Consider the following 247,826-nt stretch of genomic DNA (forward strand, 5'->3'; position numbering starts at 1 on the left):
TAACTACCCCTTTATGATGAATCTAGGACATGCCAACAAATAATCAGCACTGATGAGTAACACTCCTTAGATTCAGTTAGGTTAACACAGGAAATCCAGAAAAGAGAACTGTGAGTTTAGTGTAAAGCCCAAGACAGGAAAAATGGGTGATGTTCATGCAGACTTGGTTCCTGGGTGGTAACTGGCTGGTGGATTTTCCATTTAAAAATCAATATTTTCAGAAAACACATCATGTAACTCAACCTCCAACCCAACATGGCATTCCAGAGGACCACCCACCCGCCTCTGTTGACTACTTCCTGTGCTGTATTCAACCTTGCCACCTCTCCAGAAGAACATTCCATTTTTGCATAGATATGGCCGTAAGAAAGCAGACCCATAAGACAGCAGTGTGAAGGTCACAAAAGGACATTGGTTGAAGGGAATGTGATCAGTGTCAGAGGCAGAGGGCATGTAGCTAAAGGACACCGCATAGGATTACTACATCCAATGTTTAGATTTGTTATTTTTCTTCTGATGAACAAACTGTGTAGAAGATACAGAAATACTTTCAATTAAGTAAAGTGGTGCTGGGTAATAATATTGGTCTAGCATATTTTTCATTATTTTACAGATAAAACTAGAAGTGATCCCTCCTTCTGATAGCTTGCCGTACAAAGCTTCAGTTATAGTGCAGATCTCAGCTCCCCTAATGGGTAGTTTGTGACCTCAAGGAATTGATAATCATAATCTAGGCTTGGTTGTTCGCAAACTGGGGAAAGCTAGATTGGGAAGCCAATGGGCTTCATTAATTAATGGGTCCATTAGTTTAGTTTGTTAGTTACTATTTTATGAATATATTATGTCTCCCCAATTCAATTACATAATCCTTAAGCGCAGGAGTTATTTCTTATACCTCAATGTAATTACAACACTGAGTACACACAGAATCTCATCAGTATATGCTCAAGTAATTGTTTGTAGAAGACTGTGTTGTAGGCAGCACACTGCACAAGTACTGAAGAATTAATACAATTAACAACGACCACCAGCTATTGGTTTCATACTAATAAAACATCATAATTTAAAGAGTATACTGCATTTATTTAACCCCATAAATTATAACCCTTTAACACATGTAAAAATTTCACGTTCTTAAAGTGCTTTAAAAGATATTTAATTTTTTCAAACAAGTAGAAATAATGTTCTTTAAAAGACATTTAATTTTTAGTGGAAATTAGTATTATCAAAAGCATTTTGTGCATATTTGAATAACAATTTATATTCCTCAAGAAATAGGATTTTTATATAAAATACATGTGTAGCACCGAATGCCAAAATGACGGGTATCTGTGGTTGGGATTCAAAATTAGATTTTCCACTAAACCCATCTGGATGGTCTCTTGAGTCAAGAATGATCTGGAGTGGGGGTGGGAGGCGCATTGGGTAACCTGTGCTTTGGAAGGTGAATTTCCTTGCTGTGAAATGGGCTCGAGTTAGTGGTCAGGACAGCCGTTCAGACTGACAGGCCCCTGGACTTCTATGGCATCAGTGACAGGGACAGAGACGTGGTTGACTTGAATATTCTTTAGACAGCCAAAAAATGATTTCCACACAGGGAGCTTCAGCGTCTTCAAATTGGCTGAAAGAGAAAAGGGAGAAGCATCAATGGGTAATTCATATTGTCCAGGAATGCAGCCTGGGGTTGGAAAGATATTCTTCTTAGAGAGCTGAAGGACTCCCTGTCTCAGCGCCCCCAGCCATTTCCTCCACTTCAAGCAGGCGTCCTGCTGTCATAAATCAGCTGGGAGGTGACTTTTCAAGTTCTTCAGAGGACATTGCACAGCCCAAATTGATAGATAATAACTGTGAACTCTGGTGCTTTTTATGAGTCATGAAAGACCTATAAAATTAACAACCAGACTACAGTGTATTTGGAGGGACAGAAAATAACGGAGAATGAAAGGCTCTTTCCAGGCAAAATTCCCGTCTTGAACTTGACTCCATCTCAACCTGTCTGATTCTCCCATTCTGGCCCCACAAAGCTTAATAACTCACCAGCAACACTAAATGCTTAGAGAGGAAAGGCCAGTTTTGCAGCCCCCTTCCTGATTCTTTGCTGACATCAGACTTTAATGCAGTCTCTTAAGAAAGGCTTATAAATTATAGGCTTGGGGCTGGGGATGGTGGCTCACACCTATAATCCCAGCACTTTGGGTGACTGAGGCGGGAGGATCGCTTGAGCCCAGGAGTTCATGACCAGCCTGGGCAACGTAGCGAGACTCCATCTCTACAAAAAGTAAAAACTTAGCTGGGTGCAGTGGCATGCACCTATAGTCCCAGCTAATTGGGAGGCTGAGGTGGTAGGATCACTAAAGCCCAGGAGTTTGAGGCTGCAGTGAGCTATGATCACTGCACTCCAGTCTCGGTAACAGAATAAGACTCTATCTCTTAAAACAAAACCCAAAAAGTATGGGCCTGGGACAAGGAAGCAGCACTAATGGGCCTGGACTGCCCTGAAATGTGCCCATTGCTAGCAATTGTGTTTCTCCACATGCTGGAGCCAAGGGTCTCCCCCTCCATTGTCTAGCCACTAACCCATCAGTCGCAGCATCACATTTGTCGGGTTAAGAAGAAAATGTTCAGAGCTGACATGGGGCAACACGGTGTAGAAGGAGAGGTCAGGGCAAGAGTTACCTGGGACACCTCCAAGGTGTAGTGGCTCACGAGTGCCAGCAGGTGGGAAGGTGAGCTGTCCAGCTACGGAGTTACTGTCTGCGTCCAGTTCCAGATGCAGGATGTGCTGTTTTATGGTGACTGGTGGGGAGAAAGCTAGTTAGGTCTGTCACCTGAAGTGAGCCCTGCTTAATGCTCCCTGCCTATGCATCAGCACTGGCTTCATTTCAACTCCTTCCCACCAGACCTGTGGCAACACTGCTTGCAGGAATTTGCTCAGCCTAGATAGAAATTCAACTAACTGCTGAACACCAGGCAGGGTTTAGGTGTTTCCACATACAGGACTGAGTTTAATCCTTAGAATGAATCGTGGGGAAGAAATGATCATTCCCATTTCTTAGATAAGAGACTCTCCCTGAGGAGCTTGACAAGACAGCTCAGCTAGAGGGGGAGGATTGCAGCTCAGGTCTCCTGTGACCAGAGGCCATGCCGATTTCACATGATCTCAGCTACTTTCTATGAAGACAATGACTTCTGAAAACTGACATCGAAGACAGTGCTTTTGACTCTACACAAAATTCCTCCCATGGTAACAATCTCAGCTCATTGCAACATAGGCAACTTTCAAATTAGCCAAGAAGAGACCACTTTTTACAAAAGATAGTCAATACAGGTTCATATATCTCTAAACTAATATCTACAAGTTATTAATAAAATAATAGATTCTATTTGAGAGGAAATGCTTGTTCTCCACTACATTGGTTTGTCTACCTGTTAACATTATATGGTTTTTGAGAAAACAAAAACCCAACAGTGAGCCCAAAGGATGCACTGGTTATCTCGTTGAATTTTCACAGTGCTTGGAGGCATATACCATTTTCATTGCCATTTTACAGATGAGGAAACTGAAGGTAAAGAGCAATTAATCAGCTGGCCCAAGGCCACACAGATGAAGGATGGAACTGAGACTGGACCGCTCTCCTTTCTGATTGTTGGAGCCAAAATCTAAATCACAATGTTACACTGTCTTGAAAGCTAGCATAGCCTGTCAGTTTGCTGGGCTCCAGAAACAAAACAATACAACAGAGCACTCAGTGTGTTCTGCAGAACTGGAGCAGCAGCCGTGAATTCTGCAAGCCTGGCTAGTGTGGAGAATATACATGGTGACCTGCAGGGCTGGCCCGGTGAGCACTGTGGACGGATGGGCTGAGGCTGCCTTTGGATATTCAAGTCAAGAGGAAAGGGAACCTGTTTCAGCGCAACAATGGTCTAATGGATGTCATACCTGCCACTGAGTGCCACTGTCCATCACACAGAGACCGCTTTGGTGTGACTGACGTCGAGGCCCCACCTGCCCCACTGTCCACAGAGGCCGTGACCTGGAACACACAAGCATTTATTTCTCTATTTCCTTCAGAAAGTCAAGTGGAGCCAACTTCTTCTGCCATCTTCCCTTCCCAACCCTGGCCACACTGATACCTACGAGCACATCAGAGATTGGTTCTCCTCTACTCCCAGCCTGGCCTGAAGTGGCTGCCAATGGCAATGAGCTGACCCCTCCTAACCTGAACCCTGTCCCCATCAGCCCTACTCCAGGGTCACTGATGGCCATGGCAGATCCTCCTCAACAACTGATACAGACAGTGGCACTGTTTAGAAGGACAAGTGAAATGTGGAAGGCAAAAATACTGGTAGAGACCTAAACCCTGCTGCAAGGGCCAGCCAATTGTAATTCCATGAATTTACTACTCACAGAGGGGTTCTTGTCCAAGACACTAAACCAGCTAACTGATTGTGTTTGTATTGAGCACACGTCAGGGGTCAGGCCCCCAGCTGGTTTTGTGCAGAATCCTGCAATCCCACTTTCTAGGTCAGGGTCTCCTCTGGGGTCTTCTAAGGTTGAATCAAGGTGAATGAAATGAGAGGACTAAAATAAATGCATTTATAAATAATTTACATTTAATTTGCATGTAGCTAGATGGTGCAGTCTATTCATGGGCAATTTTCAAGCTAAGCAATGTCACTGCTGTTAAGAAGGTCACCAGGTCTTGATTTTGTTTTCTGGAGAATAATTCCTGCCCAGAGAGTCTCAGTGGAGACCCTCTCCAGCCCCTCCTTTGGAAAGCCACAATTGTCTCAACCACTTTGCAAGCAGCTAGCTGCTTGCGTCTCTGGGCTCCCAGAGACCTGCTCAGACTTAATTAAAGACTATAGCTTCAATAAAAAGTGTTCTAGGGCCGGGCGCTGTGGCTCACGCCTGTAATCCTAGCTCTTGGGAGGCCGAGGCGGGCGGATTGCTCAAGGTCAGGAGTTCAAAACCAGCCTGAGCGAGACCCCGTCTCTACTATAAATAGAAAGAAATTAATTGGCCAACTGATATATATATATAAAATTAGCCGGGCATGGTGGCGCATGCCTGTAGTCCCAGCTACCCGGGAGGCTGAGGCAGAAGGATCACTCGAGCCCAGGAGTTTGAGGTTGCTGTGAGCTAGGCTGACGCCACGGCACTCACTCTAGCCCGGGCAACAAAGCGAGACTCTGTCTCAAAAAAAAAAAAAAAAAAAAAAAGTGTTCTAGGAGTTTGGGCCATTTTATTTTCTTCTGGGATTTTCCCCCTCACATCTAATAAACGGTGGGAGGGATGGAGATGAAAGAAAATTGCACATTGTCATTCTTTGACTTGAGGCCTTAAATAAGGGAGTCTTCCTAGAAGAATTTGGCTTTGAAGAGACGTTTTGGAGAAGGAAGGGATCTCACTGGGTGGGTGAAAGTAAGATCTTGACTCAGGCCTGTGAGTGACAGGCTGAGTGAGCAGAAGGGGGCAAAGGAGCAGTGTGGAGGCCCCGGGACCTGTATGGCTGCAGGGAGCAAAGCCTGGGGACTTGTGCAGAGAGGATTAGGGATCTGGGGCTGATTCAGTGGGCACAGTGCCCTGGCATGGGTGTGACGTGGTACAGACAGCTGGTGAGAGATCTATCCATTAATTCTAGTACATATGAGTAAAAGCAGAGAAGGAATGAAGGTGCAAGGGAGAAGAGAAAAATGAACATTTATTGAGCAGATGGCAATTTCTGTACTCTTGACAAAATCCCTAAAATATAAGAATTATTGTCTACATTTTACAAATAAAAAACTGAGTCTGAAAGAGTTTAAGTAACTTCCTTAGGGCCATATAGCTAAATGGTGGAGCTGGAATTTAGCCCAACTTGTTTGAGTTTTCCCAGTTTTAAAGAAGAAGAACAGAAAACATGATGATAAAATTACTTGTGAAAGGAAAATGTTAAGTTAGCCTAAAGTCAGGCATCTCAAATACAAGATTTGATTCTATTCTCTACTATAAACATCACCTGCTACAGTCTCCAGAAAGGGAAGCTGGTTTCCACATCCCCCACATGTCATCAGACCACTACGCACCTTTCCTGCCTCCATATAAACACATAAGTGCTTCCCGGCTTGACTTCCAATGTGTATTAGGATTCCAGTGAGACTTCTTGGGCGAATGCTGAAAACAAGCTTGAATTCTGGCCCCAGCAACACAGAGTTAGCTTTCAAAAGAGAAAACAAAAACAGAGGATCATAATTAAATAATTAAAGAAAAAGGATAGAGTTCTTTTTTTCTGGAGACAAGTTCTTGCTCTCTTGCCTGGGCTAGAGTGCAGTGGCATCATAATAGCTTGCTACAACCTCAAACTCCTACAGTCCTCCTGCCTCAGCCTCCCAAGTAGCTGGAACTACAGATGCATGCCATCATGCTCAGCCAATTTTTTTATATTTTGTAGAGACATTGCTATGTTACTCAGGCTGGTCTTGAATCCTGGCCTCAAGTGATCCTCTCACCTCGGACTCCCAAAGTGCTAGGATTATAGCTGTGAGACACTGCTCCCAGCCAGGAATAGAGCTCTTAAGACTCAAAGGCATAAACTCTACCACACTGCTCCTTACCCAGCACGACATGGCCTCCTTCTTGGGAGAAATAAGTGCCTTTCTCCAAAGAACCACTCAAGCAGGGAGACACACCAAAGCTTGCAGAAGGGGTATCCAAGGGTTTTAAATCCAGCTGAAAGTTCTTCAGACATCCCACAAAGCTGTTTTGGGGGAGGCTCTGCAACCAAGCAAAAAAGAAAGAGTTCATTACCCTCAACTTCCAGAAATGCATGAATAGCCAAGGTGAAGGGCATTGCAGCTTATCCGGAAAAGGGGGAGGTTAGGTGGAAGTTCATTTCTTCCTGCTTCCAAGAGTTAGGTGCACCTGAGTGTTCCATTTGGCTTCAGGCCCACAGTGCCAAGAAAATCCTGTATCCTAGATGTTTGGTGGGTGGTCCAAGTTTGAAGGCATCACCAAACCAAGTGGCATGTATGCAGGAGGGCAGAGGCAGTGCAGGTTGCCAGCTTGTGCTGGAATAACTACAGGGAGGGCTGACCTGACCCTGGTCCTCGCAGACAGAGCTGCAACTGTGGAAATTTCCACCTTACAGATCACAGATCTCACTGTCTCTTTGCAGGTACAAACCCCTTCTTAGAGTTTCATGAGCCAGCGTGATAGCTTAATGCAGGGCAGCTGACAGAAGAAAAGAGGCCAGAATGTTCCCAAAATAATAAAGTGCAAAACATCTCCCTGCAATGTTGGGTGCAGTGCAGCACCACCAAGTCACGAATGCCAAAGAGTTAATATGAACCACAGTGAGCCCAGTCAGTGGGCTTGTGTGGGGCTCCAAGCCTGCCTAATGCTGGCCTGCAACAGGAGCTCCTCGCCTGGGCCCAGGGACAGGTTTCTGTGATTCTGGGCTCTCCTATATTATGCGCCAGATGTTCCCTGTATGTGGAGAAGGACCATAAATTTCACAAAATTCCCAAAAAACTGTAAGAATCATTGAATAAAAGCCCTAAACTCCCTCTATAATAAAGAATATTAGGACCCTAGAATCCTGATGACAGATGTAAGATATGGTACATTTAAGAGAAAATGGTCCACGGTAAACTGCTGATTGGGCTCCCTATGAAAGTCTTAGTTTCTTAAGGTTTGTCATGTTGCACAATGAAGAACTGGTATCTGAAACCAACTCCACTCTCTAGGATGGGCCATGATGTAGCACAATCCCCAAGGGCTGCCTACAGCTGGGTGTCAGAAGCAGAAGGGGTTGGTTGGAGGGGGCCTGCCCTTGGAGAGAACAGGAAGGAGGCTATTGTGATGGTTATACTCTTAGGTGGAAAGAAGGCTGTAGAAAGAACCCTGGCTTGTAAAGCATGTTGTACATGGGCGCTACTAATTGCCCCACATGTCAGGGTGCTGGGTGTGATTAAGGTGGTTTTAAGAGAATTTACCCAGGGCAAAATAATACCCAAACTGTGCCCCATCCTGTAATTCCTCTGAGATTAAAATAGGTACAGAGGTTGATGAAAAGCCAACATTAACAATGAGGATCCTCCGTAGCAATTATGTTGTATATTGTATCTCTAATACACATTATATTACAAATAATAGATAATATGTTATATATTATTTATGGTATACATATAAAAGTTACTATATGTAATAAAGCAAAATAAAGTAATACTTTATTACTTGCTGGGGCTTTGGCCCAAACCCCAGTGCAAAAGTCCAGTGGGCCGGGCCGGGCCCTGTGGAGATACCTGGGCCTGGGCTGGGTCAGGCTGCGTCCCCAGAGCCCAAGCTGGTAGAGAAGACCTGTGCTAAATATGTCCATTTCCAGGCTCGGATTTGAGCCTGGGCCCTTTACTCCCCTTCACACCAGAATGTGCCGCCAGGTCTGGGGGAAAGGAGAAACATTGCCTGTAGGTGGAGGACAGTTCAGACCTGAGGTGTTGACAGCAGCATTTTACTTTGTGGGAGAGAAAAGCAAATCCAGGAGAAGAAAGACAGGAGTGTGAGGCCACCCCAAGTCACCCTGGAGCAATTAGCACTCTGGCAGGTGGAAGGAGAGGTGGAAAGAGAAGGTACTCAAAGAGCCCAGCCCTGGGCTGGGGCCCCATCTGAGCCTTTGAACTTGACAAACCCAGGGCAGCATCCTCCTCCCTGGGGACAGAGGGACTTTCCCTCAGCCCAGCATCCCCAAGGTTGGTTCTTGAGATAATTTTATTTCAGATACCACATAACATTGAAATACATATTCAGTTAGTAAGTTATTCCTTTTCACATTTCTGTCTAGCTTTCTGATTCAGACAGAGAGTAAATGCTAGCTTTGTGCCAACATGTCTTAAATACCTCCTGATCACTTGTCAAGACTTTTTTCTCCCAATGAAGGGCGTCTGGGCCACACCACCTAGCTAAACTGTAACACGGTTTTGTTTCACATGTTTATTTTTTATGGTTACCTACCCTTTAGGGCAAAAGCTATTAGGTTGCTACTTATGAGAGAGAGAAAATGATGCTGTAAAAGCACATTTACATTTAATAGTGAGTTGATGGCAAGGGAGTTAATGTTTCCCTCGGGTATGCCAAAGATGGCGAAAGTGGCACAACTCGCTGTGGTCTGGAACACATCATCTTAACCAAAAAATCTCAGTCTACAACTTAAAACCTATGTGTTTGCATTCCCTGGAAGAGAAGCTAAGGGATTCGTGTTTATGAAGCTTTGGAAAAACTCTACGTTCACCCCAGTAGGGTCTGTGTCTGCAGCTGCACCTTGTAAATGAAGGCCTGGGAACGAGGGATGGGAGCCTGCTCTGTGGGCTTGTGAACATTCGTTAAACATTTAAAAAATCAGTTAAAGTATTTTGAGATTCTTGAACATCTCATATAATTATGATTAGAATAGGAGGTGTGCAGTTTTCATCCACAGCTCTGAAGCGTCACTACTTACCTTTGGTTTTCCTACAGGAGATGATCCCAGGTAAACTGGTCCTTGGATGCTGATGGTGGAATTTCTGGGAAAACTTCCCTCCCGAGCCCTCAGTCCATCCACAACCAAGCGCCCCTTTTCTCCTTCTTGCCCAAACATCACCTTCAGAGAAAAGAAAGTAAAGGAATCCTATTTTTACCTTTGGCAATTGGTACTGTATTTTATTCGTGATCATAGGAAATTTTTTAAAAATATTTTTCTGCCCCCTTTGAATAGCTTTAGAAAATCAGAGACTTTTCTCCTGTTATTACCATCACCATCATTTTGTGATACATTAGATATCAGACAAACTGAGCTGAAAAGGGAGCTAAGAAAAAGTTCACTCAAAGGTGAACTAATCAAAAGATATAACTGATCTGCAAACTCACATAAAAGAGAAACAGCAGAAGGCATATGCACAAACTCCTGTGTACCAAAGGGGCAGGGACAGTTTGTGTAGTGCTGGGAGGGTGGTCACAGTGCCTTGAGCAGGGCTCCCAGAGCAAGCTGAACAGGGGCCCTTCTCTTCCAACAAGAAGAACAAGTGTTTAAAGACTTTGCTAAAACTTAGCATCCCCAGGCTGGAGTGTGGATTCTGCCATCTCCTGGCCATGAGACTATTCACTGATGTCTCCCAAGTTTATATGCCCAGCTGTGACCTTGAGCCTCTACAGTCCATGGACACTCGGGCTTGAGTGTCTGACAGGCCACTCAACCTGGAGATGTTCACAACAGAGCTCCTCGGCTTCCCCAGCTCCTAACTCTGTCTTCCTGGCCACATCTACCACTCTCCATCTTTTCCATTGCAGTAAATGCCCCCATGAATGACTCAATTGCTGGCCCTAAATCACAGGATGCGATATGGACTCCTCTCTTTCTCTCCTTGGTTCTACCTTCAGAACTGTCCCATGCAGCCATTCCCTCTCCGCTCCCCATGGCCTCTCCAAGCAGAGGCAACAGCATCCATCTAGGCTTTCTACTCTTGCTCTTACCCTCTGTGCTCCCCTCAGCTAAAAAGAGCTAAAAAATATGTAAATCTGTTCATGTAAGAGTTTAAGACTCTTTAAGAGCTTAAGAGACACTTTGGAATAAAATCCAAAGTCCTCGGTTTGACCTTCCAAGCTTAAATTATGTAGGCCCTGCCTTCCTCTCTAATCCCATTTCTTGTCACTGTGTTTTGTTCACTCAGCTAATTCCCACCTTGAGTCTTTGTATTTGCTGTTCCATCTGCCTAGAATCCCCTTCCCATAACTTCCCATGATTGCCACCTCCTGTAGGAGGCCTTTCCTGACTACCTTAGCTAAAATAGTCTCCCTGTGCTGGGCGCGGTGGCTCACACCTGTAATCCCACCCAGCACTTTGGGAGGTCAAAGTGGGAGGATCACTTGAGGCCAGCAGTTTGACCAGCTTGGCAACATAACAAGCCTCCATCTCTACAAAAATTAAAAAAAAAAAAAAAAAATTAGCCAGGTGTGGTGGCACACACCTGTAGTCCCAGCTACTCAGGAGGCTGAGGCAGAAGGATCACTTGAGCCCAGGTGTTTGAGGTTGCAGTGCACTATGATCACATCACTGTGCTCCTTGCTAGGTGACACAATGAGACCTTTTCTCAAAAAAAAAAGTCTCCCTACTCTGTCCTTTTCTTACCTAGCTCTAGTGTTTTCTCAAAGCAGTTACCAGCACCTGACATTATATTGAGGATTTCTTGTTTCTATGTTCCAGGAGAGCACCTCATAAAATATTTGTTGAATGACCAAGTGAATGCAATTTTTCAAGTTGCTTAAGTTTTCTGAGTTCCAGTGTCCTCATTAGAAAAAGGAAATGGGTCCTTTCTCTCCTGAAACTGAAACTGTATTTTGTTAAATCTGGAATGCCTCAGGCAAAAGCTGGGATGCCAGGGCTGTGTGTCTTTAAGCTCATGCTGTAGGGGAGGCACTCCAGGTCCAGAGAGGGGTCTGGAGGCCTGGAAATTGGCCCTGAAGGAGAGAAAAGGTCCAGGATCAGGGGTTGGAGGAGGCAAGAGGAATGAGGCAGCCCATGCAGGGCTGGGGTGGATTGGACACAAAATCAGTAAAACCCATCGTGGCATTTAGGATGACACCCATGCATGGCACGTTCGCAGTCTCTAGCACTAAGACCTGGGACCTGAATGCCTCCGACCACACAAGCTCTCCCGGTGCAAGTGCCTCGTGCCTGGGAAGGATGCTGGGACTCCTATTATCAGCTATTAGAACAGTGAGTTCTGCACCAACTGGAGGTCCTAACACAGCCCCAGGCCTTACCGTGTGCCACTTCCCATCGTTGCATTTCTCCTTGCTTTTGAGCCTCAGTTTTTTCCCATTTGCACCCAATGCAAAGACCAGACGTCCTTTTGAGAGATAAAGAGCCATGAAGGAGTTCTTTGTGCCCGTGTAAAACACCAGCCCTCTGGAGGATGTTGTCTGCATGTCCATGGCAAACTGCGACCTGTGGGGACACAGGCAACCAGGGGAAATAGACGTGTTAGTGTTTCTCTGAATCTAAGAGCCAGGAGGGAGGGTGGGGAATAAACCTCCCACCCCCCATTTGTCAAATGCATAAACTAAGGGATGCGCTGATTAAATGACATGTTTCTCTGGGAACTTTTAGAAGCCATTATATTCCAACTGTTAACAGTTCCATTGTTCCTTACTGTGTTGGGGAATAACATGGAATTTTCATGGCAACTTCAGCTAGTGGTATGAGGCCCAGCACATGGCAAGATGGAATATGCCTGGACCTTTTATTACAAAAAAAAAAAATCTACATTTAAAAAGAATTATAATAAAATGCACATAAAATTTACCACCTCAACCATTTTTAAGTATACAGTCCAGTAGTGTTACACACATTCACACTGTTGTGCAATCCATCTCAGAACTTGTCCCATCTTGCAAAACTGAAAGTCTATAGCCATAAACAAGAGCTCCCTGTCCTGTTGTCCCCTGACAACCACCATTCTACTTTCAGTCTCTCTGAATCTGACTCCTCGAGGCACCCCATATAAGTGAAATCATTGAGTATTTGTCCCTTTGCAACTACCTTATTTCATTTAGTAGCCTGTACCTTTTAGACCCAATGGATTGCATTCTATTGTGTGTGTCTTCATAGGGAGGGAAGTCGTAGGAGAAGTAGGGACAACTTAAATAACAAGGATGTGATTTAAACATCAGATCAGCATTTTCTTTCTAGAAGACATTCTTAACACAAAGGCACAGAAGTGCCTTCTCTCACCCACCTCTACATTTCCTGGACCCTAATACCCTACCTATGATGGAAGAATTAGGCAAATATCGTGTAATAAAAGCAGAGTGAAAGTTAATATTCATTTGCGTCATGATTACGTATCATATGTATATCCATCCACTGAACATATATTTCATGAGTGTGGAGTGTGCATCAGGCCCAGTGCTGGGCACTGGGAATGCAGTGACAGCTGTTTCATCCCGGGGGGATTGTCTGTGATGTCTGGGTACCCTGAAAGGGACGCACAAAGGTGCAACATGGAGAGGCAGTGGGGGAGACAGGTGTCACAGGCTGTCTGCACCCATCCCTGTGGTTCATGCCTAAGTGCACACCAGGCAAAGGCAGGAACTGGGTTTAGCCCGTGTATTAGTTGCACCCACAACCCACAATGCCTAAAACACAGTAGGCACTCAATAAATAGTCACTGAATTGAATTAAGTGATAAATGGAAAATTTGGAGGCAAAACTGGAAGTGGAAGAAAAAAATGACACCGTTAATTCTCTTTGCTTTTTAATTCTGTGAGGCTAAGATGCACATTTATTCTTCAGATTAGCAAGTTTCCTTGAGGGCAATGTTCTTCAGAATAAAAAAGAAATCTATATTTGTTAAATTGAACCAGCCAGATGGTAACACTGCTCAATATTTCTGCTGGTGTGTCTGTGTGTTGGAGCGGAGGTTTGGAGAATGAGGGGTAGCCAGTTTAAAGAGGATATTAGAATGTGCCATAGAATGTAAAGTACTTTCCATATGTGGGCTTGGTGCTCAGACTTGACATTTGCTTTCCAGAACTGTTTCTTAAAGCGATGTTCTTTCTGAAAAGACTAACTGACTAACACCCCAAAAAAGGCAGCGGCAGATTCCAATCCCAGCAGATGATACTGTAGCTGTGATTTCAGCGCCGGAGGATGGAAGGGTAAGACAGAGAGCGAAACAGCGTTTTTATACACCCACCAAAGGGTTAAAATAACAGTTCCAGTTTCAAAGGAGAGTCAGAACATTGCTAGAATGTAAATCAGAATGAGAACAATAGAATACCCCAAATCTTGCAACTTCCTGAAAATATCCCATTGCTACACAATTTGGGACTCAAATAATTTCAAGATTATATTTATTAGTGACTGAAATTTGTTTTAACTTTTATCTTTTAAAATGCTACTTTTTTCATGCCTGATGTAGAATTTAGAGTTGGACGGGAAGGCACAGTGGTTGCAGCTTCAGAACAAGCAGAGGATCATGAGCTGAGAGAGAAGCTGCAGGGAGGGGGCGGGGAGGGAGGGTGGCTAGGGAAAGGGCATCAGTGCAGTTTCATGAAAAAGAGAGACTGTTGTCATTAAGGTCAGCTTGACGGAGGAGTAGCCAGAGAAGGGCTGACTGGGAGGGACAATCTCCTGTCCCTCTGCCTTAGTTTCCTGAAAATAGCACACAGTTTTGGCAAAGGAGGGATCCTGAGACTATCCACAGGAAGGTGGAGGTATGGAGGCACCAACACATGCTTTTATCCTCAGAATCCAGAATTTTAGTCCTTCTCTGGCCTTTCTGCCAGTGAGCTATGCTCGCAGCTTATTGAGTGGCTTCCAAGGGCCAGCCCCTTACAAGCTATTATCTCTCCTTCCCACAAGGAAGTGTCATCAACCCCATTTAATGGAGGAGAAAACCGAGGTCCAGAGAGAGGCAGCACTTTGCTAAAAAACATGAGAGACAGGCAGGGAGCGAAAGCCTAAGCTTAGAAAAGTTACATAGCCTGGGGCAGACTGGGAGTTGTTTTGCCTTCAGGAGAACCTGCTTTGGGGGAACAGGGGCCTGGGAGCCCCTAGCTGTCACACCCTAGCAGGGATCCTCAAACTTTTTAAACAGGGGGCCAGTTCACTGTCCCTCAGACCGTTGGAGGGCCGTTGGAGAGTGCGGCGCACATTCCACACAGGCACACTGTGGGCCGGGGACCAGTCGGCTGCTAAGCAGGACAGGCAGCTGTGGCAAAAACATCCGCCCCCCACGGGCTGGATAAATGTCCTCGGTGGGCCGCATGTGGCCCTTGGGCCGTAGTTTGAGGACCCCTACCCCAGGGTCTACAGTGGCTCTCAGGGATACTGGAGCTGGTCATTTATACCCCGCACTGGGCTCTTCTGAGGAGTGATCTCAGCTTGCTGCGCCCTATGTGCCTGATGGAAACTTTCCCAGGGCTGCTCTGCAGACGAGCCCTTCCTACCCCACCCTCCGCCCACCTCCTCCTTTTACAGGGGTCCCCAGGTCACATCTAGCTGTGGGTTCTCTCTTTCTGCTCCTGTCCCCTCCCAATCATCTTTCCCGGCTATCCCCACAATAAACCCCTGCCATATAATCCCGTCTTGGCATCTGTGTCTCAGAGGAGCTGACTTGGCATACGGCCCGGGTCACACAGGGATCGGAAGCTAGATGTTAAAGCTGGGTCTTTTTGACTCCTGGGCAGTTCTGCCTGTGTAGAGAAGTCATGAAGGAATGGTTGGCATCTTTTTATTTATGTCTCCTTCAAATTGCCTGAAGATGACAAACCTTGTTTCTAGACTTTCTTCTGACATAATTAATATTTCTGCTCATTCCCTCCTCCCCAAAAGAGATGCAACTTGTTAGCATAAAAAGGCCAAATGCATTCTCTAAAAATGACCTATCTGGCACTGAGTCTACCTAAAAGAATGATTTTCCTTTCACTACAGAAAGCAAAAGAAGAAAGGTGATTTATCACAGAAATAAATAGCAGCTTTGGGGGGGAATATCAGCCTTATTTTTAGAACACCATCAATTTTCAGCCAGAGCTGAGCTGATTGTTCCTGCCTCTGAGCAGTGCGCTGTCACGTCTGCAGCCAGCTGTGGCAGGAGCACATGGCAGGCAATTGCGCGCCGTCCTATGCAAGCTAGTGCCACCTTCATTAGTGACAGGTGCATGGTGTTATGGCAGCTAGACTTCCCTGGGGGTAGGATCGCAGAGTCAGGTTCTGAGTTGGTGCTGGGGAAAATGAAATAATACCTGGGTTTCAGCAACTCCTGAGGAAGCTTGAATAGCAAGTGGCTGGTAGGAATGTCCCCAAACTGGAAGGCTCCATGACTGGCCTGTGCCCTGGGAGGTGGTGGGCAAGACTGCACATCTTGCCACACCTTCCCGCTCCTCGGAGAGGCCACTGGTGTGTCCTGCAACAGCTGTGTGGTAGAGAGGCAAACAAATTAAGACAGCTAATTATCAGGGGAAGAGCAAAGAATGCTTGTCTTGCTAAGTGCATTGCTCAATTGTTACTCTCGATCCTGAAATGAATTCGATAGAGAAATAGAAGACCCGGCAAATAAATTCACAGGGGTAGGAAGTTCCCACTGAGAGCCATGTGGACTTGGTCCTTAACCCTTCCTGCAGCCAGGTCCTCTCAGTGCCTGTAAAGTATCCCAGTATCTCAGTGTGGCATTGGCTTGGGGGCTTTTTGCCGCCAGGAAGGCATAAAATAGAATTGGAAGGGCGGCAGGGGGTGGGGGAGGAGGTGTCATTCTATTGGGGAAGCAAAATTTTGGAGAATCTAAATACCCCTCTTCTCTCACTCCTTCTTTGGGGAGGGTGCATGTTATTCCCATGCTACACAAAGTCTGGTTTCTTTTCTGAAAATGTTGCAACGGGGACCTATGGCTCTCCAGGGACCTTCCCCACCACAGAACACAGGAAGAGCCTGTGTCCCTTGAGAGAGCCAGCACTTGGCCGGTGGCACCGTGGCGCCCACAGCTAGCCAGTGAGCCATGGAACCACAAGCCCGCCCCCTCTGCCCCATAGCCATTAATCCAGGCAGCAGGGCAGGTGAAAGGACCAAGACAGCAGGGGACAGACAGGAGGGGATCACACCCTGTGACCAGTCGACTCAAGCACAGAAGCCTGTCCTGTGTTGGACGATCCTTTGCACTTTTGAACAGGACTGAGTTTTAATGCAGAAGAATCACCATAATATCACAAGTGACTAGAAAAATTTTTGGAAGTAACCGAGAGCCGATTCCGAAGTGCCCATGCACTTCTCCCAGAGGCTCGGAGCTCAGCGGGGCTCTCCATTAGTAAAAGCCGAGGGGCGGGGGGAATTCACCTTGCTGGGGATTGGTTCAGGAATTAACATGTGACCGCCCCCTCCTGGCCAATGAGCCTTGAGGGGAAGTTGGGGGCGGGGCTTCAGGTAAAAGCTTCCGCCCTAGTAAAGAGAAACCGGGCAGAGTCAGTGCTTCTTGTGCTGGACATTGGCCGGTGGGGATGTGTTTCCCCAAGGCAGGCGGGATGGGACCAAGAGAACTGTAGCAAAGCAGAGCTGGGTCCGGCCGGGCCAGGTCTCAAGTCCTTCCTGCCCCTGAATGACTCATTATGTGAGATGATTATTATTATTGTTTAAGCCATTTCTTTTGCAGTGAGTTTTCTGGAGCCAGCAGCTAAAGGCTTCCCAACAGATTCCAATTACTTCAAGATCAGGTTGTCCTCCCTGACCCGACCCTTGGATACAGTGTTCAGAATGCAAACTTGATGAAAGGTACTGAAATACATTCTATGCTTGCATAATGCTGAATGCTTAATCATGCCCACCAGAAAGTGCAGTGAATTACTTAAAATTACAGCCAAACATTGATCCTACTGAGATGAGAACCCAGCCTGAGGCTCCTGCCTGGGACTCACACCAGTGGGCCTCACTCCCTCTCTGAAAGTGTGTCAGCAGCAGTAGCATCAAGATGAACAGTTTTGTAGATATGTTTTGCTACCACGTCTTAATTCTCTTAATGACATCGTCCTTCAAGGTGTTAGGCTCAAAACCTTGGTCATCATGGACACGAACTGCAGTTCCCTTGCCTCTTTCATGCATTCAGTTTTAATGTCCTGTTCTTCCTCTCTTGTTTCCACTCTTCCCTTTTCTAGTGCCTCTGTCCTGGAAGTTAGCCCTGACTTTCTTGCTTGGACCACTGCAGCAGCTTGCCAGCCTGACTCCTAGTCTCTAGAACTTTCCTACACCAAACAGTCCCACAAGCTGCTGCCAGTTTAATAATCTTTAATCTTTTAAATGGATTAAGGCACTCAATAGCTTTACACTGACTATAGAAAAATGTCCAAATTACACAGGTCATATGAGGCTCACCTGATCTGGTTCCAGTGTGTGAGTCCAAATCACTTCCTAGTCTCCATTCCCCACCAAATATCCCACTGCTCATCAAGCTCTCCAGGCCTAGAGAGGCCACATGATGTGGCTTGAAGAGCATACTCTATGGTATTCTGCAGCCTTAAGTTTGAATTCTGACTCTACCATTTACTGATGGGGTGCTCCCAGGCAAGTGTTTTTTTAACCTCTTGGAGACTCAGCTTCCTGACCTGTAAAGTTAGCATTTTCTTCTGCTCTCAGAGGTGCATGGTGGGAACTGAAAGAGACAGTATGGGGACTTGCCAGGATCAGAGCAAATGCATGTAACATTTTGCACCTGCAATCCCACCCATATCCTGCCTCCCAGCTTTAGGCTCCTGCTCAATCAACAATATTCACTCATCTAAACTTGACTGACACTCTAGACCCAGCTCCTGGGTCACCTCCTCCAGAAGAACCTCCTGATTCCCATGGTAGGGAAATTCCACTGCACCACTCCTGTTGCACATGCCCCTTTCATTTAGGTTATTAGTGTGCACAGTAATAACATTTATTGCATGCTTACTATGTGCTAGACACTTTTCTATGTGTTTTGTGTTTATTACCACATTCAATCTTCACAACATCATGAGATAACACCATTGTGTATCTTCGTTTACATTGGACTAAACAGAGCCACAGAAATGATTGATGAACAGACCTTGAAATAATTGTTCAAGGTCACACATAAGTGATAAAGCCTGATGCAAACCCAGGAGTCTGACCCAAAGCCCAGTGCTTAACCACTAAGCTATGTCACATTTTCTCTGCTATTAGGTTACAGAGGGCAGAACTATTGTCTTATTCTGTCTAATCTGGGGGCTTGCACAGAACAGGTAGGAAATGAAGTAGTGTGTTCACTGATATCTCCCACATCAGTAGCCCCAGTTCCCTGCTTCTGCTCCCCCGAATAAGGAGTTTCATTTGCTTTCAGCTGCTCTCAGTGCTGCACATGAGAATCACCTGGGGTCCTTTGCAAGCTACTGCTGCCTGGGCCTACTCCAAGGGCGTCTGACTTAATTGGGTCAGATGCAGTTTGAGTGTTGGGATGTTGAAGTTCCCCAGGTGCTTCTAACGTGCAGTCAAGGTTAAGCCACACCGGTTTGACAAGGCCTGGGCTCATCTGTCTGTGGGCAGAAGGGGCATGGCCCTTGAATTCTAGAGAAAATCATCAGACCTGGAGACACAGCAGAAGTGTCACAAGAGCAAGACATCAGCTGCAGAAACTGAGAACCTAAGTTGAGGTTCTATTTGTTCTGGGACTGCAAAAATTGGCAAATTTTCATTAAGATATGAAATAAATGCTAAAGAGAAAACCACTGTGGCACTGTGGTGTGGTTCAACTGCTGATGGCCCATCAACCCCACCTTCAGGGAGGCCCTGCCCCCCAGGGGATCAGGTGATCTTTGCCCCTTTTCCCTAACATCTCCCACAAGGCAGGCTTAGGAGACTCCTCTGGGGAGAAGGAAAACCCGTGCTAAATTTTTGATACTTACCTGGTCCACATTGAAAGTCTTGGCCTTGTTAAACCTCGTAGAACCTTTAAGCAACATTAGAAAAGGTGGCTCGTTTAAACTGCAGCCTCCCAGGGACACATCTCTCTTGGTAGATTTACTGGCCAAATCGAGGACTTCGGGACTCTGTGTTAACCTGAAACAAGGGCAGAAATGAAAGCTGCTGCCAGTGAAGAAGACCCATTGGGAGAGAGAGCTCATTTCAAAACTAAACGTTCTTACTGTTCCTAGACGGACCTTCGCCTCCTACATTTCTATCACATCTAGAAGCCAGAAGAAGGGCTTGAGAAACTTTTATTGACTTGGACTGTGGCAGGGACAGAATACTATAGTTCCTTCTTTGGAATGAGTGTCATAGAGAAATATGAAAATAAACTGTGTACAGAAGGGAAAGATGGCACTGGATGATATCCAGTGCCATCCTGGATGACATCTGTATCCTGTATCCTGGATGACAGGAAACATCAGGAAACCTCAGAGGTGAATTTATGAAGGATTATCTGACTATGTTTCAGCAGGAAAGCCTCAGACTTGCTTTATCCCATGACTGTTGTCTGAGCCTTGTCATGGCAGCAGCCGGTGCTAGCACCTCTGTGTCCCCTCCATCGCTCCCACTGCCTGCTCCAGGCTCAGACTAGATGTTCAAGGAAGATGTTTCCTCAACCTGGAGGGCAGTAGGAATTCCAAGCTTTATGCTTGCCAAGGAGGACGGTGTCCTGGAAGGCCGGAGGGCTGATGGCACCACAGTGCCATGCTGGCCGGAAAGTTCCAGCTTGAGGTTCATGGCCAGAACCGGGTCCTCCCTCTTCCCTAGAGAGGACTTTGCCTCTTACCTAAAAACGCTCATTTTGTTTCAAAAGAAAACATTTAAATGCTTGCATGGAGGCACCACGCTCTCCACTGAAAGTCACATTCAACGCTGTGGTCATTTGCTTTCTTAGCACTGCACTGGTCCCTGGAATTTCCTGGCCTTGAAAACCACCACGGACACCTGATTAAATCGAATTGCATGATCTTGATTAAAACAAAATAAAGTGTCCGTGTGAATATTTTTCAGGGTCATAACCTGAAGTTAATTTCAATTAGACCTTTTCCAAAGTTATGTGCCAAAGCTGCTCCTCTAAAAGGAGGTTGGGCCCAGGCATTTTTTGTGGGTTTGTTTTTCAATGTGTGTTTTTTGCCAATTAGAGTTTCAAAAGAGTGTAGCCTGAGAGCCTCGTGCAGCACCTTTTGACAGATCTGACTTTGATAACCAGACTGATGAGATGCCCCCTTTCCAGAGCAGTTACCCACACCAAGAAGATCACCCACCTCTGTACAAAAACATTGCTGATACAACCCTCAAAATAGCTCCCACCCAGACGCAGAGATTGCTGGGAATCTGAAATGCCTTTTAGCCTTTGGTTATTTCTCATAGGCTGGTCATCGATGAGAAGCCAGAGTCTGCAAGAAGAGGAAAGCACATCAAGAGTGAGAACTGCTGGGGAAAAAAAGGCTTTTACCATGTGGCCAACTTCCTGTCTTTGACCCAGACTTGATATCTGTTGTCTAAAATAACCAGTGAAACTAGCCTTACTTTTAAAGAGCATTTAAAATTTTTTCATGTATTTCATTTTGCACATGATATTTATATTATAGATTTGTAAACATACAAAAAGTGCATATATTGTCGGTGTTCCATGCCATGATTTTTTGTAACATAAACACATAAACATAACCAGCACCCAGATAAAGAAACTTGTACCCCATAGACCCCGTCTTGTACTCCCTTTGTCTCTATCCTCCCTCCTTCTATCCTGAATTCTGATAGAGTAGTTTTGCCTGTTTTTGAACTTTGGATAATATGAAATCACAGGGGATGAACTCTTTTATGCTCTTTTATGTTGCTCCACATTATGTTGCTGAGGTCCATCCATGTCATTCTGTATAGTTCTCTATCTTTCTTTCTCATCACTGTATAGTATTCCATTTTGAATACACCACAATTTATTTATCCATCCAACTGTTGATTTTTTTTTTTAAATGAGGAAACTGATATAGAAAAAGGAAAAAGGCTAAGACTTACTAGGAAAATAGTTTCAGCATCAAGGACAATTACTTTGTGTGAAAAAGACACCAGAAAATTCGATGAAACTAAAGTAAAACCCTCACAATTCCAACAGAAGTACCCTTTCACTCACCCAGAGCTGTCACTTATTACAGACACATAATGTAGTAAACCATCCATGTACGTCTGTGGAGACTTAAAAATGGGGTCGCTGCTGTCCCTGGTGCTCAATTCAATGTGACCATCTTCCAGAGTGACCTGCAGGCTACTTGTCTGAAATCATCAGAGAATATACCCAACAACAATTAGTTTGCATGTAAGGATTATGAATGTATCGACATTGAATTATTATCAAAACCATGTATAAAACAAGATGTTTTGGCACAAATGTTTTGGCTTTGACATTTTGATCTAAAAACTACTTTTTGAATATTTTGACTTCATGTTTATGAACATAAAAATCTTATGAATATTATTTCAATGCTGATGAATTTGTCAAAACCATTTTTCTAGACCTACATTCATTAAGCTAACTTAATTTCTTGGTCAATTATACAAAACGGTTAAACCATTTCTAAATTTTTCTATTTTTACTTTTCTTTTGCAGAAGCTATTCCCATCAGGATCAATTTTTTTCTGAATAAATTTTACAGCAAAGATTTGAGTCATCAGTTTTTTTAACATATAAGACTATTACACCAACTTTTTCTCTTCCATCATTATGAATTTTTTATTTCCTGGTGATTATTTCTAGGAAGTCCAATTCTGCATGTCAAACTCTGCAGATCTAAATTTTGGCAAGATGATTTGACTCTGTCAGTTATTAATTTTAAAAATGTATAATTTCAGCAGTTGTCATTTCAGTTTTGTTCATGTTTTTTCTACTAAGTACAATTTTTGCAGTTTTTCAATGAGATGTGATTCCTCGGTGAGATTTCAGTCTAAAACAATTTTTACAGTGTGAGGTTATAGTCATTGTTGGTTTTATTTTGTGTTGATTCTTTTTCAATTGGCAACATTCATTATGAATTAGATCAAAGAATTCATATGTATTTCTTAGCTAACGTATTATGAAATGGAGGGCAGTGTCCCTTGGATATTTCTAGAATTCCTCCATCGTCCAGGATTGATCTAATCTTTTACTAACCCAATTCTTTCATCTGCTTTTGATCATTTGTGTATTGTACACTAAGTGTTCCTACACATGACAGAGAAAACAAGTGTTCCTACACATGACAGAGAAAACAGGCATCAAAAGAGCTAGGTCAAAACATCCTGCTTTCGTGGAAAAGCTACCCCCACAGTCTAGGTGTTGGCCTGTGCTTCTTCAGGGTTCTTGTTTTTAAAAAAAAGATCTCTAAAGACTGATGAGCAAGCCTCCAAGAGAAGAGGTCTTCCTAATCATATCTTTTAGCACCTCGGTCCCCAACACCCCTCACCCCTGCCCCACAGCAGACTGGTAGGTACCTGGCCGCACAGCAGGAGGTGAGTGAGAAGCTTCATCTGTATTTATAGCTACCCCCCATCGCCCCCCATTCCCCCCACGTTCCCCCACAGGTCTATGGAAAAACTGTCTTCCATGAAACCGGTCCCTGGTGCCAAAACGATTGGGGGACCACTGTAGATGTCTGTTGTGCTCTGAAATCCTAAAGAAATAAATCCAAAATGACTATATTCTAGTCTGCTTCTATTTTAAAATTCTATTCACTCCACAAGAGGATTTCTAAATATTAGTTGACTTACGCCTACGTAACCACACTAGCTAAATCCTCTTAAGTTATTGAGGGTAACTCCTTGTTGAAGAGCATTTCTGTGGCTCTGCTGTATATAAGGAAAGAGCAAAGGAGTTTATTCTTTGCCATTTCCCAGATGTATATATTGTCTAGCTGATGCAAAAAGAGAAATTTGAGGAACTACCTTTTGTGTAATCAAAAAGCAATAACAGGGGTATACTCTGTTTTTTTTTCTTAGAGCTAAAACTTTAAGCTATATTATTAACATAACAGTTATAATTCACCTTCACTCTTATAAAATATACCTGAGTCCAGAAATACACACAAATTCAATTCTGTACATGGTAATGTACTTTCTAAACCTGATTTCTTTTAGGACCTACCCCAGGATGCAGAGTTGCTTTCATAGCTGAACAATACAGTAGCATTTGCCGTGTGACAACAGATAAAATGTCCAACTTCCCTATCTTTGAAATCTCTCTATTGTTTTTGACACCAAACTTTGAGTCAGGTTTAAATCTTGCTCAGTATTAATACGCTATTTCATACCCGTGTCTGATGATTTAATAACATGCCACTGGGCTGAAACGTCTGGAACCCAAACGAGGCCTGGAAGTGGTCAGGCAATGGGAGGTCCAAATTAGTGAAACTCAACTGTCCTCCTCTGGAGAATGAGGCCGATCGCACAAGCTGAAATGCAAACACAGAGTGTGTTACTGGTATTGCAATCATTTCACGGCTGAAATACAGAATCTTACCCTGTATCACTTTACCCAAACTGATTATTAATAATATGATTTATGTAGCCTCAGAAAGAAAGTTTGTTTTTCTGCATCATAAGTCACCAATCACCTGTAAGTTTTTGTGTGTATATTTGGTATTCCTACTTTCCTACCAATTTAATATGCAAACCTGAAGAGATTCAGTACCTTGCAAGTACGTGGGGAGTGTACATGAGCCAGTTTACGATAACACTGTGTGCGACTAAAGAAAAGTCAGAAGTCGTGTTAATGAATATAGAAGATGGATTGGTCGGGAAGCCCTCCTTCGTGAGGTCCTGAACCCTTCTCTTACCTTCCAGTCCTCTGAACACTTTTTGGTTACTCCCACAGTATCATTCAACCTCACAACACCACTGGTTTTCTTCAGATTTTTCATGCAGCCTCGGAAAGCAGGGGTAGAAATGTTAAACCTGATTAGGAATACAAAAAAGAAGCAATGGATCATGCCATGGTCACCCGAGAATCGGAGATGAAACCTTTTGCATGCTCTGGTATTTCTCACCCATAAACAAGTACGTATTTATGGTTATCCACTCCCATGGGATTCCTATAATGCTGCTTATTTTATGATGCAGGGAAAATCTACTTCCTTTCTGTGTAATTCTGAATTCCCAGCTTTAAAAATGCAGACAAGAACATTGACAGAAGAATGGTCAGTGTCCCCAAAAGGTACAGAGACAGAGAAGTTGCACAACACCACCTCCCCGAGTCAAGGCATTGCATGATGAATAGGAAGTATATTAATAAGTTAATATACTATATATTACATAAATATAAATAAACAAATAAATAATTTATAACAACCAGGAATGCCCTAGAAAACTTTTTGCTCTTTTTTTCTCTGTTTACTTTTAAGCTAACCACTGTAAACTCAGAAGAAAGGTGTTACGTTTTGGTTCTAGTCAATTATGAAAAATGTGGCTTGATTTAGCTAATGCCAAGCTGAAACAATGGAAAGAGTTGTCTGGGTTCATATACGGTATTCCTTACCTCCTGTGTGACCTGGGCAAGGGCTGTAGTGAGGGGTAAGCAAGTTAATGGACAGCAAGAGCTTGGGACGGTGCATGGCACATGGGCGTGAGTACTTGGGGGTGTTTCTGAGTCAAAATAGCACTGCTCTGGAGCCGGACTGCCTAGGTTCAAGTTCTGCCCCTTTAACTTCTCTGTACCTCTGTTCCCTCACTGATACAATGGGAATGTGTTAATCTATTTCATAGGGTTGCAATATGTTTAAATAAGTTAATATATTAGTATGTAACACACTCAAATAGTGCTTGATACAGAGTGAGGACTCAATGTGAGACTGCAGGGTTAGGAACTTTCCCTATATTACTGCTATTATTACAATGAGAGCAATTTTTATAGCAGCTCTTCCTACATTGTGCCATGGCATTTCCTCTTTGATTTGACTTCTGGATCTGGTTGGATCTGAATTCACATAAAGCATTAAAACACTTGAACTAACTGAAGTCCAGGCAAATATTTGTGTTTCTTAAACAAATGACGTACTAAGAAAACCCAAAGTTGATTTCATTATAAATCCCCAAGGCAGCTCACTTTTCTAAATGGAAAGGTGTCTGCATTCATTTTAATCCAGTTCATTATAAACAGTTGAGCTACATGTAATATGCATAAAATTAAATCTCATTAAAAGGAAGAAACAAATCCTCACTGGCATTACAGCATGAGCTTAATTATTTAATTATATAAAGATGGCTTTCTGCCTCAGAAGAGGAAAGTTCATTTTAATTCCTAGAACTTGTCTATACACAGTTTTATTTATTTATTTTTTTTTCTTAACTTTCCTCTTCTACTGGATATACACAGTTTTAGATTCATTCTCTCATGGGTTTCAACATGTCTCTTGGACATCAACATCCCCACATGTCCTTCTCCCCATAGAATGTTGGTCAAAGAAAGAAGGTGGCAGAAAAGGGAAAGACGGGATAATATCCTGAAATTAAAAAAAAAAAAGAAGGGAAAGATAGGTAGTCAACAGATAACAGGGCACCTATTTTGCACTTGGTACTATTACTCCATGCTTACAATAACCTTTTGAAGGAGATATTTTCTTATCTAACAATGAGCACTTACTATGTGCCAAGCACTGTGCTAATTCCTTCACACACTTTAAACCACCCTAAGAGATAGGCAGTCACTATGTCTATATCACAGAAGTAGGGGCTTAGGGAGGTTAAGGTACCTGCTTAAGATCACGCAGCTGGCAGAGCTGGGGTCTGTATTGCCAGTGTGTAACACAGGTTAGTGTCACTCAAAGCCCTTGCTCTTTATACTTTTGTGTATGTGTAGCACTTGGAAGTGATCACAACTTCTCCCTCTGCAACAGCTATAGACAGCAGAGGTATTATGATAGAAGATGTATTTCCACTATTCCTTGGGAGAGGTCTTGTTGCCTTGGCTCATCTGAAGGCCTGGAGTTCTGCGTTTACTGCGGGATGCAGGGTCTGAACCCACTTGCTAGAGAAATGTGGTTGTGTGGGTGTGTGTTGCTGTGTTAATGGGTTCCTACGTTGGGGTGTGTATGCACACTCTGGGCCAATCTGTCCACGACAGCTTAGCCAGTTCCATGGCTGCTGTTAGCAGAATTCAGACATGAAATGGAATCCTAAACTCAGTGTTGGGCACTTAGTAAATGTTCAATAGATTCTTGACTGATTTTTACTTTTCAAATTATTTTCATTTTGATGCTTTATTACTCTGCTCTCTAACACAATGGCCTAGGTCCTTAGGGAAAATGTCCTTGTTGGCGTTGGACCCTCTAGTATTGTCATGGATGACTTGCTCTTCTCCTGGGAAGCAAACAGGATGAACAGGCTGTGATTTCCGATTATAATCTGAAAAAGTCATTCCAAGATCTGGGTCCCCATTCCCAAAAGATACACTGTAGTGAGAGAGGAAAACACAAAACACCCACAAAATCTTCTCAGCAGGGCTGCTTTAGTTAGTGATGATACTAGCTTGCTTGGTCCACACTGGCTTTGAGCACTTGGACTGTCTGTAAGGGCCTTCCATTTATGCCGGGAGTCAGAACACTTCCCTCCTTGGGAAGAATTGCCTGGTTGTCCCTGCACAGCTCGGCTAAGGGTTGCGGGCAGAACTCCTCTATGCCCAGCTGCCCCCAGTAGCTCATGTCAGGGCAGGTTAGGACTCTCTGGACCACCAAGGGCTTCACCAGTGGGATGAAGCAGGGCCAGAAACACCTGAATACCACTTAGAACTTTACTTCTGAGGTAGTACAAGGCCAGTGAAATCTTTTGACTGGCTTCTATCTCCTGCATTGTCTATGTTCTTGTGATTGTAATAAAAGTCAAAGTATAAACTTGCTCAGAAAAAGGAAGCAGTGCCTTGTTTAGAGGATCCTACAACAGAACACTAAGAAAATCCAGTATGTACATGTGTCTTTTCCCACACATGTATGTCTTTAGTGGGTAGAGATCGAATGGTGAAGAAAGGTTGAGTGCTGACTTAATCCAAGATCACACCACTCTTTGGTGTTTGAGCCCAAACTAGAACCACTTCTTCTGTGGTTCTACTCACTAGTCCCTTTTCTAGAAAACCTGGACTAACTGGCATCCGCCTCGCTATCTGTGGACCTTTTGCTAATACCATGCAAACCTAAGCCACTGGCCAATGGTTCCTCATTGCCTCAGCTCAAGAACTCCTCATGGCTCTGGGTGAGCCTCAGTGACCTCCTGTACCAAGTTTCATTCACCTTTTCTCCAGCCTGGACTTCTCTCCAGAGGCCCAGGCCACCATGTGCACCTGCCTCTGGGCATCTCCACCTGGCTGTGTCTTGGTGCCTGCAGCTCAGCCTGTCTCAGACTCAACTCAACACCCTGCTCATCTGCTCATCTGCTGGAGCGCTCCATCTGCCCAGGGCTCAGCCAGAAACCAGGCCTCATTCTTGATCAGTTTTCCCCTTTACTCAAGGACTCGTTCAGTGCTGCCCATTTGCCATCCTAAATATATTTGGAATCCGCTCCCTTGTTCTCACCTGCACTGCCATTTCCCTGTGTCAGGCTCGCTCGTTGCTCACCTCTGTTAATACACTCAGCTTCCAGCAGCTCCACCTGCCTCTGCCCTTCCCATGCCTAGTCCACTCTCCATCCTGCACTAGATTGAGCTGCTGAAAATCCAGATTTGGTCATGGCCTTTCCCTGCTGACATCCCTCAGATGGCTCCTTACTGTGACTTTCAAGATCTTCTGTAGTCTGGCCCCAGTTGCCCACACCAGCCCCAGGAGGCAGCCCTGCCCCACCTCAGGGTGTACCCCAGCTCTTTGCAAGTTCATGCTTTCCCTATCTCTGGGCACTTACATACATGGATTGTTAGCATCTCTCAGGTCCTAGTCAGAGAGGCCACTTTCCTGATGCTCCCAACTGGATCAGGTTCCCTCCCAGGATCCATCAACACCCAGAGCTGCCCCTTTACAGCACACATCACACACTACTGCAGTGACTCTTCTCCTCTTCTTCAGGCTCTGCTCTGCTCATCGTTGTCTGTCCTGCACCTGACACACTGCCTGGTGCCCGCTAGGCACTCAGGAAATGCTTGTGTAATCAGTAAATAAGCAGTAATTCTCAAATGTCCTCACAAATTCTGTCTTAAATGACTCTATTTTATTACAATCAATTATATAAAATCAAGCTTACTGACAATTCATAACTGGCCGGCCATCCATGGCTGAATTGCTATTTAATATAATATTAAATATTAACATCACCACTTAGGCTCTCAATGTCTTCATTGGTAAAATTCAAGGGTCTGCAAGGTTCCTTTAGGTCCAAGAATCTAAGGAGTAAAGATGCTCACCCCAAACTCTGTTAAAGTGCTAAGCTCTCCCCACTGTGTCTTCATCTTTGGGGGGCAACCCTGACAACTTTAAAATGCAGATTAGTGCCTCCTTACTATGGATGCACAGATGCCCACAGGCATAAGGATTCTAGAAGAAAGGATGCATTTGTATGATACTTTATATATCACATCTAATACTCCTTCCAACTGATTTATAAATTATAAAAAGAGTTAACTAGCTTAAGATCTCATATAAAGGTAATTAGCATCAAACATTTTGGGAGTGCTCTTAGCTTAGTTGTGAGGCTGCACTAACCCTTTCAGGATATCATCAGCTATCTCAAAGCCCTTTGGGAAGACACAAATTAACAAAATGTAAAAATTATTTTTAAGTACATTCTCAAAGTAGTGTTTTTTTTTATTCATTCAGATTAAGCTTTACTGCCTTTCAAATTAATTTAATTAATTCATCCAAGAAATAGTTATGCACTGATTCCATGCTTGGTAGCATGTAAGGGGCAGGTAACACAGATGTGAAGGAGACGTAGCATCCCACATTCCCATAGGGTCCCATACCCAGCTTTCGGTGCCCAGCGATGCCTGTCAGACTTTGGGACGCCCATGTTCTCCTCAACTGCCCATAAGGGCCCAGGGCCACAGCCTCCTTTCTACTGGTTAACAGCATTGTCAGCTCAGCTATATTCTTTGTGGTTTCTCTCCTCCCAGGAATGAAAATGGGGATGTCACACAGTTCCCCCAACTTACCCCTATCCAATGCCCAGTCTCAGTATTCAGGATTTACATTTTGTTGACTATACTGTTCATATTGAAAAGTTAACTTTTTGTGTGTGTTTGTTGCCAGAATTTTAAAAAGTAGACTAGGTTTATTGGTAGCAATCATAGCCACTATGACAGGCAATCTACTTTTTTTTTAAAAAATAATAAAACAAAACCATATCATCTTACCTTTCCCTGATTGCAATTGGAATTCCTCCCAGATAGTATGTGCTGAAATCGAATATTTCACCCTCAATCTTAACGTTCTGAAGATTCACACTTATCCACATAAGTTTTTGGTGTTTTCCAATTTTGATCTGAATCTGAAATAAATGAGAGATGAGTCAGAAAGCAACAGGAAATAAAAGAATCCCATTCATAGTGGTTCACGACTATTATGTTTTCATTTATCTTCCTCCAGAATCATTTACTTACATAGTAGGAAGACTCAGAATGGTAGTACTTTTGGATAAAAATATGATGCTAAAACATTTTAAAAATATTTATTTATTTTTTTTAGAGATATGGTCTTGCTCTGTCACCCAGGCTAGAGTGCAGTGGTGCGATCATACTTCACTACAACCTTGAACTCCTAAGCTCAAGTGATCCTCCTGCCTCAGCATCCCAAATAGCCAGGACTATAGACATGTGCCAGCATGCCCTGCTAAGTTTTTAAAAATTATTCATAAAAACAGGGTCTCACTATGTTGTCCCAACTGGTCTAGAACTCCAAGCTTCAAGCAATCCTCCTGCCTGGGCCTCCCAAAGTGCTGGGATTCCAGGTATGAGCCACTGTGCCTGGCCTAAAACTTTTTAATAGAAATGTCAGCATTTAAAATTAACCATGTTTTACTGTTTGAGGAAAAATTGATTCATTAATAATGTAGGCATTTGGAATTATTGATGCTATCTCTGTGTGTTATGCTGTTGAAAAAATGTAATATGTATGGCCATTTCATAAAATGCATGTAGTGGTCAAAATAAAAAATAAATAAATAAAATTAACTATGTTTTATATATGTTATATATATATATATATAAAATATATTATGCATAAACATGCACATTTTAAAAGGATGTCTCCCTCAGTTAACAGCTACAAGTTCATATGGAAATACAAAGTGTTTTGGGGCAGAGAGAGGCACTGGCTTAAATTTAAAAGAGTGAGGACATTTAATAATTCAAGGAAGCAGACTCCAAGGACATACCGAATGATCTTTCCCATTGTTGATGATGTCTCTAATTCCTTTTTCTTTTGGTGGCTCTGAATTCAGTTTGTATCTCACCATGAGGCTGCCATCTTCTATACTTAGAGATATGAAGCGATCCTAGAATATGGAAACAAAGTTAGATCACCGGAAGACCTGGCTAAAGAGGAGCCGGAGCCTTGGAACTCAAGTTACTCTCATGTCACAAACTGCTCCCAGTGTGGGCTGTGTCCTTAGTTGAAAGGGATAATGGTGCTGTAATATCTAACATGGGATGAGTGTGACAGTTAAATATTGTAAGTCATGTTAAACATCAAGTATCGTGGTTGACACATTGGACAGACACACATGCTAGCTATTGCCATGATTTTGTTTCATATGATCCATAACCAGCATGCAAACATGGAAACTGAAAAGATACAGATCATTAATATCGTTTAAAAATATGAGTGCTAACCTTTGGAGAGACAGAGACGGCCTTACTGCAAGAAAGCTCAGCTATCTTCCACTGTCTGTTTTCTGACTTATTCCTGTGTCTCAGTCTCATCTGCTGGCTCATCCCCCTGCCCCTCCTCCACTGCAGTGCTGGGGACCCCGCAAGGGGCTCCTTCCTCCTCACACCACGCCCTTTGCCTCCACAATCACAGACACTACTGTGGCTCCAATCCCAGTGCACCTACGAAGCCCAGGTGTTTCTCTCCAGCCTGGACCTGCCTTCTCAGGGCCAGGTGTGTACATCTGATTCCTTTATTGTTATTGTTCTTGCTTGCATGAGTCACAGACACCCCAAACTCAGAATATCTCAGACAGAATTTATGACCTACATGCCTCCCACAGGCTGCTAAGCTTGCCTCCTTCCTTCACACTACATGTGTGCTTCCTCCCTCCTTCCCTTTCTCTCTCTCTCTCATACACACACACACACACACACACACACACACACAAATCACCTTGCTGCATAAGCCAAAAACCTAGGAGTCATTCTTGATCCTTTCCTCTCTCCCATCTGACCAGAGCTTATGAATTCTGCTATTTCTTAACTCTTTCTCCATTTCACCCCAGCTAGTCCCAGCCACAAAGGTCTTGTGCCAGACTGTACAGCAATAACCCACTGGTCTCCCCACATCCCCTCTGGAATCCATTTCCCCTCTATGGTGACAGTGGTCTTTCGAAAGCACCAGTGTGAGCACAGTTACTTTCTGTGGCTCTTAGGATCAAGCCCTGATGCCCTGGCAGATGCTGTGAGGTCCTGAGCTTGCAGCTTCGTTTCTTGGTGCTCCCTCTCACAGGCCACCATTCAGTCCCCTGTGTTCTCTCTCCCCCTGCCTGGAACCCCCTCTGCCCTGTCCCTCTGTCCCTAGAAAAATGCTGTCTTCTACTTGGCCTTCAGGTCTCAGATGAAGCACCCTTTGCTCAAAAAAGTCTTTTACTTTATACATTCTCATTTTAGTCCTAATTTTTCCTCACAATTGTGATGAATTAACCTATTAACAGCATACCTTTAACACCTGTCTTCGCCTCTAGAGTATAAGTCCTTGAGGGCAGGAGCTGTGTTTGTCTTCTTGGGCATTACTACATGCCACATGGTGTAAAACATATACCTGGATTAGCTACATTCTTAATGGGAAGATGTGCTGAGGAATTTCTGACTTAGGGCTTGAAGGTTTTGGCTTACATAGTTCCCTAAAGATAAGAATGCCTCTCTTTGAAGTCTAAGGTCATAGTCCTTATCTAAAAGGAAAATCAGTCCTTATCTGGACCCTAAACCTTGTCTTTGGGTTAGGGTTCATCAACTCATAAACAATGGAGTAACACCAACATCTGGGTATTACTCAGCAGCTCTCTGGACCATTTCTTATGTAATGAAATTATGTAAGTTTTCTTCTAATATAAGTAGTATGTCTGGTTCTTAGTCTCCAAGAACTTCAAAATATAGTACAAAGAAGACCTTGTTTTGGAAAACAACCACCCTGCCTTGAAGATGCTATGTGATCTCTCAGCTCTCTTTGGGCTGGTTGGGACCTTCCCAAACCATCAGAACTGGTCCAGCCATGGAATCTCCTAAAGGGTCTAGTGAACCAGGTCGTGTTCCTAACTTACAAGTAGAAGGGCCTGGTAAAATCCCAGGCTCCATATCAATCCCATGTTCTCAGACCAGAGAGTCGATGGGCTGATCCACATTTCTCCAGAAATATTCCCTGTGACAGCAACTCCAGAAGCTCCTGTTTTCTGCAGCGTTCAACTCAAGGCCCTTGGGGCTATAAAGGAGCCCGGGCAGACATCACACCACCTCTTCATTGACCAGCAGATGGTGCTGACGATCACTTGTAGAGTGTCACTTTGGACTTCTCTAACCTAATGGATTTAAAGATGGTCCCCAGGAACCTCAGCTGCTTGAAAGTAGAGAATCTTCAGTGTCTTGAAGTCAAGCATCAGGCTCATAAAGATGAAATTCCATACAGCCTGGCAAGAGTCAGACCAAGATGGCAAAAGCAGGAAGTCAAACCATTTAGATCTGAGACCCCAGGAGGCAGAATAAGTAGACTATTAGGCAAGCAGTAGGTTCCAAAGAATAAAACTGACAATGGGAATAGAACAGGAAGAGGGGAGATTTCTCCCACATGTTGGTGGCATGTTCTCAAATTCCTGATTTAAAGGCACACATCCTCATTAAAGTGCACACTCCCCAGCCAACAGAATGAAAGTACACTTGGGCCTAGGAAAAAAATGCAGGTAACATTTGCATATTGTTTTTCAGATCTAGTTTGTGGTTTATAACAATCTAGTTATCCCAAAATTGCTGAATAGAATGGATATATTTGGTAGTAGTTGGATACTTGTTATAAATTACCTGGTTTTCTGCAAAAAACAGTAGACCTCTATCCACAGTAGTCTGAATTGTCTGTCCAAAGGTTGGGAAGGGAGCATTTGGTAGAGTTGGAACTCGAGCATAGCCTGTACCTTCAAAATAATTTTTGTCTGACTCTTCCTTTCTCCTGTCAACATCAATCACCATAAGTTAGAACATAGAAGCAAAGGCTACCCACCCAAGCTGCTTATTCATACGAGATGCTGCTCTCCGAAAAATGGGGTTTAAGAATATGCAATCTAGTTGTCACAATTTTTCAAAGCAGAGGACACATCTCTAAAATGTTAAAACACCCAGCTTTCCCTCCCGATGTGCTCTTAACACTCTATGACGATCAACCCCCCTAGCTCAACAAAGGTTAATATTCAAGAGTCCCTTTTGGAAATGTCTAATTAGGAAGATGTAGCCTTCGAGCCACACCTTAAAATGTGAGAAATTATTAACTTGAAATATAATTTTATTCTGGGTAATAAATACTTAGTCTGCCTCATATTAGCATAGTCCAAATTTGTTTAATTGTAGGGAAAGTTAGGAGCTCAAGGCAGTAGTTTTCCAAAAGGTTCAGAAAGGCAGAGTACCTATAAAATCATGGTATACTCTGTGGATCACTAACTTTTAAAATGTACAGTAAATCTATAATTTTGTGCCTAAATCAGGTACCATATAACATTGACTATTTTGTGGTAGGAATTACCAAAATTTTAAGAAAAGCTTATTTTTTAAAAACTTGAGAAAACTCTATCAATCTAATATTTTATACAAATTAGTAAAAGACTGCTATTGTTAGATTTTAGGGATGGACTTCCAGTGTTGCACCCAAGGATAATTTAAAAACTACTGGCCCAAAGCAACCAGTGACATCAACAGTATCTCACTGGCCCATCCCTTTATTATATGTAAAAATATCCCAAGGGACCAAAGCTCCAGTTATAGAGACACTAGTTTCTAGGTTTTATTTACCTTCTACAAGGCTCTACTTCAGTTGTGTTGAGATTGAAAGTTTTTTTGAAGTTGTATAAGCTCAGAACATTTTCATTGAGGTCATCTAATTCAATACAACCTTTGTATGGAGGGAATCTTATACTACTGGGAAGCTGAAAATGAAACAGAACAAAACATCTTCCAATAACAGAGCAAAGCATAATAATCAGGTTGATTAGAAAAAAATAGTATAAATCTATCATTTTTAACAATCAATACAGCATAAGGGTTAAGAATGTGGACCCTGGAGCCAGATGGTTGGCCTTGCTATTTACTGGCTGTATAACCACAGGCAAATTATTAAACCTCTCTGCCTCAGTTTTGTCATCTGTAAAATGGGAATGATAATGATACTTATTTAAATTAACATACTTAAGCTTATAACAATGTCCAGAGGAAGTACTCAATCAGTGCTAGCTATTATCACTAGAATGTGCTTTAAGAATGTATAGTTAAATCCATTTTATATGTAATTAATAATTAAAATAGACATGAGGTCATTATGCCAAATTAAAATGTAAATATTTTCACTCAGTGAAATAACATTTATACTTACCTTAAAATCAGGGGGGTAACCTCCAACATAAAATACAACATTTTCAGGATCCAAATTAAGCAGCATATTGCTGTTTCCGCTATCCATGTCATGGAACTGGGGCATTTCTGGTTTGCTGGATGTGGCTCTTTTGGTGTAATTAAGCCTTGCGAATTGATAAATTCTGTTGAAAAAAGAAATTAGATAATAAAGTTATATGAAAAAAATTCAAAAATTCAAAGCCAAGACACCAAAAATGGGTTCGGCAACACATCAGAAAAAAGTTTGGTGAGTGCAGGTCAGGTTCACAAAAAGCAAGAGTGGATCGGACTTTTACCGCTGGAATTTCACCCGGTCCATAACTGCTTCCTGAGTTTCGCTCTCGGTCAAGATCTGGTTTACTTGGAGTTCAGCCTCGCGCTCCCCCAGGTTGTAGACACACCTGAGCTCGCCGTCTACGACCGCCATGCCAATGTAGTCCTTGGAGGCCTGAACACAGAAAGGCCACCTCAGAACACTTCACACACTATGTTCTCTCACCTTTCCACCCCAAGAGGATGCATTTCAAATAGCTAATGGGTTTTATGCAATAAGCCCTGGGCAGACAGAATAAACCAGGTGCATCCTATTGTTGAATAATACAGAAAATTTAATTAACAATGTCTGAGCTGTCTTTGCTCATGTTACGGTGCACTCATTTATTCATTCCTCCATGTGCTCAATCTATAAATATCTGCCAAGCATCTACCATAAACAGGGACCAGACACGGACTCAGCTGTCCATAGAGTTTAGTCTGGTAAGGGAGATCAGCTGTTTGTGTTCTTCCAGAACCATACAACCTTCTCTTTAACGCTTCATGCATGCCTCTGTTATAATACCTCTATGTTATCATGGCCACTTACATATGTATCTTTCTTCCTTGCTTGAACGTGAGCATATCAAGGGAGAAACAAAATGATTTTAAATTGTGATAAAATATACACAACGTAAAATTTACCATTTTAACCATTTTTTAAAGTGTACATTGGCATTAAGTACATTCCAGAAATAAATTTTTGTTTATCATAAATCCAGGATGTGGCATATAGTAGGTATATGGCATAAATTTGCTGAAGGAATAAAGTAATAAGCATTTTGCCACAATATAAAGCAATATAAGAAAGGTACAAATAAAGTACCAACACTTTGAAGCATGAAGGGGTAATTAATAATAGTGTTGATCTTAAGAAACTTTAAATGCAATGTCCACTAGTGAGAACTAACAGTTTCCTAATTGGGCAGAATTTTCAAGAAGCACATTTCAGACATTTCTTTTCCAACAACTGTATCCTAACCTAGTCAGTGATTAGCTTTTCCTCTAACAGTTAAGTCCAAGAAATGTATTTTAAAAGGAGGGATTAAAAGCTAAGACCAACCATTCAAAATGCCTGTGACAAGAGTGGTTTAATGAATTTAGAATAATAAAGAGATGGGGCAACTGCATTTCTTATCGGTTAGGCAGGAGAGGGTTCATTCCACCCCAGTCCTCATCCTTGCATTTCCCTATCTCACAGACTTAAGGAAGGGTCCCAGCTGGGCATTCTGAGGAAGAGGACAGGGTCATAATTCCGTGAGAAGGAACTACTGCTGGCTTCCAGGGGGCCTTGATACTGCTACCCTGGTAGTGTGGTGCCAATCATCTTCCCCACGTGTGTATGTCTTCATGTGTACACATACATGTGCCCACATGCTGAACCCATTGAGTGAAGCCTCTCTATCTGCCAACAGCTAATAGTCCATGACGCAGGGGAGGCCCCTGATGGGAGCCACCACAGTGGGGAGGTGAGCAGGAGGCAGTGGGGTTTGTTGACATCTTGGTGGGATTTCTACCTGCTGTGATAATGGCAATGACACAGTTGTGCCACATGCCTCAAAAGTACACATCTCAAAAAACATATTCTGTTTTTAACAAGAGAGATGTCTGAGCAATACTTACATCTTTGTTTCCCAGGTACATGACAAACATATTTTCAGTGCCCCCATTTTCTCTGGAGTCAGGTCTTTGGAGAAACAAAGACAGAGATGTGTATCCTTTCAAATCTTCCAGGTCATTTGGCATTCGGACTTCGACGCCAGATTTACCATTGAACCTCATGGGGACAGCGACCTGTGAGGAGTAAGTTACATGGTTGTCAAACACTCTCCTGTGAAGAAAGTGAGTATGCTCAGAGAGGTATTTTGTGACTTTGCAGCCATCCCTCTTAACTACATATCAGCCTTTCCCAAGTTGTTACTGGTAAGGAGTGAGGGAGTATGAATGTCTCCAAGATCTGAATTATAAATTCATAAAACTGTTTCAGGATCTGGGTAATAAAGCATTCATGTTCTTCCTGTTTATTAGCCAGGGGTCTTTGAGAAGTGCATTTAATCCTCTGTGCCAGCAATAATAATAATAATAATAATAATAATGATAATTACAGCCCTAGAAGGTTTTTGTGCAGATGAGCTAACATCTTTGCAAGCACTTGGCATGGTGCCTGGCATACAGTAGATATGTCATACCTAAAAGATATTTTCCAAATGCACTTTTAAAGGAACTGTTTCCCATGAATATATTACATGTTATAGTTTCCTCTATTACAGGCATTCAGTCCTAAAAAATGAGTGCATCAGGGCTCTTGAAAATAGCGCTTCGTAAACTCTCAATGGTGAAGGACCATTTTTCCCCCTCCAATCTGTCATGGACAATACTTTTGCAAAAAATACGTTAAAAATTAAATTACTAAAAAAATGTAATAAAGGTCGTGCACAAAATGCAAGCCCACTGACCACAGGCTTGCATGTTGAGGTGATTCAAATTGTTAAAAGCTTCCAAACATTTACTCTCAACTTTATACTTATATATAATATACCAGTAACAAAAGTTCTCTGACTAGTGCTGGTCTGTGGGACAAGCTTGCTCTAAAACACAAAAGATAAATATTCCCTAACAATCGAAAGAATAACACTCCCAGAATGAGACATACACCAAGTCCACATTTTATTTAGCAAGCATTTAAATATTTATCAAGGACCTTATATATGTATATGCAGCCATTACTCAGGGAGCTTGGTGATGGGGACCCACATTTATGGGCTCATTTTATGCCTCTCTCTTCTACCCACCCTCTGCCCTTCAGAATGCCCAACCACATCTAGGAGTCTTTTCATGGCATGCCCTTCTGCTTTGTAGCACCTGGCAAATTCCTATTTGTTCTTTTTAATTTTTTTTAATTAAGAAGATACTTTATGTATACCAAAAAATATGGAGAATATGCCTATATCTGCATCACCATCTTGAGAATGGAAACATTTCTGTTATAACTGAAGCCTCTTGTCCACATTCCCCTCTCTCCCTTCTCGGAGGTCTCCACTACTCTAGATTTGGATTCCCATGCAAATTCCCATGCAAATTTTAATATTTTCTACTAAATATGCATTTATCTAGAAACTGTAACTAGTATTTTTATGTTTTAAATATTTTTATATAAATGGTATCCATCTGGACACATCTATCTAAACTTGCTTTCTCTGCTTGGCACTATGTTTTTGGATTTATCCATGTTGATACACACGGCTAGAGTCACTCACATTTGCTAATGTAAATGTGTGGCTTTTTGTTGTGATCATAAACCATGTTGTAATGAACATAGTTACACATGTCTGTTAGTGCTATTCATTAGTGCCATTCTGAGCCTCTGCAGGTAGAAGCGGGTGTTTCCAAGACACACATAACATACCTCTACCCAGCTTCTTAGCAGAGTCTAAGAAACTGCCTGTGGCAGCTGGTGAACAACCTGAGTTCAGGACGAGGACTTAATAACATCTGTGCCCTCATAACGCAAAGGAGAGCTTGTGCAAACTAGGTGTTCAAAAGCACGTGCCTGTATTTTTTTTTATTTTATGTTTTCCCACTAACATGGCACTTACTATTTTCCAGGCACTATTCCATGCTAGCTCATCTAATAATCTAACCATCACATGAGGCTGGTACTATTATTTATTCTGCTCTACAGATGAAGACATGGAAGCACAGACGGGTGAAGAGTCCCACAGTCCCACAGCTCACAGTGACAGAGCGAGAATGAAAACCAAGACAGTCTGGCTTGCTCAATTAGCTTTCAACCACTGTGCTAGAATACACGTCAAATTTTGTTGAATGTATTAACAAATGAACGCAGAAGGGCAGAAGCTAGAACACATTCTTATTCATGTGGTTTTTATAAAGCATGTATGAGTATGAAAAAGGTATTTTCTTCTAAACTTTGCCTCATGTTCTTTGTTTTCCTGCTAAAGGTTTTATGTTGGGAATACTTTTCTTTCCTAGAAGAAAGGGCAGAATCTGAGGCTTCAAAGAAGCAATATAGAACCTAGGAAATTAACCACGATGCCTCCAGGGCAGTGATATACTGATTTGGCTTCCTAACTCTCTCCCTCCAAATATCACACACACAGCTGGCTAGGAACTGTTGAAAAACAGAAGAAATTCCATTTATACTATTTTAGGACAAACAAATCATCAGAGATGCCCGTCATAAACTCAATTAGGTTAAAATGAGAAAGGCTGATGAATCAGTGCTTCAGGGGTAGGAAATTGCTGTAATCCCATGTCTTCCTGCCCCAACAAAGACAATTCCACAACTTTCAAGTTACAATGAGAGAGCAGTGCAGTATCATGCTGGCAATTTCTGACCATAGAACCCTCACTTGAACTTGCAATAACAGTTTACCAACTGGGGCCTAGAAGCAAATACTTCTTTCTGCCTGAATAAACTCAATGGAAGGAAATTGCTTCAGACCTCTGGCATACCAGATAATTTAGGGGATGAAGGTCATGTGTACTTTTAAAGTATGACAGGAGGAAATCAACCTTTGTAAATTAAGCAATCAAAGAATAAGGTCATGAAGGACAATCAATTCTTGAGTAAATAAGTGCCTTTCCTTTCTTGATGAATGTGGTAACTTATCAAAAAACTAGCCTTGGCTATGGACCACGTGGGGACACCTCACCTTATTGGCAGCATCTCTGGCCTGCTGAATCAGTTCTCGTATTCTATCCACGTTGTCAGAGATGTTTCCCAGGGGCAACAGCTGTTGGTTGATACTTTCAATCTTGCCCAAAAGATCAGGCAGTTTATTGGTTAATTTCTTCACTGTTGGTAAGATTAGAAAATAGAAATTTAAAATTGTGCATTGAGAAGAGGTTAAATGCAGATGTTCTTACTGACAGTATTTATCAAGTGACATGTTTAGGCCTCAAATATTGAACAGGATGGATCATAATGAAGTACAATAGTCCACCTGTTAAACCACAGTTTCACTTTCTGAGGTTACTTGCCATTAACCATCATCTGAAAGTATTAAATGAAAATTCCCAAAATAAACAATTTGTAAGTTTTAAAGCAACAGGATGAAATCTCACCCATTACCACCTAGGACACGAATGATCCCTTTGTCCAGAGTATCCACACTGTCTACACTACCCACCCATTAGGCACGTAGTAGCTGTCTGGTTGTTGGATAGAAAAAACAATATATATAGGATTCAGAACTATTGATGTTTCAGGCATCCACTGGGGGTCTTGGAACAACTCCCTGAACTACTGTACATTGTGGATTTTATTCTGCAATCTAGGTACCAAATCCTTTTCCTTGATCACTATAGGAAAAAAAATCTTTGTTCTCTGATTCTTAATATCAATCATAATTCAATGCCTCATGATTCAGTAACCTATATCTCTACTCTATAAAAAATAAAATCAATAGTGTTATCAATGGATTAAAATTTTAAAATATCCTATCTGGTTCTAACTAATAGAATTTCTATACTCTTTGAATGTATCTCTTATGTTTTAATTTCTGATATCAGACTTTATCAGGGAAGAATTGAAATGGACCAAAGCACATGACAATGGAGAGAATGGCTAAGACATCCCAGCCGGAGAGTGCCTGATACCTGAGTTATCTGCATCAGTCAGAGCCTTGTTGAAGTCTTCACTCTGGGTGGCCCCATAGGTATCCTTAATTCTTTCCACATCTGTCTGAATGGGGTTGAGCCCATCCAGAACCTCATTTGTTATATCAGTGGCCTTTCTGACCATGTTCTTCGCATTACTGAGCACACCGTCAATGTCACCTAACACACACAAATAGGGAGGTTTAAGTGTCTCAAACGTTCAACTGACGAAGCCATGTACAGTGGGTTAGGAAGATGCCAACCTCTCTGTATCCCGCGAAGATCATCTCGGACAGTTGTGAGATTGGTGTCTATCAGTTCTTTCTGAACTGTCACAATATTCAGGGTTTGCTGTAGGTTGTTGAGAGCTGGAATGGTTTCTAAAATAAAATAAAGCATCAAGAGGTGATTACTTTGTGCATTTTGATCTCCATTGGTATTTGGAGTAGACAGTGTCGGCACAGGGGTCATCCCAGAGATGCCCACTGCACGAGTCCAGACCCACAGCTCTGAGATGCCCACTGCACGAGTCCAGACCCACAGCTCACAGATCAGAAGCACATCAGAGCCTTGTGGCAACAGGCTCCTTGGAAATGTCCAAGAAGAAAGGGAGAGGCTGAATAACTTGGGGAAGGCTAAACTTCTACTCCTCTCAGAGCAAAAGGCTCTGCTTAGCTAAGGATGTGTCTGTTATATCCACTACTGTGTCCCAGCATATAGCGCCAGGTCTGGCACTAGTCAGGACTTAATATTAGTACATATTTGCTGATTGAATCAATATAGGAATGAATGAACAAATGAATGAATAATGCAGAAAGGATGCCTCTTCAGACAGAGGACAAGAGAGGAGTGTTGGTGAGAGACCCTCTCCCAAGCAAATATAAACACAAAGTAAGCATTGTTTGTTTCCATTCATTTCCAAACTGACATCTTTTTAAAACTTCATGAAAGAGAAGGAGCTAGCAGCCATTCTTAGCTGATAATTTTGCCATCCTTGGGTCACCGAAAATAACCAGCAAATACTTTAAGAACATATTGATGAAATATGATTTTATATATATAAATTTTGATTCCAGACTGATTTACATAGCAACACAGTCAGCATCCTAACCCTGTTTAAAACACTGAGACCACTTTAAAGCTAAAAATTTTAAAGAGAGCAACAGATGTCAGGAAATTCGAATTCTTGAAATTTGCTAAACAAATGATTGTATGTTAGTAAATTTTTTGTATTTTATTTTTCATGTATTTAATTTTTTAAAATGTGAAACAAAGTATGAAGGAAAGGAAGGAAGAAAGGAATTAATTTACAAAGGCATCATCTACCCCCTTTGAAAGGACTAAGAGATTGAGTGAGGGCAGTGGGCTCATGGATGACCACAAAAGACCAGAGAAACTTGAGACAGCATTTTCAGAACACAGTAACTTGGTGAGATTGAGGCAGTTTAATTATTTAGAAAAAAATTAAATAAAATATATGAAAAATTTCCAAAGATAAAATTTGTGCTTAAAAATTCTCATGCTTCACAGTGGTAGTGATTTTTGAGACTTATAGTTGCTAATATCTTTGGACTTAAGGAATTTTGAGGCTGGGTATGGTGGTGGCTCATGCCTATAATCCCAGCACTTTGGGAGGCTGAGCAGGAGAATCACTTGAGGCCAAGAGTTTTACACCAGCCTGGGCATCATAGTGAGACTCCCATCTAAAAAAAAAAATTTGCTGGGTGTGGTGGTGTGCTGTGCCCGTAGTCCCAGCTACCCAGGAGCCTGAGGCAGAAGGATTGCTTGAGCCCAACAGTCAAGGCTGCAGTGAGCTATGATGATGCCAGTGCACTCCAGCTTGGGCGACAGAGAAAGACCCTGTCTCTAAGAAAAAGCAAAACAATAAAAGAAACTTAAAAGCAGCTGCTTTAATGACACAAAACTAATGATCTTGATATGTGGGTTCCCAATGCGATGATCATCAGCAAATGAAATTAAAATAGCCCCTCTCCCCAAGGCCAGGCCAAAATAGGCCTATTAATATTTATAAGGCCCCAGTTAATTTCCTGTATGATGGGTGGGAGATATTTAGAATATTGGGTGGATGCATGATATTGATAAAATAAATCACGGATTTAATCTGCATTGACACTGAGATTCAAAAAGAACATTTTCTTCTAGGGCTGTCTATCCTGTCCCATGGGTCATTTAAAGTCAGCCCCTGTCTATGCCTACCCCTGTCCACCAATACCTTGCTGTAGCTTCTTCTGTGTTATCTTGGCTTCATTTAACAGTTTATCACTGTCGGAACTCAGGGTTTTAGCTTTTCTTGGAAGGTCTTCCTTTATCACTGTCTGAAAGCAAAGCATTTATTAGCCTTAAACACATCCCATATCTTAAGAGACACAGAGTAAGATTTTTCATCCTAGACTAAACCCTCATCTTTAATTGTTAAAGGATGAAGTTCACAGGGAGAAGGGAGTTAGACTGTTCTCTACAAGATACAGTTAGGGCTCTAGATAGACATACACGGCTTGGGGAAGTGGACCTATTATTTGAGCCTATAGGCTCAAAATCGATAATCAGTGTAATTTCTATCTGGTTTCAGAAACAGTTTTTAAACTGTGCTACAGATATGAAATGGTCAAATTCAGAAATGACCCCTATCTAGAGCAAGATATATGTAACTTATTCTATTTAAATTTATACCATTTAAATGGAATTTCTATCTGGCTTCACAGTTTTTAATCTGTGCTATAGACATGAGATGGCCAAATTCAGAAATTACCCATATCCAGAGCAAGATATGGGTAATTTATTCTATTAAACAATTTCTGATTTAAAATAATGCTTTTTTATATCCCTCGGTGCACACGTTAAGAAAATAAGAAAATGGGCTGTCTCTAGAGCCAATCTAGATAAGCTGCCCACGCAGCTGCCCACCTGGAGGGCGGACTCTGACGCGCTGGAGGCCTTGTTGGCGGCGTCCTCGGCCGCTTTGATGGCGTTGAGGATGTTCTCATAGGCGGTGGCAGCGTCCACGGCGCAGCGCACCAGCTCGTCCCCACTGGCGTTTCTCTTGATCCTGGGAGATGGGACACGTTAGGTCCTCCCACGGCCTTCCCCTGACGCCCGCCCTCAAGGAGACCTGAGGCGGTGGCCTCTGCAGCTCCGTCCCTAGCAGATGCCCAGGAATTAGCTCCCCCCCACATCGCTGTCTGCTTCAGTATTGCCTCGTGGCTTTGGCCTTGGCCCCGCCCTCCGCCCCATTCTGGCCACCCCACTAACCCAGGGCGCGGACTTGACTCTGCTGTGGGCCCCCAAGCCTTGCAGGTCTCTGCCACACACTCACTCTTCCAGCTGCTTTGCCAGCTCTCCTAAGGACTGCGCGTGCTTTTCTGCCTCCTCCACCAGCGATGCTTTGCCAGCAGATTTGGAAAGTTCTCTCACTTTGTCACTTAGTTCTTGCCTTGATTCATTTAAAGTGGCAGCTAATTTTTCATATTCCTATTTTTTCCAAGTAAACAAAGACAGTATAATTCCAAGCAAAGAATGTATATGCCATTTTCTCAAACTCTGAGAAATTGTATTTTCTAAACCCATTCATCACATCAGTAACCACTATCCTTGGTTACTTCAGATAGTGGCATTGGTAATACTCCACCAAGTTTTACTATCATCTTCAGCAGTCTCATTATGGTGGGGACATCTTAGGTAACTTTTACAAAAGCACAATGTCATCATTGATATATAGCTGTACTAAACCAAAGGAATTTTTTTATGATTTAGGATTAGCTATTATAAAAGACACTTTCAAAATCCCCATTGGACTAAGAAATTTTGTCAATCTTTCATCAAGTCTTAAAGGTCTTCTGTTAATAAAGTTATGCTTGCTCTTTTAAAAATACCATTATAATTTTTTGTTGTTGCTATAACAAAAGGGATTTGCTCCTTGTAGACAAATTAGGTAATACAGATTGTCATAAAGAAGACATATCATTTATATTCCTTCCCCAAGGGATAATCCTAGTTAACTTCAGAGAATTCCTTTCTATTAAATAAAAGACATAACCGTTGAGAGAAAAAAAAATAGGTTAGCCCATCTCACTATTTTCTGGCAATATAATTGTTTCTGGTAAATCTAAATGTTTTTAGATTTTTCTAGAGAACAAACGATCTTCTCTACCTTCTGGCTTTTCTCCATCAGCTGCAGCACCACGTTGGTTTGCAGCAAAGATGCGTCTGCAGTGGTTAAATACTTGGTGAAATCACTCTGCAGGGAATTTACTTCCTTCACTTGTCTCTGGAGAGAATAAAAGGCATATCTGCTTGAGCTCCATGATATAGTATCAGAAGACAAAGACATATTTATCAGACAACAGCATACAAGTGATTTCAGAGTCAGAATGCTTTCTTGAACCCAAAGATCATACTACAAAGTGATGGGACATCAGTTCTGTTTGCAATGTAGGCATGTTGTCAGTTTCCTCAAACTATTAATATAGCTGATGAAACAATTGTTATCACTGTTGAGGAGGTTTCTACAGGAGGGGTTGACTTAGCCAATATGGTAGATATATTATTACGGTCTTGTTTGTGGAACACGATGAAGAATTTTAACTAGATGAACCATCACCCACTATCAGCACGCTCTATACGCCAGTGCCAATGAGGATGTAGCAGGCACTTGAATGAGAGATTACAGAGGACCTGAGGTTGCCAAGCTAGAAGGCGGCCAAAGTTCAGAGACCCATAAAATTGGATCCTGCTCCCTACTCTTGGCATAATCAGTGACTTCACACAGAGGTGTTACTATTTAAAGAGGCTTTGGAAACTAAACATAGAGTCATCCACTAAGACAGCCTTTATTTTCATTTATCAACTTCCTCCTCTTTTGGGGTCAGTCCTATGTTATTCAACTTGGATCATACTGTCATTTTATAACCCCTCACATTTTTGTTATTGTTTTAGCATACAATGTTCACCATTCAAAATATAAACTATAAAATCTGGAGCTCTAAATTCTACTGTTGCAGCTTCTGTATGCTGTGTTTTTATTTCCTATAAAGCAAGTAATAGCTTAAGATGACTTGCTGGTGATTGTGATGATGATATTTATATATCTGACACAAAAATTCAGTTATTTAAAACATAATCATTGGATTAATTATAACAACACTAATTTCTCATGTATTTGGCAACATTATTCCTCCAATATTCTTGCAGCCAGGGTTGGGGATAAAGCAGTTTGCACTGCTTTGTCTGTGGTTGAAATTCAGAATCTTTTCTCATAGCTGAAGAGTAGAAATAACTTAGATTTTACATTTAATGCCTCAGGCCTTTTTGATCGGCGTCTGAGGTGGTATAAGCAGACATACGGACAGGTACCTGGCTATGCCACCTTATTAATAATAAAGATCCCTCCTCTCCCCATCCTAACTACTGGAAGACAGCAGCTCCAGACTGTGAACTCACCTGGATGGCTCCCAGAGCTCTCTCGTTTTCTTGGTTGAGGCCAGAGGCCTGCTTTGCTTGGGCAGCTGCCTCCTGTAGCATGGCACGAAGGTCACTGAGTTTGGCTTCATAGTCATTTAAAGAATCCCTCATACTCTTCACAAGTCCATTGTTTCCCACCTGGTGGGTTTCCAGCCAGCTCCGGATCCGGTTCAACACTGCAATACATCACTTCATGTTTTCCACTTAGGAGATGAGTATATTGAGGCTAAATTATAAAGACTACAGAAGGGGAATTGAGTTTCTACTCATTTCATGAATTTCCTTGAACTTTTGAGGGAATGGGGAAGAAAAGTAACATTTGTGCAGACTTGCTATGTGCACTGCACACGTGGCCTCGTTTAGTGTCCATGGCAACCATACGACAACAGTAATTATCATTTTCATGTTTTAGATAAGGAAATGGAGGTTCTGAGAAATTAGGGGATTGACCCAAGGTTATGGGATGAGTCAGGTTGGGGACTTGAACTGCAGCTGCGGAGTATAAAGTGCATGTTCCTTTCGCTGCTAATACCCCTCCTACAATTAAAAGCTGAGACCAATGTTAAATTTGAACAATAAACATGCTACAAGAAAACTGCTACTATCTGTATATTAACCACTTATACATCATTTTATTAGAGAACAAATATTAGTATTTGAAAAAATATGCACCAAACTAATATTTCTCAGTTTTCAACTAATGGGGCATTCTCCCTAGTCAAAACCTTTAGATACATTCAGTTAGTTTCTATATTTATTTTTGTGTAAAACAGGTTGAATATCCCTAATCCAAAAATCTGAAATCAGAAATGCTCCAAAATCCAAATCTTCTTGAGTGCCAGCATGGTACCCCAAAGAGAAAATTTCCAGACCTGACCTCATGTGACAGGTCATAGGCAAAATGCAGCCAAAACTTTGTTTCACATAATTATTAAAACTATTGTACAAAATTACCTTCAGCTACGTGTATAAGGCGTAAATGAAACATAAATGAATTTCCTGTTCAGACTTGGGTCTCATTCCACAAGAGATCTCATTATGTATATGCAAATATTCTCAAATTGGAAAAAAAATCTGAAACACATCTGGTCCCAAGTATTTTGGGTAAGGATACTCAACCAGTAGTAAGGCTAATATCAATTTGTGATTTGAAAATCCAACAGTGGTGACAGTTAAAAATGATATAATCAGAAAATTGGAAAGAGGTGAGTGAATGTCAGAAAAATGAAAATGCAGCTAAAAAGGGGGGAAAGTATCAATAGCTAACTTCTAGGGGAAGAACCTTTTCTTTTTTATTGCACGATGGTAAGATGTTATATTCTATAGCCTCTTGGTAACTTGGAGAAAACACTCTTGATCTCCTGGAGGGCTGCCCATTTTTACCACGTGACCCTCCAACAGTAAGTAATATTTGCTGATATGACCTTCCACCTGTCACTGGGAACACTATACTGTAATTTGCACATTGTATTTCAAAGCAATTAGAATGGCCTGGATGTGAGAATTTGGGGATGTCCTTACAGAGCTGAGCCTCTCTTCTTTCCGCTTCTGCCTCTCTTAGGTGCTTGGCCAAGTTCCGGTTCCGCAGTTCCCTCATCATGCGCTCTGCTTCGGCCAACTCTCTGGAAAAGTCACCTGAAGGCACGTTGTTTCCTTCTCCAGCTGCCCCAGAGATCTGCTTCAAGAGAACTAAAAAAACATCAAGTAGTTTATTGAACTGGGAATTCTAGGATCCAGCAGACTAAAAAAAAAAAAAAAAAAACAGGCAGAAATTTTTATGGAGGTTTCATATTAGTTTTTTAGTATCACTATGGGATCTTTCTCATCATGTAGAACTCTTAAAGGCAATTCTTTCAGTGTACAATAAAGCTTATATAACAAAAAAAATTTAATTGGGCTGAGTGACTCTGCTTACTGTGCACATTCCGGATGACATTTTTAAGCTTCGTGTCCAGCTCTTTTGCACTTTGGGTTGTCCGATCAACATTGTTATACAATGTTTGTGCTTTTCTGGAATTCATTTGCGCCTACATGAAAAATAAATTGATTAGTAACTAATTGATTGGGGAAAAAAACCTAAAAACATTTTGAAAGTGGAAAAAAAGTAGTTAATTAACCTAACATGTTACCTTTTCTTGCAAAATCTCAAAGTCACGATTCAGATTACTCAGTTCTTTTTCTAGGCCGTCAATTTTTGATCTGTGATTTGAGATGGCAGAACGGTAGCTGAACAACAGATTCTGTAAACAAAACACAAAGTCGATGTCACTTTAGAGTAGAAATTTAGACTAAATACTAGTAATGAAATGAAAAGAGTCGCTTAGCAAGACCAATGCTGGTTTCACAGGAAAAAATGTGGTTCTTTGAAAGAGGTTACATGAAGAACCTATTTTCTGATGTAAATAGTGATATGGCTCTAAAGTAAAGCTGCAAACGTGCAAAACGTCAATATACAAGAGACACTTTATTTGAATTAATGACCTGACCTTACAGAAATGAGGGCAATACTATTTACCTGATAGGTTCATTTTCAGATTTTAAAATAAATATAGTTTTTAAACATTTATAATAAACCTGATAATACTAAAAGCAGTGCACATGGCTACTTTTTGAAGAAACCATTAGATTCAAAGAATCTAATCTAATACAGCTGGAGGGAACTCAGTGTTCATGTAGTTGAACAGCCCATTACAAATGAGAAAATGGAATCCCAAAGAAGTCGAGTGACTTGTTCATGGCTGATCAGTGATTGTTTCAGGACCATAATCCAGGTCTGTTGTTCTTTTTTAGTGCTAAATTGACTCATGACTTTTAGATGCTAACATTGCTGTACATTATCTCTAGAGCAGTGGTTATTTTCAATTTTTTAGAAAAAGTATTAATATCTTGAAAGATTTTACAAGAAAAAAATGATACTATTACTTCCATATGTATGTCAGAGCCAGTGTTGGATAAAAGAAAACAGACTTCAGACTTAAATCCAATCCTCAGGTCTACTACTTAGTAGATAGATGATCCTCACTAAGTCTTACTCTGCCACTAGTAAATTGGGGATTATAATATTGAGCTGCAAAGTTACTTTTGGTGATAAGTGAGCTAAGGTATTTTAAAATATCATTGTGCGCATGAGCATTGAAAAATGTTACTTCCCTTCTCATACTTATTCCTACTGAATTTTTACACTATTTGTATGATATGGCAAAGGACAGTTTTATTATAATTTTACTAGGGAAAAACTAAGGCGCATTACTATATAGAATGTCAGCAGAACAGCTAGTTAAGAGGTATAGTGGATAAAGCATGGTCTTAGAATTTAATTTTGATTTGAATTCTTCTAGAACCATCATGTACTAGCTGTGTGGTTTTAGTCTCATATCTATCTTTTAAAAATTGAATTTAAGGTTTATTAAAAACAACTTCTAACAAAGAAAATCCCAGGCTCACTGGAAAATTCTATCAAACATTTAAAGAATTAACACCAAATTAACACAAATCTGTGTTTGAGTTTTCTGAATGCAAGTCATTGAACTAAACAAAGGCTCTATTAGAAAAATTAGCCCAGACATGTTCAGTAAGTAAAAGATGTTCACGCAGAAGTGTTAGTTTTGTGTATTCACAAATACTTTCCACCAGGAAAAATCTAATCTTCATTTGGATCAGAGGAAGGAGGAAACCCTCAAGCCTTAGAAGGAGGCAGCCTCTTCCCCATTCCCACCGCATCCATTCACCACATGTCTACGCTGGGCCGCAGGGCATTTACCCTCAGGTCCTTGGCCTTGGTCTCCATGTGCCTCATCTGCTCCAGAGTCTCTGTGCTGGCACTCAGGCCCTGCAGCCGAGACTTGACCAGGCGGAGGTCCTCGCCCATGGTGTTAAGGTCATTCAGCAGGGTCATCACACAGCTGTCACAATCTGCAGGGGCCACAATTAGAGGCAAATGTGCTGCACAGGAACTGCCGGCATGCAGAGAGCACAGGGACTGTGCAGCCCGGTTCACATACATGTACTCAGATCGTCACAGGCAAAAGTCACGGCCCTGGCCTTCTCAGGCAGGGATGCATACATATTTTGGAAAAAGGAGCCCTATACACAGGGAGCATTTTAAAAAGAAATGGCAATTCCATGCAACTCCTTGCTTAGTTTGTAAGTGCAGAAAACAATAATAAATAGCTTTTACCTATGGAGAACTTGCTATTTCCATATACATTGTGATAGGCATTTACAAGCATTTCCCCAATATCCTTATGAGGCAAGTCTAGTTATTATGTCCACTTAGCAAATGATGAAACTGAGGCTTAGAGGGGCAAGGTCACCTGCTAAAGGTCATACAGCCAGTAGTGGAGAGAGACTGGAAGGGACTCTAAGTAGTCCTCCTCCCACCATGGCTTTCCCAGACTAGAAATGGCATGTCCCAGCACAGGGCTCACATGTTTTACACTAACCCACCACCTGAAAAGAGGCAGGGACTTTGTTTTCTCACCATCACACTCTTCTGCAGGGCTGTCATCTTTGGGTTCTTGGTTTATGCAGTCTGAAAGCAAGAAACAACCAAAGGAGATATTGTTATTAAACTTATTCTTCATCTGCTTCTTAACTTGCCTTTCAGAAAAGCTAGTTTTGGAATATTTTAGTCACCCAATTACTCAGCATTGCTGGCTGTTTCTTTCCCCCCCTCGCCCCTGCCATCGCCAGGGAGCTCTGTCAGCTCCCAGCAGGCTTCCTGCAGGAACTTCTCACGTGGCCTCCCTGATGACACAGTCCATTTCTTCTCTACAAAGCGTCATCTCTATAAAGGCCATGCTTTTCTTATCAAATTAAAACTCTTAATTATTAGTGTTAAGGCTTTCTCCATATGTTCATGCCTCTTCCAGTATAATGCAAAAACAATGAACCAACATTCACTGAGCACCTTTGAGCATCCATGGTGTGCCGTGGCCTGTGATAGGTGCTGGAAATATAAAGGTATCAAGACAAATCACTGCTGCTCTGTGATTTAACAGTCGCATGGGGGAGACAGACAGATTACAAAACAGAGTGACAGATGCTGTGATAGACATAGGCACACAATGTCACTGCCAACTACGTATGGCACATAAAAGCTGAGGTTCTCAGCTACAGTCAGGAAAGCCTTGTGGACATCCTGGGACATTCTTTACTCTTTCCACTTCTTCTCTTGTCCCTATGCCACGCATTCATATACAGACATGCCCTTTCCCTTCCCTATGGGAATTAATCTAACTTCACCACAGCAAAACTCGAAGCTTGACATTTTCCTGGACATGCTACAAGAGGCTTTCATGTTTGTTCTTCTCAGCAGCCAGTAACATTCCACACTTTGTGTGTATACACATACATTTTAAACCACATTTATTTTGATTGTAAAAAACTAAGTTCATTAATGGAAAATTTAGGAAAGTCAGAAAAATAAAACAATCACCCTTGATCCTATCACTTAAAGACAATCATTTCCTTTATGTATATTTGTATACATTTTAATTTATTATATATAATCATAGGTTTCTTCTTACTCATCCTTTTTAAAAATCTTTGCTCATTCTTATATGTCTATATAGTTGTGGCACTTTTATTTCCTCAATTAGTCTGTAAACACCTTCCAGCCAGGAAACATCGGTTTTATTGCCTTCACAATTTCCCACAGTACCCTGAGCAGTTTATAGGGGATGAAGTTTCTCTGGGTGATTGATTTATCAATGCAATTTTCCCAACAAACTTGAGTGTTGACCACCAAGCAATCTGTACATTATTAGTTGAGGATGGAAAAAAAATAATAAAAAAGAAAAAAAAAAGTTTACATAAACAAGGTAGTCTCATACATGGGCATTTTCTTCCATTTTTGGAGCAAATAATTACCATCCTCATTTCAGGTTGCTTATTTTTGTTACTGGAATAGGGGAAATGAGGGTTAGGGAGGCATTAATCCCATGAGTAAGTTGTGTGTGATGTTGAAACATCTTGAATAGCTCCAGTCACAATAGAAATCACCTCCTTTTAAAACAATCCATTTCATCTTTAAATGTTTTAAATATTTGGCACTTCTTCCTTAGAATGATTGAAAATAGATCTCCCTCTTGCTTTCACTTTTTGCTATAAGTTCTGTCCCTTCCACCACAGAGAACAAGATCGACCTTCCCCTTATACCAGCCTGCCAAGTAGGTCCCTTCTGGGTCCTCCTTTCATTGCCATGCTCAGTCCTTCCTCATGTGGCATGGTTCCAAGTCCCTTCACAGTCTCACACTCTTTCTGAACACACTATGGCTCATCTACTGCCTTCTAAAGACAAAAATAACACTCACATGGGGACTTCTGTGAGCAGAGCACCATGGAACGGTGGACGCTTGGCTCTGGACACTAGAACTTGGTAGAGATAGCATGAGCTTTCTTAGGGGCCACATCACACCCTTGAACCACACTGAGCTAACACCTGATGACAACCTTAAGCCTTTTTACACCTCCTGCTACTAACCACATCTCACTTATCACATAGCTAAAGGTTGATGTTTTTTTCCATTCAACTATCAGACCACATGCATGTCCTTAATACAGTTTTGTCTGGTTAGAATTGGCCCATCATTCCAGGCTGTAGAGGCCCTTTTGTATTCCAAATGTGTCATAAGAGGCATTTGCTACGGAAGGAGCTGGGGAATTTCACCCCCAAATATGGCACCCTCGTGGCTGATTATTTTTTTTTTTTTTTTTTTTGAGACAGAGTCTCACTTTGTTGCCTAGGCTAGAGTGAGTGCCGTGGCGTCAGCCTAGCTCACAGCAACCTCAGACTCCTGGGCTCAAGCGATCCTTCTGTCTCAGCCTCCCAAGTAGCTGGGACTACAGGCATGCGCCACCATGCCCGGCTAATTTTTTCTATATATATTAGTTGGCCAATTAGTTTCTTTCTATTTATAGTAGAGACGGGGTCTCGCTCTTGCTCAGGCTGGTTTTGAACTCCCGACCTCGAGCAATCCGCCCGCCTCGGCCTACCAGAGAGCTAGGATTACAGGCGTGAGCCACCACGCCCGGCCTGAGCCACCGCGCCCGGCCGTGGCTGATTATTTTAAATCAAAGGCCCTTGGAGCCCAGCAGATGCTGGAAGAAGCTTTGTTCTGATACCCCCTTATCTGCTCATAGTCCAGACCTGCCAAAGAAGAAAACAATTACTTCTGGCAGCCTCATGAGTTTTCACTAACTGAACTCATATCACAGGAAGAAAGACTGAAGTCTGTCTACACACCTGGACAGACTTTTGTCATGAACTGTCATCTGCTCTGCGGGCCCAACAGACTTTGTCCCAGGCCTCCTAGTATGTTCTCCATGCCCACTAAATCCTCCTGAAATCATTTACTATCCCCTTAAAATCATCCACATTTCCCCATCTCTCTTTCCCTGATGAAGAAGGGTAAGAGAAGCATCTGTACCCCACTGAGTTACAGGGTAACCAGTCTCCTGTGATTCTCCTGTGTTAGGCACATTAAAATAAAATTTTGTATGCATTTTCTCCTATTGATCTGCCTTTTGTACGTAGATTTTCAGTGAACCTTCAGAGAGTGAAGGGCAAGTTTTTTTCTTGGCCCCTACACTATTCTTCTCAACAATGTGTCATCTGATAACTGGGTAGGTATGCTTTCCACATTCCACCCAAGTCAAAAGTATTGAACAAGACGTAGCCAAGGATGAAGTCCTCAGGCAAGACAACACCCAACTCTAGACCGGCATTGACCTTTCACTCTACATTGCTTTGGGAATCGCCACTTGACCAGATCTAATCCACACATCCAGGGTTAGTTCTTCACCTTGTGACTATAAGATGAGAGATTTTATCTAAGGTTTGGTGTTACGTTATATCAGTGGCATTTTCCTGATAAATCATATTAGTATCTCTGTCAAGGAAGGAAGAGGTAATCTTCCTTTTTTTCTGAGTTGTTGCTAATGAACCCTCCTAATTCCTATTAATCATCTTTTCCTTCGTGTGTAAAATCCACCCCGATTACCTACTCACAACCCAGAACATGTATTGCTATAAGAGGAAAAGTAGTCTGACTGCAGATCTACACGTGAAAAAAAGATGTGATTACAACCCTACAACCTCAAAGGGACATCTCAGCAAGATCACCAAAGTAGGGGCAGAAATTATTTTAATTAAAATTAGTTGAATTTTAAAAACAATTTACTTAAAAAAAAAACACCTAATTGAAGTAAGTTATTCACCAAATCTGCAAATACTACCTAAGTATTTCCAGGGTTGTTAAAACAAGGGGACAATTTATTAGCTGGAATTGTGTATTATGCGTCCTGAAAATTTGTGCTTATCTTCTTAGCCTGTTATTTGACGCCAGTTTTACAAACGCAGGTTAGCAGAGGAGTGTGGCGGTCTTACCTCCAGTCAAGGGGTGGCAACTGCCCGACTGGCCGTTGCCATTACAATTGCATGGTTGGCAGCTACCTCCAAATTTCTGTGGATTCCCGAAATATCCCGGTGCACACCTACAAAATACAGAAAAGACGAGAAATAGCTAAATAACTCACCTTGTATTTTTTCAGCTTCTAGCTTTCTGTTTGCGATACTGTAACCCTATGGGAAGAATGCTGACATAGATTTGAAAGCATGAATGTTTCTTGACACAGATATTTACCCCTTGAATTTCCTCATAGAAAAAAATTTAGAGATTCATATAATTTCAAATTTTTGCATGAAGGAGGGCTTTCTTAATATTTCCTATTGTATTTTTCCAAGTCTGCATAATTCATGTGTGCATTTATGGTTACAGTGCTTGCACAGGACCAAGAAGACCTGGCTGGGACCCTGCCTCAACCACTTCCTAGTGTAATCTTGGGCTGCTGGGCTTTGAGCTTTGGTTTCTTTATGAGTTTCTCCCATAGAAACCTAAGCTCCACAAAGACATGGGTTTTTTTCACTGTTTTGCATACTAAGGTATCCCCCTAGCACCTAGATAGTACCTGGCACATATTAGGTGCCAGATAAGTATTTGTCGAATGGATAAATAAATGACTGGACTAATGATAACCTATTTTGGCCAATCGATATAAGATGGGAGATAATGCTGCAAAGAACCTAGCACAATGCCTGCACATAATAGACACTCAATAAACGGTGGCTGTCATTATAAGACATGATGAAACATTCATTTTCTAATTGGTATCATTGGAAATTATTGCATTTCAGAAAGTAGATGGGAAGCAGAAAGCCTATGTATTCCCTAACTATCAAGACCATAACTAGGCTGAGGAGACTTATCTAAGTCTACTAGGTGGGTTGGTAATGTGCTAATAATAGGGCTTTACTTTGTGACTAGCCAGGTACTACCTAATAAACCATGCCATTCAGATTTATAATCTACAATACTTTATTTCTAGATGTCTCACCTAGATCTAAACTTTCCATGTAAAAGATTCATAATTACAAAGTACCCTATATTAAAGCCATATAAATATTCAGGAAGTTCAATTCCACTTCTTCCTCATTCTTGCAAACCATTGCTTACTTATTACAAGAAATAACTCGTCCTTTATTCTCATTTTATGGTAGTGGCTAAACACAAAGGACTGTAGTAAAACTTCCTAATTTCATAGATGACATTGGTACAACAAACACAGAGAGAATATGTTTGTCATTGGTGGCTCGGTGTGACTGAGGGAGAAAAGGTAATAAGAGCATGGTGAGGTCTGGGAAGCCTTTCCTACCCCTCCCCCAGGCCAGTGGTGCCTCTTCTACCCAACTAGCGTCTGCGTAATATATATTCCTACTTTTCACCCTCCACTGTCCTTGTACTTATCACGGACTAGTTGATGACTAGTCTGGGTGCAGAATCCATGTTTAACAAATGAAGAATGTTGACATTAAAATGGTATTTATCCATGAAAAAGGCTTTAAAAACTTTTGAGAAACAATAGCTTGTTTTCTTGAGACACCGACTGTAACAAACATAAGCTGACAGGAGAACTGTTAATTAAAAATCTCTCTTCAAATGAGCCGCCTGCCAAATGGATGTCTCATCGAGCCTGCTGCTGTTTTCTGCTTCCTTGGTGTTTGTGAAGAACCAGAAGAAGTGCATTAGGCAGCCTGTCCAGGTGTGAGTCCTGTGGCTCTTAAATCACACAGCCTGGAATCTCTCCCCAGTGCCCCCACCCGCCTTCCAATCTCACTGGTCAGATGTCCCTCCTGTTGCAGCCCTCCTAGCCCAGTTCTCCCAGCTCTCGCTGTTGTAGTGGCTCATTTTTAGGTCTGTCCACCACTGGGCTGGACAGCCCTAAGACGGCAGAGTCTGTGCTCCACTTGCTCATGTGTGTCCAGGGCTTTACCCTATGCCAGGCATATACTAGAAGCGCCATACATTTTTCATTGAAAGAAAGAATGAATGATAAATGTGAGGCAGGTGTGACAAATGTTCCTTTTGCTGAAATGGAAAATGGAAACTAGAAAAATCTTAAATTGTCTCTTTTGCCACAGGACAGAGTCTGGGCTCCTTAGCTGCTGCTCCGTGTCCCCGTAACACGGCAGCCCCCACCTTCCACACGTTGCCATCCTCTCCAGCCTTGCACCTCAATCTCCTGGCTCCCCTGGGTTCTAGTCATCCCTTAGACCTGCCGAAGTCCTATTCAGTCTGTAAACACTTCAGATAACCCCAGTCTAGAGTGGTCATGCCTTCCTAGGAAATCTGGTTGAATTAATTTTCTGTTTTCTAGAAAATTTGGTCAAACTCTCTTAATATTCATCCAGAAAAAGAATCTGTCAGAATAATTAAGCAAAACATTTTAAATAAAAGATACAAGGGGAGTCCTTGTATCTGCTCAACCAAATACTCAAAGGCATTTCATACTTTCAGAAATGATACAGCAGTGAAAATGGCACGAAATGAAATAAAATGTACAGAAACAAATCCAAGTGTATGCAGACATTTTGTACATACACATTTAGCTTTAGTGAATTCACTAAATGGACTTGGTAAAAGAGAGAGAGAGAGAGAGAGAGAGAGAGAGAGAGGCAGAGAATGTGAGAGCATGAGAGTGAGAGAGAGAGAAAAGCGGCTGGAATGTCTGTCCCCAGGTCACTCACGGAGCACACGCCCTGGAGTGACCATGACATGTGGCATATGAACCTGCTGTTCCCCTAGCTGCTCCAGCTCCTCATGCCTCTCCGAGCGTGAACTTCTCACACTGAGTACAGTTCAGCAGTGGAACCAAAAACTACATATATTTCATGCAACATGGCCCTGGATTATTGAGAGATGAGATGTTGGGATATTCAGGGTTATTTGAACTGTGGTCAATTTTTGCCTTACATGCTGACCTTAAATATATCTGGTATGTGACATGCAAAATTGCCAAAAAGGTTAGGTTCCAAACTTCCACCAAAATAAAGACTTGAATGTAAGAAACAAAACCACTGAAGTACTAAAAGAAAATATGCATAAACATTTATATAACCTCTCTAAGCATGATACCAATGGCTGAAACTCCAAAGGAGAAAATAGTAGACAGAACTACAGTAAAATTTAACTACTGCATACCTAGAATTATCAAAAACAGAATCCAAAAACATACAAACAAGCAAAAAACAGAGGATATTTGCAACATATACTATGAAGGATTAATTTTCTATAAAAGAATTTTGTACAAACAGAAGAAAACAATAAAAGATGAACATTCAAATAGAAAAAAATGGGTAAATGATCTAGAAAATTCAAAAAATAAGATTTGTAAATGGTCAATAAGTACATGAAAAAATATAATCCAAATCTTAAACAAAAATGTAAATTAAAATGATATCATTTTCCCTATTAAATTGGCAAATATTTAAAACATTGATCGTTTTCAGTATCCATTGGGGGAGGCAGTTGCTCATTCTCTTTCACTGCTAGTAGTACTGTCAACCTTTCTAGAGGGCAATTTTGTAAAATATATGAAAAGCCTGAAAAATGTGCTTATCCTTTGACCAAGGGGATCCATTTGGAAAATTATATCTTGAGGATTTATATACACACATATTTAGCTGCAAGGACTTAATTTAGTGTTGTTTAAATGGAGAACAGACAAAGGCTCTCTAAAACCAAGAGTAGGGGATTACGGAACCACAGTGGAAACTTTTTGGTCAGTGATGTGATGTTATCAATGCATGCTTAATGAAATGGAAAGATCACGGAAAGTAAGCAAGATGACTAACATAGCGTTAGATGAGAAAACAAACCAAAACAGAAAGTAAAACAGAAATCTACTTTTGCTTTTTTCAAAAAAGTCCCTGCATGTAGAAATGAAGTGTAAGAATATCCAGCAAGCCTCTAACAGTGGTGCTCTGCAGGTAAAATGATTATGAGTAGGACTGTGTGTGAACCTGTGCGCATGTGTTCAGTGTGTGACACAGCAGGGGTGTGGTGGGGCTCATTGGTTCTTTGCTTATTTGTATTAACATTATTTTTATCATAAACGTATTGATTTTATAATAAAGACATTTTAAACTTAAAAACATGTGGGTCTTATGATTCATTTTTTTATACTGTTACTTTTCCAAGTACTTGTGGCACTTCCTCAGCTGGACTGTGGCACTTTCTTTACCCTCCACAGTGCTCGGTGATAGTGGCTAATCATGAAAACTTGCTCCTAAACAACTAAAGCTTGTCTCTGTGGCTCTTTAGCATCAATTTTACACTTGCCATTCTATAGCATTTATTCTTTTGTTTCGCAAACATTACTACCTATTATGTGAACAGTACCATGCCAGGCATCAGAGATTCAGAAATGAATAAGATGCAGACTATCCTGAAAGGTTTCAAAATATAGTGTGGGGATAGAGGTGTGTGTGCACGTGTGCAGTAAGTAGGGGTGTCTGTGGGGGAAGGGGTGTGTAGAAATGTGCATATGTGGGGAGGAGTGTGCAGGAATGAGTTTATATGGGGGTGGGAGCATGTAGGGGTATCTGTGTGGGGAGGTGTCCATAGGGGTCTATAGGGGGGAGGTTAGGAGTATGTAGATATATGCAGGAGGAAGGGGAGGCAGAAGTGTGGGGAGGGGTCCCTAGGGATCAGTTTATATGGGGGAGAGGTGCGTGGGGCATGTTTTGGGGGTATATAGGGCTATGTGTGGGTTTGTGTATGTGTTGTGCCTCATTCTCAGGTTTCTGAAACATATGCAAGGCAAGAACGAGAAAGACGTTAATGATTTCTTAAGTGAGCAGTCTTGTGTTTTTCCCAAGAGACTTTTGCCAGCCTTCAGTAAAACTCACAGCCCCAGGCCAGCTGAGCCACCGCCCAGCGGGCCCCTCCCGCAGCCCTGAGCCCACAGCTGGCAGAGCCCGCCCACCCCGCCTGCGGCACCCACCTTTCGCACTGTGTCCCTGCGTAGCCAGGTTTGCAGGAACACCTCACGTTTCCCCCGTTCACAACACAGCTGGTGGCGAAACTTAAAAGAAGACAGAAAAAGGCCCCAGTAAAAACATAAATCAATAGGCTTTAAGCTCATTATTTATTTATTTTTTTTTTACTGCAAAAGACTTGCATTAAGTGAAAATTGAAACCCAGTGTCTGGCTACTTTTTTGTGTGAAGTCAATTCTGCCCATCAAGACTTGTGGAGATAATGATGAATTATCTCAGCTGACATGGAGCAAATTGTGGTGAACAAGGACTAAAGGCATTTATTTTATTTTTGGCTTGGAGAAGTGCATTCTTTCTCTTAACACAGAGCAAAGTATCTCACTTTGGAAGAGATGATTACCACAGCATTTTTCCAGAAATAACAAGGAAGGAATAAAACAAGTCTAGGCAGAAAAAAAGAACAGAGAGTCCTCATTCTTTTTAAAAAAATGTTTCTCCTTGTTTATTCAAGTTCTTTTGTATCAGGCACATTGCCTTCTGGGAAGAAAAGCCGGTGGGGGGGGGAGGCCTGGCGTTTGGAGCCCCAGACAGGAGCACAGAGCACACTCGCCTGTTGTGGCATCTCTGTGGGTACAGCCACGGGCCATTTGCATCTTTTTTTCACCAAGTTGTGGAATTTTTATCCTTTTTCCTTTAGTTCTACACTGACAATATTTGAGAAAAAGCTTTTTTTAAAAAAACAAAGAGACCACGAAAAACCCCTGTTGCCTTACAAAGTGTCTACATCTGCCCATGAATGTTACACTTACGTAAACCTGAGGGAAAAATCACTGCATTTATCATTCGCTGGGAAGAGAATTCTTATTTGGCCTCTCTCTTAGATAGATGCAGAGTTAAGGGACAGTTAGAAATTTGTCAGTAGTATTAACATTGCTGGTAGGCATGTTAGACAAAAATAGAGTTTTACTGCTAAATCTGAGAGACTACATGTTTCTTCAGCTGCATGGAAGCTGGAAGCTAAACCGGATGGTAACAACGCGCTTTGCAAACAAAACCGAAAAGCTTTCTCCATGCACCCAGTGGAAATCTTGCTGCTTTCTGCTTTTGCCAGCTTCTGCTCAAACAAGTCTGGGCAAGTGTCAAGCGACAGATCCCTTTACAAATGAAGCTGCAGGATGGGGCGGGTGTAACAGGTATCAAACACATAGATAGCAAAGCCAGGCTAACAGTTCAAATATGTCTCTCCAGAAAAGCCACACTAGGGCAAGTGGCTGTTGGTGATGCTGGGACTTGGCCCATTTGCCTGATATTGGGCTGATGTCAATCTGCCTACACTTGTTTCTGAGCCTGTGTGCTAGCTATACTTCATCAGGGTCTTCTTGATAGTCAAACCACTCTTGCTTCACTTAGTTTATTTGTTATGCTGTTCTTTGCTTGGACCCTGCAGTGAACACATTGTGCCGAACAAGAATAGGACAAGGTGCCAAGCCCAAAGAATATAGATTACCATGAGAACACAATGGTGGCTTCCCACTGATGGAGTCTATTGGCTACCCTGGAGCCTGAATGACAGCTCAGATCACTCGGTGGCTCAGAACTGTCCCAAGGCTTCCGTTGCACTGAAGACAGAATCCAGAGGCTCCATTCCGGCCTGCAGAGTTCTACCGCACCTGAGCCCTGGTGGCCCCACCATCCTCAGCTCTGGCTCTCTCCCATCTTGCACTTCAGCCACTCCTGCCTTCTCATGTCCCTAAACACATCTTCACAGGCCTTGCCCTTCTGTTTCATCCTTGCCTGGGACCCTCATGCTGCTGTGGCTTCCTCCATCCTACTGCAGGCCTCTTGGCCAACCCCCTGCAGCAGCCACTCACTCACTCACTCACTCACTCACTCACTCACTCACTCACTCACTCACTATCAGTCACACAACCCTATTTCAGAAAATGTCATCTCCCATCTGAAATTGTTCCTCTTATTTACTTGTGTATGTATTTATTGAGTGTGATCACACCCCGCCGCCCCCCCCACCCCACTCCAGGTAAAGCCCCGTGAGATCAGAGACTCCCCCATCTTCATTCCAGTTTCCCCAGCATGTAGTGAGGGCCAAGGCCTGGCCTGTAATGGGTGCTCAAGAAATAACTGTTTAACCACTGAACATAAAGCAAAAAAAAAAAAAAAAAAAAAAGGAAAAGCCCAGAAGAATACAGCTTGGAAAGACTGTTTCTGTTTTTGTTTTCTTCTGGCATACTGCTTTTGTTCATTTTTTTTTTTATTATAACAGTTGTATTGAGATCTAATTCACATATCAAGTGATTCAGGCAATTGTATGTAAAGCGTACAATTCAATAGCTTTTGTTACACACACAGAATTGTATAACTACTACCACAGTCAATTTTAGAACATTCTCATCACCTTAAAAAAGAAATCCCAGGCCGGGCGTGGTGGCTCACGCCTGTAATCCTAGCTCTCTGGGAGGCCGAGGCGGGCGGATTGCTCGAGGTCAGGAGTTCGAAACCAGCCTGAGCAAGAGCGAGACCCCGTCTCTACTATAAATAGAAAGAAACTAATTGGCCAACTAATATATATATAGAAAAAATTAGCCGGGCATGGTGGCGCATGCCTGTAGTCCCAGCCACTTGGGAGGCTGAGGCAGGAGGATTGCTTGAGCCCAGGAGTTTGAGGTTGCTGTGAGCTAGGCTGACGCCACGGAACTCACTCTAGCCTAGGCAACAAAGCGAGACTCTGTCTCAAAAAAAAAAAAAAGAAAGAAATCCCATATCATTTAGCAGTCAGTTCCCATTCCCGCCCCCCACCCCAACCCCAGTCCTGGGCAACCACCAAACAACTTCTGGTCTCTCTAGGTCATTTTTAAGTCTCTATAGTACCTGTTGGTATGAGGACACGGGCAGGCCCTGCAGGATCCGTGGACGGCATTCCCATAGTAACCCTCCTTGCAGCGCTCACAGTGGTCCCCAGCCGTGTTGTGCTGACAGTTCTAGGGACAGGTGGACAGCACAGGTAACAGCAGCCTGGTACATTTATTACTCTTGAGATCATTATAACCTACACAGTTAGAACTCAAGTCCTCTGACTTTACAGCGACATCAGTTCCACTAACCATATATATTTTCTGTCTATCTCATCATTGTTGTTGCTAGGAAAAAAGGTGTTAATTGCCCTTCCATCAGTTACGTGGTGTGTCATGTTGGGGATGTGATGTGGTGAGGACAGGCCAGTGGGGTTCACATCCCACTGTAACGTCCTATGGCTGCGGAATCCTGGGGCATGCTCCTTCCTGTCTGTGCTTCACTGTTTCTTCCATCAATTTCACTGATGCATGATTTATATACAGTTGTAATATTCTTCAAATGGACAGAGTAACACCCACTTTCAAAGGCTTTTGGGAGGATTTTTAAAAAGTATACTAGCCCCTTGGGAAATATAGATTCTTTTCCCTCTTCCCCTTGGAATTGCTTCTAGGAAAACCACCGTCATTTTACTTCATAGTTCACATAACAATGATATACTGAAGACCAATATAATTGAAATGTTTTTAATACATGGAACTTGTTAAAACAATAAAAAAGTTGTATCGTATCTGCAGAAAGCATTCAACTTAATTCCAATGTCCCAAAGGAGCAAGAAATTAATTTTATTTAAGCTTTTTATCTAAGTCTATTCATATTTTTTGGAAATCCAATTATTTTCATGTCAATGTCTATGAAAGTTGTTCTTCAGAAAGGTGTTGAGATGATATAACTCCGCAACTGAGCGGTCTATTAAGACAAAGTATAGTGGCGTGGGTTGAGTTTGTTCATTTTGTGGAAATTTTAACAGGCTATAAGCTTTCTTGGGGTTATGCTAGTAATAAACATCTAAAACATCCAGGAAAACTCCCCTTGCTGTGAGCATTTGATAATTCAGAGATACTTTGTGTTAATTATATTGTCTGGAGTAAGTATACTTTAAAAATTTGCTTATAGATTTTACCTCTGTATGCAGAGGTGGTGCTAGAGTAGGAAGCTTTAATGGGTGTGAGTTTTTAAATAATATCTGAAGCTAAGTTGGAAAAAACAATGTACATCTATATCACAAGAGGATATGGTTTGTTTGCAATGGAAAAAATGGCCCTTCAATCATAAATGTAATCGATGTGTCCAGATTGAACAAATCTGTCCTTCACAAATGTTTGAGTAACTGAAAATTATATAAAACACTAAGATGTTAAAATACCCTTTCATATATTTTCTAGATATAAAATCATGCACGGGAGATTGGTAAGCATTTCAGAAAATGTGGAAGGCCTTTAAAGTAGAATGCTGCTCACACGTTCACATCACCAGAAAGCTCGTCCCTGTCCGGACTCCCTCCTTCCTTCCTCAAGGCTTACTGTAGTGTGGGTTTCTCCTCGAGGTGTGGACACTGGGAACAATCCACCCTGCAGTGTACCAGCCCACAGTGGTGGCCTCTCAGGATAGTCAGGGGAGGACACGAGCAGCTTCCTTCACCCCTACTATGCACAGCTGCCCTGACTCTCTCATAAAACATTCATCTTTTGGAACTCATTATTTACCTTTCCATTTTAGTTTTCTTTCTCTTTTAATCCAAATGATAATTTTAAAGAGGAACATACCCTGGACATGTATGTTTTAGTTCTGTGACTACTTAGTTCTGAGGCTGAAAACATTAGAAGCAAGAACATGGAGAAACGAAAATTGTGGTGAGGACATCCACACGCTACTAAAAACACCCTAAACACTGGTCTTCCGCAAGGGCCAGGGAGAGGATCGTGCATGGAAGGGGTCATAACCGTGTTGCTTGGAAAAGTCCCATAAGAATGTCTGAAATGCTGTTTGCCTTCAATTGAGAGGTTACCCTGGAAGCCGTCTTCATCAGGCCTGCAAAGTTGAGCATCTCCCTACACAGTTTCCTAGTGTTTTATTGTGAGTGAGTAAGTGAGTGAGTGAAAGAATGAATGAATGCCTCAGGAGCTACTTCCACTCCCACAGCATGTAATTACCTAGCTCCATTTGAAACCAAGTATCTATTGGGCATTTACTATATGCCCAACTATGCCGGTAGTAGGGATGCAAAGACAGGCTGACACCTTGCCCTGAGGTAGATATAACCCTGTCATGGACATAGGCAATATCACGTGGAAAACAGGATGACAGAGGTGTGCCAGTGTCCTGAGGGAGTGGGAGGAGGGGCAGCTGGCCCTTCCAGAGCCTCAGGAAAGGCCTCCTGGAGGAGCTGCTGCCTGAGAGGAGGATGGAAGGATAGGGATTAGCTGGGCCAGAAGTGAGGGAAGGGCATTCCAGGCACAGGGAACAGAGTATGCAGAAACTTGGTCTCACACATGGAGGGAAAGAGGAGCAATGGGTGTCCCAGAGGCTGAGGTGTATGGGGGCTCCAGGATGCAACTGGAGGGTGCCTGAGACCGACCCTGAAGGTGGTGGCCTTCCTGCCCTCTCTGAGCCTCAGGGCAACTGCCGTCAGCTGGGGATTTCAGATAAATCCTTCCAGTGGCGTGGGGAAGATGGGAATGAAAAGAGGAACACTGAAGAAAGAAGATGAGAAAAGGGGAGGGACAAGGGAACAGAGGATGATAGGGGTGACAGAGAGTAGAAGCCAAGGGGAGCTGGGGGGAGAGAAGAAAACACGGGGAGAAAGTGGGGCAAGGAGGAGAGGGAGAGAAAGGCAGGGGCCTTGGCAGGAAGCGGGGCCATCACTGTAGGTCCCCGTGACTGGCGGCACCCACACACGCATCACCTGCTACTCCTGCCCTGGCCATTGGACACATACATGTCCTGCTGTACTGGCAAGGAGTTGGGTTATTTATCTTTCAGACTTCAAAGTTTATTCTTGAAATGACATGGATATTTGCACATGGGTGAAGGGCCCTGATTTTAGAAATTTACTTTGGACCTTGAGAGGTGGAGGTCAATTTGTAGTGGCATCAGCTGGAAGGCCCCTTTGATATTCAAAGGTACTTGACTTCCTCATTACTGCTTGTTGAGAATGAGAGCTGTGTCCTCGGTTTCCACATAATGGACACATTTCAGGGCAGCATCAGCGCTCAGTGCCAGCCATGGAGCAGTTAACTGAGCACAGGCATGAACTCTGTGTGTGTGTAGTGTGTGTGCATGTATGTGTGTGTGCAAACATGCACATTCCCCACTCAACAACAAGCTTCTTGAGAGATTATGTCTAATGATTTGAACTCCAGCACTTAGGTTAGTACCTGCCACCACAGCAAATGCTCACTAAGGATTTCCTGAATGAATGAATAGTCTCTAGCAGCCACAAGGCCATTAGGAACAAGTGAAGACAGAGCTACAAAGAAAGGAAATGAAAAAGAAAATCTTGTTTGATTAAAATATGAATTACAACTTTCTCAAGTTATCCTTCACTAGGAGAATGGACTACAAAGAAAACTCCTTTTGTTCTTTGGCAGATTTTATAAGGCAGACTTGACATCTAGCAATGGTTCAGTGATAAGATAAATATTTATTTTTAACTAAAGCATCTACCTGTGTTACACACGACATACATGAACTATTATATAGGGGGAACAATATCAAGCTGAAAGGCAGTATTTCCTAATGCCTTTTTTTTTTTTACTTATAAGGTTATAATTGAACAACATATTCTATTGGGCAGCTCTTTACAACGATTTCCTGTTCCTGCCTGTCCCGTCTTGCCAAGGAAGCAGTTCCCTGGGCTGTGCTGAACTAGCTTAATAAAGTCTAGGAGCTCAAATAATTGAAACACACTCTAGTTGCACAATGCAGAGGAAAGCTGTGCCAGGGGAGTGTGTTTGCAAGGAAGCACAGATCGACTGGGGCTCTGCATTCCTGGGAGCGCTGACACGCTCCTCCTCCCTCCGAACTATCCATTCTCCTAACTCGGGAGGCCTTGGCTGCTGGGAGGAAGAACTCTGATGAAAATGGATGAAAGAAGCAGAATAAAAAGGGTTCTGTCTCATGATGCAAAAGAAAAATTTCCTAAGCAACTAATTTTATGTGGGAGAATTTTATAAAATATTCCAAAATAAGATCCATTATCAGTGGGTAAGCTGTAGTCCTCAAAGACTGCATCAAGACCTCGAGAGAAAAACAACCAATAGAGGGCACATGCAGCCCCGGGATGCAAGAAGGAAGGGAGTGAGGAGGTGGCCCTTTTCCTGACTCTGATGTCCTCCCCTCGCCTGTCCTCCCCAAGCCGCGCTCTGTCTTGGCATAGCGGAGAGTTCGTGCTGGACTGACTGCATGTGAGCCTCAGGCCTTTCTCAGCATCCCCTTCTCTCCTGAATTACCATTCATCTGACAGCAACAAGCCCCCTCCTGCAACTTCTTGTCACCCCAGCAAAACTGGGGCCCAAAGGAATGGCTTTGATTTATTATATCCTGGCAAGAGCTAAGCCCTGAAATCCTCCCTTTAATATCGTTAATGAAGCAGAGATTTAATTTAATCATTTGGACACGCATTCTCTTCTGATGGTGCCTGTTAAAATGGAGGCAAAAATGACATGTAAAATAATCCGGCTTGATAATGCTGGAGCCTCTGATATTTACACGGCCACCTCTATTTAGGGTTTGGGAGGAGATGTGTCACTGATGTCTCCCATCAGGGTAGGGGGAAATGGGGAGAAACAGATTGCCTGCGAGCAGCATTTCAGTATTCATGTACTCACAACACATATTCCCGATCCATCCTGGCAGCGATTGGAATGTCCGTTGCAATTGCAGGGAACGCACTGTCCAGTATATAAGCCTCTGTGATCTCGATAGTATCCGGGGCTACAACCCTATTTTGCAAACAAAGTGTTTAATCAACACAAAGAAAGAAAATAATTGCTAACCAAAGCATGTGGCAATTCTGACTGAAGCAGTCACTTTTTTTTTTAAGAGATGGGGTCTTGCTATGTTGCCTAGGCTGGAGTGCAGTGGCTATTCACAGGTGAAATCATAGCACATTACTGAACTCAAACGATCCTCCAGCCTCAGCCTCCCAAGCAGCTAGGACTACAGGTGTGCTCAGCTGAGCTCAGCTGAAGCATTCAGTTTTTCATCTTCTTTCCTTAATCCAGCGTGCAGACTTCTAATTTCAACCACCAGCCAGGTCCACCTGCTTTTCTGTCAGGTTCTGTTTGGTTCCCGTGCCGAGGTGGGAACGTGAGATGTACATAAGGTAAGGAAGTCAGAGAGAGGGCAAGTGGGGAGGCAGAGGGGTCTTCTCACACCACTTGTTTTGAGGGTGGGTGGAGGGGGTGGAGGATGGATGAGTTAAGAGAATCAGGATCCCCATCCTTACAGGGGAGGACATTTAAGCAAGTCACTTCAAGTTCAAGTTCTCTTTGGGGAGCTATGCCCTCTTCTAGTGAGGCTTTGGGTTAGTGAGGGAAGGAGGGCAGTACAGGAGCAGGAGTTGGGGCGCGAGTATAAGAAGTCTTAACTGAGGCCTACACAATCATGACACACTGGTGGAAGCACTTTGCTGCCACTCACTAGTCCATAGGCAACAGGGAGGTGGGGGCAGGGGCAGAGTACTGAGTTCACATACAGGACTGTTCACCAATGTCTGCTCCATACTGAGCACACGGACACCTGCCCTGAGGGAGTCTCCCTGGGCGTGGTCTTGTTTCCTCGGTCAATGTTGCCTTGATTATTACTATCTCTGGTACATTGACTCTCTCCAGGATAATATGTTATTATTTTTCATCTGGATGAAAAAATTACAGTTTTTTTTTCATGAACTAACATCTTTTTAAAAGGATTCTAGTTAAGAATTCCTCCAATAGAGGAAAAAAGCAATTATGCTTACACCGGCTATTAAAAATTATTTAGATTTCTGTCTTTAAATAGAATTATAGACATGTTCTTTATATTGGCCAAGCTAATCAGGGCACAGACTAAAATCAGACATTGTCCCCAGTTTCTTTCACTGATCTCCTACATGCCCTATCTTTAAAGCATCAGGAAAAATTAATATTTCAAAATAAGGAATAGTCTTAATCCTCTTTAAACAGCACATATGTCTGTAAGACTCTGAAACTACAGTCAAAGGAAATCTTGACATGAACAGTCCAATCTCATTCACCCATGGTCATAATGGTCTTTCTACCTGGTCAAGCAGAAGAGAGGAAAAAGCCATCAGACAGGACAGGGAGACAGAAGCCCCACGCTCTCTCTGCCTGGGGTGGAACCTCCTGGGTGCTGCCAGGAGCTCCTTCCAAAATTATCAATGAATACAGATCGTACATAACAACAAGACCAATATATTTTTCCTTTAAGCTATTAGGAACCATGTTTAGGCAAAAAAAACACATTGCAAAAAAAAAATAGACTACTTTAGGTGTTATATGAATAGGCTTGTCTAAAGAAGAATCGAAGTATGAAAGGAATGTACTTTTGCTGAAAGCACAACTGGAAGATACATCAGAATGAAACGCAGCCAATGCTGGTGCAATCATATCCACAATCTCTGCTAATATTTGGCAAGTACCTTATAATTATTACCATATATCACATTACCTGCTTATAAAATAATTGTATTTGGTAAAGAACAAATTGTTCAAATAAACAAATAATCTGGTTAGTTTACAGCAACATGCCTAAACAAACCCTGATTAAACGTGCTTTGGGGGAGGATAGTTTGTCCTGATTAAAACTAAATCACCCATCTTAATTTGCTTTCGATTAGAAGCAGAAAAAATACTCTGCAAGAGTTATCTATCTATCATGTGACACTCAGAGCATTTATCAATTCCTGAAATATAATCATTTTCTCATCTCTTATAAAGCAAGCAAAAACACATTTTACAAAAATTTCAGTTCAAGTATTCAGATTATATGAAGACTTATTCTTTAAATGAAAATGAATGTATTCTAATATATTATTTAAATACAGGAGTTTTGTAACTAGCAAAGGTTTTCCAAAGCGATGATTTTTCATGTTAAGTTTTCTGGTAAGCTTTCGTACTACAAATGATAAAAATTATGCCCTATCTGGTTTCTAGGACTATTTCAACAACCAGGGATTTATTTCTCCATAAGTATACAGGTAATATCCAGAAATTTTAAAAAAAGAGAGCAGAATTTATGAACGTTTCATGCCTGGCAAATTGAAGCAAGTCTGCTAGGTATTATGCAAATTTTGATCACTTTTCTTAAGCATGGAGTCCACTGTTTCTTATGTTTTACTTTGTGGGTTGAATTTTCTCCCAAGCAGCATTTGGAAACCTATAGGCATTGGACTCTTTTGTCCAGAGGCTTGGTTGCTTTCTGAAGGGCACAAAGTTTCATAGCATATTAGCATCCCGCAAGCATTCAAGCTCTTAACTGTCTCTGCATTTCCAGGTGGGCTGATGTTTATGGGGTTTGAGGTTAATAGCTCAGGAGAGCAATCTGTCAGGTACCGTAATAAACACTGCCAGTCAAAGCGACTAGGCGGCCATCGGCCCCTCCCCCAGCCCATCAGTTACTCATTAATCACCCTAACTCAAAATGTCACAAAGCTGGAAACCCTTCTCCGTCCCAACCTCAAATTTAAAAGAAACGTTACCTGGCTGGGTCTAAACTCCGCATAATTTGTTTGCAGTTGACTTTGACCCGGAAGCTGAAGAAGTGGTACCCTTTGCTGTTGTGAATTGTACCCCAGACACTGCCCCAGTACTGCCCCAAAGATCCACAGCCAACCCGCGCCGCGGGCGCACCACCTCGCTGCAGGGGGCATGCTGGTCCCCGCGTCCTGCCGGCTGCGCGCCGTCCTCTGCCTCTTCCTCTTATACCTGCCCTTCCTGCTCGGTGCCGGGCCTGCCTGACTCAGGTAAGCAGGCTGTCTGCGGCCGGGGCCCCACCTTTCAACTTTACACATGAGTCAGCCTGCGCCGAAGCACACATAACAGTCCGCAGGTACGCGCGCCGCTCTGTAATTCCCGCAGGGTGGGGCAGGCATCACCTTCTACCCACCTCACCCCGCAGACGGCACTAGACGATTAGCGCAGGCATAAATCACAGGCTGAGTCACGCGCAGAGAACACGCCCTGGGCGAGAGGGTGGCAATCCCCAGGCCCCACTCTTTCCCTCGGGCGATCTATTTTAATCAGGCTGGAACAGAGATGAGGGAAAAGGGGGAAGAATGTGCGCAACCCGCAACCCGTGGGGGTTACAGATTACAGACTACAGATTACAACTCAGGAGTCCCCAGAAAATCAGGGCAGGTAAGATATTTTGGGGAGCTTTAAAAAATAGAAACTCTGGTGTGCAGATCACTTGGGGTTTTTCTGCAATTAAGGAGCCAGGAAAGAAAGTGAAGGGTTTGGTTAAATATGCATACTCTGGGCATATGGGACACACAGAATGACAATGTTTGCTGTTTCCTACTAATTATATTCACATTGTGCTTTCCTTCAATCTCTTTAGGAAAAGAGTACATTTATAGCTTGAGATAGTGAAGAGTTTCATTTTATGGCACATTTTAATCACCTGAGGACAACTCAGGTTGAACAGACCTCAAACAATATGGACCTGCTGTGAACTAGGAAATTGGAACATGGTATCTCCCCGTAGAATCCAGGATATTCTCTGGAATTCAACTCTACAGGGGACTGGGGGGGAGGGTTGGGAGGGTGGTTGGATTAGAGAAAGGCATGAACACCCTGGGTCAGCTATTAGGAAGGCAGGGACTCAAATGCTAGGATGCCGACCATCAGGTTCCTTCCTACTTCTCATTTCTCCAGTCCCCACCATCTAGGAGCTCCCATGGCTTTCCTATGCATCTTGAGACACTGGTGGTGTCTTTTCACATTTAATTCCTGTAGAGAGTCTAGGTCAAATATAAGCTACAGCCCAGCAGAAATTTGGACAGAGAAGCAATGGGGAGAGTGCCCTAAACCATCCCACAGTGCTGGTCACCAGCTAGAACAGCCCTGGGGGAATGTTGTGGGTGGGAAAACGTCCTACCTGACATGAGTCGCCTGTGTAGTGAGGGGGGCAGACACACATCTCCACATCATGTGCCATGCGTCCACTTCCTGTGTGGGAGGCCTCCTCCAGCCCCACCTCGCCCAGGGTGAGCCGCTGTGTCTCAGTGAAGTGGAGGCCTCTGATGCGCACACCTGCCAGTCTAGACAGCACGGTCATCAGCTCTTCCCTAGACACCGGCGCACGGCTGCTGGCATGTCGGAAGTTTCTCTACACGTGGAAACAGAAAGGCAGGGTCTTCCTTAGGCAAGTTCACTTCCAGGGATTCTAAAGAGGCAGACACCCAGAGTGAATCAAAGACAAGACTTATAAAATGCATAAGGAAAAATAAGGAAATGCATAAGGAAAAATAATGTAGATGGGGAAGTACCTCCTAGAGCAATTACATTCAAAAATCAGATGTCCCAGGTTATTCTCATGAAGGGAGAAAAAAATGAAGGCAGGAAATAAGGGGAAATAAAACAAAATTAAATTTCCCAAGTTTATACCTATTTTTAAATGCACTTTTGTTTGAAGCAAACATAAGATGAATGAGAAAGATATAGAAAAGGAAGGCATATGTCAATAGAAACTGAGTCATGCAGGTTAGGTCATTCATTAAATGTAAATAATTGTGATGGACAGTATAATCTTTTATTGCATATACACTCATATTATTTTATTTTAATGTTTTATTGTGTTAACAAACACAAAACATGAAAGTTACCATCTAAACCATTTTTAACTGCATGGTATTATTACCTATAAGCACAATGTTACACAACAGATCTCTAGAACTTACACATCTTGCAAAAGGGAAACTATATACCCATTAAACAACTCCCCTTTTCCTGCTTTCCCCCATCCCCTGGCAATCACCATTCTAATTTCTGTTTCTAGGAATTTGACTAATTTTGATAACTCATATAAGTGAAGTATTTGTCTTTTTGTGACTGGCTTGTTTAACGTAGCACAATGTTTTCAAGGTTCATCTATGTTATCACATAGTATAGAATTTCCTTTATTAAGGCTGAATAATGTTCCATTGTATATATACCACATTTTAAAAAAATCTAGTCATCTTTTGATGGACATTTAGGTTGCTTCTTGGCTACTGTGAATAATGCAATGAATATGAGTGTGCAAATATCTCTTCAAGATCCTATTTTCAATTCTTTTAGATATATATCCAAAAGTGAGACTGCTGGATCATGTGGTAATTCTAGTTTTAATTTTTTGAGGAACCTCCATGTTTTTGAGAACAGGTGCACCATTTTACATTCCTTCCAATAGTGTACAAGGGTCTCAATTTCTCCACATCCTCACCAACACTTGTTATCTTCTGTGTGTGTTTTTTTAATGGTAACCATCTCAATAGGTATGAGGTGGTATTTCATTGTGGTTTTAATTTGCGTTATAATGATTAAGTAATGTTAAGAACCTTTTGATGTAAAAGCCTGTATTCTTAACCTTTATATTCTGTTGTCTCCTTTGAACTCAGTTTTCACATCTTTTTAATAGGCATAATAATACCTAATCTCTCAGGCTATCATGAGGATTAAAGTAAATTATATAATGTATATAAAATGTTCAACACAATGCCTAGCATGTAGAGACATTCAGTAGATGATAGCAATTATTACTAACATATAAATATAATACTTCTATAATTTTAATTTATATTTTTAACAGCATGAGGTATTATTTATATACAATAATATTCCCTCATTTTAAGTATACAATTTTTAATAAATTTTCAGAAGCACACAACCATCACCATAATGTAATTTTAGAACACTTTCATTACTCCAAAAAGAACTTTCAAGTTGTAATCTCTACCCATTCCCACCCCCAGGCACAGGCAATCACTAGCCTACATCCCGTCTCTATAGATTTGCCCATGCTGGATGATTTATATAAATACCAACTTAATTTTAATAGTATATAAAACTTTTATTTTATTAACTTCATTCCCTCCTCTGCTCCTTTGTGCTTTTATTATCATACAAACTACATCTTTATACATTGTATGCCCAAGAGCACAGATGTGTAATTATTGCTGTAAATAATTGTCTTTTGAATCAGATAGGAGGGAAAAAGTCACAAACAAAAGATATACTTTTATACTTATGCTTTTACTTATAAATATACCTATGCCTTTTCTATTTACCCATGTATTATCATTACCTTTACCAGTGCTCTATTCCTCCAGGTGGATTTGTGTTACTGTCTAGTGTCCATTCATTTCAGTCTAAAGGATTCCCTTTAATATTTGTGGTAAAGAAGGTTAGCTAGCAATGAATTCTCTCAGTTTTTTAAAAATGTGTAATGAAATGTCTTAATTTTCCCTTCATTTTTAAAGAATTTTTCCTGTTTACATAATTTGTGGCTGACAGGATGTTTCTTTCTGCACTTTGAATATATCATCCACTGCCTTCTGACTTCCATGGTTTCTGATGACAAATAAGCTGTCCGTCTTATGGAGGCCACTGGTATGTGATGTTGCTGCATTCAAGATTCTCCCTTTGTCTTTCAGCATCTTTGTCATGATGCGTCTGTGCATGGATCTCTTGCATTTATACTACTTGGGGTTTATTGACCTTCGTGTGTATAGATTAATGATTTTTGACACATTTGGGAATTTTGCAGCAATTATTTCTTCAAATATTTTTTCTTTCCCTTTCTCTTTGCCCCCACCTGGTATCCCCACTATGCACATGTTGGTACACTTGATGGTGTCCCACATGTCTTTGAGAGTCTGTTTATTTTTCCTCGTTCTTTTTTCTTTCTGTTCTTCAGACTGGATAATCTCAATTGATCTTCTTCAAATTTTCTGATTCTTTCTTCTGCCTGCTCAAATCTGTTGTTGGGCCCTTGTCTTAGTTAGCTTGGGCTGTCATTACAAAATACCTTATACTGACTGGGTGGCTTTACCACCAGAAATTTATTTTCTCACAGTAGTGGAGGGTAGAAGTCCCAGATCAAGATGCTGGTTGATTTGGTTCTGGGTGGGGCTCCCCTCCTGGCTTTCAGATGTGTCTGCCTTCTTGCTATGTCCTCATAAGGCAGAAAGAGAGAATGAGATGTCTGGTGTGTCTTCTTATAAGGGTGCTAGTCCTACCAGAGCTCTGCCCTTATGATTTCATTTAACCTTAATTACCTCCTTACCCCAAATATAGTCATGCTAGAGCTTAGGGCTTCAACATATGAATGGGGGAGGGGAAAGGACACTATTCAATCCATAGCAGCCTTTCTAGTGAATTCTTCATTTCAGCTATTGTACTTTTCCACTCCAGAATTTCTGTTTGATTCTTTTTTATAATTTCTATTTCTTTATTGATACTACATTCTCATATTTTCTTTTAGTTCTTTAGACATGGCATCCTTTAATTCTTTGAACATATTTAAAGTGTTGATTTAAAGTCTTTGTCTGTAAGTCTAATATCTGGTCTTTCTAAGTGATAGTGTATATATTGCATCCCCCTCCCTCCATATGGACCATACTTACTTATTTCTTTGCAAATCTCATAATTTTTATTGAAAGCTGGACATTTAAAATAATATAATATGGCAACTCTGGAAATCACATTCACCACTCCCTGGGTTTGTTATTGTTGTTTTGTGTACTAACTTTTCTGAACTAATTCTGTAAAGTCTGTATTCTTTGTCATGTGTGTCCACTAAAGTCTCTGCTTTGTTAGCTTAGTGATCTGCTAATGATAGGACAGAGATTTCCTTAAATGCCTGGAAACAAAAAGGTCTCCTAATCTTTGCAAAAGGACTCTGTGTGCATGTTGGAGGACCCGCTTCAACTCTCAGCCAGGTAGTTGACAACTCTGCCTTAGCCTTCACTTCCTCCTTACAGAGAGCCTCCAGGTCAGCCAGAGATGAGAGCTTAGAGCCTTCTCAGGTCTTTCCTCAGCATGTGCAAATACCTAGATATGTGCACAGCCCTCGTATGTGCATAGCCTGCTACATTCCTAGGATTATGTTGGAGCTTTTCAAAGCCTTTATGAACATCTCATTCCACAGCCTTTTAAACTTTGTGATTACCTTATTGTTTGCTCCAACCACCTCAGGCAGTAATGAAGTTAAACAATCTAAATGTTTTCAGCAACACTTCCAGGAAAGAGCTCCAGTCAGGTCAAATAGAGACAAGTTTGCAAATGGAATCTTCTGAAAAACCTCCAGACAGGCCAAATTATGACAGTTCTTTGGGAAGGAGGCTTTGAAGGAACCCCAATATCACTATGCCCTATATTGTAGTCTTTTGCATCTTGCTTCTTTTATACAATATAATGTTCCTGAGGTCATGCATGTTGTAGCAGGCATCAATACTCTGTTTATTGCCAAGTATTTAACAGTATTCCATTGTATAGATGTACTTGTACAGAAATGTTAAAACATGTCTGCAAGTTCAAGGTACTCAAAAAAGTTTCACCCTTAGGCATTGGACATATTTAATAATACAAAAGGAACACTATTTTTAAGGAATAATTGTAACTACATAGATGTAATAAAATGTTTTATGATCTGATGAGCTTTCCTGTATTTAGCTATATTACTCTTTTTTGGTGTAAAATACTTTTGTGGCTTTTCTATCTATCCATCCCAGGCACTTGTTGGACCCTGACCAGGTCCCAGGTACTGAGGGAGTCCTGAGGATGACAGGGAGCTAAGTGGTAGCATTTACAAGCTTACAGAGTTTATAAGATGAGGATAATTAGTTGTGAAACAGGAGAGACAGTGCTAAAGTGCTGGAAAGATAGTACGCACAAAGCCACATGAGCATTGATCACTTTATGTTTTAATTAATTTGTATTTTAAATCTAGGCAGATTAAGTATTCCTTGTCTGAAATGTTTGACATTTGTCTAAAATGTTGTTTAATTATTTGAACATATTTAAAGTGTTGATTTAAAGTCTTTGTCTGTAAGTCTAATATCTGGTCTAAGTGATAGTGTATATATTGCATCCTCCTCCCTCCATATGGAACACAGAAGTGTTGAAACACAGAAGTGTTTCAAATTTCAAATTTTTTTAGATTTTGGAATATTTGCATTTTACTTAAGGATGGAACATCCCTAATCAGAAAATCCAAAATCTGAAATGCAACAATGAGCATTTCCTTTAAAGGCATTATATTGGTGCTCAAACAGTTTTGGATTTCGGAGCATTTTGGATTTGAGATTTTTGCTTAATGTGTATATATAAACGTAAATTTATATAATTTATATTTTAAAAATCTTAACTCAAAAATCATGATTATATGAAATAATTAAGTCATAAAGCAGAAAGGATCATTCCTTTACCTCTACCACCTGCACTCGGCCGTGATGCAGGCGGTCTGGCCGGGGGTTATTTGGCTCCTCGTAGATGACAGACATGTGCTGACCCTGTGTAAAGAAAACCATGAATGCCTCAGTGCCTTGGTTGGGATGTTTCAAGATTTATAATTGATCTAATAACACATTTCTGTGGATCTACATTATATGAAATCCCTAACTCTTAAAAAACAGTTTAGAATTAACTGACTGGTAAAAGGACTAATGACATGGAAACAGAATAATAGTAGTGAATGCAGTGCCTTTTCTCAAATAGGAAATCAGGAAAATTCCCTGGACCAAAAGTGGCTAACAAAGATGAGAATTTTCTTTCTTTCTTTCTATCTTTTTTTTTTTTTTAAGACCATGCTTTGCAGTAAATGCAGAAAGTGCTGTTTTCATTATTGGACTAGATTGTGGTAGGAAGAAATGCTTTGGTGGGTAGATTACTAAGGAAGGGGGTTGGCCAAGCCTGACTATGCCAGGAAGCTGCAGAGCTGGCATGTGGAGGAAGATATTCACCTGCAGCCTCCCTCTATGGGACCCAGCCTCACTGACCCTCAGCCTCCACGCCACCTGGTCACAGTGGCTCTGGAGTGACTCTTAACATGGCAGGGTGGGACAATGATGCCTAGCACTGGCAGCCCAGTGCAAACATACACAAGACCCAGCCTCTCTGCTGTAGCACCAACCCCAAAGAATCCCATTCACTAGGGCTGGTATTGCAGAAAGAAGAGCAATAACTGAAATCACATATAATTGAAACTTAATCTAAGAAACATGCCCCAAAGGCTCTTAATTACAGTGGTTTGGAACAAAGCAGCAGAGTAAATGTTTCAGGAGCCTAAATGACTTTCTGTGTTTGAAGATAAAATTAAGGAGAAATTTTGGTCATTACCTCTCAGTGAACCACAACGGTTTGCATAATAAACTTGTTGGCAGTAAAAAATAGGTATATTAATGGCCGGAACTATGACACGCTCTGCAAAAATATGAAACTAAAATACAGCACTGCCATGAGAGCATTTTTATTGTGCAGCTATTTTTCCTTCAACTATGACTCTGAAATCTTTACTGCTTTAGATATTCTGCAAAGGTTCCTTGGAATTTCTAAAATAACAATTCTACAGATTTGTATACCAGGAAAAACAAAACACGGCACAGTGATGCCTCAATACAAATATCTACCAAGAATGTGAAGCACTTGGCTGTGACAAGGTGTGTGGGACTTGCTGGTCCCTGTTTACAGTGCATGACACGAGAAAACCCTTCAAGAACCTTTAATTACCTTGCATTGATCATAGCACAAAACCCAGAAATAGAGCCAACTTCAGACAATGGCACCCCAACTTAAGTTCCAGGTATTGTGCCCTGCGTTGTGGGGAATTCAAAGTAAGACACGACATCATTTTCTAGATTGCAGCTCTGGATTGTATGCCAGGCACATAGGATGCGGATGTTGTCACTTCTCTTCTCAAAAAACCAAAGTGCGCCTCTGTCCCCCATCTATATCAAGTTAAATTCCTGTGACAGCATCAAATCCTTCCAGGCTTGTGTTTGGCGGCTCAGCACACACTGATAATATAGCCATGTCCTACTGATCGTCTCTTAAGCACAGCCTCCTGCCCTGCACTGCTTCCTGCCTCAGTTTACCTTAGTTCCTTGTCCCTGGAGGGGCATGTTTCCTCTTATGCCCATTCTTAAAGGCCTGGCTCAAAATGAACCACGAAACCTTCTGAGCCCTTCTCAGACCACACATAACTCCCGCTCCCTTACTCAGACCCCAGCGGCCACAGAGCCTCACTTAGGCTATCCTCAAACACCGCTTGGTACACTGGAGTTACTAGCATATTAGTCTAATCTCGTCTCCTTTTTGAGGAAAGGGGTCACCTGCCCTTTACAGAGCCCAGCAATGTGGTCTTGCACACAGGGAGGGCTCAAGAACATTTATGAAAACTAAATTGATAAGATAGAAACAGAAAAAAAGTTTAACCTGAGGCAGTCACTTGTGAGAGGCAAAGGAAAAATATAGTTAAGTACTAATATTTTGGAAGGGGAGAAGAAAGAAACCATTTGGTTGGAGGAAGCAGAATCCTGAGGAGATGCTACATGCTCTACATTTTCATTTTAGTTTCTTTAAAGTATTAGAAGTGACTTAATCTAAATGTTTTGTAGGCCACATATCAAGCTGTCCTAAATTTAAATCGGCACCAACTGCAACCGTCGCTTCCTGCCCTGCGGGTCGTGTTCTGATACATACGGTGAGCTGTACATCTGGCTGCTTTCCCAGGAGAACCATGTCACCAGGTAAGCCGAAGGACTTGGCTTGGAAAGTGAGGTAGCCACCATATGAGGAAACCTAAAATGGAGTTAACAGCACCAATAGCATACGTATTAAAAGAGACCATGGCAGCAGTAACCTGCAGAAAAAGCACATAAGCACATAACACTTTGGGAAGATATCCAGTCAACCTGCCAACAAGGGCTATGTCTAGAGACTGGGCTTGAGGATGCTATTTCAACTTTCTACTTTATGCTATGTTTTATGTCATTTAAAATGTTTAACATGAACATGATTGAGTGCTACCAGCAAGAAGATACTTCTGTTAAAAATAAAAAGAATAGTCATACTGGAATAAGAGATCGTTTTTTCCTAGATGATTACCAAGCCAAAATATTTATTAAATCCACTGCTGTTCTAGAAAATCTAGGCCATCGGTTTCTTATTTAACTGAGAGTAATACCTATCAATCACAAAATGAACCTCTAAAAATAAATTCCCTGCAAAAAAAATATTCCTGAAAGCAGATGGTGAATATTTCCCAAGATTTTGTGAATTCCATTGGGTACGGAAGCCACAACCAACTGCTCCAGTAGGGGTATGGACCTTCTCTCAGTGCCACCGAAGCAGCGTGGTCGTGCTGGGGATGTGGAGCTGAGTGGAGTCGGTTCTCTGACAGCCGCTTCACCACTGGCCCTGATACCTCCACCCTTAAAGACAAGACCAATCAAGAAGGAAGGAGTGATCAAAGGATGGACATCAGAGAAAGATCAGCTCAAATTAGACAGAATGAAATACCCTACGGAAAATGCAAACAACTTGGAGAAGGGGGGAAGAGGCTGCTCTTCTGAGATCCCAGTCAACAGAAGCTTTTCCTTGGAATCTGTCACCTGGCAAAGCCTCATAGAGCTATGAGCTTTGAGTCTGGAGGTATTCCAAGTATTGCCTTTTTTTTTTTTTTAGACAGAGTCTCGCGTTGTTGCCCAGGCTAGAGTGAGTAGAGTGAGTGCCATGGCATCAGCCTAGCTCACAGCAACTTCAAACTCCTGGGCTCAAGCAATCCTGCTGCCTCAGCCTCCCAAGTAGCTATGACTACAGGCACGCGCCACCATGCCCGGCTAACTTTTTCTATATATATTAGTTGGCCAATTAATTTCTTTCTATTTACAGTAGAGACGGGGTCTCGCTCTTGCTCAGGCTGGTTTCGAACTCCTGCCCTCGAGCAATCCGCCCGCCTAGGCCTCCCAGAGTGCTAGGATTACAGGCGTAAGCCACTGTGCCCGGCCTAGTATTGCCTTTTTGATGGGCTAAGGTGCATTTAAAACTATGCCCACAAATTATTTGTACTCTTCCTTCAAGAGGTGGAGCCTAATTCTCCTTCCCTTGAGTGTAGGCTACATTTAGTGACTCACTTCTGAAAAATAGAATAAGGGAGAAGTGAGAGTGTGTTAGTTCTGAAATTAGGTTATAAAAAGATTGTGGCTTTGTCTTGAGCTAGCTCGCTCACTCTCTCTCCACCCTGCCCCATCAGTTGCTTTGGGGGAAGCCCCTGTCATTTCATGAGGACCCTCAGGTAACCTTTGGAGGGTCTCATGTGATGAGGAACTGCGGCCTCCAGTCAACAGCCGGCAAGGAGCAGAGGTCTGCTAACAACTGTGTGAGTGAACTTGGAAGTGGATCCTCCAGTCCCGGGTGGCTGATGGCAACCTCATAAGCGACTCTGGGCATGTCCTCCTGAATTCCGATCCACAGAAACTGTGCAAGAAAATAACTGTTGTTGCTTTAAGCTGCAAAGTGTTGGTGTAGTTTGTTACATGGTAATAGATGATCAGCACACGGGCTAACCATGTAGAGGTGAAGAGGAGTATGAAGTGAGGGACAGGTGGGTCACAGGAGAGAAGCGACATGCTCCACACTCGCATGTCAAAATCCACAGCCTTCCACCCAGAAGATAGAGTTGGAGACCTTGGGCCGACTATATTCGGTTATTCTAAACGTGAGAATGCGGCATTGCCTGAGCTGGGCTCTGCGAACACAGCTGTTCTAATATTCGGCCCTAATATTCGGTTATTCTAAACGTGAGAATGCGGCATTGCCTGAGCTGGGCTCTGCGAACACAGCTGTTCTCAAAAGTTCTCCCCTTGCTAAGAAGCATATGTCACCTGCTGGAGTTTCCACAAGACCTGCATTTCTGTCCTTATAAAATGGGCAGAGTCGGCCAGGTTCTGGAATAATAAGTCATGCAGCAAAGGAAGAGCAACTGGTTTATAAAGTCCCTGAGGAGTGTGTAACTAAACACACACAATTCTGCTTATGGAAGCTGAACTGCCACAGGATCCTGTGTGTCTTTTAATAAGCTTATGAGTCACTTTTCAGCTTTTGTCTTCTGACAGGGAGCCTTTCTTCTGCTTTGAAACAAAGAATTCTCGGCATTGGCATTTAAAAGCATACATGTCCCATTTGCAACTAATATTATTTAAATGGCATTTCCCTGGAGGAAAATTCTTTGGCATTAAGTAAAAATGGAAAAAACCCATTGTGCACACTTCCCTTTGTGGTGGCTCACACGTGGGGCCACATGAGTTCCCTCTCAGCCCCTCACAGCAAGGTCTCTTCTTCATTTTTCGTTCTCCTAATTCCTAAAATGTTAATAACCTGAACTGCCTGATGCTTATGCTCATGCGATAGAGGCCCACAAAAGGCCCAGAGGAGCGACAGGACTTCATTACCTTGTCCCCCAGGTAGGAAGGAGGTGCAACCCAGGACGCGCTACGGACTGTTGCAGGCAGCTCCTGCAGGTCCGCCACCATGCTGTTGCTGCCTGGGTTGAATGACACGGGGACGTCCATTCTGTCTGCTGTCTCCAGGCGCCAGCCCATCATGTCCACGAACTGGAACACGAAAGCAAGGAATGGAAACGTGGTTGTGGCTTCCTTGGTGATGGCTGAATTATGTCACTAGAAAGATTTGTGGGGCTGCCACCTGCTTCAAGGGCCTCCTGGATGTGTCTCCTCTTTAGCCCCCTCCCTTGGGCTCCCAGGACCGAGCCCCATCTGACCCATCACCACTGAGTTCTCAGAGGGCAGTGGCAGTACACATGTGGGACTCATCCTTGTATCCCAGCACATATCCTGGTTCTTGACAACTAGTAGCCATTCAATGAGCGTTTGAATTATAAATAAATAAGTGTATGAATAATAACTGGGGCTGCGGGTACATTTTAACAGCAAGCTCCTTATAGAGAAAAATGTGATAAAAAATAGAGTGGCCCAATATTATTATTTTTCTCTAAATGTAGCATCAAAATTAAATCTTTCCCTGGTCACAAAGAAAGCCAGTTAATTTAGAGTAAAGAAAAAGGAAGAAGCCATCAGGCATAGGTTGGAATAGACGTTCTCTGGTTCTCTGGGTTGTCAGGGGAGGTAAGGAGAGGAGACTTCAGAGAGATTTACGAATTAATTTTTTTGTCCAAATACTAGCCTGCATTCCTTTTAGGAAGCAGGCAGTGAAATATATAATATATCTTTCTTTGAATCCTTGTTAGATATGAGACATTAAACAAAGAAAGCAAGCATGAGACTACTGGTTCATGGAATAATGAAGACAACAAAAGTTTTAGTTTCATGAAGTTAATTTTAAAAGTAGCCAAAGAAAAGATTTGGTAAAATAGGTGAGAAGGAAAGTAAAGCAGGAAGAAGAGAAGATGAAAAGAGAAATGAGGGGTGTGATATTGTGATATAGTAGGAGATCTCTATTTGGTCCTTGTCCCCAGTTCCTGGTGAATGGCTCCTAAAACCCTTGCAAAGTCTCAAATGATCAGGGTGATAGGAGTGTCTTTTGTCATAATATTTGGTATCAGTCCCCGATTCCTCACACTAGATTTTCTAAGACCCTTGGAATCTCCAATATAATAAATGGCTTTTTGTACACATACCCTACAATTTCAGGGAACAAAAATAAAACACACTGCAAGCCAAGGAACACACAAGGCAATGCCTCCCATTTCAACAAATCAATATACAAAGTTCTGCAACACTTCATGTCAATTCATACCTTAGCTCTTCTCTTATGTGAACTGTAGCAATGATTATTTACTCCAAAGCAAAAGCAGCTAGTACAACCCTTGGGATTGGCTGGGTCCAAATGGAAAGATCCTTCCCGGCACACGTTACATTCAGTACCTTCCACATTTTCCTATTGAAGCAAGACATGAAATGAGATTATGCCTCCAAAGTTTCCCTGAGTGCAATTAGCTACTTACACAAATTAAATACCAGCCCAAGATGTTAGGACACGGATGTTAACACAACATCAAAAGATACATAATTGTTAAGCTTTCACACCACGTTAATTGTTTAAAATTTTATACCACACACAAGTGGAAGAGAACATTCCCTAAATTTGATAAGATGCCCCTTGGCATCTTGGGAGGTCTCTCACAACCTGGCAGGCCCCCTCCGTGCAGAGATGATGACCTGGGGTCCATGGCCCAGGAATAGGCTTTATGGGAACCTATGAACCTCATGAAATTGTAGATACAAGTTTGTGTTGATTGTTCTGGAAAAGAGCTATACCTTCATCAGATTCTCTGTGGCCTCTCTGAGGGAGAAGGGGTCTTCCTTTCTAATTATGTCTATGAAATGAGGTAATGACTATAAAATACTACATGCTTTATGAAACCTATTATGGTCAGTCCCATTTCCCACGTTTTTCTATGTTGACTCCATACACATGAAGCACTTCCTCCCTGACTGGTGGCTGGCGTCCCTGGCATTGCATCATCCATCTTACCTTGCAGAGGCAAGCCCCAGTCCCCGGGTCACACACTCCTGGCTCAGTCCCATCTCTGTTGCAACTGCAGGGAACACACTCAGGGAAGCGGTAAAACCCGGAAGCACATCGGTCGCACTGTCGCCCTGTAATTCTGGGCTTGCATCTATACCCAAAGGAAGCAAAAATCCTCATCATCTTTCTATATGCAATTCTAAACTGCACACCTACACTGTAGCAGAGCAGGTGGTGCACAAAACCAGTTAAACAGCCACAATGCCTCTCTGTGGAGGGGCTTATCATCCAAGGTAGAATGGGAAGCAGCAGACCAAAGACACTTGTAGAAAGTGGGTCATTGACAACTGACCATTGTGAATGGTCATGGACGTCCATCATGGAGGGTCAAGCTCAGTGCTGGGCACTAGGGGTGCAAGAACGGACACGGCACCTGTGCCTGCCAGGCTGCCACAGACAGCCCATGAGTAGAAATGGGGACAATATACACACAGGGTCTAACTGAGGTTTGGAGGAACAGCAGGTGACCCAGCCCCAGACAGTCATTCGTTTCCCTGGGGGAGGTGACTGCTGAGCTGAGCCTTATAGGATAGAGTCAGGGGGTTGGAGGTGGGGCAGGCATTCCAGACAGAAGGAACAGTGTGGAGACCACCCAGTGTGTGCAGGGAACAACACAATCGTGGTGCTGCCAGGGCAGATGTCTGAGCAAGGTTCAGGCTGACTCATGAGCCTGAAGAAGCTGATGGTGCCAACTCATGAGGACTGTGGGGCTGGACACTGTCTCGTGGTAGCACAGCGCAGTGGCTGAGACCTGTGCATCCAAGGCAGAATGGCCATATCAGATATATAGTCTTAGCAAGTTATTTAACTTCTCAAAGTCTTACTTTTCTCATCCATGAGAGAGGCTTGCTGCCTCCTAGGGCTGCTGTGCGCACAGATGAGGCAGTGCATGCAAACTGTCAGCGCAGTGCTGGCACATGGTGAGATTCAATGAGGTACTGCTGTCGTGAACAGCTGTTAAGGAGGGGATAGCGTGGCTGATCATGTGCAGAGGCTGGAGCCGAGGGGGTGAGTTCCACAGCAACAGGCTCTTGAGTCAGGAGAGAGACCAGGGGGCTGACATAGGGCAAACGTATTGGGATGGATGGGGGGATGGGCTCCCAAACTGCTTTGGGGTGAGGATGCTGGGACTTGTAATGTCCTGGATGAGGAGAGAGGAAAGAGGAGAAGGCAAGGAAGACTCCCAGTTCTCCAGCTCAGGTGATGGAGTGGGTCATGGCCCCCATGTGAGGCCAAAAATGAAGGGGTGAGAGTGTCCAGAGGGAAGCTAAGGTGGACCTGGTGGGGACAGTCAGTGGCTGCCACCTGCGAGTGCTGGAGCTCAGGGAAGATGCTGGGGGAGCTCCAAGTCACCCATCTGCAGGTTCCTGCAACTGACGCGGGGGGTGGATAAGAAAATGCCAGCGACTGAGCAGAGGGAGCCACAGGGGCCAGCCCATCCCAGGCAGCCCAGCACCAGAATGCAGAAGAGGAGAAGCAGGGTGAGGCTGAGCCTCAGTGGCTCCGGCACTGTGTCCCACAGCTGGGATCTCCACACATGGATCCTTTTTTGTGGGACTAAGGAAAGTATTTGAAATATATTTTCAATTGGCATTTAGGGAATAATATTTTATCATTCAATCTCTATCAACTGTAAGCCATCACCTATCTCCTAATACTTATGAAAATATCTCACCCAAGTGACCATTCTAAAAAACATAAATATAACTTGATATCTCACTAACTTCGCCTTTGGCAAATATCTGCTTGTAACCAGATGAAGGATCTTGTACTTGATTAAGAACACAAACTTGGAACCAGGCAACTGAGGTTTGGATCCTAACTCTAGCACTTATTGGACCTTGGGCAAATTAATCTCTTTACAACCGGGTTTCCTTATCTGTAAAAATGGAGATAATAACACCTGTTGCATAGGATTATTGTGAGGATTAAATAAGATAATATACGTAAAGACCATAGAACAGTGCATAGCACACATATAATACTTGCTATTATTCTTGTTGTGTTGGCCGAGGGGAGCAGATGGGTGTCCTTTATCCACTCTGAACACCTGAAAGGACTAAATTGGCTTTACCCACAAGTCCTGCTAACAAGGCGAATGGCGTTCAGTTCTTCCAGCCCTATCCCTCTCATCTTTCCCACTATCTGATACCTGCAGAAATTGTTTTGTAAGAAAGAAAGTATCCTCAACCACATCTTGAGCAATATAGGTGTAGAGTGCAAATGGTCTGCTTGAAGTGGATTACTCAAGTGTAGGGAGCTGCAAACCTTGGGAGGGGATCAGAGGCTCTTCTGGGGAGCTAGGAGAACTGTGAGCCATCTTCTCAGAGATGTGCTCACCACACACACACACACACACACACACACACACACACACACACACACACACTTGCTCTCATATACGCACAATTTGACAATCCCTATCGAAGGGTTCCAGGGGCTCAGGTTAATAACACCTGCTCTCCCATGAATCTCAGACTATGTGCAATCAGAGTCCAGCAGAAAAACATAAAGCCTGTCCCCAGATGATTCCTTATTTCTAGAGTGCCAGTGAGTGTGGAGCACGAGAGCTCTGGTGGTCTAGAGACGGGAAGGAAAAGAGTACCGATAACCCCTCCCCAGAGACAGAGCATCAGAGAGAGGAAGCTTGGAACAGAGGCCTTTGGAGATGACTCGCCTGGCAGTGGAGGAAAGAACAGTGTGCAGAGCGGGACAGTGCTGTCATCATGGACTGCCAACCTGACAGGGGCTCAGAGTGTCCTCTGAGCAGTTTAGCTGGGCCTGGACTTGGAAGGTGAGGTCAAGCAGACAGGAGTCCTTTTTTTAAAAAAAAAAAAGTCTGTATATATATTTCCACTTCACTGGAAAAGGAAGGAACAGGAGTATCTGCAGCAAAGGTAGCTGTGGAAGCTGCTTGTCCCCTGTGTTAGGAGACAAGGAAGAGGGGATGCCTGTTTACTTCAGAACGTAGGTGAGATGATGGGGTATAGCAGAGAGTGGGCTGAGAGGGTGCGACACGTCAGTAATAAAGGATTGAGCCCCAAGCCTCATGTAGTGTGTCAGCAGCAGCTGAGAGCACAAGAGTGGTGGAGAAGAAGCAAGCTCATAGCAGAGCGATGGGAGCAGTGGGCTGTGAACAGGACCCTCACAGCCTAGCTGGGGTGAGAGGCCAGGGCTCACCCAAACTTGGAGGATATAATATCTATATTCCTGAGTAATGCAATATTTAGATCATTGATCATATGAATCCTGTGCAAAAACAAGCAACCAAAGCAGTTTGTAGTGGTGCCATGATAACATGTGAAAAAAGGGAGACTTCCTTTTCAAAGTCTGGCTGAACATCTTTTAAAATGACCTCCAGTCTGCCCGACTTGGCTCTTTCTCCAGGGAGACTCTCTGTTCTCCAAGGAGCTGCCTTGCTGCAAAAGCAAGAGGATTCTATCAGCTGCTGCTTCTGCTGGGAGGTGCAGGTTGGCAGCTCCAGGGAAGCAGCCCCAAGGACGTCACCTCCACAGCCATGGGCTTGCGGCCAGATGTTATGCAACAACACCTGCACATGTGCAATGCTTGCTCCGTGTCTCAGAAACCAGGCCCGGCTGTGTTAGGGTGCGCTCTGTCCTCTGGTCATCAAGCACTACAAGACCCTTCATATTACACCCACATCAAACTCTAGTGTTAATCTAGACCCCAAAGTCTGCCTTATTCATTCACGAATTCCTGGGTGCCATCTATGTCCACATCCCTGCATTAGGGGACATGGTGGGAAGGGATAGTATAGAGTAAGTCAGTCTTGACTTGGGTATATTCTCGCTGAGAACACAGGACCTAGAGATGTGGAAAGTAGTCATCTTGTGAGAGACAAGCCAGCTAAGCTAAACATTGGCCAATCACACAATGAGGATATCTTTGAGGACCTGTGGAAGGCGGTATGCCTCCTTTGAGTTTGTACTTTCAACACAAAATCCTTGAAGGACAGGTATGCTTTGGGGGTAGCAGATGGTGAGGAGGGAGGCCTTTCATACCTGGAGACCCGAACATGTGTAAAAAATGTTTTGTGGAAGTGAGAAAACCAAGCCAGAGAAGAAAGAAGAAAAAAAGGCTTAAGTTAAGGTATGTGGGGGTCAGATTACCGTGAAAAGCTGGTCTTCGTGTGTATGGAAGTGGTGTTGTGCACAGCCCTGTGTCCCCACAGCTCCCCACCTACCATATAGCGCTCACCACACTGCACTGTCACTATTGGTTAGAAGAGACTGATGACAGGTGCCTTCCACACGAAGCACAGCACCCAAACTGAAGTAGGTATGTGATACACTTTGAGCAATAAAACACATACAAAATAGAATTTAAGGCAAAATAATCCTCAAAAAAACCTCATAAGGAAGAGGAGGGGCCATTTTATCCTCATTAAAATAACAAAAAAAATCACATGCCAAGAAGGAAAACAATAAGAAAAAAGAAGATAAAATCATGAAAAAAGAAGATAAAATCATAAATATATATGAATTTCTCAACGTTGTCTCAAGTGTTATAGACTAATAGTTCCACATATTAGGGACAAAATTATGTGGAAAACAGATTTTAAAATCCTAATATAACTGTGTATTTAGCATATTCCTCTTAGATTAAGGGGCCAAAAAAGAATGAATCAATGAAGGAATGAGTAAATCAGGAAAAGGAAGGTGGGTTAGGAAAGCACCAATACCATCCAAACATGAAGTGGTAAAAGACTTAACCAGCAGAGAGCCATGGAAAGGAAGGAGGATGACCTGGCCCTGGCTGGAAGTTGACACTTGACTGGCAGTAGGGAAAATGAGCAGTTTCTAAGTTGACTCTCAGATCTAAGGCTTTGAGGACTGGAAAAAGACTGTCACCACTAAGTAGATTTTTTTTTTTAATCCAAAGGGAGAAATGGCTTGAACAGCAAGGCAATGATGTGGGTTTCAGAGATAGGATTGGAGTTGCAGAATTCTAGAATTAGAGATCACCCAATCTAACCTTTCATTACACATGTAGGAGACAGGAGCCCAAAGAGGTCAGGGGACTTGTCCAAGGCTATCTAAGTAAAGCCAGTAAAAGAACCCAGGTCGAGCTGATTTGCAAAGAAAGTGGGATAAGACAGCCATCAGGGGTGAGTGACTGAGGCTGGGACAAAGGGCTGGACAGCATAGAGGAAGGCAGACATCCATAACCTCCACAAATAATCCCAGTAGCTAATACTGCCTGGGTGCATGGTGTGTGTCAAGCACTGCTCTAAGTGTGGTGCATAGGATATTCCACCCTCTAAAGAACTTTATGAGGTAGTGCCTTCAGGAGCCCTATTTTACGGATGAAGACCGAAGGCCCAGGGAGAGAACTATCATGCCTGAGTCACCCAGGCAGTGGGTTGCAGAGACAGGATGCAGCCTTATTCAAACTCACACCACACATCCTCCTTGTCTGGGGACAGAAGGAAGAAACAAAGCCAGTGAAACAGCCAGAGGACAGAAGGAATGCAGGTGAGACCTCTGAGCTCCTTCTGTGCAGTGGTCACCACCATGTCACCACTGTGTCCCAGCACCCGCATGCTGCCTGGCTGTCCCCATTCCAATTATTCAAGGAGGTGTATCAGAGGAATTGCCTCTCCAAGTTGTTAGGGCTCAGGGATTTAAGCCTCACTGGAAGCACTTCTGTTTCAAGAACGCCAAGTCTATGACCTTTGCTGGTATTTAATTTCTCCATTTAACATAAACACTTAGTAAATCCGTGAGGACTGGCGGAGACAGAGGTCATTCCAAAAGGCTTTGCTATTGCTACCACTCTTCAGAAAAGGCACGTTGTAAGTGTGTCTCCATTGGCTATCTGAGTGGACTGCTGTCTCCTTTAATCAATCTTAAAATAGTCTGAAAGTGATCAACATCACGACAGCTTTTAAAAGCAGTGACCCCCAGCTTCCTCCTAACTGTTACAGATTGATAAAATCTTCTGCAGAGATCTTTTACTTGTTCAAAGAACCTGATGGCATGCATCTTCCCTTATTAAAAGCATATGCAAATGTTTTCATCCCTATTATATTTTATTAAGTATATATATTTGCTGTTTTGTGTTGCTATAAAAATGAAATTTTCATTAAAGTATCTTTATGATCTCCATCTAATGGGGTTGGCCAAAATAATAGATCTTTTGGTACTTATACAATATAATTTTGCAATATTGTCTGTAATACAGAGATTGAAGAAGAAATAGAATCAGAATTTTAAATTTAGATGGGAAGTTAGAGATGATTTTATTAAACTTCACTTTACAGATTCGGAAACTGAGACCCAGGAAAGTAAAATGACTTGCCCGGAGTCTCCTAGCTGGGACATGAAAAAGGTGAGTCAAGAACTCATTTTTATGGTTCCATCTTAATTTATTCCCAATTGTCTCTAAAACTACCACACCAATTTTAATTAAGTAAAGACTGGATGTTGTGGATTGCTAGAATTATTTTTATAATTTATTTTAAAGTAGATTAATATTTATATCAGTCTGATTTTCTTTTAGTAAGATAAACTTGAACACCTGTAAGTATCAAGTTCAATTTGAAAATTCAGCTTTGTAATTTGTGATAATTTGTATAACTACAAAAGAGTTTGCTTCTAATTGAGAAAGGATGTGTTTTTCTATTTATTGCAAAGTCCAGGTATCTCTGGTTAGTTCTTTCACTGAGCTTTAGGTTTCTTTAAACATACTCTGCATTAGGAAATTTCTGGGGGAGAAAAAGCAGTCTTTTCTGTAATATTTTGTAAAGAAACAATCCTCTTTGGTAATGTCAAAGTAAACAATTGCACATCTTGGTTTAAGTGTGATACAAGTCAATAAGATTCCATTGCTGTTGATGCTGCCAGGTTTGGACAAAACTATAGTCATCCCACAGTCCTGAGCTAGGAATTTTCCAGGCTATTCAATTGTCATTGGCAGTGAGGGTTTGTTCAAAATTCCTTAGTTTTCACCTAAAATGCCATGGTAAATCTATCCATTACTTCCTGGTGTCTTAATATTAAAAATTGTATAACATTCTTGGTTTTCTTTTTCTGTGGCGACAGCAGTGAGAAACTGTGTGTGAAGTTCTGTATGCAGTGATTTAGTCCGTTGACAAACTAGACCCCTTTAAAACTCCCTCCCACTAGTTCTGAGACAGTGAATTCTCCTGCTTCTCTTCCTCCCCCTTGGCTCCTTTGTTCCCTATGATTAGATGCATGTATGCCCTCAGGGACCCACATCTGGTCCCTGAGCAACTGAGTTGACTCAAGCAGGACTCACACCTGTGGTTTTAAAAATTCAGAATGTTCTGTGACTCAGATTTTTCTCCCAGCTTCCTTACAAGGTCCTGGTAGTAGAAAGGAGTTGGTAGGCACCAGGCAGCAGCTAAAGCTGTGGTTAAGGGTCCGTCTGTAGGAAAAGTGAACACTACTGCTAGAGAGTTGAATGGTGCCCCCCCCAAAGATATGTCCAAGCCCTACACCCCGCACCTGGGAATGTGACCTTGTTTGGAAATAAGGTCTTTCAGATGTAATCAAGTTAAGGTGAGGTAATACCACAGTAAGGTAGGCCCTAAGCCAATCTGATGGTTGTCCTTGTAAGAAAATGAGAAGAGACACAGATACACACAAAGAGAAAAACACGTGAGGACAGAGACACATTGGGACAACAGTGTGTGAAGACAAAAGCACAGATTGGAGTGATGCAGCCACAAGCTGAGGAAACCCAAGGAATATCAGCAACACCAGCAGCTAAGACACAGGCGTGGAACAGGCCTCCAGAAGGAGTCAACCCTGCTGACTCCAGAAATGTGAGAGAATAAATTTCCATCATTTTAAGCCACCCAGTTTGTGGTCATTTGTTACAGCAGCTGCAGGCAACTAACACATCTGCCCTTGAGCTGGGGCCGCTGAGGCCTGTCACCAGCAGCTGCAGCTCCTCCTGGTTCTCACACCAAAGCACAGGCCACAGCCCCAGTGATGTCCATGTGCCTGGGCTGCACCTCCATGCTGGGGTTAGGGTGGATGGTGAACCTCACGCTTTCCCCTGCATGCTGGCCTGGACCTGGGAAGCTCTGGCTCAGTGTTCCTGTCATATGACCCCCAGTCTAATTCTTACCAGCCTGTTCTTCCAGGATCTGAATCCTGGCCTTTGCCTCTACAGCCACTGCCTGGCCCTGCAGGGATCAGGCTCATCACCTGGAACCATGCACGAGACACTGGCCTCCATCTCCCAGAGCAGAGCTCAGGCTGGGAACCAAACCGCTTAGCAGCACAGCACCTGCTTGAACCCATGTGTACCACTTGTCTCTTGGCTTCATGCACCGGACTGCTTGGTGGTCCCCCAAGGGAAGCTCCCCCATGCTCAGCTCAGGCTCCCCGTTGTGTATCCTTCCATCCAACCTCCCTTCCCACTCCTAACCAAGCCCCACTGTGCAGGCCTCAGCTCCCCTTCCAGCCCAAGGACTGTAGACTGCCATTCACTGTCCTTAACACACGTGCCAGAGCCCACGCACACAGATGGACAGGTGCTCAACACCAGGCCTCACAGTAGAGAACACTGATAACTTAATTACGTACATGGAGCACCTCCCCACTTTTTGCACCATGGCACACACAGAATGTGATCCTATCATGACAACACACTGGGGTAAATGGCTAGCTGCTGCTGGCCTGGGCAGCTGGTGATCTGGCCACCCAGGCTCTGTCCAGCTACCCTGAGCCTGAAGGGTTGCAGCCTCCACCCACTGCAACACATTCTGACTGGGAAGTTCACCCCAGGTGAAAACCAGATACTCCTGACACGTGGGGAGTGGGGAGTGATCATAGCCAGTGTGGACAGATGGCCTCTTACCTCCCCCCCACCCTGTGACAGGACCTGGCAGGCTACTCCACCTGAGCTCACCTGCACTGCCCACTGTCCCGGTCACACTGTGGGGTGGCAGCCCCGACAGTTCCCTTCCGGGAACAGTTGCAGCCTTCGCAGCCAGCCAGCGGGTGGAAGCTGAAGGAGTGTGTCTCGCACGCCTCGCACTGGGGCCGGACTGTGCGCGGGGGGCAGAGGCACCGCCCCGACATCTCTTCACAGAGGCGCCGGCCGCAGTTGCACGCTGGCCAGGGGAGAAAGAGACACCATGTGACGGTTAGATGCCGCTGGGCCTCCAGTAGGACTGCACCTACTGCCAGGATTTCCAGAAGCTTCCAATGGGTCTGGGAGAAAGGTTTTGACCTGAAAAGCCCATTTCTTGGGGCCAAGACCCTTAGATACAGCATGTGAATGCAGAATGAGGCACATCTGGACCGACTGGCTCCAGGATAGATACTCCGAGGAGCTGACCAAGGGCCGCCATGTGCCATTCTAATGTGGGGCTTCTGTCCACTAGGGGGTTCTGGAAGTAGGCAGGGGGATGCTCACTAGGCAGAGCTCCCTGAAGTTTCTCTACATCCGCATCACCCCAGGGCACTGTGGGTCCAAAGCCCAGGGTCAGGGGAGGATGCAGCAGCAGGGCCCCCAGCCCCTCGTGCAGGCAAAGGATGGTCGCCACATGGAGGCTCTGCATTCCTCACTGCTGCCAAATAAAGTGGGAACCCTATACCTCAGGCCACAGGGCAGTTCTTAGACAAAGGTCTGAGGGCTTCTTGTGTGAGTAGGACACCTGTGTGACCCTGGCTCTCCTATCTCAACTGAGTTTTGGCTGGGCTTCCACTGTAAGGGACTGAGCTGTCCAAGACTCTGATGTGTAAGACTATTTCTACTCACCTGCTTTGCCAAATGCATAGGTCACACGGCATGGGAGTCACAAACACTTATCTTCTAGAACCTTGCTACTCACAGTGTGGTCCATGGACCAGCGACATGGGAGTCACCTGGGTGCTTATTAGAAATGCAGAGTCTCACCCAGGTCTCCTGAACCAGGCTCTGCATTGCACGGCTCTCCAGGTGAGTCTCCAGCACACAGAAAGTCTAGAATGAGTGTCTGCCCAGATGAGCATCTTCCACACAGAACCAGAGAAGACCTCAGGCGTCCGGGAACGTGCACTTACGCTTGCAGCGTGGGAATCCATAGTGGCCGGGGGCACAGCGGGTGCACTGCCGCCCGATGACGTTGGGCCGGCACTGGCACTGCCCACCCTCAGGGCTGCAGGGATGGCCGATGGCCCCGGCAGGGTGGCACTCACAAGGCAGCGCGCCCTTGTGGTAAAAGGCCACCAGGGACCTGGCAGAATTCTTACAGAATTCGGAGGCTGTCCGGGGGCTGTGGAGACAGAAACGAGTCATGGTGATGTCCTGGGAGGTGTGCCTGGAAACAGTTCCAACCTTCCCTGCACCACCTGCTCCACCAGCAGTGACTTCGGGAGGGGCTCAGGGCTCTGCAGTCTGGGAACAGTGGGAAGACACCCATCCGGACTCAGCCCATGTGTCCGCTGCAGGAGAAGACATCACAGGACTGGTCAGTGGAGACTTGGGCGGCTGGAATAAAAGGGTGAAAATACACCTAAAAGATGAACTCTACGGTGTGTGAATTATGCCTCAAAAAAAAAATCTACCCCCCAAAAATACACCTATATGTGTAATAATAAAACTAAACCAAAGATAATGAAGAGGAGAATTGCCAACATTCATGGAATGTCATGTGCTGGAGGCCTTATCTATACCTCACATGACTTCCCAACCTCCCAACCTATTGGGCCCAAGCCCCAATTCACAGATAAGGCAACTAAGGTTCCTAGAAGTTGAATGACATTCCCAAGGCTGCAGGGCTCTGGTGTGGCTGAGCAGGCTCTAAGCCACAGCTGTCAGAGCCTTTGCTCTGAAGATTCGCCACACTGGAGGCAGCTATCTGTCTCCCAGGGCCCCAGAGCCCCTGGGTGCCTCAGGATACCTTCGAGGTGCCAGGGGAGGGGGTGTCCTCAGAAGAGAATGGCAGGAGCTGATGCTCAGGGCTGCCCCATCTCTTGGCATTCATGGGTGCATGGAGAGAGGGCAGGGAGGTCGTGTCTCTGGACACTCCCCACTCAGATGGCCAAGGGGGACTGGGACTGACATCCTTCCCAGTGAAGGCCGCCCTGTTTTGTGTCTCTCAGGAATCTGCACTGGGAAACAGGAAGCAGCAAGGAGAAGGAGAAACTCCTAATCAGTCCCCGAATCCAGTCTGGAGGGACGACCTCCACTGAGTTCAAAGTTGAGGGTGGTCCCTATTCCCAGATGGTGCATGGTGAGGTCTGTCAGAGGTTGACCAGTGCACAGGAAGTGTCTTCCTCCCCAGACCCAGACTCACTGCCACTCCCTTGGGCGGTGACAGGAAGAGGACAGACCCAAGGGCCAGCCCCTCCCTGGGCCTCACTCTGGTCAGGAATGTGGGAGTGCCCCGTGCATTCCAGAGCCTCCCCACAGAGTGACACTTACTCAATATAAAAACTGTTTCCTCCACAATTGGTGATAAACTCGAATGACTTGTCCACTGATTTTTTGTGATGTATTTGGTAGTCATGAGTCTCTGCAGGCACCACTAGAACTCGGACCTAAAAGAAACCCATCAGCATGCCTTTGGATTTCCAATGACATGCACATCTAAGGCTACTCAGTATGTGGATTGAGCATCCCTAATCCGAAAATCCAAAATGCTTCAAAATCTGAAACTTTTTGAGCGCCAACATGATGCTCAAAAGTCATGCTCACAAGAAACGCTCCTTGGAGCATTTCGGATTTCAGATTTTCCAATTAAGGATGCTCAACCTGTAAGCATAACGCAAATATTCCAAAAGCTGAAAAATCCAAAATACTTCTGATCCTAAGCATTTCGGATAAGGGATGCTCAACCTGGACTTTATCTTCATCAAGAACAATGCTCTCTATTATTAAGTCCAAGGCCAAATGAATGAGGATTTATGAAAGCACAAGAGCAAACACAAGCTGGGGTTGGAAGCTCAATCCACACTGCTGTGCAGAGAGCAGCAAGCACCCAGGCAGACGCCTGACCTGCTCAGAGAAGCAGCAGCCCTGAGAGCTGGCTGGGCTGGGGACCTGGGGGGTAAGCAGGGCCTTTGTGACCCATGCCTGGGAGTGCCCTGTATCTTTAGATATTGATGTTTTATATTTTTAAAGGTGAACAAACTGAAGAGGCAGGAACAATGCCCTGGATTGCTTCTGAAGTTTACATCATACCTGGTACTCTATCATGAATAACTGCAGCCCCAGTCTTTAAAAGTACTACTTAGTCTGATTTACACAGGCAGAAGAAACCATGTCTATTGCAAATGCTGTAGGAATTTTCAAACGTCTTTGTCAACTGCACACCAGCTTACAGCTCACAGAGAGTTTACTGCTCTCATGACACTCAATGCAATAAACGTTTGGCAAGCACCATGTTTCAGGCAGTGTTCTAGGCACAAGAGACACAAAATGACTAGTCAGGGCCCTGCCCCCAGGAAGACAACACCCTCAGAGGGCCAAGGAGGCACAGCACAGAACTGGAGGGCACCAGGGCAGGGTCCAGGCAATGGTGCCTGGCTCCCTGGAAGGTTTTACAGAGAAGATGAATTAATTCTGAGCTGGGTGTATAGGTCAGCAGGATTTCTCCAGGTAGAGAAGTGGGTAGAAGTGTTAGAAAAAGGGACAGCAGGAGAAAGCCTGGTGGCATGAGAGGAAATGGCATATCCGAGGGCTTAAGCATGGGTTAGCATGGCCAGAGAAGGGAGCCCTGGAGCAGAGGAATGGCAGGAGAGGAGCATGAACAATGAATTAGACAGAGATCGTAAGTGGATGCCAGAGTGAAGCATGTGGATCTGGGGGAAGCACACGGACAGTATCCCATCAGTCGGGGGGAGTCGCGTGGCATGCTCTGAGCCCTTCGGTCAGGTAGGTCACTGCCAGGACATGGAGGTGGGACGGAAGAAGGGAGACCACAGCAGGTGGTTGGTCCCACTTGTTTGTGAGGATGGTCAAAGAGAACGATGGAACCAGAACAGAACAGATGCTTGAAAGAGACATGGCAGAGGGTGCACCATGGCACGTGGTGCCAGGCTGTGGTCACAAAGCAGGTGGAGAAGAGGGCTCAGTAAGACGCCGGGTGCTGGATCCCATCATCACAGTAGTGAACAGGGTGGGGCACCCCAGAGCCGTGCAGGGAGCAGGCTGCGTGTGAGGGACCTGCGAGGTCAGTAGCTGTTCAGGTACACAGCAGGCAGTCACACACTGGGCCTGCAGTTCTGGAAAAATCAGAGAGGAATTTGCAGATGTGGGTGTCCTTCCCACAGAAGAGAGGACAGAGTTAATGGGTGCAGGTGACATATCCACAGAGAAATGATACAAGGAGCTCAGTGTTGAACTAAAGGGGACTGACTCTACATACAGAGACAAGGGAAAAGAGAAACCACTGTGAAAACACTAGAAAGAGTGGGAGAAAACTGAGAAAACACATGTAGAAGCCAAAGGAAGGAGTGTTAAATGCTTCAGAGAGAGACCAGCTGGGTGAGGTGGGAGCAGGGGCCAGTGGAGAGATAAGACACTCACTCTTGATCAATCCCATTTCCCTGGACTTTAATTATCACGTGTTTTTTTTTTTTTTCCTTCTTTTTTTTGGTAAAAGATACTGTAAAATGTAAACATTTTTCTATAAATTTGACATCAACTCCTTGGAAGAATTATGACCATGGGTCACACAAACACAAAGAATGGCCAACCAAGGCAGCCATGGGAGAAGCAAGTTGAGGGACAAGCAGAACGCACCAGAACTAAGGACTTTCCTTCTGGAACCTTCACAGTCACGGCCACCTCAGGCTTTGAGATGTCAAACTCCACCCGGCCTTCGGAGACCACTTGATCCCGGCAGCCAAGTACATGAGGGCAGAAAGAGGCCTGGAAGGAACCTAGGAGAGAGAGGGGACTTCCTGTCACATGACTAGGAGGACAAGGCCGCGGGCTAGCGGGGCCTGAGCTCACCTGACCACAGCTGCCCACCATCCACCAACACCTGCGCAGGAAACGTCGGGTGTGCTGCTTGATGAAAGTGGATGACAAGGATGTATCGGCCCAGGTGTGGAACGAGTCCCCTCAGGGTCACTTCATTCTAAGAGAAAAAAGGAGAAAAAAAACCCTCAAGTTGAAGAGCTATGAATAACTAGAATCACAGAGTATTTAAATATTAAAAAAGAATACATAGGTATTTATCCAAGTGAAATGACAGTCTAATATTCACACAGAAATTTTCACATGTATGTTTATAGCGGATTTACTTGTAATCACAAAAACTGGAAACAAATCAAATATCTCTCACTCATAGATCAACAAACTGAGGAACAAACACAAATGTTGTTGGAGGGGGTAATTTGGTACATATATCTTTTGGACAACAGTTTGGTAGTATAGGTTTGTGAAAAAGTAACTGGTTTTGGACATGAATTTTAAATCATTATAACTAGGCTCAAACACATCTTTATTAATCCAATTAGGAACCATTATAATCAACATATTCTTGCCAATGAGAAATAAGTTGTTTATTCCTGTACCATAAAAATCCATGCTTCAGGATTCAACGAACTCTCAGAAAGCATTTTCTGCAACCTGCTGGTTGTGGAAGCATTTTCTCTGCAAAAAGTTGTTGAGATGCTTGAAGAAGTGGTAGTCGGTTGGTGAGAGGTGAGGTGAATATGGTGGATGAGGCAAAACTACGGAGCCTAATTCATTCAACTTTTGAAGCTTTGGTTGTGCAACGTGTGGTGAGGCATTGTTGTGGAGAAGAATTGGGCCCTTTCTGTTAACCAATGCCAGCTGCAGGAGTTGCAGTTTTTGGTACATCTCATTGATTTGTTTTTGCTGGGATTCAGAAAGCTACAGTGGATCAGACTGGCAGCAGACCATGACACAGTGACTATGACCTTTTTTGGGTGCAAGATTGGCTTTGGGAAGTGCTTTCAAGCTTCTCCTTGGTCCAACCACTGAGCTGGTCATCACTGGTTGTTGTATTCAATCCATTTTTCTTTGCAAGCCACAATCCGATCAAGAAATGGTTTGTTGTTGTGTACAGGAAGAGAAAGCAACACTTCAAAATGACAGTGCTCATGAGGCACCTATTTATCTAGCTTTTTCACCTTTCCAATTTGCTTCAAATGCCGAATGACCAACCATAGAATGGTTGACAGTGAGCTCTTAGGCAATTCTCATGTAGTTGTATGAGGATCAGTTTTAGCAATTGCTCTCAATTGGTCATTGTCAACTGCCCATGGCCAGCCACTGTACTCCTCATCTTCAAGGCTCTCGTCTCCTTTACAAAACTTCCTGAACAACCACTGCACTGTATGTTTGCTAGCAGTTCCTAGGCCAAAATCCGTTGTTGATGTTGCAAGTTGTCTCCACTGCTTTACGACCCATTTTGAACTTGAATTTAAAAAATGGCTCAAATTTGCTTTTTATCTAACATCATTTCCATAGTCTAAACTAAATATAAAATAAACAGCAAGTAACAAGTCATTAGCAAAAAAATAAAGCAAGAAATGTGCACTAAAATGATGTATAACATAACCACATTTATTTAAGAATGTATTCCAATATCAAATGGCAAATTTCAACAATGCTAAAAACCGCAATTACTTTTGCACCAGCCTAATAGTTACCAAAGTCAAACATATAACTCAGCAATTGCATTCCTGAGTACATACTCAACAGAAATGTATATATTTAATTGAAAATAATTAATTTTGTTCAATAAAAATGAAAATAAAAAAAGAAATGCATATGTTTTGTCAAAAGGCTGTACAAGAATGTTCATAGCAGTACTACTCATAATAACCATGTAATAAAGAGGCCAACTCTACTTTTTTTTCTCTTTTGGAAATACAGTCTCACTCTGTTGCCTGGGCTAGAGTGCAGTAGTTTGATCATAGCTCACTGCAGCCTCAAACTCCTGGGCTCAAGCGATCCTCCTGCCTCGGCCTCTTGAGTAGCTGGGACTATAGGTGCATGACACCACACCTGGCTAATTTTTTATTTTTTTGTAGAGACAGGGTCTCACTATGTTGCTCAGGCTGGTCTTGAACTCCTGGCCTCAAGTGATCCTCCCACCTGGGCCTCTCAAAGTTCTGGAATTATAGGTGTGAGCCACTGCACCTGCTCCAGCTCTAGGGACGTTTGCTCACTGACAGCTGTCAATCTCCATCACTCCCTTCTGCCTTCTGTCCCACACTGGACAAGCTGATAAGAAAGCCCAGAGGCTCCCTCCCTAGACGTGGTTGGGTTGCTCAAACCACACTCCAGCCCACGGGAGAGGGAGTCCTCCCTGGACTGCCCGGCTCTCCCTCCACGCCCACCAGCCATGGTAAAGAGCAGAGCATGGCTCTCCTTTTGCTCCAGCTTGGGTGTGAGCCCTGCTCTCCCCAGAAAGCTTCACTGTGTGAATAATAAATCCTTTAACCTGAAAAAATCTACACCACCACCACCAACAGCACAACAATAACAAAAAAAGATCATCCTCACCTTTTAGATGAGTACTTGACTCTGTCACCTTGCTTTCAACTCATCTCGCCATACTATTCCAGGCTGCCTTCCCTGTATGGGACCTTAATCGATTTTATCCCTCAGATCTTGTTAACTTCCAAACTCAGTGCAATGTGAACTGACATGAGCCATCTTTGGGATTACAAGGACATAATACAGGTTGAGTATCCCTAATCCAAATATCCAAAATCCAAAATGCTCCAAAATCCAGAACTTTTTGAGCACTGACATGGCGTTCAAAGGAAATTCTCATTGCAGTATTTTAGATTTTCAGATAAGGAATGCTCAACTGGTAAGTATAACATAAATATTCCAAAATTTGAAAGAATTCAAAATATAAAACACTTCTCATCCCAAGCATGTTGGATAAGGGATATTCAACCTTTAATATCAGAACCCTAAGTGTATTTTCATAATCCAAAACTAAGAAAGTCCTGTCATTTTGTAGTTTACAGTGAAAAAATATAATATTTTACCCTTCATGCTCTAGCTGATTAATCAATAAACATTCACTGAGGATTTCCTGCCTACAAGGTGCTGCATTGGTGCAGTGGGGGATATAAAGACATTTATCAGCCACAGCCACTATTCTAAAAGTCTTACGATCCAACTCGGGAAGAAAACTAATAAACTCAACAACATCAAACAGCAGCAGGCCATGAAAACATGAGGTATCACGATGTGAGGCCTGAAAAATTGCCAAATGATAAAATGTGGATCATGGGGACAGAGCTCAGGAGAAAAAGGGCACATCAGGCTGGGTGGTCACAGGCAGGATTAACCAGCTGCCTATATTTCTGGGGTTCTCCACCAAAGACAGTGGAAGTTCTCAAATTTTAGGGGCATCAGAATCATGGGAGGGTTTGTTAAAACACAGATTGCTGGGCCCTACCCCCAGAGTTTCCGATTTAGTGGTTCTGGGGTGAGGCCTGCGATCTACATTCCTAACAAGTTCCCAAGTGATGTGGATGCTGCTGTTTCAGGGGCCACCCTTTGAGAACCTTTGGTTTAAGAACAGCACCCTCGAGGGGAGTCATACCTGTGGTGCCTTCAAGGTGACTCCAGTCACAATATTAGCAGAAGGTGAAGGATCCTGGGGCAGACGAGGGACAGGCCCACCACTTGGGACGTCCAAAATTAATGCCATGGGAGGAGTTTCGTGGGCCTGGGAGACACAGGTGGCACTGAAAAGTAGAATATTTTAAAATCAGCCAAAAACTACAGGACATCAATGAAGAGACAGACTCTGAGCATAGGACTATGGGAACGTCAAAAGGATCCAGAGGATTTTGGAGATCTTTACCTAAGGGTAACCCCATGTAGTCCATTAGCCAAGTGTACAATACAACTAGCTAAACAATACCTATACAATACGATATAATACAACTAGCTAAAACAGAAAGAAAATCCTAATTTTGAAGTAAAATAAGCTAGAAAGAAACTTATTGAAACTTCCCTGTCCAGAACTAAAATTGTTAAAATGAGATCAATGCAATAAAATATTCTTCACTTCTTGTCATAAATGTTGACATAACACTGTATAAAAGAGAACAAATAATAGCATCTCTCTTAGCAACAGACAGATTTACATCATCTCAGTGGTTCCTACTGTCCTAACCGTGAGCACAAGATTTCATGCCTGTGTCTATAAATTGTTTTTGAATCTATAGCAAAACAACCTTACCAAAACCCCAGTGAGCATTAGTTAGCTCATTCTCATGACATAGTTGTGAGATAGGTCATGACTTTCATGGTTTTTCAAATGAAGAGCCGCAGACACAGTGATTAAAGGATTGAGACAAAATGAATCTTTTCAAGGGCTCAGAATAGGGCTAAGGGTCCCTGCCCTCAAGAGCTGGGCTTATCCATGTCCCCAGCTGCTACTGTGTCAGCTTCCCGATATTATGGAATTCTGGAAAGAACGCTGGGCTAAATTATTCAGCTAGTTTTTCTTTGCTTTTAATTTTAAATCCATCACCAGACTTTAGCACCTTGGTTTACGATCATTTCTGAAGTTAAGTATAAGGTAAAAGTATCACAGTATTACTCACAGCACAAACAGGGAGAGAGGAAGGACACATATTACCTTCGATTAGCAAATCGCCCATAACTGGCAATGCAGTGCACCTGAGGTCTCACGTATTCAGTTGAGAATTCTTCAATGGGTATGATACAAATTTGATGCTATTGAGCAAAAATACAAGGCAAAAATGCACATAGCAGTTATCAGCAAAATCAATGGTATGGTATAGCACACTCTTTTAAAAAAGCTATTAAGTAAAGAATTTATCCAGAAAAATTAAAATCATTAAAGTAGTGAATGTTGCAGGAAAGCATGCCCTATGGTATTATTATGTGCAACGGATCCTTTTTACTGTTATGTAGACTCACTGATTACATTGCTGTTGGAATAAATACATAAACAGAACTGAGAACCATGTCCTAGGAAAGTCCCAAAACAACTCTTTTCAGTAACTTTTGATGCCTGTTTTTTCTCTTCTGCCGTGGGCCAATGCTGGCTTTTCAGACCTGTTGGCAGGAAGAGGGGAAACGTGGTAGGTGGCCAGAGAGCCTGCTGTTCAAAGAGAGGGCTGCCACTGCTGGACATGACCCTTCCTAATATGGGATGACTCTTATCAGGCACATTCGGACTTTGTTGAAGGAACTGTCCCCAGAGTTAGCTTTTGATTAACACAAGAAACTCAGTCATTAATTTATCACTTGGATTACTATGTTTAAAAAAAGGGCAGTAATTCTATAATGATAATTTTAAAAAACTGAATTCTAGCTACTTCTTAAGAGCAAGGTCAACGTTTTTAATATTGTCAGCCACAAATATTTCAAACACATTAGTACAGGCTGGCCTGGCATTTCCCTGGGTGTGATACTTGCTTAATATTAGCAGTAACAGGAAGTTGCTTCACCCTTAGATAATCTGAAATTCCCTGAGATTTATTGTAAATCTGGCCACCCCTTCCTAGCCAGATCCCATTGCCTCTGTTTTTCATAATTCTCAATGTTCGAGTTGTGCCTTACAAGGAAGAACACAAAGGTTATTTAACCTGCCATCCTCAGTATTTTAATGCTTAAGTATATATCTACTTAGCTAAACAATACTCTTTTGAAATACAGGGTTTTTTAAATTAGGTTATTTTAAACTTTGAAATTCTGATGAAATTTACCAAGATGCTAACAGAGATAACACAAAAGTAAAATGGGAAAGATAATGAACAATAACCAATGGCATTTCTATACTCTGGCAATAATAACAAACTAGGGAATATGAGATGTTTTATTCATAATAGTAGGAATGAATAAAAATTAATGAAATGGGAACTTGTGAGATATGTTTAAATTTGATGACTAAAAACTCTATGAGGCGGTATCAAAAAAGGCTCCAACAAACGAAGGGGCAAGTCAGGTTATAGATGGAAAGAATAGACATTATTAAACTAGCAATTCTTCACAGTTAGAATTGCTAGTTAGGTTAGTTTTATAGATTGCATTTATAATTTTATAGATGCAATTCCGGCCAAAGTTTTAATAAGCTTTTTAAAAATATAGATATCAATAAAATGCTTTTAAAACTCAACAGGCAAAATGGAAGCGTACCAGAAGGAACTGGGCCGTGTGCGCCCTGAGCTGGACGTTTGCGTCTGCTAACAGCTCGTGCACGGCGATGCGGCTCATGCCATCAATCACAGCGCTGCGGCAGAGGAAGCTGCAAGAGGGAAAGAGTTTCCTTAGCCTGACTCCCCGAGTCTCCCTCACTTCGCACTTCCCTGTGGGGTGGCTGATTGTTCTTTGGTTCCTCCCATTTATACCTGGATGCATTATAGTGAATTTCCCCGCATGATGAGTTGAAGACAGGTGCAGCCCCCAGTCTCTGTGGGGAAAGGACCCTTCCCTCTGCCGTTCTTGTTTTCCACTCAGCTTAATTGAATACTTGGTTTAGTCATCCAGAGATAGAGCCCCAGGCCTAGTAATGGCAGATCTCTAAGACACAGTATTCTCAGGACCACTTGTAATTAAAGTCACCCATCCCATGCCAAGTCGGTAAGCATGGCTGGCCTCCCTCGATGTCAGGGGGACACTGAGCATCTGCCTCTGAAAGCTCAGTCTGTTCACGGTTCTTCCTTCTTCATTTCTACCAGTGGTGTCCCTTCCCTCCATCACATCAGGTGAGATATAAAGTTCAGGAACACTTAAAAAGTTCACAGTTTTGAATCAAAGAATACAACTCTGATGGTAAAACCCATAAAGGAAGTGTTTTTTTAAAGTATATTTATGACTTAATATTCTATAGCACATTTTCTCTGTAAATATAATTTGGAAGTAGTGTCATATTAAAACAAAATGACCATATCTGATAAATATTTGTAATAATTTAGGCGGCGACTTTTTTCGTGAGGATTAAAATGAGATAAAATATATGAAGAGGCAAGCATAATTTGTGGCATATACTGGAATCTTAATATATTTTTTCTTTTCCCTTCTGTGAGTGTGTGTATTGTGTGTGTGTGTCCATTAAAACACATTCCTTTTGGATTCAAGTGTAATCCTGGGAGTTAAATATATTAAGTGATTCACTTATTTTAGCATTATCCTTATCCTATATTTAATTCTAACTGAGAAATAGACTAACGGTAATAACTGAATTGATTGAATCATTAAAGATCATCTTTCTTATTGAAATCAGATTTTATTTACCACAGCACTATTATGAAAAGTGGTGTTTCTATTAGCACCACTGCTATCATGGTGGAATATTATTTTTTTAACATCATTAGAACTCACTTGAGAAATGCTGAGGAAAGTTCAAACCTCAGCAGGAGATGCTGCAATGTTGAAAGAGCCTGTCATTTGAAATAGGTTTTTATGGGTCAGATATTTTCCAAATGCACCATATTTTTTGGACTCCCATACTTGTAGCCTGTTCATTTTCATTTATCCACATTACAGGCAAGGAAGAGAAAATGGAAGTGTTTTAGCAAAAGAATACCATGGGACTTTCCTGGCAGTGGTTAAATATAATAGTCTAATGCAATACCATCCTAGGATTCTAAGGATAGAAACTCATGAAGCAGAACTTTGGTGTTGTCATGTTCAGAGCCAAAATGATCTGCAGAATGACATGCAGTTCACCCACAATAACTCCATTCAGACAAAGGTCATGAAACAATATTCATGGAATCCTGCAAGGGCGACCTTTATTTCTTTGGTTTTGAAATCACTCCTCTCCTTGGCACGGATATTCTCAGAGCTCTTCTGAGAGGATTCAGAGGGTCACCAGGGTCATCATGAATATTTCCTCCTGTCCCCTTAGCCATCTCCACTGTGTGTGCTGAAAAGGAATTTAGCCATGGAATCTGGAGGGGGAAGGAGTCAGGAGCTGCCCTGGGGGGTGGGCTTAGATAGACGTGGTGTGGAGAATCCCTGCCCCAGATCCAGGGGCAGGCTCCAGTGATGTGGTGACCCACCCACCTGGGAGTGTCCATTCTAGTGGTTGCCGATGTCACCTATAGATGCAGCTCATATTTTCAGATAATGACAGAACATTCTGGGAACTCTTTTAGGCCCATCTCAGGCTCCTGTTAAAAATCCAGATACAATCATGTCCTTTGGTTTCTCTATCATCGTCCCACAGACAGAGTCTTCACAGAGGCTGTGCAGGGTTGCTGACAGCATGGTGTCAATTCAATAACCATTTATTGAGTCTCACAAAAGTTTCCATTCCAAGCTACTAAAAGTAACTCTTTTCATAAGTTTTTTTCATTTTTACTACAGGGAAAATGTCCAACTTCTTCAGGTCATCTTGGGTTTGACAAAAAGCAACATGAAATCTTAGTAATAAAATATTCAAGGCGTTGGCCAAAAACTGGATGGGTTTACTGCGGTTCTCCACCTGCTGTTTCAAGGGACTCCAACTTGCAATGCCATTTATTATACAATTAATTTCATGTGGAAACACCCCTTGTGCTGATTCTTTAATTAAAGCATGCTCTGAACATTTGCATGTATCTTGAAATATTATGCAAAGAAAATCATTTTAATAAACCCCTGTCAGTGCTCTTGGAAGAGAAGAACTTCATCGTGGCAAATTTTTAAGGCCTTTGTTGGTTACAGCTCTTTTAGAATTTGTTGAGAATAAAGAACAAAGCCTTTTCTCCATTTTTTAAATCTGACAATCACCAAACATTCATTATCCCCAGTTCTGAAGGTGTGTCGTGTTATGAAGGTGGGTGTGCACCTCCTCATGTTATTGAGAATGAATCTTTTCTTTAAGCCACGCACACTGGTACTTGGCACGGCCTTTGAGGTGAGAGCACAGAGTTCACTGCCCCACACCAGAGGGACAGAAAATCAAATAAAGAGGTTTTGCTGCTTCCTGTGAATCTGAACCAAGTTGGCAGGTATAGCACACAGCTGTTTAAGAAAATGCAACATTTTCAAGATGCTGCCAACAGAGAAGACTCCTGCCACCCACACTGGGGATGGTGTTGGATCACAAAACTATTCACCTGTGTGTTTTCAAGATCTGCCTCAAAAAGGAAACAACTTTCCAATGCAAATAAAAACCAGTATTCCTAAGGCATATTTCTTAATTGTTCTGTGACAGAGGAGTTCCCAGGGGGGTGGGACTGATTACCTGTACTTGCAGCTGTATATGTTCACCTGGCCTGCTAGAACAGACCCGGGGCTCTCCACTCTCACATCAACCACAAACATCTGGGCTGCCTTCGTGGAATACTCGAGCATGACCACATAGTGGCCAACCTGTGGCACGCGCAGCCGCAGATGCAATTCCACCTGTCAGAGAGGCCGAGCAGACAAACTGTCACCGACATAAAACATATTGGCTACACTTTCACATACGATGGCGAAAAAAGAGCTAAGAAGACACTCTGGAAGTATTTCTATACGTCATCTTAGTGAGAAATATGGTCCCATAAGGCAGGATGTCAGATAAAATACATGGTGTTCTGTTACATTTTACATTGAGATAAACAATAATTATTCATTGTTTATCTGCACTTCATATGTAATGGGGCATCCTGTATTTTTATTTTCTAAAACCCGATGTAGTACAGGGGTTTTTATTCTTTCTCCCCAGGAATGTTTTAGCCACTTGTTTCTCAAGATAAAAGACACACTGTGCTGGAGATTCAGACTTGTGGGGGGAGGGGGAGAATGGGCATTTATTGAAACCTTAAAATCTGTACCCCCATAATATGCCGAAATAAAAAAAAAAAAAGACACACTGAAACTGGAAGTAAAAAGGAATCACTGTTGGGGGATAAGAGGAATGGAAATGTGCCTTAAGGCTCTCTGTTCTTTAAAAAAGAAATTTAAATTATATGAATGGATATAATGTAAAAATGACACACACCCTACTCTGGGATAATCACTGGTACTAGCTCTATTTTCATACATCCAAACTATTTTCTATGCCTGAATATGTAAACACGTTTTGTTTTTTTAAGAACAACTGTGATCATAGCAACTTGATATGCTTGTGCACCACAGTGACAGAGACCTGTGGCCTGCAAAGCCCAAATTATTTACTATCTGGTTCTTTACAGGAAAAGTGTCCCCCACCATAACACCTATTGGTTAGGAGCTTGGGGTCTTGCATCACATTGCCTCCAGCTGTGTGAGCTTGGACAAGTTACTTAACATCTGTATGCCTCAGTATCCTCCTATGTAAAATGGGGATAACAATAGTGCCCACCTCTTAAGACTGTGATGAGGATGAAATGAATTAATACATATAGGGCTTTTGGAATGGCATTTGGCACATAATAAGCATTATAAAAACATTAATGATTATAATTATGATTATTGCTTTTTACCGTGACTTGCTTTTTTTTTTTTTTTTTTTTTGCTTGATGGTATTTCAAGTGTCTTTATCAGCACATACAGATATACCTCATTTTTCTAATGGCTGCCTAGCATCCCATAGTAGGAATATAAAATTATTTAACTAATCTCCTATGGATGGACATTTAGGTTGTTTCTAACAACATATAATGCTATCTGATCATCACCATGTATATATCCTTATGATAATATTTCTGTAAGATTCCTAGAAGTGAAATTGCTGGGTCAATGTATGTATGCCTATTTAATACCTGAGCCAATATTAGAACTTTATTCCTTAGCAGAGTGGCCCACCTCAGCCCAGAAGCTGAGGCCCAGGTGAGCTTCACCACACTTGGTTAAAATGGTCCCCCCTCTTCTTGGCTACAGAAAACTCACATTCACAGTTCTTTCCGAACATCTCTGAATCACATAACTGCTATTTGCCATAGTGATTTTTCTATGACTTAAATAATAGTAAAACTTCCTTCAGGAAAAAATGTGGACTATCCACAGCAATTTTGACTGGATGTTATAGAGTGAAATATGGCACTGCCACTGGTCCACGTGGACAGGTTATTGCCAGCATTTCTCCCCTGGGTATCTCCAAACAAGGGCTTGGCTGTCTTTACCCCACCATGAAACACTCCCAAGTTAATGACACACCACATTCTCTCTCAGAAGTTATTATTGGCTGCCAGTTCTCCCGTAGCACTCTATTATAAATTTCTACTATTCTGCCCACTCTAACTCCTAAGGATTAATTTTTGGAAGACTTTGTTGGAATAAATCAAAATTCATTTGATGGTAAAAGCTGGTTTTGAGAAACTCAGACAAAAGACATAAAATAGATGGTAAACAGAAACTTTACTGTTTGCTGTTCTTATCAGTTATTTGTCTTTACAAAGAGGAATTTTAATAAAAACTGTGTCAAACTAGAGGAATCTTTCTGGTTTTGTGGCACAGAACTGTACTCTCCTGGTCTCCAGGATAAAGACGTGGAAGGTGGGTTTATCAAATCTGATGCTCACACAAAGCTAAGAAAGATAATTAACAAGTCCAATGTCAAAATGAGAATTCAAATGATTTGGCCAACAACTATTGCTGAACATCTACTTATGCCAGTCCACCAGCCAGGGGATGGGCACACAATGGGAGATAAGGCAGACATGGTCTCTGCCCTCAGACAGACTTTAATCAAATAATTAGATAATTATATAAATACTGTGTAAAATTACACGTGTGATAAATGCTCTGCAGAGATGCTATGGAAATATGTAAGACAAGGGCCTGAGGTGGTCAGGGAAATGAGGGAGAGGGGAAGGCTTCACTGAAGAAGCAGCAACTTAGCTGAGTGTGGAGGACAAGGAGCAGATAACAAGATGTAACGGGCGGGAAGAGCATTTGGGCAGAGAGAACAGCCTGCAGTAGGAGGCTACACTACAACACATAAGGCTGTAGGGTCACACACACTGCAAGTCCAGGAGTCTGAAGGCAGGCCAGAGTGGCCAAGGAACAGAGAGCCAGAGGGGCTCTGATAAAATTGGGAGGTAGAAAGGGCAGCTTTATAAGGCATGTTAAAATAATCTCTGTCCTAAGACCAATGAGATGCTATTGTAATCTTTCAATCATGGAGTAGGGGGTAGGCGTGATGATCAGATATCCCCAACAGGATATGCGTGCTGGCTATAGTATGGAGAATGAATGGGGAGGTACAATGGGCCAGAGTTGGATGTGGGTGAGTTAATTAGGAAGCTACTGCAAGATCTTCATGAAAAATGATGGTGTACTGGACAAGGGACATAGAAGGAGAGTTTCAAGAACAGTATGGGACATAGACTTGGGGATAGATTAGCTTTGGTGGGGGAAAGGATGTAAGAAGTCACGGATGATCCTAGGAATTGTGGTTTGTGCAATGAAATGGATGGTAGTAGCATCGACTTAGGTAGGGAACATTGCAATGGAATTTGAGGTGGCTTTGAGACATCACGGAGTTAATGTCAACATGGAAGGTAGATCTGCGGCACTGCATATAAAAGGAGAGGCAGGACTGGGCATAGCAACCGGGGAGTTAAGTGTGTGAAGCTGGTGTGTCACACGGCATGAGAATGCTTAGAGAGAGAATAGAGAGCAGTGAGACAAGGCCTAGGACTGAGCCTTGACATATTCTAACATTCCATGGCCAGACAGGAGAATGAAGCTGTAAATGATATTTCGGCAAAGCAGCCAGAGAGGTAGAAAGAGAACCTGACACTCTTAAATTATGAAAAACAAGATAGGAGAGTGTTTTAGAACATAGGGGAGGGATAAGCAAGTTTTGAAAGCTGATGAGAAATTAAACAGATAAGGATCGAAACATACATATTGGATTTAGTGACAGGATATGATTGGAAACCTTGGCAAAAAAATTTAACGGAGTGGGAGGTGGAAGCCAGACTGAAGTGGGTTGAGGTGTGAGCAGGATGGAAAGAATTAGAAACAGGGGTGCAGACAATTCTTTGGAGAAGTTTCTTTGTAAAGGGGAGAAGAATTATGGAGCAGTGTCTGAGTTGTGGGAGAGGAAAGGAGGATTTTAATAGGTTAGAATTTAGCATTTTTAAAAGATGGGTGACTTCCAATTCAGCTGACAGAGAATTCATGTTTGCTCTTCTGCTCCAAGGGACAGCAACTCTGGATAAAACATTTTAAAAGAAAAACAAAAGGATACATTTGAGATCAAAAGTAAATGGGCGATGGAACATAGGTAAAAGAACTCAAAATGGCACGGGGCTTAAGTCCCAGGTCTGTTGTCCTCTGGGTCTGGAAGCAGCTGTTTTGGCCAGTAGTTCAGCTCACACAGAATAAGGAAAACGAAAAATGCTCTGTAAGATACAGTGGCCAGATTCAGGCCCATTTTTTGAAGCCAAGGATGAGAGTTCCATCTAATTGTGAAAAGAAGCTAAAAACAATATTGCTGCCAATCTGCCATCTGGGTTAGGGCTTTATAAGAAGCTGTGGAATTTGGAAACCAAAGATCAAACATGTGGCCTCATGATTGGAAGTGAGATAAGCCATCTACCAGCTCAGTATTTCAATCTGCCCTGTCCTCACCATCATGACAACAGAGGGGCACATTGTAATGGCTGGCTCTGGGCTAAGGTCCAGTGGACTAGGTAGGACACTGCAAAACTACTAGGCTGAGACAGGTGTAGAGAAAGAGGGAGAGGATGAAAACCTCTTATTCGGAATAAGCCAATAAGCCTGCAAATAAAATTTCCAAACATATAAAGAAATCTACTATGGAGAAAGACAGGTAACAAAATCATCAATTAGAAGATGAGTTCACTTCCAATAAGATGAATTTTATGAAATAGTCTGTCAAAGACTTTAAGTATACTGGTCCATGAGCTGAAATTCCCCCACTCTGAAAAGGAAATCGGTTTTATAACTTTTGTGATGGTAAGAGGTCCTCAAACTTTTTAAACAGGGAGCCAGTTCACTGTCCCTCAGACCATTGGAGGGCTGTTGGAGAGTGCGGCGCACATTCCACGCATGTGCACTGTGGGCCCGGGATGAGTCAGCTGCTAAGCAGGATAGGCAGCGGTGGCAAAAACACCTGGCGGGCAGGATAAATGTCCTCAGCGGGCTGTAGTTTGAGGACCCCTGGACCTAACCTAACCAATCATCATTTCCTGGCAAAGTCTGACCTGACCTGATAGAAGTCTATGTACATAGTCTTCCTGTATCTGGCTTGGTGTGCCTATTTATGCTTTTCACTGGGGAAAGATTGATCAGTTTGACTACAAGGTATTGCTCCAGACCTCACTGGAGAAGTTCTCTTTTTAAAAATCTTAAATACTCCTAACTGAAATATACCTGGCTCCAAGGGTTTTAGGATATTCAAAAAGATAAAATGAGTAACTTCCACTAAAAACTACATGACATTTTGCAACAAAAACTGGCAGAAAAGATAAGAAAAAGTAAATATGAGAAACAGTCAATCAAAAGTTTTAAAATTAAAAGTATAAATTAAACTGAATCAATAAACTGGATAAATTCCAGACTAGAGCTAGTGAAATAGAATATTTGTGTATTGTAAAAGAGTCTTGAGGAATTCACCCAGAAAGCAGCACAAAGAGCCAAAGAGTTATAAAAATATGAAAGACCAAACAGGCCACTTCTAAAACAAGTGAGCCTCTCATCAATTCAAGTATTCAAAAGAGGGTTAAGTAAATATAATACATAATAAGGATAATGCAGAAAGAATTCTTTCACAGGAAGGGAAATCAGATTAGTTCCAAGGCCTCTTCTAACTCCATAAGCCTCTGAATTTTAGCACAAGGGTCTGGAACAGCCCTGGCAGTAGAACTTTCTGTTATGATAAAAATATTCTATAATCTGTGCTATCCAATAGAGTAGCCACTAGACATATGTGATTACTCAGCACTTGAAATGTGGCTAGTGCTACTGACAAACTTATTTTAAAGTACATTTAAATTTAATCAACTTAAGTTTATACAAGTTGAATATATCATATCTGAAATGCTTTGGACCAGAAATGTTTCAGATTTGGGGCTTCTTTTGGATTTTGGAATATTTACATTCTATTTACCAAATGGGCATCTCAAATCCCAAAATACAAAATGTTCCAATGAGCATTTCCTTTGAGCGTCATGTTGGCCCTCAAAAAGTTTTGGATTTGGGCCAGCATGGTGGCTCACATCTGTAATCTCTGCATTATGGGAGGCCAAGACAGGAGGATTGCTTTAGGCTAGGAGTTTGAGACCAGCCTGGACAACATAGAGAGACCCCATCTCTTCAAAAAAAAAATTTTTTTTTAATTAGCCAGGCATGAGCCACCATACTCAGTGCTATGGCTCTAGGCTAAATCAAGGTGAGGACACCTCTTAATGAGTCATCAGCATCATTTTTTGGAGGTTAGCCCTTCTCCACTGTACCTCCCCATTGTCTGGGTAACACACAAACACACACACACACAAATAGACACATGCATATATGTGTATCTGTGCATGTGTGTGTGCATTTCTATGTATCTATGTATGTGTGTACAAACCTACACATATATATGTGTGTGTATATACGTGTACACACACACACAGCATAGACAGGGAGACACAAACTTGGTATTAGAATGGAGTAAGGGAAGACCATTTTGTTTTTCTTTATGCATATCCATATTGTTTTACTTGTCTCAGCAAACTTATCAAGTTTATTTCATAGAATACAAATTCCAGTAAAGTGAAACGAAGACTGTACTTAAATATATGTAAAATCCTTTAGCTACAACCTTCAAAAGTTTAGGAATATAGTTTACAAAAGTGTACACATCTAAATGTTCAGTTAAAATTAATTCCATGTATATTTTCATTTCACAAATTTAATCCCTCAAATGTACATTTTCCTCAAAGGTATAAAACAGAGAACATTATAGAAAAAGTAAAGAACAAAAATACAGTGAAGGAAGTTTCTTTTCAGTGTCTTCATTTTGAGGTGCTGTGCTGTGTTTTCTTACTGTTATTTGACATACTGTACTGCTAACTCAAATCTTAAATCAGTATAGTCTTAAATTTGGTTATGAGGCTCAAAGAATTCCTGGAAAAGGAGTAAGGCCAAGACCTGTAGCAACCTGTTTTTCAAGCCATGAGGTAGATGCTTTGGGTGTAGCAGTTCCGGATTCTAAGTTCAAGGAATTCAGCTGTTACAAATTGCTTAGCCTAAGGGATTGAACAGTCAATGTGAAGTGGTATCCTTTTAGGGTAACCTGTGCAGTTTCTGGAAGCCTTTTAGATTGAGTCTCAACTGTCTTTTAAGAGAGATCCTGCCATGAATCAGGTAGAACAGGATGCCCCCTTGTAAGTCCAGGTAACCAAAAAGAAAAGGATTCTGTGGTTGCCCACATCCCCTGCCATGTCTAGAAAGTGCTCAAAGGACAACCTGAACATGGCTTCACATGCTATACCATCCAGCCCCAACCCAGAGAACTCAGCAAATGTTGATTAACACCTCTGAGAAATTCTACCAGCTTCCCCTGAGTTTGAGAAGCAACTGTGGCCAAGGGTTTCCAGCAGCCACAGATGGGGTGGTAGGAATAGCTTTGCCAACAAATAAAAGGCTGTCCCACCTCTCTCCCGCTGAGGTCCACCATGACGGGGTGTGCGGGTGTGGGCTGTCGCACTGCCAAGGGTCTTGGCTGTCCCTCAAGCAGGAAGTGTCTGGCCTCACAAGCCAGGGTGCAGGGGAATCTGGTCACTGGCAAATGCTGGTAAAGCAAGCAACTTCAACAACAACAACAATAAAATCCATAGTCACAACTGAGAACACGAAACGGGATATCAAAGTACATCTCCAACCACTCTTAGTCGTTCGATTCACTCATTCATTCATCATCCCTTTAACAAATTCTTACTAAGTGTTGACTACGGAAATTAAGCAATGAATTTTCATCTGCATGAAGGGAAGAAACAAATGTCTGCAAACCCAGGTTCTAGTTTAAGATCCCCTCACCGGATGCATCACCTTTAGGGTGTTACCTGGGCCTGCATAAGCATTACTGCACACTAGAGTGTGGTGGCCACTCCTAAACCAGCTATGATGTGCACAGTGCTTTGTGCTTCATATTCAAAGGACACAGGTAAGATAGGGAAGAAAATCACAAATAATTATCCAGAGCCTCAGCCTGCAGCTGGGATCCTGAGTGCTCTCATGAGCCCTTGCATCAAGGGCTCCTCACTTAGAGGCCCCCCCCCGATGATGCCGCAGCTGCACCTCCTGTCCCGTACTAACTTGTCCTGGGGAGATCCCGCAGAGGCACATGGCTCTGTGACTGGCAGCTGGAGGGCAGATGCTTCATAGTAGTCCCTGGGGAGCAGCACCAGGTAATCCTAGTAAATAAAGACCAAAAAGACAATTATTCATTTTGATGGTAGCTCTGCTTTGGTAATATAATAATCCAACATACTAGTTAAGTAAATAATAACCAGGTGAAACCACTAGTTAAACTCTCTATATCAACTGCTTTGTTCTTTGTGCTAATTCAGGAGAACACTCAAAGCAACTTATCATCAGAGGTTGTTTATGTTTTAGAGAGAAGCTCCTCAGTGTGAACAGTTTTATCTTTCAATTCTCAGGAGAAATTTGACTGTTTCTTCCAGTTTGTTTACAAATTCAAACATTTACAAAGATAGCAAATTGTCAACGGGTCAAACATTCCTTGGAAATACTGGTTGTCTCCGTCAGTACAAAACACTGAACGTGGATCATGTCTGATGGCTTCCTACCCCCACACCTGAGCAACGCTCAACTGGCATGGTATAAAAAGTGATGCTTTGTGATCTGGTGATTCATAGGAGGCAACTGGCCTGTTGCCTGTGCCAGAAATGAGAGGAAGAACATGTTCCACTGAATGTGCCAAACGAAGCCCACAACGTAAATTCAGCTAAGCAGCTCTTGAGGAAAAAGCAGAGCTCCAGGCTTCTGAGGCGTGGATGACTGACAGCTCCCAGCCATCCTGGCAGTGCCGCAGGTCTGCAGAAGGAAGTGGGGAGGGGATGTTTGCCTCAGCTGAGACAAGGCTGATACACGGACCTCAGAGAGAAATGTACAGGAGGGGGGAAAGTGGGAGATCATGGCTCAGGGGACTCAGAGTAAGTTTTCATTTTTAAATGGTTATTGTTCTATGAGTAAGTTTCCTAGGTTGGAACTGTATGTTCTCATGACTTTATGGTCCCATAGATCCTAGAAAAGGAAAGGTAGATAATAAGTGTTCAATAAAATATTTTTAGAGAAAATGAGATCATAATATGGAGACATACATATGTATTCACATTACTACACAATCACATAGACTAATCTTCCATGCCTAGGTAGGAACTTTTATATTGTACTTCTTCCCATTAGTGCAACTTTGTACCCATTTTTGGTATGAATGGAGTTTTCCTCTTCCTTGTTTCTAACATTATGAAACATTATTAAACTTTTTAACACAGTTAAGTTTCTAGTAAGAAGATGCGAGAACAGGGACTTCTTGTTCTTATGCTGCCTTGAACAGACAGCATAAACCTTCATGTTATCTTTGTAGGATCCCAGATTTGGAAAGAACCTATTAGAATAAGTATTGTCCCTGATGTATGGAAGAAGAAACCAAGGCAGGATTGCAATTAAGGGACTTGCCTAAGATTTGCTAACATGGCCAATCAATGAATTTGGACCAGAAGAAAAAGCTTTATTTTTTCCACTCCAGGTGCATGAAACCAAGCTTTTCTCAAATATTTTATTTTGAAAAGACCTTGCTATAAACTAAAGCAGGCCTCAAAGCACACATCAAAGAGGGCTGTCTCAGAGAACAGGCTTCTCTGGCTGTTCCACTAGTGCTCGAGACACAGCCTTTCCCCTTGATGAAGAGTTGTTTGGGGAAGACAATCTGCATGGGGAGACTACTGCCTGGGTTTAAGATAGAAGAAAGCAGGAAGAGTGTCACAGAGAAGCACTGGCTCCTGCAGCCTCTTCCTTCTCTCTCCACCACTGAGAATGTCACTGAAATTAGGGTCTTCTCATCCTCTAGATCCTTTTGACTGTGTTCTGCACAATCCACAGACAGGCTCATGTCACAGATATCCTGATTCGTGCTTGAAAATCCCAAACGTGCTTTGGAAAGGTGGGGACACATGCTCATGAAGGTTTTGCATTTGTTCTGATAACTTTGAGCTTTTTTTTTTGGAGGAGGAGAAGGAAAGAGGAGTTTATTAATTTGCTGGCAAATGAGGTTAGCAAACTTCCATCTCAAAGTGCCAATGTCCTGCCTCTGAGTACAGAGGTTTTAAAGGTTCTGATTAGTCCCATAATTCCATCTCTGGCTAAAACAATCTTGTGATCTCTGGGCAATTCCCCCAAGCCATCTCCTGTGGCACAAAGAACAAAAGACACTCCCCTCACCCTCCAACCACTGGCCTGAGGCAGAGATGTAGGTTTTAGTTCTCAAAAAGGGTGAGGGGATTTTGAAGAGACAGAAAACATTTTTACCCCTTTTCAGACCATTTTCTGTTACATACTCCCCACTGTCAATATTACCCTTCCATATCTATGGGAAGAGGGGTGAGTAGTCATCAACATACTTCCTGCCGAATTGGAGCTATGTTTAAATGGAAGGTTTATACTTATTTATGTAATTACGAAGTTTTGGCAGTCGATGTACAACAACAGATTACCAAGTGAAAAGGGGCATAAGCAACAACTACAATTGCGAGGACTGACAAGGCGAGATGGCGGATACCTGTTAAAAGAGATTTTACCCCACTTGGTAACTAAGACACCAGTAGGACTGTGGGTCCTTCTTGTCACCTTGCACATAATGTCTAATACAGGGCTGGGTAAGAAAGAAACAAGGGACCTCTGAATACTGAGCTATTACTTGCACCCTGTAGGTGATCCAAGAGACCAGCTTCTGCAAATTCAGAAATCATGTACGGAAATACCTGGCACTGAATGAGTTTTAGGATAACACACCCAGCAGCAAGACAGATCAACAGAAGAGGCAATAGCCCATGGATATCCTCACTAAGGAGTTGTCCTTCTATCCTCTGCTACCAACAGGGTCCATTATCACGCCTGTGAAATGTCCAGGGCTCTGCGGACTGTGCTCCTGGGTCCTACTGATAATGGGGTGCCTGCTGACGTCCTCGCTGTAGGAGGAGGAGCCACTGAGCCATCTCTGTGCCTGTCTGTGCATGGCATCCACCACCAGCCCGCCATTCTCTATCTACTCAGCCTCGTTCCTGAGGCTGCTGATACCGTGTTTCCCTGAAAATAAGACCTACCCACAAAATAAGCCCTAGCAGGATTTCTAAGCATTTGTGCACTATAAGCCCTACCCTGAAAATAAGACCTAGTGATGGGCATGGCTACGCAGCATATCTGCACAACTCATGCATTTCGAGGAGCAGTAGAGAAGACAGCAGCCTTTATCATCTGCCCCATTGTGACAGCTACTATCCCAGAGGTGACTGGAAAGGTGTGGGCAGCCCCACCAACAAGGTCGGTTCCCCGTCAGGTCCCTGCCATCCTGTGTGTGCTGCAAGCTGAGGCTTTGAGGGGAAAATAACACATCCCCTGAAAATAAGCCCTAGGGTGTCTTCTTGAGGAAAACTAAATATAAGACACTGTCTTATTTTCGGAGAAACATGGTATCTGTTATCCTGTCATCCTGTTATGTGCTGGCGTACGTGTGCAGAAACTCGGTGAAGGCCCTTCTCAGGCCAGCAGCTCCTGGAACTTTGAGCCTTTATGAGGGTTTTTGTTTGTCTGTTTTGTTGTTGTTGTTGTTTTGTCCAAGAGAAGCTATTTGGAAAGATATAGAAGATACCTGAAGTTGGTTTCTATGTCATTTGAGGGCAAATGTCACCATAGGTTCCTTGGGTGGGGGCTGGATGGTTCCTGTGTCTAAAACCACCTATGATTTTGATGTCCTATGGTCACTGTGGGTCATAGTCTTAGATGGGAACATCTCTAAGGTGGGATGAAGCCCACAGAGCTCTCCATTCAGAACTAAGTCTTACCAGGAGGACTCCCTCTGCCTTAATACAAGCAATCCATGTCCCCGGTGTGATCGAAAATGGGTCTGCAAAACCATTTCCAGGGATGGTGACAAAGGCTGGCTCCTTACTTGGTAGGAAGATGATCTCTTTGCTTTGAGCAGCACCTATCAGAAATATAAAGAACTGCTTAAGGCATTTTTCTATCAGTGTTATGATTTTAGATATTCAGTTTTTCAGTTTACATTTTAAAAAGCTGAAGGTGGTTTACTAATCATATTTACTGATTAGATTTATTGATCTAATTTTTTTAGTTGTATGTAGGCAGAGCCATATGTATAAAATAGACTTGAAAGACACTGATAAGATGTTAGCAATGGCTATCTATGCTGGGATTATGGATAATTGTTTGTTTTATTTATTGTTTAATTTATTAAGTAAGTATATTAATAACATATTGTTTAATTTGTTAAGTAAGTATATTAATAAACATAAGCTGTTTAGGAAAGTTCCTTGCATATAGTAAGTGTTCAATGTAGTACATTAGCTACTAAATTATTTTCTTATTTTTTTATTTTTATGTGATTTTTTTTAGAGGTCTCACTATGATGCTCAAACTGGAGTACAGTAGCTATTCACAGGTACAATCATAGCACACCACAGCCTCAAATTCCTGGACTCAAACAATCCTCCTGCCTCAGCCTCTCAAGTAGCTGAGACTACAGTATATGTGATTTTTAAATTTAAATTTAAATTTTACCTTCTATGAATGAACTTGCATTCATTTTGTAATAAGAAAAATTTTGATTTTCTGGATGCAATGTGTTTTCTTCTGCATTAAACAAAAAGAAGATCTTTTGCAAAAGGTTCAGAAACAAAACTGTTGCATCTGAGTTCAACTGAAACTTTTCTTCAGCAGAAATGTCTCACTCCAAATTCTTGCCTTCACTCTCATCCTGCAAACATCTAGGGGGCCACTATGTGTCAGGCTTGGAACTAAGTTCTAGGGACAAGGCAGTGAACACTGTAAGCATTGCCTTTGCTCCCTGATGGTGGACAGGAGAGGTCAGGTATACAGATCAGAAAACAGGAGAACATGGCAGTGTCTGCACAGCGGTATTTGGGAGAAGGCATAAGTTACCATGGGAACACATAACGCAGGTTCCTGCCATAGACTTAGAGGACAGGTGTCCCGGAGGCTGAGGAAATAAACCAAAATGTATGCCACCTGCTTGAGTTAACACAGGGCAGACAGCTGGTGCTATTGTCACCGAGGATCAGAGCAGTCTGTGAGAAAGAGTGTGGACTCTGAAGACTGGTCTACAAAGAGCAGTGGTGCACTTAGGCAATTCACTAATCCTCTCAGCTCTGTCTCCTCTTCAACCCTCTTCAGTCTGGATGCTAAAGCACCCTGTAAGTGACAGAGTGATCCTGCTCATTCTTCCTGCTGGTTAATCAACTTCCAGCCACACATGCCTGGCTGACACACTTAGAACAATGGCACTTCTTCCCCCAGTTGTGATTCGGCCACAGGTGCTCAAAAAAGATGCATATATCTTGATCCTAAATTAGATTTCTATTGGTGTTATTTTGTGTCCTTGTGGGATTGCAAATGCTTTCCAGAATCTGTTTCCAGGACAGGTAGAAGCCCTGAGTCCATGTGGAACAGACTTGTGGCCAGGCTGTGTTCTCTTCTGTGCCCCTGTACCCTCAGGAACCCCTCACCCTCGAGCAAGGTTGACAGCTCCCTCGGGCTTTGTGTTTTATGGCACTCAGGTTAAAAATTCCTATCCTTGCCTATTTCTCCTTGAACGGCTTGGTTCGCTTGAAACAATGGGAGAATTTAGGGCAGTATGCCAAAGACTCTCAAATAACCCCAAAAAGGTGATGCTTACTTCACCATGAATGAGTTACAAATTATTAATAGCTTTGTTCAGTGAAGGTATCATAACCTCTGGGGTTCAGCCAAGGTATATGGGTTGTTTTATTGATTTTTTAACATGACAGTTAATGATAAATTTAATACAAAAATTTAAATAAGTAGATTTTTTAGAGAATGAAATAAGAACAAAAGACAGGGTACCTAGACAAGTGTCTATTCAGACTATATGCCAGGCTTAATGTTTTCTAGGGATGGTCAACTTTGTGAAAATCAGAGATAATGTTTCACTACTCAATCACTTCTTAATTGAAAAGAGGCTTGAAATTTTACCTACCTGCCTTTGGCCAGGATGGAGAAATAGTAATATGGCCAGATACTGCTTCGGTTCCAGGGTTAACATATCTCAGAATAACTCGAAACAAGGAGAGATTTGACTTCCCCACATTCAATATTATTCTTACATCATTCTGCAAAATACCCAAAAGGCATAAAGCATAGAAAAAAACAATTGGTTAAAAGACATGCTAGCCAAACAGTGATTTTAATCCAGTTTCACTATTTGACTTACACACACACACACACACACACACACACACACACACACACACAAATACAGACATATTCACACCCATTCAACAAGCACTGAGTAACGTGTGGAAGATGGAAACAGGCAAGCCTAACAATGAATGAAAATCACTACAAAGGAAAGATACAGTGAAATACACTCCCTCGGCAACTCAGATTATCTTTTGACCTTTTTTGTAATCAGGCAGACAGAGTGGAGTATTGGATGGACTAGTTTAAGAAAGCCACAGTAACAGGGACAACCGCCACTGGCTGAGAAAGATATAGGCAGAAGAGAAGGATAGGAAAGTATATTATTTCACACCAACACGCCTGTAGAGAGACCACTCCAGGGTCCACTTCACATATAAAAATGTCTAAATGATCACAGAAACCACAGCAGCTAGGGAAAGGTTAAAGACCCCAAACACAATAGTGGTAAAATCTGGATGTAATTAAAATACACCTAGTAAGCCTTATGAAGTTTTATCTCAAGCTCCTATGCAAGAATGTTGGTTTTTCATCCCAGAGGAGGGGTCCTGCTGGTAAACAGGGCCTACGGCTCAGGCAATACCCTGTAAGCATGGTGGAGCCTGTGATTTTGAAGGAGGCAGTTGACTATTTCAATTCTGAACCACAGGCTACATGTTCAGATCTGGCTGTGGCCCAAGGAAAGTTCATGGAGGCTTAGAAATTCTCAAATGAGCAGTTCTTTTGGTCTCTCCCCAGCTCTTTTGGTTAAAAAGAAGGGATATTTGTTGAGTGAAATACTGGTGACAGTAAAGACTGACTTTGGGTGGGATCACTTGCTCTGGAAGCAGAAGATGCAAGTGGCCAACACTGAGGAACTCCTGTGGGGCCCACACACTTTGTCTCAATTTGTCTTTAATTGTTAGTTCCAAGTTGAAAAATAAAATAAGAAAAATGTATTAGGAGCAGAGTCAAGTTAGTTGTGATTCTAGGGATAACACCAAAGTCGTCTGACCAAACAAACTTCCTCAGAAAATCCATCATTTGGAATTCATTCCTTTGTGTCTCCCAGCTATTCTTTCCACCTGTATACACCTGTGAGAAGGTATCTACCTTGACTGGGCTCTCAGTTATTCACATCCTATTATGATGCAATGGAATCCACTGCTTTTCTCTGAACAGTGAAATAAGATCAGTGCACTAAAGAAATCAAATTGCTGTATTTGGGGAGAAGGAGGAAAGAGTGAGGTGTCTTAAGATCCTAGGCATTATTTGGGAAAGGCAGCTTGCATAAGGGACTTTGGCCAGGCACAAAGCAGGATTGGAATCAATGGGGGCTCCCAGAGAACTGAGAAGCTGTCCTAGTGACTACATGGACTGCCTGAGATAGAAATAGCAGGTCCTGAGTCTGCTAAGGACAGATACTGGGTTACTATGGTCATCAGTTTACCTCTCTTATTCTGAATTTCTCACTGAGAAACAGCTTAAAGAGACCAACCTCAAAGAGAAATTCTGAGTACAAAACTACTCAAATAACTACATGGAATTTTTTAGTTATAAATATTGTGTAAGTTCTAAAGGTAAGCAAAGAATTCCCTTATTCATTCTAATGCAAAGCCAAGATACAGTAGAGAAGAAAGAAGAAAAGAAAAAATATGGGAAAGAAAAATTAAATAGCACTGAGACTCATCATTTATCTTAGTTTCTATGCACACAGTAAGGCATCAGCCAAAAATTAGCAAGACTAGCTTTCCTGGAATTCTTTAAACGAACTCATTTTTATTTTTCCATAAATAGTTTTAAAGAAAAATGTCCCTCATGTTATAACATAGCCTGATGAAGAATTTTCTTTCTTCTTGTAAAATGTCTCCAGAGATAAACATCATTTTCTTTAATCCCTTCGCTTTCTGATTTGTTGCCCAAATCCAAGTAACAATGAACTATGAAATCCACATATATGCTTATCAGTTGAAGTCCAGCTTTAAACCCTAAGTTTAACCTCAACTCCAATCCAAACCCTACTCTGAAGAAAAAGAGTCCTGGAATCAGTTTTGAGGACAGATTACCTTTTGTGGGGGCTCACCAAGAGGGCTGTGGGTAAGTTTCTGGACTACACCACCATGAAGCTGTTTCCTGGCGGCCATGTACCTGTACTGTGGTCATCTGGGCATATCCTCTCCAGCTAAACTCAGGAAACTCCAGGGCATCAAATCCAAACCGAAGGTCCCTTCCATCAGGCGTAGTGCCATCTTCAATCTCATACTTCATATGATGCAAATCTGGGAAATAGTAGTTGTTTTCAGGCCTTTTATAAATAAAAAGCAAACAAAGATATAACAAATTAGGGTCATTGGTCATCTGAATACCTTTAATCCCAAAGTTACTGCTGAAAGAACTCTGCCAAGTTGACAGAATACATTAAATAAGAACAAATGAGAGAGGTCCCCTGCTCTTTCTCTAAATTGTGCTTTTCGTTCACATAAACATTCACATCAAACACACCCAACACTTACTCATTCCAAGCATTAAAATGAGAAAACAATTTAGCACAACCCATAGTGGTAGCATCCTTGAATATGTTCTCAATGGTTGCCAACAACTTAGCAAAGTCAAATTAGGTTATTTATTATCTATTTATTTAATCATTCATTCCTTTATACCCTCCTACTCACTCTATACAAATATTAATATCTATGTGCCAGGCATTGTTGCTAAGCACCATAAATACAATGGTAAACATGATACAAAACATTTCATATGCTGAGTTTACAAGTTAGATATATTTTCCTCTCTATGCTTTTGTTAATCATTAGAATGACTTCTCTATGCCCTGTTTTCTCTTAAACTACATGCCTGTCAATGGGATTTCTTTTAAGATTCCAAGCATGGCAGGCTCAGGGAAGGATCAAAAATACTCCAATGCTTGTGTGGCTTTTAACAAACTACTTGAAGTTCTTCAAAATGATACACTTTGCCAATCTAGTTCACAAGCTAATAGCAGTTAGTAGATTTAAAGCCATAAACTTCAATCAGCCAAAGGAAATAAAAGGCCGTGCTCCTATATTGCAAGTAAAATTAGGAATGCTTACAAGTTTTCCAGAAGCAGTTCACAAAGATTCTTTAAAATGCTCATACCTGTGACCCAGTAATTCAACTTCCATAAAGAGTGATTTTATAGAGAGTATCAAAGAATTAATATAAAAGAATGTTTATAACAATGAAGACTTGTAAACAATGTAAATGTACTACAATTATGAAATAAATTATGAAATATATATATAACCATTAATATTTTTGAAGACTAATAAGAAATCTTTAAGATATGTGAAGGAATTGATACAAATTATATGAAAAATACAATGCTAATTTTTATTCATAGATAAGGTCTAGAAAAAAATACACCAAAAATATTAAAAGGGGTTATCTCTAGGTAGAGGAATGAAGATTTTTCTCTGTCTTTTAGGAATTAATTAAAATGTCTATAAAGAACATATATTGTATTGATTGTCATAAAAATTATTTCAAAAACAAAGTAAATGTGAATGATCTCTAAACTTGTAAGAAAACCTGACGATACTCAGATAATATCCTAAACAAACATTTGGGAGGATTTGGCACAAGAGACACAGATTGCCAACCTGTAGAAAAAGCACCATGCCACCTACACTGCTGGTTCACCATCTTTTCTTTCAGCTATCATTTGCCACTAAATCAAAGGACATGATCTAAATTTCAAGATGTACGTGTGCAAGTGTACTGTAATGTAAAAGTCAGTATTTTTGCCTCAGGCTGGGTAATTTAATTCCCATTTGGTTGCAGCATTTTGTCCTGAAAACCAGCCAATCACTTATACAGTTGGAAGGAGAAGAAACGTTGCTGTTTAAGTATGGGGAACTCCCACTTTATCAACACAAGGGTGGAAAGAGGTGAAACACAGGTGGAAAATGTCTACGAACGGATCTACAAAGTTCCTCTGGTGCGCTGTGAGGGTGCTGGTCAGCATGGTGAGGGGACAGGGATAAACCTACAGATGTGTCCTTCTGTTATTACAAGGCCCAGTGGGTACACCCAAGAGAAAAAAACCAAAGAAAAGCACAGCTGGATTACTCTGACCTTTAGCTTTCAAACATTGCAAACATTGAGGAAAATGAGAGAAACACCATACCAAACGCACACACTTTACATTAACTACTTAAAAGATTTCTTTGTTAATCTGCTGCTAGCACAAGTAGTGAAGGCACCTGAGATTCAGAAGAAGTTGCATTTCACAGAGTTTTCAGTATATGATTAAAAGTCAGTATATTAAAGCTTAAGTTTTTATGCCCTCCATTGAGGGAAAATTATGGATGGATCATGGCTTCAAAATATTTGTAAGCTGATAAATACGATGGCTGAAGAGAGCAGAGCGCGCACTGCTGTGGTTCCTACAGCCTCCCTGGGGTCTCCTGCTCCACCTCGCCCCCTCGCCCCTGCAGTTCATAGTAATCTGCTTCCGCGTGAGATGAGGCACTTCTTCCCACTTCTAGTCTTCTTGCCCCCAACCCCAGTGCCAAGTAACACCCTGGCCTCTCTGATCCCTCACTCCTGGGTCCCAAAGGAGAAGCAGGAACTGAGTCTCATAGGCCCAGGCATGTGGGCGGGGGAGCTGCCCCTTGTTAATTCCCTCTCCCCCAGAGCTGGCCCATCTGCTGGCTCTTCATCCTCTGACCTGTACATGGAGGCTGGGAAATGTGAACCCACCTCACACTTCCAGCTCTTATCTTGCCCACCCGGCTTTTTGCACCCGTGGGAACTTTCAAGTGAAGCTGCTCCGTGGCCTATGCAGCAGAACGGGCTTCACGGGCAACGTTGCCTCCTGTTTTAATCAACTCACAGACATGTGTCGATATTGCAAATTATGGAGGACAGCTTCATCTGCCCTCCAGCCTTAGGGCTGCGTCTCTCTTCACCAGAGCAGTAGCACTGCTTAGGCAGGAATGTCTAAGGCTATCTTCTACAACACACACAGGGGAAGAAGCCGCCCGAAGACTCACCACTGGCACGCCTTTCCCACGACATGCCCTCGGCACTGGCACTTTCCAGAGGGCCCGCTGCACACGGAGGAGAGCGCCCCGCCAATGTCACACTGACACCCTGGAAGTCAGGAAACAGCAGTATTTACTGGTCAAGTTGCCTCCTTACTGGAAACCAATGATCGCAGTGTGGCTGCCTTCTTTCCTCTGCCACATCTTATATCTGTCCGGTGTTTGAGATATGTAGGAATTTTCCAAACTCAAATGGTGTGTCCCTCCAAAAGTGCACTTCTAAGTCACAGCTGCACTACCGCAGGTCAGCTCAAACACGGTTGTCCAGTGCAAAGGTGACAGTAGCTCAGGAACTCAACATGATTCAGAAACACAGTGCTATTGTAAATAACGTGCACCAACGAGAGGCCATGCAAGAGATTCAGGAGTAGCCTTATGGGGTCGCTGTTCCTGCAACTTCATTATTTACCACAATACTCTCTCTAAAAATATGGTGTTAGCTTTTCTGACAATACAAAATAAATCTTTAAAATTATTAAGTCTTGATGTTATTTAAAAAGTTAACAGATGCCCTCCTCCTTGGTTTAATTATAATTAAACCAAGAGTATGCTGGTAGAAGGGAAGTGGAAACAACCCCATTTGCATTTTATGACTAGTTTCCATGTAATGTTTGGCCAAATTCCCTGGACAGGCTGTTTCAGTGCCATCCCATCAGAAAATCTGCACGAAGACAACCAACACAAAAGGAAGATTATTCTGACCATCTCTGTCCATGTACTCTGTCCTTTGCTCAGGACCCCTGGACGTATTTACCTTGACACCCAAAGTAATTGCTCTTTTCCAAAGCAAAATATCCATCTTCACAGGAGTCACAGGAATCACCGCCCACATGGGACTTGCAGAGACAGTCACCATCTCCCTGCAGAACAATCAGCCAGATGGCAAAATTTGATATAATTACAGAACTCGAGAATCTTCAAGATCGAAAAGTAGCTCATTGTACGATAGGAAGTGGTGCAGCCAGAATAAGAAAAAGATTTCCCTGCATTGTATGATTAGAGAGGTACTAATGCACTCCCCCAGAAACTCCACAATCAGTTGCTATAACAGTCTACTGTTATCTTATGAAAACTCGGCCCACGTTACCTGCCCACACTCTCCAGCTCCACTCACTGTTCCCGCCTTCTCGCACTGGCATTCTGTGGAAAAAAGAGAGCGTCCTTGAACCAAGGGTGACACCAAAGACAGTTCCCCAGCTCTGGGAACCTTCTACGCCCGCAATGTAACATGTGCAGCCAGCCTTTCCAGCACACTTAGCAGAATTACAGTTTGCACCGCTGAGTCCTAAAATTGGATTGCTTTCTAGGGTTGGCAGAACAGACCGATCAATACCATCCATCTACATAAAGTAGTGGCTCGTTTATGGCTACTCCAAGAAAAAACCTGCAATATCATGTGATTTTTAAACTGATTCTAGTGTCAAGGTCATTACTGAGGTGCCTGCATGACAATACACTCTATTCAAGGACATTTTGTCTGTTTAGTACCTTTCACTGGGTGTTTTTAAGTTCTTATCCTGGCTTCAAAATAAGCATCAAATTAAACCAGCAAGAGGAGGTTATAAAAACAAGAAGGTAAAAACCATTTATAAAGTGGCTGCCTTTGCAAAGAACAAAATATATATGGAAACAGGATATGAATCCCTTGCTGAGAGTTTGAAAAAGAAGTTCTGCAAAAAGTGGGGGTTGGGGGGTGGACATCAAAGCATTATAGGGAATTTCAATTAGCTCTTTTGTGGTTTTAGTTACCGAGGCAGAGAAAATTAAGAGGAAGTCACAATACAGTAAATTATGTTGTATAAGAAACCTTACCTGAACATCCATTGGGGTTTTCTTTGGCTAGATTCCAATATAATGGTTTGCAGATGCTACAAGTAGGACTTTCAACATGAAGCTTGCATTGGCAATACCCCTTTGAATGAAAATCAAACTAACATTTGACATCTCAGAACTGACATGTTTTCAAACATGTGCTCTGAGCAAAGGCTTGTCACAGAAATATATTTTGGCCATGAAAAGTAATTAAATGTATCCAAGGGAATAAACATACTGGAATAAACAGTCTGCTAATTGCTTTAGGTTATTTATTCATTTATTTGTTACACACATAATCCACATTTGTGGTTAAAAAGAAATTAGAAAATAGAAAGAAAAATTTTAAAATCACACTTCTTTTTATAAAAAAATTGTCAGCATCTGTTGATGCTATTACAGTGTGGACTATAAATTTAAATGGAAAAATATCTGAATATTTAACACATTGAGAATTAGTAAAGAATTATGTTATTTGAGAGTACTTTTGTAATATGCAAGATTAGCTGCCTTGCTTCAATATTATTAAGGTTCATAGTAAGTAAGGATGGCAGAACCTCTTTCACACTGTCCACTGGTGCCTGGAGGCCAGCATCTTTAGGCTTTGAGGCCAAGAAGATAGATAATTTCTAAATGTCTTAGGAAGTTGTCCTAAGAATACCATACTACTGTATTTGGAATAATATAAAATAAGTTGTAATTATTTTGTACACAGCCAACTTTATTTAATGTCTTTGGCCATTGATTTTCTGTTTTATTAATTATATTTGTTAGACTTATGTGCAAGGCTCCATAGCAGCAACACCCTCAGAGTAACCTGCAGTAAGAGCTAAACTTTCTAGAATAAAATGTTTAAATAAACTTAATTTTTTTATTTTTGAAAAAAATCACAAAATCATCTATGTACTTTGAAATAGAACAATGACTTCTTTAAGCAATTTGGCCTCAGGTCTTATTTGCATTTACTTTTAATTTCAGGAGCTCCCACACAGTCTCTAATACATGTCAGAATAATACCAGCAGCTAGAATCGCAACCCTTTTATAATCCTCTACTTACCAAACTGGAGTCAATGGTTCCAGCTGGGTCACAAGCACTGTTGGAACCTGTATAGGATTTAGAAATTTTTAAAAATATCTGGTGGTTTATTTATTTTTCTCTCAGTTTTGATGTTTGAAGTTTTAAAAGTTTTTAAAGTTTAAAAGTTTTAAAAGTTTTTCTTGCTTTTAAAACTAATGCAAAAACTTTTATACTTTTTGATCAATGGGTGGCAAAGACTTTGTGTGCAATCAAATCCCAAATAACATTTATGATCCGTAATCCCCAAATCGCCTCTTTTGTTACAACTCTATACCCTGCCTACTGATAAAAATTCATTTCTAATTGATGTCTTTGGCCATTGATTTTCTGTTTTATTAATTATATTTGTTAGACTTATGTGAAGGAGACATTAGGAAAAGGAGATTCTAAAATTTTGAGCATCTTTAGTATTGTCCAGAAGAGGGCAATATGGTACCAAGAGATTTTTAATTGTCCATTAAAAAGTTACACAATTTGTAAGAACATTTTTTGGTTAACCAAGAGTTAATTGTTTAATTAGCACAATCCTCTTGCTCCCACCTGTACTAAAGTTATTTATAAAATCAATTAGTTTGCTGCCTTGATTTAGTATAGCACTACAAGCCTAATATAATCTCTCTTCAATAAATTGCAATCTTACAGTGTCTCAGTATGACTATCACACAGCATTTGAACTGGAAAAGGTTAGGTAAGCCTGTTCCGAGCCTGGTTTTTCAAATCATTTAAATAAATCCATAAGAAGACTGTGTTTCCCTACAAATTGTTACTTAGCCTTTTTGCCTTTGTTTCTGTTGGCTTCAGCATCTCCTTAACAGTTCTCACTCTCTCATTCTCTCTCTCTCTCTCTCTCTCTCTCTCTCTCTCTCTCTCTCTCTCTCTCTCTCATGTTCTCCTGTGCCCCATATTTTTCTATAATACTAAACTTAACCCTCCCATCTCTGTTTTCCAACCTGGCTAGGCCCAGCCTAGGACTCCTTCCCAGGACATAAACGTGGCCATATAGCCCTGGCATGGCCGTGGCTCTCAGCCTCTATGCCCAGCAGCCACACGCTTGCTTTGGCTCCTGAGGCCCGTGGAGGTAGCACACCCACCTTGGGACACCCTCAAACGCCAAGGACCTTCAGGCCTTCTCAAAGACAAGCAGGCTCTGCTGATTGCTGGCTGCAATTTCCACCCTCAAGAAAACCTGGTCTCTTAAAAATTCTGGTTAGTGAGGTTCTGGGAAATGAAGTCTGCACTCAGCCTTGACTGCAGCCAGCTCTGGATGTTGGGGTGGACAGGCTGGGAGCATTGTCAAGGGCAGGAGGAGTATGAGAAAACCACATTCTCCTCATGGACAAACACTTTCCAACAGAGCAAGAGTTCACTGAAATCAACAGTCAGGAGCTACTGGCCCGAGATTTGGAGGCTGCACACACCAGGAAGCTCGTGGGGACTTGCAGGCATCTCATTGCTGTCCCCTCTGCCCCAGAACATGGCGGACTCTAAATCTCTCACGTCAATGGAGGCCTGAATACCAACCATACCTCATAGCCGTGGGTTTGGTTTCCATCTCCCTCCCCCTTGCTCACTCTCTCTAAACAGCAAAGACTCCCAAGCAGCCCATCCCCTCCCGCTAACACTCAGGCTGCAGTGTGATGACAGTCCCCCCAGGAGGCCAGGGCCAGGTAGGGAGAGAGGGGCAGAAACACAGCAAAGGTCCTGCTCAGCCTGCCCACAAGGGCACTTGTTAGGAAGATTACAGCACAGCCAACAGCAGCACCACAAGCCAATAGGAAAGAAGGTACAATACCTTAGGACAAGAGACACAAATGCTCTGTTTAGCTTAAAGGAGTCACCTTTGTCACACTTCCTTCCCCAGAAATTTGACATGTGAATCGAGAAAACAAAATTTATAATACATGGGAATTTAAATTTTTTTAAAGTTAGGAACAAATCATTTCTTCATTCCTTTGAGGATGCATATCTGATACATGTGTTTTCAACTGACTCAAACTGGGGAGGAACCAGATGGATTGAGTCAAGCATGTCGAAGTGACTGGCGGTGGGGCTGCAGGGCATTGGCGGGCTTCTCTGGGAGGCTGTCTGCACACACTTCAGAGAGGACCCACCCTCCAGCACACTGCTGGCTTCCGTACCTTGGCAGTGGGGGAAATCAGAGGCTCCTGAGAGGCACCTGTCACACCGCTGTCCTGTAATCCCCGGGCGGCATTCACACTGTCCAGTTACTGGGCTGCAGGGCGTCTGGTAGGACCCCAGGGCTGAACACCAGCAGGCTGCATGGAAAGAACTTGGTCAGACCCAGGGTGGCAGGACAGGGACAGAATCGTGTCCTGATCAGAGCACACCGGTAGAGCCAGAAAGATCCAAATGCAAGTGCCAGCTCCACCTCTTATGAGATCTGGATCCTGAAACAAGTCACTCAACTGCTCTAAGCCTCAGTTTCCCTGTCCTTAAATGGGAGTGACACTAGCATCTACTTGACAAGATTGTTGTGAGGGTTAAATAATACTTAATAAAGGAGCTGGGGGCAATGCCTATCATAGCAAGCACTCGATAGCTGCTAGCTTAGTTTTTACTGCTGTCATTAATTTCATATTCAGCAAGATTGGCAGGTGTTGTGTGAGGGCTTTGGGGACGCTTCCCACACACAGTAATTGGGACTTGTAAAAGGAGGGTGGAGGGAGCAGCTGATGGGGGTCATCTCTCACTGGAGGGGCCACTTGAATGCCACATCCCCCTGGGGATCAGGTGCAAACCATTCCAATCCAGATCAGCCTGCAACTGTTGCCGCTATTCCCTTACCTCCTCTCTTCATACCGATTTTCTAAGGTCTAGCGTAGTCGAATAGTCATAGAAAGTTATGCAGGCCGCATTGGGAATCGATGGCAAAGGCAGCACATCTACTTTGGCTAAGTGGATGAATAAACATGCGTGGATGGAGAGAAGAGACTCTGTCCATTGTCCTCTTGGCTCCCTCTTCCCACTGGGTCAGGTTCCTACCAGCCTCTGCAGCTAAACCCCTATAGGGCTGGCGTCGCTCAGCATCACCCCCATTTACCCTGCAAAGACTCTGCTTCTGGGGAGGGGAGAGGTGGAAATTAGTAGACTGACTTCTTTAGCTGAAGGGTTTTACATCTTACAAACTGGAAGCGACTAGATTCTCTTATTAAATTCCACCATTACATGGTGAAGCTCAGAAGTTAAGTGACAGTTTCAAAGTCATGGAATTAGTCTATAGCAAAGGGCTTCAGTCTTTGGGATCAGACACATCTGGATTCAAACACCAGCTGTGCCACTTAACAGCCATGCCATCATAGGCTAGTTGCTTAGCCTCTTTAAGCCTCAGTTTCCTTTCCTGTAAACTGGAGCTGAGGATAGGTCGTTTGGTCATGAGGTCATCAGAGAATCACCAGGAATAAGATGCTGAGCACAATGTCTGGCATAGAGGAAATGCTCAGTAAGTGCTCACTGACATTGGTATTCTAATTATCCAAGTCCCCAGTGCTTGGAGAGGTGCTCTTTACACTGTCCCATATTGAATTAATGGTAATCAATAAATTCAATACATTAGTATTTCTGAATTTCAAATTTATATCCAGTGTACACAGTAAAGAAAAAATACAACCTTGTTTGCAAGGTTTCAAAAAGTTGAGGTCTTGGAAGAGAAAAGACTCCTAAGGTAAGTCCCAATTCCAGTGATTTACTTACAGATGGCCTTGGGGTCTGTAAACCCCCACACGACTAAGCCTTGGAGCACAGAGCCCCAGCGAGACTATGTAGTTTCCATTCCCTTTGACAGGACACAGCCCAATCCCAGGTGTGGCAAGGCACTTGGAAGTACTTTTTAGAAATAATGATAACAAATAATAGATTTTCCAGAGTTGTCATTGGAAACATGAAAAACTCTCACTGGTGAAAGGGAACTTGGTTAGTTTTCTCATTTACACATTACCTAGGACTTCAACGGGCTATGTGACTTGTTAGAGGGACACAATAGTTGCAGACCCAGAAAATTTGCCACCATTCCACTCTCCTATTTTACATTCATCCACCCAGCATTGACTGAAGGTCTACTGTGTTCAATGGCATCACAGCTAGGCGTTGTGTAGGGAAATACAAAAAGCACACCTGGTCGGCCCTTCACATCTGTGGGTTCCACATCTGTGAATTCAATCAACCACAGATCAAACATATTCAGGAAAAAAAAAACACAATAAAAAATACCACTACAACAATAAAAAAAAAAAAACATAACTATTTACATAGCATTTACATTGTATTAAGTTTTTAAAGTAATCTAGAGATGACTTAAATTATGTGGGAGGATATGTGTAGGTTATGTGCAAATACTACACCATTTATATTAGGGACTCAAACAATCATGGATTTTGGTATCCGAGAGGGGTCCCCACTTCCCCACAGAGAGATAGGGACAGTTGTATTCCCTGATCTCAAAGAGTTAAAAATCCAGAAGACAGGCTAGAGAATTACTGACATAGCACAAAGCATCCCACTCCATACAAAACTAAATATAAGAAATGTGCCTAATGCCCCCCCTCCAGCTGTTGGCAAACAACAGAACAACACTCAGATCTCCAACTGCCATCTCCTTTAGTCTTTTCTCATGGCCCCACCAGGCCTGTTTGCAGAGATTCAGTCAATCCCTAGTTAGTGGCAGATTTCTGAGGAAATGTTCCTGGGCTCTGTGGTGGTTAATTTTATGTCAGCTTGGCTAGGCCTATGGTACCCACATGTTTGGTCAAACACCAGTCTAGATGTTGCTGTGACAGTATTTTTTAGATAAGATTAATATTGAAATTAGTAGACTCTGAGTAAAGTACACTACCCTCCAACATGTGGGTGGGCCTCATCCAATCAGTTGAAGGCCTTAAGAGAAAAAGACCGATATCCCCTAAAGAAGAAGGAGGAATTCTGCCTCCAGACTATCTTCAGACGTGAGCTCCAGAATCAACTCTCCCTGAGTCTCCAGCCTGTCAGCCCACCGTGCAGATTTCAGATCTGCCAGCCTTCACAATTGCATGAGCCAATTCTTTAAAATAAAATCTCTCTTATATATTATAAATCTCTTATATATTATAAATTTATAAATATATTTATAAATTATAAAATCTCTCTTATTATATATATATATCATATATATATATATATAATACACACACAAACACACACACACACACACCCTATAGATTCTGTTTCTCTGGAGAATCCTGGCTAATACAGGCTCATTCTGCTGTTTCTGCCCTAAGAAAAAGTGACTGCAGAGAGAAAAACACTCATGCAGGCAGTCAGGGTAGCTGCCTGAGCATGGTGGCAGCAGCTCCGTGGTATGACATGGGTGACACAGACACTGGCTTCTAAGGCCACAGGGGTGTCCAGGGAGCTAGAAGACACAGTTACACTCTAGAGGTGAAAACAAAGACTTGACCTTAAAAGTATGTACAGTATTTTAAAATCATGAATTAATCTGGCATCACACTTCTCATTTTAATCCAACTATTATATGAAAGCTGCCAAATCCCAAACCCAAATCCTAACATTGGCAGTCCTTTTCTCACTCTTGGAAATACTATAAGGCTTTAAAACTATTTTAATTTTGTTCTTTGTTTTGATCCATGTCCTTTGGAGTTTCTGGAGTATTTTGCCTCTTCCTATCCACTCCTCATTTTTTCTGCTTTAAGAAACTTTTACTCTCAAGAAATATAAAATATAATAATCACAACATTTAAAAAAAATAATGATCGCAAAGGTCCTAGGGGACAGGGAGCTTAGCTGCCATGCTCATGAATGTCCTCCAGCATCAAGCACAGTCCTGGCCCACAGGACATGCCAAATTTCACAAGGAGGGAATGGGTGACCATCAGAACCCTCCCTCAGGTCCAGCCCGAAGTTCTTGAATCGTGTTAGTTCATCAAATCCCCTCACCTTCAGTGACAAGCTCACAAGTGAGGACATGCCATGTGGAAACCTGCAATTTATAGTAAACAGAGCTCCTTACTGTTTACGGGATGCTCTCATGGTCCACGATTTGGGAGTTTTTCCTTCTGGTAGAAAAACCAGCTGGCACCTTCTTCCGTCAGAGCCACAAACTCAACCATCAGTTCCACAATACTTATCACAATTCGAGTCTCTGGAACGGAGCTTTGGGTAAACCAAATCTACAGAAAATCTTTTGGAAGATTTTCTAAATCTTCCAAAGCTTTTTCCAACCATTCACCTCAATGTTCTCTTAAGACAAAAAGTAAATAACAGGGAAGGACCAGTTCAAGGCAAAATTGCACAAAACTTGGCTTTAGACTGCTCCCCAAAGGCCAGCCCTGTGGTCTTTGTTTTCCCCTGGAAAGGCTGGGAGCCTCTCCCAGGAGCATCCCAGGCCAGAAACCCACCACTCAGCACCAGCTAAGCACCCTGTCCTCCCCCCTTGGCTGGTCTGTCTGACCCCTGGGAATGTGCTAATAGGAAGAGGAGGTGAATCTCTCATTGGCAATGTATTTACAGGACTTCTCTAAGGAAAAACCTGTTACCACAACCTGAAGAGCACATCCAATTCTGATGGGGATGGTTCTGGGCCCTGGGTCCGATCATGTGGTTAAGGTTGGGCAGCTGTACTTCTGGTGTCAGTTCACAGTAGCAGGAGGACCACATTGCACATTCCCAGCCTCCCATCCACTGCCCAGCCAACTCACTAGGAAAGGAGGGGAGAGGGGAAGAGGAGAGGAGGAAAAGAGGAAGAGAAAAATGAAGAGAAGGGAAGAAGAGGGGAGTAGAGGAAGGCAGAAATGAGGGACAGGGGAGAAGGCAAAAGGAGGAGTAAACTCCCTAGATAACCTAGTTAACCCAGATACTTGCACTTGTATTCTTTGGTTGAAGACAAAGAGTTGAACCAAATATAAACATAAATATAAATTCTATATACATATAGACCATTCTCCAGTCCGGTCCCATATCTAGGATTTGATTTACACCTATAAAAAAGAAAACCGTGGCGCAGGCACTTCAGTGAGTCAAAGTCAACATGAGAAGAATACGGCATTGTACTTAGAAGAGTCTGGAGTGAATTACTTTAATGCAAAACATAAATCCAGGACTGCAGTTGGCAAGAACATCTTAGATGGGTTTTTAAATTCTCTTTAAAGAAGATTCTGAAAATCTTTAAAGCAATATAAAGAGCAAAGCCATAAGAACATTTTGTGGCTGGAATATACTAGGTCAGCTGATATAGCATTTTGGGCCATGTTGATTTGATTCTAAAATTCAATGGGTAAAGTAATCAAATCTCTCTCAAAAAAAAAAAAGAAAAGAAAAGAAAATCACAAAAACTGTTAGAAAAGAAAGGTGGGCATAAGAGAAGGGAGACCATCACAGAATGCTGCATCCTCTCAAACTCTTCCCAGAACGGTTCAAACCCGAAACAATAAACTGCAGGGTGTACCTGGACCCCACTTCAGGAATGAGGCGGGTGGCATATTTCTGGCACAACTCAGAAAACAGCTCTGAGGCCTGTAATCCTAGCACTCTGGGAGGCCGAGATGGGCGGATTGCTCGAGGTCAGGAGTTCAAAACCAGCCTGAGCAAGAGCAAGACCTTGTCTCTACTAAAAATAGAAATTAATCGGCCAACTAAAAATATATAGAAAAAATCAGCCGGGCATGGTGGCGCGTGCCTGTAGTCTCAGCTACTCGAGAGGCTGAGGCAGAAGGATCGCTTGAGCCCAGGAGTTCGAGGTTGCTGTGAGCTAGGCTGACGCCACGGCACTCACTCTAGCCTGGGCAACAAAGCAAGACTCTGTCTCAAAAAAAAAAAAAGAAAGAAAAAAAAAAAAAGAAAGAAAAAAAAAAAAAGAAAGAAAAAAAAAAAAACAGCTCTGAGCACCTGCAGACTTCCTGAGGCTGGATAAACTAGTCCTCCACTAAGGCAAGACTTGAGGTGAAAGCCTGAAAAGCGCTTTCTCTCTCCCTTCTTCGCCCCTTTGGCGTGGAGCTGAGGAACAAGTGGAAAACGAAAGGGGTATGAGAGCACGATTTCCCTTCCCCTCTTTGCCCTTCAGGGTGGAGGAAGGGCAAAGGGAAGGGAAGCCTCTGTCCCTCCACGTTATTGAGCCACGCCTTTGGGCCACGCAGAGTCCCGCAGAGGCTGACCACTGTGGACACCCGCCCGCTGGTCGCTCCGCCGGCCGCTCTCTGACAGGCTGCCGCCGGTCTGGTCGCGCTCACGCCGCCCGAGAGGTCAGAAGGTTTTGCCAGACCTGTGGAAACTGAGTTCCAAACCAACTCTACCAAAAACATCAAGGGGAAGATAAATGCTTATTTTTCAAAAAATTCTAACTCCAATCATTGAATACAGGAGATGTGGCATTAGCTTCATGCACTGAGGCTGCCTAAAGAGTTCTCCTGTCAGCTGCCAGCTTCTTAGGGAAAAAACAAACCCGCTAGCGTTAATCCTCAGAGGTTTCCCTAATCTCTCATAGGATTGGTCACTTTGAGGAACTAAGTTTTCTGAGAGAGCTGAGGATTTTGCTGACACCTGGTTTTGCCACCGCACGTTGGTTATGACACCCTGATTTTGCCACAGGGGGAAGTTCTCTTCCCCTTGCTCGGTTCCTGCTGTTCCCATGGTGCCGACGGCACTTCTAGTCTCACGCACGTGAGGAGACTCGGGCGTGGCCAATCAGAGCGCCGCATTGCACGGCCATAGGATTGGCTCGGGCATGGGCACGTGATCCAATCAGAGCCAGCCCTGCCCTGGTGGAAAGCACGCTTGTTCTCCAGTCTTGAACCTGGAAGGATATGGATCAAACAGCTCGACACGCTGTAACAAAATACCATACGCTGGGTGGTTTAAACAACAGAAATTTATTTTCTTGCAGCCGTGGAGGCTGGGAATCCCAAGATCAAGGTGCTAGCTGATTCAGTTTCTGTGAGGATCTGTTTCCTGGCTTGTAGAGGGCCCCCTTCTCGCTGTGTCCTCACATGGTAGAGGGGGAAAGAATGAGCAAGCTCTCTGGTGTTTTTTCTTATAAAGACACTAATCCTGTTGGATCAGGGCTCCACCTGATGACTTCTTTTAACCTTAATAACTTCCTTACTCCAAATATCATTACACTGCATCAAAGATGCAGAAAAACAGACCCTGCCAACATCTTTTGAGCTGCTGGATCAAGCTGTTCCTGAAACTAAATATGCCTCAACTTTTCAATTAAAGCCAATGAATTATTTTCTCTTTAAACCAGTTTAGGCCAAGTGCTCTGTCACGTGAAACTGCAGAGTCATAACTGACTCTTCAACCATCAAACTGTTCTCATTTTAACCATAAAATAGTACCCTTACTAAAACGTATGACATACTTCCCTTTCGTATGAGGCAGGAAAATTAGACATAATTTAACCATTCCTTTATGACCTAGAGACATCATTATAATGCTCATTTACTTAGTACACTAATAATAGTGATACCCTTAGCACCTTCAGAGTTGGGTAAAGGATTATTTTCCCTTCATTAAATGGCCCCAGGCTACTATACCTCTTTTTTTTTTACCCTTTTGAGTAAATTTAGCCACAAGAGCTATACCTCTTAAGTTGCATGCCCTCTTGTCTGTTTCCTCCCTTGCTGAGTGTGTTGCCTTAGCGATCTTTCCCCCCCTCTTCTAATTTTATATTTCTAATTTACCCTGGGCTTGGCTTGGAAAACAAATAACCAAATTTAGAAAAAATTATTTTTAAGAAAATGGGGGGAGGACCAGGCTGAGAGGGAGCCTGTGGAATTCCTTGAATGCACGCACGTCTCTGGGGGAGTGCTTGTCTTTGGGGTGGGGGAGCTTACAGCGGGGTTTTTACTTTTGCTCCAGATATGTGGCCATGTAACCAAATTCAAGCTAAATGGAATAATACTCTGCTGAAGGTCAAAAAAAATTATACCATCAATTGTAAAACTGTGATTATTTTTAGAGGAAAATGTTGAGAGTTTGGGGTTTTTAACAGAAGTCTATGTTTAAACAGGCAGAGTATTAAAAAGGATAGCAGTTCCTAAAAACAAATCAGAATCATGGAGTTCCTTTAAGCAAATCATGGTGCATTAAGCCACGTCAAGATGCAACTGAGTATTATACGACTACTGAGTGTTATACAACCACTGTGTTACAGAAGCACAATTCCTCCTATCAACTCTATCCCATGGCCCTTATCAGTTTTCAGTTGGGTGACTGTCTCCCTGCACCTAGATGAAAACTCTAGTAGTTTTAGGGCTTTTCAGCACACTCTTAGATAAAAGAACAAACTTGGAGTTGAAACCAAGTTTAAGGTCAAATCTTCCCTCCTCCTTCTCAGGACTGATTCAGACCCAAAGCCCATGGTGGGAAAGGGAGGCAAACGTGGTGGGTGGGAGGGGTGGGCAGGGGGTGGAGTGCACATTATTTCTCCACGGCTGGCTTCAGCTTCACATCTGTCCCTGAGCCTGGGTGGGGCACGAAAAAGAGGCAAGTGGAAAGGATTGTTCTTCTTGGACCAGCCCCATACTAACCCGAAGCTGACTCTTCCTCCAAGGATGCTGTCTAGGTCCCTTAGTGGTTCCCCGCCGGGCACTTCTCTCCTGCCACTCCCTTGCCCCTGGGTGGCGGATGCTTCTCTGTTCCTGTTTCTTGGGACTCTTTCCTCAGCCCACAACTGCCTCAGCCCCTGGGCATTGTATTAACCAGGCCGTTTATTTTCTGTATTCTGACGCTTTGACATCTTGGGGCCTTGCTGACCCTTGACTGCACTCCCAGGGTGAGGTGAATCAGAGACTCAGAGATAGTAAACAACTCTCCTGAGAGCAGCTTTTCAAATGCAACCCAACCAATAAAGAGCCACAGCCCCAACACCTTCTCTATGAGCTCTCACGCTCTGGGTCACATTCCACCTGCCCTAATCACTCCAGAGCCAAGTACCAGACCACTAGGGACAGCCCCAGTGCTCCCAACTCCACTGGGAATTATTTGAACTGGACAATCTTAAACCTGCTTACCCTGCCTCCCCCATTCCTTCCTGCAGAAACCACAATACAGCTCTTGGCCACAGTTCCCACCTTTCCCTCTCCCTCTCAACCAACCCTGGTGCTTCTCCATGTGTTGTCCCCACAGTGTGCCACGCCCCCTCCCCTTGGGCACTGTAACTATCCTTTCAACGGCTGTCATCTCCTGGTCTGCTGGCCTTCTTGAACCTCACATTTGCTATTGCCACACTGTATTTCAGAACAGGCACTTGGATAGAAACTCCACTTGCTTTGGGGTGAGGTCTCCTGGTGCCTCTGTGCAGACCTAGTGGGCAGGAACCAAGACACCCCCCCAGATGCCCCCACATCTGGTGGTGGAAAACACCCATGCATCCCTTGCCACAGAACACTAAGTACAGGCCATGCCCAGCACAGCAGGACTCTCCCCATTTTGCCTCCAAACAAGGGACATCCAGCTCTTAGCCCCTAGGTATTCCCAGTCAAAGTCTCGCCCCAGGCACCTCTGCCCCTCCTGAGGCATCCCATGTACTCTCATTTGGATGTGGCTTGTTGTGTCAAAACTCATGTACCGGAGTTTAATTGCCAATGCAACAGTGTTGGGAGGTTGGGCCTAGTGGACAGTGTCTGCATCATGAGAGTGGATTCCTCAAGAATAGATCAATGCCCTCCTGAGGGAGGAAGTGACTTCTTGCTGTCACAGAACTGGATTAGTTGCCATGACAGTGTGTTGTTATAAAGTGAGTTCTCCTTCCTAGACTCTCTCTCATGCTTTCTCCTTCACCATGTGATCTCTTGGCATGTGCTCACTTGCTTTTCCACTTTTCTGCCATGTTTTGACCCAACACATGGCCCTCACAAGAAGTTGGCCAGATGCAGTGCTATGCTCTTGAACTTCCCAGCCTGAAGAATTGTTGGCTAAATAAATGTCTTTTCTTTATAAACTACCCAGTCTCAGGTATTCTGTTATAACAACACCAAACGGACTAAGACACCATGAAAGGCCCTTCATTAGATATGACATGTGGGGGCAAGTGCCCACCCTCCCTCTTTGGGAAACAAAGGGGTTCACAGCACAATTTTATCCATAGATATCCCCATACCCAGATTCTCTCTCCTCCACTCTTCTGTCCTTTTCACATTCCCTTGAGTGTGAAAGAGTGTTACAAAACAGGTCTCTGGACATTTCATTTGAAATCTACATATGGCAACTTGGCTTTGGATTTTTTTTTTTTTTTTGAGACAAGCTCTTGCTCTTTTACCCAGGCTAAAGTGTGGTGGCATCATCATAGCTCACTATAAACTCTAACTCTTGGTCTTAAGCAATCCTCTTGCCTCAGTCTCCTGAGTAGCTGGGACTACAGGCACACATTACTATGCCTACCTAATTTGGTTTTTTTTTTATTTTATTTTTTATAAGATGGGGTCTCCCTGTATTGCCAGGCTGGTCTCAAGCTCCTGGTCCCAAGCAATCCTCCTGCCTCAGTCTCCAAAAGCACTGGGATTATAGGTATGAATTTTGTATGTATTATAGTTTAGGGTCAGTATTATAATGTTAACATTTTGAAAAAGAGTGATATGGGTGGGTATTAAAATATTTTCCTTGTATTTGCTTCGAGAAGCAAATTCGAGAACATTTTTTCTTTTTTTATTCATATGAAGAATCCAAGATGATTCTCATTTGAAAGAGCAACTCTAAGACAACTCACAGACATTTGTAAAATTCCAATTATTTTGGTTTTTTTCTCCCACAAAGGATCCCAAGCTCAACCTATTTATCAATTCCAAACATTTTTAAAATGTAGCTGTGTCTACTGCTTACATTTCTATTTAGCTTGCTGGAAATGTAAGACTGAGTTTCCACACTCTTTGGGGTTTGTTTGTTTGTTTGAGATAGAGTCTCACTCTGTTGCCCGGGCTAGAGTGCCATGGTGTCAGCCTAACTCACAGCAACCTCAAACTCCTGGGCTCAAGCGATTCTTCTGCCTCAGCCTCCCAAGTAGCTGGGACTACAGGCATGTGTCACCATCCCCGGCTAATTTTTTGTATATATATTTTTTAGTTGGCCAATTAATTTCTTTCTATTTTTAGTAGAGATGGGGTCTCACTCTTGCTCAGGCTGGTTTTGAACTCCTGAGCTTGAGTGATCCACCTGCCTCGGCCTCCCAGATTGCTAGGATTACAGGCATGAGCCACCATGCCAGGCCAATTTCCACACTCTTGAGTCAGTGGGGTATAGATAACAGGACATTGAAATTTATACCTTCCTTTCTCCTTGCAGAATTTAAGGCAAAAGAGTAAAGATGAGATTATGGACTAAGGATAAAACAGAGTACACATCTCAAACTAATTCCTTACACTTTTCTCTTTGGTCCTTGTCCCTTTTAGATAATAGTAAAAATAAGACAGTGTGCTTTCCTGACCCTCAAAAAGGTTTGGGAAGGAAATATGCAGTGATACTGGCACAGGAATATCTTCATGGTGGAAATGAATTCATCAGACTATTGCTGCAATTTACTGAGCAACAGTTTCCAATTGAATGAGAGACAATAACTTCACCCAAATGCTCTATGACTTCAGGCTATAGCTATTTGAGAGTCTAAAGCCACAAGACCAAACCAGAATTTTAAAAAGTAACCAAAAAAAAAAGTAACAAACTACTCAAAAGCACAGATAAAATCCTCCAGGAGACTTTAGCATAGCAACTTCGAAATGGTTGTAGCCACATCCACAGTAAGAAATACATTTTACATTATAACCATATAAACAGAGAGAAAGAGAGAGAGAGAGAGAGAGAGAGAGAGAGAGAGAGAGAGAGAGAGAGAGATGATAGAGATGTCTATTAATATATAAATACTATGAACAAGAACTTCAAAAGACATTTCTTACCCTTATGATGCATTCTTATAAGTTCTTATCTATTATATTTCACTTTAATGCTTGTCCATATCCCCTAAATTGACTTCTCCATCCACTTACAGACAGTGACCTACAGTCTGAAAAACTCAGCCGTGGAAACACAGTCTTGATGCTTCCTGATGTCCTGGGACCACCAGGTGCTGAATGTGTTTAAGGAATAGAATACAATTTCTGCAGTACCCCAGGCCAGGAGTCAAGAAGCGTGGGTACTACTCACCACCCTGCAACCATCTATTCCCTCCTTATTCTCCTGGGTCTCAGAATGGATGCTGTAAAATAAGCACCTGTGATTTCAATTCCTTTTAACTCTAAAATTCTAGTGCACATTCTCTGATCACTGCTATAAAATATACAGGAGAGATGGGGGTTAAATTTGTGAAGAGATGAGGCTGATGTGTGTCTCGGGAGGAAAAACGCCACTTTAGTGTGTTGGGGTTCCACTCCCCACCTTCTGCTTTATCTGTTTTCTACATTTTATTTTATTTTGTTTTTGAGACAGAGACTTGCTCTGTTGCCTGGGTTAGAGTGCAATGGCGTCAGCGTAGCTCACAGCAACCTCAAATTCCTGGGCTCAAGTGATCCTCCTGCCTCAGCCTCCTGAGTAGCTGGGACTATAGGTGCAGGCCACTATGCCCAGTTGTTTTTTTATTTTTTCTATTTTTAGAAAACAAAGTTTTTTCTATTTTTAGTCACCTGGATAATTTTTTTCTATTTTTTAGTAGAGATGAGGTCTTGCTCTTGCTCAGGCTGATCTCAAACTCTTGACTTCAAGCAATCCTCCTACCTCAGCCTCCCAGTGTGCTAGGATTATTTATGTTTTTTTAAACAGGTTTATTGAGATATAATTCATATACCATACAATTCACCCATAAAGTGTACAATTCAATGTTGTTTAAAATACTCGCAGGGTTGCACAACCATCAGCACAATCTAATTTTAGAATATTTTTGTCTCCTCTAAAAGAAATCTCATACTTATTAGCCACAAATCCCTATTGTCCCTGTCTGTCCCCTACTTCCATCCTCAGCCCTAAGAAAATCACTAATCTATCCATCTCTACAAATTTGCCTATTGTGGACATTTCATATAAATGAATCATAATATGTGACTTTTTGTGACTAGCTTCTTTCACTTAGTATAATATTTTCTAGGTTTATCCATGTGGTAACATGTATAAGTACTTCCCATTCATCAGTTCATAAACATTTGAGTTGTTTCCTCATTTTGAATAATGCTGCTATGAATATTTGGATACAAGTTATTGTGTAGACATGTTTTCATTTCTTTTGGATAATGTGCATTTTCCTTTAAAATCAGTCAAGAGAATAAAGTATAAAAATATTTGATCATACAGCCTTTTGTAATTACTTACATAATTACCTTTACTAACATTCTTTGTTTTTGCATGTGGATCAAATTATTGTCTGGTGTTTTACTTGCTTTTAGCTCAAATAACTTCCTTTACTATTTATTGTAAGGCAGATGAGCTAACAGTGAATTCTCTCAGTTTTTGTTCATCTGGAATGTCTTGATTTTGAACAAAAATTTTGATGGACAGAAGATTCTTGATTGATAGTATTTTTTACTTTCAGCACTTAGAATATGTGGTCCCACTGCCTTCTAGCCTCTATTATTCTTGATAAGAAGTCTGTCGTTATTCTAACTGGGGTTCCCTTGTACATAATAAGCCATTTTTCTTTTACAGCTTTTCAAAGATTTTCTCTTTTTCCTTGTCTTTCAACATTTTGACTCTGATTTTAACTATGATGGTTCTGGCTATGGATCCCTGTGTGTTTATCCTCCTTGGAGTTCATTAAGTTTCTTAGGTATACAGATGGTTTTTCATCAAATTTGGAAAGTTTTCAGCCATAATTTCTTTGACTATTTTTTCTATCCCTTTCTCTTTCTGAAGTTCCCATTACACATATGGGACATACTTAATAGTGTCCCATATTTCTCTGAGGTTCTGTTCATTTATTTTTGTTCTTTTGTCTCTTTGTTCTATTATCTCTATCAATTTGTCATTATGTTTACTGATTCTTTCTTCTTTGCCAGCTCAAGTCTACTATTGAGCCATGTTAGTGAATTTTTCATTTTAGTTATTATACTTTTCAACTCCAGAATTTCCATTTTTTTTTTTAGTAATTTCTATCTCTTTATTGATATTCTTTATTTGATGGGACATTGTCATCATACCTTCCTTTAATTCATTAAGGATTATTTCCTTTAGTTCTTTACACAGATTTATAAGATATGGTTTGAAGTTTTTACTAAGTCCACAATATTTGCTCATTCAAAAGCAGTTTTTATTGCCTGCTTTTTCCCTATGTATGGTTCACACTTTACTGTTTCTTTTAACATCTCATAATTTTTTGAAAACTGGATTTTTTAAGTAATATATTGAAGCAACTCTAGCTACTGACCCACCACCACTACCAGGATTATCGTTATTATTTGCCTTATTAGTTGTTTGTTTGCTTAGTGACTGGCTGAACTAATTCTGCAAAGTAATTTCCCCTGCGATGTTCAGCCTCTGATGTTCTTGCTTGAATTTTTACCCTTGTTTGTTTTCTTCTGGTCTGGCTATGTCAGGGTCACTCCTGGGTTAGTACAAGTCATTAATTGATTGAAGGTTATGCTTAAACCACCTTGCTCAGTTCGATTTTTACCCTTTACCATTGGATGTGTGTGTGACTTGGAGCCTGAGATCACAGGCTTCAAGAGTTGAGAGTGTTCACATTCTGCCAGAGATTACTAGTTTGGATCTCTCTCTCTGATCACTGCTGAGAGGGCAAAGTCTTGAGCATGCACATGCACATAGTCTTCTAGATGGCTAGAGATGACTCTTCTATTTCTAAGCCTGACTCCTAGTAGTTGCCGCTGTGTCAGAGTAGCTTGTTTACTCAGTGTTTGGTCAGAGGCTGTGCTTAAGCCCCTGTGCCAGTGAGGTCCCATTCTGTGTTGACAGGTTTGTGTGCACCTCGGGGGATGTTTCTGAGTCTGCCCCAGGTCTTGCTCTGATTGCCTCTGAATGAGTGCAGCCTGGCACATGCACACAGCCTTGCCAACCTCCAGAATTATCTGTAACATCAGCAAGGCTCTTCTTGGCTGTTGCTTTCTCTGATTTGCTTTATTAAATTTCTGGCTGCTCTGCTGTTTTGTTGTATCATAGCTACCAGCCTCTTAATTGCTATACACAAAGATCTTATTGCTTTCTATAACACCCTTGGGTATAGAGTTCTCTACTTTGTTCAAAATAGTCAGTTCTCTCAAGCAGAGCTGCAGCACTTTGTCCTTATGACCTACTACTTTTCCTCCTGGATGGAACCACTGTACCACAAGAGCTGGAGGTGGGGACCTATTTTTTCTGGAGTAACACCCCTGCTCTACTAGTGACACTGGGGATAGGTGGCAGCACCTGGTCTTCTTAGTTTGCCCCTCCCAGCACGGAACCTCCACTCTATAAGTCAGTTGGGGTGGGGGAGATTGGAGTCCCAGTATTCTCAGCCTAAGTGCCTATGTTAGAGCTTCTACCCTACAAGTAGGGGCTTGGTGGGGAAAGCAAGACCTTGTCCAGCTTCTGCAATCCAGGGCTGCAGAAGAATGAGAAATACCAGCAGCCCACCCCTCGTGAGATGAAGCCATAGCCCCAAACTGGGCAGGGGAGAAAGAGAGCTCCCATCTTCTTGGCCATACATGCTGGTAGAGATTCTATAAAATGGAGTTGGAGGGTGGGGAGCAGAAGTGGTCATGGCTTAAATGTCACAGACTCTTGCTATTCTTACTTAGATTCATATTTTCTAGAATAAATGTTTCTTCATTTGTTGTATGCTCTTAAGACCATTTCAAGAGACTTTAAATAATTTAAAATTTTTTTCACTGATCAAATTTTTGTTTTACTGGACAGAGTGTCTGCTGAGCCCCTCACTCTGCTGTTCTGGACGTCCTACCTCCCTCCTGCTTTACCTTGAATACATCTGTGCATTTCCTACCTGCCTTAACATGAATTACTTCTAGTTGTGAAGAAATGTTGAAAAGCATATTCTTTAAACGTTTTATTACGCTTTAGCTTTATATTCATAAACATGAGGACACAATCTGACAGCCTTACCCATATGAATGACTAAGTTGGAATATTTGTAATTCATTCTACCAGAGTGAGTTCTGGGGTTGTGGCTGGTACAGAGGAGGAAGAAAGAAAACCTTTGTGATTATTTTCAGCCACAAGAATATTTTGCTTCTGCTAAAATGATAGCGGCTAAAGCGGAACAACATGAATGTCAGTGGGTCACACAGAAAATTAACATGAGGTACGTCCCCTCCTTGCCCCAAAGAGTTTACGTTTAAGCCATAACTGGGGGAGTGTCAAAAAACAAAGGGTTGCTATAAAATGCTTGCCTGCTACAGACCCATGTTAAGTATTTGGTGGAAGAGAGTGAGATAAACTACTTGGCTGCCCCAAACCCTTTCCACCACTTTGATGGAACAGAGCTCTCTACTACTCATAATCTTGTCTGCTCTGAACATAAGTTTCTCTACGTTTGGACTCTAGCAGGCATCTGAACGAAAGGCTTCCCTACGACTGCCTTACTGCTTGTGTTCTTCATTGTCAGTGGGAGACTCCATGTCTCCAGCCTAAAATAAAAATGTAAGCAGTTCCCAACTTGTGCTCCAAAACATACTCTTTGGGATATCTTTCCACAGAAACGGTATTATGTTCATGGGCAGTTAGCAAACCAGACGACAGAGCCAGTTTGGTACTATGGTTCCATTACTATGATTCACACGATTCTAACCAAAGCATATCCTGCACTAATGTTTTCACAGGAAATGCATCAGAAATTCCAACACCCAACACTGCATTTCTCTGGTTGCAGTCAAGGCAGAGAAAGAAAGGATAGCTCCTGTCATCCCTTCCCCTCTCCTCTCACCTGCCAGATGACCAAATCTCTAGGCGGGGACTGCTGAGAGCCTCTGGGGGTTCCAGAGAGGCAAAGGCTGAGAAATGAGCAAAAGGGAAAGGGGCCCATGAACAGGGCCCATGAACAGGGCAGGAAAAAAAGGGAGGTTTGGAGGTATGGCATTCAGACATTTAAGCAGACAGGGAGATGACTGGGACCAGGACAAGAAGCTCTTAAACTGATGGAGAGGGAAGTATGGGGCCAAAGAAGAAGGATAAAAGAGTAATAGCTAACTTACAAGGCAGGGTTCCAAGCACTTTCTCTGTCAGTACACAGTGACCCTCACAACAGTGTGTGAGACAGGCACTGGTATTAGGAACCCCAGGAAAAGAAGGAGTAAGTAACTTGCCCAAGCCAATAGCTGGTGCCACCCTTGCTCCTCACTGCTTTGTCCTCCAGCTTAGGGGATGGTTTTCCATCTCCCGCGCCCCATTCGCAGATCAGTGTGGCTGAGCTCATAGACGGGACTGCTCCGTGCCTATTCTAACCACCGCCTGTGTTCAGAGGCTGGATAGGTAAAACCAGCACTTTGCAGATTCTCCTGGAGCCAGGCTCTGGGTGCCAACCGGGTTTGCAAATTAGAAGCATTTGAATAAGATTAGAGAGATAGAGGAGGCTGCATTCTGGGTCGCATTGAACATTTCTGCAGCTGGGCCCTGTCCCTGGTTCCCTGGGTGCCAAGCGGTGGCCATGGAGGCAGCAGCACTGCAGACTGCTACCTTTGCAGTCTGGGCGGACACCCAGCCTCCAGTGGAGGCCTCCTTGGAAGCCCAGCCCTGCTGCACCAGTTCTTCACCACACAGTTACTGTGGTGAGTCTCTTTCTGTTTGTAATACCTGGCGTGGTGCTTATCTCCTGCCCTGGACCCTCACTGACTATCTCTTCTTCTTTCTCCTCCCTTCCCTGACACCATGGGCCACAGGGGAAGAACAATGGCACACAGCTGGGGGACACAGGGGAGCATGACATGGGCAAACCCATTCACTCGTGTGTTCACTCACCCAACACTTACTGCACACCTGTCATGCTCTAGGGACAGGGTAGACACCTCCTCCTCCCATCCTCCACCCTCTCAGTGACTCTTACTAGGCTGGGATACTAGGATACTAACAAGTGGGGAAGGAGGCGTTTGTGGTTTCCTCCCTCTCCCTAGGACACCCTGCCTCCTCCACTCAGCTACCGGGCTGGCTCCTAGACACTGTTCAGACACCACCTCCACTCCAGAGCCTGGATTTGAACCCAGGCAGCTGACTCCAGAGCCCATACACTTAACTACCAAGCAGTAGGAGGGGTAGGCTTGGAAGGACAAAAGAAGGCAAGTGACAAAGTCCAGGTAGGAGAGTCATATGTCAAGGGTTAATCTATTAACATATATAAGCCAGGGGCTAATTTATTAAACTGCAAGCCACATAGCTCTACCAGAAAGATCTGCTGTATTTCTTGATCATGGTATCCTCTGCATTTCTTCAAGAGGAAATCTATCTTGAGGGACTGGTGACCAGTATGCCATGTTCTGCCCACTTACCTTGGCAAATAGGGAATGAGTAGAAACCCGAGCGGCAGGAATCGCACCGAGGGCCCTCCACCCCGGGGCGGCACAGGCACCATCCGTGGTCGTCACATATCTCAGGGAGAACACCTTCCAGGTTACACTCACACCCTGGGGAGGACAACAGACTTTCAGAGGGGGTCTCCATCCTCCAAGAACTATCCAAGGCTTTTAAACATTCTTAGCCCAGAAGATTACCTCTTAAAAGGAAATTTTTTTAAAAACTGGAAAGGTCAGAGATACCACTAGGAAACATCTAGGATGGGCAGTAATTTGCAAAACAGTTATCATCTTTTAACATCTACCCTGGTGGGAACATTTTTTTTTCCTATAGAGTAAAAATTCAATTTACTAGATTCCCATCTAATGACAACCTTGAGTTAAACATATTTCTACCTTTCATTTTTTGGAAGAAAAGAAACAAACATAGATCCAGCCCTACTACGTGCCAGGTGTGGCTGTCTCACCTCGCCCTCCAGGCACGTGGTGGTCCCAGCTGCTGCCACCGCCTCTGCCCAGCATCTTCCCCCCTGGGGACCTTTGCTCAGGCCGTGCCCTCTGCCCTGCGTGTCCCTCCCCTGGTTCCTGGCATGGCTGGCTCGTCCTCATCCCTCAGGAATCAGTTTAAATGTCGGCTTTTCAAAAGGCCTCCCGGACTAGTCTGCATAAACGGATCCGCCTTCTCTCTACTTCCTCTCTCCTTAGCTGGGTTTGTCCCTCACAATGCTGTGATTTCTGGAATCACTTATTGGCCTGTGACTTGCTTTAACCAAGGGAATGAGATGGCAGTGTTGTCATGTGACTACTGAGCGCAGGTCCCCTCAGGCCTTGCGGTTTCCACTCTTGCCCCTCTGGGAGTCCTGAGAGTGCCAAGGGAGGGACCCAGACTGGCCTCCCTGAGGACGAAAGATTGCACGGAGAGACGCCCAGCTGTCCCAGCTGAGCCCGGCCCCAACAGACCTTCCAGCAAGTCCAGCAGAAGAACCGCCCAGCCAGCCCACACGGTCGTGAGAAATAGCCCTTGTTGCTTTAAGCTGCTAAGTTTGGGGGTGATTTATGACTTAGAAACAGATGAGCGAAATACCCAGAAGACCAGACACTTTGTGACAGCTCAGCACAGGGCCCCCAGGGCCAGCGCACAGTCTGTCTCAGTAAATAAATTTTTCTCAAAAATACAGAGCTCTAGCCCAGGTGCGGTGGCTCACACCTGTAATCCTAGCACTTTGGGAGGCCAAGGCAGGAGGATTGATTGAGGCCAAGAGTTGGGGATCAGCCTGGGCAACATAGCGAGACCCTGTCTCTACAAAAAAAAAAATAATTAAAAAAAAAATTCCAAACTGGTATTAACTGAGTAGCACCTAAGTGGACACATAGGTACTACAGTAATAGGGTATTGGGCAGGTGGGAGGGGGGAGGGGGGCGGGTATATACATACATAATGAGTGAGATGTGCACCATCTGGGGGATGGTCATGATGGAGACTCAGACTTTTGGGGGGAGGGGGGAAATGGGCATTTATTGAAACCTTAAAATCTGTACCCCCATAATATGCCAAAATAAAAAAAAAAAAAATTCCCAGGGGAAAGATGCCTTCTCTCTACCAGGAGGAAAGCATTCTTATCACCAGAGAATGGGAATCAACTGAAATGGATCTGCACAGACAAACCTACCAAAATACCCTCATCTTCTATTACTTTCCCCCATATATTTCCTAGTCACCATCCCACAGTGTAATGTCCCTAGTCTGAGCTCTTCATCTTGTCACATCCCCACAATTTTTTATTCTTTGGCCGGTTCAGGTCTTTGTTTTCCTTCTGAAGACTTCCAGGTACATGTAAAACTAGTTAATAGTTGGTATGCTTCTTTCCTGTTAATCTGTCTTATGTCCATTTAATCCAGGCCCAGCCACAGGTCCTGAGAGGATAGAAGAAAAATTTTCCTCCCCTACAGAAGAGACCAAGGGCACATTCATGGTGAGAAGAAGCCTTGGAATCTGGGCTGGCATGAGCCACCCTGTCCGTCCATCACAGCTGCCATACACGGTCCCCACACCACAGCCCTGCAGGCTGAGAGCACTACGGGGAAAGGGAACGTGTTACTGTGAATTACAGTCTTGGAGTTAAACCAGGCACTGGGGGTCAGCGAGGAACTTGGATTTGACATCGAGGTTCAAAGAATTCTGATTTACAACAGAAACAGAAAGAACATCCTGTACCTTGTCACTGCGCCATGGTGATTATATCTCAACAAAGTCCCTTAAATCCTCCTCTCCCACCAGAGTTCACGATCTTATCCTTGTCTGTCTGGATGATTTCAAGAACCTCTTAGGGAGGCCATCTGTGTCCTACCCCTTCTAATTCATTCTCCGTGCTGGTGTCAACAGTGATATTTCACAAATGTCAAGCTTTTCATATCACTTCTCAGTTTTAAATCCCTCACAGGTGACCCAATGCCTGCAGGACACCATCTGAAGTCCTTTGCATGTGGCGGAATAGAGCCTTCAAAATCTTCCAGGCTGCCAGCAGCCCGTGTGGCACCTTTGTGTCTGGCAAGGAGAGCTCTCCAGAGGCCACGTCCCTTGCCTGCCCACACTCGGGACACCGTGGCAGGAGGGGGCCTGTGTGCTCACACCCACCTGACTCTGCCCCCCAGTGAGATGAGCATGTGGGTAGGAGGCCTCCGCAGGTGCCCTGGGGTAGGAGAGGCAAACTCAGCAGGTATGCTGAGCATGACCCAGACGAGGCCAGTCGTGGGTTGTGTGCACAGGCTGTGCCTTTCCCTTGGTGCAGACATGCCCTTATGAGTATGAGTGTATCCCTGTATGTGCCAGTGTGGGTTTATGTAGGAAACCGCCCACAGCTCTAGACTCGAGGTCTGGGATCTTCTCACATTCGTTAGTTTATGCTTATGATGTGAATGGCTCCTCCTTAAAAGTGGGGCCCCATGTGCATATACCCTGCATATCACAGTCTGACATATTAGATATTTTACTTGTTTTCTGGTTTATATATTTATATATGTTATTGTCTGAGTCCCCCCACTAGAGTATAAGGGAAGAGCTGAGAATTTGCTTTTTTCAGTTCTTTTCACTGCTAAGTCCCCAGCAGCCAGAATGGTGCTTTGCACATAACAGGGAATCTTAAAATACTCATGGAACAAATGACCACGTAGGTGTAGCACCTGCATCCTCTGGGAACTCACCTCTCCACCCCAAAGACTGCCTACTGAACACCCTGCTGCCCAGGGGCTTATCTTTCAGCTACAGAAGCCCCTCAGCCTTCCTGCTGGCCAAGCTGTAAGTGCCAGAGGGTTAATGCCCCAGAAGAATAAATGCCTCCACTAACAGCAGATAACTGACGTTACCCCATTCAGATGGGTGAACTGTGCGCAAGTTCTATGCCATCTCCTAGAGTTATTTAGCAGCTCCAGGTGACAATAGGAACCTGCAGGCTAATGGACCTTTATACTTGCTCCTCTCACTCCCTGACTCACTCCCTTCCTTGTGTTTCCTGGGATCAACTCCCAAATAAACTACTTGCACTCAGGGTCTGCTTTTGAAGAACTCAATCAACTAAGACAGTAGACAACTGGCTGCCACTAAAGGTTTTTGAGCAAGCTAGTGATATACAATCCAAGCCCTGCGTAGTTTCCTTAATCAGGTGGTGCCATCACAAAGGACAGACTGGAACAGAGAATGCTGAGTGCTGAGCAGGTCAACTAGTTGACACCTACAAGGCACCTGCCATGCTCCAGGAAATGGGGGACTTGCACCTGGGCTTGGCAGTGTGCACAGGAAGTAGGAAAAGAATATGGAGCATAACATCTTCACTAGAGTTAAACTAAAAGGAAGATTACTTGCCTTTCATATCTCCAGCTACTGGATCTTCTGGATTTGGAGTAGAAATAGGAAAAATGGGAATTCCTGTAAAAATAGTTTATTAAAGAATACAGAGAATGATTAAGGATATAGTACAGAAAATATTAAATTGCACTAACTAGGAGGAAGTCCTCTTTTACTTAGTGAACAGCAGCATGTAGGAAATTGAAAGAAAGGTGTTAACTGCCATGTTTCAAATGCATCTAATAACTGAAACCAAGCTGGTCAGACATTCTGATTTGTATATTGATCAATAGAAACGGAGGTTTTGTGCTCATAATAGCTAAGTTTCAGCCTAAGCAGGAATAAACTTGGCTTCTTTAGCATCTTTATTGAATTTTTAACATAAAATTGAGACTAGCTTTTAAAAAATGTTTTTTGTCATTTTTTTCCTCAAATTTTATGCCATAAAACTGTTTTAGGTTTCTTCCTCTTTTTTTTATTCCACTAAAAAAGCAAATGCAATTTCTATTCAGCCCCTATCCAACAATCACAGATCCTAAATTGATTAAATCCCAATGTGGTGTCATTTTATTTGGGTTTAAAACATTTGTTTCCTGAAATATAAAGTGATCATATAACTCATTCTCCAAACTAGGACAATCTCCACTAAGAAAGTGGGCACAATTTTAATAATTACCCTGGGACAGCAAGTGCAGACCAAAACACACAGTCACCCCATTCACATGAGTCCTGTGTCCATGTCCCCACAACTCGATATGCTTTTCCTGTGATAGTTCTACAGGAGTTAATGCGGGTCGGGGGATGGGCAAGAACTAAAGTAGCACTGGGATGGGGCAGGGGGTCTTCTTGACCCCTAACCCACAAGGGCAGTTTTTACACTGTTGCAGAACAAACAGAATCAATACTCTTCTCACAATTTGCATAGCTGGTTTCATACACTGTCCTGCTTCATTTTATATAGTGTTTCTGACAGATACATATTTTTTTCTCTTGGAGATGCTGAGATGTTCACTTGGGTCATTGCAGTGGGGTAGAGGTGGGGGCACTTATAACTTGGCCTATCAGACAGCAAGAAAAAGCACCTCCAAAACATGACACACACTAAATGTATGCAAACAAACATCTAGAAGCCTGACATTTCTTCTAAGTTTATGAAAAATCACACAAATGGATGACTATTAAGTTGAAATTGCCTTTTTAACTTACTGAAATGGCAACATCTATGGTACAATGTAACATTTTAGAGATAAATAAGACTATAAAATGTATTTATATTCCAAGCTTTTGGAAACACTTTCATGTAAATACAATCTACCCGGCCCCATTTCTGTCTTTCTCCCAGCCCTGCCTGCCATACCCTCAGGTGTTAATGCACAAAATCCAGCTATGGACCCCAAATGGTAGCCTGTTGTTCCGCAGTGAGTACTTACTCAAGCAAAATGGAAAATTATAGTATCCAACCGTACACTTCTCACAGTTGTCTCCATGGAAGTTCGGCTTGCAGTGACAGCGGCCTGAGCCCTGCTCACAGCCCTCTGCGTGCTCAGGGTCACAGCTGCAAGCTAAGAGAAATCCCAGTTTTCAAACAATCAGTCTTTCACTGCACTTAATGCAGCAAATATATCCCGATACTTCTCAGGCAATGTTTCATATTTGATCATTGCTCTATAGTTATTCTCGAAAGAGCACAGCCTGTTTCTCACTTCATACCTGATTGATGGTTTTCATGGACTGAACCTCCTGGGTGTCAGAGATAAGCTTTAATAAGCATCCACACAGAGAAGTTTTTGTGAATGGCGTTTATTACACTGAGCACTGCCCAGCTCAGAGAATAAGAGGCAAAGGCAGCACAGACTACAATCAGAGGGGCTGGCGCGTGGGGTGTGCTGTGGGTCTGCTGGGTACAGCCTCTGCTGCCCATGAGCCAACTGTGGATGTCCACAAAGTGGTCATCATTACATAGTTGTCATGCAGACACAAGTGTGGGATGTCTAGACATGGATATGTAAACTGTGGACAGCATAGGAAGATTACACTCATAGCCCAAATGTTAGCTTCGAGTGATACGGCGTAATGGTGGCAGTTTTTGCAACCAAACATGATTATTAGGTTTGCACTGCAGAGGGACATAGCTGGAGTATAAGAGGTTTGGTAACCCCCCTCTTGAGGGCTTCCCTCTACCTGGCAGGTTGTCACTCTAGACAGGGAAACTACTGTCATGGCTCATCTGAGCACATCTCTCATGAAGAACTGGGAGACCTGGCATCTCCAGGTGTCCTTTCCTTAATTCCTTTAGGATTTATGTGTCCCTATGGATCCTTCATGCTAAGCCTGTAATACCAGTGTGGACCACTTCAATAATGAAGAAAAAGATAGAAAAGTGATTTAAAAAGTGAGGCTCCTAACAGGTATGATCACGTTCACAATGTCCTGTCTTCCTTTGCTGATGCCTATGCTTTGTGGGCACAAGACAAGTGATAGACAAGCTTTGTAGGATGATATGGAAGAAGGAAGGAAAGTAGAAATATACTTTGTTAACAACTAAGAATGCCCTACAAAGAAGCAAATCAGTTTACATATTCTTTAGACTTTAATGTATTCAAATGTTAATGATATGATGAATTAATTTAGGGGTGGGACGTGGGCAACTCCAGGACTGAAATTGTTTTCCACCTGTGACAACAAGACAACATAAAAGAACCAAGTATTGAATAAGGTATAGGTTATACATGTGGGGCAAAGCCCATAATCTAACCTAAGGCTGATAATTCCATAGAGAAAAAGTAATGGCATTTTTCTGTACAATAGATGTGTTAAGGTGCAGTCCTTCCAGCTGGAAATGACCTGCATCTTGGCTCTACCAGTTAGTGGTTTTGTTGCCTATCCCAAAATATGTAACTACTCAGACTCTTTGTTTTTCCCCGATATCTACAAATGAGAATGATAATACGATGTCTTGTTCATTGTGATAATTAAATAAAAACCCTGTGAAAGTATTTAGCCAATGCCTTCCAAGTGCTCAATAAATTGTAGCTACTTTAAATATTATGACTATTATTAAATCCTTACGAACTCATCACTATGTTGTCTCAATGCTAATTCTGACCAAAGTTGAAATTATTGGAGATCATAGAAACATCTCTAAAACAACAGAAAATGGAGGAACCAACATTTCTCACAGGTGTCGTATGTGACAGGCCCAATGTTAAGTATTTTCCTACACATTTTTAATGGTCTTTCATTTAACCTTATGAAATATATTATCATTTCCATTTACATACAAGGAATCTGAGGTTTGGAGAGAGTATATGTCACACAGTTAGGAAGGTTTAGAACCAATACTATGAAGAGACAGCATGAAGGAAATTATTAACCAATCAGAATTTGGCCTGATGACTCCCTTAAGGCAGTGCACACAGTCTGAGATACACCAAGTTGAAAGGAAACTTACGGATGCAGCCATGGGGGGCGTCAACCGGAACCCCGTAAGGACGGTAGTAACCCTTAGCACACTCTTCACAGTTTATGCCAGCTGTGTTGTGCTAAAAGGAAACAAAAGAAACTTAGAAGGAAGGGTTCTGGTGAAGAAGTCCAGTACTCCTTATTCTGTTCTGTTCACCCAGAGGAATAATGTCGTCATATAGCATTGTAATATGGCAAGTGCCAATGACCAAGTCACTAAAAAATAAGCATTGATCTTGACCTTGAGTCTCCAAGATTTACCACAGGACACTGGCTTAACCATGGCTCTGGAATTTTTTTCCCACTGGGGCAGGAAATGAGGAAAATTTCCGCAAACTGGACAGCCCAGCTTTATCCTCTACCAAGGAATTTGCTGTAATGAAGCACCTGACATTGGAGTGAGAAAAAAACTCAAGAGGACTATTCCTCACAGTCCATTCAAAAGCACTCATGAATGGATAATAAATCACCTTTAGGTTTAACCCAAGTGATAAGGAGTCATGTGTGTATTTGTATCTTCTCCAGTTTTGTTTTGTTTTTTCTTTCCCCAGTTCCAGAATGCAAGTCTTCTCCAATTTTGGAAGAAACAGCATACACAGATCCTTGTCTCTCATTGTTCTAATTTTATCTGTGCTTTAGTCATGAAACCCTCTTCCAAACATTTCTATTATGTGGATGGAAAATGCAGGCACGAGTCTCATACACAGAGCTCATTTTAAAGTACAATATTAGGAGGCATTTTCTAGTTCATGGTTAATCTTTATAATTGCCACAAAATCAAATTACCCAACATGCATCATCAGTTTCTAAGAATTATGCACCACGGATCTAACTCAATTCTGCCTCTCTATTTCTCTAATTTAGAAATAATTAGGAGGACAATGTTCTTTAATTAATGAAAGGAAAGGCAATAGGAAGTTAGAAGAACAAATGCGACACACTTTGACCCACACAAAGGTCTGCACAGAAACACAAAAGGGAGAACAAAGACCCATTCTGTAGCCTCTCTCCTGTTTTAGATGATTTTATTAACTGCAGGCTTTTATTTATTACCGCTCCTTTTCCTGTAGGCTAAAATCTGAATTCACTTTAACACTGGGGTCTAAAACCACACTGGCCACTCCTGTGACTTAGTATTTACATGCATAAACATCGTGGGCAAATAAGAAACAGCTGCAGCCACCCTTCCTTCCCATCAAATGCCAGTTAACCCTCAACTCCACTGCTAGCCACTGTGACAGAGAACATCAGCTTAATCCTGGCTCCCCAAATCTCTTCCCACTGGAATGGGAAATGAGAACACGTTCCCAGAAATGGGCAGCCCGGCCTTTCCTCTCTATCGCAAAGTTTGGTTAATGAAGCACCTGCTATAAAGAAGTTTATTTTTAAGACACAAAGAACAACAATGAAAGACTGAGAAAGAGCAACAAGTTACAGTACTGGGCAGATGGAATAATGCCTGGAGTGTGTTCTGAAATCTCCGGTGGTTCTCTGGACCTGCACAGCCCAAGGGCAAGATACACCACTTTATCCATGACACCAAGGTCCTAGTTGGATCAAGGCCAGGTTGAGACCCAAGAACGGTGGTGGCTCCATAATTTTGATATTGGAGGCGCTGGGGGAAGCAATCTTGCTGGGAGGAGTGGGTGCTCAAAGTTGTATTTGCATGACCTCGACTAGTCAAGCTGAGAGTGGAGTGGGTGCTGATGGGATCTCTACAGGTCGTAAGCCCACCCCCAGCTTGGTCCTTCCTTGGGCACCACCCAGAGAGGCTTTCTATGGAATGCTCACCTAGAAACCAGGTCTGAATTCCTCTAAGCAGAATTTCCCCAATTTTCCCTTTTCAGTCTTCAGGTAAACCACATCTCTCTGCCTCTCTGTCTTTCTCTCAATTTCTTGACCACACCAACAACCCTGTCTCTGGCTTCCTTTTCTGTGAACCCCAAGCACGTGGCGACCACTGAGTGGTCTATTCGCTGACAGGCCTCTCCCGAGAGACCCCATAATGGAATTTCCTTATTTAGGCCTACAGGGCCCCACAGGATCTGGCCTCTGTTACCCCTCTGGACTCATGGATCTTCTACCCAGTCCCCTCCAGCAACACCGGCTTCCTTGCTCTCTGGAGAGGCCTTTTGTCCTGCCAGCCCCTCTAGCTGGAATGCCGTCCCCAGACATCCGCCTGGCTCATTCTCTCACTCCTTCCCGTCTTTACTCAGATGCCACATCTCAGGGCACTGTCCAACCTATTTAAAATTTCTCATACCCCAAACCAATAGTTACAACAGGAAGCCCAAGAAATAAAAATAAAATCAATACCGCATGAGAATATAGCTATCTCTGGTAACTGCTGGCCCTGCAGGGAAAGGACCTGGCGCTCTCAGATCCCGGCTGCTTGACTCCATGGAAGTCTCCAGGCCATGGGATTGCCTGGGATGCTCCCACTTTGTGTCCCCACCCCGGAGCTGGCGGCAGAAATCCTCATCCTCCCGTCACCAGCACTGCATAGAAGAGGCTGGGTGTCTTCTAACGACAAATCCAGACTTGCTCTGGAAGCATCACCTCGTGGCTCACCAAGCCCACCGGCCCCGCAGCACCTCCTGTCCTTCTCCCTTCCTAGTCAGGACTCCCCCCGTCCCTTCGTATGTGGCATAAGGTAAGGTTAAAGAGCCAATTGTCCCAACATCCTTTATGTAATGCCCATCTCTCTTTTCCATAAGAAATGCCAATTTTATCTTAAATCAATTTTTTTTTCTTAAACCAAATTTTAACACCTATATACATTTGTTTCTAGATTGTCTGGTAGGTTCTATTGGACAACTTTTTATCCCTGCATTGAGTCCAGAGTCAATACCAACTCATGATAGTTTTGATATCTCAGAAGACAAATTTCCTCCAGAATTGTTCATCTTTTCTTAGCTATTTGTCTAGTCTCATATTTTTTTTTATTGATAAGAACTTTAGAATCTGTCTGTCAACAGATTTCTGTCAAGAAAATCTTTTTGGAATTCTGATTGTGATCGCACTGAATTTATAGACTGGTTTCAGAGAAATGGTGTATTTATATTATTAGGTCTGGAAACACATCATGCCTCTTCATATGGGTCTTCTTTTAAAAATACCCATAGAGTTTTACAGGTCTGACCAAAGCTCCACAACTAACTCCTTCTACCTGTTGGCTCCTGGGGTACCTTGAATCATTCTGACATTCACAGATGTGTTCTCCTTCATGTATGTGTTTTTGCTTTCTATCTTTCTTGAATCTCTTGAAATTCCTGGTCTGTTCATGATATGCTTTCCTATTTTTCATGCTATGATGTATTCTGGAAGGAGGCAGTGTTTTGCATTTAAAATATCTTTTCTGTCTTTCTGTGGGATTTGTTGTAGAAGGGAACGTGGCCATCTGGGTTCCATCTGCTTCTTGATCCTGTCTCGTAGCCTTGTGTGGTGTATGTGCATGAGAGAGACAAACAGTTTGGAAATAGTGAGACCAACACATCAAGGACACAAACAACTAGGGAGCAGGCTTAAGACTTAGATAAGAAGTCACGTCTCTATGGAAGAGGGGAAAGACTTTGTTTTAGTTAACAGAGACAGGTGGAGAATGATGGGGCTCTCCATGGGTGGGCAGCCCTGGTTCCATTTAAATGGGCCTGTCATGGGAAGAGTGGCTCTTCAATGGTAACATTAACAAAACATCATTCTAAAAGCACACAAGGAAGAGCAACAATGTAGACCAAATTCATGAACATCTTACAGGATTTTTAATGACTATTAATGGATTTTTAATGAATATTATTTATGGATTTTTAATGAATGCAGATACACTTATACCTTCCTCTGCCATACACCTCTTTTGGCTATAATCCCAGTGTACCCAGATGTCCTACAAAAGGGATAGAAAATCAGTGTTTCCTATTTGGTGTCCAAGGCAGACACCATTAATTGATTACAATACACTTCCTTGCTGAATCTAGCTAGATTCAGAATCTGTCTCAAAATAAGATGTAGGGTCATCACAGAAGTCAATACCTATTTGCCCTACTATCTTAGAGCTTCTCTACCACAAGATGCATAGAAGCCAGAATGACAGCCAGGAATCCTCCTCTCCCTTTAGGCAAAGACCTAAATAAAGAACCCAATTAAAGGAGTCTGGGAAAACATGCCTCAGTCCATTTTCCCTACAATCACTAAATTACATCCAACTAACAAGGACTTGTGTGAACAAAAGTGGAGAAATGATCTCAGAAAACACTTTCGATTGCCTGTGACTTTCTTGACATGTTTTTGGGAGCAGAGCTTACTGCATGCTCATTCCCTGGGACAGCACATCCACTTTTATTTACAGTGCCTCACCTGACAGTTAATGCAGACCCCTCCACCTGCATAGATGCCTTGGATATTCAAGCTTGCCCGCTGCTGCTCAACATCTGGATCGTAGTAACAGTCAGTGGCATGGCCGTGGCAGTTGCACGCTGAAAAGAGCACGAGCATACTAAGTCAATAATCCATCATTGCTACGAGACACTTAGTAAATTCCTCTACATATCACTACCGTTCATTGAGCTACATTCCAGAAAAGTCTATTCTGGAACACCCAGGGCACTCTTAGTGGAAAATTTTAGGGGATTTTTACACAAAAACAAACATAGAACAATATGTAATTTATAGCTCTTTTCATTAATTAATTAATTGATATTAAATGAGAGAAATTTCTTTTTAATAATAAAATATATAATTATAATAAATTAAGATGTATCAAAATGACAAACTTCACGCACAAAGAGAATACTATTATTACTGCTATTACTACTACCCATGATAACAGAGCTCTTGATACACTGTGAAAAGTGTTTTACAAGAATTATCTAATTTAATGTACACAGTAACTCTCTAAAGTAGGTGCCATTTATCCCCAAAGCCCAGATGGGAAAGCTAAGGCTTAGAGAGGTTAAGGAACATGCCCATAGTTACACAGCTCACAACTAACAGAGACAGAATTCAATCTGTCTTTGTTTGACTCTAGAACCTATACTCTTAGCCAATACTCTAAACCTTTCATCTCAACACTATATAGTGATCAGTTGGGAATAATCTTAATGTCTAAATATAGGGGAATGGCTAAGCAAGGAATGGTATCTTGCTTAACTGTTTGTTCTATGACCTGTTTTGTTTACAATAGAGCCTAGTCCCCAGCACAAAGTGGGCACTCAACAAACACTGTTGGGTTGATTTGAATCAATAGGATGACAATACTCTGTGCCATCAAAAATGATGTAAAGAATATTTTGATAGTTTGGAAAAATATGGGGAAGATATCTAAAAATATCATGTGAAAAAGATCAGGATATAAAATTATATGGATAATATAATCTTGAGTATTTAAAGTATGCATAAAAATACTACACTATCTAACAAAATACTCTAATGGCTCTCTGCTATGGTCTGAAAATTTGTGTCCCCCTAAAATTTGTATGTTGAAACCTAATCACCAATGACGTGATGTTATTAGGAGATGGGGCTTTGAGAGGTGATAGGAGCCCTTACGAAAGAGCCCCAGAGAGCTGCCTTGCCCCTCCCACCATGTGAGGACTCAGCAGAAGGTGTCATGTGTAAATCAGAAAGCAGGCTCTCATCAGACACTGAATCGGGTGGCACCTTGATCTTGGACTTCCCAACCTCCAGAACTGTGAGAAATAGATTTCTATTATTAGCTACTCAGTGTACGGCATTTTGTTACAGTAGCCAAACAGATAAAGATATTCTGCCTGGGCAGTAAAATTCTTGGTGATTTTACTTTATTTTTTATAATTTCCTAATTATCTATAAGTAGTATATAATAATTCTAAAATTACAAAATTTAATTTAAATCCCATTTGGAATTGTCATCGTTGCCTGGATGAAAAAGACTTAACATGAGTAAAATTCTTACTTTCTTAGGCAGACTATCTATTCATTACATTCCAATTAGATCAAATTTCCCAAGTCTTTCTAGTAATTTGTATGTTTTAGTCAATTTCTCAGGTGAATACTGCAGGGAAGAAGACTAAATTAGAAATTATACAAATTACCCTGTAACTTGTAAAACAGGCTGAGCACTTTTTTATTTTCATTTCCTCTATGGAGCCATGATTAAAAAAAAAAAAAATTCAAGGCATTTATTTTTACTATATCGGTTATTTCTCAAGAAGTCTGTTTTTGTTTTTGAATTGCACATTTCAAATGGAATTTAATGGATTGTAATAGGTCTGACTTAAATATACCACTTTTGTAATTTTTAACTATTTTGATAAGTTTTAAAAGGTTAAAAACATATGAAAAGAAATTTAAAATTTTTTTCATGTATGTTGGAGTGAAGCATGACATTCACTAACAGGTCCCAGTGGTCCCCAACCTTTTTGGCACCAGGGGTTGTTTTCATGGAAGATAATTTTTCCATGGACCACAGAGAAGTAGGGATGGGTTTGGGGATGATTCAAATGCATGACATTTATTGTGCACTTTATTTCTATTATTATTACTTTGTAATATATAATGAAATAATTATACAACTCACCATAAGTTAGAGACTCCTGTGAAAAACTAATCAAGTTGTGAATGTTGGAACTCATGTAATAACAGTTATTCAATCAAAATATCCTAAACCAGTGCCTGAAAGCAGTAGAAGAAATAATCTCTGATGGTTACCTTTCCCTCTTTCTGGTACCCTTATTCAGGGTGGAGGAATGGGTAAGTCATTGAGAAGGAACCTGCTCACTGTGACTATAAAGCGAGAGTGGCCATCCTAGTGACACCCTGGCCTTAGGGATGTGCCTGACCATTCACCTCTGGCAGCATTGACACCTCCCCACAGTGGTAGCATCTCTCAAAACACTCGTGGAACTCCCCACTGGACATGCCTTTTACATAAGTTTACTGGCCATAAGAGATCATCAGTCTTCTCTCTCAATAGTTAAAACAAAAATTGGCCCAGAAAGTATAAAGTACAGGTTATTACCCACCTAGTTCAAGAAACCTGGATCCAAATGCATTTTGGCAATTTCAAAAAAGCAAAGCCATCTTCAAATGCTAAGAATATTCAGAAAAATGGGCCACAATCTCTAAAAACTAATAACCTAAAAGTCACAAAAATGTTTTCGGCTATGGGAATAAATATGTGGCTTTTCAAGAAGACTGACTTAGAAGAAAATCTCCCATCAGATGTCCTAGGGCTTGTTACTTTAAAACAATAGTTTTCTTACTTTCTATCACAACCATGAGTTGAAAGCAGCCTCCTGTCTTTTTTCCTTCCTTCTTTTGTCCCTCTGTCCTCTTCAATCCTGCTCAATCCTGCCACATGACTCGGCCCACCCCTCCCTACTCCCTCAACGCTCTGGGCTCTCTGTTTAGAGATCAATTCCACCACCTTCTCCCGACCTCGGTCCTCAAAATAAGAGTCCTATCCAGTGTCACATATGAAGAAATGGTTAAGGGGTTAAAATTTTATAGTGGCTGCATCATATTTAAGATTGCTAAAAAGCGAGGCCAACATATCAGCCCAATCCTTGTATGCATACATGTTTCATACACATTAGTCATGATTATTGTTGTTATTCTTCTTCTTATATTTCTATCTGAATTTAGAGGAGGGCATTTTTCCCTCCAGTCTGTGAGTTTTTTATGACAACAGACAGACCTGAGTCCCTAAGACTGACACGACCCCAACGTCTTCAGGATTGCAGGGAAAACAGGCTCAGTCCCCAGGGAGAGAGGGGAGCAGGCCTTGCTCCGGGCCCCAACCGGGTCCCACCTACAGCCCACACCCACCTTCGCACGCTTGGCTCTGCTCCTGCGCTTGCCGCCAGCGCCTCTGATTGTACCCTGCACAGCAGCGGTCACACGTCTCCCCGCAGGTGTGGTGCTGGCATTCGCACCGAAACCTGGGCAGGCGGGCAAAGCGATCTCAGTTACTGAAACGTTCTGATGAAGATCGATTGATCCTATGTGAAAAACTGACACATCGGGGGGAGGGGGGCATGAGCAATATAAGTGACCTTAACACGTGTACCCTCATAATATGCTAAAATAAAAAATAATAATAATAAAAAAATTTTAAAAAACTGACACATGAACTTGGTCCTCATGGTCATCTGTGGTGTCATTTATCAAGGAATTATGAATGAGGACACGGCACCTTGCGCGTATTATTTTAAGTCTCCCATATGCTGCTTGTTGTCTCTGTTCTAGAGACGGTGAAACCAAGAGTCAGAGGTGTTAAGGTACTTGCCAGATGGTGATAAATGGAGAGACAGATTTCAAACCCAAGTTTGAAGCCCCCCGGCTCTTTCTTCCCTATCACATTTTGTGACGATACATGGACAAATGAGCAAAGTGAGTGCGTGATTACTGCGATGTTTAAGTATCACATCTTCACAAAGATCTGGAGCCCCGTGAGAAAGGTCTGCTCGCATTTCTTACTCTCAACCTGTGGCCGTGCCCCAGAACTGACTGAATTCAAGAGACAGCGACTACTAAGGTCCCAGAGGACTCTGCTCCCAAAGGCTGTGCCAGCTCCATCCTGGGGCCAAAAGCAGAGTCACTCAGAAAGGCAAAGGGTTAAAAATCTAAGTTCAAAGGAGTATATACAAAATGGAATTGTTGTTATGGCATTGGATTGCAACTCTCAGCTTTGAGCTCTTCTCCGTCTGTGCTTGAAAGAGGATTAAAAACAGTTGTCCAGAAAGCGCTTAGCTGTGCCTGTGCGGATGCCCAGCTGTCCTCTAAGGGGAGGCGGTATGGCACATATTCAGTTACAGAGGGGTCACCCTCCTTCACACTCGCTGCCTGATGAAGCACACGGACATGGATTCAACCGGCAGCACGGAACAGCTGGAGTCCACATGGGCTCTTGTCAGAGACGCAATTCCAGCTCATTGCCAATTACATATGTGGCATAGGCTGGACTGCAAGAGTATTTAGGGAAGACTACGTGAAGAACATGCAGTCCAACTACACTCACAGGGAGATTAAAATTGAGAATAGCAAAAAAAGGAGCTGGGTACCTGTCTGAGTCATATTGGTACCCCCAAATCATTGCTTTCCCTAACTGTCTCTCAGCCCAGGCTGATGGTTGGTATTACGTCTGCTGAAAAGATGTTATTAAAGATGTTGTTGATTAGAGCTGCGGTTCCCAACCCCTGGCCCGAGGACCAGTTAGGGACCAGGATGCAGAGCTCCACGGCACCCCCAGCACCCCACCATTGCTTGTATCACCTCCTGAGCTCTGCCTCCCCCCTAACCCCCCACCCCTGGTCTGTGGAAAGATTGTCTTCAATGAGAGCAGTCCCTAGTGCCAAAAAGATTGGGGACCACTGGATTAGAGAATACTCTTCATTATTACTCTACCCCGGCCCCAGGGGAAAATTCTTATCTGGTCCTAGTGTCAAAAATCATGTTTCTCCTAATTAACTGATTGCTATTTAGGTTATAATCATAGTGCAATATAAAACCAAGCAGGTTTCCTTTTTGAGTTGGCTGCTAAGAAGCTCAGAATTAAATGCATGTGATCCTTCCACCTATCTTTGCATCAAGGTCAACATGGTATGCATCCCTGTTTGCAGCCCTCTTCTGCTTCTTCCTGGTCTCTGTCTGATTAGCAACTAACTTGTATGATTGTCTGGCCTTGACTTCATCCACTAAGTCACTGAAACCCTTTAAATATATTATATGATTGTTTCCTGTTCATGGATGTGGATTTCACCAGCATTTGTTCAAGGTCAGCTTGTTGGGCAGAAGCAAACCAGCAGGCAGAGAAAGGCAGGCAGTTGTGTTTGAAGGGAACCAGTGGCAAACTGAGCCTTTCACCAAGGTCTGGGGAGATGTCCCTCCACTCACCTGCACTGGGAGCAATTAGCCACCCAGTATAGAACTCCTCCAGGTCTGCCAGTGTCTACAGGCTTTGGCAGCTCTTTTAGCGGGAAGCTCAGCCCCTTTGGGATGGTTTCTACTCCCTTCCCACATGGTGCCATTTTGTTCCAGGCTCAGGGACGTAAACCAATCTCCTCTCTCCCCTCTTTCCAACTAAGACGTTATCTGATCTGACTTCTAGTGTCTTAGAGCCCTACCCTCCAGGAGGTTACATGGTGGAAATAGAATAATCATTAATGAACAAGTCACTGTCGATTAAAGGTTAATCAGTTGGTGTATAAGCTCTCTCAAAAGCATCACCTGTCCCAGGGACAACAACTTTAGGGACTGTGGCTGTCTGTCAGAAGGGCCCCACAAAGCACACCACAGAAGCTGGTAGCTAGCAATTCTGCCTGAACACAAAGCTGGGCCTAACAAGGTACAAACCTGAATCTGACTAAAAGTAAAATATACTTCTGGTCAATGCTGCTCATAGGAAATTGTAGACTTTAAATAAAACATTCAGCAAAAATTATTACCATGGCTAGCATCCAGTAATTTCTAGCCCTCAAAAGTATCCCTTTTGTGGTGGCAGCACAAATGTATTGCTGAACACTTAAGATTCAGGCATCTTATTTTTTTTTTTTTTTTTTGAGACAGAGTCTCGCTTTGTTGCCCAGGCTAGAGTGAGTGCTGTGGCATCAGCCTAGCTCACAGCAACCTCAAACTCCTGGGCTCGAGTGATCCTTCTGCCTCAGCCTCCCGGGTAGCTGGGACTACAGGCATGCACCACCATGCCCGGCTAATTTTTTATATATATATATCAGTTGGCCAATTAATTTCTTTCTATTTATAGTAGAGACGGGGTCTCGCTCTTGCTCAGGCTGGTTTCGAACTCCTGACCTTGAGCAATCCGCCCGCCTCGGCCTCCCAAGAGCTAGGATTACAGGCGTGAGCCACAGCGCCCGGCCTCAGGCATCTTATTGTGTATAGAATATACTATACCTCAATTAAAAAGAAAAAAGGGTACATTCATGCTCATAGCAGCATCATTCACAATAGCCAATAGGTGGAAGCAATCCAAGTGTCCATCCACCAATGAATGGATAAGCAAGATGTATATGCATAGATACAATGAAATATTATTCAGCCTTAAAAGTAAAGAAAATCCTGATACACAAGCTCAACATGAATGAACCTTGAGGAAATTATGCTAGGTGAAGAAAGACAGTGACAAAAGAATAAATACCATATGATTCCACTTGTATGAGGTACCTAGAATAGTCAAGACAGAAAATGGTGGTTGCCGGGGCTACAGGGGTGGAATGGGGAGTTGTTTAGTGGGTACAGTTTCAGCTTTACACAATGAAAAGAGCTCTGAAGATTGGTTACACAACAACGTGAATGTGTTTAACACTTCTGAACTGTACACTTTAAAAATGGTTACGATGGAAAATTTCATGTGTATTTTACCACAATTTTAGGAAAAAAAGGATTTCAAAGGCATATCCCTGATCCATTAAACCAGGAATGATAAGTTTTCTTTCTCCTGTCAACTCAAATCAATTATTAGTGGCTGTCTGCGATACCATCTTGGGAGGGATTTGGTGGCTGCGACCCAGATTATCCAGAGTGCTGTGATTGATTACCCATGTCTGCTACGGGCCCAGGGGACATGTGGGAGAAAGTGGAGGGATGGGGAGGCGAGGCACACACACCACCTATTCATTGATCCTGAAACATTCCTATTGAGGGCGGGAACCTAGAAACATAATGGGATGCAAACATCCACTGAAACAATTAGACTTATTCATAGGAGAGCCAAAACAATACCTTTGCAGTGTACTTACAGTTTTTCAGGATTGTTCGCATTGCATACTTCAGCATGGCCATTGCAAACACACCGCCCACCGATGCTGATATCCTTTATGCTATAATAATACTGTACAACAGAGAGCAGAACTTGTCAGTGTTACCAAACAGCAGCAAAAACTTCCTCCTACTAATCTTTAACCCACATCTCTGTGGACTCTGCTACCCTTTTAAAACTCTGTACTTCTGAGCCACTTTTCCTTGCCTACCTCCACACAAAAGGGGGCCACATTTGGATGTCACTTGTGTTACAGAATAAATGCATTCTTTAATCCAACTCAATAACATACTGCTGCATTTGTCCATTTTTTAAAAATCAAATACTTTTAAGTTCATGGAGGGAAATTGCCTTAGAAAAGAATCATACCTTACACCCTATTGGAAAGGGATTAACCATTTCCAGGTTTATGTTTTTATGTAAATAAAAATAATTTTATATTATGTAACTAAAAATGGATTTTACACATTGAACATATCTATTTATCAAAAATAAATTTTTTACCAATATTTTGCACCTGCTATGTGCAAAATACTGTCCTACCCTCCAGGAAAGGAGAGAATATTTACAAGGATGGATCAGATACACCCCTGGACTAGCAGAGGCCCCCAGGAGTTGTTGAAATCTTGCTAGCACAGGGTTAAAAGGGCTAGAGTCAGAGGTCCAAGCCCCAGAAAGGCCAGACACAATCAGCTTCAGACCCAGCTGAGGGCCAGTCCCTAAACCAGGCCACAAATATGCGCAGGCCGTCTCATTGCCAAGGCACCTCTCCAGTATGTTGGAGGCCTCTCCTCTAGTGACAATAGGCAGACCCTTCTGCCAGCTCCTTCCTTCTCAGACTTGGCAGGAGGCTGCACAGGACTTGGTGAGGAATGCAGGGGGTTATGGAACAATCTTTCTACTGAGGCAGTGTGGCCAGTGAGAGGAATACCTGTCAGCGAGGAAGTCTTTGAATTCACAAGGACAAGAGAGTTTTTGTATCTTTTTTGTTCTTCTTGTTGAGTGTAGTCACTTTAAAGAGCCCTATTCATTTGATGGTGGGGTTCTGTTCCCTAAGCATCAACTCTTCCTGGCAACATCTTGCTTAATCTGAAGGTGTCAGCAGCCCCTCTTGTTCATACTATATAAAGTCAGTATTACTGTCACAAGTTAACACTCAGCAGCTTTCCTGCTGACCCCTATAAACATTTCTCTCCACATGTGTTAAGGGCAGCAGCAGCAAGAGAAGCCCTCCATCAGCCTTCCCCCAGCAGCGCATACCATCTGTGTGGTGGGTCAGCTGGTGTCATATTCCTCCATGAAAGAAGCAACTTAGATTGGGGGGGTCAAGGTATACATGAGGTGCACTCCACAAAAAAATTACCTAATGGAAGCCGGGCATGGTAGCACATGCCTGTAATCCCAGCACTTTGGGAGGTGCTGAGATGGGAGGATCGCTTGAGGCCAGGAGTTTGAGACCAGCCTGGACCACATAATGAGACCCCTGTCTCTACAAAAAAAAATTTTTTTTTAATTAGCTGGGTATGGTGGTGCATGCCTGTAGTCCCAGCTACTTGGGGGTTAAGGCAGGGGGATCATTTGAGCCCAGTAGTTCAGGGATGCAGTGAGCTATGGTCATGCCACTGCACTCTAGCCTGGGCAACAGAGTGAGACCATATCTCAAGAAAAAAAATGACCTAATGAAGAAGCTTATGTTCACCTAAGTGAAAAGTAAGAAACATAGATATAAGTGCAAATTTTTCAATCCCAAAAAAGACAATTTAAGGAGAAAAAACCAGTAAGGTACATTAGTGGTGAAGCCCCAGGGCAGCTAGAGGAAGGAAGCGTAGCCCAGCTGAGGTTTATCAGAAAGCCCAGTTCTCCCTTGCAAATATCTATCCACAGGTTCAACATAGTCCCCACCTACACAACAATTCAGAGAGAGTTGAGGGGCAGAAAATACAGAAGATGGGTCCTTAAACCCAAGGAGTCTTGGCTTGCTGGGAAATACTCAAAACTGTAACAATACTTATAGTTCTCTCTCCCTTCCTTTCCCAGATGTCTTATCACCTACATAAAAAGCCAAACTCTCCAAGGCATGCTGGGCATCTTCCATTACTCTCTCCCAGTCTACTCTCCACCTCTCTCCAGCTGCCCTTTGCCCTGGGGCTGAGCTTTCTGGCTGCAGCAAACAGGCTCTCGTACTGTCTGGCTTCCTGCTGGGTCTGGCCAATGGAAGGCACCAGCAGGAGATCAGAGGGTGGAAAAAGCATGAGCTAAGGTATTTATTCTGTGGGCTCCCTCTGTGCCCAGGACACAAGGTACTGCCCTGACACTGAGAGATGCTCCAGGTGTACATCCGACACAGCAGAGTATTAGTGCTCACCAATATCTCTGTTCTCCTCTATTTTGGCTAGATTACATCACCCTGCCTCCTTGCATCTAGGTGGAGCTGTAACACAGTAGTTCTTGCCCAAAGAAGTAACCTCTGTGGTAAGAAGCAGGTGAGTCTTCTCTACACTGTCTCTTTCCTCATCTGCTCACCAGAGGTGGGGGTTTCTGCAGGATGGCTGTGCCTATAGATAGAAAGAGCCTGGTTCCCTGAATGACTGCATGGAGCTGAGGGTTTCTGCAGGATGGCTGTGCCTATAGATAGAAAGAGCCTGGTTCCCTGAATGACTGCATGGAGCTGAGGGTTTCTGCAGGATGGCTGTGCCTATAGATAGAAAGAGCCTGGTTCCCTGAATGACTGCATGGAGCTGAGGGTTTCTGCAGGATGGCTGTGCCTATCAATAGAAAGAGCCTGGTTCCCTGAGTGACTACATGGAGCTGATCCCACCTGCTGATCCACATTGAACCAGAATAGAAACAAGAAATAAACCTATGCTTTGTTAAGCCTTTGAGATTTGGGGATTGTTAGTTATGATATGAGTTAGCCCATCCAGACTAATACCAGGCTGACTATAATCTTTTGAGTTTCATCTTCTGTGAATATAATGATTTTTTTTCAAATAGCCAAACTCCTAATTATGCCTAGTATTTCAGATGAGAATAACTCTTGTGTCTACACCACTACTGGCTATCAAGGTAACTCAAAAGAGTTCATGGCAATTAATTTGATAAGTAAAAAACAACTGCTGCCAACTGGGCATTTACAGAGCACTACTCACCCGCCGAGTGACAGTGGGATCTCGCTGTGCTTTGGAGATGAGGTGTCCAAGAAGGGTGTTGGTTCGGAGAAACCGCAAGCGGATGTTTGTTGCCATGGTGAAGTCCCTCAGAGTGTGAGAGAAAGTAAAATTTCTGGCACCTGGACGACCATTTATCAATGACACCACAACCTAAAATAACCACACACTTATAAAGGGGGGGAAAGGTCCTTTTGTTAATATTTAGTAGCAAGGACTCACATGGCCCAGAGCACTTGGTTTCCTTGAGCCATTAGATGTTTGTAGGTGGTCTTGGATCTTGTTAATGTCTAAAAACATTGCTATCTAGTCCCTATGTGAAATGGCAAAAAAAAGAAAAGAAAAAAATTATAATAAAAAATAAAAATAAAAACATTGCTACTTCCATCTTTCCTCCCCCTTTCTGATCCCAAGTTCCAGCAATAATGTCTTTGAAACCTGGGCTCTCAGGAGATGTTATCATTTCATTTTCAAAATCTTTGTTCTATCAGTATAGTTGTGGGGCTGTCACACTATGAAATAATGAAAATATAATGTTAAAATCTACAAATATAAGGAAACAATTTTGTCAAGCTGCATCAAAGAAACAAAGCTAAAGTAACCCAAAAATCTACATGAAGTTGAAAAAAAGGAAATTTCCGGATATAAACTTGACAGTGATGGGGACCAAAACAAACAAAGAAAAAGATCTACACAAAGCCTAGGTTTTGTTCTAAAGCCTGTGGTGACAAAGTCCCAGTCCCAAGCCAGTTGTTGGAAGATACTGGACATAGCTGCTGAGGAGAGACATCTCTACTTGAAGAGAGGGAGACTGACACCCTGGATGGAAGTCCATTTGAAACTCGGTTCATGTTCATTATGGCCTCATGATTTCCATGGCATTCTTCTCTGGATTTTTTCACCTCTGTTTGCCCATCTCCCCTAACAATAGCCAGGCTGGCTTCACAAGGGCCGAGCGTAGCCCCAAAGGGACAGCAATTTTTTTTCTCCTTTGACATTTGATGCCAATTCTGCCAAAAGGGACCAGGGATTAGCGCTTCTACCCACCCTCCTCCCCCACTCTTACTGGGGATAAAGTGTGGGGAGGTGGGGGGGTGTCTTCGCTGTAGTTGCCAGCAGCCCACTTTCTACATGTACCACCAGAAAGGAGAGTCCAGGGCCTGTGGGCCTTGGATGCCGAGTCCTGACTTCCCGAGGGGAATTTAAGTCCCCAAACAGGATTTCCAAACCAACTCATTTGGGGAGCCCTTGATGTGATTCTTTCTGTTCAGTCCCAAGTGCTGGTTTCCATCTTGATCTGTGTTAGTTTTCCTTGAAAGTGCAAGTTTCACAATTATGAGAAATTTGATATCCTTGTGTTCATTTCTGAGTCTTTCACAGCCTCCCAAAACTACTTACCTCACCATTTTCCAAAGGTACAATACGAGAATATTCAGTAACACAAAGCACATCATCATCCCTGGTGATAGCTGTATTTGCTTCCTGCCCAAATTGTTCCAGACAGTCTGCTTTAGAATCTAGGAAGAAAACATTTTAATATTTTAAAATATTATGATTTAGTTGTAAATCGTTTAAGAAGGCTTATGTTTCTTTAAGAAAATAAAGAAAAGAGAAAGAACAAAGACACATGTAAAAAACTTTTAGACAAAAGCTGAGAATGGAGTTTTTAATTCATGAAAGAAAACACGAAGCCATTTGAGGCCACTTGACTTTCAGTGGCAACTTTTAGAGATGTGAGGCTAACTCCTCACTCCCAGTTAGACAGGTTTACCCTCTAAGGAGACCTCATGGGAAATCCAATGCCTTTGTAAGCAAAATTCCTGTCCACCTCTGTTCATCATAGAGTTCAGAGACACTGACATTCTTCATTTGTGAAGGCAACAGAGTCAAGGTAAGTAATGAACAACGCAGGATACATAAAGATGGAACTTAGTTTCCAATTCTACATAAAAGGAAAAGGACTAGAGCTATGCCCAGTTATGCGTGCCCCCAAATAGTGGCAAAGGAGTTCCAACCTCAGTTCTGCATGGGGTATTCTCAGGATTACGGAACACACCCTTGAGAAATAGGGACAGTCTGAGAATAACTTAGGAGGTTAAAATTTACCAGTTCCTAACTAGTCATCCTAAGAGACTAATTTTCTAATTATGTAGTCTCAATCTGCTGTGGATAATTAAAGCCACTCATAACATGGTGAGCAAGATTACTTACGAGCAAAATATTGCCACGGTGAGTAGGTGCTTCCAAAGTCTACAGATCTTTCCAAGACCCAAAGATCAGGGCGAGGAGAATTTGCAAATTTGATTAAAACATAGGCCACATGGAAAAGCTGATAAAGTGAAAGAGATACAGTTAGTTATTAAAGTCACCTCGTAGAAGTCCACAGCTTTGACTATCTCTATACACTGCTAATTCCCAAGGCAACACATCCGGCCACATCCCCTCTCCCAAGATCCAGATTCTTATTTCTAACTGCCTATTAGATATCTGTACCTGGGGGCAGCCTCTCAAGCTCATCATGTTCAAAACCAGAATCATCATCTTTCTTTCTCCAGCAAATAAATACATCTATCACCATCTTTATCACACCTTAACCAATATGCCCTTCAATTTCAACCAGCCTACCCAGCATCTTGTTGTCTATGCATTCCAGGAAGTCTGATGGCAAGCAACAGTAATCACACACCAAGCCCCTCCAGGGCCAAGAGCCCACAGTGCAGTTGACAGTGTTTCCCAGGACTGCCATAACACCTGGCTCCAGGTGTTGGAGAGATCACAGCTGCAGAACTGAGACCTGAGTAGCTGCTTTGTGGGATACCAGCACTTCATTCCCTGTGCCATCTCCACCGGTCTCCTCTTTTCCTAATTGTCTTCCCTCTTATTAGTTTTCTCATTCACCCTCATCACTCTTTGCCCTGGTCAGAATGATGCAAAAGTATAAAAGAGATAAAGTGGGGCTTTGATCCTACTTCTTCACCTCCCACTCTAGAACTCCAAGGCACCTCCCACGTGGACCCCAGGATTCCTTGCAGTTTATTCCCACCGCCTTCCCTCAAAACTTATCTGGCTTGACTGTGAATGCTGAGGTTTTATATATTTCCCAAAGAGCCTGGTATGGCAGTGAACACAGGAGTTAAACAAATCTATGTTAACGTGTTAATGAGTGAGGCTTATCGCCACCCCCTTACCCCAGGTGACAGTTTTCACAGTGACTTTCCCAGGAGGAGCCCCCACCTTTCTTAGTCCACTAGAGCCATTTGAACAATGAGCTCATCTAGTTAGGGAGGGAGGGATACCTCAGACCCTGTGGGATCCTTTTCTTTACCCCCCCAAAAAGAAAAAGGAGTTTTACCTTAATATTTTTCACATACAATAGTATGGTAAGAGTCATATATTTAAAAAAAAAAAAAAAAAAAAGCTCTGAGAACTGCTAGCTAACATAAACATTTCAAACTCCAAAGTAGAAGCCAAAATGGTTCCAAACTTTTTGGTCTCAGGATCTCTTTATGCTTTTTATTATTATTATTATTTTTTATTTTAGTGTATTATGGGGGTACAAGTGTTAAGGTTACTTATATTGCCCATGCCCCCCTCCCCCCTCGAGTAAGAGCTTCAAGCATGTCCATCCCCCAAACATTGCACATCTTACTCGTTGTGGTTAGCTCTGGTTGATGTGGGTTTTATCTATTGATATGTACCATCTTAAAGTTGAGAAAAATTTTAAATATAGGCTATCAAATCATTTACAATAATAACTCCATCAATATTAGCATAAATATCATATTTTCATTAAAAATTATGATGTTTCTAAAACAAAAATTTTAGTGAGTGTAGTGGCATTGCTTTACATTTTTGCAAATCTCTCTAAATATCTGGCTTCATAGAACACAGCTAGATTCTCACACCTGTTTCTGCATTTAATCTGCTGTGATATGTTGTTTTGGTGGAATTATTTGAAGATTTGGCCTCACATAGGTCTGTAATGGGAAAAAGGAGGACCTCGAGTCCTGCAGACCTCCTGGAAGGTCTTGAGAACTTCCACAAGTTTTCACCCATACTTTGAGAACCGCTATTCTCAGTCATAGAGATATAGCCTTTGCTTGAAGAAGCCCCTTTGCTTATCTCTGAGGAAGGAAGAATTGTCACATCAATTACTAAAAACCCTAAGCTCGACCAGTTCTGTGCCAAACACCTGCTGTTTGATCTTTTAAAAAAGTGCTTACCTGGGCCCAGATTAATACTCCCAGGTTGTCTACCAACACTTGTAAAATTGATACAACCTCATAAAGAAAAGCTAATTAGGAATTAATTATAAGGTACTCTGAAAACCATAAAGCAATATTTTACAAGTAGATGTAATTATTTCCAAAATATACATAGCATTATTATGTAGTGAAAGGATTCATAGGAAACCCAAGATTCCCTGTCTGGAAAATTGAAAAAAAATATATTTCCCTTAAAACTGTTGCACAACAAAATAAGACCATTTTTTGAATACAGTAACATTCAAAGCATTCTTAACCTCTTCCACCAAACTCCCACAATCATAGCACACACAAGCCTCCCAAAAACTATTTACCTAGGCCGGGCGCGGTGGCTCACGTCTGTAATCCTAGCTCTCTGGGAGGCCGAGGCGGGCGGATTGCTCCAGGTCAGGAGTTCGAAACCAGCCTGAGCAAGAGCGAGACCCCGTCTCTACTATAAATAGAAAGAAACTAATTGGCCAACTAATATATATAGAAAAATATTAGCCGGGCATGGTGGCACATGCCTGTAGTCCCAGCTACTTGGGAGGCTGAGGCAGCAGGATTGCTTGAGCCCAGGAGTTTGAGGTTGCTGTGAGCTAGGCGGACGCCACGGCACTCACTCTAGCCTGTGCAACAAAGCGAGACTCTGTCTCAAAAAAAACTATTTACCTAATACTTTATGACTTAAAGATTACTGTCTTCCAGGTACCACATGAAGCATGTCACAAGCATTCTCTCATTTAGGCCTCACAACAAAAAGTGGAGTTTTATTAACCCCAATTTACAGATGAGGAAAGTGTGGCTTAGAGCGGTTAGGTAACAAGTCCATGCCTTACAGGTATGAAAATCCTGAGCCCATGTGTATTCTACTCACTGAGCATTAGCTATGCCTCAGGACCTAATAAGTACTGAATATTTCACCTGAAATAAATGGTCAGAGAAGTTCCAAACATCATTATTTCCAAATATGCTAAAATTCCATTTTAGAGAACCTGGGGTGGAGAGCTACGTTATAATATACCTCAAATGTTATTTGAGTGCATTGGTTTTCCAAAGTTGTACTTTCTGCTACTGAAAATCCATATTAGCCAAGAAGCCTCAGTGACTCAGAAGAGAGCCTCTTTGTTTAGTTTCATCTTATTCCTATGTAAGGAATGAGATGCATCATGGCAGTTAAAAATCCCAACTCTAGCAGCAGGTAGAGACACCATAGTGCTAGCATGCCCCTCTGGCCTAATTTAATAAGCCCTCTGAGCCCACCAACTCGGCTTCCAGCACCCATCAGATCGAATACTCCACTTCTAAATGTTTCCCTCCCATGTCTGTCCCATTTTTGTTTCTCAGCTTCCCCAGTGTATGTTTATGTGCTCTGAATATTTATAGATATTTACATGTCTTTTTTTCCGATTCCATTTGCACTGAGAGTCTGTGTGTGTTATTTATCACCACCTCTGCTGTGTAAGCTGCCATCGATTCTTGCCAAGTGCTCCAGCTTTGCAGCGAGTCTCCTTTGGGACTTGCAGATTCAAAGTGTCGCTGTGAGGCAGGATGTGTGGTCTCCAAGGTATGTTCACAGTCCGGTTCAGGTATGTTAAACCAACAAGTAGGGATATATTCTCTTTTTCTTGATCATTTAAAAGTATAAGCTTTTTCAATGGCTTCTTCTGTTAAACTCTTTTTTTTATTATTATTATCAGTTACTTACGTTTACTCTTTGGCCACTGAAATTACTTCAAAGCACCTGTGAGTGATGCTTGAGATTTACTGATATAAACGAGGGCTCTTTATAAAACTAGAAAGCACCAAGCTATACAGTCATGATAAGTAGAAAGGCAAAGGCAAAGTTGTACATTTTCAAAGAAATAATATTTGGGAGTCAGAGATAAGGAGGAAAAATGCCAGAGCAGGACCCAGTTGCAATCTTCACTCCACATTCTTTTGTAATGAGCCAAAGATGCCTCGGATTTTGTCAATGATTGTTTAGGTAGAGATACAAAGTAGTTTTTTAAATAATGTTTTAATAAAGCAGATAATAATCATAAAAGGTAGAGTGTGAGGCACTTGGACATCAAAAGATGTCAAGGTGAGTGGGCGAGATTAGAAAGCAAGGTCTGATCCCTCTTTCTCTCGCCAGTGCTCTGTGCTCTAAAGCCTGTAGTTACAGCGTGCTACTGCCTGTCCTCTACTCGTTTCAGAACCTTGCTGGGTTGACTGCATGTAATCGGTGTTCAGCACATGCAACAAATGAATAAATGAATGAATGGATGACTATTAAAGCTATGCAGCTGCTACTGAGTTCAAGAGGTGGGTACCAGTTGGCAAACACAGAGACAGAGGTGAACCCCAAAGTGGTCCCACCCGAGTGCCTGGGCTACGTTGCAGTACAACAACCCCCCTGGGAGGGAATCTTTGCCCTGCGTGACTCCAAGTACATCATTTAACCACTCTGAGATTTTATTTAATTGCCTATAAAATAATAACATAAAATGATCACAGAAGATGTTTGTTAAGAAAATGAAGAACAGTAATGTCTACCTCATACAAATTTTATTTTCTCCTTCTAAAAGAGCACCCCTGTCATGCACTGTGGTATATATTTGCTTTCATCTGCCAGTCCCACTAATCTGTCTAATTAAGACATCTTTGTGTCTTAATCACTCCTGTGTCCACAGAATAGATGCCTAATACACATTGTTGAATCGAAATGAAATTAACAAATGGGAATGAGAAAGCACAAAATATCACGCAAATGTATTGAAAGTCACATCCAAACGACACTTCTAACCCAACTAAATGGTACACCCTGCCCTCCAAAAACTTTCAGTTAATAATGAGAGTGAAATCAATCTGTTAATAGCTTTATAATTTAATAAACATATTATTCCACAAAGCAGCATTTTTAAATTTAATTTTCCCAACTTTTCATTTTGAATAATCTGCAAACCTACAGGAAAGCTCAAAGAGCAGTACAGTGAATACCCACACGCTTTTCGCCTAGATTCACCAACTGGTAACATTTTGCCACACTTGTGTATTCTCTACATATACACATATACATTTTTGAGTCTTTGAAATTAAGTTGCAGACATCATGACACTTCCCTGCTCAATACTTTAGCACATATCTCCTGAGAACATGGACATTTCTCCTACATAAACTCAACATTTTCGTGACTAAGAAATTTTACCATACATACAAAAATCTCATTTAATACATTGTTCATATTCAAATTTCCCGGATTCACTTAACAAAAGCCCATTGCATTATTTTTCCATTCCAGGATCCAATCAGGGATTGCACATGACATTTAATTTTCAGGTCTCTTTTGTCCCCTTTAATCTAGAGTAGTCTACCCATGGGTTTTGTCTTTAAGGAAACTAACATTTTGAAGAGCCCAGAATGTTTCACAGTCTGTTCTAAGTCTTAATGTCCTATAGCAGAATCTGTCACAGAATCACAGAATGTCTCAGAGTCTGAATTTGTCGAATTATTTTCTCATTATTTGACCCCGGTGGAGCATGCTTGGCCAGATCACTACCCAGGTGGCACTTCCTTCTCACTGCGTCACACCAGGAGGCACCTGATGCCAGTTGTCCTATTATTGGTGATGCTAAGTTTGATCACTTGCTCAAAAAGATGTCCACCAGATTTCCCCATTGTAAGTTACTTTTTCGCCTTGTCATTAATAAGTAACCTGTGGGAGACATTTTGAATCATTTATTTTTATTAACTAAATTATAAATGTTCCCACCATCCATGTACAAAATACTAATACAAGTTATGAAAAAACATTCACAAAATATAGAACGAAGCTTACTTTGTGGTTGGTGCCCCTTTGAAAAACTTATCCAATGAGCTAATTTGATAGAGTTTTTTGTTTTTTTTTTTACTGAGAAAGGAAGATGCAGATTGGGCAAAATTAAACTCCATTTTAGTAACCTGGCTTGAAAAATTTTTACAAAATGAGCTACACTCCTCATAAAACAATCCAGGCCAATGATGCCAATACAACTCAGCTGGCCTGAGAAACAATCCTTTTAATCCTGGTCCAAAGAGCACATCTGCCAACGGTTCTGCAGAATCACTTTTTTCTTCTGGGTTTCTCATCACCCTCTGCTGGAAAACCCAGCCCCCGGCATCCCCAGAAAGAGCGTGCTTGCTTCATCTCGGGAGCATGCTCAGCTCCCCTTACTGCCTGCCAGAAGCAAGTGCTCACCTAAAGGAGGGAAGGTGCGTGGATCCTTCTAGAAACTTACAGGAAGGGGCTCATGAGGTCCCTAGGTCACCTCTCACTCTAGCATCTCTTTCTGAGGGGAAACCCACTGCACTGCTGACAAGTTCTGGCCCTTACAGGTTTCCCTGTGTTAGTCCAAAACTTTCTCTCATCAGCCCTCCTCCACGAGTAGCAGAGATTTCTACTCTTCATCCCATGTGACAGACTGCCCAGGATTTAAACGCCCACACTTGACTCCACAGATTCTTTTTAAGCTTCAAGATTCAAGGCAGCAGGAGACAAAGGTTAGAGTAGGAACTAGAATGGAGAGGGGAGAGAGTGTCTCATTTCCAGATTAAAAATAACCACTAGAGCCTCAGAAATAAAATCTCTAATCCAAAACTTAGTCTAAAGATTTGGGCCACCACAATAACTTGGACGTTGACAATATTAATGAAAGATTTCAAGAAAAAAAATGGGAAGATGGGGGAAGATCTGGATTTTTTTTTTTTTTTGGAGACAAAGTCTCACTCTGTTGCCCTGGCTAGAGTATCATGGTGTCTGCCTAGCTCACAGCAACCTCAAACTCCTGGGCTCAAGCAATCCTCCTGCCTCAGCCTCCCAAGTAGGTGGGACTACAGGCATGTGCCACCATGCCAGGCTAATTTTTTCTATGTATATTTTTAGTTGTCCAGCTAATTTCTTTCTATTTTTTTAGTAGAGATGGGGTTCTCACTCTTGCTCAGGCTGGTCTTGAACTCCTGAGCTCTAATGATCCACCCGCCTCGGCCTCCCAGAGTGCTAGGATTACAGGCATGAGCCACCGCACCCAGCCCTAAATCTGGATTTTATACTGATAAATTTTTAACTGTGGAGAGGTAAAAAAGGGATTGATGACACATAACATGACTTTCAGTCCCTGAGAGCTTTAATTATTATTATTAATCCCTAAATAGACTTAAAGCACAGAGCTTGAGATGGAAATGTTACTCAAGAGCATTTTATCTACAACTAACAATTTACAAATAATTTGGTGGTGATTATAAATAGCTGAAGACCACTGGAAACTAAGAACTCTGAGCTCGACTTCATAACTGAGTCTTGTATCTTATCCTACTCTATGTAGCTATTCTTAACCACCAGGGAATTTTATTGGTCTGGGGCCTGGTTCTCCTCACAAAACTCACTTTTTCTCATTCACACTTTTTTGTTAATTTTCAAGGAAATTAGCTATGACATTGGATTCACTCACTGAACTGTAAGTAGCCTAAGAATTTGTCTGACAAACTGTACAGAACAAAGGAAATTATATAGTCATGTTCTTCTAAGGCAAAGAGATTTAACGAACTCTACTTTAATAAGCAGTAATTAAGTTATCTAAATCTTCTTTGAGTCTATTTATATTTTTTAGACTTATCAACGCTTAAAAGTATATTGATTTTTATAAGTGGCTTACACCATAGTACACTTCAACAAATATTTCTCAATAATGATAACTTGTTCTATTAATAAATCAGATTCCAAATGATGTTATTATCATTTTTCATAAGTCTGTACCCTCTATGAGGTTCCAGTTGGCCAGTATGTTTCTTGGCCAATATGTTTCTATCTACAGAGTATTAACATTTCTGGTCTGCACTCATAATGGCCCTTTCCTATTTTTAATTGTCATATCCATTCATTTCTCACTCTGTTACATCTTTCTTAACATTTAGCATCCCTGGCTAACTCAAGAGTTTTACGAAGGCTAAAATTATCCTTTCAGCTGTTTTTCCAATGTCCTTCCTTACTAATATTAGGACACTTCAGAAACCTTTCTGGCTATAGCAATCATATCTAAAGGGCAGAACGAAGCTCACTTAAATTAAATTGGCTCAGTAAATTCATTTTTATTGGTCAGCATATTCATTTTGGGGATGAGCTTTAAAGTCAAAGCGTCATTTCAAATCAGCTGGGCTAGAGATTAAATATTCTTCTTAGAACTTGCTCTTTGACCAAAAGCTGTCTTTACTTTCTGAACACTAAATCCCTTAATGTTCTCAAGGGGGTGGTACCACTGTCAGGGGTGTTTGGAAAATTGAAGGAGACATTTTATTGGTTGTCGCGATGACAAGCCCAAATAAGGTAAGAAACTGTAGCTCTGCAGAGGCACCAACCTGCATCCTGAGAAGGTCACAGCCCAGTTCCAGGGTCAGGAGGTTGTTCTCTGGGCACTTGGGTCCAGTACAAGGGACTTTGGGCAGCTGTCCAGAGCATGGCTGGAGAGGGGGCCATGTTGGATGTGTTTGTCTTTTATTTGTTTGACTTCTAATGATTTTTTTTTTTTTTAACACTGAGCAGACACATGCAGACTTCTAAGGATTTTAATGCTCTTCCCACTATATATGAACCTTGCTGGAAACAGAATGCAACCCAACTTTTGAAATGCCAGCTTCCCCAGCAGGTAAGGCAGCATGGATGCAGTGCCCAGCTCAGTAATTGGATGTCTCTTTCCAAGACTTTGCATCTAGAGCAAGTGACACAAAAAGGCAGAGACACTGAAGAATTCTTTCTAGAAGCAGCCAAAATGGCAGTGCCCTCTGCCTTCTGGGTACAGTGGCCAATCCCAGCAGGGGCATACTGAGTTCACTGTCCCGGACTCAAGGCTGACGTGTGCTCAGGACCGACTGCAGCAGACAGCGTCCGAGCACAGCCGTGTCCTCGCAGAGAGGCCCTGGCCTTGCGTCACTGTGGTTCTGACTGTGCAGCATCCTTTGCTCCTGCTCATTTTCTCAGCCTCACTGTCCCCCCTATGCCACCCTGCTCCTTCCAACCTTGAAGGTTACTTTTTCTCTTTCACTGGTAATATCGATAGCCCAGAAAGGAAACCCTTCCCTTACGTTTCCACATCTACGAACACATTGGCACCTGCACATCCTCCCCTTCTTCCCTGGGGACCAAGGGAGGGAGGAGCCTCCTCCTATCGAAAGTTGACCCCTCCCTCTGTGCTCTGGACCCCACTCCCCCACCTTCTGTCGGATCCACCTGTCTTCTTTCAACGGCCTCTCCCATCCTAACAAGAGAAAATGCCTCTCCTTCCATCCAGGCTCTCTCCCAGCCCCCCCTCCCTCCCTTCCCCCATCACAGCCACACGTCAGTGCACCTGCCATCCCTGCGCCCTCCAGTTTGCTCAGAGCCAGGGCCCAGCCCAGTCTCGCCTCTCTCCATGCTGACCCACCTCCACCGTGCACCACCGACTAGCCACTTATGTCCCTAGCCCAGACTCCCCATAAACGTCAGGGCCACACTGCCCACTGTCTTCTCTGTCGCTCCACCTAGAGGTGCTTGCTTCCACCTCAACTCGGTCTGACCCAACTGACGCTGCGCGTCCCTCTGGTTAGCTGCCTGCGTTTTATGCTTTGTGGAGCACAGTGCTTTCTCCTTTAAGACACTCCTCACAAGAGCAAGGAAGCAAGTATTCATGTCTAGAGTGCACGTGGCCTTGGGAACCCACGTGTGCTCAGTTCTCCTGCCTGCTCTTTGCCTGGACGAGGGCAGTGCTGGCAGTTGGCCGAAACCCTGAGGATTGCACTGACTTGGCATGAAATAGGAAGGACAGCTCAAAGGCACTTTCACTGTGATGAAAAGGTGACTCGCCAGGTGAACTCTTGGATATCAGAACTCCCCTTGAGTTCCAAATGCCCCCACTTGAATGGTCTGGCATCACAGCAGGACAAACATGTGGGACAGGGTGATGCTGCAGGGCATGGGAGGCCCGGGGCGTGAGAGTCACCGCGGACTGAGGTGACAACAGGAGGTGAGGAAGGAGAACTGAGTCTGTGACCTGCTTGGCACCAGTCAGGTGTCAGGTGACCCTGGTGGGGTGAGATAAACTTCCCTGAGCCTCAGTTTCCTGAAATCCAGCTCCAGGATTTCACTGCTGGGAACTAGGGCAGGGATCGAAGCTACCCCAGAAAACGTGTGAGGTACAACAGGAGCCAGGGAAGTGGGCAGGGTGGTCAGACAGATCCACCGCAGAAGGTGTGGCTTAAACCAGGACACTGGAGCCAGAGGCCCTGGCTAATTGGGCCCAGGCACCACCCTGCCCACCAGAGGAGAAGAGTATCCGGAGAAAAACATTTTCCATACCAGAAAGAACTATCCCCACCAAAAGCAATCCAGCTGTCTCTCGGGGAATGAGGTCTGGGTCTTAAAATGGCAGGTGGTGGTGAGCGGCTAGACATTCTGGAAAGGAAGGCCTGGGGTGGAAAATAGGGGGCCCCAAAGTTCCCATATCCCAGCCTCCACACAATGCCTGCCCCGTCCCCCTTCCTTGGATTATCTCAACCCCCTCCCTAATCCCTCTTTCCTTTGTCTTCCTTCCCAAAGCCCCTCCCCAATCCCGGAGCCTTCCTTACTCCCCATGCCCCAGAAGCTACACAGAGGGAAGAAGATTTTCCCCTAAAATCAGTGTTGGTTTATACCATCCCATCTTGCCAATGTGGAATATTCAAGCTATCATAGCTATGCAGGGGACCCAAGAGTTTACAAGGTATAGCTTAAGAGACACCTTAAAATAAGAATTCTTATTTATAACATTTTTCTGGGAAAAAATGTGAATTGAGTTCTAAATACCTGATATAACTTTTGGCACATACCTTATTTATACCTGCATATGATTTTCCCCGAGGCAATATTATATTAAGTATTAATAAGATAATGGTAAAATGTGAAAATATGACCAGTCTCACTAATGACCATATAAACACCAGCCCCGTATGGAGTCAGACGCAAAGAAATAGACACACATCCAGCAATGTGGATGGACCTTCATAACATAAGGTGCAGGAAAATGGAACATACCAAACTAGATATGAGAGCACATTTATATAAATTGAAAAACACACACCTAAAACAGCACTTCATGTTTTATGGGCAATGCATCATCAGGCTGAAAGATTAAGCTATGAGATTCACTCAATCTCTTTGTGCCTTAGTACCTGTGCCTACATGAAGGAATAGTAGTAACAGCACTTAATGAGAGAGTTTTTGAAAGGGTCCAATAAAAAGCATCCCTCTTCCTTATCTGATTTTGAACTAAATAAGAAATAAGACAAAGGAAAAGCGCAGGCAGGGGCAAAGCAGCACCTGCATTTCTGGTGACACTCGTATCAGAGGACACAAGCTGTGGCCACTGATGGTGGACACGGATTAGATGCCCCATGGCCAGGTGGCCCAGTGGGCTCTGACAGGACGCAGCAAAGAGGAGTGCCCACCTCTGGCCGGGCGGCTCCCAAGGGACAGGGCAGAGCCGTGCATGAGCAGCCCAGGGTTCCACACTCACCATCTAGAAGAAGAGGGGAGAGAGGCCAGGAGTGTTCCCAGGGGGAGCCTCTTCACACAGACATGGACAGAGACTTTGTCAGTGCACACACGCCACACGGGACTAGAGTGTCGATGCCTGTGGAGCTCTTGGCACAGTACCCGGTACACAGTAGGTGCTCAGCTTGCCAAAGTGGATGCTCCTCGCAGGACAAGTGTATTTAAGGATAAGTAGCAAAGACATTAGAGCAGAGGCTTAAGACAGGGGAGGGAACAGGAGTGGGCATCTCAGACGAAGGGGGAAACTATAAAAAGCAAAAGGGAGCATAGTTCATAGCATGCTAAGAACTGAGCAGTACAATTAGCTCATCTTGAAGCAGGAAGCCAGATCTCCAGAATCCTCTGACAACTTATTCCTAAGGAAATACAACCTTACAAAACTAAATGGAACGTCAGTCTTTAGTAATCACAAAATATATATCGCCTTGGGTTCTGGTCAAATGATTTGACAAAAATCCCAGGGAACCTTTTGAAATGTCTGCCAGCACCTTCTGTTCCAGGCCAGCCTGGGCACCTTCTGTTGAGGGTGGAGGGAACACGAGGTGACTAGGGCAAGCCTACAAATGCCAAGCCAGCAGGTGCAGGCACCTAGGAGGAATCTCTGCTCCCCAGGAGGAATCATTTTCTTTCTTTCTTTCTTTCTTTTTTTTTTTTTTTTTTTTGAGACAGAGTCTCACTTTGTTGCCCAGGCTAGAGTGAGTGCCATGGCATCAGCCTAGCTCACAACAACCTCAATCTCCTGAGCTCAAGCAATCCTCCTGCCTCAGCCTCCCAAGTAGCTGGGATTACAGGCATGCGCAACCATGCTTGGCTAATTTTTTCTATATATATTAGTTGGCCAATTAATTTCTTTCTATTTATAGTAGAGATGGGGGTCTCGCTCTTGCTCAAGCTGGTTTCGAACTCCTGCCCTCGAGCAATCCACCCAACTCGGCCTCCCAGAGTGCTAGGATTACAGGCATGAGCCACCCGCCTGGCCAAGGAATCATTTTCTTTTGTGGTTCTCACAGTCAGTAATGGAGAATTTTTTTTTTTTTTCGCTTTTTCCTACCGGCTAAGAGAAATAGGTACATTAACTGTCTCACTTGTAAAGAAAGAGGACAGCTTCCACTTGAATTGCAATTCTATCGCTGGGTCCCAGAGAATAAATCCACCCCAAATTTGGAAAAACTTTCCAAGCTTTAAAATATCCATTTGAGTGACTTGATCTTTCTGCCGCTGGCTGCCTGGACCTAGAGTCTTGCCTTATGTCTCTATGACCTTGTAACCTTCTGGCTTCTTCTCTTCCTGGTGTTCTATTCAGGTTGGCAAGACCTTTCCATAAGCCAAGCTCAGGACCCGTCACGTCTTGAAACTCCTGGTACAGGAGCCCAAAGGTCTAATGAGGGGCTCGTGGAGCTATCTTATCACTGTAGCTTGGTCAGAATCTCAGTGTCTATTCATGGAGTTCTGAAAGGAAATCTCTGCTTGTTTTCTCCTCTATTCCAGAGAATGAATCTGTGAGGTTCTGTGTGTCTAGCTTTTGCTCTACAACTGAGGACTTGAGGATAGAGTCACACTCGGTTAGAGCGGAGCCTGTGTCTGTCATGACAGGCTAGTTGTGGTTTCAGTGACCATCAATGCCCAAATCTCAGTGGCCTAAAATAATATATTTGTATCCCATCCATACCACATGTGTATCAAGGGTGGGCTCTTCTCCATGCTGTCCTCATTCAAGGTCACAAACAGAAGGCTCTACTGTCTGGAACATCACTGAGGCAGAGGGAAGGGAACCAAAGCAGGTCGCATGGTCAGGTAGAACATTCAGAGCCCAGAAGGAGAAGACCTGGAAACCCTGGTGAGGTAGTGATAGCAGGAACACTGATGCTCATGTGCAGTATTCACACTGCATATCAATTTGGCCCCACTGTCCATGCTGAGTTGGAAATTGATGGTGGTAGAAGTTGAGCTCTCAGAGGTGTTGGGGTCTGTCTTTTTTACACCCACACTCCCCACACTGGTCACTGAGCACAACAGAGAGAAGACATACTTCATCTCTGATGGGAAGCTAAGCTAGAGGAAATGATACTGCCACATTTAACCGTGCACTAGAAGCCACTGAGGAGTGTGTTAAAATGCAGATATCCATACTATAATTCTGGAAACTCTAATTCAGTAGAAATTCAGGAAATTCAAAATCAGTAGGTCTGCAGGAAGTGGTGACTGATGATCAGTACTCATGACCTGGATTCATGATCAAGTAATCCTGATCATGATGGATGACTAGTAGGGGTGACCAACCATTCCTGTTTGTCTGGGACTGTCTTTGTTTTTAGAGTTGAAAACCTGCATCCCAGAAAACCCCTCAATCTCAGGCAAACTGGGACAATTGGTCACCCTGTGACTAGGACCCAGTCGACTCCTATTTATCTTTGAGAGACACGTGGAAAGGCTCCTTCTTTGCAAAACCTTCCCAAAATATTCCAAGCAGAGGTCATACCTCCCTCCATGGTAGTTATACTCATCAGGGCATAACTACCTATTACCTAATCTTTATTCACACATTGGACTCCCTAAGAAGAATGCAAAACCTAAGAAGCAAAATGCTACCCCCTCAGCTAGAAACCCAGGGCTCCTCTGTTTTGCTCCCTGGGCTGCAGGTTAGTTCCAGAACCTGGAGCTCTACCTGCTGGCGTTTTTCAGCTCGAGCAAATGCAGGGTCAAGGTACAGGATAACTGGGCAGGTTGCTGCAGTGGCCTTTACAACAGCCTTAGTATGTCAGTACTATTACTATCTCTATCTTACATATGCAGAAACAAGAGTCTGGAGAAGATGCATGACATGTCTATAATCACACAGTGAGTAGGTAACAAAGCAAGGGCTTAAACCCACATCTTCTGATTCCAAAGCCTGTGCTCGTAAGCAATTAGCTATCCTGGTAGCTCTGACAGCTACAGGGTCAGATAGAGCCAAAGCAGGGAAGCTGAAAACCTGCTCACCCTGCAGGTCCCTTCTTCAAGAAACTTTCCTCCCTGGGTGGCTCTGCCAATGCAAGGAGTTGCACAGAGCCTGACTTTCCAGCCCCTGAGTGAACCATACCCAAGAAAGCCAATTTCTGTTTACTGATCAAACAGGAGGAATATAAGAGTTACCTGTTTGTGAGAAGTTTTGCCCCATCTCTGGGTCTGTGTGTCCCTGGCATACCATGTTCATGACCACTCTCAAGGCCATTTGGGAAGCTGTGCTCACTCCTCCTCCTGGACCTCATCCTCCTGCATCAAGGCTCTCCCCTCTTCCCCGATGCCCAACCTGCTGCCACTCCAAGCCCTCACTTTGGCTCCTAACTTCCCACTGAGCCCTTCTAACCCCTTGCTGCTCAGAGTGTGGCCCATGGACCAGCAACCTTAGCCTCACTGAAGAGCATGGTAGAAATGCAGGATCTACATGCACAGCTGCAACCTTCTCAATCAGAATCATCATTTAATAGATGATTTAGATGCACATTAAAGTTCAGGAAGTGCTGGCTCAGCCCATTATACACATCCTTTGTTCCATCAGGAGCACATTGCCAGGGCTGCTCTGTCTCCTATAAAAAGATGCTCTCATGTGAATCCCAAGTCAACATATTGCCTGTCCTAAGGACATTAGCCTTTTAATAGCTTTATCCCCAGCTAAAGGAATTCCAGGTTGGTGGCAAGCCTACTCCACGTCCTGAAATTACACTACACCATCAGCTGCTGAACCATCTCTATAGAAAGCTGGCCATGTTTCCCTGCCAGGGGAGTGCATGTCTTCTCCGTGCCATGACTGCACACCAGTTTAGGGGACAAAATAAGTATATTCAGGTAGCCAAAGTAGAAATGAATATTTGTGCAGGCCTATCTGCTATAGGATAATACATGGAGCAAGAGATTTCAGTGTAGAACATGCTTTATTAAGCCCCAACTATCCTCCAAAGCAAGCAATAACTCTTAACCAGAGGAGAAATAATGGCTGGGAAGAGCTACAACGTGGGCGGGGGGGGGGGGGATTAAAAGAATGCCTCAAGACATTATGTGTCATGTTCTAAATGCTTAGGCTGAATCTCTATATATTTAGAAATTAAACCCAGTCTCAGCTATCAACACACGCATCATTATCCTACTGTCACTGGAAATATTTAGGAGCAAAAAAGAAATTCTCTGGGAATGGAATAGTACAATAGCTCACGAGGTCTTATAATTTAAAGGATATATTTGCTCAATGGGAAAATATCAAACCGATTTTAAAAGGAAACAGCTGAGTAAAAGCAGGCTCTCTGTCTGTTAGGGATTGTAAAAGGAAAATTATAGCCTGGCACACTCTTCAGATGGCCTTTGGTGCTCAGTCATTCTGCTTAATGTTGAGTTTCTCTGTGACAATCCACTTAGAAGCACAATTAAGAAATGAGCTCGAGCCAGCTTATAAAGCTTGTTTTCCACGGGATTGCACTATGCCTCTCAAAATGACTCAGAAATATTTAACACTATAAAACAAGAAATACTTTTATATGCATATAAAAATGTTTCAGGCTTAGGATAATCATAAAATAAGGTTAAAATATGTCTTGGCAGTTTATCGTAAGCAGAAACAAATGTATGACTGACATGAAAACAGTAAGTATATTTTACTGTTTCCTCAATATATTGTGTGTATTCATCCACATTTCATTTTGTCTAAGAAAAAAAAAGGATGGGGGAGGGATTTAGGGCAATGTATAAGGATGTAAAGAGAACAATAATATCAAATCACCATAAATCAAATACAAAAACAAAAACGGGGTAAAATGAACATTATAGGTAGGGATGAAATGTTGGGCCTGTAGCGAAGTTTGCACACTGAATGCAGGCCATGAAGCTCTGGCCACTTGCATGTGGGAGCCAAAAATGTGTCCCTATGCTCCTAGTAGCCAACAAAAAAAGGGAAACACAATTGCAGTATTCCTATGTCTTTATTTTGTCTTTTGTAATGCCCCAATGAAGCACAACTATTTCAGGAACTAAAGAGGTTTCTCAAATGGATCTTCACAGGGGAACACAGTGGGAGGTGATGACAACATCGAGACAGCTACCCTGCGGGAAGGGCAGCGGTTACAACCAAATGCCACACGGCCATTAGAGTCCAGCTGGGTCCAGCACAGACAGAACAGGAGCATCACGCCCCCTTGCACCGCACAGCACTGCAGGCTGATCCGCCAGGAGCAGATCCCGGGTGTGCCCCATCCTACCCCGGGAGGCTGCGTCACTTCTCTGGGCTTCCGTGTCCCCTTCTATAAAATTGGGACCTACTTTATAAGGTTGTACGGAGGATTCGATGAATTAATAAGTGAAAAGGTACTTAGGACACTTTCTAGCATAGGAATTACATTCACATTGAATTCATGTTATACCTGCCATAAACCTTAGGTTTTTAGATTATAAGTTATTACTTTTGGAGCAGATGTTGAAGAATTTTCTAAGACTTATAAGCTTATCTGCCACAAGGAGAAAACGCAACATGCCTTTTCCTTATCACCCATTTTTCTATATATTTAAATTGATACTCTAAATATAAATGACCAAAGGTCCAACTTTTTCATTATGTCTTCAGTATGTTCCAAGTTAAGAAAGATAAACATTCTCACTGTCTATTGCACAGGTATGGCTTTGGTGTCTGAGGGGCACATGTGAACCATAAGTAACGAACTCTGTATCCTCATTCATTCCTACATTAAGCACGTATTTACCGGATTATTTCTCTATACATTGTCCTAGGTATTACAGACATAGAAAGGAACAGATTATTATGCCTCACTTCGGTCATAATTCAACTGAGATATCTCTCCTCTCTCCATACGCACACGTCATATGCACTTTTTAAAACTTCTATTTAGTCACCTCCTCAATAATTTATTTTCATTCTTTCAGAGGTGACACCTGGAGAGTTTTATCAAATTGCAAGCAGTTGTAAAGCATCCTTGATAAGCTGGAGTTCTGGTGTCACTCAGAGTCCCTGCAAGAGACATCACCTATGGGCATGAAGTGATGGAGGAGAGATTAATAAAGCAGCCACGAGACTTAACAAAGGAGTGCACGGGGGAAGGGAAGCCTTCTTGTGACAGCAAAGCATCTCAGAGGTCAGAAGATCTGAGAAACTTCCCACGCTGGGCCAAAGGGCAAGGAGAAGGAGCAGATGTTAGAGCCCAGACGGAGCTGGAGCCAAGACCCCGAGTAGGACAGGACAGCTGAGAAGCTGCAGCCCACAGCCGGCAGGCGCCACTGGGGGGGCAGAAGCCCCCAGCTTCTTTCCTCTCGCCCTCTGAGCACCTGCCACACCTCGCTCTGCCAGGAGCCCAAGACAGGGAGACAGTCGCTGCTGTCCGGGAAGGTCGGCTGCCGCCCGGGGCACTGGGCAGAGAAGGGTGGAGAGTGGATGGAGAAGAGGGAGACCCTCTGGGTTACAGGGGGGCATGGGCGATCTAAAGTTGTTAACAAATGTATCTGGAACTGCACCCCCAAATCTGAGCCAGAGGAGAATTAAAAACCTTTATAACAACTTAAAAGAGTAAGTTGTCTGTTGAATATAATGTTTTTAATGAGGCTTGTATTTTGTACATGTTTAGGTTTTAGTTTTCATTTCATTTTTCTAAAGAATTCATTTCTATTGTATTTTACAAAGGTACTTTGTGACGGATTAGAAATATTAAAAAGTATTGCACAGTCTTTTGTCACAGGTGGGTTGAGCAGCACCGGTCTAGAGCAGCGCTTTGCGAATCTTAATGTGCACATGGTCTACCTGGGGACTTGAAATGCGGGTTATGATCCAAGAGGTCCAGGTGGTGCCCAGAATTCTGCATTTCTAACCATCTCCCTGGGGATGCCAGCACAGCTGACCAAAAGACCACAGTGTGAGCAGCAAAGCTCAGAGCTACCCAGGCTGAAAAGGAGCAGAGTTTCGGGGACAGGGATGTGAAGGCCACTCTGGGGTTGGGTGGCGGTTTGTGTAGCCATGGGGTAGTAGGACCCCACACAGACTGGAAGAAATGGGCAAAGGAAGGAAAGGCCGCAGTGTCCAGCACTGAGTGGATCGCTGGCTCGGAGGGTAATAAAATGAGACGAAAAGGGGAGTGTGTGAAGGCCATAGCGACCTACCCACAGGGGCAAGCCGGGAAAGCCCACCAGGTGTCAGGCCCACCTGTTCTCAATACCAGGCACCTTCAGGCCCAGCCCTGCCCAGGGCCTGAGCTGAGAGACAGCTGGACCCGGCAGTGCGGGCATGACACCCTCCACCTGCAGCACAGGAATTTACAAAACCGCTGCCTGCCAAGGTCTCCCTGCCCTCTCCATGCTCCACAGCAAGGGTGGACGGACTCTGCTCCCATGCGCTCCACCCCCCCGGGCCAGGCTCCAGGCTCTGCGCTCTCGCCCTCTTAACAACTGTCCCAGCTGCTCTGCACACCTCGGACACTCTGCCAGGGACACCAGCTGGACTCCAGCTGCCCACGCCCACCTGGACCTGGCAATGTAGTTTGATCCTGAAGGAGGACAGAGCACTGTGCCTCCCAGCTACAGGCTTCCTCGCCCGACATGCCCTCTCCATCCCGCTGGGGCTTCCTGGGACCCTGGTGGCAGCAGGCAGTGCGAGGGGTGGTGAGAGTCTGCCGGGCGAGGATGACTGTGAGGGGGAAGAACGGAATGTTCCGTGCTGGTTACTCTGTGATGCTGAGGAGCATAAAGCAATAAAGGTAAACTTACAATCTCATTCCTCAGAGTGCTTAACACATATGGAACGGACTATGTCACGCGTGGTGTGCTGAACCTGGAATTCCTAAACCATGCTACGTTTGCATTAGTGGTTTGAGGATTAGAGAGAGGAGTGCAAATAGCACACAGGCGTGCTCCTGAGTGAGAAAGAGACAGGCACGAAAAGTGCCTTATCTGCTGGCTACCGTGTTTCCCTGAAAATAAGACAGGGTTCTATATTTATTTTTCCTCAAGAAGACACCCTAGAGCTTATTTTCAGGGGATGTGTTATTTTTTTTTAAGTATGGTACAACAATCTACATTTCTTCGAATATAGTTAAGTCATCTTCTTCTGGAACATCATCATAACTCTCCAAACCCTGAATTCCATCCTGAATTTCTTGTGACTCTATTTCCTTTAGAACCATTGGCCCCAATCTCTCATGTCAAGCAATAGAGCTCTCATGGGGCAGATGAGAAGGGCTGCTCGTCTTCTTTACCGCTCCGAGACGAAATGCATGGGTTGTGCAGATATGCTGCATAGCCACGCCCATCACTAGGGCTTATTTTTGGGGTAGGGCTTATATTGAGCAAATGTTTAGAAATCCTGCTAGGGCTTATTTTATGAGTAGGTCTTATTTTCGGGGAAACACGGTACATAGTCAGAGGGAACCGGGTCCCTCTGGCCTAGAGGAAGCTGCAGAAGTCCTGGGGAGGCAGGGCGGTCACACCGCCAGCACCCTGAGGCCACGTGGGGGCAGGGGTAGCAGGTCCAGCTGCTGTAGCCAAGCAGGGAGCCTCCTCACACCCTCCCACCCCACACCCCCTCTGCACACACACATATCCCCTGCCCCAGCAGGCTACCCTGTGCCAGGACACAGCACAGCATCCCTCACCATGGCTGGCAGTGACCCCAAGAAAAGAATGGCGGGTTATTCTGTACTTAGAAAGGCGGTTTGGTTTGATTTCTGTTTTGCCCTAAAGTAAAGAAATGCAATGGTAGAGTGGAAAGTGAAAACACAAAAGCAAAGAGCATCACAGAAACAGGAATATGGAAAAAAGTGGCAACAGGAAGAAAAAGGTAAAGAAAGATGGTTTGGTGGCGCACAAAGGCTCCAGGGTCCTAAGTGTTTCTAGCAGGGACTCTGGGGGGCCAGGCAGGTGCCTTGAGGACGGCAGGCAAAAGACAGGAGACACCAAGCCCAGAGACTCCCCTGAGATCTCACATTTAACTAAAGCTTTCATTAGAACTGTCATGAAGAATTCACGAAATTCAGTTTTTCCTTATATATACTTGCCATTAATAGTAATAGGAAAACGGCCATTATATAAAGCCAAAATATGCTTGAAATCTTAAAATTTTCACAAGGGAAGAAACATATAAAATAGTTTTCAAGATTAGCTAAGGAATCAAATATGCTCTTTTTAAAACTCAATTTCCATTTACTGGGTATTTTTCTGATTCTTTTGGCATTGACAGATCTCTGTCGGGCCAACCTCATTCTGAGATGAAACAGTCAGAAGCTTATATTAGGGGGGGTGGAGACATCAGGAAAGCTCCAAAGAAGATTTTTCATCAATAACTCAAGTCCTACCAGAAACCGTTTTTCCCTTTGTCCTCTATAGAACCCTTCTTTTTCCCCAAAAGGAAAAATAGCATTATTGTTTTTTCTAACTCTGAAAGTAACACATCGCATTGTCGAAAACACAGACGTAACAGTAGGTAACGGGGACTGAGTTCCAGCTCATTAATCCCTCCCAGCCACCCTAGGGGGTGGGTACTAGATTCATCCTCATGTTCCAGATGAAGAAACTGACGAGACTTTAGCTAGAGGGCCCAGTGTCACACGGCTGGAAAACTACACAGCCAGATCTGTACCTAGATAAGTATCCAAAACCAGCAATCTGAATTCCACTCTGAGATTTACAGAAGAAAATCAAAATCAACGATAATCCTCCATCCGGAGAGATACACTCTTAGCATTTTAAAGTCTCTCTTTCCAGGCTTTTTTCTTTTCTTATATAATATATGCACATTATTATTATTATTTTTTTTTTTTTTTTTTGAGACAGAGTCTCACTTTGTTGCCCAGGCTAGAGTGAGTGCCGTGGCGTCAGCCTAGCTCACAGCAACCTCAAACTCCTGGGCTCAAGCAATCCTGCTGCCTCAGCCTCCCGAGTAGCTGGGACTACAGGCATGTGCCACCATGCCCGGCTAATTTTTTTTTTTTCTATATTAGTTGGCCAATTAATTTCTTTCTATTTATAGTAGAGACGGGGTCTCGCTCTTGCTCAGGCTGGTCTCGAACTCCTGACCTCGAGCAATCCGCCTGCCTCGGCCTCCCAGAGAGCTAGGATTACAGGCTTGAGCCACCACGCCCGGCCTGCACATTATTTTTTTTACTACAAAATGTGATGTACTGTACTAGGTAACTAGCTAGCTAGCTTACATATAGTATTTTTTTCTGTATGTTTTTTACATGATTTTTTCTTCACAATGTAGCGTGAATGTATGTTGTGTCAATGAAGACGACTCCATGGCATAATTTAGCTGCCTGTTAGGCCACTGACAGAATCAGTCCACTTTTGTTGGATATGAGATTGTTTCCCACTGGATGCTGTTATGAACAATGCTTTGATATGCATATCCTAGATCAAATATTTGAGTATTTATCTCATGATTTCTTTAGGATAAATTCCAAGTAGCCATTTCAGGTCAAAGATAGACAGTAATCTTTTAAAATGCAAATATTCTCAGAAGATGTAACATCAGTACTGAGTTCCCAGGACTTTAGTGTGAAGGTGTTTTATAGATACTTCACTCACTTAGAAGAGATGAGGCAGCTTAATACATTAATTGCCATGTGAGATGTATTTAACTCATGCTAGTTTTGAGCCTGGGGCCTCATGAAGCGTATGTAACTCACATGTCTCTTTACCTTGGGAGCCTTGTAGTGCACAGACAACTCACGCTGCTATGCTGTAGCACACATGTTATGTGATGGGTGGCCCCTAGGCAAAACCCTACAGTTGATTCTCTAAAAGGTGTCATGGGCTGTTACTATTTATTTTTTCTCATCAGCATGAGCCATGGTCCTGGGGCTTCTCGAGAAATGAACCCAGTTGCATGTTTGCTGTCTAGCTAGATGAGAGGCCCATAAGGTGTGGGCTGATTCAGCAGCCGCAAGCGGCCCCCTCTGGTGCCTCTCCCTGGCCTGCGGGCTGCACCTTCCCCTGAGATGCCAAGCCCTGGCTATAAGTCTTTGCGATGAGAAAAATCCCTCTGACAGCTTTACAATGGCCTGAATCCTGGGAGGCGGCCAAATGCCAGTCATAACTGTGTGTGACCCAAGGTTGGCTCATAAGAGTCACCAAGGAGGTCACAGTGACCTCTGTTTATCACTCTTTTGTATTAACATCTATCTACAGAGACAGAAAATTCCAGAAGAAAAGTATTTTGTTTCCTAGTGTTGCTGTTTCCTAGTACAATTTTTATACCAGCTTCTGTTTCTTGGGTTTATGTTGTCTGCCTACAACCTACTGAGTGTTTTGGAAGGAAACATATTTAATTCACTTACTGTTATGTCTGTTGCATTTGTGGTGCTAGTTATATGAAAACTGACAAATGGAAATGTTACAGGTCTTTAAAATAAACCAGAGCTTTCCGTGATTACAGCAAGATATAGAATCCAATGGAGTAAGGTGATGAAAAAAAGTACATTCCAGGACTTTTAAGCCCCATGGATACAGAAAGAATACTGTAGACACAGCCCCCGACCTGGGGTACTGAGCTCCCGGTGTACTGAGCCTGCACAACATAGCACAGCAAGTACCTCAGAGTGTGCAGAAATGGCTCCGAGGGATGCGGGCAGCCAGGGAGGGTTTCCAGCAGGTGAAATCTGAGTTATCTTGGGAAGAAGGTAGCCAGACCAGGCAAGATGGCAAGGAACCCCAGGAGCCACGAATAGCACTAAAATAAGACCCAGAGGCAGGAAATGCCATGGAATATTTAGGAAACTACCGTTAGGTTCCGACTGATGTAGCATAGAGCTCACAGGAGAAAGTGGCAACTAAAGATGAGGTTGGCAAAAAGGCAGGGGCTAGACAGTAAAGGGGCGTCTGTGCCATGTTAAGAAACTTGGACTGTATTCCAAAAGTAACAGAAAACTACTAAAGGATGTTAATCAAGGAGAACGATTGTCAGGCCACAGTTAATGTAAAAATAAGGGGAAAAAAAAGAGAATGACATGCTGACATCTTTGTTTCACCCTGGAAGCAAGGAGAAAATTGATAAGTAGGCCCTGGGAAGACCGCCAACCCCAACTATTTCTAATCTTTCTCATCTCACCATTAAGGATTCTGTTTCTCTCAGGCCGACTATGGAACAAGGTGAGCTGAGAAGAGAGGCTGGGAAATCAGTGAGGAGATTGGCGGACTAATCACAGAGAGAGCTAAAGAAAGGGCCAAAGTAGAATAGGCAGTAATAACAGAGAAGAGGTGCTAGGCTCTGGAGACCTCAGGAGCAAGATGTAAAGAAGCAGCCCTAATCTGTAACATTTGCCAATTCCTGCAGTGTAAATTCTCTCACCAGGACGAATTTCAAGCTATCAGGCTGATATGCGACTTCCCATCTTGCCCATGCAAACCTCCCACACATAATCTTCCATGTTCTTTTCTCATTCCCACTTGCTGGAATGGAGATGACTTTCAGAAACCTTGAGAACCACATGTTGAAGATGGTGGAGCCAAAATATAGAAAGAGTTTAAGTCCTGAACCATATTTTGGAATGGAGTTGCTGGTTCAGGATTGGCTATCTTTGGACTGTTACCTGAATGAGAAGAAACTTCCACTGTACTTAGCCACTGTGTTAATCCGGGTTCTCCAGAGTAACAGAACCTATAGAATGTGTGTATACATACAGAGAAAGAGAGCCAGAATTGGTTCTGCAATTATGGAAGCTGACAAGTCCAAAATTTCCAGGGTGGGCCAGTAGGCTAGAAACCCAGGGAAGAGCCAATGTTCCAGCTCACGTCTGAAGGCCATCTGCTGGCAAAATGTTTCCCTTCTTGCTTTGGGGAGGTTAGTCTTTGTTCTATTCAGGCCTTTGAGAATATATGGCCATGGAATATATAGTTCAGTTTCTAGTTCAGACGTTATTTTCCAGACATTATTTTGTACAATGTTTAAAGATCTTGGAATTGATTTACATCAATGCTGTTTGAGGTAGTGTTCAGAGGACTAAACAAATCTAATATCTCAGGGATTCCAGTGTATTGCTCAGGATCCACTCAGCTTCCTTTAGTTTTTCATGTGTAAAAAGAAAATGCTAGATTTTCAGATTCTTCCTACTGTATAAATTACTTCAAAGGCACTTCCCAGGCAAATTAACACTTTTTATATTACTCTAGGACCATAAAGGATAAAACTGAATCTCAAGTAGCCCAGAAAATTTTATTGGCATCTGTTTTTCTACATACTAATGAATTATTTGCTTTCAAGGGTTAAGCCTCATGACTGTGTTTATTTATAGCATATTTATGAATAGCATATTCATATAGCATATTTATAGCATATTTATGAAATTTGTTCTAAATATAATTTTATGTATCTTCTAATTTTGTTATAGCTACAGATACTTCAAAAATACTGCAAAGAGACTCCAGTATCATAGATGGAACCAACCGTCTAATTAATTACAGAGTTAAAACTCTTCCACTCTCATCCAGAGATTTGGTCTTACAGCAATATGTTTCCATTACTGCTAAACCCTGGGAAAATTCAGACTGACCCTGAATCATCTTTCGTTCATTCCACATTAACTCACCAAATATTTCTTGAACATCTACTATATGCTAAACACTGTGCAAGCTGTTAGGAGCAAAACCTCATATAGTGAACAAAAGAAGACACGGTTCTTGGCCTCCTGAAGCTCATAGTCTAAACCTGCAGTCCCCAACCCCAGGGCTGTGGACTGGTATCCACCCAGAGACTCAGCTGAGTCAGACTCCTTGGTGACCTCATAAGCCAAACATCTCTAAAGCTATTTAATCTCCAAAGTCCTCAAGCCCAAGAAGAAGCAGAAACTAGCCTAGGCCTAAGTTCTAACACCTGCACCTAAGTTCTAACAACTGCAAACAGCTGCAAAGAATGTTTTGGATTTGTCCATCAAAGCCTCATAAAAGTTGAAGAGAATCAGAAAATATATATATGATTCTAGAAGGCATCTATATGTTAAATTCACCCTCAGATGATTGGATTCTGTATTTGCCAATGGCCCCTGGGGAGTTTACTATCTATGGTGAGTTCATGAAAAAAAAGTAGGGTAATGGGAAATTTCTCCCGTGATCTCTTTTTCCTTAAAAGTTATAATGCTGTTTCCACTGTTACTCTTAACCTTGGAACTTCAGAAACAACTTCTGAATTTTCTATTCATTGCATTTTAAATAAAATTTTCATAGCATTTACTTGAGTGAACACTTGGAGGGGCAGAGTTTCAGCTCACTTTCCTTTTGTAAAATTTATTTTATTTATTTGTTTTCTTAGAGACAGGGTCTCACTATGCTACCCAGGCTGTATTTGAGCTCCTGAGCTCAAACGGATCATCCCACCTCTCAGCCTCCTGAGTAGCTGGGACTACAGGTGCATGCCACCACACTCACCTAGGCTCTTTTCCTTCTGTCTCAGTCTGTGTCTTCTCTAAAGCCATGAGGCAAAGACTTGGGTACAGGTAGTTTATTTAGGAGTTGAACTCAAAAAGCACAAATTGGGGGAGAGAAGAACATGGGAGGGAAAAAAGCCAATGACTTATGTATTCAGAAACCGATTCTCATGGGCAACGTAACAGAGAGGCTAAGTCCTACGAGGAACACTGAAGAATTGTGTAGAACACACTTCAGAACTGTCCAACTGCAACTGGGCATGGTGGCATGCACCTGTAATCCCAGGGACTCAGAAGGCTGAGGCAGGGGGATCACTTGAGCCTAGGGGTTTGAGGTGGCTATGAGCTATGATGACAGCATTGCACTCTAGCCCAGGTGATCTAGCAAGACCCTGTCTAAAAAAAAAAAAAGAAAGAAAGAAAGAAAGAATTGTCCCACTGAGAGGCAGGGAAATGGGGTATTTTTCCACCAACTCTCATTCCTCTTGGAGCATTAAATGCTGGACTTCCAGGCTGCTGTAGACACAGCTGTTAAAAACGGCCATGGCTCAACAACTAGCCTCCAGGCAGAAAACACAGAGTGAGATGCAGGCCCTTGAGATGGGACAAGGGAACAGGCCCAGGAATTCTCCTTCAGACCCACCACTCAGTGGTGGACCAGGGAGCTGTGAGCATCTCAGCCTTTGCCTCTACAGGGCCCAAGGGACTGTCTCATGGTTCTCTTCTGCTGTCACCCTCTGCTCTCACGGGCCTCTTTCCCCAGAAGCCTGCAAAACAGGGGCAGCACTGCCTCCAACCTCTGAAACAAGCACCTTTTGAGATTGTAGCAGTTTTGGGGAAGTTGTATTGTCTTTGTTTATTTTTACTACTAACAGGTTTAAAAGCATACTCTTGGGGGTATTACAAGTTGCATAAAAACTTGAAAATGAGAAGATGAGAAGAATTGTCCTGTGGTTCCCTGGAACACAGTGAGTCAGGCCGCTCTGTGTGGTGCCTTCTTAGCCCTGTGCTGGTTCTCCTCTTCATTCTCACCCAGGAGCCAGCACTTCACAACCTCCACACGTCTCCCTTACACCTACCCTGGGGTGGGAACAAGAGGTGAACATAGGGAGTCCCCAGAGCAAGACTCGCCTGGGTTCTGTAGGAAGTCCCAGGTCTGTATGTAGATCCCACGGCCATACCGTCCCATCTCACAGGGGGACACCTCTGGAGGTCACACTCCACCAGGATCCAGGAAAGGCAAAGGTCCCTGTATGCCAATGATTCTCCTTTTAAGAACTGGACATCCACATTGTGTTTTAAATATAAAAATGAGCTCATGATACTCGGCCAGATGATTTGAAAGCTTTACATAAGACACTGTGTTCTTATTCTATAGCTTGAAAGTGATGCATAATGTAGAATCAAATGAACTGGGACAACCCCAGAAAAAATGACGCCTCTGGTGAGTCACAGAAATGTCCTGCATTTGCCACCTTGCAAGGGGGAAACTGCCCTTCAAGACAAGCCCTGAAGGTAATGTTTTCATTTGTCAAACTGTGTTGGCCAAGAACAGTAACAATGAAAAACACCAACTAGTCAAAAAGGAGACAAAGAAAACGACCCCCTCATGGCAACATAAGCTGCCAAATTGACTACAGCACACCAAAATCTAATTTCAGTTCTCAGAAGGTGAAAAAACTTTACGATCTGCATTTTATTTCCCAACCATGCATCAAAATTCACACTTCTTTACCTCTAAGGTCTTAATGTTACTATTAAATTATGAAATCTAATCTCGCAATAACATTCTCATGGCTGATTCCAGCAAAAGGAAGAAAACACAGATCTCACCAACGGGGCATAAAATATGAATCCTACAAGACAAAACATGCTCATTAAAACACACGCGCTCCAACATAAAAAAGGAAAGAAATGTGTTCAGTCTGACATAATTTTTATATTGCTTTTCCTTTTCCTAGACCTTTGTGGAGGATTTTCTACAGTATTATATATAGTATTTCCTAGAGGCACAAAAGTTATGAGTCTGTTCTTTTTAACCAATGTTTATCAAAGTTCACTTTATTTTATCAAATAAAAATTATTACCACTGCTGTTAAGAGGTTTAAAGCGAAGCAGTTAACTCATTTAAACCTCAAAAAACAATCTCATTTTTATAAACAAGGAAACTGAGGCAGAGCGCAGTTAAGTCTGTGGCTCATGGCCACACGGCTAGTGAACAGTGCGCTCAGCCACACGCTGAGGCTGGCCCCTCCTGCACCCACACTCTTGGCCACCCCACAGAGCAGGTGGGTGGACACAGGGTCTCCATGAATATGTATGCCGTGACTAATGTTTGCCAGCCACCAGCAAATTACTAAATTGTTCCTGTGCTATGTTTTCTTAATTTAACTGTTTTAATTAGGGGTTCTTCAGTACATCAAAAGGATGCTTTTAAAGTACTTAAAAAAACAGTTCTAAGGAGAAAAGAACAAGTCCAGCAGGCATGGGTGTGTTTAGTATGGATCATTTGGATGGGTTAAAATTCCCTGTTAAATACAAAAATCTTCGGTTAAATAAATGATATTGTAGGTAAATCCTGGTCGCTATAGGCAAAATTTAGAGGTTAGCTAGAGGTTAGCTATCGGAGGGATAAGACTAATTCAGAGCTGAAATGGGGGTTCTAGATTCTTTGAAGCGTGAAGCATCTCTGTGAATTACACCACATGCAAATAGATGGTGAAAATATTCTCAGGAGAGGTCTAATTTGGCACAACATACGGGCGAAAGAGGTTGAGAGCACTTCTATCACAAAATTATGCCCAATCACAATGAAAATAACACATTCAAAGAAATATCAGTATCATCTAATTTCCAAAAAACTGTGGGATGTAGTTCCCTTTTTTATTTCTTTCAAGCAGTATTTCTTATATAAACTGCACTCTATACAACTGTAGCCAGCAAAACAAATAGTATAAAAATTAAGTTTTAGTCTGGACAGCACCTAATAAACTTAAATAATAGCATCAGTCTTTCCTCCTGTTCGAGTTACCATCTGTACACAAGCATGTTGCTCTCTCTCCCATCATAAACAAACAAGTCTTCTCTTGACTTGATTTTTCAATGACTCTTCCCCCACTTCTTTTCTCCCCACTGCAGCAAAACAGATTTCTGTATTAGATGTTTCAATTCCTCTCACATTCTCTCTTAATCTGCCTATAATCAGGTTATCAAAGTCATCACAGACCTCCACCTTGGCAAATCCAGTGGTCAGTTACCAGTCCTACATTGTTTGGCTTATCAACAGCATTTGACACAGTTATTCCCTCCCTCTTTCTATGTCCACACTCTCTTTCCATGAATTTTTATTTAAAAGTTTTATTGAGATATGATTCATATACCATATAATTCACCCGTCTAAAGCATACAAGTCAATGGTCTTTGGTATATTGACGGAGTTGTCCAATCATCATCACAGTCAATTTTAGCACATTTTCATGACCCTCTCCAAAAAAACATACCTATTAGTGGTCACTCCCTGATTCCCTCCGAAATCCCCAGCCCCAGACAGCCACTAAGCTACTTTCTCTATACAGATTTGCCTATCTGGACATTTCATATAAATGGAATCTAATGATAGATTCTTTCTACGACTAGCTTCTTTCACTTAGGGTGACGTTTTCAAGACAGTGGAAACATTAAGCTAAGTGAAACAAGCCAGTCATAAAAAGACAAACATTGTACGATTCCACTCATTATGAAGGTCCTGGAGTCGTCAATTCGCAGAGACAGAAGTGGAATGGTGACTGCCAGGAGTTGGGGGCAAAGGGAAACAGAGCTTAATGGGCACAGAGTCAAGTTTGCAAGATGAAATGAGTTCTGGAAGTGAATGATGGTGATGGTCAATGTATTTTATGTTATTGAATTGTACACTTAAAATGGTTAAGATGGTAAATTTTGTGTTATATATATTTTACCAGAATTAAAAACAATAATAAAATATCTTCGCCAGCTGGGCCCAGTGGCTCACACCTGTAATCCCAGCATGTTGGGAGGCTGAGGCAGGAGGATCATTTATAGCCAGGAGTTCAAGACTGTCCTGGGCAACATAGCAAGACTCCATCTCTACAAAACAAAATAATAACAGTTAGCCAGGCATGGTGGTTCATACCTGCAGTCTCAGATACTTGGGAGGCTGAGCCAGGAGGATCACTTGAGCTCAGCAGTTCAAGGTTACAGTGAGCTATGATCAGGCCACTGTACTCCACCCTGGGTGACAGAAAGAGACCCTATCTCTAAAAAAAAAAAAAAAAATATATATATATATATATATATATATATATATATATATGTGTGTGTATGTGTGTGGGTGTAAATTAAAATTTTTCTTTTTGAGACAGGATCTTGTTCTGTTGGCTGAGCTAAAATGCAGTGGCACAATCATAGCTCACTGCAACTTCAAACTCCTGGGCTCAAGTGATCCTCCTGCCTCAGCCTCCCAAGTAGCTGGGTCTACAGGCATGTGCCACCACACCCAGGTAACTTTTTCTTTTTTTGGCAGAGATTGGGTCTGTGTTGTTTAGGCTGGTCTTGAATTCCTGGGCCCAAACACACCTCCTAACGTCAGCCTTCTGAAGTGCTAGGATTGCAGGTGCGAGCCACCACACCTGACCTTTGCAAGTCATTTAGTGTATAAAAATGGTGATCTGCGTTGTGCTAGGCACTCTTCTGGGTTTTAAGAGTCTCATGCTCTACCGACTGGGCTAGCCGGGCGCTCTGCTCTGGGTTTTAAGGGAGGCCAATATTAAGGCCACAGGTTTAATGATTAGTGAATGAAAACTGAAGTTTGTTTTTTACAATAATCATTGTTATGTCAAAAATCACCACAGAAACCGTGATCCAAACTCATGTTTCCATTCCAACGACCCACCTGCCCCAGATCCAAGGTGAGGTTGACCTCGTTGTACTGGGTGCCCGAGGAGAGAGGAGGGCTTTGCCACCACCGTTCGGATCCGTCAACCGCGCTGGTGGCTGGATGTGCCTTCCTGGGGTCCTCGGAGTTGCAGTAGTCACAGAACTGGCCCTGAAAAACAAGGTTCTTTTTTTTTATTTTCAAGTAATTTTCTCTTAGCAATTTAGTAAAAGAGGGACCCAACAAAGACTGCTTTCTACAGCTTAGCGGTGTCAGCTGTTAAACTTAATTATAATTTATTCTGAAGACAGCAGTGAGGCTTTCTCTTTTTCATTTAATCTTAAACCATATTGTCAGTTTTATACCTCGGTTTACCGTGTTTCTAGGATATTGATTATATTTATCTTCCACCTTTCGTGGCTTTGTTTTTCTTGCTTCATACAACACTTTGGGAAGAGCCTGTTGCAATGTTTCCACTTCACTCTCGCCATCCTACTCTGTGCAATTCTGTGTGAGGCCCTGGGGGACGGAGAGGATCCCCGCCCATAGCCCCCGGCGGAGAAATGAAGTGTACAGATAACCTCCAGGGCAGCCGGGCACAGCAAGCGCCTGCAGAGCACGTGGAATGCTGGGGTCAAAGGCGGCAGCTACTCTAGGGCAGAAAAGGTAGCATTTCCGCTGCATGTGAGGATGGGCAGGACTTTGGCAACTGTTAGTGAGCTGCAAACAGGGAAAGCCTTCCAGGTGGAAGACCCAGCATGGGCAAAGACCCAGAGGCCAGCTGGGTCAGTTTGCCACAAGCGTAGAAAGACCAGCCTTGACATGCAAATGGGGAGATGTGGCTGGCTATGAACACCATGGTGAAAAGTCAGGAATTAATTCAATAGGTAAATGGCGCCAATTTTTACCTGGAGTGGTATCTGCTTGATATCATAATTTCTAACTCCTTACTGGATTACTCTTTTTTTTTTCCTTTGGAGACAGATTCTCACTCTGTTGCCCGAGCTAGAGTGCCGTGGCATCAGCATCACTCACAGCAGCCTCAAACTCTTGGGCTCAAGCGATCCTCCCTCAGCCTCCTGAGTAGCTAGGGCTACAGGCATGCGCCACCATGCCCGGCTAATTTTTCCTCTCTCTATATATATTAATTGTCCAGCTAATTTCTTTGTATTTTTAGTAGAGACGGGGGTTTCACTCTTGCTCAGGCTGGTCTCAAACTCCCGAGCTCAAACAATTCACCCACCTCGGCCTCCCAGAGTGCTAGGATTATAGGCATGAGCCACCACACCCAGCCTAAATTAACTCTTCTTTGGTAGGCAGATTATTTTGATTCTGGTTTTTGTTTTGTTTTGGTTACTGTATAATTTTACAGCTATTTACCATCTAAAAGGTTGAACAGGCCAGGAGTGGTGGCTCAGGCCTGTAATCCCAGCACGTTGGGAGGCTGAGGCAGGAAGAACTCTTGAGCCCAAGAGTTTGAGATTAGCCTGGGCAATATAGTGAGTTTCCATCTCTACAAAAAAAATAAGAAAAATTAACCAGGTGTGGTGGCACATGCCTGTAGTCCCAGCTACTGAGGAGGCTGAAGCAGGAGGATTGCTTGAGCCCAGGAGTTCAAGATAGCACCACTGAGCTCCAGCCAGAACAACAGAGACCCCGCCTCTAAAAAAAAGTAAAAGTAAAATAAATAAATAGCTGAACATGGGCCTTCCTTCTATTTTGAATATATTTTAACTGGGTCAAAGGATCATGCTTAGCCAGGGATGGCCTTCACATTCTGAACTACTCTGCTCCCAAACTAAATTATCTTAGAGTATAACCACCACATAGGAGGGGGACAAACAAGCAAATCATACCCACTGCCTCCTCAGAATGTGCTGTGACAAAGTGGTAGCTCTGCCCCTGGTCAGCATTTTAGAAGTTAATTCTTAAATGTTCAAAGATAAATTTGTTCCTGTTATGTAACCAATTGTGTGACCAAATGTTTTCATCTAATATGCAACTAATAGTTCTTTCATACATGATGAGATGTCTGTGTAGACATTTATCTTTGGGCTTTCTATAAAAATAGTTATATAACCCAGAAACAGCACATTGGGGGAGTGCAGCCCCATCAGTCCATGAGGTCAGAGAATATGTGTGTGTCCTGTTCTTCCTTTTATTCATTTCTGCCTAACACATTGGCTAGCACAACAAAGTCAAGAAAGTAAAAATTCCATCAGAAATTCTGCACAAAACTTTGGTTCTTTCTATAAAATTTATTATCATAATAAGTAGCTCAATTAACTTTTTAAAGTAGAACATCTAAACATTTATTATTAGTATTTTTCCCTTTGATGGTCTTTATATTTCCCATCTTTTTTCCTAGAGTAATTATCTGATGAGGGAATTAAATTGTTATTTCTTGAACTTTAGAAAATTTATGTCAGGTTAGAAGCAAATATCTTTCTAAAATGTGAAGGCTTATGACTTATATTTATCCCCATCTCCATAGTGTAGACAAGAGGAATGGAGATGGTATTTTTTGTGTTGTGATGGTAATTTTCAATTTCAAAATAATAATAATAATAATTAAATGAACACTTATGGAGCAACTACTATACACTAGACACCATAAGCTTCATTTTTTCATACTAAGATTATTATCACCTCTATCTTACAGATGAGGGAACAGAGTGGAGAGGTTACATATTTTTCTAAGAAGCCACAGCTGGTAAATGGTAGAACTGAGACCTAAGTCCAGGCCCCAGGGATGACACATTAACCACTACCCTGTGACTCTCTTCCCTACTCTAGCATCTGCAACTCTGGTTCACTAGACATCCACGGATATTCACCAACAGATGTTATTTCCTGTAGTTAGTTTTAAAAGGTAGCCTTCAACAGGTAGCCTAAACACCATAGTTCCAAGCCCTCTTTCATTTAGAATCATCTCATTTCTACTGATGCCCTAGTCATTGTAGAGCCCCAAATGAAACTGTCCACACCATTCAGCAGACTGGGTGAGAACACAGGCTCAGCAACTTTAGCACCTACTAATTATGTGATCAAGGGCTAATTAGTAAAATATACATTTTGAGAGTGAACAATAAATAATTTGAAAGTACACATTAAATAAATAATTTTATTGTCAAGACAACATCACAATTATATAGGTTAGTGTCAACATTGATGTTTGGAAGTCTGGCTGACATAATAGATAAATAAGTTAAAGGTGAATTCCTGGTAGTGAACTTTGCTCAGGTAATAAAAATGAGTCAGACTTTCTGTTTATTTCTACACTTGTCACTGGAAAAAACCTTGACAGCAAAAAATATATAAAAATAACTTATCAAGCCAATAATGATGATTTTTCTGGATGTGGATTTTTCTATGTGTGTTAGCTAAGTTTAGGTGACACCTTTTTTGCCATAAAAAATAAGTTCTAAGAAAGATTCTACAAGCTTAAGTTGAACATTAACAACCAAAAGTATAACATACACTTACTCTGAAAAATAGAAAGAAAAAGTTTAGTCCAAAAAATTAATAATATATTTAAAAATTAATACGTACAAAGTCTAGTTTCTTTAAGTTACTCTTAAATGGTCAGAGTGAGAATTTTTTATTAAAATAATCCCTCTCTTTTCTTTCTTTTTTATATTCTTGAAATTTGAGTGATTTTTACCCTACATTTTAAATGTCGTATTTACTGCAAATCAACCTGTGTGAAGAATCAAAAAGAATTTAGCAGTATCTTGCAGGAAATCAGACCATGGATCTAGAAGTAAAAAAAAAAATCAGAAGAATGACTTTTTTAAAAAGATGTTAAAAACGCTATGCAGCCTTCTATCATTTTTGTAAGATCTTTGCAGAGATTGAAATCTAAGTGAAAATGCTACATGGATAAGTAAACTTGGAGTTGAAGAACCTTCTCAGGAGACCAAGGTTATGACTAATCTCTGACAGTAAGGTCTTGGCACTAAGAAACCAGGTTTTGAGAGGAGACAACCTAATGCTGCTTTTTAAAAATGCAATACCTGATAATGGTTTTCAAAGTAAAACTTGTACAGCAGAACAGAAAAGAACCCATGGAACTTCTCAGACTGCAGATCATTGAGGAAGCCCTTCTTTTCCATGAGTGTCACTAGGACAGGCCCATTTATTTTTTTATTTTATTTATTTTTCTGTAGCCACATTTTCTAAGAAACACTTACATTAACTTTACTGCTTTGTGTGAATACACGAAATAAAAGGGCTTATGTATTTGTCTCAGCCACTTCTGATTCAACTTGCTGTTTTCAATAAGAATTGAAAGTAAAAAACGGGCAAGAGACCAGAATAAGATTTTTTTAAAAGCAGAGGCATAACTTTTAGAATAGAGGAAATAAAACCATTGTCATTTGTAGATGATAAAATTATTTACATTAAAACACCAAATGAATACACTGAAAAAAATTTAGAAATACTGGGAGAGTTTAGCAAGGTGGCTAGATATGAGATTAACAAAAGTTAGTGCATTTCTGTACAATAGCAGCAAGCAACTAGAAAATGTAATTAAAGAGAAAACACCATTTACCATAGTCTTAGAGAACATCAAGTAACTCACAAGAAATTTAACAATTAAAATCTTAAACTTTGTTAAGAGAATTTTCAAAATCTATAATACATAAATGGAGATATGCTATTTTCTTAGATAAGAAGATAATATCAAAAACTTAACAATTCTCCCCTAAATTAATCCATAGAGTCAATATTGTTCTAATAAAAATCTCGATAAGGACTTTCTTAAAATATAGTAAGATAATTCAAAAATTTATATGGAACTGTAAAGGACCAAGAAAAGCCAAGATATTGTGAATAAGAAGACCAGAGAGGAGGAAACTTGCTCTTCAAAAAATCAGGGCCAGGCCTACCGTGGTGGCTCACGCCTGCAATCCTAGCACTCTGGGAGGCCGAGGCGGGAGGATCGCTCAAGGTCAGGAGTTCAAAACGAGCCTGAGCAAGAGCTAGACCCCGTCTCTACTAAAAATATAAATATATAGGCTGGACAACTAAAAATATATAGAAAAATGGAGCCTGGCATGATGGCACATGCCTGTAGTCCCAGCTACTCGGGAGGCTGAGGCAGAAGGATTGCTTGAGCCCAGGAGTTTGTGGTTGCTATGAGCTAGGCCGACGCCACGGCACTCAAGCCAAGGCAAAGAGGGAGACTCTATCTCAAAAAATAAATAAATAATCAATCAGGGCCAATTATGAAGCTATTGTAATGAAGTCAGGGCAAGATGAGACAAATAGACCTATGGGACAGAACAGTGATCTTCAAAATAGTCTCCATGCATCTGGGAAGCCTTAGCACATAACGGAGGTGGTATGTCAGATCAGTGGGAAAAGGAAGGTTATTCTGTATCCAGTGGGAAATAATAAAATCAGACTCCTACTCAAGTCATAAACAAAAATCAACTTCAGAAGAATTAAGGACTAAAATGTCAAAAATAAAACTTCAAAATCTCTTAGTAGAAAACAAAGGAGAATGCCTCTTAGAACTCATAGCAAGGAAAGATTTCTTAAACACATACAAAACACATTGACTACAAAAGAAGAGAAGAATAAATTTGGCTATATTAAAATTGAGACTTTTACTTCATCAAAGACACCTTAAAAATGTGAAAAGAGTTTGGGTGCCGTGGCTTACGCCTGTAATTCTAGCACTCTGGGAGGCTGAGATGGGCAGATTGTTTGAGCTCAGGAGTTCGAGACCAGCCTGACCAAGAGCGAGACCCTGTCTCTACTAAAAAAAAATAGAAAGAAGTTAGCTGGACAACTAAAAGTATACATAGAAAAAAATTAGCCCAGCATGGTGGTGGGTGCCTGTAGTCCCAGCTACTCAGGAGGCTGAGGCAGGAGGATTGCTTGAGGCCAGGACTTTGAGGTTGCTGTGAGCGAGGCTGACACCACAGCACTCTAGCCGGGGCAACAGAGACTCTTGTCTCAAAAAAAAAAAAAATGTGAAAAGAAAAGTTAAAACTGGAACATACACAATATACAAGTGGTAAATAGTCTTCAGTGATGGCTGCCATCAATTTCTTCTCTCAAAGTGCACTAAATTTTTTCTTTCTATTTTTCAAAGAGTAAGTGTATGTTATACTTTTGCTTGTTAATGTTCAACTTAAGCTTATGGAATCTTTCTTAGAACTTATTTTTTATGGCAAAAAAGTATCACCTAAACTTAGCTTATACACATAGTTAATCCAGAAAACTCATCATCACTAGCATTATTGGCTTGATAAGTTATTTTTATACACTCTTTGCTGTCAAGGTTTTTTCCAGTGACAAGTGTAGAAATAAACAGAAAGTCTGACTCATTTTTATTACCTGAGCAAAGCTCACTACTAGAAATTCACCTTGAACTTTATCTATTATGTCAGTCAGACTTCCAAACATCAATGTTGACACTAACCTATATAATTGTGATGCTATCTTGACAATAAACTTGTTTTTTAATGTGTACTTTCAAATTATTTGTTGTTCACTCTCAAAATGTATATTTTAGTAATGCCCTTGATCACACAATTAGTAGGTGCTAAATAATGAGTGCTGGCAAGACTGTGGAGAAAGGGGAACCCTTGTACACTATTGGTGGGAATGTAAATTAGTGCAACCACTATAGAGAAGAGTATGGAGGTTCCTAAAAAAAAAAAAAACAAAAATAGAACTACCATATAATCCAGCAATCCCACTGCTGGGTGTATATCCAAGGGAGAGGAATTCAGTATATCAAAAAAAAAAAAAATCTTCATTCCTGTGTTTATTGTAGCACTATTCACAATGGCCAAGATATGGAATCAACTTCAGTGTCCATCAACAGAGGAATGGATAAAGAAACTGTACACATACACATTGGAATATTATATAACCACAAAAAGAATGAAATACTGCCATTTGCAAAAATATGGATGGAACTGGAGAACATTATGTTAAGTAAAAAAGCCAAGCACAGAAAGACAAATCTCGCACGTTCTCACTCATACGTGAGAGCTAAGCATTAAAAATAATTGATCTCATAGAGACAGAAAGTAGAATGATGGCTACAATAGGCTGGAAGGGTATTGGGGAGGGATAAAGGTGAGATTATTAATGGGTGCAAAAATATAGAATGAACAATATTCTATGAATAGCACAACAAAGTGACTATAATCTACAATAAGTTAGGGTATACTTTAAAAGAGTGGAATTGGAATGTTCCTAACACAGAGAAATGATAAATGCCTGTGGTGATGGATACCCCAGTTACCCTGATTTGATTCATTCATACTGTATCAAAACATCCCATGTATCCTACAAAGATACACAACTATTATATACTTATAATAATTAAAAATAAAATTTTTCATTAAAAAAGTAATAGTATTTATATTATGTGCACAACTCAATAAAAACACATTGAGATAGTTTTAAAAAAAGGAAATACCCATGTGCCAGACATGGCACCATGCACTGTACATGCACTAACTCTTAATTTTCATGGCAAATCTATAAGGTGGACACAGCATTAGACCCTTTATAGATAGGGTTATAGATAGGGAGACAGAGGCACAAGGAGGGAGAGCAATTCGTCTAAGCAACAGAACCAAGATAGAACCCAGAGAAGAAAGACTCCAAGAGGGGGCGCTGGAGAGGGGAAAAAGGAGGAGGGGGGAGGAGGACAGCAGTCCAGCAGCAGCAGGCGCAGCAGCTGAGTGTGCGGGCACCTTGGAAGTTTGGGCTTGGCCAGAGAATGCGCTGCAGCTGGGCACCACCTGCCTGTGAGTCAGACACAACCAGGTCAAAGAAAATGATTTTAGGCTTCACCATCCAGAGGCACCTGAGAGCTGTGTTTTTTCGATACTGATAATGTTTCACTGTAATCGCTCTTTCAATCTCCTAGAAATAATTTCACACATTTTCCTTGTTCCTCATCTCATGAATTTGCTTAACTTGCTCATCTTCCTAGTCCACAAACCTCCCTGCCTCTGTGCCCATACACCTGCCTTGCTAGGAAGAAGCAGTGCTCCAAAGCTCCACCCCCCCCCCAACACACACAGACACACACACACACACACGCACACACACACTCCAGCATCTCAATCCCTTCTTTCTACTTGATCATTCCCATCAGGACTGATGGAACAAACGTGCCAAAAACAAACATCCTCACACTTTCCCTTCACTCCACTGCATTGGACCCACACTGAGCCTTGCTGTTTCTCATTCATGCCAAGGCTGTTCCTGCCTCAGGGTCTTTGCACATGCCTTTCCCTTTCCCAGGAACATGCTTCTTTCAGATGTAAGTCTCTCTCCAGAGAGGGCTTCCCCCACAATTCCATCTAAAGTAGTGCTGCCCTCTACCATCCATTTCTGTCCACTTGCGTGATTTCTCTTCTTTCCCAGCAGGAATCACTAGTCATTTGCTTTTCTTATTAACATCTTTATTGGATTGTAACTGCCCTGAGGGCAGGGACTTTGTCAGCCTTGTTCCCTTCTATTAACCTAGAACAGTATGTGACACAAGGCAGTCACTTGGTATTTGTTGATTTAATTACTAAATTAAAATGAGGCCAGGTGCAGTAGTTCACACCTGTAATCCCAATCACTTGAGGCCAGGAGTTTGAGACCAGCCTGCACTCATAGTAAGACAACATTTCCAAAAAGTTGTTTTTGTTTTTTTTTTAACAATCAGCCGGGTGTATGCCTGTAGTCCCAGCTACTCAGGAGGCTGAGGCAGGAAAATGTGTTGAGCCAGGAGTTGCAGGCTGCAGTGAGCTATGATCACACCACTGTCTTCCAGCATAAATAAAACAACATAAACGATGAGTTAATTAGTTACAAGTTAATTAGTGATTTGGTGATACTGATTTTTAACCTGGGGAAGGGTTATTGCAAACTGATACCTGTGTCACTAAGCTCAGCCATTAGAAAGCACAGTCTAATTCTAGACTTGCTTTTTCTACCCTAACGGAAATCTACTTGTTCCATTCCCCAGGGATTCCCAGAACCAGTTCTCAGCTCCTAACTCTGCTCACCTGCCTGCTCTGGCCAGGAAGCACCACTCACACTCAGCCCTCCCATCTCTGCACAGAGTCTCACCGGGTTTGGAGACTTCTCAGGTACCAACCTTTCTTGCTTCTCATGGCTAAAGGCTTTCTTCCTTTCAGAGAGGAAAGAAAAAATGTGATTCTTCTGGCCACACTATGTCTCTTCATTATGATTTCTTTCCACTCAAAAAGAGGTTTCCCAGGTAACTATGCCTCATTCTCTGAATCTACTGCACACCATCACTTTGTATAAATGCCTTGTTATTTTGACTTTTTTTACTGAAATAGGTTTCTCAACAGCATTTAGTTAGAGTTACCATTTATTAAACACTGTGTTCCAGGTGCATTATGATTGACCTCGTGTAATCCTCAGAAGAACCTTGTGAGCTAAAAGGTACTGGTATCCCCACTGTGCAGATGATGCCACCAGGGCTCACACATCACCTAACCTCTCTGTGCTTCAGTTTCCTCATCTGTGAAAGCAGCATGCTAATAGTACCTTCTTCATAAATTCATAAATTATGATGATGATAAGAAGTCAATACGTGTAACGTGCTTTAGAACAGTGCCACGCACCAGTCAGTGCTGTGTAAGTGTGTGTGAAACCAACACCCTGCAGTAAGCAGAGGAGCGAGACCCCTGTTTACTAGGCTGCTCCCCCTTCTCGCCTTGCTGGCCCCCTTCTTTGGTGTCACTCCTGTACATAGTGTGCACAGCATGTGGCGCAACTTCAGAACAATGAAGCAATTGCTTCTTTTTTCCACCTCTCACAATGAAAAAGTGCATAAAAAAATCCCTTAAAACCCGTATGTCCCTCTAGCTAGTATTCATTTATTAATTCCACATGCATTTTCTGAGCTTCTGAGATGAGAAAACCACTGAGGAAATACACTATGATTGTGACACTGAGAAACTGGCAGGACACCTGGGACTCAGTGAGCTGGGGTTGCCCTGGGCAGTTTCCACCCTGCTGGCATGAGCCACCTAATCAGTGCCCTGCTAGCTCATCCAAACAGCTCTTTTTTACAAATAAGCAAAAGGCTCCCTGCCTCTGAGCAGATGAAGCCCTGCCCAAGGGGGATTTCAGGCCTCACTCGCCTCCTTGCCAGGAATCCATGTATACAGCACAAACACAGCAGGGCCATTGACTTAGACCATGGACTTAGACCACTGAGGTACCATTTAATAAGTCCTTTCCTCACTAGGAAAATGGTTCCAGAATGTTGAGCACGAGTTAACACAGGTTTCATAAATGCCTAAATCACAACCAGAAACAAATTTATGATCTGGAAGAATGTATTATTGTCACCTAAATTGACCTTAGAAATTATACTCTCTTCCCAAAATGTTATTTTAGCTGGCAAAAAAGTATCCCTATGTAAACAAATAATATCTAAACTGGTTATTAAGACAGTACCAAAATAATTTAACATTTCTATACTATAGAAAGCTATAGAAGGCTTTCTTTTTTTTTTTTTTTTTTGATACAGAGTCTCACTTGGTTGCCCAGGCTAGAATGAGTGCCATGGTGTCAGCCTAGCTCACAGCAACCTCAAGCTCCTGGGCTCAAGCAATCCTTCTGCCTCAGCCTCCCAAGTAGCTGGGACTACAGGCATGTGCCACTATGCCCGGCTAATTTTTTCTATACATATTAGTTGGCCAATTAATTTCTTTCTATTTATAGTAGAGATGGGGTCTCGCTCTTGCTCAGGCTGGTTTTGAACTCCTGACCTTGAGCAATCCGCCCACCTCGGCCTCCCAGAGTGCTGGGATTACAGGTGTGAGCCACCACGCCCGGCCTTGTACTAAGTACTTTTTATCCTCTCAGTAAAACTGTAAGATAGGTACTATTATTAATCTCATTTTATATATGGGAAAACCGAGGTTATAAAATTTGTCAAGATCAGAGAACAGACAGTGTTAGAATTTAAACTCAGGCCTACATTTGCAGAGCCAGATAGAGTTCTTCACCACTAAGTGAGAATGGTCTGATAATACATATAAAGAGGTAATACTAAATTTTCCATCATAGGAGTTTCCCTGATCTTTTAAGATAATTAGACATTAAAAAAAGCTAATAATCATCTACAAAGAGGATTGTGTCTGGACCCTCTTCACATCCTCAGCATCTAGCATGGTACCTGGCATGCAGCAGCCAATTAATAAGTATTTGTGAATGATTGAATGAATGAGTTAAAATAAAAATAAATTAAAGGCATAAGGATTGGAAAGGAAAAAGTAAAACATGTAATCACATATATAGAAAATCCTAAAGAGTCTATGAAAAAAAAAACTACAGCAAGGTCACAGAGTAAAAGATCAATATGCAAAAATCAACTGCACTTCTAATATAGATGTGCATGTATATAGGAGTTAGTAGACATACATGTAATTCGTAGCTCTATCTACTGAAAGGCCCTGGAAGCAATGATATGCCAGTATAATAACAATGAGTTCACCCACCAATCCATCCATATCTTGGTTTCCAAACACCACATTCAATAAAAGAAAGCAGAACTCCTTGAGGAATTAGTTGATTCCAGGGCTGGGACAGAAAAAATTAAAATTCCCAGAAAGTAAGGAAGCACTAAAAAAAAAAAAAAAATGTGGAGATGTCACAAAAAAATGGTGGAATAGGGACCTTGAAGGATCTATCCCTACACTGAATTAACAAGTAAGCTGGAAAAAAAAAAAAACTGTCAGAATCAACTTTTTCAGCACTCTGGACTCTATTCAAAAACCTACAACAACCTATAATCAGAGAATCTGAAAATAGGTCAATTGAAATTATCCAGTCTGAAGACCAGAAAAAAAAGAATGAAGAAAAATACACAGAGCCTAACAGATCTGTGGGATGTCATCAAGCAGACCAATATACACATATGGGAGTCTCAGAAGGAGAGAATAGAGAGAAAGGGAAGAAAGGATATGTGAAGAAACAATGGCTGAAAACTCCCAAATTGATGAAAGACATAAACCTATCCAAGTAGCTCAACAAAATCTAAGTAGGATAACTCAAAGAGATCCACACAAAGACACACTATAATCAAACTATCAGAAGATGGAGAGACTGTTGAAAGCAGTAAGAAAGAAGCAATTCATCACATACTAGGAATCCACAAAAAAATTGATGGCATATTTTTCCTTAAAAACCATGGAGGCCAGAAAGCTATGAGATGGCATTTAAAGTACTCAAAAGAAAAAACTGTCAATCAAGAATTCTATCCCCAGTAAAACTATCCTTCAAAAGTTAGAGAGAAATTAAGACATACCCAAATAAACTAAAGCTGGGGAAATTCATCACTGGTAGAACTGCCCTACAAGAAATGCTAAAAGGAATCTTTCAGGCTGAAATGAAAGAACACTAGGCAGTAAATCAAAGCCATAGTAAGAAATAAAGAACACCAGTAGAGGTAACTGCATAGGTAAATATAAAAGCCAGTATTATTATATTTTTGGTTTGCAACTCTTTTTTTTTACGATTTAAAAGACATGCATATAACAATAATTATAAATTTATGATAACGGACAACAACAGTAATAGAAGAATTGAGTAAACAAAAAAATAAGACATATGGAAAACAAATAGCAAAATGACAAAAGTCCTTCCTTCTCAGTAATCACTTTTTAAAAATCACCATGTGAAAGGCAGAGATTACAGAATGGATTTTTTTAAAAACATGATCCAAATATATGCTGTCCACAAGAGACTCATTTTGGATTCAAAGACACAAACAAACTGAAAGTGAAAGAATGGAAAAAGATATTTCATGCATATAGTAACCAAAAGAGAGCTAGGGTGTCTATACTAATATCAGATAAAATGGATTTCAAATCAAAAACATTTACAAGAAACAAAGACATTACATATTGACAATGAGATCAACCTGTCAAGAAGATATAATAATTGTAAACATATATGCATCAAACAACAGAGTCCCAAATATATATGAAGCAAAAATGGAAAGAATTAAAGATAGAAACAGACAGGACTTCAATACTCCACATTATAATGGGCAGTTTCTTAAAAGTTTAAACTTACTATACAATCTACTAATTCCACTCCTAGGAATCCACCCAAGGAAACAAAAACATATGTCCACACAAAGACTCACATGTGAATCATAGCAGCATTATTTATAACAGCCAAAAACTAGAAACAATAACCTAATGAATGGATAAAGAAAATGATGTATGTATATACAATGGAATAGTACTCAGTAATAAAAAAAAAATGAACTACTGAATCATGCAACAATAGGAACAAGCCTTAAAAACACTATGCTAATAAAAGAAGCCAGACACAAAAGACCACATATCACATGATTCCATTTATAGGCGATTTCCAGAAAAGGCAAATCTATAGCAACAAAAGCAGACCACTGGTTGCCTGGGGATGGCAACAAATTTCAGGAGTGAGTACAACAGGCATGAGAGAAGTTTTGGGGCTAAAGGAAATGTTCTAAAATTGGATTCTAGTGATACCTGCTCAAATCTATAAATTTGCTAAAATTTTTTGAATTAATACAATGAATATATTTTATGGTGTTAATTTTTAAGTTATGTCAAACAACCCTATCAAAAAGTGGGCAAAGGACATGAACAAAAACGTTTCTAAAGAAGATAGACTAATGGCTAACAAATATATGAAAAATGCTCAACATCTTTAATCATCAGGGAAATGCAAATCAAAACCATAATGAGATGTCACTTATCTCCAGTGAGAATGGCCTTTATCAAAAAGTCCCAAAACAATAAAGGTTGGCGTGGATACGGAGAGACAGGAGCACTCATACACTGCTAGTGGGACTGCAAACTAGTACAGCCTTTGTGGAAAGCAATCTGGAGATACCTCAAAGAGATACAAGTGGATCAATCATTTGATCCAGCAATCCCATTACTGAGCATCTACACAAAAGAACAAAAAACATTCTATAAAAAAGACTCCTGCACTAGAATGTTTATAGCAGCACAATTCACAATTGCAAAGATGTGGAAACAACCCAAGTGCCCATCAATACATGAGTGGATTAATAAAATGTGATATATGTATACCATGGAGTTTTACCCAACTACAAAAACAATGGTGATATAGCACCTCTTATATTATCCTGGATAGAACTGGAACCCATCCTACTAAGTGAAGTATCCCAAGAATGGAAAAGCAAACACCACATGTACTCACCATCAAATTTGCGTTACCTAATCAACACTTAAGTGCATATAATAACATTCATAGGGTGTTGGGCAGATAGGAGGGGGGAGGAGAGGATGGGTATATACACATCTAATGGGTGCAATGTGCACCATCTGGGGGATGGACACACTTGAAGTTTTGCCTCAGGTGGGCCAAGGGCAATATATGTAACCTAAACATTTGTACCCCTGTAATATGCTGAAATAAAAAAAAAAGAAATGCTAAAAAAAATTTAAGTTATACCTCAATAAGAAAATTGACTCACATGCTTTGATAGTTTGGGTAAAAGATATGAATAAAACATGTAGTTTTCACACTATGTACACTAAAAATCTGCAACACAGAGATATCTTTCTGGAATGGTTTAAATACAGTCTTCTTACAAGTAAAGAGCTGGAATTAATGATAACATTTTATACTCTCCTTTCTCTCTGCCAGTACTTTTCTTTCTGTCAGATTAAATGATCCAGATCCTCAATGACAATAGTAATTCATAAAGCAAAATCTTTTAATTCAAAGATTGAACATTTGCAGTTCCAACGGTTCACCAGCAACCCTAAAAATCCATGAGCTCTAGTAATCTGTGATGTATTGAGGAACAAATTTAAATTTCTTAAAGTCTGATGTATGGAACCCTGCTTCTTAGCTAGTGGGTGAACTTGGCTCTCCAAAAGAAAACACTTTTGTTTGTCTTCTCCAAATGTTTTGTACATAAGCTTCTATTACTGAACTTTGGCAAATGTCCACAAACATGGAAAAACTATTAGCAAAATCATTTTTTATTTTTTGGAAACGGGGTCTTGCTCTGCTCTCCAGGATGGAGTGTAATGGCATGGTCATAGCAGCCTCAAACTCCTAGGCTCAGCCCATCCTACTGCCTCAGACCCTCGAGTATCTGGGACTACAGGTGAGCGCCACCATGCCTGGCTAATTTTTTTTATTTTTTGTTGAGACAAGATTTCACTGTGCTGCCCAGGCGGGTCTCGAACTCCTGGTTTCAAGCAGTTCTCCCACCTCAGCCTTCGAAAGTGCTACACCCAGCCTGAGGAAAGTCATTTTTCAAAAGATTCTTTCACCCCTAAATTGCTGACTGTAGTCATTTGTCTGAAGTCTCAAAATAACTTATCATTAATAATCGTCAAAAATATATCAATGGGCATACTAAATTCTTAGATTTCCCAGCTCTCACTTGGGATTTTCACCTCAGTTTCACAAAGGAAAAGGCTCTCATGGAAGCTCACAAATGATTTTCCTTCACAATAGTTCTATAAACAGAGCCTTATGAAGTTGAATTTCCTGTTTATGGCCATTAGTCCAAGGTACACAAACACGCAACTAAAACTGCTTTATGGCTTCTAACAAACACTTTCACTCATGTGTGTGCATTTCTCTATTAATATCATTCAGATTAAACACACTTTCCTATACATAAATGAAGGAATGTATAAAAAAGGTGTTGAACTGTCAATGTACAAAATCAAGATCACATATTTGGTAAATGTGTGTATTTCATCCCTTATGAATATAGGGTTTATCCTAAGCTAAACAAGATTATATTTTCAAGACAGCCTTTCATTTCCATTTTATCATTACCTCTGTCCGATGTCTTAATAAGTAATAAGATCTTTAGATTCCATAGGTAAGTAAGCATTGAAAATGAAAGCACAAAGTGTGACATATTGTAATTGTTGCAATTACTTTTCAATAGAATAGAATTAATTGGTACATTTCTCAAGTTTACCCTGAACATTAATTGCTTTACAATCTTTAACTGTATCTTCACTCCACCATCCGCTCATTCAACATTTCCTGAAAACCGTGGTGTTGGTGGTATAGTGGTTAGCATAGCTGCCTTCCAACATTTCCTGAACACCTACACTGGTCCAGGTTTTGTGCTAAGCACTGAGGATACAACCGTGAACAACACCAACAGGATCCCTGAATCACAGAACCCTCAGACACCAACAAACTTAATGTCTGAGCAGTAACAAGTATAAAAAAATTTTTTTAAACGAATCTTAAGTCCAGAGAAACTACAGTGAACATTTTCACACAACAAACAAAATTCACACTTTCTAAATGTCTTGCCTTTTGACACATGCTACCATTCTAATACCACCACTGTTTTTTTTTATTTCAGCATATTATAGGGGTACAAATTTTAAGGTTTCAAATAATGCCTTTGCCCCCCCCCACCATTGTTGTTACAGATTTCAAAAACAAAACAAAACAAATCACTACCATAAAACCAGGTTTTATTCTAAGATGACCTTTATTGATTTTTTTTTTTTTTGCAAAATCCTCTTGGCCTAAAATTCTAAGTCCTGGCTGGCCCCAAAGTCTTATTTCTAGAAAGTTCAATGAAATAGAACTATTTTAGTTAACTCTTTTCTATTTCCTATCGTGTGCTATACATGGGCAGATTCAAGATAATCATAACTCAAATATAACCAAATGATTAATCATAATCTCTCTTCCTTCTCCCATCCATCACTCACCACCTCTCACTCTTTTGAAAGGCAAATGTGTGCAAGCTGCTGCCAACGCTGAGCTAGACTCAGTGTCTAATATTCCAGCGTCTGGAACTCAGTTTCCCCTTCCCATCCCTGACACGATTCTCTCACATCAGCAATCAGTACACCTTCCCCAGCTCTCAGCTGTGAAAGCAGACAGTACCATTCAGCAGGCCTTTTGTTGACCTCATATTTTGAGGGGAGAATAAGACCTAATACCAGATAGCAGTCTCTTTCTGCAGGCTACACCTTGGCCTAGAGAAACAATCTGCTGAGTGACTCATTAAAGTTACTTCCTACTCCATTGAGGACTGGGAGCCTGTGCTTAATGACCTGCATTGGAAACTCAGAACAGGAAACATGATTTTTCTGGGCCTCCAGAATAGTAGTGTCAACCTATGAACACTCAATAAAAATACCAGTTGAGGAGGGTCATGCCTCCCTCAACACATCTAGGGGAGAGGAGACAGCTGAAGACCATTTTGATATCTCCCTTCAACTCTACCATAATTAGAACAGTTCTCTCCAAAGTTGGGTGTGCCGGGCAATGCAGTGGGGTGTAAGAAGGAAATATTAAAGCTTCTATTTATCCTTATTTTTGCTTTAAAAATGAAGAAATTCCATGTTGCTAATATTTAATACACAAATTGACTTAGGGGCTTTCACCCAGTCCACAAATCAGCTGGTAACAAGTCTCCAAGAAGGGGTGGGGACCCTTTGGCCTTGGGGTCACATGTGGCCTTCTGGATCCTTGAGCGAGGCCTTCTGACTGAATCCAAATTTTACAGAACAAATCCTTTTATTAAAAGGGGTGCAGCAGAGAAAGATGAAGCTTTTGTTGCCTCCTTTGGTGCTTACAAAAGAACAACCTTGAAATCAGAAAGCCGCAGATTCCCCACCCCTGCTGGAGTGTCTATCCAAGGGAGGTGCCACCAGGCTATCATCTCACCATGACACATGGCAGTTTACAAGTGCCAGGTTAAGTGGACATGTGGATTCTATACTCCTAAATAGAAGAAAAGTCACAACCCTATATTGAAATGGGAAGAGACCATGAAATTCTTTTGATCACCCAGGGCTCACTGTTATATCACGGTAAAATACTTAAAAGACCTTTTAAACTTAAAGATTACTTACATGGGTTTTTTTCACAAAAATTCCAAAATTTGCTCACTTTTGCTAGGATGACGAGTGGTCACCAGTAATATACTACCTTATAGATATTTACAGAACAATAAAGGCACTTACTCTGTCCTATCAAAGTAAAGGTGTTTTAACAATGTGTGTAAAAGTAAATACTGAAAAAGGGTGTTTTGAAAAATACATGTTTGGAAATGTTTCCATCTTGTTGCTGAAAAGTTAGAAATATGTAACTCTAAAAATACTCATATTTGCACATTTTAAAAACATGGAAACTGAATTTTCTAAGACATTTTAATATTTTCCAAAAGAAGACTTGAAATGAGTATTGAGTCTATTGTTTAAAACATTAAAAATGCAACACCTTCCTACAAGGAAGTGCTAAATACAACTTGAAAAGTGAACAATTACTGGCCAACTTTCCACTTCTAAAAATTTTAAAATAACTGAGAGATGGAACAGAGATGAGTACCATGAGTACCATGACCTAGTGAGCTCAGACAGCATGAGACCTGTGCATTCACAAGGACCCCACACTTAGAAGTACCCCTCATTTAGTTTAATGCTCTGCTGACGCCATCTTGAAATTTTTAACAATTTTTGAACAAGGGCTCCACATTTCCATTTTGCACTGTACTCCATAAATTATGTAGCTGGTTCTGGAACTCAGTAGTCAATGCTGTGCTTCCATTTCATTCTACATATTTTTGAGGTTATCTTATCGGCCATGACAACAATACTAAAATCAAGTATTAATATAAAATCAACTTTGCTGTAGCATAAGTGCTAAACTAAACTTGTTAAAAATAATTATACACACAATTACATTTGTATATTGTAGATTTATAAATAAATAGTTATACACAATCACAAAATACAGAAAGCAAAATTATTTGGAGGCTGGTAAGGAAAATTAAAAGTATTTTCATCAATGTTATTTTATCTTTTAAATTTCTTTTTGCATGTTTATAATATGCACGACATATGAATGTGGCAACACATGCATATAATTTATAAATAAATAAGCATATACGGCACTACATGTTCAACAACTTGTCATTTATGAAGTACACGGTCATAAGAGTTTCTAAAACACTAACTTTGACGCCCAGTGATAATCTTGCACTTTTGGAGCCCAAACTCCTAAATTACTCCCTCTTCCGGCAACACTTCCTATTATTCATCAACAATACTTTCCAGAAGAGGGAGGCAATTATGGTTTAGTGTAGAGGACCGCACCTAAGGAAGTAGGCACGTTTCTTAACCTCCTGCCCTGACCACCTCCCAGGGCCGGCGTGCGGGCGTGCGAGCGCCCTGCCCACGGCGAGGTGCTGCTTAGGCTGCGAGGACGGTGAGACTCGGATCTCAGAAAGCCATTTGTATCTCTGTCCCGTTAAGGTCTCATTCGTCCCCACGACTGGATGATGGCACTTCATGCAATGGGGTAAAGGGAATCTTTTCGGTGACACCGGAGTGATACTACTGTTAAAACCTCAAAGTTCTCTCTTAAAGTACACCACAGAAGGTAACTGCCACCAACTTCTCCGAATAAGGTCGGGGAGACGGAAGGTCTGGCAGGGGCGCCCCTGAAGCCTGGGTGGACTCGCGGCCTAGCCGGGCGGGACCGAGGGACGGAGGCGGGCCGCACGCGTCCCGGGAGCGCAGCTTCGCACTTGCTCCTCTGCGTGCCCGAACCTGACACAGCCTCCGTTCAGCTCGCGTGCTGCGCCCGTCCCCGCCTCGCGCGGCGCGGTGCCAGGGCGGCGCTCCGTCCCCCAGGGTCGCTCCCGGGGTCGCCGGGCCGCGCGGGGCTGGGGGCCGCCACTGGCGCGCGAGGGGAAAGGGCCCACCGCCGTGGCCCCGCGTGGCTGGCCCGCGCGGGAAGGAGTCGGCGCCCCCCACCCCGCTCTCTCCAAGGACTCACCTGGATGGCGTGGCCGCTGCCCGGGGCCATGGGGCCCCCCACTAACTTGCAGTAGAGCTCGGGCCGGGGCCGCCCGCCGCCGGGCCCGCGCTCCCCGCAGGTGGCGGTGGCCCAAATCCTCGCCGCCTGGGCCAGGTTGAAGTAGGGAGGGTGCAGGCTGAGCCCGGGCGCGGCCCCGGGGTCCCGAGCGGTCGCACGCCGGTCGGGTAGCAGCAGCAGCAGCAGTAGCAGCAGCGGCAGTGGCGGTGGCGGTGGCTGCGGGACCCGCCGCGGTGCCCAGCCCCGAGCGCGCGCGGCCGCCGCCATCCCGCCGCCGCGCAGGGTCCTCCCGGCTGGGCCGCCCGCGGAGAGGCTTGGTGGCACCGCCGTCCGGGCGGCCGCCGCTCTCGGCCCGTGTCCCCCAGACCCGCAGCGCCAGAAGCGAGGGAGCCGGGGCTATGCGCAGCGCCGGAGCCGCGCCCCTTGCCCCGCGCGCGGGGAGCCGGAGGCGAGGGGGCGGCTTCTCCGCTCTGGAACCTGCGGCGGCGGGAGCGGGCACCCGCCGGATCAGGAACTGACAGCGCCCAGCCTCGCGCCAGCAGACGTCGCCTCTGCAGGCGCGCGGCGAACTTCGCGGAGGAGAAGGGGATAGGCGTTCCCGGGCTCCCACCCAGGCGGCCAGAGCTGGGGGCCCGGACCGCCCGACCTTCCCAATGCCAGGGCAGAAATCAGATCGTTCTCCTCTCCAGATACTCAGGGCCTCAGCCAAAGCCAGAAAGGCCAGCTACTGACCTAAGACGGAAGGAGGCTTGCAGCGAATTTAGGAGAGAGAGCAAACTTCTCCTATCTGCAGAACTTACATCGAAGGCATGGTTTCCCAGACAGTTATTGACCCCAACATTGTGCACCTATGATGTCTGTGGCACTGTAGCCATATACAGAGCCAGGGACTTGGGAGTGGTGGAACGTTTAAAGGACAGCCAATAGTACAAGTTGCAGTTTGCCAACCTGGAAAGGTACCTCGGAGGAAATCCTTTAGTTGCCTAATCTGGTGAATTTGACAGATAAACTAAGTAAGAGATATGGAGGGAATTACTTCATCTGTCTTGCTGGCCTCGGGACAGAGGAGGCCAAGGCTGAGGCTTGGTCTCTCCTACGCATAACACCTCTTGGCAGAATAGATCCCAATTAGAGGACTGCAGTTTTATATTTATACAATAAAACTGCAAAATATCTTTGAAAGAAAATTTAAAACGCCTAAATAAATGGAAAGACATCCCATGTTCATAGATTAGGAGACAATATTGTAAAGATGGCAATATTCCCCAAAGTAACCTACAGATTCAACACAATCCCTATTAAATTCCCAGCTTACTTTTTAATTTTCTTTTTGCAGAAATTGACAAGCTGATCCTAAAATTTGTGTGGAAATGCAAAGGTCCCAGGATATCCAAAACAATTCTGAAAAAGAGTTAAGTCAGATGACTCCCACTTCCTGATTTCAAAATTTGATTGTAATCAAGACAATGTGCTACTGGCATAAGGATAAACATATATTGATAGATCAATGAAATAGAATTGACAGCCCAGAAATAAACCCTTACATGTATGGCCACTAGATTTTCAACAGGGTGCCAAGACCATTCAACAGGGAAAGAAAAATCTAGTCAATAAATGGTGCTGGGACAACTGGATATCCACATGCAGAAGGACCTCACCTCACATTATATGCAAAAATTAACTTAAAATGGATCAAAGACCTACATGTAAGAGCTAAAACTATAAAATTCTTAGATAAAAACAGGCATAAATCTTCATGATTTTGAATTAGCAATGCTTTCTTAGATATGATGTCAAATGCACAAGCAACAAACATAAAATATAAATTGGACCTCATTAAATTTTAAAACTTTTGTGCTTCAAAAGTCACCCTCAAGAAAGTGAAAGACAATACAAAACATGGAAGAAAATATTTGCAAATCGTATATCTAATTAGAGATTCACATCCAGAATAAAGAACTCTTACAACTCAGCTGTTTAAAAATTTTAATAATGGACAAAAGATTTGAATAGACATTTTTTCAAAGAACATATAAAAATGGTCAAGAGCATAACCATGAAAAGATGCTCAAATCATTAGTCATCAGGGAAATGCAAAGCAAAACCACGATGAGACACCACTTTCACCTATTAAGATAGCCATAGCAGGCGCCGTGGTTCATGCCTGTAATCCTAGCACTCTGGGAGGCCGAGGCGGGCAGATTGCTAGAGGTCAGGACTTCGAAACCAGCCTGAGCAAGAGCAAGACCCTGTCTCTACTGAAAATAGAAAGAAATTAATTGGCCAACTAATATATAGAGAAAAAATTAGCCGGGCATGGTGGCACATGCCTGGAGTCCCAGCTACTCGGGAGGCTGAGGCAGAAGGATTGCTTGAGCCCAGGAGTTTGAGGTTGCTGTGAGCTAGGCTGATGCCACAGCACTCACTCTAGCTTGGGCAAGAAAGCGAGACTCTGTCTCAAAAAAAAAAAAAGAAAAAAAAAAAGGATAGGTATCATCAAAAAGACAGATAATAGGCCGGGCGCTGTGGCTCACGCCTGTAATCCTAGCTCTTGGGAGGCCGAGGCGGGCGGATTGCTCAAGGTCAGGAGTTCAAAACCAACCTGAGCAAGAGCGAGACCCCGTCTCTACTATAAATAGAAAGAAATTAATTGGCCAACTGATATATATATAAAAAAAAAAATTAGCCGGGCATGGTGGCGCATGCCTGTAGTCCCAGCTACTCGGGAGGCTGAGGCAGAAGGATCACTCAAGCCCAGGAGTTTGAGGTTGCTGTGAGCTAGGCTGACGCCACGGCACTCACTCTAGCCTGGACAACAAAGTGAGACTCTGTCTAAAAAAAAAAAAAAAAAGACAGATAATAAATAACAAATATTGTTGAGGATGTGAAAAAACTGGAGCTTTCACACATTGCTGGTGGGAATGTAAAATGGTGCAAAGACTGCATTTCCTCAAAAAGTTAAACATAATGTTACTATATGACCCAGCCATTCCAATCCTAAGTATATACTGAAGAGAATTGAAACATATATCCACACAAAAAAACTCGTGTGAATGTTCATTGCAGCATCATTCATAATAGCCCAAATATGAAAGCAACTCAATGTTCACCAACTGATAAACAAAATATGCTATATACATATCATAGAGTATTAGTCACCCATAAAAAGGAATGAAATTCTTGTCCATGATACAACATGAATGAACCTTGAAAATATTGTATTCATACTAGGTGAAAGAAACCAGACACAAAAGACCACATATTGTAGGAGGAGTGACTGGTATTGGATATGAGGTTTCTTTTTGGAGTGATAAAAATATTCTGGAATTAGTGGTGATGGTTGTACATCTCTGTGAATATACTAAAAGCCACTGAATTGTGCACTTTGTGAGTTTATGGTATGTAAATTGTATCTTAATAAAGTTGTTATCAATAAGCCAGGTATAGTGGCACATGCCTGTAATCCCAGCTACTAGGGAGGCTGAGGCAGGAGGGTGGCTTGAGCCCAGGAGTTTGAGGTGGCAGTGAGCTATGATGATGTCCCTGCACTCTAGCCCTGGTAACAGAGCAGAGACCTTGTCTCAAAGAAACAAAAAAAGAGAAAGTTATTTAAAATTTTGCAGAACTGAAATATATATTAAACATAAAAAATGTATATGAATGTGTGTGTAAAAGAAGTCTTGAGATTTTGAAAGTTATACAATAGGATGTTCAAGGAATGAGGAAAAGAGATTTTTTTGTTTATTTTCTCTTCTGTGCCCAGCACTGCCTAAAATAGTCCTGTACCAGATGATGTGGTCGTACCTAAATTGATGAAAGAAGATTTTTTTAAAGTAAGAAAGATTTTGCATACTTTTAAAAGTCCTTCCAGACACAAGATTATTTGAAGAAAAACATTCAACAAGTGGCTAAGATTCCAAAACTATTTTATTCATATGCAAGAGTGAAAGCAAAGCCTAAATTTAAAAAAGCTGTTCTTTGCCCAGGCCAGTAACACTTCCACACTGTGAGGTCATGTCACTGAGATGTTCTGATGATATCAGAAACCTCAGCAGCAGCTACGACCATGCCTGGATTCAAACCAAGGGTTTTTTCCTTCATAGCACCTCACATTTTGCTATAAAAGGCAACATTTAATAGCTTGACACACAAATTTATTGTATTGTGCAATGACAGTATTTCTCTTTAATGTATTTTATTACAGTCCCTAATGAGAGGATAAGTAATATCATTGACTTCATGTTGTCGTTGCATGTTAAAAATAACTGTGATGTCAAAGTATAGTAAGTGTGTTTGTCCACTGAGAACAGCTTTTAAAGATGACCAAATAAAAGCTACATATCTAAAGTTAATATTTGCTAGTAAAGTTATCTCTCTAAAGATTACGTATCCAAAACAAACATCCATGAGTGTGGATACCAGAGGTATAAAGATGAATAATGAACGCAATGATGCTTTAGTGGGTGCAAGGTGGTGGGGAGAAAAGTTGTTCTGAAGTTTAAATGAAGGAATGTATGAGCAAGTTCTTTTAAACATGACAGAAGCAAATATCAAGACCACTTGTGTTTTTAAGGCAAGATTACACTGTTATGTCTTAGTGTGGAAAAATGGTGCTTAAAGGAATTAAATTACTTGCCCATGTTTTAAGAAAAATAGGAAAAATAAGCTGGACCCAGGACTTCTGATTCCCAGTTCATGGTCCCAGGAGGACTCTGAGAGGACAGAGCCTCCTGGGTGAGGCTCCTCTGTGGTGTGAAGGCTACCAGGTGATGCAGTCCTACCTAGATGTGCCCTAGGCACTGGTTTACTTCACCCTAGAGGGGTGGGTGGGACCCACATGCATGGTTGGGTGCAAACAAACCCAAACTAACACAAGTGGATTCAGGGTTTGGCTGGCCTCCCAATATTTCAGATGTGATTCATGCATAGCTAGCTAAGTCCTTCAGATCTTAAGAGGGAAATGCAGCTTGCTGTGCTATTGAAAAGAATGTCCCCAGGGTCAAGAACCTAGACGTGCAAGGGTGACAAACTAACTCAGTGTCTTGCAAGGGCATAGCCAACTTGATAACATCCCTTTCGTACAGTGATTAGCCTAACATTATACTCATGAGTGTTGCTCCTTTTAGTCAAAGCCTAGGTTTTCTCCTTCTTCTTTTCCTGCCCCATCCCCAATATGGCAGCTTTCTCCTCTCCTCCCAAGTCCTCCTAGGAATATGAACTGGGATCAGAAACCTGGGACCTGCTTATTATTGTTATACTACTCTTCTTTAAATTGTGCTGTTAAACTACAGCAACTTGCCACTGGCTTGGGTTCACGTAATAATCAGCTTGCAGGAGTTGTCCTCTTTCATCATCACTTCACAGGGAAAACAGTGACGTCATTCTAGGCCAACAGCAGAATGTAGATCAGCAACAGCAACAAAAAGAATACAAGCAAAACAGAAAAACTAATGGCATTTCTACTTATTGTGACACCACGCATCTGCTGAGACCTCTCCCTTGAAAATCAGAAGAGACGAGACAATGAATAAAGTTCTGCTGCCCAGTTAGCTTCATTGCAAACTCTAAGATGGAAAGCATTTTTTGAAACCCAACTATTCTATTATCCAAGAAAAAAAAAAACAAAAACCCTTTTATTGCTCTTCTACCATGACCTCCTGCTTTGAGTTTCATCAACTATATTTCTTAACAAGTATTTTTCCATGTTATTAAAGATCTACCTAACTGCAAACATAGGCTTTTGATTAGCAAGAGACAATTAGCTTGACCACACTGAACTGAAATCATTCCAGTTCAAAATTAAGAAAGTGTGCTTGCATTAGCCTATGTTGTCACACTCTAAATAAAGGCAAGGTTTCTATTAATATTAGTCATTTTGAAAACTGAGAATTATCCCTAGACCCCTGGGCATCAGGAAGCACAAATGTAATACCGCCCGCTTTTGTTTATCCATAAGGAAGTCAAGGTTAAGGGACTTGCTCAATTCCTCACCACCATGAAATGCTATCCGGAATCCAGCCATGTGCCTGTCTCGGATTACAGCTCAGCTCCCCCTGCTCCCTTAAGTGTGGGCCTCCCTGCTCCGGGTCCCCAGATCTAAGGGCTTCTTCTAAAGTGGTGGTACTCGCTTGGCACATGGCCTGTGTCTGGTTCATCTTCTGAGGTCAGAATCTCCAGTGTTAACCAAAGCAGAGTGGAATTCTTGGCCTGATTGTATCCAGTGTTTTTTTGCTCACTGCAAGCAGATTCCAGCTTCGGTTGGAACCTTGACAATGGTACCTCCCGTTAGGGCACTCCCTGGTAGTTAGCTCTGCCAAAGACCCTATAAAGAATTCGCATTCCAATGGCATGAATTTCCTCTCCAGCTCTTGCTTCACACAGTCCAGTTTGGCCTTTATGTGAAATATGCAGTTGGGCAGAGCAGGTAATTTTATACATTTGTTATTAAGGAGGATTCCTTTTTTCCACCCTAAGTGTATGTTACTACAAGCAGTAGTTCTAGGGTAAAAGAAAGCCTACATGTATGTAATGGTACCTTTGTTTTACAATGACATTTTTTTTTCTATCAGCCCAGGGCTACCCTGCAAAGTGGGTGAAAGCCATTATTCTCATTTTATGGATGAGCAAAAATAACACAGTGAGTAATTAAATCGTCTTACTCAGGCTTAGTGGAAACTTCAGAAATGAAGCCTTCATTCTCTTGACATGAAGGTAGTTATTAATCTGGCAGACATTTTTGAGTGAAAATTAGAAATCAGCCTATAAAATATCCTCTTGCATCATTTTCACATTTTCCCCTTTTGGGTCACCAATGTTTAAGAATTTGAACCCCCTTGAATAGTCTCTATGCCCACGAGAGGTAGCACTAACAGGAGGAGGAAAATATGTCACCACTTAGGGTCAACCACACTGCGTTTTATGTCTGCGTCCAAAATACATCACTTCAGAGGCACGCATTTTGGTAAAAACTTGCCAAACAGGCTCAATGAAGGGCTATTTAACTATGTAAGCTAGAGTCTCTTTGTGGACAGGGGCTGACCCAAGGATGTTTTTCTGTGTCTCCTTTAAGATCTCTGTAGAAGTGCCTTATATAGAGTAGTGGGTTGGTAAATATTTGTCAAAATTCAAATTGAATTGATTGTACTTGAGTCCTAGAGTAAAAGGCTAACAGACAATTTTGTAGACCATATAATCACCAAAATCCCTCATAACTTAATGCTCTTTAACAACTTTCATAATGCTGAGGAGTTCACAGAACAAATGGAAGTGTTATTTCAACACTTAGTTCTTCTCTTCATCCTCTTCTCCTTCTCCTTCCTCTTCCTCTTCCTCCTCTTCATGTTCCTCCTCCTCTTCTTCTTATTCTTTTTAAGACAGGATCTCTCTCTATCACCTGGGCTAGAGTGCAGTGGCATCATCATAACTCACTGCAGCCTCCAATTCCTGGGCTCAACCAGTCCTCCTACCTCAGCCTCCAAATAGCTAGAACTACAAGTGCATACCACCATGCCTGGCTAATTTTTAAAAATTTTTTTTTGTAGAGATATGTCTTGCTATTGCCCAAGCTGGTCTTGAACTCCTGGGTTCAAGCAATCCTCCCACCTCGGCCTCCCAAAGTGCTAGGATTACAGGCATGAGCCACCGCACCTGCCACTTACTTCTTAAGAAGGCAGTATAGATCCAACTCGCTCATTTCTATACTTTTCTACTCTAGATTTATGGAATGCTTAATTATGTTTGTGAGCTTACCATTTATTTCTTTATCTCATCCAGTGTGTTTTTTCTAGGAGTAAATTTCAAAGAGGATTCTGAGGGTGTCGGGTTAAATAGCCGGGTCATGGTTGCTCCTAGCATGTGAAACAACTGGAAAATGAATATACTACAAGAGTGTCCCTTAGGAGGTGGGAGGAAATAGGACAGAGGCAATGGCATAGCTACCACAGATGGGTACAGGTAGGGTTCCATGGTGTAGACTTGATCCTGGGAAATGCCTGCCTGCCCTAAGACTACAGTCTTAACATAACCTAACATTAACCTAAGTAGGTCTATTAATGTTTTATTTGAAAATTATGTTGGAATACTACACTGAGTTTTCTTGGGTTTAGCTGAACAGATATGATTAAACACTTGTTTGGTTGAGTTGTGCCTGCTGCTTGCTTAATATTCTTTAAAGTATTTTCCTATTGACTTTGAAGGACAACGTCCTTATAGCTATTGCCATTCCCGTGGTTCTGCATATAAAATGACATCAAATCAAATAAACTAATTAGGTAAAGCATTATTTTTTAAAATCTCACTGTCTGTACACCTTAATTTCTCTTTTCTCACCTCCTTAACCAAATATACACAATAAAAGTAGATCTTCCACTTAGGACATAACTCTTTTTTTTAATTTTTTATTTTTTGTGCTTTTATTTTTGGATAGAAAATATATAACTCATATTCAAAATATATGCAATCTGGGCATGGTAGAGCAAACCTACAGTTCCAGCTACTTGGGAGGCTGAGGTCGGAAGACAGTTTTGTTCCTTGGAGTTTGAGGCCAGCCTGGGCAACATAACGAGGACCCCGTCTCAAATAATAAAATAAAATAAAATGAATGAAATGGAATGAAATGAAACTCTCCTAACTATGCCCCCTTCTAGGCCAATTCATTTCCATCAGTGACACCACCAGTTTGTCTAGTATCCCACAGATGGTTTTTGAGAAAGCTTCTAGCATAGCACCTAATTCATAGGTGCTTAACAATCATTAATTCACTTTTCCCTTTCCTTTCACCTATCAAACTAGAAACATGGATTTCTCATCAACTTGTCTTTCCATAATTCCCTTATGCTTAGGTGACATTGATCACCATTAGCCTAAATTCCTCCATCGATCTACCCTCCTGCTACCTCCACCTTAGTCCAGACCACGCCCAGCCATGCCGGAGTCATTGCCGTAGCTTCCCTGGTGCTCTCTCTGCCTCCAGTCTCTCCCTGACAGCCCATCTCGCACATGGATGGAAGAGTGGCATTGCACACCACATCAAGATGTTGTCGCCACTCCCTCCTGCCAACTGTGTCCACCGAAGCTCTGCTGCTTGGCTTTCACAGCCTCCAGATTTGGCCTTGTCCTCCTAAGTGTACTTTTTTGTCTCTACTCCTGAGTATCCATCTTTTTCTCATGATCATGGCTGCCCCTGATATCAAATGAGCTGTCAAATTCTGTCCATCTCATTTCCTAAGTACTTCTCAAGGCAGTCTCCTCCATGGCAGCCCCATGGTCCCAGCCATAGGATGAGACTGCATTACCTCTCACCTGATTGTTCCAAAGTCTTCTAGCTCCCTCCAGTCTTATCCTTGTCCAATCCTGTATGACAGCCAAGAGCCACATTTAATTTAGATTAAAAATTGAGTTCCTCAGTCACACTGGCCACATCTCAAGTGCCTTATCATTTTCAATAGAAACAAATTATAGAATATTTTCATCACTGCTGAAAGTTCTATTGAACAGTACTGTTCTATATCATAAATTTGATCATATTGCCACTCTGCTTAACACCATTTAATGTTTGTTACCACTTAGGATAAAGTCTAAACTTTCTTAGTAGGACGGTTATAAGTTGACCTTGGCCTTCTTTTCAGCCCTACCTCTTTCACTTGCCTGCATTGTACGCATTGTACTCCAGCTTTATCAAACTATTCCCCTTTCTGCAGTGTGTCATCATGACTTTGCACATGGGTATCTTCTGCCAGGAGTGCCCTTCTCCGTCTTAGCCACTTGTATCACTCCAACCCATTACTCCAAATTCACCTTGGGAATTACCTTATTTGGCAGGTATGATGGTTAATTTTATGTGTCAACTTGACTGGGTTAAGGGATACCCAGATAGCTGGGAAGACATTATTTCTGGGTATGTCGGCAAGGGTGTTTCCAGAAGAGATTAGCATTTGAATTAGTAGACTTGAGTAAAGAAGATCCACCCTTACCAACGTGGGCAGGCATCTTCCAATGCACTGAGGGTCCAGATGGAACAAAAACGCAAAGGAAGGGTGAATTTGCTTTCTCTTCTTGAGCTAAGACATGTGTCTTCTCCTGCCCTCAAACATCAGAGCTAGTGGTTCTGCAGCCTTCAGACTCCAGAATTTACACCAGTGCCTCCTCACCCCCACCCCATTCTCAGCTCTTTGGCCTTGAAGAGAGTTATACAACTGGCTCCCCTGTTTCTCAGACTTTCAAACTTGGACTGAATTATACACAAGTTTCCCTGGTTCTCCAGTTTGCAGATGGTATATTGAGGGACTTTTTGGCTTCCATATCGTGTAAGCCAATTCCTCTAATAAATCCAGGCCAGGCACAGTGGCTCATGCCTGTAATCCTAGCACTTTGGGACGTCAAGGCAGGATTCCCAGGAGTTCTAGACCAACCTGGGTAACATAGCGAGACTTGGTCTCTACAAAAAATTTAAAAATTTGCTGGGCATGGTGACACATGCCTCTAGTCCCATCTGCTCAAGAGGCTGAGGTGTGAGTATCACTTGAGCCCAGGATTTCAAGACTGCAGTAAGCTATGACTGCACCACTGCACCCCAGCCTTGGTGACAGTGTGAGACTCTGTCTCTAAAAAAATAAAATCCATACACGCACACATACACACACACACACACTTCCTATTGGTTCTGTTTCTCTAGAGTCTCTCTTATAAAGAGATCTTTGGCCTCCATAATTGTAAGAGCCAATTTGTATAATAAATCCATATACAGCCAGTCCATGGATTACAGATGAGATATGTTCCTGAGAACGTCTTTAGGTCAGATTTGTATGTAACTCAGATCCCTGATGCACAGCCCATATAAGCAATAACAATAATAATAATAATAACAATACTATAATGGCTTATATGTGGTAATGTAATACAATGTAATACTGTAATAATAATAATACTCCCTTAGTGTAATAATAAGTTACAGAAACTATTGTGCTCTTTCTTTTAATTCAAACAGAACATAAAAACAAACTCATACAAAAAGTTTAGATAGGAAATAGGAGGAATTTCAAAAATATATATTAAAAGTTAACACTCATCTTATGTTACATCAATGCCTTGATTACTGGAAGGGGCATTTTTGAGGCAAGAAAGGTAGATTAACATTAATCAGAAGGTGATGATGGAGATGGTGCTGGAGAGGACGGAGTGTGAGCTGGAGAATCAGGATTTGATTCTGTAGCTGGAGGGGACCTTACCACTGACGTTGGTTTCTTGCAAAAGGTATCTAGGATTGTTTGCACAGCCTTTTTCCTTTTTTCATCACAAGTGGCCTTGTAGCAACTGGTGTTCTCACTAACTGCACGGTAAACTATTCAATGTTAGGATCTTGCTCCTCGAGCAGCTCCAAATCCTGCTTCAATGAGATGAAAGGATTCAGCGAATTCTTTTGTTGTAAACTTTCTTGGCTCTGGATCTGATTCTTCATGTTCTTGTGTTTCTATCAGCTGCTTCTCTGTCTGTGAGACTAGCTGCTGGCGGAAGAATGCTGGGCCAAGGAACTGCTTATGCTAGGCAGATTTGTTCACATGCGTGGAAGAAACTAGTTCCTGAATTATTAATTTAATTTTTTCATTATAAGTTATCCTTATGGGGAGCGTTGGGAGCCCATTCGTAGGTACGGAGTGCCGTAAGTCAAGTCGTCTGTAACCTGAGGACTGTCTGCATTTATAAATCTCCACCTCCATTGCAACGCATGCAAGAAAAATGTATTTTTCACACCACTTCGAGAGCTTGTTTGTAGATTCTAGCAGGGGACTGCAGCTACACCTATACCCTTGATGGAATAATGGTCCTCTATCTGGGAGGGTTGTCCTCTTTGACCAAACATGCAGCTTCTGGAGGGACGTACATAGAGCAATGAGGGAGGAAGGGGACACACACCTAGTGAGCCAGATCAGCTGAATCAACTCTGGCCATCTATGCGGTAACAGGTAACACAGCCAGATCTCCCTCATATCCATTCCACACCACTTTCCACAATGGTAATGATGCAGTAGTTGCTCAATAAGTATTTATGGATCAATCAATCAGTTGTCTTGGTTGGTCTAACCTGGTGAGTTTATATAGCTCCACAAACCATTAAGAACATCCCCAAATACCGGTGCTATCTTAGAAAACTCTGAAACATCAGCTGGTTTTCTCAGTTGCCTTATTCAGAAAAACAGAATTTGCATTTATACAACCTTTAAAATGTTTCTATTAGTATGACAGGCTACACTGTTTGCTCCCAGTGAGTGATGCCTCTCAGAATCATGTCCCTGTGTTGTTCTCTCCCACCCTGAGGCTGGGCTCGGACATATGACTTGCTTTGGCAAATGGGACACTAGTAAGCATGATGTAAACTGAGGTTTCATAAGCTCTTCTCCTCGTGGAGCTCTGTCTTTCGGAACTCAGACTCCATGTTGTAAGGAAGTCCAACTACTGCTAAAGAAAAAAGGTATGTAGAAAAGAGGCCGTGGAGTATGGGAGACTACACAGGACGTGGCAAGGTAAAGCCATATTGGATGTTACAGTCCCATTAAAAGACTGCATGAGAACTGCCCAGCTGATCTCAGCCCAGATTGCTGAATCATGAACAAATGAATAGTTCTTGTTTCAAGCCACTGCTTCAGAGATGGTCTATTATGCAACAATAGACAACCAAAACACTCAAAATCTTGTCTCTTCCTCCTAATCACCAACGTGAGCTGATAAATGTCACCTATTTGTAGGTTCTGTTTTTAAATGCCTTCATGCTTTGGAAGTGAAATACAGATTTTCTGATTTGGGTGAGGAAGATTTCACTTCTAGGCATTTCTGGGAAATTGAGACTTTAGAATTTCACTTTTATTTTTCTATATAGTTAGTGTCTTCAGGAAGACAAAATTGAGTTTGTCTCTGGTTTTTTGTTTTTTGGTTTTTTTTTTTTTTCTTATTTTCTGGCTTTTGCTTCTGGGTAAGTATCTAGGGAAAAGCAAAATTTGATCTCTTGAGTCTCATGCCCTGTTTTCTGTACTTGCCAAAATCATGTCCTTGGGACTTCATCCTAAGTTTTAAAAATGTTTGTGTGAATATGCCTTCTGCCAAAGCATCAACAGTGAGGCCAGAAAGGACAATTCTACAAAAATAGATTTCTTCAATCCGTATCTATGCAAATCTACAAGTCAAATATTCCTTTTGTAGTTACCTTATAAGGGTCATAGTTTTTCTCTAAAGTGGATTTTGACCATTTGTGAATCTTCCTTTCAAGCATAGTCTTGGCGTCATTTTTCTTCCCTTCGCTAGGAGTTACTATTTTATATTTCCTCTTTTCATTCTTCATGTACCTTTTATAGGTTGGTCTTTGAAAAAAGTATTTTTCCATTGTGTCCAAATTGGAAAAAGTGTGGTTTAACTTGAGTCAAGAAGTTTCTTTAATCATTTCATCAGGCATTGGAAAGTCTACTAACATGGACTAAGGAAAAAGAATAAAAAATTGAAAGAAAAAGGCACAAAAGCTGGTTTTTCAGACCAATGCCAGTCCACAAACTGTTGTTACAATGAGAAAACCACAAAAATTGAAAGTGTTTATAAACTTTTTTTAGCAATTTAATATTAAATATTGCTGTGACATCTAACTATGTGATCATTTTCGTCATAGCCCAGTTGTATTGTATATTACAAAATATCGGTCAGCATTGGATTGGAATGTATTTTAATGGTCTTTATTCACAGTTAAAGAAGCACTAGTCTAAAATGACCTCTCTAAATGGCCTTGCAGACTCAGGGCTAAGGCAGTGTAGGACCCAGAAAGGGCACTCAAAGGACATTTGCTGATTACTGATTCTTGCTTGATGGATAGTTTCTAATCTCATAATGTTCTAAGATTATGTTAAGCCTTTATCATTCACATGCAACAAATATAAAAAAATCAGTTTTGCAACTTTTTAAAAAATGGCATGAAATAACCTGCCTAATTCCCTTGGCTCGGGGTGAGTAATTGCAATTAGGTTTAGACAACTCAAAAGAAATGACACATATGCTGAAGTTAAAATTAGTTTCACTTACTCCATAATAGCACGTACTGATTTAGCTGCCTCTGCACAGAGGCATGGGTGTAAGGTTGTTGTTTTAATAATATGAACTCATTGTATGGACTCAATCCGTGACTCATCTTTCATGAAGAATAAATGCATCATTGGGTTATCTCAGGTGAAAGCGATTCCCTATACTTAGCACAGTACGCCATGCTGCTCAAGGGCTGTATCTTCAAAATTGCTCTTTACCTTACAGCAGTGATCCCCAACCTTTTTGGCACCAGGGACTGGTTTCATGGAAGACAATTTTTCCACAGACTGGAGGGGGGGGGTATTTCTGCAGCCCAGTTCCCAACAGGCCATGGACCAGTTCTCGTCTGCAGCCCGGGGGTTGGAGACTGCAGCCTTACATGACCTTTACTAACTCGGGTTTAAGACTAAGGAGGCCTGAGTGCATAGTAGGCATCACATCCTCAACTCTTAGGCCTCTTCCTCCCCCGTGGCACATCAGCCTCAGGGAAGTCCTACTGCTGGTTTTGCTCTGCCATGTGCCCAGTCCCATTATTTGGAATATTACTTCCTTCCTGTGTGAGTTTAGACAAGCCACTTAGTCTCGATATATCTCAGATCCCTCACCTGAACTGAAAAATGAAGATAAGGATATTGTGACAGTTAGATGACATAATGTATGTGATAATAGGTCTGCAGGACTAGACCTATTGGTGGTCACTATCATTTTCACTTCACCTGGCCCTTGTTCCCTTGACCAAGCCGTCATCACACACATTACAGTATAGTAATTAAGCCCACAGGCTGTGGAGTTACAGACATAAGTTCAAGTCCCAGCGTCCCCATCTAATAGCTAATGTGAACTTGTGATTTTAGGTAATTTATTTAACCTCTTTAAGTCTCAGTTCCTTCAACCTAAGCATCCACAAATGGATGAATGGATAAAGAAAATAGACATACGTACATACATACACAGATATGTGTGTGTATATATGTGATATATACACACACACACACACACACACACACACAATGAAATATTATTCAGCCATAAAAAAGGAGATCCTGCCATTTGCAACAACATGGATGAACATGGAGGACATTATGTGCACTGAAATAAGCCAGACACAGAATGACAAATACTACATAATCTCATGTATACATGGAATCTAAAAAAAAAGTTGAACTCACAGAAGCAGAGGGTAGACTGGTGGTTGCCAGGAGCTGGGGGTAGGGTATGGAATGGAGAGTTGTTGGTCAAAGGGTACTAAGTTTCAGTCATAAGATGAACAAGTCTTGAAGATCTCACATACAGCACAGATGGTGATACATTAATTGATTTGACTGTGGTAATCATTACACAATGCATGCATATATCAAATCATCATGATATATGCCTTGAATATATTTAATCTTTATTTGGCAATTACATTTTTTTAAAGTCTCAGTTTCTTCATGTGAAAAATGTTACCTATGACATAAGATTTGTAAATGCTGAAAAAAGTAATAATTGTAAAGCGTCTAATGCAATGCGTACAGACAGTGTGCCTACAGTTCAAGCTAGCTATTGTTATTTTTGTGTTTGGTTATAGACACAGGTCTTGATCCATTAGGTCTGAATTTCTATCCAGGAGTCTGCCTAGGTTCCTGACTTCTCAGGACCTAGAAGCTTTCTTTGCTCTTGCCATTTAGCGCCGGTCCCTAGTGATTGCATTTCAGCTCCCAGCAGCTGGCCTCCTTTCCTGGATGTAGCCCCTGCTGCCCACTTTTTGGCCTTTCCACAGCCCCGGGGGATGGGATGGCCTTTGAGGAGTCCTGTGGAAGCTTTCACTGTCCTAAGCTCCCCTGGTCAGCTGGTCTGCCATCTGCCCCAGAGCCCCCGGGACACCACACCGACCTCTAGGGTTCTTCACTTTCTCTTCAGAGCTGCCTGGATCCCCACCTCTCAGTGAGCTGGAGTCTCCCCAGAATTGAGCCAGAGTGGTCTGGCCCTTAGGCTACCTGCTGAGCCCCAGCACTGACAGGGAGGACATTCGTCCCCTCCTGGGAGTGGCACATCACCGTAGTGTCATAATACTGGCACCAGACTGAAGGCAGATGTTGTAAGAACTGTTTTGTCCAGGAGCCGGGTTTGATCATGGCTCTTCTGTGAGCTTCTGCTGACGTTTCTGTTTCCAGTGCACTTGGAGTTTTGCCCTAGATCCTTCCACTTTTTTATTTATGGTTCCCTCTGCAGCCCCATTCCACTTGCCAGGGGAACTGAGGATTCTACACCTCCACGGAAGCCATTAAAGCCATCAGGACCTGCACCTCTGGGACAGTGGGGGGTGGCAGGGGATCCTGTAGAAGCCCAAGGTCCCTGTTCAACTTCAGACTTCCAGACGCCCACCTCCCTGCCACACACACACCCATAGATTATAAGTTAATTTAAAACACACACAGACACACACAAGAATGGAGGCGCAGCCCCTTAGCAACAACTTTTAGGCCCCTTGGGCACCTTCTAGACCCATGTTGGAGACCAGCAATGAGAGGTGTTTTGGGGGTGGAGGAGAGTAGACTCTGTCTCCAGTGGCCTCACTACGAGCTAGTGGCCACATGCCCTAGATTCCTGATAAGAGAGAACACACAAACACAGGCTCCAAATCTCATTAGAGAAAAGAGCATCAGAAACTTTGGTTTCATATTTGAGAGGTTTGTGGATCCCCAGATGATCTGTGAGAATTAATTTATTCATTCATTTATTCAAAAATACTCAGTGAGCAACAACTATATGTTAGATGTCGGACTTGGCATCGGGTTGCAAAGAGAATGAGGCAAACACAGCTTCTGCCTCTTTGTGGTTCACGGTCTGAGGTTCAGTCCCACTGAGGTTCCTATGACCCTAAACTGCTCTATGGCCTCTAAGCTGTAAGAAACCCACCCAGGAACTCTCACTGAAAGAATCAGGCTCCCACCGCACTTGAGATTACACTATTTTAAAAATATACTTTGCTGTTATACATTGCTATATAATTGCCAAGTGGGGCCCCAAAAGTCAAATGGCAATAAAAATATTATATTCTGCATTTCAACCATGGAGGCAGGGGATCCGTTTTCTCTACAAACAAAATTAAATTTTCACTCCACTCTTGCTCCTATGCAAAGCTGTGAGAGAATTTCCACAGCAAGGGAGTCTTTTAGTCCATTTTCCTTAAGGACTGAACTCAGCTTTTGTGGCTTCTCTTAAATGGTTTTGGTTCAAATAAAGATGAAATGAAGCAAGTGCCAACTTTGCAAATAATTGAGAACTAAATCTGTGTGTATGTGTCTCCTATCTTTTACCCCTTAAGAGAGTAGCAACGTGGCAGTAAAATCTAAGGACTGAGATATCAACTGGACAGAATTGAAGGTCCGCAGTACAGTAAAAGATAATGCTCTGGGGTGGATGCTTGGATCCCTCAGCAAAATGCTGAAGGCAGCTTCAGTTAGGAGGCACTTCTTCTTGGCCCTTTCATAATAGATGTTTTTATTCCCAAGGGCCCGATCACTGACAGGGTACTTTCCAACTATTAGCCTAGACTCCCCTTAACAAACGTTAGAAGCTGAGGGAGCTAAGTTACACAATAATGCTAAATATCCAAATGAAAATCAGACACTTCAGGCAAAATCTAGACATCTGACCAGGGACTGAAGGCTCCTAGGTTGGCATGTCTATACCAGTGCCTTAGCCCAGTGGGTCCAGACGAGGCTCCCAGAAACCCTGCCGTGTATGTATATAGCTCTTGGCTCATCGCTGCATGTTGTAAACTGCAAAGCATTTGACGGAGCAGTGCCAAAAGCAATGGACCCAAGGGAGCATCATCCATTCCATCACTAAAGAGAAGGGAATCCAACATTTTGTTAAATCACTACGATGGATAATAAAAGCAAAATTACTAGAGCGTACCAAAAGCAAAATGTGAACAAGGCCTGGATGGTTATTGGCTGCTTGGGGAATAGTTGTGCCATTTTGTAAAGTCCCTCTACATCAATGTGGCCTTCCTCCTCCCTGAGGAAAAGGAGTAAGTGCAGTGGAATTGTCATATAACGCCAAGCTAGGACCAGCATTCCATGGGTTAGGGCACCCCACGTGGGGGCAATATTCTGATGCCCCACCCAAAAGAAGAGCGAGTGTTCGGCCAGCCGCAGTGGTTCATGCTGTAATCCTCGCACTCTGGCAGGCTGAGGCAGGAGCATTGCTTGAGGCCAGGAGTTCAAGACCAGCCTGAGCAAGAGCAAGACCCCATCTCTACTAAAAATTGAAAAATTAGCCGGGCATGGTGGTGGGTGCCTGTAGTCCCAGCTACTCAGGAGGCTGAGGCAGGAGAATTGCTTGAGCCCAGGAGTTTGAGGTTGCTGTGAGCTAGGCTGATGCCACGGCACTCTAGCCTAGGCAACAGAGCAAGACTCTGTCTCAAAAACAAAACAAAACAAAAAAGAGATGCCATAAACATTCGGGTGGGGAGGAGGGGAAAAATTCACACTTACAAAATAGGTGCGATGCGCACCACCTGAGGGTAGGACACGCTTGATGTTTTGGTAAGGGGGGGGGAATGGCAGGGGCAATATATGTAACCCTAACAATATTTGTACCCCCATAATATGAAAAAATAAAAAAATAATTTAAAAAAAGAGAGAGAGAGTGCTTCAGCAAGCAAGCCAGGGGTTTACACAACTGTTATCAATTAATCAAGAACAATAGGCCAGACACGGTGGCTCACGCCTGTAATCCTAGCACTCTGGGAGGTCAAGGCTGGTGGATCGTTTGAGCTCAGGAGTTCGAGACCAGCCTGAACAAGAGCGGGACCCCGTCTCTACTAAAAAATAAAAAGAAATTAGCTGGACAACTAAAAAATATGTATATATAAAAAAATTAGCCGGGCATGATGGCTCAAGCCTGTAGTCCCAGCTACTCGGGAGACTGAGGCAGAAGGATTGCTTGTGCCCAGGAGTTTGAGGTTGCTGTGAGCTAGGCTGATGACACAGCACTCTAGCCCAGGCAACAGAGTAAGACTCTGTCTCCAAGAAAAAAAAAAAAGAGCAATAGAAAAATTTTAGCAATGTCATCCCAAAGAACACTCCTTTCAGAAGATATGAAAGAGAAGAATAGATTGTTGGCAAGGTGTGGTAGCTTACACCTGCAATCCCAGAACTTTGGGAGGCCAAGGCAGGAGAATCTTGTGAGGCTAGGAGTTTGAGACCAGCCTGGGCAACATAGCAAGACCCCCATCTCTACAAAAATCAAAAAATTAGCCAGGCAGGGTGGCTCATGCTTGTAGTCCCAACTACTGGGGAGGCTAAGGTAGGAGGATCACATGAGCCCAGGACTTCAAGGCTGCAGTGAGCTATGATTGTGCCACTGCATGCCAGCCTGGGTGACAGAGTAGGACCTCATCTCTAAATTGAAAAAAATAAAAGAGAAAGAAGAATAGATTGGCAAAGGAGGAATTGCTTAAGAAATGGATTTATTATTCTTTAAAAGTGGAGAAAAAGGTTTTAAAAAAAATAAATTGATTTAATTATGAGAGGAAAAATAACTCAATCAACAGAGGTATTTACAATGCACCAAAATTACAATTAAAAGATCCTACAAAGTTTATATTGCATACCAATAGCTCCCATGTCATCCTTTAATATCAGATTCAAAATTTTAAAAATTATTTTCATCAGAGTAAAAGTGGCATTAATTTTAAATTATTGTCTATTCATGCATGCACTGGTTTATTCAACTAACATTTTGGCATAATAATGGTGATAACAATAATAGTAGTCACTGTAAGTCAGGCACAATGCTATGTACTTTATTTGCATTAAATTAATCTAATTATCACAATAATGCAATAAAGAATATTATATTATTATTTCTATTTTATAGACAAGCCAAAGTTTAAGAGATTATTAGGTTAAATCATTAAATTTCTAATATTTGCCCAATTTTGACCTATGAAAATGGGTCATATGTCATGCGATTTTGACAATCAATGTCATATGATTTTGACCAGGAAAATTGGTAATTTCATGTAGCCCAATCTAAAAACTTTCTTAAAATGAGGAAGTTAGTAAGTAGTAGATGAGATCCAAACTTGTGCTCTTAACAATCAGCAATCTGACCTATTGTGTGCCAGAAATCACAAGTCCTGGGAACACAAATATGGATGGATTTATTTTGATGGATGGTAACCAGCTACACATTATGCTTTTAAGACATGCTTGGTGGTGGTTTATAATTATTTCTGCTTATTCTTCCTGGTCCTCGTCTCCACGTCAAATAAGGTAAGCAGTGGATTCAGTTATACTTGCTGTTCAATTAAGAATAATGATACACCAAGATGCTCAGAAACTACATTTGTGTTTTTAGTGGGATGATTTTTGTTTTGTTTTGCTGCAGTCGTTATTGTTACTGTTCTTGTTGCTGCTGATATTGGTCTAGTTTTCCTTGGTCCTCTCTGAAACACATGCAGCTGCAGCCCAAGATGCAAACACTACAGTTTTAGACACACCTCATCTGAGTGTGTGAGGCCAAAAATTTTGTACTTATGTCTTGAAATAGCTGTGTTCTTCTCTTCCAGGGGTTAGACATAAAGTAGTGACTATGAGAAATTTTGTGATGTGGGCCCGCACATGTTCTCCAGAGAAATAGAAACAATAGATTGTGTATGTATGGCAACCCAAGTCTTGGGGGCTCACAGCATGTGATTGTTAGCTTCCTTGGTTTTGTAGCATCTTGGCCCTCTCAAAGGGCACAGATTTCTGTTATTAAATGAAATTAAAATGTCTAAATTATTTTGAGTATCTCATTAAAGCCTTGAGGTATGCTCTAGAGTACTTTATTTGAACATTTAAAATTTAATAATAGTTTCTGCAAAAGAAAACTTAAAACATATGGACCTATTATACAGTGAGTCCTAAACTAGGGATATTTGTCCAGTTATTGGAAAGAAGTTGTTGTAGGTTGAGTTCCCTGGGAAGCAGACTTTCACGCACACAAGTCATTTATTATAAGGCCTGTTCTTGCAATTCATATTTTAGAGAAGAGGAAAAGGAAAATTGGGCATAGAGAGAAGTTGAAATGTGATGTAAGCCCAAAGACAGCTTCAGATGGCCTCAGATGGATATCTGGAACTGAAATGGCCCTTCAGAGCAGTGCTGAGCAGGGACAGAAGGCTGGGTCTTTCTACTCCCATGCCAATCAGTCATCGAATATGGGACCTGGGAAGGCAGGAAGACCTGGGCAAGCTGATTCTCTGCAGCTGAGGCAATCCCAGAAGGGCCTGGCAGCTGAAAGCTACCTGCCAACAGCCTCGAGTGGCTGCATGACAAGTCCTGAAGGAGGATATCATCAAAATGGCACAGTGTCCCCCAGAGTCCACCCCATACACATTCACAGTCACTTCCTATAATTGCAGGGAGCAGCTCCAGCAGGATTCTGGTGGGCCTTTTTCCTGGGGAGGCTTAGAAGAGGAAGGTTGGTTGACACATGGCAGTCCCCACTGTTGCAGCTGGTCTCAAGTGATACTCAATATCTTACTCCTTAACTTCCAGATTCTCCTCATCAGCTAACAGCTCTGCCCATCCGGAAAGTGTACCTAATAAAATGACCCAGATCCCAACCCGTGAGGAGGCTGAGCCCTGGTCACCAAACTCAGGCTGTAATTTTGTTTTTCTCTATTTACCATCAAAGATGGTCAAGGAAATACCAAGAGCTACCTAAATGGAGGGTGTGGGTTCCACGTGTCTTTCCCACTGACTCCAGCAATAAGCGCAGCCAACCTTCTCCTGATGATCCGGGCCAGTTAACCCTGCCAGGATAGCGACTCCCCTTCTCACCTGCTGCCCCTGCACACAAAGAGCCTAAAGCGCACAGGCAGCAGCCATAGGTTATAGTTTAATGGGGGTAGTTCTGTGTCCCCTGGTGGAAGTAGTCCTCCTTTGAGAACCAGAACTTCTAAACTGGCAGAGCCTACAGTTCCAGGGACAGGAAATACAAATGGATCATTGAAAGCACGGTAAGTAGGACCACTCCAGCTGCAATGATGCCCTATGTTTGTAAAATACCATCTCCATTCGTCTCCAAATTAGTGCTTTAGCTGTACCTTCCGCAGGCCACTCCAACACAGGCTGTACGTTGCTCTATACCGTCATTCTTTCTGCAATGGTTGAACTTTTCACATGAAATGAGAGTGGTTTGATCTTATGGATATTCATGAACCATAAAAATGGTTATGTCTCTCCTTTGCATTGGTTGCTGCTGAAAAACTTGGAGCCACATTTCTGTTCTCCTGCCTCTATTTTGTGTTCGACCTCACTCCTGCATTATATTATCTTTCCTATTTTTGATTTCTCTTTGTCCCATATGTCCACATATGAAAAAATGCTCAATATCACTAATTATCAGGGAAATGCAAATTAAAACCAAAATGAGATACCACCTTAGCCCCATCAGAATGGCCATTATTAAAAAGTAAAAAAACAAACAAAAAAATAGATGCTGGCATGGATGCAGAGAGAAAGGAATGC

General features: G+C 42.4%; 1 protein-coding gene and 1 long non-coding RNA gene across 3 annotated transcripts; one reads left to right on the forward strand and one right to left on the reverse strand.

Moving 5' to 3' along the window:
* Positions 1–304: 304 nt before the first annotated feature.
* On the reverse strand, positions 305–225,953 carry LAMA3 (laminin subunit alpha 3). 2 transcript variants are annotated; one of them, XM_075993589.1, is made up of 75 exons: positions 225,217–225,953; positions 205,411–205,563; positions 174,514–174,631; positions 173,701–173,819; positions 172,285–172,455; positions 169,116–169,207; positions 165,187–165,299; positions 161,737–161,855; positions 157,373–157,463; positions 155,352–155,483; positions 153,940–154,002; positions 150,057–150,191; positions 131,787–131,924; positions 129,628–129,674; positions 128,570–128,669; positions 127,845–127,897; positions 127,512–127,617; positions 126,707–126,806; positions 123,822–123,978; positions 121,474–121,606; positions 119,282–119,424; positions 115,515–115,612; positions 114,853–115,006; positions 107,521–107,681; positions 104,484–104,592; positions 102,958–103,055; positions 101,911–102,055; positions 98,322–98,448; positions 98,109–98,248; positions 95,787–95,902; positions 94,424–94,635; positions 93,285–93,489; positions 84,327–84,471; positions 83,589–83,729; positions 82,265–82,426; positions 79,515–79,613; positions 77,243–77,326; positions 71,932–72,162; positions 67,662–67,775; positions 62,851–62,960; positions 59,971–60,051; positions 55,016–55,122; positions 51,107–51,157; positions 50,387–50,538; positions 48,756–48,866; positions 48,542–48,653; positions 48,148–48,315; positions 46,606–46,802; positions 45,317–45,433; positions 44,483–44,637; positions 44,074–44,215; positions 43,382–43,484; positions 41,412–41,528; positions 41,149–41,328; positions 40,203–40,345; positions 37,150–37,320; positions 35,511–35,662; positions 35,195–35,357; positions 34,618–34,751; positions 33,640–33,784; positions 30,789–30,908; positions 29,770–29,903; positions 24,281–24,398; positions 23,756–23,896; positions 21,607–21,746; positions 20,738–20,869; positions 19,409–19,562; positions 15,761–15,930; positions 11,777–11,960; positions 9,477–9,617; positions 6,598–6,757; positions 6,070–6,200; positions 3,941–4,034; positions 2,677–2,796; positions 305–1,621 (listed from the first exon to the last, which is right to left on the reverse strand). In XM_075993589.1, exons 1-75 carry the CDS (start codon positions 225,520–225,522, stop codon positions 1,476–1,478), a joined length of 10,026 nt encoding a protein of 3,341 aa, XP_075849704.1. In that variant the 5' UTR covers positions 225,523–225,953; the 3' UTR covers positions 305–1,475. The 2 variants fall into 2 exon arrangements, with proteins under 2 accessions (XP_075849704.1, XP_020138025.2); XM_020282436.2 differs by lacking the exons at positions 71,932–72,162; positions 77,243–77,326; positions 79,515–79,613; ... (33 more) ...; positions 205,411–205,563; positions 225,217–225,953 and adding an exon at positions 70,532–71,006 and having other exon boundaries at positions 312–1,621.
* Positions 79,322–92,218, forward strand: LOC142861567 (uncharacterized). The gene is made up of 3 exons (XR_012912797.1): positions 79,322–79,561; positions 90,664–90,731; positions 91,983–92,218. It is a non-coding gene; the product is annotated as an uncharacterized LOC142861567 (long non-coding RNA).
* Positions 225,954–247,826: the final 21,873 nt, after the last annotated feature.

Source organism: Microcebus murinus, chromosome 17 (assembly GCF_040939455.1).
Source record: "Microcebus murinus isolate Inina chromosome 17, M.murinus_Inina_mat1.0, whole genome shotgun sequence".
Taxonomy (NCBI): domain Eukaryota; kingdom Metazoa; phylum Chordata; class Mammalia; order Primates; family Cheirogaleidae; genus Microcebus; species Microcebus murinus.

Excerpts from the sequence above, each read along its gene's own strand:
- LAMA3 (XM_075993589.1), bottom strand. The coding sequence starts at position 225,522 with ATGGCGGCGGCCGCGCGCGCTCGGGGCTGGGCACCGCGGCGGGTCCCG. Across the intron at positions 41,329-41,411 it reads TCTTCGCGGGATACAGAGAG|GTGACATTGACGGTGTGCTC; the intron begins GTTGGCATCTTC and ends TGTGTGTGTTAG. Across the intron at positions 24,399-29,769 it reads CCAATTGCAATCAGGGAAAG|GTTTAACATTTCTACCCCTG; the intron begins GTAAGATGATAT and ends ATTCCTAATCAG.